A 288358-nucleotide genomic window follows, 5' to 3' on the forward strand; every position below is an offset into this window, starting at 1 on the left:
GAGGCCCTGGGGTCTCCGGCCATGGAAACCAACTGTTGGGTGAGAGCTTTACCGGGGGGGACAGGGAGCAGGAGGATGAGCGCTGGCTGTTTGAATTAGTAAAGGGGTAAAGCGGAATGGATTGGCCAGGCACTGGGATGGGAAGAAGAGGAAAGATTCGGAAGAAGAGGGAAGAGACAGGAACAGAGCAGAGAAACAGGGTGGGGTGTCTCTAACTCTGATGGCTGTGATACCCAGTTGTGAATTTTTAATAGAAGGCTTCCAGTAGCACCAAGTATAGAAAAAAACTTAATGGATTATTATATGTGAAATACCGAATTCAATATTTTTAAAAGCATGTGGTTCTTGGAAATTGTACTTTGCTAGCTCTCAGGCCGTAAGAGCGGATACTCTTGGGCTAACCTGCAGGGAACTTCCTTCCTCCGTTTGTAAAGGAAAGAAGGATGTGAAGATATGTATCTATGCCTTGTGCTTCCCCCACCCCCCACCACACAGGCTTCTTAGTATTGGTGACTTTATCAGCTTTGCTTCAGGCATCATCTCTCTTGTATTCAAGGTTATCAGACAGACATGAACTAGGAAAAAAGAAATCCAGCTTTTGACTCAGACCCTTAAAAGATAAATGATGTAACCCAGAATCCAGCATTACCCTTACACAGATCTTTACAGAAGATCAGCAGTCAAGTACCAGAACTGGAGGTCAGTGTTTCACCTTTGAATCACCAGATTAAAAAAAGGATGTTTCTTTCAGTGAAACCTGCACAACAGCATAATCTTAGAGTTGTGTATTGACAGAGAGCCTTCAAGGCAGCTAAATACACGTTTGTAGCCATGCTTTTAAGTTTTAACTGTTTTTTTTTTTAATGCTGTCACAAATTTTGAACTGTAGGGATAAGGTGACAAGATGCTGCGAAGTGTGAAGTGTGCTTGACAGTTTAATTAAGAAACCAGCTAGCTGGTCTTATATATTTTTTCAGCGTGAAAATGACCCCTTCTACTGCTTCTACGTGTCATTCTTTGCAGGACAGTATCATGAGGCCTTTTAGCTAACTCATGGCAAAGAAATACACATTTGGCATGGCCAAGCTGAATTTTGCACAGGACCCAATCCTGCCTCACCTCAGCTCCCGCAGGGGGAGGAGGGACAGCGTGCAGACAGGTGCCACAGCTGAAAGAGCTGCGGGTCCTGCTGCAGCCTGGCCATGCAGACCTGCACAAATCCCTTCACTCCCCTCTGCTCAAAAAGCCTTCTGTAACGTGGGGACCTGCTACCACAAACCGGTTGCTGTGGGCCTGCTTGATCACGCTGGGAGCTTCGCTCAGCTCCTGCCCTGCTCTCTGGTGTGCTCCGCGTGAGCAACACATGGGGGCTCTGACGCGGAGAGGCTCCGTGCTGCGCACAAACCACACGTTCCCAGTGAAGAGGCCTTGCTTACCCCAGTGTGTAACTCAACTAGCACAGGAACACTCGTGCTGCTTTTTGGCAGACAAGGAGACTCATTGCAAGGCTCCAGTTTAAGAAAGATAAAATTCATCTTAACAAGAAAATATAAAGCGTTGCTCAAATTAATCTCTTCTATCCAAGAACAGCCTCTGCTTACACAGTGAGCGAGCATAAAACTTAAAAGCATCAAATGGCACTTGCATTCTTAAGAAACAATGCCTGCACTGAGTAGAAAACATTTCAGATTCATTATTTGGAAACCATTTGTGTGATTTCTTCTGTTTTTCTTCAAGCGTGATTCTGTTTTTCTTCAGCACTGCTTGCTGCTTGGGGTGTGTGGTTTGACACTCAGCTTGTCAGTTTAGCATTTTCAGATTGTGAGTTTTTTGAAGAGGGCACATCTGTGGTTATAGAAGAAAAACAAGAAGCATCAGATGTTCAGTGTACAAAAAGCAGAGCTTGGGAGGATCTTAGAAATGAATTGTTAGCAGAGATGACATGTATTTGACCCAGAGCTGTTGAGGGCTAATGTCGTATCTGTAAAATCACTGATTTTCCAAGTTTTCAAATGCCCTCTGGAGAAATTATCTTAAAAAGGAAGAAACCGTTTAACTACATTTCTAGTTGTGAAACTTTATAATAAGCCAAGGATCTTAAGCAGCAAAAATATCTACTTTGCTTTTTAATTTTTTTTAATGTAGCAAGAGCCCACCATTCAGAAAAAAAAAATGTATTCAAAAAAGCTTTTAAGTGCAGGGCTTCTCTTAAAAAAATCAGAGATTGTGATTCCTAAGCAAGGTATATAATTACCAAGACAACAGTTTGCTCTCATTTGCATCAATAGGAGCTTTGTCATCAGAGCTTTAAGCAGTAAAACTACTGCCCTTTTGAGAACAGAAAGGACTGTCAGGACTGCAGCGTAATCCCCCGTATTACTCCTTTAGACGACTTGGACACTGCAGCAAGAGCCCAGGAATAGTTAAGCTGGTGGACATTTAACCAGTCTTTGTCCAAGAAGGACTAAAGTCAGACTGCAGAGGGCTACAGGCTTAGGCAGGTTTCTATGTAAAAGTGAACTGGATGTAAAATCAGAGCCAACAGTTTACAACAGTGTCTGCCTTTGTTGAAATGCAGTGATTATTCTAGCTTAACCAAATGCATTGTTATCAAAATACCTTCATATTTACAAACTTAATTTTTAATCTTTCTCTCCCGTACTGATATGAATTCATGCTCACTTTTCTGGCTATGCAGGTAAATACACTGTACCAATACAAATTTGCTTGTGCCATCTCTAGTGAAGTATCTCAAATGAATCGCATGGTCATTCCTGCTTTGACACTGTGTCTTCAATTAGAAACACCCGGGTTCCTTGCACAAGAAGTGCAGGTGTTCTGAAGTCACCTTCTAACACAAAAATTCCTAAGTGATGTTTTAACTTGTCAAATGCCAGAGTAACATACCTATACTTTGAACTACAGCTCGTGTTGCTGAATCAGTACTAGCCACAGATTTGTAGCCATTTATTCTATTTGTTAAATTAACAAATCGAAATGTCTGCAAAAAGCTTTCGCTTGACTGTGGATAGTGCCTGCAATACAGAGATGTTTACGGAAAATCCTGCTCAGTGGCAAATCCTGATTAGGAAACGTTATCGTTTTTTGCATAATAGGTGAGATAGACATGCCTAACATATGGTTGCTATAAAATACCTTAGATGAGTCAGATCTTAGCTGGCAGCTGTAAGCAGGGTTGTTCTGGCTTCTCAGATAATACTCCCGGTTATGATCTTTTTTGTTACTTAACTGCTGTTCTGTTAAATTATATTAACCTGATTTGTAGACACTCCCATTTGAGTAGAACAAAAAGGCAAGATTTATCATGTAAATCCTAATCTAAGTGTGTGCAGCTTATCAAAGCTGTATCCAAAGTACCTCAAACTCTCTGCAGTGATGACTAATTCTAACCAAATTGTAGGACTCTCTGGGAAGCTGCTGCTGTCCCCCTGTGTGTTCAGTTCAGTTACATACCCCATGAAATTTAAGAGACTAAAAGGTGCCAGAAATGGCACTGACTTGATGTGGCTTGCGATGATGCACAATGTATCAGTCAGTAGCCCCGCTGGCTTTGTTCTCTGATCTTTGCATGCAGCTCCTGCAAAAATGTACTAAAGACTTTTGCCTTTAAAGTCTAGGCTACCAAAGCATTCTGGGGACTGACTTTTAAGGGGGGAGTTTTCATAGTGGTGAGACGTGACTGCCTTATGATCACCAACGATCAGCTCTAGCCCGTTCTTGGAGAAGGGACTCATTAGGGAGCTGTTGTCCTGGGGTAACTGCAGGACAGCACAGTAAAACCAACGCACAGCTGGACGTCCGAAGCGTTACAGGGGCCACACTTACTGCATTATTTGGACTGATAAGCCTTCCCACGTCTAGGACTTAAGTCTGCACATTCAACTATGGTGGCAAAGTCAGTGGGAAGATGAACCTAGTTCACAGATCTTGGAGACACTTGTCAGGAAGGTGGTGGCCTTTGTCCCTGGCCTTCCCAGCCCTGCCACTACTGTTAATAGTGATGCTGTACTGAGGAGACTGTTTTACGGAGGATGCCCAAAAGGTATCTCACAATATTGCCTGTTTTCCAGGGCAAGAACTGTTTAAAAAGGCTTATCCTTCTTTCTCATCTTTCTTCTTGCTAATGATTACTCTTTTTGGCTGATCTTGTCTATTTTTTTCAGGACTCCAGGTTGCCTTGATCCTTGCTCTATAGCTGCAAGCAACCAAGGGGAAATAACTAACATTTATCACACATGTCCAGATCAGCCACTGAGGCAACATATGCTTTCACTTGCTTTTTGAAACCAGAGTGCTCAAGCGAGAGCTACTTGAAGACACAGGTTTCCAGCTCTCTCCCCCCACCTCACCAAATCCTGTTTAGCACCACAAATGCCACAGTTCACGTTCTACAGCATCTTTCAGGCAGCCCGTCCCAAAGCACTGTCTGCAGTCTGTGCAGAGAAGTGGCTCTAAGATGAAGCATCACAAAAAGAAAGCTCACAAGAAGAGAAGTCTCAAGCAATATTGCTTTTTGTCTTTGCTAATGGAAGGCACACCCACTTCCTCTGACTCTAATCACAGGACGACTGGCTGTCAGGTGGTAGTGATATGCAGTTGAGAAACAGAGATCTTTCTTTATAGGTGCCTAGCCCTGCCTTGTATACCATCTGCTGCTTATGGAAACTTAAGACTTGCCAAAGAGAGGCTGATTCTGTGCTTTCAATATTTAATGCTCATTGGAAATGATGGTTCAGCATTACCTGCTACCCCAGTGAGATCAAGCTAAACCCCACCCACAGTACTGGGTGCTCGTAAGCAATTGCAGAAATAAACATCAAGTATGGAAAGTTTAGAGGCAAATTGTAGAACTAGAGTGAAACCTTGTGGATGTACTTTCAACACACTGGCATTGTTTTTTTTCTTTTTTTCCTAAAGACTGCCACTCACTTTAATTATTTTAGTTTTAACTCTTGTAGGCTAAGAAAAAATTCTGTGTGAAACAGTAGCTATCAAAATAACTGAATTGGATCAGATTACTAAGAAACTTCCCATTCTGCAGGGAAGGAAGGTCCCCATTCAGTGCCACATTTTATTACTAAATAAATTACTCCAGGGACAGCCGTCCACTATGGTCAAAGTTCTCAGCTGACTTTTCCACTTGCTTTCTGCCACCAGGGAGTAGGAGCAGAGGTGTTAACACCACCCACTTCATGCACTGCTCTAAGGTATAATTTGGAGAACCTAACTTTAAGAGCATCAGTTATCTCTGAAATGAATGGAGACAGGCAGGTACCTATGGTTGGATGCCTAAATTTAGAAGGTGTGAATACTGCTTTCCCTGTCTCTCTTTTTCTTCTCTCTGATGTGTTAGTCTCTTTCTCTCTAGCAGTTAAAGGTCAGCTGAGCCAATGTCCAGCTGAGCTGCTCATCCCTTCTTGCATTTTGTAGAGTCCAGATTCTCTCAAATGAGGGAGAGAAGGGTAGGACATGCAAGTTCAACACAAAGATTCACTGGACCGTTATTTGCCCTCCCACCAACCACAACAGATGCCTCGCTTTTAAACTACTCACTGGGACTGAATACTGAAAATAGTGGTGAATCTTCCCTGCGTTGTGTGGACACAGCCTTTGAGGCCCCAGATGTATCTCATGTACGTACCGTGCTCTTTGTTGCTCCCTGCGTCACTCTTTAAAGCCAGGGTAGATGTAATTTTCCAGTGCTGGGTTTAAGCAGCAGCACAGCTCTGTCAGTTGTGCTGCTCTAGAGGTACTAAGGCACTTCTTTGTTTTGATAGTCTCCAATGAAATAAATCAAGCTCTCCTTTTCTTGTTTCAATGTAGAATTCTGCATTACCATATATAAGCATAACATAATTTGCAAACTTTACAAAGATGCAGGGTACTCTCTTTGAGCACCTGATAATTTACAGGTTACATTACGACTCGCCCGCTTTCCTGAATCATTCTGAATTCCCTTCCTTCCCTCCAAAACCCAAGAAAAATCAGCAAGCTTGGTCAATGCCACAAAGAATCGATCAGCAGCAGTGAAGGGCTCTGTGCTGGGCAGTCCAGTATGACAGAGTGCAGTACTTGCACTGACAGCATTTACAGGACTGTGAACTGAATTTTGGTGTGAAAATAGCCACAAAAGCTTCTCCTCCATCCCCTTTGGCTAGCACAAAGTCTGCTTTGAATAACTTTGAACAATTTGATTTTCTCTCTATATGTGGTTTAATACCAGTCTCTTCCTCAGATGACTTCATTAGATCTACAGAAACCTCAGTTAAGAAATCTGTATCTGCACTATGCAGGTATATGTCACTCATTCCTCCTTTGACGCTGAGAAGCTGCAACAGCATGAGGCAGGCTTTACTTTAAGCTTTAAAGTGTTCTTCTATTATTTACTATAACCATTATATACGTCAGAAAAAAAATCACCATAGAAGTCTGGTTTCCTCCCTGCCTTCCTGCTTTTGAAAGCAACACATCACACCATATTTGCCCTGCCACAGGTCCAGTGCTGGGCAGGCTTGGATGCTTTACATGGTCACAGCAATGGACTTCTTGTGACTTTATGATCCTTATGATCTAAGCAGCTGATGGCTTTACCAAGCTCATGCACCTTTCATAGAGCTGTTCCGAAAGAGAGGCTTATGTCCCATCTACCCTAAGCCCCAGATCCATAATGTCCCTATATGCCTGTAGCTCACAAGTAAGTCACTAAGAGTATCTGAGATAAGGCTCAAACCCACCACTGAACCAAGTGACAACTGTTCTCATCTGTTCAACTAACATAGGAAGGAAAAACGGTGAGCACAGCAGCAAGGCCACAAGGAAACAATCCTCCTGCAAACATCACCAAAATGAGAAGGTGGGAGGGAAAGAGAGCTGAAAAAGAGTAAAGTCTGTTAAAGGACAGATAGTTGTAATAGCAATTAGCTTTAAGCTCATAAATGAAGTCTAGATTTGAATGTTTCTAAGCAGTTAAGCTGTTACAAAACGTGCTCATAAGAAAACTACACAGATGAACTTATTTTTTTGGTGTTTGAGTTATGCTCTTTGTACAACCAGTTAAGGCTGATCGTACAAAAGATCCTTTTGAGATGAGTCTACAGCCTTTCTCCCACTCAAAAGTAAAGGGTGCATGTATACTTTCTGCATTTATTTACATGCGTTTTACTCATGTCTTAGGGAGATTAAATAATTAAAGGTAAGTGAAGAATATCCTTTCAGGGCATTTCCAGCATATTACAGAAGTCTTTCTTCTGGTCTAGTGAAGGTGGTCATGGAAGGCAAAAGGTTATTCTGTTCTCTTTAGGCAAGGAAAAGCACGAGTGTACTTGCTACAAAGCAGCCAAGGAGGAGATGCAAAAATCTTGGAAGCTTCATTTTTTGAGCTTCTAAGGCAGACAGTAAAAGCAGCTGCAGTGAACCCTGATAGAGAAGTCTTGGAGCCTGTGACTTATTCACTCTTGTTACAGGTTCATACGTTTCCTTCACAGTAAGTGCTGAAGACCAAGCCTAAAAATAACTAACAAAAAAAATCACACCACCAAACTGACAGGAAGTGTAAAAACTTTCCAAATGAGAGCCATCGAACCTGCTGAAACAGTCATATTGCTGGTAACGCTTTCTAGGTGTACTCAGTATAGCAGCATTATCATCGGGTAGTTGTAATCTTTATAGAAATATATTTAACTTCCAAAATCAGAAGCAGAGAGAGATAAATTCAAGGCTTAAGTCTTGCTCAGAGTATTGTACCTATTAGTCTTCTCTAAGCTTATCTTTTGGTGAGGTCTTGTCCCTTCTTTGCATATGCATCAAGTAAAAAGTTTTCCATCATGGTACAAAACCCAATGTACCTCCTATCCAGATTACATCATACATTCTTATGAATTTGACATCAGACATGCTCTGATCGCGATGCGTATTTTTTTCCTGTTGCATACTTAGAAAAATGTATAGCTTTAACTTTGCATTAAAGGTCTTCCTCATTCTATATCTTTGCTTTTACAAGTTATACTGCACATAACTTGCCACGACAAGGTAAGGAAAGTCAAGCATCACCTAAATGAACTTCACTGCACAATGAAGCTTCCAGGGAAAAGCTACACGGGCTTCTGTGTGCCAGGGGCAATCAACTTATCTATCTTGATTACCATAAAGGAACTACACAGCAATAAACTAATTAAGTGCAGGGTTCCCTTTGGGTGTCTCCAGAAACAAAACAAAAGAATAAACTCTTGTTTTTCAAATGGAGTTGCTATGTAGCAGTCCTGGTTAAGTCTTGCTTCAGCCTTAACTAGTGCTGGCATTTGCTGCAGACTAAGCACCAGCAGTTACAACTTTCTTTCAAGTCTCTCAAAGGACAGTGTCCTGTGAGATGAGAACTATGCAATAAACCATATTACGGAATAATTAAGAATTACTAGTGGATTAGTTTTAAATTGCATTTTATAATCAGTGGCAGAAGCAAGTCTAAACAGAGTCTAAACAACAGAACTCTTAAATGAAATGACTACGAAAAGACAAAAATTAAGTTTTTAGTTATTAAAATATATTTTAAAGTCCAAATTAGTAACAATTAGAGACTTTAACTTTTACGTAAGTTCGAAGACCATCCCTCTTCTTAGAAACAGCAAGATAAATGGGCTATAGATCTGACATTTTTGTGTGTACTGTTGTCATCATTCTTAGAGTGCTGCTCCATGCATTGGGTCAGCTGGAAAAATGTCAGCAGCAGTGTTCTTCACATGCCAGCAAATTCCTGTAGACAAATCTTGGCTGAAGATTTCCAAAGCAAGAAAAAAAAACCCAAACCAATGCAAATTCATTTCTACTGCTTTTAAATAGGTAGTTTTCAGATGATCCATGTTTTAACTAGTATTCATGCACACCCTGAACAACTGCTGTTATGGTGAGCTTCTCCAGAAGACTTCAACATTCTTATTGATAGGAAGGAACTGAAAAAGCAGAAGTGCAAGAAGTACAATTAACACTAAATTTCATTTTTAATTTAAAAACAAGTCCCAGCAATTGAAGGTGTTTTCTCATTCTCTGTGCCACTATTTCAGATAGTAGGAGATGTTAGGATGATCACCTTATTCTGTGGGGAACAAAGGAGTGAGATCAGTAATGTTAATACACTAATTACTTAATTAAATACTATAATGCTGTTTTCATCAAATCAGTTGAATACAATCAACATAAATAAGGCGTTTGCTTTTAATTTTTTCAGCCTACTCAGAATGCAAACTGTAATCTCAGTATTAGGCAAAAAATACGTGGCTTTTAGTTCAATCTTATATCACTAAGACTGAACATAACTATTTCATTTTAATAATAAAAACCTCCACTGAGACTTATCCATTGTAGCCACATTTTTTTTTAATAAATTGTAGTAAAACTTGAGTAAAAATTCCTCCCAAAAATCACAGTAAACCAACTATATATAAGCCAACTATATATTATCAAAAGATTAAAGTGATAAGTAAGCAGCTGGCGTTTACTGTAAGTGACAAAATGGTGACACTCATTTCCATACCACATCTATTTATTTACTTCAAAATGTACTTTACACATTTTCTCCTCTGGCTGATATGATCTGTAGTTACTGTGCATACTTACAAATTGCTGAAAATCAAACCTGTTGTTTACTGGTTGAGTTTTAAGACATACAAAATAGTTTAAAATTGACTGACCATTCAAGTAAGCTTTCCTTTCTAAATATTCTTGTTAGGCTTTCCAGATCTTCATTTTTGAAATGCAGTTCTTCCAGCAACGTAGTCAGGAACTGTGCGTACACTGGGCTTGTCTGAGTGCTCTTAAAAAGTGAACTTGTTTGTGACAATCTGGCAAAAAAAACGAAAACCAACATATTTGAGATAGAAAAGCAACTTTTCAGCTTTAGATGTAAAAAAGGCAAAGCTTATGAGTTTGAACAACTGTGTTGAAGAAAGGCAGTTTATAACATCGCACTTGATTCGTTACAGTACATAAGATTGTATCGATTATATAAAATATGACCCGTACTGAAATGGGAATTTTTATTCAGATGTAGTGAAACTAAAAAAACAATTGAATTTTTAAAAAATGGGCTAGTAGTTTGTATGCCTCTAATCAGTTGTATATTGATGTTATGTACACAAACAAAATTCAGAACAAAGTGCAAAATGTTATACAATTACACATAAAAAGGAAAGATATCAGTCATTATTTTCTTCTTTACCAAAAAGCTCCTAAACATTGATACTGTAAGTTATATAGGTCTTTGTATGAGTAAAATATAAGACAGCTATAAAAGTCTATCTTAAAGTAACCAAGAAAGATATTTTATTATTAATTGAGCTCCTGGGCAGAAGTTGTACCTAACTGGTAAGTCACACACTGTCAGACTAGATAAAGACATTCAAGAGGGTCACTTACGGATGATTCTCCCCCTGTTCTGTATGCCATAAAACACACAGGACACCAACAGAGCAAACACATTTTGCTTTAAGTCGAGATTTCTCCAAACACATAGAAGCCTCTCATAGAGGCAGCTTGGATTATGATTAATTTTAATTGATGCACACTTCATGAAGTTTAGCTTTAAAATTCAAACAATACTTGGCCTTTCAAAATTTGCTATTTAGCAACAACATTTTGTAGAAAATCTTCTATTTGGGCCTGATTTTCTAAACCAAGTAGATGGAGTTCATCCACTTTCCACCAATTTTAAAAATGACAAAGAATGGAAGCTGAAAGTAGTTGCCAACTAGGAGAACAACGTATTTACATGAGAACAGACAATGGAAATAAATAGGGCATTAGTGCAGATCCCCAAAGAGAATGTTATTTATCATCTGAAATCACTGAAACTGCAAGGCAGACATTACTGTATATTGCCTTTAGTTCCAGAACCAACAAGAACAGCAACAGAAGGCATCATCTTCAAAGGATCCCCAACCACACATGCAGAACGCTGTTGCTAAAGCGCATCCCTCCGTTGGGAAGGAGCCATCGCCATGCAGATCATCTACAGACATCATATCTGGACGGAGGTGAGGTCAGATGTTGAGCTGTTGGTTTTCATTTGTGCTTTCATTTTATCTGAACCTATTTTTATCCTAAAGTCCTTTCTTCTTCTCATAATTCTAATGCAAAATATTGCAAAAGGTAGTAATAGCTGAATCTAATTCCTAAGCACGAATATTTAAAAAAATCTTAAATGAACAAAAGCAAGCATTAAAGCTTATGCTGAACATTAAGTAACTTAACACCAAATGTTACTCACAAGATTTCTTAATGCAAACTCATATCCCAGCAACTGCTACTTCATCTCGAATACTGTATTTAGATCAATAGTGCCCCCGACGGAGTTATTTTAGAATATGTTTGGAAATTATGTACTTTTAATAAGAAACTCATGGCAGTCTGCAGCTTCCTAAAACCTTCACAGCTCAGAGGGCCTTAAGTGAGTAACAACTGAGAGTAACCTCCCTGCAGTCATTGATAGTAAGACCATCTCCACTTGAAGAAGAAAATTCTTTTAAATTAAGCAAAAATAGTGACAGAACACAAAGGATCTAGCAAGACATAGTAAACAGAGTCTCTTAACACAAAAACAAATTTACAAAAAATGTTCATTAATAGACTTTTAATGAGTTAAATTCAATTTCTTTTTGGATTGCATTTCAGTATGTACATTTAGCTAAAGATTTCAACTATCAAACACTGACACTTAGTGAGGACTCCAGGAGATGCTCAAAGTAAGGACATGTGGAAAGAAAGAGATTTATGTACAAACTCTGCTCTATAAGCCCTCCCACAAAAGAGATGTATTCCTAGTTGGATTTGTGATTTTTGGACTGAAGCCACTAAGTTTTGTGATGTACTTCGTGGTAGACAGGCCCATGCTCTTTCTTTCCTGGTGAGAAGTGCAGCGGATACTATTCAAACTGGTACCACAGAACGGCCTCTGCCCGGGGCTGATGGTCTGGAGGTTGATTTTTGCGTTATGATACTCGCTCAGCAGGGGAGCAGAGGATGTGCTGACAGAGGATCAGAGCGACCATTTCAGAGTGTTAGTCTGGAGACAGGGACAGCGGGGAAAGACCTGGAGATGCATTATTACCAGTCTTCAATTTGCCCTTCTCAGCATTAAGTAGGTTGTATATGAAAACAACTGGTGGTGTAAACAGTTGTGACTTCTGAGTGCTGGGGCCAGGCGGCTGTAATGTTGCAAACTGCTCTCTTGGCAATGTTGTGGATTTACATGCGTTTTTAGCTGAATTTTCTTCCTCCTGCCATAAGCTTAAGACGACATTAATAAGGATGTTATTTTTCAAAAAGAGCAGAAAACTTGTGCGGTTTTAAGGAATATTCTAAAACTAAAATCTTTATACCATGAAGCTCACATGCTAAGCAGTCTATTTATATTTATATATATATAAAAAAAATTTTTTTTTTTTTTGGAACTGCAGTCTGTGATATTATATCGTTTCATGAATTACAAACATGTCCTAACTATCAGACCCTGTTTAAGAGGTTCTGTGCAAAGAGTAGCTATTATAGCCCACACTAAGAAAAAGGTATAACTATTGTGAGAGAAACTGCCAGGCACTAAATATCAAAAAACAAAGTTAAAAAATGAAAGGACATCTTAGCTGTGGAACAATCTTTTTTCCTTACCTGAACTTTGTTTAAAAACTGATTAAGCTACTAATTATCTGATCAGCAGGAGACTAAATGAAAAAGTAATTTCAGAGAGGCATGTGTAAGTTTCTAGCAAGTAGTTAAAAATTGTGTCTAGATGGGACAACCAAAGGGGACACCCTTACCTAGACAGGAACCCCTAAAGTTGTTCCAGTGTATGAATGCAATTATTACTTTAATCTCATCAACAGCCCAGGACTCCTTCAGCAGCTATCTACAGTAAATGTCCTACTGCTTGCATTGCAACTAGAAGGGAGAGCACAAAACCTCATCCACAGATTTAAATAAACCTTTGAGCAGATTTATAAAAACTAAGTATCAGTGTGATACTGCGGGTCATTCTCACTAATAGCTCATCTCAGTGTTAAAATCCTCTAGAAATACGCAGAGCTATGTCAAATGAATGAATGAGGACAATCATGCCATTATATTGTGTTCTACTGTGTCAACACACAAGGGCTGTTTTTTGTGTGTTGTTTTTTTTTTTTTTTTTTTAAATACTTCAAATATACCTTCACTACTCTTATTTATGCCATTCTTTTAATACAACAGTTCTATAGAATGCAGTCTTGGCTTCCATTTTAATTACGTTCCTATGACGGAAGTCTCCAACACAACTGATTAAACAAAAGTAATTGTTTTAAGACAAATGACTAGACTGAGTCAATACAACAAGTGTTACAGACCAGCAATAAAACTCATTGAAATAGAAGTGCATTGCAGCCCGTAGACCATCTGCCTGTACATGTAACTGGAGTGCTGCCAGTGTATCAATCACTTAATAACAGCGCGTCAGGATGGGGTGAGCTGAAACACTTGCCGCGTTTATCCACTTCAGGAAGCCCTACTGAAAGGCACTCAGATAATTTGCCAGAATGAGTCAAAGCATCACTGAAATTCTGAATGTTCTTCACAATGTATTTACTGCTTGCTTAATTTGAGGTACAGACAGCGATTTTGCTAGTCAAGTATCTTAAATCACAGCAGGGATTTCCACAGACCTTAACGCATAACGCATCTGTCAGGCAAAAGTTAGTATGGGACAGAAAGCTGATCAGAAGCACAACGTGAGTGTTGTTGTAAGTTAAAGACACAACACCGGGTAGCTTAAAACAATTATAACCTTTGGTATAATTAAGTGGTTACACAATTGTACTGTTTTAACATACACTTAGACATTAGAAAACATTACAGCTTCAACTTACGTAATTTAGCAGTTATGCTCACAGTTTCAGTTAAAAAAACCCCACTTGTTTCTACTAACTTTAGTTTGAGCATGATTTTAAAAGCTCAACATTTAAAAAAAAAAACCAACCTTAAAAGCAAGAGACTGTCTCTAGAGCAAACATTTTCCATTAGAACACATTAATATTTGACAGACAATCTTGAACTGGAGGCATCTAACTTACAAACAAGATGCAGAAGTATTTAAATATATCTCTGCAATTAAGTCTTCTTTTAAATTGAATGATACCAGTGCAAAAAAAAGTAATTATGATCAATGTCATTTGCAACTCTGAAATTAAAGCAACCTCTAATTTGGGGCCCTTTGTTAGTACATCCTATTGGTCAAAGAGGGAAGTCAGTATTCTGGGGCAGTTTTATTCAATCTCCCCAAATTTATTCCTATATTCTATTTTCTTTATGAAAGATAAAACACTCTAAAGGCCACAGTGTTGAATAATAAAAACTGACAGAAATAAACAGGCAATTTTCTTACTGAAGAAAAAAAGCTGCTTCTGGTCTAGTTTAAAATATAGCCTGAAGATCCTATTCTCCTCATAAAGACAAGAATTTTGTAGCTAAAGTGCAACTTATGTTTTATTTATTATTTAACTTCCTTTCATTATTGTGTACTGACTTGTCCACAGAATCCAGCACAGACACTTTAATCCTCTGATGGAAACAGAAACTAAATTATTCATAGTTTAAAATTTTTGTCCACTACATTTAAATCAATGCTACAAACACTGATTCAAAATCAACAACTGGAATTCCAACATAATCCAGGTATATGGCAAAAGTTAAGGTTCATTCAAAAGTTAACTTTGTCAATTGGTTCCACTATATTCATTTTTTTTCTCACGCAGCTTCTACAAGTGCATTCAAGAAAAATGTTCTCTTTGATACATGTTTATGTATATACTTACACTAAATATGCATTTTTCTTCTTTTAAAGTTCACCTTCCACACACACTTTCCATATAGTTGGTGTCCAGATGTAAGTCAACTTCCATTCCCTTTTAATGGGGCCAAAATTTCACTTGTCCTGCTGCTGGATGGCTACAACTACCAGTAAAGGGAAAGCAAACCTACAGTCGCAAGAGTTTGTCTAACCACATGATAAAAGTCCTTGCTAACAACTGAAAAAGACAGTGGAATTGCCTTTTTAGTTCTTCCATTTGTATCCAGACAGACAAGTGGCCGCTCAGCCCACAGCCCGTGGGTCAGGCCCTGGGACGGGCTGTGCAGCAGTTCCCCCGGGCAGATCACTCTCCTTGCCCTGGCTTTGGAGGCCAATCTTGGTCTTTTTTTTAACCCAAGGAACAAACTATTTGCATGAATAGCAGGATATATTGTTTACACCACTTTCTTCCTCTCCCAGGAAAGTTAAGGACCGGTCCATCAGCTGCCAGCTGTTATTTATAACAGCCAGCAGTAAAACTTCAAAGATCCTGCAATGAAAACATTTTGTAATAATGTTGCACTGATACAAGATACAGAAAAGGCAAAAACTCACGTAAATTCAGACTGCTCTCAAAATATTAACTTCTGTAAGATCTATGACCTTTGATTTTTAATGAAGGACAAGTAAAATGCTTCCTTATATATATATATATTAAAAAATCTATTTACATCATTAGGTCAGTAATGAATTTTACAGGGAAAGTAAAAGTCTAATGCAAAGGAACACCCAAAATAAATACATAATGTGTTCAAAGAAACTATGGTGAGACATTTCATCAAATGGTGTAACAATTTAGTATAGCCGCTTAGTGCTATTTGTGTCAGTTCTCTACCTTGTATACTTGAAGACAACATGCCTTAGAACGTGCACTGTATGTACAAATAGCTGAAAAAAAATAAAATGCCTCAAAAATTAGATAAGCATCTGAAACTCTTTAGTTCATGTAACTCATACTATTTTACCACAATACAATTCATTATATTCTGAAATTCTTCTCAGAAAGTAACTAGAAAATGGCATTTCTCACTATTGCCGTATTTCAGTTCCCTGTGAGTGACCAGTAGCACATAAACACGAGAGCGACAATTTCTATTCAGCTGACAGCAAATTTACAAGTCTATTGCTCTGTACAATTATTTTAACCTGTGCAGTGCAAGCATCAACACTGCTGCTTCTCTCACAGCATCACTCCTATAATGGTCCTTCTGATCAAGTTTCCCGACCGTATCTATGTACACTTGAAATAAAGTCAGTTCCCTCAGCAATTGTCCAGGACAGGAACTACACATTTCAGAACATTCGACAGGTGGAAAATGATGTCCCATGCTCTGCAAGCAATTGCTGCTGTTGTGCTGATCCTGTGATACTGAGCAGCTGGCGTCAGGAAGCGCTCGGGGATCCCTGGTTTTAACCCACCCAAGAGGACCAACCTTCTGGAAATACTTGGATGTTACAATGTCAGCCACAAAAGTTCGAGACCTGTGTCTCCTTAAAAGCTATAGTTATAATATAAAATGTTTCTATTTGCCTCCTGTTATAGTGATATATAGTGATATACACTTCTTTATTTTAAAATGACTACCAAGACTGTCATCAACACAAATATCATATAGGTCTAGCAAAACACAACTACTTGGGCAATCATACGCAAAACAGTTTCCAGATTTGATTAGAAAAACCTCTCGCCAGAACCAGCTCAACGAAATCTACGGCTTCTTATGCAGAGCGCTCTTCACACAGTTTAGCTGGATCAGAGACTGTGTTGCACCATTTTGTATTAATAGATATGACTGCAGGGTGATTTTCTTAAAAAGCAAATGGACCATGGTACTCACCTCTGTATTACCACATTCCAAGTTATTACTACATTAGTTCACAGACATGAAGCATCAGAACTTCTGTAATCCTGTGTGCCATTTAAAGCACTTACACTCATACAGGGATTTGTTCCAAAAGGTTTCCATTTAGCTTACTTATCTGCATAAAGCCAACGCAAAAAAAGTTCACAATATGAACCCAGAAGAAATCACTATCAGCTGTTTCTCTCTAACAAATCTAAGTTTCTTAGGTACATATTTCAAGGGCAGGCCTTGTTTAAAGAGCTCCATTTATTTGAAGTCTGTTTCCTGCTAACCAGCTGACAGATCAAAGGTACTTCTCAGTCCTACCATTTGTTCCCATTTTTCCCTCTTTTTCAACTTAGTCAGAATTTCAAATTTAATAAATTTAAAACTTATTTTAAAATTGATCCTTTCATCATTTTCAGTCTTCTATTTTTTCCTTTTTAGGTTCCACGAAGTCTTCCTGTGACACCTCTCAAAAACTGGAATCTATGCCACTGAAATCTTTGGGTTACTCAGGTACATGAAATTAAGCACAGGTCTAAGTCTCTGTAAGATTAAAAAATGCTAAGATGCAGCTTTTGAGAGCCTGAGCCTTTTAAGTACTTTGTAAAACATACACTGTTGTATAAATTATTGTGCGCATACAGTGGGACAATTTAATATCTAAAAGATGCCTTTATATACAAATCTGATACATTTTATGAATTAAACATTTTTTAATATACATAAATTTTGGCAACTGCTGGACTTTTTTTGCTCTCAAATAGTGGTAATCTATTCCTATCAATTCATGATCTCAGTGATATGCAAACAAAGATCAAATAAAATATACAGTCTTACGGTTAAAACAGCTACAATGCAATATACTTAGGTAAATAATTTGTCAATACTTGACTTTATAAAATGTACTCACCTGTACTCAGTTACTATGGAAAGGATGATCATAAAATTGATCACAGTTTAGTTTCACAACTTTCTAACATTGTAACTTGATTATTTGCCTTTCAGTCCAATATACAGATCAAACACCTGGAATAATGCAGCTGAGTAAAGAGACATTGCTAGGAATAGACTCGCTGCCACTGTGTCCAAATTTTTTTTCTTCAGAAATTAAACACAGGGACCTCAGTATTTTTCTACCTGCCTTTCCCAGTTTTGAAAACAAATGCCAGTACAGTTTTGGACCTCTCAAAATGAGATTCCTAAAAATAATCAAAAGTTAGGGATTCTTAAGCACCTTTTCCCAGACACGCCAGCTCACAGTAGGTTTAAAAAAAAACCCCGACATACCCTAACCAAAAAAACCTGAACCATTTTCCTGTTTAATTACTTCCAGTTCTATTACTGACTTGATGATCTCTAGTAAATCACCTTTCTACTCCTAATCTCAATTTTACCATCTCTGCAAAAGAAGAACACTATTGACACTGATTGCTGAAAGTACACTGACAACAGGTACCTAGAAAACCAGCATATCTGATGAGGTTTGAAACATGGAGCAACATGAATCTCAACTATTCTTTATCTCTTTCAAAAACTGAATACTTCATCTCAGAAATACTGAGTTTTATGATGAATGAGTTAGATCTATTCAATGTCTTCTTAAAACGTTCAGATGGATAGAGAGAGAAGGATGGAGAGGGCGGAAGAGAGAGTGAGCCATATATACATTGCCGTGGAACACAGGGTATGAGCATGGTATACAGCAAAATGAAATGAAACATACTGACGTCCCAAGCCTCTAAACAACCAAGCACCTGTACAGTTCTTGCACTGATGCTGGTTTTGCACCAAATAGTATGTAATTACAAATATATATTTTGCAGTTTCTGGACTGAACTCCCATATCCTGGTTAGCTGTGTTTGCTGCCAGCCAATTAAAGCACACTGTTACTTTTGGGAAGTACTGCTATGTACACGACTGTTCTAGTTTCTTTGCATTATACCATGCAAAACCTTATTAATATATAGTTATTTTATGTTTATTTATACAACGTTCTGGTTACCTGATGGTTGCTGCCTTATCCCAAGTATTTATTTTAATTATGCACTTTGTGTCCAAAGAGCCACCTGCACCCTGATGCTATATCCACTAACTTGGATTGTCTGTAAATTCATCATAACCCACTGCCTAGAGATACACTTGATACATCATCTTCTTGTCAGTGACATGTATTTCCTTCCTTCCCTCCCCAGAGAGGCTGTATTTTCTGTTTTCATAAATATGGAAGGAACACATTTCAGAAAATACTGTACATTTTTTGCCTTCACTGTTAACATACCACATCAGGATCAGAACCTAATTGCCAGACAGGGTGAGAGCACTGAGCCTCAAAATGTTTTTATATCTCAAGTAGTAACAAACTAATGACAAGAAGTACAAACTTCCTTTGCACTCTATTCCTACAGCATTAGGAAACGAAAACAAGTCTCCAGTTCGTTGGCACACTGCCGGCTATCAATTATCACAGAAAACAATAATTTGCCTCCTTTCTCAATAAATTAGTTGTAATCTCATCCTCTCCCTTCCAAATTTTTCATGCCTCTGAGCAGTTTATCCCTGAGCACTGTTGAATACTATAAGGATGCCGACATAGTCCAACATAACATTATTGATATGAAATCTAATAAAATGCATGTCACTATTTCTCCCTGACACACATCTTTGACACATGGGCCTTTCAGTATGTGTGTGGACCACTGTTCTGATCCAAGCAAATTATAACTTAGCTCAATTCTTTAACTAATGTTGTTTTCTAAGACATAATTCATTCATAAAGCAAGATTTTTAAGATCTCCATGGTTTTTAATCACTTTCAGGATTCTTCCTCCTTAAAACCCATTATATACTTCATAGCAAAAATATTGTCTGCCATGTCAGGTCTGACACTTTCAACAGCAACGTGACAAAGGACGCCAGAATCTCCAGAATGAAATATTGTCTTTCTAGACAGCCTGTCCTACTGGCTAGCATTATAAGGCTTCACATTCCATTATCTGCATCAAGCACCATACAAAGAGAGGAATGATCAGATTCCCAAAAGATACTGCTCTTGCAGGGATTTCCTACAATCTAAGTTTTTCTGTTGTAGTGGTTCCAGAAGAGTTAAGGAATACAATACTTCTACTTTGGGCACAATTTATTTCAGTGCTAAGGAAGAGCAGGACACATCACTTAGCCTAGTAGAGGGTTCATTATGACTCTCTGCATAGAACCAAACAAATTAACCCAGAACTCATGCTAAAAATTCTGCTGGTACCAAATACCTGGGGATCACATGCTGGGAAGCTGTACTAACCTTTCCAATGATGTGTACCTCTACATTTCTTTTTGTTTCAGAAACAATAAGCCGAATCAACGGTGATTTTGATCTTACGATGAAGCTTCCGGTAAGTCAGAAACACTGCCTATGTGTCATGTCCCCATTAATGTAGGCAGTTCTTTAGAAGGTTTACTAAGATAAAGTTAAAACTCTGAAAATAAAAGATGCAAGTGTGTGTCAAAGTCATGTTTTTCTTTTAACAGTTGGGTAATGTTTCATGATAAAAAATGTTTGCATTGAATGTATTGAGATTAATTATTAATAAGGAAGCAAGTATATTTTCATAGGACTACAGCTTTGGGATTCAGCTGCAAAATTAACAGTTCAGTTTGCTCAGTGGAAGAGGGTAAAATACATTTAGTTTAAAATTAAGTTTGGGGCAGCTGTTAGTGTGGATTACTCACGCCTTACTTGCAGCATTAGTTCAGAACTGCCGTGTAACTGTACAACTGTACAACTTACTCTGTGCTATGGCATGCCTTCCAACAAGCAAAGCTGTAGGCAGCAATAATCGAAGGAGGAAAAACATGACATTACAAGAGAAATTTTCTAAATATATACTTTTCAAGAAACATAAATTTAAAACACTTCTCCCAAATAGGGCTAGGCAATTTTTCCATCTGCTTGATCAGCACATAGTTATGGCACAGAGTTCAACAGGACATGAACTCCACTGACCGAGTTAGCTCCTCGAAGAGTCAACATGATAAAGCGATCTTCCAAAACCTAGCATGCTATCTTTCAGAGGGTTGAAACAGAAGTTGCAACAAAAATCTCTTGTTTAGTCACACAAAAGGCAAAAATGAAGTGGCAGAGGAAAGTACTTTCCCTACCACCATATTCTTAATTCACAACTACATTTGGAATGTAACATACCCAACGATGACTAAAGCAGAAGATCCAAAATTACATTCAACATACAAGTATTTCTAGGCTCTAATAAAAAGATCAGTCAGGAGAACACCACCATGAAGGACAATTTATAACTAGCGATGCACTTTGCACAGCAGCTCTGCACAGTTGGGCATGACTTCAGTCTGAATGCCCACACATACTGCTGCTGGGAACACACAGATTTCTATCTCTCTGAGGGATTTCCAAGACACTTGGCAGAAAGCCACAGCCCTGCTCTTCCCTTGCCCTGGGCAGCAGAACTGGCAGCTGCAGAGCAGAAGGTGCAGAGCAGAGGTGCAGAGCGGACAGGTTCCTGAACCAGCCCCCTAACCCCAGGCACCCGAGGTCCAGCAGACAGCATGTGCTGAGGCTCCGCTCCTGCTGATGAGGTCAAGGACCAGAACTGCAAAGGGGAACTGATTTTCCTGGCCTCACCTCAGAGGGTTTGTGCTGGGCTTGCGTTGAAGTGCACAGCACATCCAGATCTCCCATACAGAAGGTTATCCCTGAGAAATACTAGGATGGAAAAAGACTGCAGCTGCGTGTGCTGCAATCAAATCCAGGGATGCTTTCCTGTGTAGCAGCACTACAGCAACATAACCGGGCTGAAGCTGTTAAGGTTTCCTCTTCTTCTATTTTGTCCCTTATAACTGCTGAAGATATTTAATTAAAGTTGGCACAGATTAATGTCTCAGTTAGCAACACTGCAGATCCCTCAAACTACTCTTCTTTATCTGTTTCCTTAGTAATACTGGAATGTGCTAGGAGGAAGTAGAGTAATACTGATCTCCACAATATGCCAAATAAGCAGATTTGAGTTTGCTTAGAAAGTGCTGATAAGTAAGAACTGTTTAACAGAAAACCTATTTGAGTTCATACTCACCAAATGACAACCAAAAATTATTGAGAGAAAAAGAATATACTTTTAGATTTTTTTAACATGTTAAGACAAACTTGCCTTTTCTCTATTTCACACACTGATCTAACTCTACAGACAGAGACGAAGAGTGAAGGCAAAACTATGACCACACTCAAACACTTTTATAAAAAGAAAGACTTTTTGGATTTTTGGTCCTGCAAACTCTGTTTCAAAATGGAAAATAATTATATTTCTAGCTTAATGATAAATTATTTTTCTCAGCTGAAACCTGGATACAATCTTCTATCATCAAAATTGCTAAATGAAAGATCATCCAGCTGACTTGCATGTGGTTTCTGTAGGAAAGAGTCACTCTGCAACTCTGATTCCTGTCCAATATGCATTTGTACGTTAGATTTGTACATTACAAACATTCAAGCATTTCCAGACAGAACACAGCAGTGGTATCACAAACATCTGAATTCCTTTTAAAATAATTTAGAAGTGTCAGTGTTGAGCAATAGATGTGCTCTCGTGTGCAAAGAAGTAAAAACACATACTTGAACCCAAGATTCTCCAGTTCCTGAACCGTTATCTCCAAGAGAGTAAACCTCTAGAGTACATCTCCACATGACACATTTATCTAAAGTGGCTGCACACATATAATGATGGCTTTTGTTTAGTGATCATGGTCATCTTGAGTTTGTTTAAATACTGCACCGAAAGCTTATAAACTAATCCCAGAACATTTTGAAATGCTTCAAAGCTTTTAGTGGGGGAACCTCTTGCACAGGCTTTGTAGATGAAGCTGACCACAGTTCACTGGAACCAGCCAGCTCAGATAAGTCAGATGAAAGCAGACATTTCCTGAAAATATCTTGAAAGCTTTCCATTAGACTGTGCCAGGGGTATACACTAAAAACAGCAAGTGCCCATGCTTGTATAGCAACCAATCTTCCCACTGCTTTCTCCGTTCTTTCTTATTTGTATCTGTTTATCTGCTTCATTTGATATCTTGCAAAGTTCTTTGGGAGCAAAAGATGCAACTTCCATATTCTAGCTTACAGTGTGTTATAAAGCAGCTGTTACTAGAACAAAAAATTCTGCTCAATGTACCGAACATTGCAACAGGAAGACACAGAAATATACCACGGCCAAAATTGCTACACGTGACAAAACAAACAAACAAACCAACCAAGAAATTTGTTCTACAGAATATTTTAAAGAGTCACCCACTCCATGATAGACATGAATGCAATTATTTGAACATAATTCTCTCGCTGTCAGAGTGTACTCTAAGAAGGTCAATACAGCATTGCTGAATGTGCTGGTCCTAAAGACAGGAGTGCCTCAGGCTAGATTTTCAATAAAGGCTGAGACTGGCGGTTCAGATTTTATACAATAATTTGATTGAATAAATCCAGCTGTTCACTAAGGAACATGAAATGCTCCGCTGTTGTGATCTTGCCACATTTTATACTTTGAGAAAGACAAGTTACACTGTCTAGTTTCTGGCACGTCATTTCACAGCAATGAATAAGAAGCCCAGGTTTCTTTAATAGTCCACAGACTGAAGGGCACGTAAGTACTTTTAATAGCTTCTTGAGGACCAGCACACTATAAAGAGAGCCTAGGTCTAATTTAAGCACCAAAATTAGGTGTTATGACTATCCAACATGCTGTATCCTACGAAGAGTCACTAGGCACTCTCCAACCAAGAGAGGGTAGCATTATCATAACGTAACACAAAGTATTAAGCAGTGATGACGCTTGAATTCAAAACAGCAGTAATGATAATAGTTATTCTGTGCAATACTGTATCACAGAAAGGGTGGGGGCACTCTGACAGCACACTGTGAAATGAAGCACAGGCCGAGTCCCCAGCACAGGCTGGCCATGTACGAGAAGGAAGTGGTGAGCCACAATATCGGTGCACAAAATGGGGTGCAAGCGAAGTCCAACAGTTGCTACTTTAAACAAAACAACCCTGCCTCCCTCCAAACAAAAAATACTTGAGGTCTTAGTAGTTTCTTTTGAGGTATACCCTGAAATCCCACGCTCACTCTGACTTCTGTAGTCTCCATTCTTACACCTCCTGCCCCACAGGGTCCCTGTAATATGGTCTTTCATCCTCCTGGAAAGAGGCAGCATTATCCTCTGCCAGGGTGTTGCTTCTGCTCCTTCAGTGTGAGGGGTGAGATGAGCACGCTGTGCCTGGGAGCACACACTCGGAACGGGTTCTCCTCTTGCAGGGACAGAAGCCAGCAAAGAGCCACTCTGACTCAGGCCCCATACAACTCTGATCTAAATGAAATTACGTGGGATGCAACAAGCGCCGGCTCTCAGTATAGCTAAGGGGAAGCCAGAGAAGACTTTAATAGAGTGTCATTATTTTTACAAGCACTATTAGTAAGAGACGACAGATTCTTTGGTGGACTGCAGGAGGTGAGAAAGAGCCACAAGGTGAGGACCTGTCTGCAATGGGTCACTGAGGTCCTCAGTAGCCTTTCCCTGCATGCTTTGGCTTCCACTAAATATTCAAGTTTCATTAGAATTCCCAAATAATTAAATGTTCTGTTTTAATCTTTGCAGAAATTATGCAACACTCATCATCTTCTTAGAGCAATCTTAACACTCATTCTACCCTATCTACATTCTTCCACATCCCCTCCTAACAGTGAGCCAAGAGAAGTTGAAGACCATGAGCCTGCAAGAACTTTTTAATAAGCTGAAATCAACAGGAGTTTCATTTCCCCAGAATAATATTAAAAATAAAATCTACTCTATTTTAGGTTCAAATACAATTCATTTGTTTCGGGATGGACCCTTAGAAAGCAAAAGTAAAAAAGGACTTGGTTCTCTGCTTCTACTGATTGCTATCAAGACTGCCTGCTGCTTGTATAACATTTTAAAGCAACTGTAAAACAATCATTAGGTATGTAAACATTTCGAGCTCATAATATGTGTAGAGACCAGCGACATTAACTTCTGATCAAAAGAGTCATGACTTCCTTAAATGTACAGAAACTACTTGAAAAATTCATAAGATCTGTTTCACAAATTACCAATTCAACCATAAGAATATATAGTAAAAATGACAAAAGATTTGTTCTTATAGTTGATAAAAAATTTATGCCAAGGCATTCAAGTAAAGTTACTTTCTGTGTTCTGATTTAATGAATCATTTGAGCGGTATCTGGCTGGGTGACACAGATGTAAGGCTCGCTGAAGCCTACTCTAATGCCTGCTGGTACCGTCCTCCTTGGGACAGCAGAGCCAGAACAATGTGTCAGGCTGCAGCAAGATCAAGAAAGAAAGTGCAGTGCCGGGCTGCGCTGAGGTTGGCCCACAACGCTTCTTGACCTGCGAATGTCTGTACAAGCACTTCTCTGTCCTGCAGGCTCCAGTGACCCAGGAAACCCAAAAGCAGCAGCAGCGCGGTAATAAACAGTCTCTGGAATAAGATTTTTGCAATCTTGTAATTCAAGCTGAAAGACGTAAAAGGTTGCTTGATGGTTTAACCCTGCTGAAAGGCAGGGCCTGCCACTGTGTGAAACCACCAGTGATTTCTTAAAAGGTGAACTAATGTTAAATGTTTAATACGAATTTGTGAGAGAACTGTCTGTTTTACACACTGCAAAGTTTGTGTCTTAAACTTCAGAAACGTACATGAATTCGGAAAACAGAAACTGAGGAAGTTACTTGATGCATATGACTACAGCTTTTATAGATCATGCCTCAGCACAGAAGTTTACTGAAAGACACTATAATAAAATCAGGCTTCCTATTAGGAAAACCCTTGGAAAGAATTTAATTCTACAGTAAGCACAACAAAGCTAAGAAGGACTATAGGCACTGTACTAGCATAATCTTAAGCAGTAAATCTAATCCTCATAAAAAAATAAAATACTGGGCCCCAGTATTCCTCTCAGAAATTTGGGAGTTGCTAAAAAAGCTTTCCCCTCTCAAAAAAGTGTGCTAGAATAGTCAAACAAACATATTTAGAAGCACACTGTATCTTTATTGAAATAATTTTGCTTTAATCATGAAAGCGAACTCTTTCAAGAAATTAGAAGTAAAATGAGAAATGAAAAACGTAACAGTTATGCCAAATCCAAGTAATACAATACACATCATTCTGTCTTTCTGTCAGACAGGAGAATGTCTGTCAGCAGCAAATGGAAGAAAGTGAAGTATACTCTTCCTTCAGCCCACCAGCCCTCTTTACAAATGCCTAAAGCTTAACCTTTCTTTTTTTAACATAACATTAAGTTTCTGCACTGTTAACATGTTTTTGCAAGCGGGACAATCCTGTTTTGTCAAAAGAATTTAGTTCATTTGCATGAAAAAATAATTTGCTGATTTGCCAGTTAATCTAAAGAAATCCTTCCCTCCTTTTATCTGAAAATTAAATCTTGCCTTAACTAGCCTATTGGGACAGTTGTGTATGAGAATATTTTACATTAAAGGGTACTTACACAGATAACAAAACGATAGCAATTAGAGTCCATTCAGGCATTTTGTGAATAATATTTCTGTTTGTTAACCTGAAAAATAATTTAAAAATAAAATCAGAACATTTCAAAGTGAAAGTAAACAGCTTTTAACTGAATTTTGATTTAAGTCTACCACTTAGAGACTTAATACACTGAGTTACAATGTAGCAGTTACACCTGCATCGAGCAAATGACCAACTTTCAGGCTTCTCTCTCATCCTGTAACAGAAAAATTGCAGAATTCCCAAAATGTCTCTTTTTTCTATATGAAAGCGGGATGGGGAAGACCGAACAGAAGCTAATCCTCTGAATTAGCTCACAAATAGTCCTGGCTGCAGTGAGGGCTCAGCTCTCGCTCATACCCACCGGGAAACTCTCAGAACTGCACACACATTTCTGAAAAGCTGGGCCTTCCTGCACTTAGTTTCCCCCCGTTGGCTTCAGATCCAGATTTGCTGTAAAAGCTAATGTTGCGGAAACAGACTGGATTTTATAAGACACTGGAGACAATCCTCTGATGATTCCTGTTTTTAAATGGAAACCCAGAATTCTAACTTGCGCAATGAGAAGCACTGCAGGTACAAGAGCAAGAAAATGAGGTGTGAATGAAAAAACACAGGCGAGCTCAACAAAAGTGCTGCTGCATTTTATACCTGCTGACCCACCTGGCTGAATTTTGTAGTAAGACAGATCGGCTTTAAGTCAAATGTTAAGCTGACTTAAAACAATTCACGTGTGAATTGCTATGGCTGAACTTAGGCATGACCCATGCTACACAACGAGAAATTTCATGGAAAAGTCACCGCTAAAAATGAAAATGTGGCTATGTGGGCACCTAAAAGGCAGCAGAATTGATTTTATTCAGGCAGATGGTACCATCCAACAGAAATAATGAGGGGAGAGTGCCTCCCCATATTTGTGTCCTTCTTGCTCTCAGCTTCTCTTCTATGCAGCCTTGTATAAATTGAAATCCAGAATGAAGCTACCCTGTCATTCATACCTGTTTCTACAGGCATTGGTGAGGACGGGAGGTTGCTTACAATGAAATACTTGCCAACAAATTAAAATCCAGGGTTTTCTTCCCCAGATTTTTTTTTTTAAATTTTTAATTTCTTTGGGCAAGTATGTAGCTACCCAAAAAAACTGTTGAAAAGTGGAAAAATAGAAGTATTTGTACTTGCCATTGTCAAAATTAAAATGGTTAACTAATTCCCCCAAATTACATTCAAAATGGTGATAAACAATACAGTTATGAATAAGACATTTTATAGGATCATTTTTCTCCTCAAATCTCCAAGTCTTCCAATAAAAATAAAATTTCGAAGCAATGATTATTCAAATAGTGTCTCAACAGCCTGAGTTTTGTTAAATGATGAAAGGAAAAGCAATGTTTTGTACTACGTGTACAGGAATTGTCACATCAAAATAGAACTAGTAGTTCCATCAAATAAAGATTATTTTTATTATTCAAAGATGCGTGCTTCCCAGTTACTATTTGAGATAGCTAATGGCGTTAGCTGGCAACAAAGCTTGTACCTGGTAAACTGTCACATTTTTCTGGCTATAAAACAAGAGACAAAACAAAGGCTGAACGGCTTGACTCAATACTGATGACAGTGACAAACACTACCAAGAAATGCCTGATGGAATCATCTTGACAAGCAACTCAAATAAAACCTTCCAGTTAATCTGCTGTGCTGAGACACAATGGAAGAGACAGCTCCAGGCCTCCTGGGAAAAGTCTGTCAAATAGAGAAAGCAGCTTTATTTCAATGCTCTACAAGGAGTTATTATTGATTAGAGCACAGGAAGGTGTCACTCTTGTACACAAACTGAGAGATGCAGTTATTTGTGTCAATTAACTCTTATTCAATGTTAGTATTGATTGGCAAGGTCTGAACACTAGTCATTGCCATCAATATGCTCTTTTTGAAGGAGGCAGTGAAAAGACACAGCTAACCAGCAGGATACACAGTATGGATCTGCTGCTGAACCGCTGGCTGTGCCCGGGTGAACAGTCCAGGCAGGCTTCCACAGCGAGTCACCTTTCCACACAACACCTGGCCTAAAGCGCTTGTGCAGCTGAAAAAAACCCCAAGCATTTCAGGCTGATCAGACTAAAGCTAGCAACCTACAGGTGTGAAGCCTTAAATAATAAGGAGCAGTGGAAGGACAATCACTTTCAAAAACAAGCTGTGTGTCAACACCAAGGCCTCTGAAGAGCAAAGCTTTCAGAAACAGTGAAGTGCAAGTCCTCTGGAAAAACGGGTCACTAATTCTTTGTCTTGCCTCTAGCCAAAACTGGTACTTCAGAACAATTCACGAAAGAGAGGTCAGCAGACTTCTGTCATGAATGTATAAGGTGGAAATGTTAAAACTCTACAAAACTTTGTGTACGTGATTTGAGTTTTGCAGTAAATATTTTCCGTTAAAGAGTTTGGCTAAGTTCTCCCTCACCTACCCAAACAGAGAAAACAACATGCAACTTTTCAAAACAGGATGTCTCTACTTTGTTGGCCTCTGTAGGGCAGGATAGGAAAGCCAAGAAGGTTGGATGATCCCAAACAGCTGTGGGGGTTGCTTGGTTGCTGGTTTGTGGGTGGTGTGCTTCACCCCAGCACGAGGCACCGCAGCTGGACTTGACTGCTGCCAGCAGCCAGCAGGACCTGGGCAGCAGTTTTAATGCTCTAGAAAGGAGCTTGGACTGAGCAGATGGGTCCCAGTGGCAGAAGCTGACAGCATAAAGGAGTAAAGAGCAAGATGCATAAAAATTCCATCCCAAATGACCTCTCAATAACTAACTAGTGCCCAGCCTGCAAAGAAAGTGAACTCCAATATGGAACTTGTAGGAATACAGGGGAGTCTAAGATTAAAGCAACCAGTAAATAAAAAAGTAAACCCAAAAATGACAGAAAAAGAGCGTACACACTTGGTTCTACTTATTTTCCTTTAGTTGTCTTCCCATTTAATGAACGTCAGATGCAAATTTTCCTAGCAGAACTCCATTAGCAAATGATGGCCTGATTTGTAAACAGTGCCTGCACATCCCTAAGTCCCTTGTGCAAGAACTTGAAGCGGGACCACAACAAACTTGAAGATATAGGAAAGAAACGTAGCAATGCAGGAGGTCACCAGCCTTTCCTCAGCAGGATTACATTTCTGGGGATTTCTAGGAAACAATTTGATAACAGAAACACTGTCCAATGGGGAATGGCAGATGGACACCTGAATTGTTACGCTAAATAGTTATCCCCTAACAGGCCCCTAGCATCAGGTGTTATGAACAAGATGCAAGAAAAAGTAACTGGTTAATAAAACCCCATCTTTTTAAAGTATATTTTTCTTTGTACCTATTTATAAATTATAGTCTTGAGGGTTATTTCCTTTTCTAGAAGTTTCTTTATCCTTACAATGAGAATATACTTGTCATCTATGAATCTATGAGCTCAATTTTTAACATGTTACTATGAATTTAACTAATAGCTAGTAACAGTGAGTTACTGGTACTAAACGTACATTTGGTGAAAAAATGTTCCTCTGAACAGGTCCATGCTTGCTGTCTTTCAGTTTTACCCAGTATGTCCATATTCTTACACTGGGATAAAAAGAAAAAAACCAGAAGTGTCCCAAATGGAGATTTTCTTTCTCTCTTTCTATTTTTCTCTAATTTACCTTTGTTGCAAAGTGAAGTCATCAGCATCTTTGCAAACGAAGCAGCCTTTTTGTTCACACATGCAGATAACCAGGCGTAGGCATCTGTAACTTCAGTTCAAGAATCTGACCTGTTAGTTTGGCTGTTTGCTTATTCTGTGAGGCAGCAAGGCGACTTCACGGGCTTAGGACATGAAGTTGTGACTTTAGGGGACCTCGGCTATCTGTAATTTTCCCACAACTCGCACTAAGATGAGGGAAGTTTAATTAACCCAGATCAGAACAGGCAAATACTAAAGCATAGATTGTTTTTCTTTAGGTTTCAACTAGACCAATTTAACTATGGAAGAGCTCCTCTATGCCCTGGAAAAGAGTAACATATTTATGTACTGTAGTATAATGTAGTCTGATGACAACCAGCAAAAATGAGCTACTACTGTACTTTAGGCTCTCTTCAAGAGAAACCCATTTACTTGAGAAAAGTCATTAACATTCAGGTATTTTCACATTTCATAGAGAACCTTGTCTATGACAAAGTGTTGCTGATCGACTTGAAACCCCGAACCTAAAGTTCCACTTAACAAGGGTAACAGGTAAAGTCTATTAGTGAGTGTATATGCTAGGTAACATACACTCACAATACATATTTAAAAGCTAAAATATTGTCTTGGAAACGAGATAAGACAAAGCTGTAATAAAAAGCCTTGAACACATCTTTAGGAAACAACTGTATCATACTTATTGACAGAGTCCAATGTCAACAACAAAGCTCCATAAAAGGAATTAAAATACTGGTAACCATAGGACACAGATGAAATTCTATTTTCAATATGAAATATTATACTAAAAAAAACCCAACCACACATTCACTACCATAGTCATTTAGCCTCAATTTATATATAAATAGCTAATTTTCTCTTGATCTTTTAACAAAGTGCCCTTACACACTCTGGAGAGTTATTTGACATCTCAGTTTTCGTAACAAAAGCTTACAGACACTGAGGGACTTTGTTTGGGAAGAGCTCTAACCATTCTAAAATGTCTCTTGAGATCCCTGTAGTGCATTTCCCAGCAGTGGTGATTGACTAAAATGCTGCCCAAAGGAGGCTGAACTGCAAGTGTTCCTTTAAAAACCAATGGAGCTGAAAATCGTTGTTGCTTAGTTCGCCACATGCTCTTTTACCCTTCTTCAGCTAAGCTCTACTACAGCCATGTGTTTTATCTCCTACCCTCTTTGGCAAGTTCTTCAGCCTGAAATATTTCCAGAACAAAAAGCAGGAAAGATCACTAGCATTTGTCAGTGCTCCCTCCATAGTCATTAAGCATTTGAACCACATTAACAATGAGAGTAACATTTAAATAATTTTTATACTCTGCAAACATAACTACCACTTAAAACTTATCCCAGGTCCACCTGACAAAGCATTCAACCTAAGAAAATCAGAGACACCACTCATATTGAGTAAATCTAAACCTCCAAACAGAACTGGAGATACAAACCTATGCTTTTATCTTAACATCCATGAACTAGCTTTTGTGTATCAACAGACCCTTCCATATCAGAAATGCAAGAAGGAGAAAGGGCCCAAAGGTTTTTATTGCTTCCCTATTTACTGTATTTTTGTAGTATTTTACTATTAGTGACAATAAAACTCAATTTATTTTGAGATATATATAGATATATATATATTTATACGGGCACTTACAAATTCTTGTGTAGTGCTCACAGTAGTCTTCAACCATCCCCTGCCCAAAGTGCTGATTTTCTAAGCAATTTATCTGGAACCTTCACAGTAAGAGAGCCCCAAGAACTTCCTACCATTACCTTCAACTTACTTCCTAAAAAAAAAAAAAAAGACTTAAAAACAAACTCACGAGGTGTTATCCGAGGGACACTAAACAGAGCAGGGGAGACTTTTAAAATAAGATAAATTATTGCCGTAAAAGCAAGGTATTGGAATCAAAGTCCAAATTTGGTTCCATTCTCTAAATCAACAGGTGTGTATATACATACATATACATATACATTTTTAGACATCCATTTTGGCTTCAAGGCTCCTTTGCTATAAACCACTTTTAAAACTTCATATTCAGGTCACATTGTCTTTGAATAGCAAAAATGATTTAAAATAGAAGCTCCGCTTTTGAGAACCTCCAGGACTACTTATTAATCAATCACACAAAAGTAGGTAGAAAACATCAAATGTAGGTTTTTCCAGTTCTATCAATCGATAAGCTAAAGTGACTATTAACCATTTAGACTGCAGAGCAACAAAACTGGTTTAAGACACAAAGATCTTATTAAAATAGTAGGTATATACACAGTATATACATGCTGCTCTAATATAACAAAAAACATCTTCCCTGGTTTCAGTGTTGTTAAAATAAAAGGTTAATCACAACTTAAAAGACTGAAATTATAGAATCAAGTTCAAACACTAACAATTCTTTTTAATAAAAGAGATCACACACAGAGTCATCAGAAAGAAAAAGAATATTTTCAATAGCAAGGAATCCTGCATGTAGAGATCTGTGTTTTCGTGGCATCCTTACAAGTGTCTGATAAATTGTAAGTAATCAGGTAGAGCTGGGTTTCTATTCACCAAAGCCAACATTTCACATAATCTAGGTTCAAATTATGAAAGTTGTGTCCCAAAGAAAACCTTAAGATATTCGGGGAAGTCACCATCATTCTGTTTTCCCTCCTTCTTTATCCCAGGGTTTCCAAATACTGTCTTTAGTTGTTCTGACTGAAGCACAAGTTTCATCTGTGGTGATGAAGTGCCCACTAGATCTACTTCCCCTTGAAATCAGGAACAAGACAGGTCAAACTGGACCTTCTTCCTGGCTCTAAGAAGCCAGTGGTAACAATTATTAATCACATTAAAACCATTTAGGCCAGCTGCAGGGAGCCAGAGCAAAAGAAGGCAACAGATCTCAGAAACTCACACTTAATAGGAGGTGACGAGGTAGCAGAACCTTTAAAAGACTCACCATCATCCTCCAGGGACTGCTGGCCTAGTTTTTAAAAATCTACAAATACTCCTGGTGACCCAGCCACTGTCAGGAGCAGGGGAAGGGCTGACTTGTTGTTAGTCCACAGGGAGTGTGGCATTACCTACATGAACACACAGCTAGAAAAGGGCCAATCTGCAACAGGGCCCTCTCTGTGCCCAAATCACGAATCGTTCAACAGCATGTTTAATTAATCAATCAAGAAGAATCTCTAAATAAAGACAAGTACTCACCGGAAAGTTTTGACAAGATTTTTTAGCTCTGTGTAAACATCACCTGGAGTAATCTGAAGAGGGCCCAAAACTGCAGGTAATCTGGAAGGCAAAAGACCCTGGTCAATAAACATTTTCCTCTCCTTCACATTTCTTCTCAAGTAGGACTTCCACCAAAGCTCATGAGAGTTAATAAAAAGAGAAAGAGATTTACTTTTGTGCAGCAGATCAGGCCTGTTTACCAGTAACAGTACGCTTAATGTACAGGACAAATATTTGCATTCCTCCCAATCAATTTCAAGTTTTTCAGTTTAGACTTGAGCACTTGGTACATACAACTATTTAAATATTTCATATTTTATGTCCATCAGAATCTGCTTTTAAACAACTTACAAGAATCTAAGTAGTTTAGATTATCTCCAGATAACTGAAGAAAAGAAAAATGATAAATAAAGTGCTTGCTGTGGAATTTCTTTTTTTGAAGTACATATTCTCATTTTAAGCTCCATATGTTATACCGACATTTAGATCCAAAAACCACAGAAATTTTCATTGCACTGGCACAATTGTGTTGACTTCTGTCAACTACTGAAGAGCAGAATGCTGTCAATTCCAAGCTCCAATGCTTGTAAGCAGGGACAGGTTACTTCCAGAGAACAGCTTAGGAGTGAGATTCTGACATTACCTCAGCAGGCTGTGCAAACTGACATCTGCAACTGTACCACGGATGGCTGTCTCAGACATAAGTAAGTTTTTTAGGGAAATAATGTGTTTAAGTTAAGGCTAAGGCCACCTAGGAAAAGCGAGAATGTCCTTGCACAGTGTTTGTTACTTAACGATGATGAATGAGCACCAACTTCAGCTAGACATTTACCAAAGTTAAGGATACTTACGCTTTTCTCAGTTTTTCAAGGACGATTCTCTTTCTAATCTGCATTTGTGCACTTGAATCGACAAGTGGGAAGGTGAGATCTTCCTGTTGATCATCCTAGATTAGACAAAAAACTTCAACAGCTATAGCCTAGTATTTAAAGTCGATGCATCAAAATAGTCACAGCTTATCACTAAATGTTTTAACATAAGAAAACTCTTATCTCTGAATAGAAAACAAAAACCAACCGGTAATTACATAATGGACAGAAGCTTGCTTAATCTGACCCAACATACAGTGTGCAGCTAATCTGCTTTTCCCCTTCTCTATGCTAGACACTTATCCACTTGGGGAGACAGAAACAAAGAGCTGGTTCCAATTCTCTGAAGGCAGGCTTCGTACAGCCCCCACACTCTTCCTCTGGACACTTACTTTGTCTTTGCTTGGATGTTCCTCTGCTTGTGCATGTGTCACCGTCTCTTCAGCCAAGACGCACTTTCCTTTATAGAACTCTCTTACTCGGAGTTCTAGAAACTCTGTTTCTTCTTTTAACTTTTTGTAGCTAGGCACAGGCTTAACTATTCCACCTGGGCTTGTGAAAGGTAAAGAATAGTTCAAACTGTTTTCAGACTCCCCTGTAGAAACAGTGTTAAGATCATCAGCTGTATCTAAGTCATCCTCATCAAGTTCTTCCTCCTCTTGGTTGGCAGATGATACACGCTCTGATGAACACAAAGACGTATAGTTTGGGCCATAGAGAAATTTTAAAGTTTCCTCAGTTCTCCATTCCACAAGTGTTCGCTTAAGCACTTCTAATAAACTGCCTTTGGAATTAATCGGATCCCTCAGTTCAGGTTTTTTATGCTCTTCAGAGTTAGCTAGTGTTCTTTTAAGATGTTCTGCCCCTCTTTTGCTCACACCTAGAAAAACTATCTGTGAACCACAGGTATTTTCATAGTTTTCTGAAGGACTTGATTTCCCCAGAGTAGTATTTTTTGAAGGCATTGGAGTTATTTTATTACGAACAGAGCAAGCACGCATTTCCTCCTGAGCATCTAATTTACAATTAGATAGTTGTTCAGTGGCTTCTACCACATCTGAGTCTTCAGTTTTAGGGCTGGAATAAATGTTTTGGCCGTGCTTCTTTTTGAGGATGCTGCTTCTGTGCAACTGCTGTGCAAAACTGGCTGAACTTGACTGACTTCCTGGTAGGACGGAAGAAACAAATTCTTGTTCAGTATCACTACTGCTGTCACTGGCTGTGTCATGAGAAACAGTCTCACATGGACTTGAAGATATCCAAGGATTTTCGATGTCAGATGCTTTAATTACTTCGTCACGTAGTTTCACCTCTTCTCCAGACTGTCCACTGTAACAGAAAACACAAGCCATCCATGAAATAAGAAATGGGTGTTAACTGTAATAGCTTTTCATTCTCATATAAGAAAGATAAAGCATTTTCCCTTATACTAGAAGTATACTTTTTTTGCTTTAAGAATCTTCTAAAAGAATTCTTGAATTCCAAGAGTTGTAACGTTCTGCAATCAAGATGACAAGTATAGACACTATGTAGGGAAGTGAGTTCTCAGTTGCTTATGGGCAGTTAGCAAAGAATAGTAGGCAAGATCTTATTGAAAACAACAGAATAATGCCAGACTCAGCATGGTGAATAGTACCATTTTAAAATGAAGGTAGGCATCTTAACATATATAGGAATACAGTACCCTAAAATTAGGAGGACAGCAGAGCTGTTTTTAGCATAGGTAAGTTTGCCACCTAATGGCCATGTGTTGCAAGAGAAAACAAACAAAAAGTCACAATACACAGCAAGGTACAGAATGATGACAGAGTAGCATGATTTTATTTTAGCTGATATAGATGTTTTAGATTAAGTAGAGAAGCTTTCATCACATATAATTGTTACCATTTTCTTTAGAAAGAATAGATGGCATAAAATATGCCAAGTGCAAACAGTATATTTGTTTCAGATTTCAACAGGCTCAATTAAGAGACAGACCAAGAGCAGCTGTACACTAAATCATGCAGATCAAACACGCTGTTTTAGATTCATGAAGGAAAAAACTAAACAAGACAAATAATCCTTTGTGTAGGTTCTAATAAGGCCTTTTCTATAACTCCGGAAATCAAAGATTCCCCTTTAACCTGATATGATGAGTGCATATAACAACAAAAGAATGTTCAGTGTACCTCTGTCCCTCCTTCAGCAGCTCTATGTCTGGTGGTCTGCAAAAAGAAGACACAGAATGACGTTTTTACTGCTAAATCAATGTTCTTGAAATACACATTAATACATAACATGCATAATTGAGGTTGCAAAGGACATCTGAGGGTCTTCTAGTCCCACACCCTCTGTTGAAAGCAGGGTTAGCAAGGGCAGGTTTATACGTACATGTTCACAGAGCGTGACTCATGTGCCTGCAGCATGATGCTGTTACATTGAACAACACTGAACAGGATCAGCAAGTCACACAAATGTGAGTCAGAAAGGACCTCTGGAAGTCTCCAGTCTGACCTTCTGCTTGTAATGCAATTGTCACCACCACTAGATTAGGTCAGCCATGAATTCATGAAGTTTAAATCTTGAAAACCTCCAAAGATGGAGATTTTAAAACATCCTGTTTCGTTCCACCATAACCTTAATGGTTTTTTTTTCCCCAGTGTCCAACCTGAACCATTCATGTGATAACTTGTGGCCATCACAACTTGTTATGTTTTCTGCCATCAACCAAGATTAGTTTGGTTCTGTAATCTTTGTAACTTTTTTCAAGTATTTGTGGACTGCTTTCAGTTCACCCTTTAGTCTACTCTTCAACAAAGTAAACGTGCCAAGATCCTCACACATCCAAAGTTCCTACAGTAAAAACAATCCTGGGCCATTTATAGGAAAATGCTCCAAATTAATGCAAAAAAAAGAATATTCCGGATATCTTCACTTAATTAAAATATTACTTCGTTAAAAATTAGGCTACCAAGTTATACGTCTTTAAGAAAATGGAGTTGAAAGCTTTCCAGAAACTCTAAGAACTGTAACTCAAACTCCGACATGTTTCTTTCCAAAGCTCTACTTGCAGTTAAACTGCTTTAATTCAGTTATGGGGCAGCATCCCAGTGCTGTTCATTTTATCCAACACTAAATGTTGAAATCCTCACCCACTTGTCCTGTGCACAGAAGAAAACCTTTTAAGCATGGACTAAATACAAGCCAATGCACTAACACCTCTCTGACATTTTACAAAAACTACCACAGGTTTAAAAAAGTGAAAGCCGCACCATTCCTACGAATGATTTGAGTTTGGAAACTAACGGTGATTAACACACAATGATTTAAAGTATTAACTCTGTAGAACTCCTCTTCAGAGTTTCAAGTGGAGGTTGTAGTCTTTTCTGTCAAAAGAATTTCAGATATCCTAACGTGTAAACGTGTATCAGTGCGTGCACAGGTATGTGGTTGTGCAAACAGATATACCTAGCCATGAACTTTCTGAGGTTTTGTTTGCTTGTTTTTTGAAAATACCACCTCTCCCCCATCACACGGCATACATAATGAACTACGTCAGGCAGACAAGAACTACACACTTTCCATGTTGAGAATAAAGGGAGATTTTAGAAATACTTAATCTAAAGACAGCAAAACAAGAGCACAAAAATACTGGTAAGCTTACTTTAACAGTTAATTAAGAGACTAGTTTCACTTATTAGAATCCCTCAGATCAGGCTGCTCTAAACCTCTTCTCTCATTGATCAGGCATTTCACAGGACTGATCTGAATGGTGAAACCAAGCTCTCAAAGATCATTTAATCTAGTTTCTTTTGTTGAAAACCAGGAGACTACAAAAAGTAGTCTCTCTTGGAGAACAAAAGCTGAACACATTCAGCTGAACATTCTCGAGGCAAGTATTTATTGTAAAACAGTGACACCCATTGGCTCATGTCATTATTTACAAGCCTGTGTTTCCTAAGCTAGGAACATGGACTGCATCACACTGTTCCAAAATGTGTATTGCAGCAAGAGCAGGAAATGGGCAATCTAGAATTTAGACAGGTTAAAGAACCTCTTCATGTTATAGTCTGCTTTCAGGTACAAGTATTCACAGTCTAACCTTAAGACCAGTGCCAAGTGCTCTGCTAAAATTAGAAAATCTCTTGTAACAGAATAAGATTAATTCATCCTGTACATTATCTGGTTTGTAAAAATCCAATGCTATTAATTACATTTTAAAGTTAGTAGGAGTTGCCTTAGTTTGCCCTCTAAACATGGTCATGTCTGCTGAGTAGTCATGAGTAGTATTGTGATCAATATGGCAACAATACTTTCAAAATAAGCACCATGCTAAGCTAACATGTTAATTTTGCTTCGGCCTAATCATTTTGATGCGCTGTGGCTACTTAATTAGCATTGAATGTATAAGATGATACTTACTTATCATCTTCTCGCATCCACACTGGACTTCTGGAAATTTGAGCTTCAAAATATTTAGATGCTCTATAGCAAAAGTTGCTGCAAAAGCACTGGAAATGAGAAAGCAAGAAAATATGACTAAAGATAATTTAATGCTCCTAAAAAGGTACAAAAGCCATCATTTTTTATGCCTGTAGAACTTAAGTACCAATTCACATTTATTTTTAAGCCCGTGACCAGCTTTTTAATGCATCTAACAAACCGAACCTATCAAATAGGTCTATTCCATTCCCCACAAACCATTTGAAGTTGCTTCTTTTTCCCCACTTTTCTGCTTTTTGCACTTTTATTACACACTGAGAAACAAACCAGCTTTGGATTCTCCATAACAACAATTAAAAAAAAAACCAACAGAAGTGTTCAAAGAGCAAACTCAAACCCAACAAGATGGTCATAAAGACATGCAAAAAAATTCGGGTGTTTAAAAATGAAAAGTCCGGTTGGCAACATAACTTGGATATTTTGCAATACTCAGAACAACACAAAATTTTGCAGTTTCTTTGAAAAATTAACTTGCACATTTGCATCAGGGAACAATGTAAAACATCCCACTTCTTCTCGGAGTCTTGCTTAGTAGCTTGAGAAAGCAACTCCCAGAATGTTGTGTATCCCAGAGTAGTAACCAGAGGAAAGGAATGTATACTAGTGACACTCAAGAAATTTTTTCTGGAACTAGAAACATCCTACAGTTTAGCATCCAAGCATCTGCAGGTGATTGCGTATCTGGTGAGCAGGCAAAGATGACTTTTATTCATGAATATGTTTAAAGAAAGAAACAGACTTTGTGAAGAGATAGATTTTATGTTGAAAAGTCCTCAAAAAAGAACCCTAAAGGTAGTCACACTAAGGAATGCATAAGATGTAATTTGTATTACGCTACTGCAAGCTTCAGTGAATGAAAAGGGTGTGCACTTTGACTCTACTAAAGCTCACTGACTATACTGGAGCAAAACAGAGAACACTTCTTCACAAATGTCTTTTAACGGATCAGCTGTACCATGTTCGAACTGCTGTCCAAGTAAAAATTTCCATGTTACATTCAAATTTAGAAAAGAAAGTAAGTGGGGTTTTGTCCTTCCAAAGAAAGCAGCTAGAAACTGAAATCGACAAAAGACTTCATAACAGTTCATGAAAATTATCTTCCTGAAAACCAAACATCTTGGCTCCGAATCAAGATAATATATGAATATTGTTACAAAATGCATTTCTGAGGTTGAGGCAGTACTAAATACATTTCAGAAATAGCCTTCTTACCGTACCTTTCTTTCGGTGATATCATAAACTCTGTTTGTTTTTGTTGAAATTCTGTACTTCTGTTTTGGCACCTAAAACAACATGTTTTCATCAGCAAGACTGTTACTTCCATCATGACTTTGCAGAAACCTTCATTCTTAATTCACATATTTTAATACGTGTAATATGTTCTGTTTTAACTGAATTGCATACTACAACCACCTTTTCTCTCAATTCTTTTGATATCGTACCTTCTCAGATGTTAAGAATGACAATTTGTCTTTAATCATTTACATCTCGCTATCAGCAGAAGACAACTTCAGATCTACAAGAAAGCCAGCGCTAAACATAAAACAAGGGAGCTACTGCGGTAGAAACTTTACTCATGCGTAAAGTGCCGGGCAGTCACAGACAGGCCTTTCTTCAATCCCTGTCTATTTATGTGCATGGGAGACTGTTCTGTCAGAGACCCACACAACTACCCACACAAACCCAGACAGGAACTTACATAAAATATAACACAGTTTCCAAGTGAATTTCTGTGGGGATATATGAAGTCAAAAACAGTAAAATTTTTTGTACTTGAGTAGATTTTTTTCAGATAATCAGGTGTATCACAACTGGTATTACATCACAGGTTATCTAACTGAACTGAGTTCTGCTCAAGCTCTGACATACCATACTTAAATAGGTGTGACTATGATTTTGACACAGATAACATACATTTTTAGAGCATATGTATATGCTTTCACATATTACTATCCTTGCATTGTCTTATTTTTTCATTTCAATCCTTCTCATAGAGATATGTGGTTGCACTGAAGGAACAAGATTAGCGAGATTCTGCATGCGTAAGGGCAGGCCGTGAAGCCATACCTCATTCATCTTTATTACTGTTAAAACAGATGCTAACTGATTCTGTTGTAAAGTAACGGCTGTCAACTGATCAAATTTTACCTTTTACCTCAGGAGGACTATACTGAAATGGAATGACATGATGCCTGGCCCGTTACTTGACGGTATATTAATCCATGTTTAATATTATAAGCTTAAAATTAAAGAGAAAATGGAAGAGAATAAAAATCACGAAGAGATTCTTGTGATAACTGCATTAATAAAAAGCAACTTACATTTTCCAGTTTATTTTGACATAGAGGATAACCACATAGTTTGATGATAGACCGTTCATCAACTATGTCTTTATAGTGAGACGGAGTAATACATTTTCCCTAAAATGACAAGAAAATAGTTCAACAACAGATACTGGAAAATCCGTCATTTTTTATACTCAAAACATCTCATAAACAAATAAATATATCTAATTTTGTAACAGTTCTTTACAAAGTTTAATAAACAACATTTAGAACCTACACAGTAAAAATGGTAAAAGGGTAAATAGGGAAAGAAGAAAGACACAGGCACTTCTTTCTACATATAGAAAAGCCTAGAGTTTCACCTCTATTTGCACCTATTTTCATAGTTTTCCTCTATTTACATGTTTTGTACACCTATTTACCAGTCTATTTACAACCTTTACAGGAGTAATCATCATACCTTTCTAGCAAAACTGTGCTGCCAGATAAACTGTGGAGCATTATAGAGACTTCGTCTAAATTCACAGATGACGTGATGCAGACCTAATTTTTATACTTCACCTATCAGTCCAGAACCACAGAGGCATAAACAAAGGCTGTGGGAATAGAGTGAAGCCTCTTCTCCTGAGTAGCAAGTGATAGGATGAGAGGAAATGGCCTCAAGTTGCGCCAGGGGAGGTTTAAATTGGATATTAGGAAAAAATTCTCCATGGAAAGGGTTGTAAAGCACTGGAACAGGTTGCCCAGGGAGGTGGTGGAGTCACCATCCCTGGAGGGGTTTAAAAGACCTGTAGATGAGGTTCTCAGAGACACAGTTTAGTGCCAGTATGTTATGTCAAGGATTGGACGCAATGATCTTGAGGGTCACTTCCAACCAAAATGTTTCCATGATTCTATGAAAACTAGGCTATGTTTTCACTGCAGAACCTGTGAAAATAAGGCAATCATCACCAGAGTTGATAAGAGAGAGAATAAACGATTTGTCTACTTTAAACTGCAGCAAATTGTTCCAAGAACTTAAAAAAAAAGTTGAACACTAAGATGTAAAATAGCATAAAAACTTGCAACACCTACAGAATCCAGAAGGAACTCTTCAGTTATGTTCTCTTCCAGGAGCTGTTCAACAATATACAATGCTTTTTTCTCACATTCAATCTTCTTTCTCATAGCAGCCTCCAGAGCTGCTTTCCTGCAACAGAACAGACACTGAATGACACAGAGGGCATATTCCCATAAACAATTCTCCAATCATATCTTGATCTTCTTCCTGAAATACAGTGGCTTACATTTTTCTACATCACACTATGTTGGCCAAACAAAGCAACAAGTAACTGGACCAGCAATTCTGTAATAACCACAAAGGAGTTTCCAACCCTGGTTTACTTTATTTCCACCCCAGTCAGGAAAAGTACTGACACTGCATTGTGATACTTCTACACAAGGTCACCCAATTCTTCTTGCAAGAGAGGGGAACCCAGAACTGGCTGGACAAAGAGCCTGGGACAAACAATTTATGGAGTGTTGCCAGAAGAATCAGAGCCGGATGAGACGTGAAGAGCGAGAAGAAAAATGGTCTGGGACAAGACTGAATGTGAGGATACAAAGTAGCCATTGTCAGCAGATACCCAGAAAGCAACCACCTAGGTGTCTCTGATCTCCATCTGACAGCACTTCCCACGGAGGTTGTCAATGTACAGTCAGTCCGCTGTCTTAACCGACAGAGGCCTACACTATTCACCTGCAAGTTTGGCTCTACTACAGAACCAAACAAATATTCAGGTAATTGTCCATGGCAGAAAGTGGGGGTTTTTTCCTATCAGGTATGGTTTTTAAAGTGAATAAAGAAAAATGGCAGGTATGCCAAGAAATTAAGATGGCAAAAAGTAAGCACTACAGAGTAAGGAAACACAAGGGTGGAGGTTATAGTCATAAACTTCCAGCATATTATACAACACACATATGTGCACGCTGTTAGCAGTTATACAGTGTCACTTCAAACAAGCCTGCATGATGTTGATGCTGGCGATCTCCTGAAGTTAGTCATGGCACTCTAAGAAAGCGAAAAAACATGTGAGGCAGAGAATGCAATTTCAAACTGAGGCAAAACAACATGAATGTCACATATTGTTAGTTAGAAATTATACCTTTGAGCAGCATCTTCATTCTTCAGAGCAGCTGAAGGCTTATTTCCTAGAAATCAAACATACGAATACAGAAATGAGTGCACTTCCTTTTAACAGTGGAAAATATCGGAACCTGAAAAATATTAAAACCTCTAAACTGTGAGCATAATCAAGAGAATTGCTTAGGAACTTGCTTTTTGTGGCTGAGAGCGACTTAGTAAGCTAGTAACCATTCAGCAACTAGTTAGACATGCTTTTTTATAAGTGTGAAGACAGAGAAGCCCAGCTCTCTTCGTACTCGCATTCATGTTTTGCATAGTCAGAAGGCTACAGGAAAAATAATTCTGACAATGGTTTTGTGTCACCCACACCCCCCCTGGCTCCCGACGGGCTGTGCAGCCGCGCTGTGCCCGGCCCCGCTGTGCCCGGCCCCGCTGTGCCCGGCCCCGCTGTGCCCGGCCCCGCCCACCGCCGACGGCGCTCCGGACGCGGCCGGACCGCCGGCCTCGCAGCACCCCCGCGGACTGAGCCAGGGCTCTGCCCGCCCTGATCCGCCCACGCACCCGGAGGGCTGGCGCGGCCGCTCCCTCGGGCCAGGGGCAGCAGGGCGGGCACGGCGGCGGGCTGTGACGCTCGCAACCCCAGGGCGCAGTTTTCCGACCAGCCGGACGATCGCTCCGGCCGCAGCGCGCCTGCCGCTCAGAAGGGCCGGGCTGCCGGGCGGCAGAAGGCAGGGGCGCGGCCTGAGGGGACAGCGGGGCGCTCGGCCCCGCCTCGTTCAGCCGACCGCCGTGGGGCGCTGGCCCCAGCCGCCGCCGCCGCTCGCCGGCCCCAACCACGCAGCCGGGCCGGCCGAGGCCCGCCGAGCTCGCGGCAGCGGCCCCGCACCGCCGCCCGCGGCCGTCCCGCCGCTCCCCCCGCTATAGCGAGTTGGGCGAGTCCGCTGCGCCGGCCGGCGGGCGCAGGGAGAGCTCAAAGCGCGGGGCGGGGGGAGCGGTGCGCGGAGCCTGGAGCCTACCTGCGCGCCGCCGGCTGCGCTTCCCCTGCCCGCCGCCCCGCGGCTTCCCGGCCGCCATCATCGCGGCCGCCCGCTCCCTCCCGCTGACCTCTCACCCGGGAGGCGGAGCCGCGTCGCGGCGTGGCCGGGGCTGGGAGCGGGAGAGGCGGCGGCGCGGTGCTGAGGAGCGGCGGGCGGGGAGGGGGCGGCCGAGCGGGGCCGAGGGGCTGCGGCGCGGGGCTCCAGCGGCGGCCCGCTGAGGTGAGGGGGTGGCCTTGCGGTTTTTTCATGGGGCCGTGTGGTAAAGGCTCGCGTTGGCAGCCCCTGTGTGCCGGCCTGCGGGTTGTGCCCCGCCTGGGGAAGGGGCTGAGGCGTGTGTTTGTTAGCGAGGGGCGAGTTTGATGAGTATTCGTGGCAGAAAGTTTCACGCGATCCTGATACTGCCCTCTCGCCGAAAAGGTTGAATTAGAAACTGGGTTAAGTATTAAGGCCTGAGACTACGAGCTCAGCAGGTAAATCCCTGAAACAGCACGGTGGGTGCTCAGGGCGTGTTTCAAGGCTGTAGGTGTATTGCAAAGTTACTGAGGGCTGAAAGTGCAAGGATGTTAGAGTTCAAATTATATTTGAATTGTTTTGGGGGGGAATTAGTAACATCCAGTAAAATGAAGAGCTCAAATAGTACAAGATGTGGTAACAAAGTACATGAAAGTGACAGGCTAGATCTATTGATAATGGCCGTGACGCAAAAATGTTAAAATAGGCCGTTGAGAATAGAAAATGAATTGGTGATTCTTTGAATAATAACATTCACACACAGATGCCTTTTTTTGGTAAACATCGAGGTAGTGTAGGTATCTAGGTGTTGTGTGGTGCAGCTGAGGACAAACATGAGAGGAAAGACTGAGGACATTACATTGGGACGTCTGTATAAATGTGGAACTTGGGTGTTTCAATAAATAGTTAGTTAGTTATACAGGTGCAGAGGTAATCGACACTCATAGTAATCCTATAACCAGGTTTAGGCACGTGGCATTTCTTAAAGCTTTGGAGATTATGACTGCTGCTATGATAAATCACATGGGATAACCAAGCTTGATGTAGTTGTAATTCATGGTCCTGACTATGTAAAACTGTATGTACTTAACATTCCTCAAATGTTCAACTTAAGTGTTTAGCAAGAAAGTTCTAAAATTATACTATGTAGAGGTAAAAGCCAAACCTAGACAGCAGATATAAATAGATGATGTTGCGTATGTAATCCTGCTTGGGCTGTTGATATAAACTGGTGGTTGGATCAGCCCTGCACATCCCAGGCATCAGGTGAGAGTGTGCCAGTCAGGGCCGAGCAGGAGCTCTTCTGGTGACAATAGTCACAGAAAACGTTGTGTATCGTGGGCACCCGTGCCTGGTACGCGGTGAGCCCAGACTTGCTCACTGGTAGCTGCAGTTTTCAGTGTATGTGCCCAAGTCGTAGCTGAGGCCTCTTGAATTACTAAGATGACCCTGATACTACTTGAAAAATTCCTTCCCTTTACATAGGGTGCAGGTTGTTTCCTGTCTGTAATAGTCTCCTGCAAATATGGGGAGCAGAATAATATAGTGTACGCTTCTTAAAAGTGCATTTTTCCAGCTTTTTTTTTTTTTTAATCACATGGTCTTCATAATATCTGTCTGTTTAGGTTGTTCTTATTCCTCTATTGGCATTTTTTAAATAATGCGATTATTTTTCAGTCTCTGTTTTTACTTCATGTGTTTTAATACCATACTCTTTAATTTATAGTAGTTTTCAGTGCCAGAAGAACAAAGTCAAACTATAATGGCCGTTGATGAACTTCAAGCCATAGTACAAAGATGCGTAAGTAGTTTTCTTTCCATAAAAGTAACAAGTGTGAGCAGTGTGTGTTTCTCTTCATATATTATAATTAAAACCAAAATGACCCCAAAACACAAGACAGTTGTTATCAGAACTCCTCGTTGGGCAGCTAAGTTCAGCCTCCATGTTTCATTGACTTTTCAGCGGTGCTGATTCCAAAATACTTGATCACTTCTGCTTCTTGGGGAGAATGTTCTTGTCCTCAACAGTACCTGTCTGAAGTAACAAAACTCTAGCAGACTGTTGTAGGAAGTACATCTTCGAAACAACATGCTGTAGTCCAAACTGAAAAAGTGCTATTGAATTACTGCTTTGTCTTCTGTAGTTGCTCATGGTAGCTTTTATTAATATATGGAAGATGTTAAATGAGAAAAGATAAGTTACAATGACCCTACATTTAATTTTGAAATGAAAGCTTGGATTTTCTTATTTTTTATTTGCTTTTCTGAAGTATGGAGTTAAACATACATATTTTCTTTCTAGCAAATTCTGGAAGAAGCTGATTTCAAAGGAGAAGATTTTAATTTGTTTCAGGTAGCAGGTCAGAAATGTTTAGAAGATGGGTATGCAGCTCAGTTATTAGAAGTAATTCAAAATGAGAAAAATAAGGTGAGTTTAAGTTTGCACTATATATTAATTTTGCACTAACACACCATTAAATAGATAAAACTGCTTATTAAAAAGAAAAAGCTTCTTTCACTGTAGAGCAAGGCTGTACTTATGAATAGTTAATAAGTTGCTCAGTTTTAACTGCACATTCTTGTGTAACTTCAGGTAGCTCACAGAAACCAAGTCACAATAATCTTAACAAAACCACTAATATCTGGTTTTCAGTGAGTTAAGCAAGGAGAAAAGAGAGTACGAAAGCATAATTAAGAGAAAGTGACAGGATCCCTCTTTTGCAGGACAGGATTTCAGATGGTGTACTGGGTCTGGCTGGCACAGAGTTGATTTTCTTCATGGCAGCCCTTACGGTGCTGCGTTTTAGATTTGTAGTCAAAACAGTGGGTGACAGACCAGTGTTTCAGCTGTTGCTGATCAGTGCTTTTACAGCATCAAGGCCGCCTCTGTTTCTCACTCTGCCCTCTCAGTAAGCAGGGAAGTTGGGAGAGGACGCAGCTGGGACAGCTGACCTGAACTGATGAATGAGACAGTCCATACGATATAACATCACGTCCAGCATAAAAACCCATGGGACAGGGACCCATTCCAAAGGAGCTGTTGCGTGGTGACTGGCTGGGCATTGGTCTGCTGGTGGGAGTTGGTTTGCATCGTTGCCCCCCTCCCCTTTTGTCCTTCACTTATTAATTTGTTCTTATCTCGAACCATGAGTTATTCTCTGGTTTGCTCTTCTGATTCTCTCCCCCATCGACTCGGGGAGCAGAGCGAGCAGCTGGCTGGTGGGTGCTTAGTTGCTGTCTGGGGTCACCCCACCACAGATGGATATAGTAATATTGGCCAAAACCGTAAGAGCCAACTCAGCTGATGCTAGTGTAAGAGATGCTAATGTCTGTAGGCACTTTGGAGAGCTGGGAGAATATACTAAATTGTATACAGATAAATAAGAAGTTCAGGAAGAAAGTGAAGGATGGAATGTTTTGGCAATGTTACATGGAGGTCAGTCTGGTTTGAATTTTGTGAGTTTGGAGTAACAACTGAAGACCTTGATCCCCTCAGGTTAAACATAATCTATCTAAGCATTCTTCCTTTCAGCAAAACTCCTCTACTCAGTCTTGCTTTAACGGTATTGTCATATAAATTCTTAGAAATATATATTGGCATGTTAGAATACATTGAAGAAAAGTATACAAAATATGCAGCTGTGTTTATAGGTATGGAGAGAGAATACAAGGTATGCCACGTACAGAACTTTATCGTAATAGATGTTAAACTTTCAATGATGTTATTATGGTGTTGGTTACAACTGGGGCATTGATCTGTTGTCTTTTTTGGCCTTCATATGTAGAGTTTTCCTGGGTTTAGAAGATGTCCAGTTTTGGTTTATTCTCTGAAAATCTGGTTTTTAGGTTATCATCAAGAATATGGGTTGGAATCTCATCTCTCCTCTTGTTAGATGTATTTTCATGTATAAACAGGAAGATGATAAGCGAGAACACTGCCTGAAGATACTAGATCAGCTGGCACAGGTATGTTTTTGAAATATGTGGTTATAATACAATAATTGTAGGGAAGGGAGAAGTCCTAATTTTTCCCTCTTATTTCCAAAGATAAGAAGGCATGAATACTTCTGGGTTCTTCTGTCCATTTCACATAACTTTTAAACTTGTGGGCCAGTTTCATCTGAAGTAGACACAGGCTTTGTGTTCTCAGAGGTAATTAACCTCTTACAAACCTTGCATAGTTAGTAACTGGGCAAAACAGAGAGAGCGAGCATTACCCAGAAGAAAAAGGCAGCTAGAACTCATCAAGCTTTTGATAGCCAGTTGTCGCGGTCAGAGCAGCCACAGCAATGCTGCTTCTTGTCTACTGCAGATAGAGTATGACAATGAGTGCCTGATGGTTCTGATGTAGTAGTAGGGGAAAAAAGTTTTAATATCTAGAAAACTCGTTCCCTTTCATTCATGTACTTGAAAAACAACTTGCAAATTCTGTAGCTTGGGTTAAATTCACACTGAAGTTTTTCTTTTCTCTCTAATTCTAAGGGTTACTTTGCTAAGGTACTGTGAGGTTTTTACAGACCGTAGAAATAAATTTTTGTGCCATTATTTGTTATATGTTTTCAGCTTATATGAAAGTGTACACATATCTATACAGAAGATGTTAATTGTAGGGAAGTACTTACTGTTTCATATTTGTTTTCTTGAAGATTACCTCGGGTGTTCAGATCTGCTTTCTTGATGTTCAGAAACTTCTGTATTGAAGTTTGCTTATGATGAATTTTTTTTAGCTTATGACCACGGTGACTAAAAAAGTATGCATTGTTCTTCACCTGCAGCTATGCAATCCCAAGGAACTTGTTTTGAGTTTACTTGAACAGATTGAGCAGACCTCTGGAGAGCAAGTGTGCCAAACTGTCATGTTACTGCTTCAGCCTTTGCAGACAGGTAAGCTGCACTTTCTCATGTGATTTCTGAACTAAATTATTTTCTCATGTATTTATCAAATTATTTTAGCCTTTCCTGGAATAGTTTCAGAATGTGGCTGTCCTGACAGGCTTTAGAGTCTATTATATTCTGCAAAATAACGCAAGGTGTAATTTTCATGTGTATATTGGCCTGTTACAAAAACATTTTAGATAGGATTAATAGCATCAGTTGAAAAAGCAATATTCAGCTATTTTTCATCATTTACAAGAATGTGATCCTTTGACGGTCATATTTAGATGTCTAATCCATTCATACTGTTGTTACAGAAATAGAGAATTGCATGGATTTGTGAAATTCTTCATTATTTAAGTTTTAAAACATACAGTTCCATGTTCTCATAGTCTAAACCTTTTATTTCAGATTGAAGCAGGTTGAAATATTTGGTAGGGGGAAGCATTCTTCTGGCTTACATATAAAACTGAAAATGTTGGTTCTGGACACCCACTAAGTAGGTAACAAGTAGTAGTTTCTGTTTTGATATGTGAGAAGAAATCTATTGTCTTGTATCAACTTCAAGTCTGATTGTAGCAGTCTCTGAGGTGTGTTCTTGACTTATGTTGGAATTTAACAAGAGAAGCATTGTGGTAATTAGAAGTGTGTGTTTTTTTTGGATAGCCAATCTGCAGTCAGCCTGCACTGAGCACAATTTAAGTGCAGAGCCGCTTGTGCTGGTTCCTCAGTCTGAGAGCCCCTCTGTTGGTTCTGCCGTGGAGTATAGAACAGTTCTGCCAAGCACAGGAGTCAAGCAGTAAAGCAAGAATAAATCAGTTTTCCAGATCACATAAATGAGTATGATTTCACTTAGACTAGTTCTAGAAAGACAGATTTTTTTCAGTCCTCATAATGGTGCTACAGAGTAAGGAAGAATGCATTGAAATGCATGACTGCTTTAGCATTTGTCATTCTCAAATATATGAGCATCTTAACTACAGCATATTAAACTAGCTGATGATGTTTAGTCTTGCTAGATTTGCTGATGTGATTTCAGGTATCAGTCTCTCTCCTTCCGTGAAACTAAAAGCTTGCTTATACTTAGTAGAATAAAACATAAAGAAAAACTGTAAGTAATAACTTAATTTCTCAAAATGTTCTCTCTCTCTCTCTTTTTTCCTTTCCCCCAGTGCTTTTGAAACTTCAGAACAAGAAGGCCTACTCGGTGGGTTTATCTTTGGCCATGATTATGAACCAGCTTACTCCCTTACCTGTACCTTATACGAAGCAACAAATAGAAGAAGATAAACTTGGTCTCTGTCAATGTTGTAATGCAGTGGTGGACTTTGCTAAACCTTTTGTGAGTGAATTGGTTAAAAACATGGAAAAGTCGTCAGAATACAATGACATGGAGCTGAAAGAAGAGTTACTAAAATTGTGAGCGTTTTATGTTAGCATAATATATTCCTATCATTTAACAAAATGAACAGTAGGCATTTATTACATAGGCAGTAAATAAATAATCTTTTTAGTGTTCTGTAATGCTGCCAACTTATATTAGCTAATGTGGTATTTTGAAAAAGAAAAACCCTAAATATGCTTTACTGATTTATGAAGTGAGAGAAGGGAGGTAACGTTTTTGGTTTTTTTAGTCCAGGGAAATGATAAAGAAATATTAGGCTCTGTGCTGTGAAGCTGTTTTGGTTTTCTGCTTCCCCTTCAAATTTACAACAGTGAGGACAATGATATTCTGGAGCTGAAGTCTAAGAAATGTTTCTACATGAGATTTTTTGTTTTAATTATCCTTGAATATGAGGAATACCAGCAGGTAATACGAGTATAGGCTTTATTTTTGGTCATTGATGACACTATTATAGTCTGTATTTGTGGCCTTGTTGGTGATTCAGTTTCACTCCTTTTTATTTCAGCTGTATGAAAAGCCTGAAATACCCATTATTGACAGCTCAGCTTGAGCAACTTGAAGGCATTGCAGAACATCCCTTTCGGCATTTTGCAGCTAAAATTATAGTAAGTGCAGTCAAAGTTAATAACAGTGTTTTCAGACCCAGTGGTCTTGTTCAAAATTACCTAGAATTTGTTCTAGAGCTTATTTTGCTTCCTTTATTGGTTAGTGGGATGACTTACCAGGCCTTGTAAAATACTGCAGGTAGGTAAAGGTCTAGAACAGTTCCAGGTCCCATCTCTGGAAATTACAAATCTCGCAGACACCGTTTTGCTCCTTATAAACCAGTTTGGACTGCCCTCTTAATCAGCAGCTGCTACTTTGCTATAACTGCTGCTTTTTCTTGGTGATGTATGAGTTTATTAGAATATCTAAAGGATTGTCTTTGCTGCAGTATTATGTCAAGGCAAAATCTACGTTACCTTTAATCGAAGTGTTGCACTGAGAGAAATCTCTAATGTGCCTAGCGCAGTGCCACCTGACTATTAAAGAATATCAGTTGATGCTTGACTGCTATTGATGCTATAGCTGGAAATTCAGTGGGAATGTGTCCGCTCCGTGCTGCCAATGCAATTACTCTGGTTTTGAATGTTTTACATAGCAGCAGTATTTTATTAGAGCAATATTATTGTGGATATAGATAATTTTATTTAAATTTGCAGCAAAACCAAGCCTTATGAGGAAATAGTCAGGTACAGTCCATACAGATGTTGGTAAATGCAATACGTGTACATTTTCAGCCATAGGACTAGGTGCGATTGATGAAGTTACAGCAAGTAGAGCGTCCACATTTTGGATGTGGCAAGGAATATTTCCTCTCTTGCACATATCCAAATGTAGTGGCTTGACCGCAGCTGGTAGCTAAGCCCCAACCCAGTCACTCGCTTGGGACCTTGGAGCAGAATGGGGAAGAGAATCTGAAGGGCAAAAGCAAGAAAAACTCATGGGTTGATAAAGACAATTTTAAAAGTTAAAAAGAATGGCAGTCACTTGCTATGTCCTACTAGCAGGGCAATGCCCAGCCAGTCTCTGAACAACAGTTAATCTGAAAAGTACTGCCTCTCACCCTGCAGTGTGTTGCTGAGTGTGATGTTATGTGGTGTGAAATAACTTTTATCAGTTCGGGTCAGCTGTCCCAGCTGTGTCCCCTTCCTGCTTCTCACCCACCCTCTGGCTGCTCACTGAGGGGCAGAGCAACCAACAAAAGGCCCTGAGGCTAAGTACTGGTCAGCAAGAGCTGAAACATTGGCATGTTATCAACACTGTTTGGCAACAAATGTAAACCACAGCACCATACAGGTTGCCGTGAAGAAAGTCGACTCCATGGCAGCCAGACCAGTACACCAAATTTAAAATATCTGTAAATATCAGTTCTCTCTAATTTTCAAACATGTGGTTATACGATGATTTGTGTAGCGCTGATGAAATGAAGGAGCCCTCCTGAAGCCAGGTGCTGGATTATTTTATAACAGTTTATTCAGAAGCCGGCTGGTAAATCTTAAAATGAAATATAAGGGTAGCAAACATTCCCAGTACTAAGTGGAAGCTTCCATCAGGATGGGCCACTAGTTGGGTGACAGTGGTCAGACAGTAACAACTCATTTGCATCAAGATTGCAGCTAATGTCTTCAACTCTTATAAAACAAGGTGACCTTTTTACATGTATGGGAGAACTGAGCTTTAAATAATTATTAAATGGTTATTAACGTTTACCATTAATGAAAATACAATTCTGGTTCTGATAACTGGCCATTACAATTCTTTTCTGTAAGTTGATTTATTAACTATTGAAACACCTATTTCTCATGTTAATGTCGACTGTATGAAATAATAGAGTTAAGTAAATTTGAGCTTTGGACTTCATTCTACCTTGTTATCCCTGGTTAGAAGAGGAAAATTCACAAGCTGAATACAGAAAGACAGAAGTCAAAGAATGCCTGGAGCTATGTAAGAGGGAGGTGGAAGTTACAGAGAAGGTAAAGTGGGGGTGAAGCTGGTTGAGAGACAGAGGAAATCATCCAGCTGTTGGAGGATGATGGCTGAAGTGCCTGTCAACTATGACCTAGGGAGTTAGAAGAAACATGGCTTTTTGTATGATATAGTGGAGGAATTAGTCCTAGAAGAGCAAAGAGACTGTGTCAGAGTGTCATTTTGGGGAGGAAATGGCACACTAAGACTTGTGTTTCAAAAGGAAGACTTGGAGCCAGCTGGGATGAGGAAAGCACACACAAATACACCGTGTATGTGCAAATGTGCAGAGGAAGTCTGGAAGTTGTTGTGTGATGCAACTCTGTTTCTTCTCCAATTTGTGTTTAAAAATGTAAGCACTTTTGCACACAAAATCCTATATCCAAATGTTAAGATTGTAAAGTGAAGCACACTAAGCAGTTAGCAAAACTTTTGGTTGTTTTTCAACCATAATTAGGTTTTCTATAATGATCACATCCATTTTTTCCCACAGCATGTCTCAGCATAGGATGGAACTGCTGTGTGGATCAGTTGGGGTTGTGCAATGAAACAGAATCTTGTCTCTGAGACCTTTTCTTCATGTATTGCAGGGCTTTTAAGGTGTGCAGTAAAGGAGGCAGGGATTGCCAGAAGATGATCTCATGGTTAAGATAGTTGGAGGGTGCTTTGAAAAACTGGCTTTTTATCCTGCCTCTCCTGTTGGGCATAGTCTGAAACTATGGGTTTTTATGCTAGTTATGAATTACTTTTTCCTCATTTTCTCAAGAAATTCACTTCTGCTGTTTGTGGAGTTGGGTAATGAGAGCTGCAGCTGAGGTCAGTAAAATCATACTTTGACTACATGACATCTTCTGTAATCCTGATTTTCCCAAATGTGAGATACCAGATGTTCAGTTCGGACAACTCCAGAATAGTGAGTTAACCTTGGTCTCACTGTTTCTTCGTAGTATGTACAATAGGAGTTACACAACTGCCTAATCCACAGGAACGGAGGGGTGGGGGTGAGACACCACGCTAGGATTTGTGAAGTACTCAGGTGTCACTGTGCTGTGCATCACTGGAAAGAAAGGCCATACAGGGTGATTCTAACTGTAAAGCAGGGCTTGCCCTTAGCAGATAAACATTGTGTTGCATATTGGTTAGTGAGCAGAAAACAAAATACTGGGTGGTTAGTGATCTGAAAAACACAGGGGTACTGTGGCATAACGTGGTCATGAAGGCATCGTTATTCATAGCTTTGTGGATAAGGGAGCCAAACTAGGGTGACTTTATTTTATCTTTTGCTAACTTCTGAGTGCTCGACTTTGCTATCTTAGTAACATTCCTCTAAGAGTAGTTATTTTTCCTGAAGGGTCTTTTGTGCATGTGTATATATCAGTTACTCTCAAAATATTTATGTTAAGTTACGCATATGCTATGTAAGAGAATTTACTGTAAATACAGTTAAATTTTTGAAACTTAATTGGTGTACAGGTCTTTTAAAGGCAGCTATAGGCAATCTGTCTTTCTTTTTTAGGACGTTTTGTGGGACATAAGAGAATTGATACCACTAGTGTTTCTACGGCGTAAAGACAAAAGTCTCCACTGGGAGAATCAGGAGTTTGCGGAGATGGAGCAGAAGAATTCTGCAGATTCTTTGGCATGTCTGTCATATCTGATATTTGTTCAGCATTTTGGTATTCATTGCTTTCCAATGGTATTTAGGTAAGAATTATTCTTCGGCACTTAGGATAAGTCTGTACTTTTAACATTCTTTCTGAGCAGAAGAAAACTTTTTATTTGTGAATAGTTATGAATGAAAACTGTGTATTTCACTAGTATTTGTTTTATGTCAACCTTTATGCATTTATATTTTATGTATCTTATCTTACATATATAAAGACATACTCCAGTCCTGCAGATTACTCTATTATGGTTTAATTTTAGGTGAGTTGTCCTTTTAAAGAAACAGTTAGGGTTAATCACATGCTGAAAATTAACGTGTATTAATTTTTCAGTTGCGTATTCATAGACAGTTTCCATATAAGAGTTATTAACAGCAATTTGACTTACTATTTTATGTCTATTTAAAAATTACCAATTTTATAAAGATATTTTTATACATTTTTCAAAAAAGACTAATCCTGTCAAAGGTATTAACTATATGCAAATGTATATCGCTTACGCAGTTTAATGTGAGCCTAATCTTTCTCTTGTAGTCCATCATACCTTCTGCAATGCAATATGACGCATATTGGAGTGCTACTGAAAAGGTAGGGGTTATGGTATTTGGAGATCTAGATGTTGGGTGTGATCTTTTATAGTAATTCATAGAATCAAATTTTGAATATACCAGATAAGTTCAGAGGAGGTTTTTAAACCTGGGAGTTAAAATGGTTAGTTCTACAACAAGATGGCTTCTTTTACTAAGAAGCATAAATAGTTGTCTAAAAACATTTATTTATGGTTTTCAGCTTGTATCATCATATAATTTTTAGAAACTTTATTCTGAAAATGCAAAATTGAGGTCTTCTAAACACATGCAGAAAAATTAGAGTGTGTACTTACTTGTATTTCTGTAACAGTTCACTACTAGAGCAGACTATCGTGATAGTATTGATTTGAATGTATTCTGATACTATATGCAATCTGATTAAAGGTCAGACTTTCTAAAGAAAACCAGACTTTTCTATATATTGTGATTATTTCACTTTCCATAAGCAGCAGCATTGACCAAATAGTTCCTAGCACTGGTATAGAGGGGAAGTTTCCCATTATGACTACTTAGCGTTTCCTGGTGAAATTTAAACAAAACTTCTTGGTCTCTTCAGCGTGGGATCTGCTGTATTTTGATTAGGCCTGCAGAACTATGCAAATGGACTAATCTGGGAAAAGTTTCTTTGTTAATCAGTGTCTTGATACCTGTGAGATAGGAGGTGTTGCTTTTGAGCATTTATAAATATTGAGGAAAAAACCTGTCATTTTTGACCCTGAAGAGAGGAGTCTAATTTTCAACTTGTTGTCAGCCAGTTTATTCTGAAAATCGTCTAGAGGCATAAGAAAGATACCGTATTTAGAAAATAGAATGAAAATTGTTGAGGGACAAGTTCTTTTTTATCTCTGTTCTTGTATTTGTTCTGAAATATCAACAGTGTCTTTTAAATTTAATCTTTTAAATTAACAACTTACATTTGATAATGTTTCTTTTTTTTTTCTAGAACAGAAGAATCTATGTTATCTAAAGGACTTGTAAGTTTTCTTTTAATCAAATTTTCAATGCTAGAATGTTTATTTTTTCCAGTTTAAGTAATGGTAAAACTTTAGTGTCCCTTTCTAAGGGACGCTTTTTAGCTTCTAGGAACTTGGGCTATGCGAATGAGTATTGATAGTGAAGAGGGTTTTAGTCAAGAAATGTTAAGCATATAGATTAATGTCTTACATATATGCAACATGTTGGCATTTTTTCTTTTTTCCCCCACCCGCAGGATCTGTTTGAGAGCTGTTTATTGAGAATGGAAGATAATAGCCTTCTCCATCAGTATTTAGAATTCAGAACTTTTATTAATGTACCTCAGGTAATAAGAAGCAATGTAAATGTCTTTAAGGTTTGATTATAAATAATATCTAGCTGTCTTCTAGGTGTTTGAGGAGGACACACTATTGAACTTATATGCTTGTGTCACTAGATTGAAACCCTCAGGATCTTGCTATATGGAATGGGTTGTCTTTTCTACCCACTGCATAACAGCATGTTGTTTCAGTAACGGTTAAAATCTACTTAGTGTATTTACAGGCCCCCAAGGCAGGTGGGCACTGATCTTAGCTGAAAGATGATGCTTGCTCATTTTTGTCTCTTCCTTGCCAATCTGCTGCTTCACTACATTCTTGCTTGCACCCAACAGTATGAGAATAGTAGGTCTTGTGTATCAGTCCTGGGATTTCGACCACTGAAGCTAATGTGAATTTCTGTGAGAGTCTTCTCATAGGCATGGTTTTGTGGGCTGGGGGGGTTTTGGTTTTGGTTGTGTGTCTGTTTTAATGTCTTGAGTAGATTTTAGTTAATGTGATGTAATGTAATAATCTGTATGTGATTAGACATTATGTTTTCTTTGTTCAACTGCAGGATTTGGTGAAAGTTATGACCCTTTGTCCCATAGAGCATCTGGTATGTAATGGGACCTACAGAATCAGTTAAGTGCTGAATTTATTTAATTAGAATTAATCTGGTAACATCTTTTTTTTTTTTCTTTAGAGAAAGAAGAGTTTAAATATTTTGCAGTTGTTCATAGACAAGTTTGACGCAGAGGGAAAATATACATTATTCAGGTATGCATCCAAAGTACTGTAGATTGCACAATATCAGCCTTATTGCAGCTTAATTGCATAGATACAATAATTTCTGACAGAGTCTCTATCTGGTAAGCCACATTAATTTTACAATGTTAATTTTTGGATAAATAATGAATTCCAGTTGCCTCACATAAAATCAGCTGGTTTATGTAAGGTAGTGTTTGAAGGTTACATAGTTGTTTCTGTAGTGAAACTCCCACTTAGACGACATTGTGGTCTTATTTAATCTAACTATATAGGCAGCTTTGAAGAGATAATATCTTTTTGTTTTTGCTTGAAGGTGTTTATTGAAGACAAGCAACCATGCTGGTGTGGAAGGATACATTATCAAAAATATAAAAGATCAGATTCACTTATCGTTAACGGTGAGGCTTTTACCATAAAACCAAGTTGCCATCTCAAAATTCTATCACTATTATGTTGAGAAAATGTGTACATCTTAAGCTTTGAGTGATGCATTTTAAAAATCCACTTCAAAAACAAACGTAAGATTGGGAAATTATATAATTATAAATATTAATTTGACTTTTTTCTGCATAATTATTATTACATTATAATTTTGCAAATGTATTTTTAATTGCACAATCTTACTGTATTTTTCTAAGAAGTTATCACTACCTTTTCTGTGCTTGAAAATACATGCTTCTTTCTTAAAGAGGAACTACTCGATATTTGGTTTTATCCTCACAATTCTTCATTTCTTCAACATAATTCAAATGCTACAGTCCAGACAGAATTAAATTTTTCTTGGTTTTTATTCTGACAGTCAGCATTATATTAAAAGTGCTTCACAAATGTGAAATTCATCAGAAAGGGCTGGGCTAGATCAAAGCCATTTAAATCTCGTATTTTATAATCATTTACACTGGGAAGTTGGAAAAAGTAATTAAAAATAAATGATGATTAACTTTTTTTTTTCTTTTAACTGCTTAAGGCCTTTTCCAAATTAAATTTGATTCTCAAGGATACTGCCTTTTGTCAAATAAGACAATATAGTAAATCTATGCATGTATTATGCTACCATAATTATGTTAGAAAACAGAGAATTACTATTTATTAGATCATAGCCTGTCCTGTATATTGAATCAGCAGGGGTGAAGAGGACAATATGGAAACTGTTCCAAAAGGGGCTTGCACTAAAATGGAATAAGTATATTATGAAGTTTCCTTACTAACAGATTTTTGACTATACAGCTTCAGAGTTCTCTTAATACATTTCTTCCCTGTAGAGTTCCCTGGCTGTCAAAAGACAAATAATTTTAAAATTTCATCATATGAATTTGAATATTCTAGGGTTGTTGCAAAGAATTCTGCTAGAGACATAATGATAGCAATTCCCTATTGCTATCCATTTATTTCATCTTAGTTTTTCAGCCCAGCCCATCTTAATCTTTCCAGGTCCCTCATCTGATCTCATTTAACAGACAGTTTCCCTTCTTCTTGTCTAATCCCAGTTTTCTTTTCAATCCCTTTCTGGCTTGGTCCTGCTTTCCTCTCTTGCCTGGCTTTTGTCCTGTGCGTGACAGTTCTTCCCCTAACCTTCCCATCCTTTACCTGAGATAAGGACTTTGCCAACATGGGATCTTTGCAGCAGCTCTGTGCTCTCGGCTTCCTCGCGCTGACATGAAGGAGCCTTTTGAAGAGGCTGTGAAGCTTGGAGAGAAGTGTGCTTGCTTGTCCTTCGGGAATGATGGATGCACACTCACGTTAGCACCAGTACAGGGAAGCTCAACCATCCTCAGGGGTCTTAGCTGCAAGGCTTTAAAAAACTTCTGCTAAGCGAGAGAAGTGGTTTTTGTGATTTGCCCCTCCTCACTTCATAATTTGTTGTAATCCAGGGGAATTTTTATGAAAATAGCGAGTGGTCTCTCTGTTATGCAGAGGGCATCAGAATAATTATGTTCTGCCACTTCAAAGCCTAGTACTCTCCATCATATGCTCAAATGATTTTCCCTTCTGTCCTATCCCCATCCCTCTTTCCAAATAAAGTAACTCAATGTCCTTCCTCCCTCAAAAAACCATAGAGATGCCGGTGTACTTTACCTGCAAGCATTGCCAGGAGTTGTGGGTTTAGAAATATGCAAAGAAAACTTAAACCACGTGATCATCTTTAAAAAAAATTGTGACACTACTATTATGAAATTAATAGTGTCTCTGGTAAAGATAACTAATTGTTTCTTGCCTCAGTGTGATAAAAGAGTGCCTAGTACAATTTGCTAAGTTTATGTAAACAAATATTAACTATATAGATGGTGGTATGGTTAAGAAGTGGAGAATCTATTGTGGTGAAACTGAAAAGAACAGCTTGGCATGAAGAGACAAAGAAGGGAGGATTATTAAAAGACTAGTTTACATACTTCAATCACATGTAGTAATTAGAAAATACTTCTTCCAGTGTTTGGGGTTTTTTTTGCTTTTCTGTTTTCCCAAAAGTGTTGTTAAATTATTTAAGATATCTTTAAGATTTAAATTTTGCACTCATTTTTTCAGAAGGCATGTGACAACGTTTGGTTTACAGGACATCACCTGATCTCACTTCTAGATTTAGTGCTTATGCTTCCAGAAGGTGCTGAGACAGATCTTCTCCAAAACTCAGATAGGTGAGTTGTAATGACAGTGAGAGGCTTTTCTCCTTTTTTAATTGTTTAAAAAGACTTCAGACTACCTTACTACAATGGGAGCTATGCTGTCATGTATTTAATGAGGTGACAGCATCAACACATTTGAAATTTGTGGATCTAGAAATTGAAATGATCACTTATTTCAACCATCTTTTCAACTAACTCTCTATAGAAGAGTGTCACAATGCTTTTACATTCATTTTAACAATAAGAAAGGAATTCCTCTCCATTCCCTGAGGATATGAGGCCTCAGATGTCAAATTACAGAACTAACTGGTAAAGTATTATTACTTCAGGACTGTATGGTTTGTAGATTTCTGCAGAAGCAATTGGAGGAACAAAAGAAATGTGGTATGTTGTCTTATGTGACACAGGGGAATAAAAATTATCACATAGAATTTCCAGCACACAGCCTTTTTGACGCTGTTTCACAGATTGCTGCTGGGAATCCAGTATCTCATGAGTAGGAATAACAGAGACACCCGAACAGCAAATACTTGCATTAAGGAATATAAAAATAACTGGAAATGTCTCTGAAAATCTCCCATATCAGAAAAGTCTCTTACTACATGATGAGTGAAGGTTGGGCTTGTAAGTCATTAGGCTGATAGTGGACACAGAATTAGTTAAACACCCAGATGTGTGATTTGTAATTGTACTGTTCACCTGGAAAAAACAATAAATAGTTTCTGCTCAAAAGTATGGTAAAAAAAAAAAGGCAAAAAGCATATCTTTAAAAAAGCACTCAAAAGTAAAAATTCAATATAGTAATAAAACTGTCACACTAGTTTCATATCAACTTTGGATCACCAGGGATGCATATTACATGTTCTGTAATAAGGTTCTAGCGTTTCAGAGAACTGTCAGTCACAGCCACCAGCCTTCTCCAACCTGCTGGCACTTTTAATCTTACTTGCAAAGTCTCAACTATGGTAACATGGACATTACAGCACACTGGCGCTCTAGATTAAGCTGTGTTGCTCAACACGAGTGGTTGCATTTTGTACAAATGGATATTTTTAGGATGTCTGGCTAATGGACGATTTAAATTATTATCCCTGTAACATAAATCTATGTTCTGAATAATAGCATGTTTTTAATTTACAGGATTATGGCGTCACTAAATCTACTGAGATACTTAGTCATTAAGGATTGTGAAAGCGATAATCAAGTAAGTACTAATTGATTTGAAAATGACTGGTTAGCTAAGGGCTGAGACGTGGATTCATGGGAACATTGTTATCATTGACTCAAAACCATGGGTTTTTGCATTTTTCGTTGCATTAGTCAGTAATCCCGAAGTGATACTGTAATTAGCTACGTTAGGAGATGTGATGTGTTATTTTATTCTGATGAGATTTGATTGCATTCGCATACTTAACTGTTAATGTAAACTCTGCTGGATGAACTGTGGTCTATGTCCATAATTTTAGAGTACGTTGCCATAAAATAACACCTCTATCAAGTATACCCATGAGAAAAAATATTTGTTACTCTTGCTTATTTACTCAGTGGTATTCTTCAAGCCTCCAAGTCGATTTCTTTATAATAATAATACTTTGCAGTTCACGAGATCTATTTTATTCTTTAGGCAAAATACTTTTGTGCAATATGCTAAAAGTTAATAGTGTGAGGTATCTCAGAAAGGATTTAGTAAACATATTTAAATAGTTGTTAGCTGTGCAAAGGAGTATTCTATATTTACAGCAGCTGTGCAGCTTGATGGGTACATGGTACAAGCTGCTCTAGGTATTAGCATCAAAAAACTATTGTCTGTAAGATCCGTGTGCGGACGTAACAAAAGGAAGGGCCAGACCTATCCAATTTTCTGCTACATTGCTTTACTGGCTACAGCCTAGAATGTTTTATGCACAAAGGTAACTTGCCAGCCTGAACTGCCTTCCACTGAGTTTACCTGTGGTGTTAGCTATAGCTGTACCTCTTTACCTTCATTTCTCTTGTGCGTGCATGATTGAATGTAGATGTTTAGAAATACTCTGCATATTTGAACTTCACAGTATATTTCAAAAATTGAAACTGCCATGGTATGTTTTAGCCATATAACGCTATGCTACCTCAGTTTACAGCAGGATTTTATAGCTTTAGTTGTGATCCCCACCTCTTTCTTCTCTGTGTTGTTCAGCTCCATTCTGGCTGAAGCAATTGGCAACACTTGTTACTGGTAGATCAGTGCAAACTGGATTTGTTATTCAAGTGCCGTATGGCTTTTCAGTGTAGTGTATTATGATGGATCTGCTGGTTTTGTGTACAGCCAGTCCTGTCCATCTGCGACTGATGGAAGTGTGTTCTTGGACACTGAAGGGGAAAGTTGTTTGAATTTCACAACTGGGTCGGTACATGGATTCCATATTCTGGCAGCTGATTCATGAGTGCTCTGACTTGGATTGTGTCGCTACAGCACTGACGAGCCAATAGAATTACTTGCGTTGAGTTTTCCAATTACATCCCACTCCCAAATCACCACTTACTCTAATAGTAAATGTGACTTGTGTTGACTACTCTTTCAAATCATTGTGTTCCACCATTCCTCTAATTTATGCAATTCAGGAACTTTTTATTCTCTATATCATGTAGTGAACAAGTATCACCTGATGTAGTTGAAGATGTCCCTGTTCATTGCAGGGGGGGTGGACTAGAGGATCCCTAAAGGTCCGTGTTGACCCAAACTAGTCTATGACCTCCTTAGTACTAAATGTTTTGATTTTTGCATTAAAATATTTGTTTAAATTAGTGACAATTTAAAGAAAAATTGCTGTTCCGTTTTAAAGTACAGTAAAGCCTTTCCTGACTTGAATAATTCAATAGCATGGTCAGATGCATATTCTAACCAGCAGACAAATATCCTAAGGTGTTTTGTTGTTCTCCCCCAGTTCCTTGACTTCTTTACGATTTGGAGTAACAGATTCCAGCATTATCATTTCCTGTTTTCTAAAATACAGAAAAACTTCTGATCTACTTTTAGAGCACTTTGAGATCTATGAATACAAGTTTTATAACTGCCTAATGATGTTATTAGTCCATAATAACAACAATACAGCTTGCACTGATTACCAAAACCATAATGAAAATGAATAGTAAAAATAGATTTTCAAGTGGTGCATTTCTAATTTCCTATTTAGGTAATTAGTCAGTATTGACAGACTATATCCGTTTCTCAGATTTATGGAGTGATTACTATTTAAGTGCTCATTATGGTCCACTCAGTTTCATGTAAATTCATAGCTTTGCAAGAAAAAAGACTATTCCTCTTTTATTATTATAAAAAATGTATACATGGTAGCACACAATTGCTCTAACAGTGCTCTCTACTACCTGGCATAAAGAATGTCTATACAGTTTGAGGAGAAAATAGCATCATGTATTCTGAAGTTTTCCCTGAAATTTAAGCCCTGCCAGTTCTTGACTTTCTCACTGTCTCCCTTCATATAGTGCAAGTGGGGCAGAAAGAAAATGCTTCCTTTTGTGTCAGTTCAGATGTTATGATTGCTGTGTAACAAGCACTTTTATGAATCAAGTTTAAAAATCAGCATTTTTCTGGAAAGCTATTTCTTCTTTTTTAGACCCATTTTACTGGAAGTAATTACTGGTTTTCTTATTTGACCAATTAACTTTGTGTCACTTAGTATTAAAATTTGGTGAATTTTCCACTGTAATCAATGATACTATTAAACATTGAGAATTCTTATTTTTGTCATCCGTACTCTGCCCTTTGAGGATACTGCCTGAAGAAAGGAGTCAGATAAATGGCTCCTGTATCTAAAGACACAAAGACTGCTTTATATTTGTTTCCTTCTACAGCAGTTTTGTAACTACAAGCTCATAAGGTACCAAGGCCAAGGCAGAGGAGTTTTCCTCTCGTGCTGTATAACCTTTAACAGCCTTGCTTGTGAGCATCTTTTCTTTGTATCTCTTGTTTCCTGAGTGCCATTATTGTAAACTCCTTTCATCCGTGCCATACTGGGGAGAATTTCATGTGTCGCTTCGGCTACTGTGCCTAAGGATGGGGTAGTGGCAGATGCAGTAACATTGCTACAGTGCTTTTTAAACTGAATGCAATACAGACAAGACCCTTATGTATTTGGGGAGCATGACATTTGTCAGAGCTTTGATTTGGCATTGCAATACAGTGTTCGTTCAGGAACAAGAATTAGAGTATTTGTGCCGTTTTGTTGCTGTATTATCTTCGAGGAGTCTACCACTGAGGAAGTGGCTAGTACCCACCCCCCAACATACCAAGATCCTTGCAGCTTTGCTTACAAGAACACACTGAAAATGTGTGTTTCCATTGCTGTAGTTATCAGCCTACATATAAAGTTTGCCCCCCACCTTTTTTTCTGACTGCTTCATCCGCCAATTTTCAACACTGTTGAAAATGTAAGCAAGAGGGAGGGGAGCTTAAATGTATATCGTGTTGCTATTTATGCTTAAATGGATGAATCTAAATTCTTTTTTTCTTCGTCTTCCCAGCACAGAAGTATATGTTATAAAGACTAGTCCAAAAACTCGTGCTTGAAAACTTAGTATTGCAACGCTCCATCAAAAGTAATTTATAACCTTCTCTGTTCTGTTTGAATAGACAGGTGTATGGACCACACTTGCCAAGATTGAGCAAAATTTTTTAAAACCACTGCATGTAGGACTCAATATGTCAAAAGCACACTATGAAGCAGAAATAAAGAACAAGAAAGAAAACAGAAAAGGTTAGGTTTTTTTTCTCTTTTTTTTTCTTGGCTTTGTTCCTATTTAGAAACTTAGGAAATCCTTTGGAAACAAAGAATTGGTGAGTGATGTGTAGATCATGTTTTGTTTAACTGTTTACACTATTCCAGATTTCAAATAATAGTTCAATAGTTGCTCTATTCAATACTAATAATTTTGATATTTGGTCCAAAAAATCTGAACTAATTTCTCATCACATTTGTAAACCTTACGGAAACCTGATAGAAATGTCATATGAAGAGCTTCAGAGTTTGTTCTGTGTTTATACTTCTGAGCATCTAAGTCTCTCTGTGAATATATAGCCCTTAGGTTTCCTAGTAGGTGTGGGGAGGCGAACAGGAGAAGAAATAATTCATGCAGCAAATAGGTGCTCTCTCAAAACCTGAAGGATTACATTCTGGATTTTTTTTTTTTTTTTTCCCCAATCTGACACGCAGACTCAGATTCTGCTGTGGGTTAAGCAGACACATTGCACAGGGCAGAAGAGCTATATCTGCTTTAGGCCATCTCTCTCCTCTCTTCCTTTGGGGTCTCCAGTGTAATCCCAACAGCCCAAGAAACTTCTGCTACCAAAACTGTCAGTATGGCTTTTTGCCCCTAGTCTTACCCTCTTCTGTAGTTGTAAAACTATATGAGGCAGAGAAGGGGAACTTTTCTGAAGGCAGCCTGTGGACATCCTTCTAAAGGGAATTCTTTAAAATGTACCAGGAAGCTTTTTGTTTAAGTCCCTCTTACATTTCTCTAGCCTTTGACAAAACATAATGAGATTTGAGTTCAGGAGAGAACATCTAACTCATAATAGGAAATGGTTTAGCCTTTTTCCCCAGTGTATAATCTTTGTAAGCATTGCAGTGAATTTCAAATACATGGTCTGAATGTAAGAGTTTTACCCCTTAGTTTTCAGACTTGTCCTTGTAGTTTTGCCCGCTGCAAGTAATCTGCCTGAAACAGAGAAGCCTGCAGCCTTTTCTAATAAAGTATGTATTTCATGTCTGGATTCTTTAAGTCAAGCTAAAGAACCTTCTTCTCTCTGTCTGCATGTGAAAATAGTAAAAATGTATCCAAAATGACTAGTTTGTTGGGTTTTTTTTCCTTTTAAGGAGCATTTTAGCTATATAAAATTGGTTTGAGTTGCAGATATTGCCCGTTCAGTAATGTAGTCATGTGTGATACGGAAAGTGTAGACAGAGCATCCAGCTCAAGCCGTCTTCCTCTGAAGGTTCAGCACCTGTCCTGTGTTGGGTCAATCCCTAGGCTTGTCCTGTTTAACAATTACTGCCTAGAAATGCTAAAATATTTAACATTCTTTTAATTCTAAAAGTTATGTGAAACAGCAGCCTGATCTCTAGTTGGTTATTTCCTTCTGCAGAGGCACACAGTTCTAACACAGTTTGTTCTGTAACTGTTGGTGGGGAAAAGATGCCTGCCATGACCACTGAAATGCAGCTTCAGGTGAGTTTCCATTTCCTTCAAGGTTATTCAGAAGTATTGAAATTTTCTTATCAATCGGGAGACAAATGTTCCTGTACAGTGGGTAATAAATTCTGATAAATAACATTAACGTCTTTTGTCATTTCAGGTTTTACACTCGGCTCTCTTCACGTTTGACTTAATAGAAAGCGTTCTAGCTCGAGTAGAAGAACTCATTGAAGTGAAAATAAAAGCTGTAATGGATGAGCATAGTTAGGTCAGCTGAAGTACTTGAATTAACGTACTTCTTAGAAGATAATTTTGACTGTGGTGAAAAGGAGGCCACCAGCCTTTAACGAAAGGCAATTTAGAGTGGGCCCTAGAAGAATTTCAAATGCTGCTCTTCATATGTCTTGTTGCTGTTCTTTTTTATTTTCTTTTGCTATTGTTGTACATGATTCACAGAGATGGCCTATTTACTAAAGTACTCCTCTTCGGAATTCGATGCTTTTTCCTAAGTTTAGAAACTAAAAACAAGCGTTTAGTAGTGTTTCTTTTTTGTTCTGAGGCTGTGGCAAGGAGGTGTGTTGTGCTTTTTCTGCTTTCAAAACTGGTGAAATAATAATTGCTGACTGGTGCTGTGAATTACAAAGATTTTTATAAAATGACTGGAGAACCATGAATTAAAAAGCACTGTTTAAGCACAAGGTATTTTTATTAGCGCTTTTTAATGTTGACAATCAAGCTCCTATATTTACAAACAGGACTGTAAGCTATAGATAGATAATAGTAGAAACACTACAGCAAGTGAAACCGGGTTTAAATAAAAACACATCAACTTTAAGCCAAATAAGATGTTAAAACTTAGCAATACAACAGATAACGTGTTTAGGAAAAACATACTGTATAAGATTTCATACATGCCTGTTTATGCATGGGAAACAGACATTTTGGAATTGTTTTGATCATCCGTATCTTTAATGATAAAGTTTTCCTTAAGTGATATGAAATATTTTGAGAAATGATTATAAACAGATGAGCTTGTAAGTTAAAAATAAGGATGGCTTTTCTATAGTGCAGTTAAACCACTTTATTTCTTAGAATGAACATTTGGCATGATGTACGCTATTTTTCACTGTATAGTTATTTAATATAAATTTTCATTCCAAAAGCATAAGTTGTATATATATCTTTTGAAATGTAACTATTTTTAAGAACATTCTATATTTTGTTTAAAATGTAGCCACTCTATTTATGAATAAAAACCCCAAATACTAAATTAATTACAATGCAACTGGTACTCCTGAAGCATCTTCCAAACTGGACTCTTTTCTATTATTTGGGCTTTTGTCATTGCCATTTTGTAACGAATATCATCTGCTCGTGGCCTGGAAGTTACCTTAGAGGAAAGAAAAATATTATGAGTACCATAGTAACTCTTGGGAAATAGAATACTTAACATGTTATTTTTCAAACAGTACAAATGTAAAATTATTCAGCAGTGAAATGTGAACCATGTTTTCTGAAGTAGATATTCAGGAATGATGTACACAGAGGTGATTTGCTGTATCCCTTTAGGTGCAAGACCAGCATTGCATCTGAGTGTCTGGACAGTATTTCAACAGGAGCTGGGAGTGGCAGCTCAGGCTTAGCTGGATGCTATTGCTCCCTTGGCCACAGCTGTTAACCTGGGGCAAAAAAAAGTTCATTTTTGAGGCCCTATACCAGATAAGAATTCTCTGGTAAAATACGAGCTCATTAAACTGGCTTTGCACTAGATCAGTAAGAAATAATGTAATGGCAACCGATCGATTTGTGGTGTGTAATATCATCAATTCTTATGGGGCTCCCCTGTTGAAATCTGGTGTAAACATTCTGCACAAGTAGAAAAGCAAATTCAAGTTTATAGGATCAGCAGTAATCGTAAAAGCTTTTAGGTTAATGCTGTATTAAGAGACTGGGCCAGACATCCGTAGATTCCATAAAAAGTTTAAATACAATGTTCAACATTGTCATAAGTATTTAATGACTTTTGCCATATAAAAAATGAGATGTAGCTTACTTTTAAAATGATGAACACTCTACATAGGTTAATCCTTATTATTTTGAGGTGCCCACTTCAGGAAAGGATGAAATGTAAGTTCATATTTGATTTCTAACATGTCATTCAACCTGCTCTTTTTATTTTTGTACATGGAATGGTGCCAGTATTGTTATAGTTAGTATCTAAGTTAGAATTTTCATAGAAAAATGTTCTTTAAAGAGGTTCAATAAACAGATTTAATGAATAATGTATTGATTCATATAGGATATGTTGCAGATACACAGATGAATTACACTTACTAAGCTGTAGAAATAATGTACTAGTATTATTATGATTAAGAATCCACAAGTAACTAGAAGTTTCAGATCAGCATTTTTAAGAAGTCGTCATTACATATTTAGATCTCATGCTGGTTCTGCACTAGTAAGATATGCTAACTTAACAGTGGTAAGAGCCCAGTTAGCTCTTAAATATCTAATTTGTCTTCATAGATGCTATTAAGAGCTTTTAAAGTTACCTTTAACAATAGTTTAAAGACTCAGTCCTACCTCAGTGTATTACATCAATTGTGGTCAATATGACCCAGAAAGTTCCATTAAGGAAAAATATCTTACAGTTCTTGGCTCTTCCTGGCTAATATACTTCTGAAGAGCTAATATTTTTAAGTATATGCAACAAGACTTACCTTAGCTATAGTCAACATTAACTTAACAGTTTCAGCGGTATTATGAACTGGTATTATACGTAAGTTACTGCCCAGGAATCTGCACATCAAAATCAATTAAGGTTAAGGTTACTTTTAGAATGCACATTTACTTTGTTATGCCAAAATACTCAAAAAGCATTCCCACAGGATGTAAACAACTTCCTACTGTGCCTTCACCACGAGTACACAGAAGGTCACTTTGACCTTTAAAGACAACGGGAGAGCTCGTGCTGTTTGCAGAACCATCTGTCCCATTTCTGTACCACTTGCTTAGGTAGGATTCGGAAGGGCTCATTTCTTTTTCTAGGGCTCTCTGACAATCAGTCAATCAACACTGCTGAAGTATGTGTGCATTCAGAGAGCTAAACCCTCTTCTGCTGTATTCTTGATGACTGTCCAGTCTCAGTGCCAGTAAAAAAGTGTTTGTTTGGGTTTTTTTATGGCTTTGGAAGAGCACAGGGAAGTATCTAAAACCACTGTGCTAAAAATACTTCAGACTTTAAACTAAATCTTTGTAGTATACTATCTAAATATAGCAATCTGTACATCAGATGTGATTAAGATAATGGGATAATTCTGCTAAGAATTTCATGTAAAGACTTGTTTATTCCAATAATTAAACCTAAAATTCATTCTCTTTCTATAAATAATGTTATTCCTATGCATTCATTCCTGAGCGTGGAATCTGAAGATCTAAAATACTGGCATTGGTTGTCATTCAGTGCAGTTATGCAAGAGAGAGATTAAAGCTTAGGCAAGTGCAGAGCCACTTTCCTTAAGACTTGTATCGTGGTGTAACAATGTCAACAAAGTTAGCATTGCTGCCATTTTTCTGTGTTAGAGCTAAACCATGGTAAGGACTTAACAACCAAGAAGGAGGAATTTTAAATAATCAGAAATTTAATCCAAACAAAGTGCCCAGCTGCTCAATTGTGTACTCCCTGGTGACCTCCCCTCGTGACCACCACCTGTCCTTCCCCTCCATCTGTTGGAGGGCTGGGGCTCATTCACACCAACACCCAGGCTGGTTCCATAGCTGAACTTGGCTGCCCGTTCTTCTAATTAGCACAAAGAGATGTTACAGGCAGTGCCCTTCCCTAGGAGTAGGTACACGGGTCACTGTTGAGTTTGGCTAAAATCTGATGCAGAAACTGTGGTTTGATTTACATTTAGGGATTAGGGAAATGCAATTTTGCGAATACTAACAATGGGCTAAGCAAAGTGTTAATGAAGGAACTGCAACAAAGAAACAACTACATGTATTTAACTCCATCTCTGAAAATCCATTCCTGTCAATAGTTTTGCTTCCAATTACAGCAGGTCTGCATTTAGTTTGTATTTTATTCATTTGATCAATGGGCAGAACACTGGACATTAGAACACAAGGCTGGTCTTTGCTCCAAGGTGTTTAAAAATTAACATACAGATTTACTGAGGATATTAGTGGTATGCTCATTTGAGCTGTGATAATAAAGATTGCTTTTCTCCTCCTTCCGCCGTGATACACACAACCCTACATAAAGTGTTCATGGTGTTGAACAACAATCCTATAATGTTCTTGTTAATAATTAAAAAAACCACCTTCCCAACTGCAACAAAATCATAGATGAGCAGAAACAAACAGTAATACAGGAAGACATAAAAATTTCAGTGGATTGTGTTTATTAACAAATCAAACAGGTGACCTGCAATTCGAGAGAATAGGGCAAAAGTTTTAACCCCACCAATGCAAAAGCTCTGTCAGCAATTCACATACAATAGCAGAACTCCAAGCTGCCAGGTAGTAACAAAGCATATGCATCTAAAATACAGTTGTGCCATCAACAACAATTTGCTATGGCCTGCAATGACAAAACGATTCTTTTTGTTTTAATAAAATTACTGACTTGCCAAATGTAATATTTCAAGACATCACATTTGTTAGTGATCAACACGTGCACAAAGTCTGTTGTACATAACCACAAAGCAGATTGAGAATTAGCATTGCCATCAGCTGAATAACATGTTCTTGCTGAATGGTGGCAGATCTTTTAAGACCTCTTATGAAAATTTATGGAATTTTCACAAATGGGTAATAGATTTCCTACTTTTCATCCCATACACACTGCTGCTCATCAGCATTTGGCAGTGTGCCCAGAATTTAACGAAACTGGTACTAGTTTCAAGGAGGTAAAAATCAAAGACTGCATTAGAATAGTCACTTCTTTGATGTCAAGAGTGCAAAGCAACTGCAGTTAGGACTGCTGTACCTACCAGAAAAGAGTTTTGACTACAAGTATGGAGCACAGTCTGATAGCTTGTCAGCAGGTATGTACTGAAACATGCATGCTTTCAGGCTTCATTAGAAACTACAGATAAAGTTTTAATGCCTAGTTTTGTACTTTTGATGTAAAATAACATTGGTTATTTCAATTGTTCCAGCTCTGTATAATAGGCACTTCTAAGTAAACGGATTTTAAAAGCTGGTAAAGAATCTGTACTTCACCATAAGGCCTTTTCTCATGAAGGAAACTTGCCTGTTCTGTTTTGAAAATGAGCATTAAAAGATGCTGACAGAGCTAAAAAAATGGTCTAATTTTCCATTCAAGAAAAAACTTTAAAAATAATTATATTACATAGCCCTAAAGTGACTGAAAGGGATGTTATTTGCTGTGTTTTAAGGAATGTTCCCTTTCGTTACCTATTATGTCTGATTTATTCATTTGGTATTCTTTTCATTTGCATTAATAAACATAGGCTTTAAATAATTTTCCAGTGCACTAGCAAAATAAAATTAATATTTCTGAAAATAATTCCTAAAATAACATTCCCGAACCTTGGACTGCTACTTCATTTCCTCCTAGCAATAAAAATGTTGGTTTGATGTTGAAATCATACCTTCTCTGAATCCTAAACATGACCTTCCATTCTTCTGGTCCATGCAGAGCAGCTGACAAAACCAAAAAACTGTTCCGATGAATGTTTATGAACTTCTGAATTCTTCTGAAAAACTGTTCTTCACCTGTCTTTAGCAAGTCTTGAGTGTCTGCCAGTATAAATGCAACACCTATTGAAGAAATGGGTATAAACATATATGTCATGGCAGTAACATGATTAAGTTCTTACCACAAACCAGCTAGCACAATTCTTATTCGAACGTTGGTTTAAAAGGCAATGAAACAAAACACGTGAATGAATTTACGCATCTTGACAGTGAAATGCAATCAGGAGCTTTCGCCAGTGATGACTGGTATTTTTAAGATAAAACCACAAATAACTAAGAAGTTGTTTTCAACCATAACATCAAAACCCCAACTGTTCAATGCACTCGAAGTACAGACGCTGAGTGCCTTTGAAAGCACATGCTTCAAACAGCTGCTACAGTGGAATGAATTTAGGGTAGATGCAAAGACTGACTGAAGAGCTCAGCAAGTCCGTTTCTAAATGAGATAAAAAACCACACCTGTAACATCCTAAGTAAGATAAACTGACATGAATAATGAAATTATAACCCGTAAAGTAAGTTATTCTGAAAGGGAAAGTCAGGAAGGCTGAGGTTTAGGAGGCTTAACAAGCGGGGATACAAAAGACTAGGCCAATGTGTGCCTCGTTAATCCTTATAGTTCAGGAAAGCTTCAGCTTAAGATCTCGTCTACCTGTCTAAAGCATCTTCTGCTCTAAAAAGGAAGGACAGATACTTCATGTCTGCAGTTTCAGTGATTTCCTAGTCAAAGCTACTCAAAGAATCCTTTCCTTGACCAACGAATGTTTCATCCTCCAAGTTCTCTGCTCTGTCCTCTGATTTATCTGCAATCACAGCCCAGCTCCTTCCACTACCACACGACATGCCAGCAAGGCAGCTTTTATTCGCTTTAGTGTACCCTACAACAGGGCCTGATCTTGTACCTCATTAGAGCCTATGAATTTAAAAATGTAAACTTCAAAGTACTGTACCAGAAAGAGAAAAAATCACGGATCCGGTTTCCACTGAATCTGAATATCGGACTCGGTGGTGTTGCCTCTGTAGAATTGTAGAAATTTCATGATTCTAAATAAATTTTAAAAGGTTATTTTTAAAATAGGTTTTTAGCCAACAAGTTAGATAGAAATATTCTTAAAGCACTGTATGAACCATTATAGATAGAACTTTAGCCTCATTGTTTAAAAAATATTTTTATTCCACTTGCAATAAAATGCTAATTAAACTTTTAAAGTTAATTAAATTTTGGAATATTTGCACTGGAAGTTATCTAACATTGAAGGACAATTTTGTATGCATACATGCAGTTTGCCACAGGGAACTCTTGCATAATACATAAAGATCAAACATTTTACAGTCTATTTTTGTAAGACGTGCTAAGGAGAAGTGAGGAACATACAGCAGTGTGTTCCTATGACTGGTTAATTAGACTGCGTTATTTTCACAGCTGTCAGCATTTCATTTGGAAGATGGTTCAAAAACCTGTATGGGACATGATTTTCTTTAAAGCTTGTCAACAGAATGCAGTCAACTCTGGAAAACTAGAATGCGGCACTATGCAACCTGATCATCTGCAGAACTGAGTGGTTTATGTTTTCCAGCCTGCAAAAAGCATTTCTGCAGTATGTTCTACAGAAGCTGCTCAAACACACACATTTGAAAGATTAAATCACAGAATCCTTTTTAACTAATAACATGTTCTCTAACCTATCCATTTAAAATGTAGCCAACCTGCCTATGTTGCGCAGTGTCATGATTTAGTGGAATAGTACAAAATAGAGTCAGAATAGCAAGTGAACCCTGAAGGAGACAGTAACCAGAAACGTTACACTTTCAACTGCTCTGGAAAGGGAAGATTTGATGGTAGCTGCTTATGAGGTATAACTACAATTTTGGAGAAACTCTCTGCTTCAAAGCCACTGCTAACAATGAATTGTTTAATACACAACTATAAATAACAGCTATAAAAAAAGGATAGGTGCACAGGGAAAAGAGAAAGCTCATAACCAACACTGAGACAAAGCAATGCCTTTGTAGAAGAAAAGCCATCTCAGATTTGCATTCAGCTGTTTCTGTATCTCTGCTCACTAGGAGCCCTTCCCAACAGCAGCAGTTTTGAGTAGAGCTGGGGCTCTCATTAACAGGAGCCAGTTATGCTGGTACAGCTGAGATCACTGCCCTCTGATACCTCTCACCATACTACAGATTAAATTGCTCTTGAAGTAGTGCCCAAACTGGAACAGTTTACAGGCTGTTGTTCCACAACAAGCAGGCAAATAAGAACAGGCCGTAAACTGTAGCAATCAAGGAATTACTTTAACACCATTCACCCTTCTATACAGCAGAGATGGGGTGATAACCTTGTTATCCAAGCTAGCTAAGCTATCCTGGCCTGTTAATCAAAGCCCCCTTGCCTCTAAATTCTCTCCAGCTGGCACTGAATTGGTCTCAGCTGCAGGAACTAATTACCAGGTCCTTGACATGCCCTGTCACTTGACTGAGGAACACGGTCCAGGCTTCTGATATTAATGATATAAATACATATCAGTATCTGTAAGGCTCACTATTTTAAACTGAACTGCACACTTATTGAGTAATAATCTACCCCAACATTGATACTGTATGGTAGAAAATAAACTGTTTAGGGAGAAGTTCAGAAAATTAAAAACATTTCTGATGGAATTATTCATAGTCCTAACTGAAAGTAGCATCAGCACAGTGCAAAAAAGATGAGTCAGGAGGACAATCCTAAAGCAGCAGAACTCAGAATAGCAGGTGGCAGGAATACTAAATAGGTACAGAAGTAGCTAGGAAAAAAAACACACACACAAAAAGAACCAGTACTGTAACAGAAACGACTTCAAACTAACGTCACAGTTTTATCCTCAAAAAACTATATTAATTGACATTGCATAAACTATTTCCACATCTATTAATAGAATACAGAGAATGCTTCTTTCAGCGTTTCGTAGTGAGTCAGATTCTGCTCTTGACAAGTGGTATTGTACCTGCAGAGCTGTACTGATAATGACTGTTGTTATCCATCTTGACTGTTCCTGCCCACCACTTTCTGTCATTTTTTCGACTGTTTAATGGCTTTGCAGTGAAATCTCAGCTGCCACCTTCTGAAAAGCTTGGAAAAAGAAAGATGACAAATACTACCTGCCAATTTAAAAGGCAAAATGTTTAAGGCACATTAAACCATTAAAGATCGGATTAAAAACAGGCACTATCCAGTTCTCTAAAATGTATACTGGTGCCCACTACCACTGAACTAATTTAAGATGGCAATTAGATACCTAAAGGGTTTTAAACAATCTGCATCTAAGAGGCCTTCCTCTGTAAGGCCTAACAGGGAGGACAGCATAATGAATCAATGACTTCAGAAGAACATTTCTAAAAGCATTTAAACCCGCTAAAGGAACATTTGCTCAGCTTTCAAAGGACACGTTTGTCACGGTGGGCCTTTCACGCTCAGACCCTTTTGGGCAGCCCGCCCTGGGCGTCCTGCCCAGCCTGGCGCGGCCACCGTGCTGCAGGCCTGAGCACCAGCTCCTTCTCATGGCCGTTTGCGTTTCCCTCCTCAGAACACACTCCCGGATCCCCAGCTCGGCAGGGATCTTTCCTCCCACGAGGCTCCCGCGGGGCAGCGAGGAGCTGAGGCGGCGGTGGGCTGGAGGCCGGGCCGGGCCTCGCGTCCCTGCGGCGCCCGTCCCGGGACCCGCGCCTCCTTCCCGCGGCCCTCAGGAGGAACCGCGGCTGCTCCTCAGCGGGGCCGGGTGGCAGCTGAAGCCAGCCTCACCTCACAGGTGTGACGGACCGGGACATAGCACCAACAGCTCCCAATAACTACTTACTGCCGAGAAAGCAGCCCAGGCCTCGGCGGGGAGCGGGGAGGCCGCAGCCGGTTGTGTCTCCTCAGCCCGCTCGGTGCTGCGGAGAGGCCTTGGGAGCGGCCCCTGAGAAACTTCCAGAAACCTGGCGTAGGCCTGAGAGCCTGCGGCCCGACCAGTGTGCGCTCTGTGATGTTTTTATACTGTAGCAAGGACAAGAACGTGGAAGGACACCAGGCGGAACAAGTGGGTGCAATAAACAGTGATGGTAAGAAGTCTGCACAGGAAAAAAAAATCCTGAGGGAGTGTTTTTTAAAGGACAGCTAATTCTGCAGCTGTTTCTGGGGAAGAGTATTCCAAATTATTTTCTATGACATTCTAAATATAGAAGTTAGTACAAAAATGTGAAAGCAAGAAACGGCACCGCTTTCAGTGAAAGAGAAATAGAACGTTGGAGCTGCTTTTCTTTTGTCACAAAAGAGGAAACAGTACTTCTTTTACATAGTAAAGAAGAGCTGGAGTACATTACAAGTACTGAAAAAGCGCACTGATTTCCCAGCTCTGCTCTTCCCCCACTATGTGAATCCGGACTTCTGTCTACCTACTGAAACCAGTATTTTCACTGAAAATCTGAGATTGTAGTAAAAGCTTTTCCTTTTTAAGCTCTTTTTAGAGCATTTTAAAATAGAAGAAAGTGACCTAATGTACATATTAAAAACGATACATTTAAATAGCAAATTGTCTGGCTTGCTTAGAAATAATTAGATGTTTTAGTGACTTAAAGATGACTCTTCTTCTTTTTGTTTCAGACAATCATGAAGTGGATTCACATCTGATTTCCTGCTTCTGTTGGTCAAGTGCACCTGAGTTACAGTTACCCCTCACTGCAAGGGTATGGAAATGTTGTGCTACTTTTAATCGTAAGTCAAATATTTCTAATACTGAATTTTAAAATTTCAGTGGAGTGAAAATGTGGAAGTCAGCGAATTAAAGGAAAATAATGGATGTATGAAGTATCCTGACTCTGGTGTGCTGAAGAGCGGTGACAGGACCAACAAACTGTGAAGCTGTTTCCTGTAACACGGTGGAGCCACATGCTCTGACAGCATACAAAAATCAGGGAGTTAAGAACCTCGGGAATTATTTTAAAATACAATTACAAAATAATAAGGCAGTTTTATGGTGAGGATTGATGATTCCGCTGACATTGCTGATGTTGAATTCATGCACGCTATGAATGAATGTATGTTTTGGTAGAGAAATCCCAGCAGTAAAGACTAGGAACTGCTTGGTGGTAGTGGTTGTGCTTGATTTATAACACCATAGTGTATCTGAATTCATATTTTGGAATATGTCTAACATGCACATGCATTAATTGAATTACAATAATTCAGATGGAGAAAAAATAATAGGAGGGAATAGAATGGAATAAAAAGATGATTCACAATGTAAATATCTTTAACAGGTGAGTTGATTTTTGTTTCCTTCAGTGTAATACTGTTAGGAATGTATGGTACATAAATGAAAGGATAAGTTATTAAAATTTACAGAGAACTTTAGACACTGGATTTAGGCACTTGGGATACCAGCAGATGCCTTTTTCCCCTATGGCCATTTATCGTACATGGAAGTTAAACACCATCCCCCAACTCAAAATACCCACTGGAGAGGCATCAAAGTACAATGATGGATAAGTGCAGGACGATGAGAAAAAACAAAACCTTAACAGAAACTGTTTCCTGTCAATATTTTGACTCTAGTTGTATTTTAACTTGTGTAAATTCTGTGTATCTTAATTTCGGTTGGCAAAAAGTTATACTGGAAACTTAACCAAATATATTTCTGCCTGTCATTAAATTTGACAGTAGTTAACATTTGAAAGAAAAATAAGGCTCTGAGTTAGCAAGTTCTGAGGAGAAAGGCCCCTGCTGGCTCCTGTGTCAGAGCCACCCTGCCCTAACGTCCCTCTGCTCCACGTCTTACGCAGTGGGACATGCTGAGCCCCTGTGCTGGGAACCACACAAGGGACAATTCTGGTACCAGTTTGTTTCGCAGCGCCATTTGAGTCTGAATCTCACTATGTGAACTGGCTTTCTCTTTTTATGAGCCTAATGTGAGAAGACTGATTAAATGGAGTTTGGACTTGAAGAAAATATTTTTTTCTGGATTGTATATTCTTCAAAGGATTCTTCTCCCCATGAGTTTCCCTTCTAAAATGTCACTGTGAGGGATCCTGTGCTACCTGATATTACGAGCTACATTTGTTTTACTGCTTACCGTTACCTCTGCTGTGACAGTTTCTGACATTTTGCTAGTTTTAGCTTTAAACCTCAAAAGCATTCCTTTACCACATACCTACATGGTGCATTTCACATAGAGGTCAAGCTGCAAGAGAGGAAAAAGAACAGGTCTGTGTCTGGCAGCATATGAAATAACTCCTGGGAGCAGAGCAGAGGACCCTATTTAGGCAGGAATAGAAGGATCTTGGGATTAGAATTCTCATATGATGAAGATGATGGCCTAAGCATTTGGATGAATGACTCATTTATGACAAGGCAACATCTTTCATCAAATTATTGTTTCTCTGCTTTCTCCTGGGCCATATCCTGTATGTTCTAAATCAGCACGATTTTTTAATGTTTGTAGGGCACTTGGACAGATCTTCATCTTCCTTCTCTAAAGATTTTTTTATGAGAACTGATCATTCATCTTCATACACGTCACCTGTCTTGTTCTCTGTTGACATGATCGAAGAAAAAGTATTTTTTTCATATTAGAAGAGAAAAGGGAGGAGTGAAGGCCCACTAAACAGAAGAGGAAAGGAACACTTTTTTTCAATGTATAGAGCGCAACTAAAAATAGATGGCAGCAGTCCGCAAGTTCAATGAAGTACAATGACTCGGCACTAAAGTTACACATAGGATTTATTGTTTTCTGTCATACAGAAATCAACTAAAAATCTTCAATATGTAGCATGAGGAAGAAAGCTTGTGGGACTATGCAACCATACAGCGATTCTGGAAACAGAAGACTGTGTTCACAAGGAGTCCTTTGGAAATATGGTTACTTAGGCCCCAGATAATTACCTAGGTTTGAAAAGCAAGCGGGTAGAAAACATGCAAGCATTCAGTTTGAGAGCTTAACACCCCCCTTACCCTCCCAAAGACTAAGTGATCAAAATATTTTATGACCATAAAGCCATGGACTACAGGTAGTGACTTGAACTTTTTTCCAGTGCATCCCATTAGACATACATAGGGTTAATCCTGATGACTAGAACCTCATAATCCAGAAAATAGGGATTGAAGTTTCCTTCTCTACCACAAAGATACAGGAAAACATTTTGTTACAGGTAGGAGATTTGACTTATAGGTGGGTCTCATGGTCATGGACATGAAAATTACCTCATTCTATAAAGGTAACAAAAATTTTTCACACTACCTATGCGGAATCTGTCATGTACGTATGGTTTGTCTTATTTATACTGATCTTAAGCATGCTGATACAATTCTACTGAGGGGCAGGATGCTATGCCACACTCAAAAGAGGGTTATAAAAAAAGGGAAGAACTAAAACGATTTGATTAAACACAGGTGTAAAAAAATGACAAAGTAAGGATTGCATAAATTAGGATGCTGTAGATCTAAGTCATTTGGTGAGATCAGTCTCAAAACTGGCTTATATAGTTAGAAAGTAAGTTACGTGAGCCAACATTTTTTACTCAGATTACCAATCTTTCTGTTCAGACACTTAAAAATATCCTGATTTTTATAAATGTGGATCTGACACCATTCACTAATTTCAGTGGGAGCTGGGAAAACGTCAGTCGCTTTTAGTTGTGTGCATAAATATAAACCCTGATGGACTACCTGAGTAATTGGGGTCAGTCCTCAAATTTGTACGTGAGCATCTGTTCGGCTTAACCAGAATATGCATTCACTCTAACACAATCCGTCATCTTCTGTTAACATAAACTATGTTGACCACCGATGTCCTTTTTAAATATATCTAGTTACTGAGTTATAGTCACCCCTGCCCAAACACTGAGGGTTTAGTTACTGAAGATCTGATCAGTATTCATATTTTACAGTGCAATAGCAACAGATCTTTTGTTGCATGTAATGCAAAAAATGCTATTTCTTAGGACTTTGATTTCCCTAATGGAAGAGTCTTCTGAACTTCAGCAATAAATCAGGAGAGCAGGGAAGCAACTTAATGGAATTCCATGATTAATTATTTCATACTTAAATTGTGTACAGATGGTTCATCAGGATTAGAACCTCATTAAGTTGAGTACCATATAAAAACACAAGTATGCACAGTGCCTGCCCCCAGTGCCAGTTCCATTACCCTTTCTGAAAAGTGAATATTAACCTGAAACCCAGTCCACAAATGTTTAAATGGATTTGCTCCTACGTTTGCAGAACTGTGGCCTAATTGACTATACATTATAGATTGCAAAGCAAAGTATAAAAGGAAGGTCAAATGCAAGAACTAAACAGGTGTGTGTGCATGTACATGCTGTATAGCTTCTTCAGTTATTAGTTACCAAAGATAAAAAGAAAATATCAAAACCAGTATTTTTCCCCACTTGATATCCACTTTTATATATATATCACTTTGTTACAGGTTTAGTTTCCTTAAACACATGTAGTAGCTGTCGATAGAAAGCTTGGTTTTAGATTAGCTAAACAATAGATTTGAGCTGTAATTTTTCCAAAATTGAACACATTTAAAGCTTATTTTTCAAAAATAGCCTATATCTGTGTTCAACAGAGAGAGCTGAAAAACAGTATGGATTTTCTGCCAGAGATGAAAGCTTCTAATTATATTGGATTTCAAATCTAAAAGCCCATTTCCATGGAGTCATCCGTTGTAAAAAAGCTGCTACTTCTCATTCTGTCTTTTGTCCTCAGTTCCTGTGTAGTCCTGGCAAGAATGCCATCTATCAATGTACAAATGTTAAATCACCCCAGTAATGAAATATTAACAGAACGCATACAATTATGACTCCTAAATTGAAGTCTTTCTAGCTGCAATTTGTCACATCTACAATTGTACAATGTTATTAGTTGAGTAAAACTATGAAATAGATATATTGGGAAAAAGAGCGTTTCTAGTACATGCATTTTATATAAGTAAGCCCTGAACCTGCTTCGGCTGAGGTCAACTGGAGTTTTTCCTTTGACATTAGTGGAAGCAAAATAGTGACTTTTAAATGTCCTGGTTCTGAGCAACAGATGAACAACATAATAGCAGTTCTTAATTCCTTCATGCAAAGGATTAGATTTTCTGGAGCAAAGTAGAATGAGCATGCTACTAATTATTTTCCAGATGGCAAGAATATGTATTCTAAGTTTTAAAATAGTCTTCTACAATCTGTATCTAGATCAGGTGCATTAATTGGTTTTTGTACACATTCCCTGAAAGAAACTGAGACAGCCAGTGCTAAGGGAGCACATCCCATGGACACTCTTGTGTGAGAAACATAAGTTTTCTTGCCCACTAGTTTCTCCAAAATAATAATGAAATTTGCAAACTCAGAAATTCAGTACGATTTTGAAATATTTTAAAACCTTAAAAAGTGTGGAATAACATTATTGAACATGTACAGTTCAGCCACATACCATCCAGAACTTCAAATATTGCAAGCAAGCCGTATTTATTGTACTTCGTTACTAATCTTTTCCAGCAATTCCCAAAGTAGTTTTATCATAATGAGAATGTTTTCATCCCAAATAACTATTTCCTGCGAGCACTGTATTCCTGCTTGCTGACTCTATTACCATCGTACATGCTGTGGATCTTGATAAGGCTCTAGCAACCTGGTCTAACTTTGAAGTTACCTATTTGGAGGTCCTTCCAAGCCTGTGTTTTTCTGTAGTTCTATGATTTTTCTGCAATTTTTCTGTAATTCTATGATTCTACAGCAAGTTTTTCCAAGAGAAAAAAGATAAATATATGGAGTGTCCTTTCCACTACCCCTACCACAAACCAGGATGTTTGTCTTTTCTTATGCTCTTACCTGGTCACTTTCTGGTAGCAGCCCAGACTGCCTGCTGATCTCATTTCATCAATACTTAGATCTCCTGATCTTCACTTTAGGTCTCAGTCTCCTAATTTCTTTTGCTATGCTATGTAAATATGGTGTAATCTCATGCCTTTAAAAAGCAACCAAAATATATTCTTAACTGATGTGCTTTTCTAACTGTTGCCCCTCTCTTAATGGGTAAGCTCAGTTTCCTTCCTGCATTTCTCCCATACTCTACCAAGCTGGCATCTGCCTGCCTTTCATTCTGAGGAAGCCAATACCTCATTTTGATCAAAGTCCCTAAGAACATGTTCTTAACCAGCCTCAAAACTACTGCTTTATGCTCATGTGTCTTACAGGCCATCTTCAGCGAAGCCCAACAGCACATTTTTCCTTACATTTTGTAATCCTCATTTGTCTCCTGTCACCATCTTTGTTTATTTCTTTTGCTTCCCTAATTGTGTTTTTGAGCAGATCATTTGGAATGAACCTCCACTTTGCTCGGTTTTCTGTAGGGTTCCAAGGCCTCCATTTCCTTCTCTTTTCCCTTGGCAATGTGATTTATTCCACAAATACTATTTTAGCTAGCATCTATTTGTGAAAAAACTGCAGAGTTGCTTCTCCAGTCTAACAAGACCCATTTTCCAAGCAAAAAAAAGTAATTATGCCTATTGACATCACCTTTTGGAGGTCTGGCCTATTTTAAACTTAATTCATCCATACACGTAACACATCCTTATCTTTCACTTCCATAACGTGTCATTCAAGGTAGGCAAAACCAGGGTCATTATCTTAAACTCTCATTTCCAAGTCCTCTCATCTAAATTTCACTGATATTTCACTAAGTTTCTTGTTACTACCTGTAGGATACAGAAATCTTCATCCATTTACATAATTTCATGTAAGCTGTCAGTATCACCTGTTGACTGCAATGTTGTCTTCTCAGGCTTTGACAAAGCAATTTCACTGCTCTTACTCATTCAAAATACTACTGCAAAGGTAAATTCTTCAACAATATTTTGACTATGCCATCCCTTTATCTAGTTCTCTCACTGACACCCTTTCACTGTTTCATCAGATGTACATACCTTGTCTTTACTTTAGAGGTCATTCAGGACTCTTAATCACTATTCACTTGGAGCCCATGCCACTAGCTTTGATTGTACATGAAGTTTTTGAATAAACCTCTGTCCATTCTCTCGTGTTTTGGAGAAGAGGCCAATACAGTGGCAAAATTCCTGTCAGGAGGCACAAGCAGGACCCCTGAGTGACTGATACTACTGAGCAGATAGACACTTAGACCTGCTTAAAGCTTGACCATCCTCCTAAATGAGGAGGGACTACTAAACAAGGTCAAACAGGAGCAGAGTTTAGATGGCACACAGGGCTGGTCAGGAATATAGATCCTTACAGCTCCCTCATTACAGTCCCATCCTCCGATTTCCCCTTCTCATAACGCATACAGAAGAAAAAAATGACAATATTTCAACTGATGGTGTGCTAAAGCCATGGCTAATGAGCTAGACAAATACTGACACTCTCATTTTACTTTTCCATCCATGTTTTTTTTGTCTTTTGTCTTAACTTGGATTATAACCACTCTGTGGGAAGTCTTTGTTTTTGTTCTGTGTTTGTACAATGTCTAGCCAGTGGGATGCTGGTCTGATTAAGTCTCATGGGCACTCTGGTAACGCCAATTAAAAACAATACCGCTTTCTGTTCCTGCTACTTCTACAGAGACTAGTTGGCTGTGGGAAGCTGAATTCTATGGCTGCATATGTACCAACAGAACAATACACCAAATCCTTATCACTGGTCTACTGCAAAACTATTAAAGGAATTGCAACAACATCACTGGGGACTTGAAGAGAGAAGCCAATTTAATTTTCACACAGCTGGAAAAGTAAATGCAAAGGGAAAATAATTTAAAAAACCCTATACATGACTGTATTTCATATGACAAACATGGAACTTTGCGTGTCAGTTTTCAATGTTACTTTTTCAATTCAGGAAGAAGTTAAAAATACGGGTAAAGGAAAAAATAGACAAAAGGAACCCTTCTTTCACTTTCTTTCACTTTTCCTAATGCTTTGTCTTCCCCTTTCCATCATTTCATTTAATATGTGAATGCCCACTACCAGAATATCATCAGGACTTTAAAGTTCATTAAACTGTATTTTAAACAACTTTTACTTTAGTCTTTTACACACAAATTGAGGAGACACCATTTCTCAGCCTTCTGTAAGAGCTTCTCTAGAGTTTCATCTCTTACTATGGCTAATACTATAGTTCTTTCATTTATCCAAAAGATTATCCACTAGCGATGAACCTTGTAAACCTAAAAGTGAAAAATAGGTTTTCCTGATGATTTGCACTTCTAAAGGTACTTCTCACTCCCTCAATATGAAGATCGAGGTAAATACAGCATATTACATTTAAAATATTTTGAATTATAATGTCTATGCTGCTGGAACAGTAAGGGAAAGATTTTTATTATGAGACTGAACATCTTCCATGAGTTCAGAGTCCTACTTCTTCACGGACATGAAGGAAAGCTTTCCTTTTTTTTTTTCCCTGCCTTGATATTAAAGAATGAGATAAAAGTCTTCATTTATTTTTGGGAAAACAAAACATCACTTTTACTTCTGTATCAAAAGTTCTACAAAGTGGCTTTCTAGATAATAAAGAGTTCTGAGACAAAATAATTTATGTCAAGTCCAAAGATAAGTCATAACTTCTTTAAGTCACATGCTGGGGTGACTTCTTATTTCCACAGAACTGAGAGTTTCTGACTGTGAACAAAACTAAATGAAGTTTCTAAAGAAAATTAAGGTGCACTGTTGGAATTGTGCAAAAGCTTGCAAAATTGATCATGTTGTCAGTAGTTACAGCCAGCTTAAGTTGTGCACTCAAATAGGTGTAATGACAAAAAATGTTAGTAGCCTTTTACTGCCATATGGCACTCACTTCTGAAGGCACTTCTGTTAATGACTACGAGGAGACAGTCTTGTTCCTGTTCAGATTTTAAGCTGTGTGAAAGACAAGCCCTACTCTTTCCGTAATGCAGATATCTTAGATGGCCTGACCTTTGCAGGGAAAGAGCCCTGCATGTTTCAGGAGGAGTTCTGACTTGGTAAGAATTACAAATAATTTCTTGCTCCCTTCCTCCCCTGTCAAATCAGAAAAGACAATAAACAGTCCTATCCACACCCAAATTAATAGCCAAAAGCAGCAGAATGAGCAGTACTGAAAAATAGATCCTATTTCACTCTTGGAAGAATGGTTGACATTTAATCTCAATATAAAGACACACCAGAGGTATTAATGAAGATGCAAGAATCCCATTATCCCCCTCCAAAATGTAACATCTGTGAGAGCAAACAAAACCAAATTCCTGAGGATCTTGCTGTGTTCCAGACAGCGCCAGAGGGGTGCGAGTGGAATGAATTGAAGCCTGAAGATAATTCTCATCAACGTCAGATGTCTGATGTAACACTGACCACAGCTTCAGACTGAGATACACTTTTGGAGATATCAGACATACTGGGTTTTTTAGTACAGGAACAGCATTCTACCAACTCCTCTGAATTCATGCACTATGCCATTAAAAATATTTACTTAAATACGTGCATTTCCCAGAAAGAAACAGTGCTTTTCCTATAGCACAGATCCTCTGAAGTCTTATATTTAAAGGAAAGACAATTTTAAAAATTTATTGGAAACTTCTAAACAAAACAAAAAATACAAAAATCAAATCTGGAAGAAACAAGCTGCTCATGTTAATAAGGCCTAAGGCAGATTCATATTGAAATTTTTTTTTTTAACATATGTTTCTATCATTTAAAGCAGTGTTGGCACACGTCACCTTTCAACACAACCATTCTGAATCTTTATTGTAAAATGAAGTCACCATATAGAGAGAGGGGAAAAAAGGAGTGTAATAGCTCTACTACTTGTGCAGTCATCTTTAAATTCTTGCTCAATGAGAATATTAAATGTCAGAAAGGAAGATAAAAGGGAAGGTGGAAAACAAGATTTTTTTTCCATGTCATCTAATTTTTCTAACAATTCTAGAAAATACATGCTCAAAGTTCATTTTTAGAAAAGACATACATTTAAGTCTTGAAAAATTATTGTACTTGTGATTAAATCTAGATTATAAATTAACATATTTACCTCATTATATCAGAAAGATTGCCTCAGTATCAAGAATTGTGCGTTCTTGACTGATGCAGTATTTCATTATTGTATGGAAACAACTCATCAAAAATAGATTTGAGGGCCGGGTTGGAGTTCAGTTGCAAACAGTTGATCACCTTAATGATGAGTTTCCAGTTCAAGAATTGTCCATTCCCCTTGAGGGGACGAACAGTCTTCAGATGAAAAGCTTGCCACTGTAATGCTTGCTGAAGAATCATCAAGTGGAGACATGAGTTCAGTCCACCTGCTGAATGTGTCAACTTGTGATGTACCCTGAGGATTCGAACCATCTCGTGCCAGAAACAGTGTCTGATTGATAAGACATTGTGCTAAGTTAAGGTCTTCAGGAACAGAGTTTTTGAAACCTATGTTTGAGTCTTGCTCAGATAACAATTGCCTGAGAAGAGTCCAGTCCTGTTCTGCAAACTGCTGATCTTCAAAATCCACATCTAGAACTGCTGTTTCTGAATCCATCCTCTGCTCAATTGCTTCTCCAACATCCATCTCGTATATTGGAGAAAGGGTTTTTGAAGGCCGATGCTCATACATGCAGGTTTGTGCCATTGTGTCATAATCATCTATGTCTCCTGAAATAATTCACAATACTGTACAATGTAAAAATTGCAGATGATCCTCCCCTCAGGGCTGTGTAGAGCAACATTTAACTAATTCAGGAAGGACAATCCAACCAGGTTAAAAAAGGGGGGATGGAGGGTTATACAAAAGTGACAAATTTCGAGTCATTTATTTCCTATATAAAAAACAAAGTATGATTTATAAATTAAGTTAAAGTAGCAATCACCACTGGTAATTAACAATAACCTCCATAATTAAGTTTCTGATACAGAAAATGACAATGTAAATATACACGTAATGCACATGAAATTTCTCATTTACTACACAAATTAAATTTAGACCAGAGGTGCATGGAGGGAATTAATAGAGAATGATTACTGAATGGTGACTTCAGCTATGTCAGCTCAGAAGAGAATTAAAACCAAAATTGTTTATTAACAGGCTTATTTCTACACTGCACATGCAGCTGCAGGCAAGGGCAAGCAAACTTAAAAAAAAAAACCCAAAACAGTACAGCTTTTAATGTCTTCTTGTTCTGTGGTCTGGCTGAACATAGATCATCATCAGCATTTCATTACTCTTGAATATACAATAGTTGTAATCAACACTATTGTATATTTTGGATGGTATAAATAGACTGAATTATTGGTATAAAGAAGACAGAACACAAAACTAGACAAGTTTGCATCTAGCTATGTGAAACAAGTTAGATCTTTTCTGTATATAAGCATTAGTTCTAAGTATAATCTCTCTTTTAGGAAATAAGCTTTTACTGGTAAAATTTAGAATTTTAGACATCTCATAAGCTCTAAATTGGAGTTGAAACCTGCTCCCGCTGATGTATATGGCAAATATTCAGTTATATTCAGTGGGAGAAGGATACAAATTTGTGTATAATATATAAATAGATAAATTACAACAATAATGCATATAGCTGCTCAGGTAAACAGTTCAGTGAGCTTTAGTTAAGGTTATTACTGTAGTTATTGCACATCCCATTCAGACATACTATATGTCGTCAAGCAGACAAAACGAATACTAAGATTTCATCAAAGGCTGATGCTGTCAATGTTAGATTGGATCAAAAATAACTGAAGTACAGACAACTGCATCCAATCTTTCTTTTAGCATTATGTAAAATGTCTTTTCTTGTAGTCAAGTTTCTCATTGAACAGCAGGGTATTGATGGATATTTCAAACAGACAAGCCTTCTCTACCCAAGTGAAATACTTAAAAATATTTAAACTTTGTATAGTTTCAGCCAAAATTACTTCAGTTCAGGATTCAATCCCAGATAAATTGCCAAAGCTTTCCCTGTTAATTTGTTTTGAATGACTGAATGTTTCTATTTCTGTACATTACCTGGAAGTACATCAGTATTAGCGCTTTCAGTAGTTGCTGGTTGACTGTCTCTCACTTGACCTTCCTGAGTCAGGGTCTGATTCTTACTGGCTTCTACAGATTTTGCAGAGCTGCTCTTTTGCACATCAGAATTAGCTTCTCTCTGATGAAGATCCAAATGACATGGTCTTTCTTGAGATCTTGAATCATTGTCTGAGTATTTATTGCACTGGTGGAATTCAGTAGCCACCTCATTCTTCATAGTTACTTTTTGTTTTTCTCCTGGAGACAGACTAGCTGCTGAATGTACTTTCTCTGGGCAGTTTTGTTCAGTCATTGAAGCACCTTGATTCTCCTTCCCTGCGATTTCCGCGCCATGGAGATGTAGGAGAGAACTTTCTTTTTTATCTGATCTATTGTCTCTATCCTTATGCTGTTTGCAATCCAGGAATCCATCTTCAATTTCCAGTGAACATCTTGAATAAAAGGTCTTTCCATGGTGCTCTTGAGAAACACTGTCAAATACTTCTGAAGGAGTAAGAGAATCTATGGAATGCTGACGTGAAGTATGAGTTTCCACTCTATCATCAGATCCCAATTCTTCACATTCATCTACTGAAATTAAAACAGACCGTTTGAAATTTTTAGTTTTGGAAAACTCTTGACTTGCAGTATCATTTTCTGTTGCATCTTCAAAAGCTAAATTATCAATTCCTTGGAACTGTTGAGGAGGAACATTTGATAGAGGAAAGTTTGCTGCAACATTCTCTGCTTCAGATCTGTCATCTTCTGTTTCATCAGCAGAAGACGACACTTGGTCTGCTTCCTGAGTAAACTGTGCGTTACCAAAAGTAGAACTTTTGCTTTCTCTAGCATTGGTCCTTGCCCTTTCTTGATGAGACCAAATTTCAGGTCTTTTTCTTGGTATTTCATCATCACTTGTTGAATTAACACGGAAAAGATCAGAACCCTCTTTTTTCATTTTCACTTCTATTCTTAGGCTGCTGTCATAAATTTTTAATTCCTCAGGTGTACTTGTGTCACTGCTGCTTCTTCCAAGAAAATCATGGCATAACATAGTGCTGCATTTGGAAATCCCCCTTTCATTGGATCCTTCATCATCCTGAGAGCCTCCAGCATCATAATCTTCTGATCTTGGTTTTATATCATCAGATGATGTGGTTGCACTGCCAGTATCTGATTCTGGACTCTCTTTTGGATCTAGTGCACCAGTACTCCAGTGGTCCACAAAGGGAATTTCTGCATTTTCCTGGTTTTCTGGTGTTTCTGTAGGATGTATAGGCTCTGTGTAACTAGGTGAATATTTTTCTGTTATTTGTTCTGTGGAACATTCTGAAACATCATCTAAATCTGCTGTAACTGACTTGTATTCAGTCAGGGCTGATGTATCGCACAGCTCATCAGCTGTAAGAAATCCCTCTGGATGAATCTGAGGAGGTGATGTCTCCTCCTCTTTGTTGGTTATCATTCTGGAAAAGCTTGGTAAAGCATTTTCACCATAGTTAAGACCTGTTTCAGAGTTTATTTTATCACTTTGTTCAGTACAGACTTTTGTTGCTTCTGATTGTTTCACCAGCGCTGTTGAAGCAGAAGCCTTTTGATTGGTTTCCTTGGAAAAGTCTGAGGATCCATCACTGGAAGGCTGTGCATGACAGTGAAATTCAGCTGTATTATCAGCTTTCTCTGAATCTCCAGTCTGTTTAATTCCAGTCTCATCTCCACATGTTTGTCTTGCTTCTGTTTCATTTTGCAGTGAAACATGCAGTTTAGAAGTAGTTTCTTCTGTAATTAGAGGAGAAGATTCAGACTGTATTTTGTATTCCACATTTTCAGAAGGGTCTGATAATTTTTGTTTATTGGGTTGACAGGACACCAACAGTTCATCTTTCCTGCTACTTTCCATCATGGATTTTAAGGACTCACTTTGTTCTGCAGAATGGCATTCATTATTGTCATGAAGCTGACCTGTCATGTTTTTTTCAAGTTTCTGTCCTGAACTTCTATGCTCAGAGGTGTAGACATTCTTCTGGACAACAGGAGATTCACTCCTTGAATGTTTTTGGGCAGAGGACTGAGACTTTAATACAGATTGCCCAGCCGTTTTTGGTTTGGGGTCTTTATTATTCGTAATCTCAGCATGCTTTGATGGAGCCAGAGTTTTAGGTGTTATTTTTGCAGTGGCTTTTGCTACGGGTGTTTGTGACTGCTTAACACTCTTCTTCTTGGCTGAAGGATGTTTTTCTGGGAGTGTTGTCTGAACCAGGGGTTGTAACACATTTTTTTCTTCGTTATGCTTTGGAGACATTCCTGATTTCAGTGAATTTGGTAATTCCCCCTGAGGTCCTAACAAACAGTAAAAAAAAATAAAAAAAAGATTCTATATGCCAGTCAAAGTATATTCACCAAATTTCTGTTAGTGTTTATTTATGTTGAGAAGCAAGTTACTCAACTTTTTGTGTAACTAAGGGATTTAAGGCTTGTTAAAGAATTAAGAATTGAGATCTTAAAGAAATACTAGACAAAAATAACCATCTTGCATTTATGTGCCATGTTTAAAACTGAAGCGCTTTGTACACTATACATAAAGGAACTACTTCAACCTGTAATTGAAGTAGTCATCACTGGAGTAGAAAGCAGCAGCTGTCTGATAGTGCCCAGAAACACTGCACAGCAGCTTAGCAGAGGAAGTGCTGAGTACTGTATTCAATTTGTGTTGTAGAGGAAATGAAAGTAGGCAGAAAATAATTACATTAGGTATAATGTGATTAGAATACCAGAATTAACATCCCTGCTCAGTCGGAAAATTCTGCAAGATCTTTAATGACCACAAATTGACAGGACCCGTGTTTTCTGTATCATAATGCTTTTAAGATACTATAACTTTAATATTCTTTCCTCCCCCAGTAAGTGCCAAGTCCAAATGGGATTTAAAAGAGTTCGATTCTTAACACTTTGTGTCTTTATAAAGCAGAGTTTCCTCTCGGTGGTCTACAATGTCATTTCCCACTCTTGATATAAATAGCTGTTGAAATCAAGTATTTTCTTGTGGGGTAGGTCAGTATCAGTAGTGCTGCCCCTAGCGGGGGTCACCACAGAAGGGAGGCATACGCTAACAGTTCATAAAGAAGTCTGCAGCCCAGTTCTTTGATGCATATTATAAATGCTTGACCTACAGAATTTCTGTTGAGCTCATTCATGGTTCCAAGTGCAGATGTGCACGGGATCTGCAAATAAGAGACTCTGCAAAGAAGATTAAACAAGCAGAAGAAAATACCAATTGGCACTGAAGACCATCTTTTAAATATTTTCAAGTTGATACACATTCATTTGCATTTTACAGTTCAGGGTTGTCACCAAAAGTGAAATATGGAAAATAAACAGGATTGTTCAGAAGATTTTGCCAAATGCTTGTGCTTAAAAAAAAAAAAACAAACAAAAAAACCCAGACGACAAAGCTTTGCATAATAATGGCAGACTGTTTCATTGGTGTATGAGACTTTACCTTGGTTCTTGGGAGAATTGGTAGGTGTGTTTTGAGCCTTTTGCTGTGCTGCAGAATTGCTACTCACATTCCCCTTTTTCTTTAGAACAGCTTGTGCATTTTGTTCAGTAAACCCTTTTCCAGTTGATTTTTTTGTCAGACTGCAAAGAAATGATTATATCCATTATATCCAAGCTTCAGATCTAGCAGTTGAATTATATATTAACAAGCAATATGTGTTTTAATATGCACACATATATAACCATTGGAAATACAACCTAAAAGGTATACTTTTTGAAATTAAAAACTACATGTGTGTATATATATTGTATATATGTGCATATATGTAAGTGAGCCATTTCACAATTTTACAGTGCTTCAGCTGTGTTCCCATCCAGTTTAATCTAAGCTATCCCAGAAACAATAAGTTTACAACACCTTGTGTAGTCATTAACTGTTCCAGTATGCAGAATTCTCAATGACCTATAACAATTTTTGAACGATTAGCATGAAACAATCCAACACAAAAGCCAAACCAATTTTATCTTTACAGCAAAGTTTCCAACAGCTAGCTCAAATTGTTTTGCTAATAACATGCAACAGAGAACCATTCTCAGATTAAAAAGAACATGCTGACTTAACAGTAAAAGTTCACCTGAAACTTTTTTTCACAGACACACACACATATATATGTAAAGCAGCATATCAATTTGCAACATACCTGCTTGTTGTGATACTAGCCTCAAGGTCAGTCTTTTTTTTTTTGTTGGCAATTCCATTTGGTGTCTTTACAGTTGACTTTGTTTTCACTATTGTAAAGTAAATTCCAAGTTAATTATAGGGGGAAATGCATTGCACAGAAGTATTGAAAAAATTCTCATATATGAAGATGAGCTATTGAAAACAGCATAGATGCTAAACTTGTAAAAAACTTTTGCCATCTTATATGGCTATGAATTGATCATAAAATAAAGTCAGTTTACAGAGGAGAAATTTAATATTCTTATCTCAACTTAATATTAATTTACAGGGGAAGAAGGTGACTCTTATCAATCCATACTAGATTTTTTTAAAGCTTCCCAGGCTGGTTTTCAGTGTATGACCAGCCTGGGACAAATGAGAAGGGGACTTTAAAAAAAAATAAACAAAATATTACCGGTCTGTTTTTTCCCTTCCTCTACCAATTTATCCTCTTTATGTTCCTCTGTCTGTTCACTGGCAGTCTGGATATCTGGGCTTGAATTTGCTGACTTGCTGGAAGCTCCTGCCACAGTCACTACGGAGGGAGATTCCTTCTCTGTGGTTTTTTTCAACGGTTTTGTTTTGATCTGCACGCTTGAGGTTACTGTCAGCACTTTAGGTCTGGCACCTGCAGTTTTTCCTTCATGGTTCTTTAGTCCTTTGGCACTTCCTGAATTTTTCTGTCCACTTGCAGATGATGTCTTTTCGGTATCTTGCTTGGTAAGCGTGCTTTCAGCCTTCACGTTTCCATTACTTTCTATTTTTGTCTTTATAACAGCTCTAGCCTTTGGCGAAGCAGCTTTTTCCCCAGGTTTTGAATCCTTAGTAATCTTGGAAACTATTTTTTTGCCGTCTTTTCCCTTCACATCCTCATGCTTTGAAGCCGTATTAACAGTGTTTCTGTTGGTGCTTGATGTATGTCCAGATGCTCCTAATCCATCAGATTTCATTTTATCCTGATTAGTGGCAGAATCTCCCCAGCAGTTTTTCTTGCCGTGTTCTCTCCAGGAAGTATTCCTTGTCCCAACAGATTCAGTAATAGATTTGTTTAGCTGGGGAAGAAAAAAAAAAAAAAAAAAATCAGGGAAAAAAACCCAAACTGGAAGGCAGTTATAACACCAAGTTATCCATAATCTTTCATTTCTGAAACACAGCTACTTTTTAAGTAGTACATGAATCTAAAGCAACAAGATTCAGCATATAAATAATTTTTTTAAAAAAATTTGCTCAGATTGCTGTCTTTCAAAGATGTAAAAGTACCAGAAATAGAGTGCCCAGTAAATCTCATGTGATAGACCACTCTATATAGAGGACATGGAAATATTTAAGTAGAGTTTCATTTTTGCTTTGGATGAATTACTCTGTAAATATTTATGGTTGGACTCCATGAGGGTCTCTTCCAACGAAAATGATTCTATGATTTATTTATATTTATATTTTATTTTTACATTTATTTATTTATATGATTAGTGTCTGCTGAAGTAGGAAAACTTTTTAAAGTTACATGAGAGTATTTTCCAAAGAGGAATAAAGACTATGGATTATTACAAACATAAACCCAAAAACTAATTTATCATACATGTGATATTTTTAACCATGACTAACAGCATATCCACTAGATAAGTGACAATAGTCATTCTCTCTCTTGGGTGAAGATATATACTGAAACATAGAGAATTAAGTGCATGAAATGGAATCTTTGTGATACCATGGTCATTGCAATGTATCCAAGACTGTAAAATAATGCGAAACCTATACCGTTTTTCTACCAAGTAGTGATGTAGATTTGAGTGTGAGTCTCAATGGAACAGTCATTGAGGACACTAAAAAGTAATTTTTCATGGCAGGGAGTGTAACAGGCTCAGTGCTGTAGTGGGTTGTGATAACAGCAGAGATTCATTAGCTCAGTAGCAAACCATTTGCTCTGGGAAACAGATCAGTTTCATTACGTAGCAACAGGGGAATGTGAGATCCTGAACACAAATTCCTGTCTTTTATTTGAGCTTATCTGTTTGAAAGTGTAGCAGACATAGGCAGAGTCCCAAGACATTACTGATTCTACAGAAATAACAGTTCACAAAAAAAATACAGATTTTTCAAAAGCAAGTTCCATTAAATAATATGACAAATTAATATTGAATTTAAAACACATGATGAAAATAGTTTTCTTTGCAAGCTTCTGAGTATTTTTCATGTTTGGATAGAAATGTTTACCTGAGAACTAGTGAATACAGGTTTTTTGCCAAGTCTTCGGTCATCACCCTTGTCAAATGCAGCTGTAAAAGGAACGAGCAGTTTCTTTACTATTTAGCAGGAAAGAAGGGAGACAGAAAACAATGCAGCCTACTCAACTGACATAATCTGAAATCCAAAAGCAGTTCTTTGGGTCCTGTAATTTTTCTGGGAAGGCTAATTTTGGTGAAATGGCAAATGTTAAGTGGAAATACATGGGGTTATGTTCAGAATAAAAAATGTGGTATCTGTAATGAGGTCACATGGCCATAAGCAAATTGTTTAACTCTTCTGTTTCCCCACTTCCACGGTAAGACACATTTTTGTTTATCCAAGCTTAGCTCACTTAAAGGTTTCAGTGCACTGAGACCTTTGAAAGTGTACACAACTTAACAAAAAAGAGAGACCTTCAAATTTAGAGTACTAATGATTTTTAAGTGATATATTGTAATTCATAGAATACTTATTTATATTATTTAAATAAGAGATTAATTACTTTAAAGTAAATTGTATTAGTTTTCAAAAGTGGTAAAGCCAAAACATCTAAATGTACGCAGGAAGATCATAGTGCCTCTTTAAATTGCATGCAGCATAATGTCATGAGAGTTATCCCTGTGATTGTCATGTGGAATTTTCAGGCAGTGAATGCCCTTTTTTTTTTTTTTTCCACTGGTCTACCCTGGGAGGGAAGCATTTTTCAATAAAGCCTTTAAATCAATTACGCTTGTAGAATACAAAAAGGATATTTATAGACACTGTACAGATCCAGAATCAATAAGGTTTCATTTTTGTTTGTGTTAATGTTTCAGCAGAAAAAAGGTTTTGCAAAAAATGCATTAAAAAAATAAGCATTCAGCGCCTCATGTTCTGACATATTATTTATACATACAAAACATGTATCTGTGTATAACACAAAAATTCTGCTGAATTCTTACTGAAGATACTAAAAATAGTTTTTATATAGGTCTGTAAAAAAATCACACAAAAGGTATGCTGAAAATGGCACCGCAAGGATCTAATCCTTTTTCTAGCAATGACTCTGCACATTAATACCTACCAATATATTAAGACAAAATCCATATAAACTTGTGCCTAAGAAGACACAAGACATATTGTGAATGCAAAACCCCACAATATCATCTGTCATCTTTTGGCATTTTTCCTCCTCTATTATAGCCTTCAAATTCTATATAGGTTAAACCTCTAGAAGATAAACCACCACTAGAAATCTTTAAGATGATAGTTGATTCAAGTTATCCTAGACATATTTCATCTGAAGATTAAAATTTGTCTGATTGCTTTACCTGTAATTAAAAACAGATAACTGATGCAAACATTTCAGCCTATCTGCTTATATACACAATATATGCTAGCTCTGAGTTGTAGTTTAATCTGAAAGAAAACAAGTTCTGGCAAGATGGAGTTTGGACGACTAAGGCACACCTCGGTCTTACATATTTTTTTTTATTGAAAGCACTAGTGCAAAGCAGCCTAGACATTATTTACAATAAGGACATGGTCATCCTAAAAATAAAACTCCCCAAAACAAAAAACCCCACCACTCTTGTTTCTAAAGCCAGCTCCTCAGCTTCTAAAAGATTTTATAATCCAGAAAGAAATCACAAACCTGTTTTATACAGTAGCAGTCACAGATTTGACTACATCCCTAAATCATGGTTAAACTGTCACTGCATCTTTCTCTCAGCCTGTAATTGTAGAATAAAATTTTCATGTATCTATAGGTGTAAACCATTTTAATAACTGTCATATCCTAACTAGTCTTTAACAAAAAGGACACCGAAATGTTTATTTCTCCTTTGAATCAAAAGTGATTTGATTTTAGAGAAGCCTTCCACACATTCCTTTCTAACACCGTACTGTCAAAGCTAATATTCAACCAGAACCTGAACTCCATTATCAGCTCCGCACCCTGAGAATACTTGTGTACTTCAAAACAAAGAAACCTTCAGAACAAAAACTCGTTTTTGTTGGAAGTGCTGCCGGTTAAAATTTGGCGAGAACCCTCTGCAGCTCCTTGGGGGCTCTGCAGCACACACACAATATCACCGTACCCATCAACTGGGAAGTCAGCCTGGCTGCATTTACACACAGTGCACGAGATCAGCATTATGCAAGAGGCAGGCAATATTTATGCATTATGTAGGAAATAATAAAGGACAGAAGCTGAACTCATAGAATGGATAATCTGCTTTGTGCAAATTTAATTCATCCACAGTGCTTATCTCCTTAAAAATCAGACAGATAAGGTTTTTAATCCTACTGCAGTATTTTCAGTAATTTAGTGTCGCTGTAAATAAGAACAGAATCAATCTGCATGGTTTTGGTTCTTATTATATACACTCCTAAAACGAAAAGCGGGGGAGTCTTTTCACAGAAAATGACTATCAGATTTCCATGTAGCTAAGCATGCTATCATGCTTCTATCCTAAAATACCACTTTAAAAACCTAAAGCATCACAAAGCTTGCTTTAATTTGTATCTAGCTCCACAATACCACCTACATTTTATCTACTAAACAGATTGCTAAAAAATTCAAATGCCATTTGATGGCAGACATACCTGCTTGTATTTTCTGTTGATGGTCTGGCCTCATCAGCTTCCAGCTTTCTGTGTGACGAACAGCATAAAAAGACTGAACCAGGAAGACCCAGAGCTTATCACGCAGAGCCTGGATCTTGCACGTAAAACCCTGTGTTCAAGTAACAAATCAGCAGCTGGCGAGGGGCGTATTGTCATAGCAACCAGTCATTATTCCTTTCAGAATCTGCTTACTCCCTAAGCTAGATCAATGATGTCATCACTTATATTTTATAATGGCCTGGTAGATGGAGATGCTGCTTTTGAAAGATTATTGCCCCCCACAGTAATTTTTGCAATACTTTAAAACCAAGTCACTCCAAGGCATGCTACAGCACTAGAAAACACCACATTGCTCTTCTTTTCCTTCCTTTTTTTTCTTTTTGAGATGAACCCCATAATAGCTCTTTGCTGTCAGCTGTGTCACAACAAGGTCAAATACTCTAGGGAAAAATAATGTATCTGATTAAATTTTCATTGCTTTTACCAAGAAGATCTACAATAGCACCAGACTGCAGTAATTCATTTTGCATTTATTTTCATTCTTTGCTTATAGCATCATTTTGGATATTAATCAGTATGTCATATTATTTATGACTTATCCCCAGCATTACAGTCAACCACATCTTAAATATCATTATTTAGATTGTGTGAATATACATGGCATATTATACACACGGAGATTGACCCCTCCCCCCAATCCAAAAAACACACACTAGATTTAAGAGGCAGCCCTTGCTTCAGAGGACAGTCTTAAACAAAAGCCAACATAGCTGTGACTTTTACAAAATGGGGAAAAGATACATAGAAAAAGAATAAGCTCTCTTCACCTGTAACTATAAGGTAATGAAATATTTCGATAAGTTTTTTCTCATCCCAAATGTAAAGTGATAGTAAAGAACACCAGCGCAGTGGTGCCCACGAGACTTACATTCTCAGTAACACACAATAATTTTTTATTGCCATAGACAGGGTTTCTCTTTAAAAGAAAAAAAGTGTTAATACCAGTTAACAAATGGCACCATTTTCTGCACTTCCAACAGGACTTTGGATTTCTGCAGATGCGTTTCTGTGTGACCCCAGCCGCAGGACTGAGCCACCCGAGCTCAAACCACCACGTCACCTGATTTGAACCGTTAACACGAAACAAAACCAGAATAGTTTTTCCTGCAAACATTGCACATTGAAAAACCTACCGTCTCCTTCGCATTTGTGGACTCCAACAACGTATCCACAGCTACAAGAAGAAAGCAGCTATTTTCATTATTAATACTTTTTTCAATTGCATTAAAAATTAGTTCTAGAAGGTCAGGTTTGCTGCTCATTGCCTGTGCCTGAGGAAACAACAAGAGACAGCCATTTAAAACAAAAGAGTGTACTTCATATGCAAAAGCATTCCTGAGCAGAGGGGATCTGCTGTCCCGCTGTGCAGGAGCCTTGAGCTGAGCATCTTCCTTTGTGTCCGTCCCACAACCCCACCCCTCTCCAGGCCGCTCGCAAACCATCCTGAGGCCTCTTGCTAACCTAAATTTTAGGAACAAGCACACTGTGATCAATTTACAGCCACATGCAACTCTGAATTCAAAGTGTTTTAACACCTCCCTATTATTTTTTTTAATCCTCAATACATATTAAAATCTTTCATGGGAGAAACAAAACAGCTACAATGACGTGTTCTCACCAGGACCTGCAGCATTACCACATTCTTGCAACTCAACAAATATCAGTAGAAGTTTGAGTATACTGCTAATACTCATAATCATTCTTGTAAGTACATGCTCTTGTTCTAGGGGTGCAAAAGCTTTTTCAAAGCTTACATATATAATAATCTCTTTGCAGCACAGACACTGTCCCACCAAATTCATTGTAACGTTTGCTTGACTGAGGCACATGCCCTGAACACAGTATCAACCCTGCACAAAGGATTAATATGCTTTTAAACAACACTGGAAAAAAAACGCCAGCCTTGCCCTAAACTTAGCACTGCCTATTTTTTTTTTTTAATTTTCCATAGGATTGTACTTTAAAGCAAAAGTTGAAACTATTTGATTATTTAGCAGCCTGAACTATCCAAAGTGTGTTACAATTCGATTTATTTGGAAGCATACAAAAACTCGAGGGCATTTTACCTGCAACAAAACAGAGAAGCCTTCGCTTTGTACTACGTGTAGGAAGTTTGCCACAATAAACGTTACGCATTCTTCTTGTAGCCTCGATGCCAAGGCCACAGCTGCCTCCGTCCATTTCACTTGGGGCAGACTATTGATCAGCCGGTCACTCTCCATCAAAAGGAAAGCAGCATTCTTGTGGTTCTTAAAATAAAAACAGAAATTAGCCTGTTGCCAAGTAATCACTTAAAGAATTGCAGCTCATAAAATACCTTCTGTTTAGTTACTGAACACTTACACAAGGATCCAGTCATGTATTCATTTCCCTTCTTTAAATAAATTTGGATTTTGACAATTCTGAGCGTTATGCCTACCTTTGAAACTGAAGCAGAAATAGAAAAATCTACAGCTTCTGTTTTGCCTGGTAAAGTTAGGCGGTAAAGTTTTCAGTATGTTTTATTGTATTTTTTCAACTGCATGTCATTAAATATTGCAGTCCTGAACAAAATAAGGTGAATGTTGACGGGAGAAACTGAATAGAGAAAAACCTTTTAGGGCATTGAAAGATGTAATAAATTCTTTAATAAAGTCAGTGAGTGAAAATTTTAGGTGAGTGTGGATGGCCTAGAATTTGGGATACATAAACACCCAAGCATTTTCAGAGTTATGAATCCTTTTGATTTATATAAAGGAGGCAGACATCAAATATTTGTCTTCTGAGAGGGAGCTTTCACTGAACTTATAGTCTTTGTTGGCTAATAGTTGTGTTTCTTAGAGAAATGTTATATTTATAGTTACATTTAAAAAAGCAAACATATTTCCCAATATTTATTCCTCTGGTCTGTGCCTTTGCTTCCTTCTTGCATTGCATCAGCATGGTACTCGAAGGCAACTTCTACTGGCTAACACATCACTTTAAAGAACTTGCCATTTATTGTTATCTACATTATAATGCATTTAAAGCTATACTCAGCATCACCTAGCAGGTCACTGATAAATTATACAGTAAGATCAGTAACACTGGAGAAAGCAACAATTCAGATAAATACTTGACACAAACCCCCCTACTACAAATTCAGATTATAATAATGTTTGTCTCATGCAAAGTAGAAAGCAGGGAGGATTTTTTTCATGCATGTTTTGTTAAAACATAAAATCTGGCCAGCCATCGTTCAACTATATTTTTTAATTACTTTACTCATCTGTGGGCAAAACCGGTTTGCTTCTATGCGTATAAGGTAAATTAAGGATTAAGTATATGCTTATGGTTTGCTCTTGCTCCCACTGGACTCAATTACAAGCTTTTTGAATTGTCCAGAATTGAACCCCTGCTCATGAGGCAATAAGCATTTACTTCTATTGGACACTTCCAGTGAAATATAACATACCTTCATTGACTTCTAATAAAATCAGCACTTTAAGAGTGGCTCTGAGTTTTACTTCTTTCGTTATATTTTTTTTCCTAACCATTCTAAAGTGGAGTTCACATTGCTTGTCTAAAAAAACGGTAATTTTATTGCATGTAGTTTAGACATCGGGGATAAGTACCTGAATGGTGTTTTAAACTGCACTCCTATTTTAATGTTTCTCTGTTCATCACTGAGGCTTCTCAGTGATTTTCCGATGAGCAATCTCCTTTTCTTTGCACCTTTTCTTCCTCGGAAAGGCTGCCCCACAGTAACTAGGTTTTACATTTCCAAGATTGTTAAATGAAAGGATCAGTAGAGTCATAGTGTTTAATTGGGTGTAACTGTTAAAAAGTTTTGCAGCGGAGAACTGTAGCAGCAAAGAGGATTATAAAACATACAGTAGCCTGTGCAGAATTGTTAGGCCTTCTTTCTCCCTCAAGCAGCCTTAAGCATTTTTGCAGATGGGGAATTCCCAGTGGAGTTTTTTCACAAAGTTTTGGGACTGGCTGTCTTAGGAGGTCAGAGTTAAATGACCACTCACCAGAACTGTTCTGTGGGCAGAAGAGGCTTATGCTTAATTTTTTAATTTTGCAATTCTAAAAAGTTTCTCAGCTTAAGTCCATAAAATACCAGTGAATCTTGCACAGATCCACCAACACAAATTTTAAGTCAGTAAAATGGGAACGAAAACACGCTTCAGTCCAGACTGCAAAATTTCCTGGAGAAGCTGGGTACAGAGCTGGACCAGTACCAACACCACAGTGCCATGACTGCTCTGCAAATGCTGGTGGCTCAAAGGTCCCTCCTGTATTTCAACACAAACTGCAAGCACAGCACCTTGATTTAATAGGCACAGAGGGGAAGGAGAGCCTGAAGTGGCTCAGGATCACCGTGAAGCTGTCCTGACAATGCTGCACAAGGGTGCCTGGAGAAGAGCCTAGAACTGTGTCTACATACAGGTGCTACACACGTGAGCTACTTTGGAGATGGGTGGCAGCGTAACTGTGAACACCTGTAGATCAGAATGAACTGCTTTATAATCCTGAAAACCTTACTTAAAACATCAAAAACACTTATACATTTTATGACATACAAAGCTATGTATATATTCTAGGAACAACTGAGTATACTGATCTAATATAATGGCACAACACCTAGTATCTTAAGAGCTATAGCTAGTGTCTTTATTCCGTTAGAAATTATACTTTCTGGTAAAAGGACTGTTCATTTTTTTAACTGTGGGTACTCTCAAGCTTCTCTTGGTACAACCACATCGCTCTGAAATCTCTTGTTTTTCAGACTTTTACTGGAAAATGCAGCAGCAGCTGCCGCTCACAGATGACCTGCTGGTCTCAGCGCTTGATGGGTAAGTACTCCAAAGAAGTCCTGAGAAAAAACAGTCCCAAGGAGCCTTCACGGCCCTTTCAGCGAGGGGCAGTTCTTGGCCAGAACCATTTAACAGTACATTTAGGGATATGTTTGGCAGTGTGGGTAGCCATACCCGAGCTATTTAGATTGGATAACAGTAACAGAGACACGGGGACAAGGACTTCAGCACGAGATATATGAGATAGCACATTTGAGCTGTCTGGTGTGTGCTATGTCATTACCTGAGTTAGCTACATTAATGTTACTTGAGCTAGCTAGATTACACTTTGTGTATGCCAATCCACATTACAGTCATATACATATACAGTCATGCTTGGCAGCAGCTGTACAGGTTTATCTTTAGCTCAATTACCTACTCTTATCTCTGTTACAATTCTGTGTACTTATAGGCTAATTACTGGACCAAATTCCTGTTAACAGGTCTGGTTCAAATCAGTTATTTTTAAGTCAGCTCTGAGGGTAGTTCTACACAGAAACAAACCCAGAAAGTATTTAACTTTAAGCAGATCTAAACGGGAACAATGTAAATATGTGCCACAAAAAATAATGCTCGGCTTTGAGGGGACCAATTCAGTACTGTTATCTGAGAAGCAGAAGAGATATATATACTATACTGTTACTTTATGTTAAACGAATGGCTTGTGATCACTGATAGCCAGTGATCACCTGAAGTCTAAAAAAAGTACATTTTTTCCAAATTAGAATATAAGCATAGAGGAAAAGGCCATCTCAAACAAAGAGATGCCACCTAACATAGAAATTGATACAGCAATTTGCTGTTCCTCGCTATCTGAATACACCTGCGCTATGATGTCAAAGCTGTGTTTCATAAACTTTTTTGTATTTTTATGCGGGACTTGGATGCGATTGTCACTAGACTGTGCCATGAAGCATTACGATGACATCTGCACATCAAAATCTGGTTTTAAATCGTTATTTTAATGGGAGCTTTTACATTGTATGAGTGTACTACAGATTTAAAATACTGTATTTATTATGTCTTAATTATATCACACAGCTAAATAAGGAAAAAAATGTATACCACTCCATTTATATGTAAAACACACTATATAGTACTTACCAAAGAGTTAATCAACATAACAAGACAGTTGTTCTGAAGTTCAGCAGGTAAACTGGCAAAGCTTCTCTCTGACAAACATTTTGCAAAATGTTTTACCACCCATCTGTTGAAAAAAGAGCCTTTCTTAGGGAAATGAAAAATATTCTATCTTCACTTTTTAGCATCAGCGATACTTCTGAAGTATTGTGAAGAAAAAAGTGTAAAATATGAACATTTTATATGCCAAAATAAACCAAATCTTGCAAAGTAAAATAATTCCAACAGAAAGCGGGGAAATGAAAAACATAAACCATAATTTATTTTATTTTACTTACTTCATGCAAGCAGCGTATAGGTTTTCCGCTCCCAATGAATGTGCAATAGCCATGCATTCTAGCACAGGTTGCTGTTTTCCAGGAACAGGCTAGAGTTGTTGGCAAATTATCACAATTATTGTAAATTTTGACTTACAGAAACCGCACAGAAGTACCAAATCTTCAGTTCAAACACAAATACTGTTAGCTACCGTGGTATTTAGGTTTGTTCGCCTTTATGCAGAATAGGGAAGTCAACTGCTTCTACACGTCAGTAAAGCAGTATTCAGCCTAGTGAGCCTAATGCATGAAAATGCTTGACTCTGAGTAGTTGTTAGTTTTTAAACTAATTCTAATGAAACAGAAATATTTTCTAAATACATGCCCATGAAATCTGATATGCAAATATATAGTATTTCCATATTCCTGTTATGAACAATTACATATACAAGGGAGTGTATCAAATTATACACCACGTATATATTGCATTGATCATGTCGAATACTGCTTTTCATCAGTTGTGGTTTAAAAGCCTCTGTCAATAGGTGGATGATACCACAGGCTGTATTTCCATCATGAATCCCAGTGAATTTACAAATAAGAATAGGGCCTGTTGACTTAAGCTAACACCTGGAACACACAGTTTTTAAGTATCTCGTCAATATGATGTGTAAGTAAGAGAATGAAAATTCTTCTTAGGCTTTACGGTTCACGAAATAGCATGAGAACTGACATACCTTTTGGAAAAAATTGCAGTAATCTCTTTTCAAAATGTAGATAGCCACTTCTTTCAGCCCATCTAGCCCATACATATCTGCAATGCCCAACATGCGACTAAAGAGAAAGCAGTAGCAACAGGAATCAAAAATCATTTTCATGTATGCATTTTGCTTACAAGACCATTTACATGCTAATTTCACCTTTTTATTCAGTCAGAATTTACTGCAGAAATAGACTGATAACCGAGTGTGAAACTTGCCAAAGAATAATCTTCAAACAGGAACATGGATTGACCTAATAATAATCTCCCAACCACCGGGTCTGTATAAAAGTGACCCTCAGCCACTGGCTGGGAAACTCCCCAGTGTCTCTGTTTTAAGGGTAGCAAGGGAAAACTATATTTGTGCCAGCAGAGTTTTGGCGTTTTGTAGTTTCTTCCCAAGGATTACATAAAATGCTATTGATGACATCGTATCTGAGAATTATCTCTCTTCCAAATACAAAAAGCACAGTGAGCAAACAATTAAGTATTTTACATAATAATACTGGTTTCATTTTCTATATCAATTCATTGCCTAAACATTGACATTGAGGCATATTATAAACAATTCTGTATTTTTATTTTAGGTAAGCTTTGAACACCAATTTCTAACATTAAGAAATTGTGTTTTAATATTTAGTGGCAGAGTTCAATGGCTAATATATAAATGGTTTCAATATTTCACACATTTCAGAACTTACTTCACTAATTCAGGATGACATATAAAACTGTAATTAAAAACTATCCTAGAAGAAAATGCCAACATTGACACTGGTTGCTGTATGTCATCTTATATGGATCTAAGACTAACTACTTAGCCTTTGCATCAACTCAAAAGATTATTTTAAAATGAATTCCAAATATTGATTATATTATCACACATTGTACGTATTATTCTGAAAACTAAAAGGAAGGTACAGACAAATTGGGAATGATTTTGGTGTAAAACAGGCTCCTGTTTTTTATTCTCCTTGTATAATATTCCAAGAGTGTTTGGCCCACCTTTTCCAGTAGCTGCCAGATAAACAGGATTTCTTCAACAGCTTTATTTTAGGAATTTCCTCAAGTACCTTTAGGTGTAATGATCATTATATTTGACATCTTTGTCTTATTTATACTACACAAAGAATTTTCCTTTTGACTTTTAACCGAGAAAATACAGAATGAGCACAAAATACTATTAAAAATAATATAAGTTGACATATACCCAACATCAACTTTGTCCGGAAAGTCCAGAATGCCTCCATATATAAAATGCAAGATGACACTCATTTCTGCATGGTTTATGCTGGAGAAAAAAAAAAAAAAAAAGAAAGAAAAAAATACAAATAAAACCATGTCCAGAATAAAACCCACCACACTTTTTAGCCAAAGGAAGTTGCTCAAAAGGCTGATGCATCACCCAGCTGTTCTGTGAATGGAAAGTAAATGGTCTGATAAAATTAAAGCTATTTTCAAGATCACTGCAATGTGAAAATATCTAAATGGACTCACTGAAACTTTATAATACTCTAAATCTTTGAAATTATAAGAAGTCAAAAGCAGACTAATGCTAGTATCTAGATTACTTACACTGATAATATGCAGAAAGGGTTTTTTTTTTCATCATCTCCGAGCTCTTTACTAGTAATAAGTCAATTATTAAGCAACTATATATTTTAAAATTGTTTTATAATGATTATTTTTAATTCTTGATTTCAGGAATATATTTAAGCTTTTCCCACAAAAAAATACATTTAATAGTTTTACTACAAGGCTAAATAGAAATGCTGCATGTCAAGATATTTAGAAAAAAGTCTTTATGCCTAGATTCATATTAAGAAATAGGGAATTTCTACACAGAGTTGTGTTTGCATCCTTGCATCATCCTAGCACCGTAACAGGGAAAGGCACAGAATATCTTATTTTAAATGGTGGACATAATCTCCCAAACAATGCATCATTTGTACTTTTGTATGTACGTCTTCATTTGCAATCTTCAGAACCCACAAGTGCTGTGTACATTAGTGTAAATTGAATATAGTAATGCAGATTGAGCTAACAACCTTTAAAACATTCGATGTGTTTAAGCAACAGACATTGATGACTAAAAACAAAAGGGGAAAAAAAAGGTTGCAACACACTAAGAAGCAAAATCAAGGCAGTTGTCTCTCTATGTATTAGTACACATGACAGCCATAAAATCAGCAAGAAAGGGTTTCCCCACAGTCTTGACAGCTGTTATCTTAGGCAGAATTTTCATGATTTCAGAATAAGCCATATGTACTTTATTTATAAGTGTTTAAAAAGACAGCATGGAAATCTGCACCAAACAGAAAACTGAACTAGAAAATGTAAAATAAATGGCTATGATTCTTAATAACAAATTATGAGACATTGGCACAAGAATATAAAGATTACATACTTCTCAGGAGAAAGCCTCTACTGAAAAGCAGGGATGAAAATTTCTTAGCAAATTAGAAATATGTTACAGAGAGATAAGTGTAAAAACCAGCGTAACTGTTGACTATCGACCTCTAAAACATACTATGCATAGCAAAAAAGCTGAGGAATCAATTAAAATGCTTTGTTTTATAAGGATGAGGAAGTTATAACCAAATCAACAGATAACCTTCCTGATTTTGCAGCAATATTATTACACTGACAGAAAACTACAATTATGACAATACAAGAAAGTATCACTTGGCCAAGCAATTTTATATTAACACAAAGCAATTCTATTTTACAACACTGTAAGGTACATGGTTCTTTCTGAAGAAAGCTGAGTCAGCCAACATCATGCCTGAACTAAACAAGCTACCATTACAAGTATCAGTATTGGTTTGATTTTAAAGAAAATGTAATATATTTCAATTCATTTTTCTGCTACTGACAAGAACTAACCTGGCAGTGCCCAGTTTATTCTGCAAAGTCTTAATATTCATCCTACACTGACAGCTCCCTTATTTTCATCTCTCACGCAGAAATCCATTGCCAACAAGCACACTAGTCAAAACTGTTTTAGTGTATGATGCTGAAATATCATTATTAAACCCCATTAAAAAATGTAATTCTTTATTTGTCTTTACATTGTAAATATACTGTTATTGTACAAGTAGTATACACTGTTCATTCATAATACTTTCCATGACATGTACAACACGAAGTGAGAGAATTGTAAAATAGACTGTGAATACTAGAACATACTCTACAAAAAAGGATTAGTACTCTCGTGCTGTTGAAAAATAATTCTTCCCTACACCATCTGACAATATTAAATACACTACATGCACTGTTTCATACTGAAGTCAAAACAGTACTCAAGAAATGTATCAGGTTGAAGAAAAGTGTCAAGGCAGATTAATCTTCAGAGCTCTATACACAGCAGAGTTGTTAGATATTTGCAGTGATTTTCAGTTGCCCACCTCTGCTCCCACACGACTTGCAAAGACGACACTTACCCTTGAAGAGTGATGTGCTCTTGGGAGCTTTCAGCCCAACTTCCACTCAGCATAGCAGCAAAGTAACTAGATCTGGCACATAAAATAGCCCTGAGACAGAAAAAGTAAACGTAATTCCGCTAGATACAAATACTTATTGTGAGACTCTCTGATAATATTGACTTAAATCTTTGCCCTTTATGCATTAAGGTGTCATCTGTACACTGCTTGACTTTTTTCCCAGTATGCTTGGAATATCAAAATATGCTAAAGAAAAAAAAAACCAAACCACACGGTATTCTATATTCCTAAGTTAAAGCTTGTTTCTAATATGACTTTGACATTCACACTCTAACTTGAAATTGTCTGGCCACTTACCAGCACATCCTAGAAGTCAAACTTGAGACTAACCTATGCTACACCAATATGAGGTGTGTTTCCAGCATTATTTGAGAAGTGCTATCAATTACTTCTGCTTAGACTTATTACCCTTGCATATTTAAAAGGTGTAACTGGCCATGAGGGAGCTAACTGGATTTACTCCTACTTCCCCCAAAGACAATAAAGAAATCCAGACTAGTCTGTGTAGCTCAGTATCTCCACCAGTATCACTGTCTTCAAAAAAAACCAGATGAGAAAACCTTTACAACAGGATCTTCTTAAAGTGGAAGGGCAAAAAGGAAGAGAAGAAAACTGCTTTATAATTTCAGCCTTCCAGATTTACACTAGTTATAGTGTTGGTCTTTATATATCTTACCTAGGCTACTGCAGCTGTAGATAATATTCTCATACATACAATTTTTTCCTGACACTTACTAAGCATCCTATTATTTATAGAATTACTTTATGTCGTGTATTTCCTGTGGCAGAAACAGCAAAGTGTTATATTAGCCATGAGAATCCTTCCCTTTTTATGTATTTGTTGGCTCTTAAAATGTTTCAGAGCCCTCTCATTTTGTGTAGGAAGAAGTAAGATGAGTGCTATTTATGGTCTCTTTTCTAGTCATTATATATTCTGGAATCTCTCATCTCTCTTTCCTCCTCCTGCTTCAGAAGTCTCAGTACTTTAAATTAGGAGCTTCTTGCACATTCCTCCTGTGATTGATCCAGCAATAATAATAATGAAGCTTTTACAGAATGTTTCACATCTCAGTAAAATATGTCCACATGTAAATGGGTATCGCATCACAACTTTGAGTATGTGAAGTTCTGAATATACACAACATCTTGTTTTTATAAGATACAATAACACAATATCATGGAGGTATGAAATACACTATCTCAAATTTTGTCCTCCTCTCCCAAATAAATTTTAGTAATGAACAGGGCTAGATCAAATGCATGGGCATAGTTGAGGTGGATATTTCAAAGACTCATTTTAAATAAGAGAGCTACTCAGTAAAATATGGACAAGTATGTATTACCTAAATACATATTGATAAAATTTTGACATACAAAAACCATGGAGATACCAAATGAATTGGGAGTAAATTTATCTGTGCTTTCCTACTGTCATGGTTTGTGCCACAAGTTTATTACTGAACAAATTGACTTGCTCCACTCGGAGCTCTGTGAGAATCCAACCGAGCACGAGGCAGATGTAACTTGGTGGCTCCCAGAACGCTGCTGCTCCCACTGGGAAGTCTGGTGCAAGTTCATAGGGCTTCACGAGAAAGTAAGAAATACTGAGATAAGTGGGTGGGAGAGGGTAGGGGCTTAAGCTGTCTCCTATTTGAAAACCCCTTAAAATAAATAAATCATAGTGGTGCTTTCACCACAATTATACCTAAAGTTAGATTTCCCTTATTCACTCCTGCTGTTCGCATGATCCAGTACTAAACCAAGCAAATCCTGTGCCTTTTTCAGAACATCCTTGTTTTCTGTATGATTTACTGCCGTATTTTGTGACGCGGGTTAGACGAGATACATTGCTCCAGGCAGTCAGTGGCCTAAATTAAAGAGGCTCTGCCGATGGAATCTTTTTGTTGAGTTTCTTTTTGCATTAAAGTAATTTTTCTCAAAATTATGAACCTGAGAACATGTCTTCCTATAGTGTAGACCAGAAGAAAAAAACATGCCTAACTATTCTACATTCTGGAAATAATTCTGGTTTATCTCCTATTATTTTAAAAGTATATTCCCCCGCCTCCTCTATGACATATCTTCTGTAAAGATATTTGTAATGCCAGTAATACCCCCTCATACTGGTTTTGTCTTGAGAAAATACTAAAAGCAGTGGAGGTTTTTTTACAATCTCTCTCAGTTATTTATATACTCAAAGGAAACAAAATACAAGCTGTCTAGGTTGCTATCTCATTGCAAACAAATTCTTATCAAAGGTACAAGGAATGGTACTGACGCTTTAATTTGCTTTCTGAAGCTACAGAAGTCCAATAAGCCAAAGTTCTTAAATGATCTTGGACCTTAGATCTAATAAAGGCCGCTGACAATCTTTACATGTACATGACTAAAATAATGACAGTAAAATCATTCTGTATGCACGGATTCTGAAGAGCAGAAAAAAATACATAATTACTACTTCAGAAATTTTCTACCTGTATGGTAATTTTGTTCTGAATAGTTTATTAATAGATTTTTTTTTCCGAGAGCACAGATTATTTTTAAAAAGGTTAGCAAAGAAAACTTACACAGTGTTTATATATGAGTATATACGCTCATTATATGAGTTTACAATGGCAATCTTATAAGTGCTATATAAGCAATTGCTTTCACAATAGTTGTAATTAATAAGATAAATAATTTTCATTAGTATCGAAGTATGGCCACTTCTCACCTAAGACCCAAAACCTGGAACTGTTGACAGCTAGATAACAGCACCAGTAATTACTTACTATAGATATACAGTGCCAGCAGCGTTTTATACTAAAAGGATTTTGATTGAAAAACTTTACAGTAAATACTTATGTACCTGTGAGCTTGAAAATCTTTGCCTTCTATGCAAATATTAATATCTGGATAACAGCGCTTCTTGTAGAGCATCATTAAGTCTTCTCCTAACGCAGATGCAGTTTCTAGTTTGGAATTACCTGCAGATGGGGAAAAATAGCTATTTCCACTTTGTCCAGTGTAGACTAGACTACTGACAGTACATAAACAACTTAAAACATTTGACAAGAATCTGACATAATGAGAATTTTTAATATTGCATATCCAAGCTAGAATTTTCCTTGAGAGGTGTTCCACACCTTGCCTTTTTCTTGTTTTAACTTGAGATACCAGAAAATTGACCAGTGCTTCATATTTGATATCTATAGAAGTGCTATAGTTACTCTTTCTTAAGATCATGTAGCCAGTTCATTTATTCTAGAGATCTGGTACCTCTGCATTAAAGAGAAGCAAACCCTGAAGTTGTTGAGGGTCATGCTGTGCTACAAGCTCCTGCCTGAACGCATCTGCTGCTCGATCCCGTCTTACTGACACAGCTGTGGCAGCCAGCGCCTCTGCTGAGATGCAGTTACACACTTCCTCGTGTTACTAATTTCATTCACAGTTGCAGTAGGGATTCTGAAAGATTCTAAAATCCTCATAAAGTAACAGGGGAACTAGTGTAAGTTGCTAGAAAAGGAATGGAGAGATTCTGCTCCGTTGAAGTCCCATGTGGTGAGGCCTCAAGTTTGCTGTATTACACAGAGAAGATGGGACACGATGCTGGTGAACGTGCCTGACGCCTGGCAAGCCCTGTCAGATATATTATGCTACACATTGGCTGGGAGCTGCTCCTGCCAAACTTCTACAGCAATTCCTTTTTATAGAGTGTGAGAGAATGAGGTATACCATAGCAAAGAATAAGCTGTGTTACAACAACAGCTTTAATCTTTGCCTGCATTTTTACATCTGTATAAGTCTTTGGATAATTATTTAAAAGAAGAAAAAAACCCAACCAAACAAAAATAAGCAAACAGAAGTATAATTGCAAAGCTACCTGCAGTGGCTTTGTTGCTTTCTGCATCCACAACTACTTCTGGAATTTTCTCTTCAATACAAGATGAACAAGCAACTTCTTTCTGTGCAGCTCCACTTGAAGTATTCTGATCGATGGGTGTTCTTTTGCCATCTTCAAGACAATTCACATTTGTTTGAGTGTTCTGAAGAGCAGTGATGTTGTTTTCTTGTATTAATTTGGGTTCCAATACTTTTTTCATCATAGCCAGCTCCTCAGCTTCCTTAAGATTTTTATCAGATGAATATACAAGCCTAGAAGATGATGTTAGGTTTACTACTGTAATTTTTCAGTTGATCAAAACAAAAAAAATGACTTTTTTTTTTTTTGTCTAACAAAGTTAATGACCAGAAAACAAAAGCTGGACTCTACAGTGCTTAGTAACTAAAAAGCCCTTTGTGAAACTGTATCTCTGGAAAACTTATTTCTGCAATGCTTAAAAAAGCATAAACAAGCATTATAAGTACAATGTAATATCAGGTTAAAAAGAACAAAGGTTTCTCTCTCTTACATCGACTATAAACATCTACTGGCAAAAGCAGAAGCAAGCTGTATCAGTAATTACAGATGACTGATTTATTAATCTTAGTATGACCGTGAAAAGGCATTTGATTGTCCTTTAATATCATCAAATTTACAAACCCAAAAATATAAAGACCTTCTCACATCAAGGTTACAAGTACAAAACTGTGAGAATGGCATAGTGATATAAATGTATTAGAGATACAAACTGTAATTTCCAAGGAAGTGTTTGAAAGCATTAAAATTTGCAGTTAAGATTACCCAAGAGCTTTCCCTTTGCCCATACAGTAATTCCAGCTTCCCACTTTCCCATCTGTTTCACCAGCTTATTTTTGGCTCAAGATCTGGAAAGGATCACAAAGCCCAGCCTGTGACTGCAAAGTTCTCATATTTATAGAAAGATACTGCACTCCAGCAACTTAATGGAGCCTTAAAAAGTCAATGTGAATAGATAACATGTTTTATCAGTGGTTTCATACCATATAGATGAAGTTAGCAAAGTTTAACAGAAGAGCTACAGTTACTTCGATTTAGCAGACGTGCTTACAGATCTGCATTGAGTCACTCCATGGCAAAGAGGCTTTATTGTTAATACTGGGACCATAGTAATTGGAGTATGTAATTTGAACGCTGTCTCTCTAAAGGGGCAGAGAAAACATACAAAGAAATCATCTTCCTTCCTAAGTCCTGTATTTAAAGGATTGAGTTAGGCAGAATTTTGGTTTTGGTCTGTGTGATACACATTCTCACCAAGAGAGAATGACAAGAAATGAGGATTTGGGGAATAGGAATTTTAATATTTAATTAGATTTTGAAAGCAAGGGCCAGGAAAATGTGTGACAGGTGTAATAAAATTTCACATTGAAAAAGTAAGATTGGTGGACCCTCTTTATGTGGGTTTTTAAGGTTGTTGTACCTGTATGTGCTTTCAGAACTAACCTGTGAACTTGGCCTGTCTATTGCTTGTCATATTTATAGTACTTTCCAACCCGACGTAACAATAGTATGAGGCAAAGACAAGTAACACTGTGCCATATTACTAAGAACGGGACCAGATGTTGCTTGCTGGAGCAGGGATATTTTGCAATTCTTTAGAAAATTCAAGACCATGACTTCCACACATTTTCCCTGTTCACTATGCTTCTCAATACCCAACTTCTGTGTTTTACAGCTCTACGGCAGTAGGACTGAAGAACAGAAATTCAGAGTAGAAACCAAATTAACCTAGAAATTTCAAAATTCCACAGAAGTATTCTGAAGTTTTGTCTTCAAGTTGTTTCTCCACATTAGATCTTCCAAAAAATGTCACTAGAAGTCACATAGAGAGTGGCACTACTAGACAAAATCCGATCATTCTCACCTTATCTCTGCATCTTCAGCAGATGTAAGCAAATACCACAATTACGGAAGTAAACTGGTAACACATACTGAACGTGAAAAACTGCAGGAAGATCCCTGGAGCAAGGGTTTGTTGACAAAAAATTGCCATTCATAACATTGAGGTTAAATTTGCACTGGAACTTATTCTCCGCTCTCTTGCTGCAGAGCTATTGCATATTCAATGTGTAAAGACAGTACAAGTTGACTTTGAGGGAGAAAGAAAATTAGCGGGAACAGATACACTGCTTTGCTATAAATTCATTATTTTAATATTCTTGCTTATTTTCTGCCAGTAACTAAAAAACCATGTCCATAGGGAATCTCATAAGGTAGGCAATGAGGCGGCAATCTCCTGGGAATCCTCAGGGTATTTTCAGATAATCTACATAAGAAACCTCAGGAATGCAATTCTGTTATCACTAGGGCTTGAGTCAATAAAAATGGCATGCTTACTGCAACCAGGAACTCTGTAAATAAAACAAATGGCATGTTGTTGAACCAGAACTAAGTAACTGGTTTCTAGATATGAACAAGTCATTTTATTTGAAATTAACCTTTTCCTGTAAAAATTCAAGGAGCCTTGGTTATTTCAGTAAATGTTTAAAATCCAGCCACAGTCCTGGATTTATTACTTCCAGAAACACGGCAGAACATCTGCATATTAAAGTCCTGCTTAATACAGACTGTAGCTTTCCTGCTTTGAAAGACTCGTGGAGGCATCCATTATTCTGCTTCACAGGCAGCAAGAATGTTTTTAGCATGTTTTACAAATTTTCCTTTATCTCAGTTAAATACCATTAGATGTTCTTTCCAGGATGGAAGATTCTGCAGCTTTCTAAAACCTGTTCTAGAAAACTTTGCTTGGCAACGCCCTTTATTTTATAGGCTCATTTCTAAAGGCAGAGTGAAGTTTTCTGGGCTGTCTTCTGCAGAGTATCAAATGGCACCTTCCTGCATAAATAAAAGCTAGGGAAATCTTTCATCCACAGCAAAATGCAAAATTCTTTGGGAAGTTGCTCAGCCTTAGAGCTGACTTTAAGGCCCACCTGTTTGTATCCACTGCAGATGTGTGACTCCTTGCAGTCTTGAAAACCATGCAGTCTCATTACAACAATCATGCGATTCTCAGAACAGCCACAAAAGCAATACTGACTAGAATCAGTAAGACATTTTTATGTTCACTAAAAATATAAAAAAACACGATCACAAAAAAATCTTAAGATAATAGGTGGGTCAAAACCAATTTTGAGTTATGATCCGCTTCTTTCATCCTTCGAGTCAAGAGGTATGTTTCCTTACTGCGCGCCGAACCCGCTGTCTGCAAGACTGACAAAATCCCAAACAGAAATGGTCTATGCCACTAGTGACCATGGAGACAACACAAATAAGAAGGGAAGTAAGAAAGGGCAGGTTTTATTTTAAAGACATACCATATTTAAAATAATGAGGAACCCATTTTTGTTATTTCCGAGAACACTAAAAGCCACTAAAATTAACACCATTATCACCAAACTTTCCTGAAGGCTGTTAGGACAGTCTCTCCTATTGTCCCAAAGTAGTTGTTAATCAAATAAATAAAATTTCTCAATGATTTAGGCATCCAGCTTTCAAATGCTCCCTAGTGCTGCTTCCACCTGCTCTGGGTGAAAGTTCTTCACTGAGAGCTTGTCTAGAGGACAGTTACCTGCCATCTTCTTACCAACCTTCCCCTTAAAGTTCTCCATATGTGCACACACACGTCACTGATGTCAGTAGAGGCGTGCTTTTGAGTTTTAGACACTTGCTGTTTAAACAGACAGGATCTTGTACATGGCGTTATGGACATGTCGTGTATATGCCCAGATTTGCAGAGCATTAGTAAAGAGATTACAAAGCAGGCCTGAACGAAAGCCATTAACGCCAGGGAAGATTTTTTTTTTTTCTATCTTGCTGGGGTTTTTTTTATCAACTACCAACACAGACTGATTGTTAATGCTGAAGTCTATCAGAAAATCAGAAACTTCTCCATCATAAATACTATGAATAGCATGAAGCTGTCTGCACAAAAGTCCGACACACAAGGAGAGGGGAAAAAGTCTGCTGTGTGATAGTGCCTCAGTTTAATTGCCCCAAAAAAAAGATGCTATGCTAACTTTAGAGGAGATTGACAAAACAGGATGCTCACTTGGTAGTTAAGGAGATAATACAATTAATGAAAACAGACAAATTATGTTTTTCTTTTATTTACAAGTTGTACAGATGCTGTGGGTTCTTTTCAGTAGGAATGCGTGTGGAAAGGAGATAAGGTTGCCATTGCTCGGCACGTGTCCAAAGCCTGTTTTCATCAGAAGAAACAAGCTATCATGGTGAAGGCTTTCTTCCCCTAACAGGAGATACCATAAAAACTAAGCTACCAGCTTCACGTAGTATCTTACTTATTTCCCTCCCACCTTCCTTGCTTAGCAAAGTCTAATTATTCTCAATGACTAGCTTAGCTCATACTTACAACAGCAGCAAACTAACTTGGTGCTGTGGTAATGAACTCAGACCAGAGAACATGGCTGGATAAACAAAAGCCATTCAGTTAAAACAACTTAGCTATTCAGAGGAGACAATTCCTTAATCCCTTAACCTGGGAAATAAACAGTTTGGTTCACAATAATTTGTTCTCAACTTTCTCAGTTTTCACTGTTCACATAAGCCTTTACAGAACATTTTAACTTCCAGAAGTCAGGATTTATTGTTTCACAAAGTTGAAGACAGTCACAGCAAATTTCACATGTTGCCCATATTTATAGGTTGGGGTTTGTTAATTCAGTTTGTTTTGGGAGGGGCAATTTTTTCATCTGTATTGCTGATTCCCTTATGTCTTAATGCAAGGAATAGTTGCTGAGCCGTTAAATGCACTCGGAAGTGCCACAGAAAGCCCCTTTTTGCAGTTAGATTGGTTTCAAGTTACATGAGGCAGTGAAGATACCCCTTGCATGGTAGGGTACACCACATCAACAGGCAGGAGTGATAAGAGGATAAAAAGGAAGGATCATATCAGAGTAAACTGTATAACCCACAAAATCTCAAGAACATGGGAGCCATGCTATTCTTCTGAAATAGTCTGCAATCATTACCCACTGGAGGGGAATGCAGAAGCCTAGATATTAAGGGTAAGATTGCCGAGGCACAAGCATGAAGGAATTCAGCATACATGAGCAGAAGTCATCTTTGTTTCCTCCAAAATAGCCAGTATCCAGTGGGGACTACGGCAATCTAGCCATCAGTAAAAATAATCTCATGCACAAGTTGTTTAACAAAATGCTTCCCTTTCTCACTACTTTGTAATCCAATGTTACGGAACTGTAACTGGAAATTATATTTAAAGAACAAATATTTGCAAACAAGTTGTGTTTTATTTAGTGCAACTGCTTTATGTAAACCTCACATGCAAAAGAAGGTCAAGCTGAAAATAGAGCTAAGCCATCATCTTCTGTAGTGTCAGTCCGAATTCATGTAATTTTAACAGGTAACCCACCTTCTGTCTTGTGTGTTTTGTTTTGGTTTTTTTTTCCCCCTGCAAACAGTAAAGATTCTGACAGACACGAGCAACAATGAGATTGCAAGAGCTGTGACTAAGTGACAGATGAAACCAGAACAATGCTACAGGGTATCTGTTTTATTAATAGCAGTTGCTACCGCCTAAAATTTATTCTACAAAGGAAAGGTGTGCATATAGTCTACAGGAAGAAGTTACTGTCATCATGCTGTCTAGGAGTTTACCTTCAAGAATGTTTTTGTCTGCTCTTAGGCTAGATGTAGCATCTTTCTGCTTCCTGACGGAGAACTATTCAAACATAACATGGTCGAAGCCTTGGCTGGTCTACTTTCAATCAACTGCTGGTGCTGCAAATTAACCCCCATGGCAGTAAACGTCACAATGACAACTGTATTCCTTTGCATTTGATCCGTATTTATTGGTTTTTAACTGGATCTGACTGTCATTAGGTCTTTCTCTGTCCTTCCTTAAATCAGATCCCTTTAATATAAATATCAGGAGACAATGAGAATATTACCTAGATTTTTATTTCTAAAGCTGTATTTTTCTGACCACAAGGGTAAAAATGAGTTTGCCTCTCAAAAGGCAAGATATTGATGATCTAATGATCTGTTACAGACTGCTGTCCTTCAGGGATGCTACGCTGTTCGCTTCTCACGGCAGACTGCAGAACTCTGCTTGAGCAGGCATATCCTGCCATTGACACACTTGCAGTTGTTGACCCTTTTCTAGTTGTGTTACAAAGAGTGACGGAAGGGTGTCAGAGGGCAAAGTCAATATTACCTTAGCTTCATGGGGGAAAAACATAGGGTTAATGCTGTCTACAATATGGATGCTGCTCTTCCTGGTGACCAGCAGTTTCTTGTTGGTGTCCTCGGACAGTGCAAGTACAGGGAGGGAAACACAGCAGTGCTCAGTCATCTATGTCATGCTGAGGCTATCCAGAAAGATCAGCATGAACTTCACCACGTCCTCCATCCTGTTCAAAAATGCTCAGAATATTGGCAAGAGGAGCTGCACAGCCTTCAGCACACAAGTGACATGTAGCCCATATCTCTCCTGATTAAGAGAGACAGAGGCCCAAAGGAAGTACTGAGTCTCACTGAGATGCATGCCAGATATAGCTTGTGAGAACAACAACAACAAAAAAAAATAATCCCTAAATCCCCAAGGAAAGATCACTTTCACTTGGGAAGCTAAAATAAAAGCTGGACACAAACAGGAAAAGGAATGAGACTTTGTTAGAGCTTTGATGAGCTGTAGAACAGAACAGTATTTATAAGCAGAAAACTTGGAACTTCTGTAGAAGACTACAACTTTATCTCAAGAGCTCAACTGCAGCTACAGGTCTTTGTTACAACTCATCACAATTCATACACTCCAAGAACTAGGAGAGCTTTAGGCAACCTCAAGCTGTAATTTAAGGCATTGGTTTGGATTTGCAAAGATCTAATTCATTTGCATCTTAGCAGTAAGAAATGACCAAGATTCAGTAGCCACTGATATTAACAGAAGTCATCAGTCCAACAATGAAATTAGGCTTTTTTCAACCAAAGCTGCATCCTTTCCTTGGTCCAAAGTAGTTCACTGTGGTCAAACTCCACCGTGTTCTGTGACACACATTTTCACAACATTTGCTAGCTTAGGGGATTCAAGCAGCACTGAAGACTAAGTTAAGAAAAAACAACCTTCTTGCAAAATGCACTTCATGCTTAGCCTAGAATATATGGGGAGGTTCATCTCAAGAATCTAAACTCACACTGAAAAGACAGGAGGTTTACAGTTAGATGAGCTGTTTAGAATTTAAAGGTGGTTTTCAATACCATGCTTTTTGGAGAACATGTAGGAGTCTGGCGATCATTACCTGCCTTCAGCAAACACAGACAAAATTGAAAGCAAGTATCAATGAACTGTAGGCATATTAAGTGCTTATGTAAGGAAATAAAAGAAATTATATAACAGTAGATAAGTAATTATTCCCAATACTTATTTCCTGCGTTTCCTAATTAAATTAATTTGGAATCTTTTAAATTTGTGTTATCATGCTTCTGCATGAAAATCTGCTGTACCACCACTTACGTGAATGTGAAGCAAATTAACAAAATGGAAGTAATAATGGAGTTCAGAAAAATATGAGACAAAACCCATGCTGTTTTGCTTCCTACCACTTGTTTTGCTAATGCTTCTGCCAGACTTTGACAGTAACCCAACAAATGCCAGTTTATCAGCCTGTTCCACAATGATTCTGTCTTTTAGATATTACTCTCAGTTAAAAAGTTCCTTCAAAGTTCCTTCATAGTTATTATAACTTCAGTAACCTGAAGACTTATTTTTTAGCCACTTGCTGCATTATTTACAAATTTAAGGAGAGAATGAGTGAAACCAGGAGGGAGAGGTCAGCCTAGGTTATATTTTAGGCACCAAACTTTAAAACTGCAACACCTTGCCCTTCCTCTTGCCAGCACTCTAAAAAGCTTGCAAGGGCATACATTTCTAGGTACATCCTGAATTCATCTGAAATCCCAGAGTGCCACCACTCTGCTCCTGCACATGCCCCAAAGTGCTGATGGGCTCCAACATCAGCCCTATTTCATAGAAAGCAGGTGGCACCACCACAGCTCCGCTAGAGAAAAGCAAGTGCTGCCCAGTTCTTTGAAAGAAGGATTAGAGGCACTCGGGCAAGGAGGATTGCAAGGTCTGGTGGGGGCACCAGCCAACACCCCTGTTGTACTCACCGAAGGTCTGGAGCAAGATGAGCGAGATGTCAGATACAGGCTAATGGCTGGCAATGGGAAAACACGCCGGCCCTTGCACCATTCCCGGGGAGGAGCCAGCCCCCACGCTGCACCAACAGTGCGGCACCTCGCTCTGGGCCCCTGGTTCCGTGGGAAAGCTGTGCTGTCTTTTGCCTAGCCCGTGGTCTCTAGGACTTCAGTGATGACCACACGGTTTCTAACTTGATTCATCTTTATCTAACTTGATGAAGTCCTCCTAGGTTTCCAAATCTGTAACTTTTTTTTAACATGACACTGGAGTGGACTTACTTTGTTGGTTTTTATCAGGTAATCCTGCTAACAAGGGTATTAGCAAGCACAGACAATTTAAAAGGATACATTTGGGATTTTTGCTGCTTTTTCTCTTGTTCTATTACAAAGCCTTTACATACCATACAAAACCACACTACGGTGGAGAGTATACCCATGTGCTGCTGTCTGCAGAGGGACGGAGGCAGAGGAAAATAAGTTACAGGAGACGCCGCAGGAAGGCTATGAAGATGCTGCTTTGAATAGGAAAGCTTTAAAACAAGTGTTAACACCAGGAAAAACAGAAGAGGAAGGCCACAGGAGGGGCAGCGCTGCACCAGCCCATCAGCCCGAGCCTGCTGCCCCGGCGCCCCCGCCCGCCGCTCACTCACCGCAGGAATCGCCGCAGCTCGGCGGGCCCCACGCCGTCCAGCCGCAGCACCTGCCGGGCCGGCCGCCCCCTGCCCAGCTCGGCGAAGAGCCGCGGCGCCCGCGCCAGCAGCACCGCCCGGTGCGCCCGTAACTCCGCGTCGCCCACACGGATGGTCACGTCGGAGCGCGTCCCCTCCGCCAGCAACCTGCGGGAACGGACCGTTACCGTCGCCTCCCCGCCGGGAGCCGCCCCCCGACCGCCCGGCACCCACCTGCCGAGGTCCTGCCGGAGCTGCTCGGCCAGCGCCTCCTTCAGCCGCTGCCGCTCCACCGCCGCCGGGCCGGGGCCCTTCGGCGCGGCGCCGCGGCGCGCCATGTGCCGCCAGCCAGCAGGGACGCGGGGCGGGGACTGACGGACGGTCCCTTGCCGCCGCCGCCGCCGCGGCGCCCCGCCGTACTCACGAAACAACCGGGGCAGCGCGCGTCGCGGCGAGCGGCGCTTTCCTTCCCGCCACCGGCAGCCCCGTGAGCGCAGCACTGCGCGCACAACGACACACCGGCTCCGCGCCGTGGGCTCCGCGCCGTGGGCTGCGCGCCGGCCCCGCGCCCGCTCGGGGGGCGTGCCCAGCAGTGGCCTCCACCAATGGGGGCCAGCGGCGCTCCTCCTTGCCCCGCCCTTCCCCGCGGGCCCCCCGGCGGGGGTGGGAAGGCCCGGTCCCCTGCGGCAGGGGGCGGTACCGCCCTGCGGGGGGCGGGGCGGGCAGGACGGGCCTTCCGGGCCGGCCCCGCCCAGCGCCGGCTGCCGCCGAGAGGGCGCCCTCTGCCGGTCGCAGGGCGAGCCCCGGCGCCCCCGCCCCGGTGCCGGCCCGTCGGTGCGCGCCGCCCCTTCCGAAAGGGAGAGTTGCGATCGTACGTAATCGGTGCCTGCCGTGCCCGGGACGGCAGCGCCGGCTGTTTTAAAAGCAGAGTCTGGCTGTCGGTTATTGCCCGTCACACTCCTCGCGGAGGACAGGGGCGCCAGGGCCGTGGCGCGCAGCTCTGCGCCGCCGGGCTGGCGGCCGGAAGGCCCCTGCGAGCCGGTGCTCCTCAGGGAAAAACACACTGCCCAGTGCCAGCTTTCTTGACAAGAAACCGAACTGCTGCATAGGTGATAAGTCGCCCTACAACACCCTTTGGGGACAACTTCCAAGTACAAGCAGCCTGTAACCATTCGAGTTGATAAATGCTGACAATTTCCAAGGGGAAATTATCCTTGAAAGCCAGGTACCATATCCACAGATGGAAAGGGTGAGATCAAGACCATTACCACAACACTGAGGGGACTCTCGCTCAGATTTTGTGAAGTGCACGAGAGGAAGCAGATCGCCGCCGCCAGCTCATCCCTGGCTGAGAGCAGCCGCGGCCACTTCACTGCGGGGAGGACCTGCTCGGGAGACCCTGGCTCAAACGAGATGACCCAGGCGGCACAATGGGACTTGCTGGGACTCCTCAGTAACTGTCAGCTGTCGTCTACTTGGTGTGGTCAGTTGTTTCAGGCCCACCTGGCTCCACTGCCTCCCCCGATGGGTCCTGGTCGGTCCTCACCTGTTCCCAGGGCACTGCACTCGCTCTGCGGGCGCAGAGGGAGCCTTTGGAAATCGTGTAGGCAGGTGACTCACCTCTTCTGGGAACTTGCGCTTTTTGTGCTGCTTTTTTCTTTGTAGTTGTCCTACAGTTTTCTTCTCCTCTGCCATCGCATGCAAGTTAATTCTACCCTCTGTTTCCATAATCACTGTGTCTCTTCCTCCTATAAACACAGGAACTTGGCAGCAGTTCTTGGAGACAAGAACAGTAGTTCCTAACATAGGAAGGACAATGCCAACAATGAGGCATTATTTCCAAGAAACTACAACAATCGCAACATGAAGAAGGCTGCACAGTGGACAGACACTTCAGCTACTGAAACTCAGTCCTTAGCTTCAGTAAGAAATCTCCCTGTGGGAAGTCAGAGGGAGTAGTATAAGTTGCATTTTATTAGACAGAGGTGGATTTGATACATGTTACATCTTAATTTTCCATTGTTCTTGTTCAGACATGTTGAGTGTACAGGTTTCCCATTTTTTAGTCAAAAAAGAAAACACGTTGCACGAAGCAGCTGCATTCAACAATACAACAAGATCATTATTCACCTGGAGACTAGAAATGTGCCCAGAAGTTTTTCAGTCATTCAGTATGCTAAAATATAGATAATAAAAAGAGTTAGTTACTGTTTAATGGTAGAATACATTAAAAAAATTCAGGCTAATCTAGAATGAAAACTCAAAGTTCCTTCAGTATGGCACCACTCTATTGTTTCATTATAAATCTGTAAAAGGCACCACACATTAAAACTGTAAAGCAAGGGAGAGAACAAAACCAAGCAACTTTCCATGGTTTTCTTTCTGTACAAATACATATATCTCTTAAGGCATGTGTTTTTATGTGCAAAATACAATTATACAGGTAAAACCAATGTTGGTGTCATATATTCTCATACTCACTTCTTCTAGCAGTAACATTAGTGTCCAAATGTACAGTACATTGAAAACACTTTCCTCTAACAGAGCTCAAAATAGAAGGCAGGCTGGAAATATGGCCCTGATAACAATTTTTAATTCTCAGGAGCTTTCATGTAGACCCCTCAACATACGTACAAACAGTCATTCTCTTTTCCTTGTTGTCTCTTCCTTTAGAAAGGTCCATATCAACTTGTTCACTATGTCAGGTTGATCCTGCTGGAGCCAGTGACTGGCTTCAGACAAGATAGTTAACCTGAAATGATTTTTAACGTAAATCCGTGTAATTTCTGCCATCTCAACTTCCATAAACACATCTCTCTCTCCCCATAGCAGCAGGGTTGGCATGATGACTTCATGGTGCTGCAAAGGTAGGCAGCTTTAAAAATAAAACACACTTAGTTAGGTCTTATTTTAACAAAACATCACCAAGACAGATTTCAGCCAACTTTTGAAATCAACACAGTGGATCTCATTGCAAGCTTTCTAAGTTCCAAGATATCTTCTACAATACCAAGAAAACACTCCTGTGACAAAGTCCTTTAATTGTTTTTAAGGATGGTAAAATTGTTAGAAGATACTTTTACTGTAACATGTCTGTAATCAGCAGTTGATTGCAATAGGTCTTGTTTTTGGAACATGAACGATGCTTCCGCGTGATGCACAGCTCAGGACCCCCATGACCTCTGTAAAACGGAATGTGGCCAGAATTTTGTAGGTCAGGGGCCTTCCCTTGGTTGATGAATGCTATAGTCTGCACCTGTATTATTTACTGCGAGTAGGTTTTAATGAAATACGATGCTTTGAATTACATTTAGACTACAGTGTTCAAGGCATTGAGCCTACCTGAGCTGACAAACTGCCTTCCCAAAAAATGGTTCACCAGGAAATTGCAGGCTGTGATCTTTGGACACTATGGAAGATGCCAGCTAGAGTGTTTCAGACCTACTCAAAGTTAAACATTGTGTAGTATAGCTAAAAATAAAAATATTTGTAGAAAAGATACTCTGTAGGCCATCGATGTCTAAAATGCTGAACTGAATTTAGTTACATTTACTCATCTATGAAATTCATGTTAACATTCAAAGTACATCAGAATTCCATATACAAAGAGCTACAGTAGGTTTTTGAAGGCCTTGGACTTACATACCTAGAACTGTATACAGTGAAAGCAAACTTCCTTAAAAATGTGCCTTTCCTGGGGTCATAATCTCTTTAGAACTGCAACATCACAACCCTGAGCTTTGGCAGTCCGGAAAGCATTTAAAGATAAATACATTATAAGACATCCGAAGAATACTTTAAGAAAAGCCCTTAGAAAGTAAAATGTTAATAAAAATTATACCATCACAATTACTTATTTAAACTTTCCGTAAAAGCTTACTATTTTTCTTAATAGATTACTTTAAATTGACTATTTTATAAATATTTTCTCATATTAAAGGTAGACATTAGGAAAGATACAAGTAGCTAGATATGAAAGACTATTTCAACATAAACCATATTAACCCACCAGAATTTATTCCAGCTCATCTATTCCAGAGATGCTAAAAAATTTACCTAATTTATGCTTGAATTGCTTAATCTTAGCCACACATCATAACAGACTAGCTGTGGCAATTTAAACCAGATTCCATCTGATCAGATACAAATCTTATTATATTAATGCTCAAACATGTTTTGTTTCTGAACAAATTTTTATGCCAAACTTAAGTGCTAGGTTGAAACTTAGGAGTTAGTTAAGACACTATGCTTTGTGAAAAGGGAAAGACAAAGAAGATGGCATGCTTTGGTTTAAAATAAGACAAAGAAAAGAAGACTTCGAAGACATTCTTCCTCTTATACATAACGTCAATAAATATTAAAGGTCACTTTAAATAATAATTTAATTTCATTTTGATTGATGAAGTAGGAAAATTCTTAAAATGGCTTTCGTAGCAGTGGATTTAAAATCTCATTTTTCAAACAACCTGACCTCCCTCACTGAACCATAGCTTATCCGTAGTATCAGTTGTAAAAACTGGTAATCTGATTATCTGATTCAGTGCATTTAGACTAATGGCTTTAGCTTTTAAATCCAGTATCCTGGATCTCTTCACCATTTATATGTCTATTTTTTCACTACTGTAGGGTTTAGTATTTTTCTTTCATGTCTAAGTGCTTTGCAAGATTTGTAGCCTCACTTAGGAAAACTCCACTGGGCTTTTTATGCACACTGCATAGATAAACAACCTGTCATTTTTCATTGCCTATGAGCTGCACTATATTTCTTTTCAGTCTGGAATATGGGACATTATATCATGCCTGAAGTTTCTACAAATCTCCCTTAACAAGGGTTAGCACGTAGATTTCACATTTAGAAAGGGAAGTTCCACTTGTGAAGTTTAAGTCTTCGAAAAACAGACTCAAACCTTCCTACAGCACTATTATTACAGTAAACAAATACCAAAGTGCTTCTTAACTGCTATAAAAGAAGTAATCTCATTTTCTAAAAAATGGCATAGTGGAAGAAATTCAAGCTTCAACTGCTTATCCATCTCTCTTAACCAAGCATGATACAAAAACTTAATGATTTTTATTCCAACATTTTTTGTATCTGAAGTATAGTGAAGGGAACAACTGCTGTGCTATTTATACAAGGATGTGTTGGTGATGGATGAAGTAGGTGATTTCAATCATCTCTTTGGAAATAACTTTCCAGGACAATTAAGCTCTGAAGGCTGAAACTCCAGATGGATGGTAATGAGTTGGAAACCTTTAACACGCAGGTCACCAGTGCCAGCCCACTGGGAGTTACGGTGAATAAAAGTCATTAGCATCTAAGTGCTGTTCAGGAGCTTATATGAGGGGAAGTGAAAATTTCAGTCCAGTTTTAATATTTAATAATTCACATCCCATAACATGTGACCATCAGAACTCGTGGCAAGAACTGAATGAAGACCAATCTTTTCTTTCCAGTCCAAAGCTGGCTGCACTGTGGCTGATATCACCCAAAACAACATTCTCTGAATTCAGTACAGCTATACTTTCATTAGACAAATAAAGCAAACAATGCACAAACATACACAAAGAGCTGTGAAGATAATTTCTGATTAATAACTGATGCTAGGCTTTTTTGAGCCTGAAAAGGCCTGAAACAATAGTTTAAATATACACAACTCTTAGATTAATCTCATCTGAATGCCACAGCAATTCAGCTGTCAGCTGTCACAGATGTTTCACTGTTATTGTCAGAGAAGCGCCTGGTTAACGTGCGCACTCACTGCCACGCGGTGCTGAGACAATGGAAGGAACAAGGCTCAGGCTGCTCAGGGCTCTCCCGCCCTGGCCAGCAGCCCCCAGCTCCCCACTGCCCTTGGACAGCCCTGCTCAGCTCCCCACCACTCTGCATGGCTTTAAATAAGTATATTCTTACCAGCACAGCCATCGCTTTTATTCCCCATTGGTGTCTGTGCTCGGTGTTACCTTACTTAGAAAAGAACATACCATCTCTCTTCTTTCTCATTCCAGTTTTGTCTCTTGGCCTGTACAAGTCAGCACCCACCTCAGATCCCCTTTTCCTCCCAGTATTTCCCTGCCGACTGCTCTCCTGACAGCAACAGCAAGGAAGGCACAGAAAGAGCAGTAAAGGTGGCACTCAGTTTGGACCAGGGAAAATGAAAAGTTAATCCACTTCAATAATTGGCTGTCTGAGTTTAGGGAAGGAAGAGAATTGTAATTTTTAAAGAATATTGGGAATCTGGTCTTGTGTTAGATACGCATGCAAGAGATTTAGCACTGTTGAAGACTGGAGGCAGTAACAGGAAAAAAAAAAAAAGAGTTTAATTCCACTCCTATTGGTTTAGTCCTTCAAGTTAGGGCTACAAATCATAAGTAGAGCATATGCAGAGTTAAAAACCTTCTGACCCTGTTAAGTTTTTGGTAGATAAAAAGGTGGCGTCAGTCTCTAAGGCCAAGCCAACTTCTTTCAGGAAAGTTAAAACCATTAGAAAACTGCTGGAGAAAATAAAATAAATATTAACCTTGTAAAAATATTTCCTACTATGATACTATTTCTCAGTTTTAGTCTATGCATGTGCCCTGATGTGCTTACTGCTACCAGTGGGTTTGATGAGACCAATGCAGGAACAAAAACCCCCAAGTCAGGTCTGGTTTTAGGCTTAGTTACAAAAAACCTAGCCCACCTTTTTATAAAAAACAGCCCAAACACAATAAAATTGAAGTCAGACATGGTTCTTTAAAGTTATAAATAAGGGTAACTTACTTGGATGTGATATTATCTAGTAGTATTATCTAATAATAAGCTCTTAATAGAGCTTATTATTAAATATGAACTGTAATGCAAATAATTGATGTTAATTTCGTAAGTATTATTTAGAGATGGATTTTTGTGATTGCCATGGGTTCTGTGAATGAGAAATACTCTTTGTGTTATTAGATTTTGAAAGAAAGATTTTCCTTCTCTGCGTGCTGGCTGTGTCACTGCTTGTGTGGATATCACAGACTATTCACTTTGCATCACACCGCCTGGCACTGAGCGCCTCTCTTACCTGGTGAGACTTCAGAAACACATCTTGGTTTTTTCCTTCAGCTTTAGCAGCAGAAGGTGCAATAGCATATTTGGCCTCCAGGGGTCTCTAGAATATTTTACCTTGTTTAAACATGTTCCACTCACCTGAAGATATTTCTGTAATGATTAATGGGTCCGGTTAATGCTCCGGGTTGTGAAAAGACATAGAGATAAGCTTCAATATCCTCTGCTGTTAGTCTGCAGCCTTTCCTTCCAATTCCAGTGGCCTGGCTGGTAAATAAACTTTTCAGAACCTACAAAAGGAAGAATAAAAAGCCACCACATAAGATCACTAGAAAATGTGATTTCTCTCCTTCAACAGGACACATTTTTCTAAAATCTACTTATACATTGTTTAGAGTACAATGAATGGTTTAAATGCTTTTTTAGAGAGTTATGTATAAAGCACATGGCAAGCTTATTTCTGATATAACTGACTTCAGAATACTCAAGGACAGGCAAATACCAGAATTAGCATGCGTCTCAGCTTTGCACCCTGACCAGCTGCGGGTGGCAGGCGATGCTCGGCACAGACACGGGCTCTGCTTTGGGCTGGGCTCCTGCCGCGACAGGGCGGGAGGGAGAACGATCCAGGACCTCCCCAGCCTGCTGCCCTGGGCTGTATCCCTGCAGGAGGATGCATGCCTGCACCTAATTTTCCCTTTCATATGCTTGTACTTATTTTTCAAGGCTACACAAGGTGTTGGCCTTGTTGGTTCCTCGGGCAAAATGAATCACCTGGCTTTATCTGATGCCCGAACTCCCGGGCTGCCTGCCATGCGGCGGGCTCTGAGGGACAAGAGGATGTCTCACCACACACAGGAGCTTCAGATGAGCCAGCGAGAGTTCCCCAGGCACCACAGTGTCCCACTGGCATGGGCACAAGTACAACCAGCTGCCTGTCTAGGTGGAGTAATGCACTGTAGTGCTGGAGGTTAAAAGTATGTACCTGAACGCCTCCCAGAAATGCAAAAGCAAGAGTTAATGTCATAGACTCTATGTACTTACAGCCTACTTTATAAAAATATATAAAGCTTAAGCAGAAAAATCAGAAAGCTCCGTATTTTTTCCAGTAATTATAACCACCTCAGAAGGGATCAACATAGGTGGTAATTCTTCCATCACTCACAGTTAAATATATAAACAAGAGCACTCATTTTGCTCACCTTGAAATCATTTACTGTAAACATGAATTCAGGAAACCATGGCATTTGGAAAAAGAAGTAGTAACCAGATTTAATCAATTGTGATGGATGTCGTAGAATGTATTCTGAAACAAAAATGTCCATGAATTAAAAATGAAAACTGATGACTCAAACAAAATTACTGTTAATATTACTGTTTTTTAAACTTAAAGGAATGTTTTAAAAATATTACATTAGAGCATGCTATGTGACAAAGGTGATTATTGTTTCAGGAGTAAGTATATGATAGGGCCATTAAAATGTACTTCTTTTACATGTGTTAACAGAAATAGTCAGCACACCAGAAGCCTGCCAAAGATTAGGTGAGGGCAGTGACATTGGAGAGTTAAATCTCACAATAGGTTTTCACTTAGACATCTATTTATTAGCTAGTCTAAAGCATTTTTTTTTTCAGCTGTGGAATAAGAGACATAAATACAAGTCTTTAAGTCTTTCATCAAAGATGTGTTGCACAGCAGTCTGTAGATGATAATCCACTTACATTCTAAAGACAGCATCAATCCTGTTCACAAAAGCACAGAATTTTTCTAACAGTTATCTTCTTGGCAATTTCAAGAACATTGATCAAGATTACATAGTGTCACTTTTCAATGCCATGGAAGCATATATAAAAAAATAAAATGATATAGCCAAATTTGCATTAATCTTTTTTTTTTTTTTAATTGTAATTTTGTGTCTCCAGTGAGTTGCAAGAGCCAACATTGACATTGAAATATCTAACTTCCTCAAAGCAACCACCATATCTTATACATGCTTAAATTGCATCATCCATTATATTTTTCCTTGGTGGACTATCAACACTCCTCACTTGACTTTTCTGCACAATTTATAAACTGTGTATTTTCATTTAATCCACAGTAGAACACAGTTGATCTAGGGAGACTTTATCAAGCTACAGAACAGATTTTGTACTTGAACAAATAAGCCAGCAGATACTAAGAAATATTATAATAAAATGTATTTGTCTTCTACACAGCCTGGCTCCTGCTCTCAGTGAAAATACTGCAAAAAGCTCCTGCTTGCTCAGGTGATGGTGAACAGACATTTCCTTGGGTAAGTGAGGTTTAACTACCTGGCAAAATGTTCTTTAATATCTTAGAAAGGTGCCCAAGAACACTGTGAGAACTTGTGTGAATGGTTCAGGTTCCATGGTGGTAAAAGGTGAGATTTACATTGAACTGAAATGAAAATTAAAGCTGTACTGAATATTCTTAACTATTTCTGGGGAAATGGGGTGACTTTTTAATGGAAACAGGGTAAGGTCAGCAACTGAAGAAATTAAAATTAGTGAGATACTACTTTCATTTGAATTACTGAATGTTGACCAAATCCCTATGAAATGTTTTGCAAGCTCAAAGCCTGTCACACAACAAATATTGCTCGTGCACCTAAATCCTTGTTTCAGCTCACTACTAGTACATTCCTGAGCCTCTGGTAAGTAGTCTGCAAAGGCTGTCTTGTTCCAATGAATATTGTACAAGATCATGAATTGTCCCTTGTCACCTAAATCAGCACTAAATTCTAATGTCTGATTCGCATTTATATAAAGGCTGGTTTATGCAGATTTAATAATGCAGTGAGGCCTTAACCTAGGCGTAATGCAATAGATACTCCTGTTCAGGGAATTTTATCCTGCCAAAGTGTTATAAAACAGATTAATGTGTATGAAAATCATGTTTGCAGACCTTCAAGGATTAAGAAAAATATCAGTAAGGTTGGTTGCAAGCACTCCCACTTCCTACAATAAATTATTTCCAGAAGCCAAATACTTGATACCTTACTGCTTCATAAAACACAGTCCAGATGGCACTGAGTACTGGCTACCTACTGAATATCTAAAGGGGCAAGTAGTTTATTCTCCTTTAGCAACCTCAAAGCAAACAAAATCTTAATGAACATGCAGACAACTCACCTGTGAACACAGAAGGATGAGGGAAATTAATCACAATCAGCTTAGTCACCATTTCAGGGTAACATATTGCCACTAACCAAGCGATCATTCCTCCCCAGTCATGGCCAATCAACACACACTTGTTGTATCCTACCACATAAACACAGATTTGTGCTTTTATTTCAGTGGAATTTGTACCCATACAAGTTATCACAGACAGTAAAATCATTATTGGGAAAAATAGGCGGTCCAGCACATTTATTAATGTAACTGTTTAATACTGCACTGCTTCCATTACTAATGGCCAGAAAAAATAGTGCACTACTATAGTTAAACAATTAACAAATTATTAAAATTATTTAATTGGACTTCAATTACACTTTAACTGTATTATCTCAATGCCAAACTAAAGTCACTTGGTATTCAAAAGGCCACCCTGTTCACATCTTTGCCAATGTAGGGTTAGATGTACAGTTCAACTTGCAGTCATTATAATTAATGTAGGTACATTCGTCACGTTTAGCGGGTTTGGAGTTTGTAACTGCAGGCAGAAAGACTGAGCAATCTCCTGAGCCCCTCTTAAACAAAACTAACCCTTAAAAATTTTTCTGAATGGGGGAGGTTATCTACGCGCTGAACATCCTCATTATGTAAAAAGTGGGCATTATACTTGATAGCCATCTATGTAGTGTATAAATACACACATTTATATACTTGGTAGGCCTGTAGCTTTTCTCCATATGCTGTTTTGATGGCAATTTTTAAAGTTCTTGGCATTCACATACTTCTTCCGTCAATAAAAATGGTAACTTAACAGCAATAAAAGGGGGGAGAAAAATCATGACTGTGTTTTTGAAAGCCTAACCATTCCTCCTTCAGCCACTGCTGGAATACGTACTATAGTGTTAGATACCATCACACTCCTCTTTGAGGACTGTAATGCTGAGCACATATACTACAAATGAAAGGTATAAAAGCCAAACTGTTTAGAATTCTGACATAAAATTGAACACAGTTGTCAAAGCACCTTGTAACCCCTCTTGAATAGAAATCTTTTGGAGTGCTTTTGATATAATCGAGTTCTCCAAAAGAATTTAACTTGCAGTTAGAACAAACAAAGATAACAAGCCCCAGAAATACTTTTTCAAAAAAATTGTAAATCCTTCTGAAATTGAATTATGATGAGAGCACTTCTCAAGCATAACCATGGCATTACCATGGAGATTAACACAGCCAGCCAAGGTTGGAAAATATAAACACAGTGTGGGGACTGCCCACCTGATCTTTTTGACAATATTCAAACATCACAAGCAAAGCAAGACGTAAATTCAAACCTCAGAACTTGAATCACTGCTTTACTATTTCTTCATGTGAAACACAGTAAGTTGTTTCACTATCCATGGAGTATCCAGGGAACGTAAATGATTCAGTGAATAACAGTGTAATCCCTTGTCTTGCTATTGGTATGGAAGGGAAATACTATTCACTAGGTGTTACAATTTATTGCCAGAACAGCGACACTGCAAACTGAACTGGAGGGGCAAATTTTGCAGGCTCTCTTCAGCTCTAGGCCGCTACACCATGTATTTGCCACAGGAAGCAATGTGTCTCTTGTTCTCCCTTCTGTTCTTCTCACTGTTGTATAAGAGAGAGTGATTCAGCTCTTGAGAACTGACTGCTGTGCGGGAGTAGTATTTTGGGATTTTTTTTTAATATAGCAGATGTACTGTCATCATCTTTATAAAGCCCACGATATTTATTCTGTCTTGTTTGTGCAAGAAAAATATCACCTGATTTAAGTTATTTGGCCTGCAAGTGCTATTGGACTCCAATTCAGAACATTATCCTCTAAGTGCAATGGTTAAGACTCAGCAAAGACCTTATTAGGGAAAAGACCATAGGTTTGTACTGCTGGACTTAACAGCACATAGGGAACATTATTTTTAAACTCATAATGGAAAATCTTTTTTTCCTATTGTTTATACTGACATACACATCATTATTAAAAATCAAACCTTTTTCATTGATAATACTCCATAAAATGTGAATATCCTTAGATTTATATCTATATGTATCTGTAATGTGTATATATTTTTTAAAATGCGGTTTTAAAATAAATTAGTACTACATCTTTATGGGATTTTTCCCAGAAAATCCAGTCATCTATGAGCTGAGTAGTTTGTCTTCTACTAACGCACCTAGAGATTCCAAAATATCCTTTATATCTGTTATCAGGCAATCTAACTTGTAATTTTCTTTGTGAGAAGGAGCATCTGTTTCTCCATAACCTCTCAAATCCAGGGCCACCACTCGATATTCACTTTTAAATTCCCGCAATTGATGGCGCCAAGAATACCTAACAAAGGGGAAAAAAAAGTTGGAGTTATAAGGTCAAGCAGCATGATATCAAAATGCACTCAATGCTTTTGCTCTCAAATAGCTGAGGGTAAATGAGTATGGCTCTGTTTGCAATGAGATTCCTTTTTCTCTCTGTGGTAATGCTGATGGTCCCTTGTGGCTCCAGCAGTTTTGTGCTCCCTTCTTGAATTCCCCAGTAAGGGAGTACAGCTGCCAGACAGAAAGGGGCCATGGCCAGAGCCCGGGTGTTTCAACAGTTCCTGGAGCCCGGCATGTCCCTTTGCTGCAGAGGAAGCAGGCATGAACCCCAGCACACAGAGGACGATTCTGTTTTATCCTCGGAGCCACAGTATCATCATGAAAGTGAGGTCTGAAAAGCTTTCTCTTCTCCCTGGCTTGCTCACACACACATTCTAATGGAGTAGGGAAACATGCCTCAGGCATGTGGTTTTTCTTTTCAGAAAAGGAATGTCAGATGATTCATACACTAAGTAAACCAAATAAAGAAATACAATGAATTAACTTAATGACGTTTATATGATTGATGTTATATACACGTTTATCTGTGTCTCTATTCTACCGGAATTGCTCCAGAACAATCTGTGAATGTGTTGGTACCACACAAAGTATTTCATTGCTTGTGTTTCTACGGAAAAAAATGGTAACATTACACACGTTAAAATACATACAAAATTAAGAAGTCAGGCAAAGGCCTGTGCTATTCCTCATTCTGTGTGTTATGTTAGATGTGTGTTATGAAGCAAAAATAATAAGAAAATGGTGGGTCTCACCCTGTAAGAACTACTTGCCCTTCAACTGTTATTGACACCAAATAAATTTCAGAGTAGCCAGGATGAAGACAGGAATGGCCTTACCTTACACTGTAACGGAAAGAGATACAAAATCTGTGATCCTTCTAGACATCTGCATCCCTCTGTGCTAAGACCTAGCTTTTACTTCTGCTCATTTCAACAATCTCAGCTAAACGATGATTTGGATCATCACCAATCATAGCAGTGATGCACAGAATTCTACCTTAATTCAAACAGTGTCTATATCAGACCATTGACTCTTCCTCTTTAGCTTTGTCTCCAGCCCATTAGAGATTTTGAACATAAGTAATATTACAGTAACGCACATTAATTATAGAAATTTCTATTCATATAAACAGAACAGTCAGAACCTTTTAATTTCAGTGCCATGGAATGCAAATACAAGATTTACCTAAGATCTCCAGGAATGAAATTTTTAAAGGCATTATACAATGACTTGGAAGCTGAATTTGCCATGGTAACTGTTGGAGCTATCCTGTATACTTCAGTAAGAAGAAACAACAAGGCCCATAAATAAATAAATAATCTATTTTTGTTTTCAGAAAACGCCTACTTGCCATCCTCATCTTCTGTTTCACAACAGTCCATCAGTCACGAAATGTCTGACCTACCAAATGGGTAGGTTTTATATTCAAAGAAATCCTTCTACCAGATATGAAATCTAACTATTGGGCAACTGCTTCGCAAGCAGAATTTGGAAATGTTGGTGAATGCTTTCATTTTCATAAGGCTGAAACTGTTTTGTGACTTTCTGATCACATTATTTCTGAAAGGCAGCTTGTACAAGATTTAGCAGCTGACACACACACGTCTTATAGGTACCCAGCACACTGTGCCCAATTTCAAACATTTTATTATTGTCTTTCCACAACACAGGTATTAATTTTCAAGTGCTTATGGCATCTAGAGCTCTTAATGGCTCTGGTGTGTTACATTCTTAAGTGATCTTTCATCTTCAGGCAGTCTCCCTCATTCACTAAGGTCAGTATTGTCTGGTTATAGTTGTCCTATGTATAACCTTGAGACGTTCAAAGGCAGAGGATTTGTGATAATTAAGAACTGTAACTGGATCGTACTCTTTTTTTTTCCAAGCCAAATGATACAAATTTGATATTTTAAAATATCTCTTAAATTGTGATTATTTTATCTTGTGCTCTCAGAACAGTGTCTATTCTTGTATTAAAAAATACCCTTCACTGATTGAATTCACAAACCTACATCAGTATTGGTAGCATGAATATTTTATAGACTATTTGCATGTAGTCTTCTTCTTAAAAACAGTTATATAAACTATGCTACTGGTGGTCCCAATGACCTATATAACAGTTTCTCATTCATTCCTTTTGAATGGTCAGATAATACAATATATTAACTGTAACTTAAAGCATGACTCACCATTCTAAACTGTAAGAATAGCTTTCTGCTTTTGGAAAATGATATACGAGATCTCAGCAGAAGATATACATAAAATGCAAAATTTTTCATTACTATTTGCACTGTAGGGGAAATCAGCTGTAGTCTCAGCTGCCTTATTGTGTCAGAGAATGCATTATGCAAGGTATGCATAATGTTTGCATGGAATATGCAACCCCCCCGTCTGTCTTTTAAATCAAAGTTTACAGTTTTAATCCTTTTAAATAGTAATTATTAGTCCAATCTACTTCTTTAAAAAATTATCTTAAAATAAATATGACTTTCTACCATCATCCTCAAGGCCGTTATTATCTATAGGAAATTGCTAAGGGAAGAGAACTGACCTCTGTTTTATCTGGGTCAATTTATCATGGTATGACCTGAGTCCAGCTTGAAAGATCACAGTTCCAGCAGTGGAGCCTGGCTCCATATCTGAGTTTATAATAGAAAGGAGCTAAATTACTGGCATCACCACTACCACTATTCCCTTATTGTTTTTTCAGTGTAAGGTCTGTAAGTCATGCTTCACTAGATAAACTTGGCAATGACAGCCAGAGCAATTTGGTTAAATCATTAGACACATGACTGCTTTTCATTGTTATAAACAAACATTTAGGATTGGGTTTGATTCATCATTCATCTTATGATGAACTAATAATAGAACCTTTTTCCCTGAATAGCACTCTGAAATTAGGCTGCACAGTAGCCCATAGAACTCATAGTTCTTCTTCCCTTCTCCCAGTTAAAAGTTAACGTATAGTATTTTTAATAAATTCAGCAATCCATATTGCACTTAACATATAATGGCTCCTCATTTTAACACCCTCTGCTATAATTCATAAATTTAGCATATTAGTACAAATGTTATTCAAACAAGAAATACATTAAAATGAGCAGTTCCTCCCCAAAGTTTGAAGAAATTGTACATACTTGGGGAAAAATAGGTTAACAATGCAAAAAAGACGGTTTGTGTTAGCCTGCCATTAGTTAGTACTCATGGACACATAAAATGGATCACACTGGGGATACTTAAGCTGAGACGATCACTCTCAGGTGTCTTAAGCACTCTCTTTTATACAAGAAAAGCATGTAGGGAGTTTTACCAGAATTCTGGGAAGCCATGAAGCAGCAGCATGAGTGGTTTACCCCTTTCTCCAGCAGCCACATAGTGGAATCTTAACCCCGAATCCTGAAACAAGAGAAAAAGTGTATTTTTATTGCTGCATGGAACTGCTATACTAGGATTTGAGAATGAATATGATTTCAGACAATAGTCTAAGAAACTATGTATTGCCCCAGAAAAAAAATTTCCAATTGTCAGGTTTTGAAGCTGAAGTCTTCTGCGATTCTGAGATGAGGATGCGCTACACCTGGCAATGCTGAGAGTATCCTGCCACAGCCGCCACAGCTTCTTCCATCTTTAACACAGGTCAGGCTGTGGTGACTATTGCCAGTTCAGCCATGAGCACGTTCACCTCTGAACGGGCACCGCCTGGCACGGTGACTGGGAAATGCAGATTCTCATCAGAGCTAGCACCTTGCATTCACAGAGACACCTGCCATGCGCTTTATGGAAAGACTTTAAGACACAGTATACTTTAAATGCACTTCCAGTCTTTCAGTTAGATGATACAACTATTTAAAACCATCACATTGCATTTTGGCACAATAAAGAACTGCATGGATTCTTAAGAACCAAAAGCAATCGAAATTAAGTAAATAGAAAGCTAGTGGGTTTTGCTTATTTTTACTGTTCAAAGTTTCAGACTTGCTTCAGAAAAGAAAACCTTAATGTTATAATCTTATATTATGCCATGTCTATAGTCACTATTTCTGATGCCCCTTCTAAGAAAATGGGTCTTATGAGAATTACCAGCAGGCAAGTTACTTATTGTTAGCAGTGCAGAGACTGAACACTGAAATGCCATTGAAAGGAGTAGATATACACAAGCTTACACTAACTCAAGGTCAAATCCAGTAGAATTTAAATAAGCTGAAATTACAACCTAGAGGGTGTACTGATTTCTGGCACAGAAGCGGATACAGAAGTTGGGAAAGAGCTCACAAAATGCAACACACTGTTTAGAAGTCATGTGAAGGAAACTGCAGGAAGAAAGGTTGTACAGCTCCTGGACAGATGTCAGAGCCCGCATTGTCTCTGCTGTTTTAAAGAGGGAAGGAAAACCCTGTGCCTTTGCTGTATGTCAAGAGCTTATATTATGCTAAGGATCACAAATGCATAGAAAAAAGTTTTTCTTGCCAGGGATGCTTCAAATCCTCTGAGCTACCTTGGCATCGCTAAGTCACTAATCAGCTACAAAATCATTAACTTAGGTCTTGATTCTTGAAAGGGCTCTGAAAAGGGAACATCTGGCATTTTTTTTATACTCGCTATGGATATAATAGGGACTTTTTGCTCAGTTCTGCTCAAAATTACACTGATATTTTTCCTCTGCCAATGATGATAAAAGAGAGAAAAGTATCTATGCGTTTCTAAGTACTTAATCATCTCTTCCTAGTAAATCTTATGGCCATTACATCATCTTCACCATTCTCCATATCACTCTGCCTTTGATCCTTCTATACTTAAAGCAGAAGTTTCTCAGTTTCCTTCCACAGTTTCTCTTCTCAATTTAGTGAGCAGTGGGTGAGCCCTCCTCCATCCCACGTCTCTCAGTTAGTGTCCTCTAGGGATTTAGCTTCAATGTTTTATTTTAATCTGTTTATTGCTTCTAAGGACTTCCCCTTCACTCATATTCAATCACCACTTGTACAGCAGCAGTTTAAATGCCACATGCCCCAAACGAAGCCCATCCTCTAGCTTTTCCGTTGTTCCTTTCTGTCCCCTTTTTTCTGCCTCCCAAAACAGAGACAGGATGTTGCCATCTTTTCTGAAACACACTTTTTCGTTTCCTTGAAATTTGCACAGATCTGTAGGATACATGCATTGGGAAAGTAACACATTAGCCTGCTGCTCTCCAACAGCAAGAGGGTTTAATATTTCCTGAAAGGAATCATCCTGTTGTACGACAGCAACTCGATTTTCCCTCAAGTACCCTTTTATTACAGTCACACCCCACACTTCCCCAGCAACCCAGTCATTTACCGCTTTGTGCTGTAGGAAAAATGAGTGTGGCATATGAGTAAAAAAACACGCACATGCCTCCTAATGATAGAAAAAAAAAAACCCAAGCAAGTAATGAGACACTAGGAGGCTTAATAATTCATATTAGTACTGCTTAGCACAAAACCACTTGCACAGATCCCTCAGAACTTTGTGCTTGTATTAAAAATAACACTTGACAAAATTGGCAGTGCGTTCTTTGCTCACCTGTAACTACAAAAGAAACCAAGACAATACAACTTCATTTAAAGCATTAGGTGGAGGAGCAAATCACAGGTAGAGATCTGAGACGCATGTAAAAATTGACTGGTGGCTTTAACTGTACAAACCTTAGAGACAGGACTTCTGTTTCTACTCGTTGTTTTCCCTGCGAGCCTGATGCACGAAAGAGGCTCCCAGGTGCAACTGAGCAAACCGTAAACAACAGGGAGAGCACGGCAGGGGCGGGGAGCGACGGGCACGTACCGCACGCCGGGTGCGGGACACCCAGGGCCGGGGAGCACCTCTCCCGAGCCCCCGGCGGCGGCCCCGCACCCCGGCCCGCCGGGCACCGCTTCCCCCGCAGCAGCCGGGCCGGGCCTGCGGCCCCTCCCGGCGGACCCCAGCGAGCCCGGCCGGGCACGGCTCCGCTTCCCGGGGCTGGCGCAGGCAGGCGCTTGCAGGCACATGTATGCGCGCAGGTGTGCGAGCATGCAAAGGAAGGCACGCACGGGTGGCCGCGCACACGCATGCATAGGAGAGCACGCACGGTGCCCTGCACACGCACCGGACGGATGCACGCAGGGGTGCCGCTCCCGCTGCCCCCGCCCGAGCCCTCACCTTGATCCGGACGTAGCAGTGGGTGCCCAGGGAGGGGTCGTTGAGGCAGGCGGGGGGGTTCTCCCGCACCACCCAGCGGAAGGTCTCGCCCGGCCGGCGGCCGATGCTCCAGAGCAGCCGCAGCCCGGCGATGCAGGCGCACAGCCCACAGTAGCTGTACACCAGCGCCCAGAACAGCAGCGCCCGGGCGGCCACCATCACCCGGCGGGCGGGCGGCGGGCACGCAGCGCCGGGTCTCGCCATCGGGCCCCGCCACCGTTCCCGCTGGCCGGGAGGGGCTCGGAGCGCCGCCACCGCCGCCAGGAGCCGCCCGAGCGGAGGCACCGGGAGCGGCAGCACCGGGAGCGGCGGCGCGCCCGCCCGCCCCGCGGCCCCCCTCGGCCCTCGCCCGGCACGGCGCCGCCCGCCCCGCCCGTCTGCCGCGGCCCCGGCTGCGGTGCGCCCGAGCGGCGACCCGGGCTCGCTAGGCCCCGGGCAGCGCTGGGGGCGGCGGCGCTGCGGCCGGGGGTGCGCCCAGCGGCTCGGCCGCGGAGGGCTCTTCCCCCCTGGTATTTCGTGGTGAGATAAGGAGAAACCGTCCCCAGAGCGAAGGAGCGGGGCTGTCAGCTGTGTGCTCTGACAGAGCTGCCAAATGCCCCAAAACTCACTCGAAATGTCATTGCGAAACGCGCGCCTGGGGTACGCGGGACAGCCTCACCTCTGGTCCCTGCTAGAGGTCCTTGCAGGCACTTGCTTTGACTACACCGGTCATGTACTTGATCGCACCTACCCAACTGACCCGTGAGAGGAGCTTATAGACATGTGGCGGTGCAGTTGCAATTCAGTATTTTCCAAGACTATACATTCTTTCACTGCTGCTTCACTGTTACCCATTTAATATGATTTTTAACATGCATTATGATATTAGTTATTACATGCTATTACTATTAATATTTCTTAAAAAGATACAGATTTTTAAAATTTAACTTATTCTAATAGAGAAATACACTAGAAGACCAAGTTGGATTATTATTACTCTGTTCCAGAGTTATTTAGTACTGAGATCTCAGCCACCCAAGGCTGACATTAGAAGCCGAACACTCTCATGCCTGTCCATCAGTTGTAAATTGCCACATGCAAAAGCCAAGGTGTCACAAGGGCCATAGATGCTGGATAAGAAGAAATGCTTCGGTCAGCAGCTGTCTTGTATTAACCTATTGATATGCAGGGTAAAGGCTAATGTAGAATGGGAATGGTTCATGTAATCCAAAATTGTAAGCAGCAGCATACCTATATTAAGTGATTGATTTTACGTATGATAAAAATGCAAGTGGTGAAAAATTACAGTTTATTAGTTCTGAGGGATAACAAAATGTGAATGGAGTAGTTGCTGACAAGTAGAATTGGGCTTGCATGTCAAATCCTGACAAGTCCTGATCCAACGCACTGCAGAGCCTGCTCACTTTTACTCCTTGATCTAAACCCCTTGCTTCTTATACTGGAGGGTACAGGCAGGTTTGAAACTTGTAGAGGTCACATGAGAGTCACAGCTGATAACACAGGCCTGTGTGCAACTGCCTGCCTTTTTGGGGGGAGGATTTTGCCAAATTTTACTAAATTTGACAAAGACCAAAATTTCTTCTTGGTCCAGGTGAGTTTGGAGGATTAGAACTTGATTTCCAAGAAATTATTTTTGCTCTGTCCGGCAGTGCAAGTAGAAGCTGATACAAAGACACCATGCATCTGTTAATTCTAAGATGTGTAAACTAATGAGCTATTTAAACAAAAACCAAATTGGATAAGCTTGTATTTAGACAGAATATGTATAATTTTTCACTATGCGTAGAACACAGTTTGTCGACTTTTTTTTTTGTAACATACCAAATGCTTTCTCCTACTTGTTCTAAGTCCAGACTTACAAATATAGACACTGATGTTGAATCCTAGTCCTGTTGAAGGCAGTGACAGAATTAATGCTGGTTTCACCATCCCTGCTCATTGTTGCAATGTGAACCCTATAGACTTAAGGCCAGGAGCTTTATCAGGCTACTGGGCTGTTTAAGGCTCATTCCTTCTCTTGGGCAAGAAGAGAAGAAACAACATCAGAAGCTGATGATTCAGTCAAGACACCAATCTCTGCAGACTCCCGTAGGATTATATGAATCATGCCTGCACCAAGCCTGAGCCTTCCGTTCATGCTCAGATTACTCATACCACCAACCCTAGGATTAGCATATAGCTAATTTTTTATGCATCAGACTTTGTAGGGAAGAAACCTTCATGGCTTTGCAATATCAGACTAACTGCAGCAGGATTTTCCCTGAAATGCACCTCAGTAAACCAGTGACCCAGTTTCTAACTTATCTAGTTAGAAAGTTTGGTAGGAGCAAAGCACCTAGCATTGTTTTTTATGTCACAGCAGTCATCAAATTCCTTAATAAACCGATAATTAGAATGAAGTAGTAGAAAACATCCCCCAAGAAAAATTGGAAAGCCAAGGTTGGAAATCCTAGAGCTGACCACGAGCTTCCGCTTACCTCTAAGGAAAGGTTGATAGAAGCCCAGCAACAGATTAGGCACAGAATTCACGAAATGATAGCAGCCATCTAGAATATAAGCAGAATTGAGGATTGATCCATGATGTGCTCTATTACAAGCAGATATTTGGCCAAGCTATGTCATATTTCTTGTACAAACCATAGACCTGTTTTTTTTCACAAGAATAGAACTAAGTCTATTTGTAGTTCATACATTACTACCTACCTAGGTGGCTTTATGTCGAACTTGTAAACGATGCAAATCTTTTGCAATAGCCTATAGAGTTTAGCTATGTCATCGTCTGATATTAGATATGGATCCCATGTCAGAGCTGAGAAGATAGTGCTGGAAACCAAGCAGTTCAGAGTGGCTTTTGCATGGTGAAGTTGCTGCACACCCTGGCTCAGCATTTCTGCACATCCAGCTGCAGTACCTTAGCTGTCCTGTTTGCCATGCAAGCAGTAGAAATCCTCTTTTGAGGAGCGCTTTCTTTGTACTCCAGAACCACACTCTCTACGTATGTGCGGCAAATCTGTTTGTACAAGGCAAATAACTTAATGCACATTTTCCAGCATTTTGCAGAAGAAAGCGTAGAATATTCTATATATCTCATGCCCACTCGTAGCAACTATGAATACGAAAAGTTGAGAACACCAACAATTATTTTTCTGTTGTCCTTATATTTTTATTTTTTCCATCTTCTGCTCTAAATTACTGTTCTAATGGGAGCCAAGCCAAACCATCCCCAGGGCAGATTGTCTTACGTGCTCTGACAGTGTGCTTAGCCCTTCGTGATGTGCCATCTGCCTGCTTGTCTTTTGTCAGTTCAACTAATCCTGTTTCTCTGAGAGACAAAAGAGGACAACTTTGCACATCACTGACTCTGTCTCCAGCCTGACCAACTCATAGTTCATAGTAAAAAAAACCCCAACATATTCCATTTATTAGTAACAGAGGAACTTTGTAAAGGTTTTAGCTATCTTACTGTTCATTCATAAGTAGATACAATCTACTAGTGTAGATGCAAGTACAAAAATGACACTTTAGTGCAACTGTTCACAAACAATCAGGGTAACTTGATGGTGTAACAGAATTTAATACACATTTTAACTGTTAGGTAACTAACCATACTTAGTCTGTTTAAGCAGCTTTTTGTTTGCAGGCTCTATCTGCACAAATGGTATTCCTGCTTGCTTGAGCGTGACGACAGCTTTGGGCAAACACAATCGTTACAGGCTTACTACTCACCTATGGTAGGAGGCCATCTCCCTGTCCTCTGAACCCAGCCTCCTGTCTGGAAGCAGGAGCTGATTATCCTCTTGAGCTGGCTTGTAGGTTGCAAATGAAGGGTTCATCAGATTAGCAGTAACAGTGCTGACATTGTGCCTTTAAGTCATCAAGATAATATAGTCGTGGAAGCTGGAATTCGTTTTTGAAGGGGCAAATGTACCAGTTCATACTGTTAGTGATGCACATATGGTTATATAGAACAGATGAAATTCAGAGAATTAATTATTGCCTTTCCCCTCTGTCACCTCCTGTTTCCAAAACAAAATCCTGAGCTTGCACTAACCCAGTCAGAGAGTATGTCCAGATGATGGCAAGGTGAGGAGTCCTGAATGTGAACTGTAATATTTTATTAAAGGACAAATAGCTATTAATGATGTATAAGCTACAAATGAAGGCAGCCCTAAATTGCTTTGGTGTGAATGTGAAAGACATCCTAACAGCACCACTTTACATTGCTACCTTTCAGCCCAATTTCCCTTTCTAGCCAAGTACTCTGATTTACTCAGATCTCCCAAACAGCATACCCTGGGGCCTGCATCCAGGCAAGGCTCACATATGGGGACTTCCCCAGACATTTAAAGGGGCAATACCCCACTCTGAGCATTTGTAAATATACATTCTGCTAGGGTACCTGCAGAGGTACAAGATACAGAGTGGCATTTTATTGCAGAATAGATATTTTGGAGGTAGCACTAGCCCATGGGCCTGCTACCTGAAAGACCAGGCTACCATTTTTTGGGCACACTTTAGCTGTCATTTATGAATTTAGATGCAGTTTGTTTCCTTTATCTAAAAATTCAGCTACTTGTAGAAAGTCTCATCTACTCTGTCCGCTTAGTTGCCTGGTCAGTGCCAGACCCTCGCCACAGCGCTGGCAGCGTTACCTTCACTTCCAACTTTGATCCAGGAACTCGACAGACCAGAAGTCTCCATAGGGATAGAGAGTTTTGAGGAGGAGGTTCAACTAGATCAGTGGCCTCTGAAGTGGAGTGTGGGAAGAAAATATTTAATATAAATCAATATTTTAAAAATTACAAAACATTTTTTAATTACAAACCAAACATAACTAAGCAAAAATCACAAACACTAAATATTTTTAATTTCTCTTTTTTTATAATGTACCTAATATATTAGTACAGTAGAACATGTGTGTAATTTATAAATTAGTAAGTATTTGTGTCTTGAGGGTACATCCTTATAATTTTTTACAGATAGGGGTGTATAATGAAAAAGGTCTGGAGACCACTGAACTAGATTATCTTGAGGGGGCCCCTTCAACCAAACATATCTGTAATACACATTGTGTGTTGGTATTAATTCTATAAAACAATGTTTTATTAGTCTTGTACTTGAGATAGCTATATGTAATCAACAAGAATGTAGAATTTTTACACTTTAGTTTCTACTTCAGACAAGTATCCCAAATAAAATATTGCATTAATCAGCAAGTCTTTCAAACTGGAGCCAGAAGTAGTATGGTTTAGATAATTTCTTTCTGTGACGAACCAGAACCATCTGGCAAACATGCTTGCACCCTTATCCAAATGTTATGTTAACATAAAATACATTAAACAGAAGATCAACATGTCTGGGCCTTCAGACACACAAGTATACAGGATTTGCTGCTGAAATTACAGAGTTCCAGGAAACTTTTTTTTTTTTAAATTAGGATTATAAATAATATTACACATCCTTTAGAAGTTGTCACTGTAATAGAGATCTTTTGTCACAGCCCACATTCCATGCAAGCATGTCATAATAAAGTGATTGTTTTAATAGTAATCACATAATCTACACCACCTTGGTTTAAAGTAGTTTCTATAGGTGCATGTTGTGTATATTATGACTTAATACAGTCAAACACAAGAATTTGGCTATGCTCAGTATAACAGATTCTCAAGTGTTTCTGAAAAAAATTGATTTTAAAAAAACAAGAAAAGAATCAAGGAGCTGATATTTTATGTTTTGTATATACATGAGAAAACTGTAATCAAAAGAACAACTACTTTCTAGTGTGCAGACTAGATTACACATACTGTAAACAAGAAAAACACCATCTTGTAATGCTTCAAGTGTCAATGAACAAGCTTTTAAAATTAAGCATTTGAGAGGAGCTTGCGTGCTCTTTAAAGTGGTCTTAACATTTAAGCTTGTAACTGGTATATTTTCAAAGTCGTACAGCTTGTAGTAGTATTGAAGTTAAGTTTATATTAACTACAGCTTTGACTCAAGATATTCTTCAAAAGATGCCATAATATCACTCTGCAGGTTCATATCAATTGTACAAGCCATCTGCAAGAAAGCAAATTAATGTGTTTTCAGAGCAGTCAGACATTAATTAATACTATGCAGGTCAAATATTTAATAGAGACGTAAGAAAAAACTAAAAAGCTTCTTCCCCAAAAGCATATGCTTCCTCTGTTATTACAAGTTTGAGTGTGTGTGTTGTTGAAGTCCTCTTTGAAAAGAGCTGAACAGAATGAAAACTTCACTAGACCTTATCTGAAGCTGGCATGATCTCACATGGCAGTTCTTACATCCCATTGTACAAAATTATGAATTAAAAAAAAATCTAAAAAAATAGTAGCAATTAAAAAAAAACATTTGTCACTCACATCAATAAACCCAGTAAGTTAGTTTTAAAAAAGGGTCAGTTTTGATATTTCAGACCAGAACAGAATGACTAGCACTTCTGTTGACATGGAATATGTTAGAGGATATACTGCTTGTAGGACTTAAGGTTTGAAATTATTCAAAGGGCAGGGACTCCCCTTTACAATTTTATTTTTACCATGCAATTATTCTAAGCTCATGGGAGTAATAGGACCAAGCAGATAGTTTTTCATATTCTACCACTTAAAGACGTACTTTGAGTTCCTCATTTCCTTTTCTGGACTAACTTTTCAGGTAGTTCTGTTGTTTTCAATCATTCAGGCCCTTTAGAACAAGGACCTGAGCTAACATTTTTTATTGTCTACTGAAGTTGAAACAAGATCAGCTGGCAAGAGGCAGCTACTTACTGCTTCTCTCCTCCTGCGTTCTTGTTCCATTTTTCTAGCCAAGTTACGGTCTTGAACAAGAGTGTGTTGTTGAGCTTTGGGCAGTTGTTCACTCATTTGCTCTTTCTGGGGTTCACAGTCTGTGGCTGCCGTGGCATCCAATCCTGTGCCTTCATGGCCCCTTAAAAGAAAACAGAAGAGATCAGTATAGGATAAAAGTTGTTTCTTCTTTTTTCTTCATAACAAGCCTTTGAATTTTAGGAGAGTTCTGCAAATAACTTAAATCAGTGCATAGCACTCAAATTGTTGTTCTGTTTCACAGGTTGATTCATAGTTATTTCCCTTTGTAAGAGGTATGTGCATGCAATTGTTGGACTGTAGTAGGTGAAGGTTTCCTGTGTTCCGTTTCCAATCTATGTGCACACAGGATTTATATACATGCTACACAAGGCTTACATGCACTTTCTTTGACAGACATACACACTTAAATTTCTGTTACTTTCTTGGCCCATGATGTTTTGCTTCTACCTTCTTCCTCTTTAAGTAGTTATTCAAGTTAGATTTCACTAACTTCACACAAGCATCTGCAATGTTCTGTTCCATAGAGCTACATGCCCAGTTTCCTCCTTATGGAAGCCTGTAGTAGCTGAAGGTTCCTGGACTGTTCACTGTATGTTCTGAACAAGGAGTGTACTCCTAAGTGGCTCAAAAACTCTGTTTATTAAAATAATACACTCCAAACAAGCAACCTATTTAGGAACTGGCTCAGACTTGTCTTTCACAGGATAAAAAAATAAAAAAAGGAGAGGGGGGAAAAAAGGGGAAAAAACGAAAAAAACCAAAAACCACCAAACCAACATTCCCGAAGGGGTAAATATTACAGAAAACAGAGTTTCAAAAAGGTGGCAAACAGTAACCCAAGATATTAGTGCAATGCAGTAATTAATAGGCAGTCACCCCACTTGGCATAATAATAAACCTCAGACTGGGATATGTGTGGGCACTTGCTAAAACAATAGCTGCAAACAACTAGGGAAGAATGTTGCAAGCAATAGCTTATTGAGTATGTTTCTCTACAGCAATGCAGAGAGTTCTGCTGTCTGAAGTGGTGTGCACTGGAACTGCTTTAGCTCTGTTAATGCCAAGTTCTTGAAGACTAGACCCCAATCAAAAAAAAACCAACCACCAAACCCCAAAACACCAAACCAACCAACACTAGCCCCTCCACCAAACAACGCCCCCCCAAAAAGAAGGAAAAAACCCCCACAAAACAAAAACCCCCAAACAAACAAAAAAAAACCCAAACAACAACACAACCCCGAAAACCTAAACACCACCACCACCGGAAAACCAACACCTGACAAGTTTCTTTGGCTGCTGAAATGATACTGATTTACAAGGGAAAAAGCCAGTTTATGTATGTTGGATGTGCAGTTGTGCTGAGTGTGGTTGAGCTCCCTCCATCTCACACACTGCAGTTACCTCATCTAAACCACTTGTTCCTGAATTAACAAAGGCACCTGGTACTGAACTTCTGGAGGGTAGGCAATGAATGCTGAAGGTCTTTATTAATTCAAAAACTCCTGATTTGCCTCTCTCTTTGGCTAACCAAGTGGTACTCTGACACACAGGAGATTCGACAGAGGTTCTAGCCAATCATTACTGAATTGCAAACCTGCACTGGTAAATTTATTTTCTTATAGGATAGCCTGAGCACAAAGGTGGAGCATCATACCAGAGTTCCAGTACAGTTATCAACACTAACCAGGTATGTTTCTTCAACTATAACAGCACCCATGCCAACCATATTTATTATACAACTTTAAATATCAGTATCATCAGTTTATAAAGCTGACTTTTATTCTTCAGCACTGTTGTATCCTTACCCATGATGAGAGGCACACATCACATCAATTAAGCAGCCTGAGACTGAAATTCTTTTTGTAGAAAACAAAAAGACCACACTATTATTTAACTATCCAGATTGTAGGCCCTGCACATAAACGGAGCATACAAGCAACAAAATAGAATAATATTTAAACAGATGTGGTTACAAACCTCTCTTTTTCTTGAGGAAGGTTTTGCAGTTCACTCTCAGATTGCACCAGCGGCCTTTTTAACTCCTGTGCTTGCCCACTCCTCTTCTTTAGTGCCGCTTTCCTGAAATGCTTGAAGCTCTCTGCAGATGTTTTTATTGGAGCTGGAAGCCTCATCGTTTTACATAAGCTTAGCCAGGAATCTCTGTTCTTAAATCCTGTATCCTGAAATTATCAGAGGAAAAGGAAAACAGAGGCAAAAGTACTCTGCAACTACTAATCATCTATTCTCTACTTAGTTCTTACATTAGCACAATGTTGTTTTGACTGGACCTGTATGGGAATGTCTACAACTAAATATCCTCACTTTGGCAGGATATTAGTGCAAATACAGCAATGTAAGCAGACTTGGATATTTTTCTCTTCAACTTTGAGATTCTTTAGCAATATGCTAAAATTGTTAGCATTTATAGCTATTCTTACCCAATCCTTTACATTCACCTATTTTTTAATTACAGAAAATGTGAATTCACCAGACTGAGCTTATTCAAGGTCTATTGACAATATTTTAATACAGAGAACATTAATCTCATTTCTAAACATAATCCTTATATAACAGTTTTGTTGTTTCGTTCTCCCCACTTCTAGTGGCATATTCTTCACAGCATAAAACAGCATAAATCCAGTATTCTTAAGCAGTACCACTTCTAGGAGAAACTCATGTGTTTATGAAGGAAATACAAACTTTTTGAATTTAATTCGATAAGCTAGTTTTCTGAAACTTAGGTGCCTAAAGAAAATCCTAGGAATATTTTAATTCAACAGACCATGTATTAATACAAACTTTTTAGGTCTAGAGGCTGACATAGTCAATTATTTAGGCTAGTAATTTTGATTTGATGTTTTCAAATAGCTGATTACCACAGAAGAAATTAAACAACGGGTAAGAAAATTCCTCCGTTCCTCCATTTAAGATAACCTATTGTATGCTAGGAAATATCTTGCTTAGCTTAACTTTAATGGAAACCTTCAGATGATTTCCTAGTTGTAATAATATCATAAAAGCATATCATCCTGTTTCAGAACAGGTTTTTTAATAGTACCCAAGGCTATATTCCACACTATTCTTATTTTTGTTATTAGATCAGCAAGGGAAAGCACACTAGTAGCTTGAATATGAGAACTAGATCAAGGAACGCTAATAGTTTAGATATGAGACTAGATAAGAAGCCATATTTTTCATGACAATATAGATGTTATTTTTAACTTAATCTTACATAATTTACCTTCTGAAGTGATCAAAGCCCATAGATTTTTATTTGGTTGGTTTTAGCACTAGAAATCAGATAAATCTGTACAGGTTATAACAATGCCCAAGACCTATCAGACACTAAATATTTGAATCATAAAAAACCCAGATTTTCAGAGAAGATCCCAGGACAGGGAATTATGGGTACTAGTAAGTATTCTCAAGCTCTTCTCCTCAAACAGGACTTAAGCAACACTTACCTTTCTTGGAAAAATTTTGGATTTCGGCTGTAGCCTGTTTTTACCATTAGGTTTATCATTAGGTGTAGAATGACCTGATAGAAGAATAAAAAAAGACTTTTTACTCACATTAATTTTATGGACTGTGTTTCCTCAAATTTAAGAGATAGAAATCCAGTCATTCTAGAAATTGACTTAAGAACATTTGCTGCAGTTTTTTATTGTTATTATTTGGTTCAGAATGACAGAAATGCTCCCTGACATTTCCGAAGCTTAAGTTAAACCAGACCACTTCTTTCTAGTTTGTGGCAGGAAAGGACGGGTTAATTTCAACTACAAATGAGAAATTAACTCCTGGTTAATCCTGAGAAAGGTCCCAGCAGGATGCTCCAAAGGTTGAAAACTCTCAAAACAGCACCCTGCCTGTTGTTCACCTCCTGTCTCCTCCCCACCCAGCCCTCTTCCATTTCAATCCCTACATTAAAAAAAAACCAAACACAAAACCACCACACCAAAAAAACCCACCAAAACCACCAACAACAAGCAAATAGGTCAGCCAGGAAGGGCTATTTCCAGTAGCCTACAGGAGGTATGAATACTTTATGCTCTTACCTCTTTATTGCTTGTGAGGGAAAAAACCCCAACACTTACACAGGCAAAGTGCAAATGCTATTTTAACAATACTAACTTTAGGTTGACAGTTCCAATATGCTGCATGACTGTAGAAGATCCATACTACTTTGTGTGAAAAACACTTTCCCCAAAACTTTTAAAACTTCAAAAACCTTTTAAAATGCAGGAGCAGGTACAATTTCCTAGAGTCATTATGGTAAGTCTGAAAATAAGCTTTTGTAATAGCAGGAACCAGCCAGAATACCACACAGTTAGCAAAAGCCACATATTGCAGGTTTGGGTTTTATTTTTTTAAGTCATTCTCTTTCTAAAGAGCTTCTGGGATGAAAAATCTAGGTGTACTCTGAAAAAGCCACTATTTTAGAACCAGGTATATACAACACAAATATTTTATATCATTCAGCAATGATCCTCTACTGCAGCTTGAGATGTTTTAGTATTTAAGTAAATATTTAATAAGAAATTTAAGGTAACACATTGTGGGTGGTGGGTTTTGTGTGTGTGTGTGTGTGTGTGTGTGTGTTATGCAAAGGGTAAAGTTTTTGGATGTCTGAATCTAGAATGCCAAAGGCAGAGCAAACCCTCAGCCAGTTTGTCATAAAAGCAGTTTTCAGAAAGACCTCTCGGCCTCCAGAAGTCCCATCAAGAAAACTGCCTGACCTCTACCTATGCCCCTACACATCACCTCAGAGATAGTATAATTGCAAGTGAGCAGGAGAGTTTTTACTATACAGTGGAATAAAATCAGATGAAAGAGCTCTGAAGTCTCTCAAGTCCTGTTGAAGAGTTCCAAATCCTGATATCTCCTTTCTCATGGATTCCAGGTCAAGTTAAGCAAGTTCTACCTAGGAAAAAATCTGTTAGAGACTTCTCCTGCAGAGCAGAGCAGCAGTGTATGAAGGTGTCCCCTCTCAATACAATAGGCATCTTTCTTTTATCAATCATTTATCCTCATACTGGCAGCTTGAGTCTTCATATAAGAAACTTGACAGTCTCGAGCACTGAATACTCCAAAATAAAGCTTCACATACCCCAAACCACCTAACCCCATTGTTAAGATCAATTTGATCAACCCGTTGTACGTGCCAAGAAGATCTACCTGAACTAAGCTTAAGATAACTTTAAGTTTATAGTCATGTTTGTCTTAAAGCTCTACATGTAACACAGGAATATGAGGCTGCGTCAAAAGAACTTGCAGCTGTGGGCTTTGAAAAGCGCATTTTAAAGCTACTTACAGCAACATCAGGCTCCACAGAACCCCTCGTGGAGAGACACTGCTTTTTAATCTGAAGGGAAGCTTGCACTCACCAGTTTCATAAATCAAGCTTCTTAACAAGCCACCATCAAATTCAGCAATACATCAAGCCTGACTGATACCAGAGGTGTCACAAACCTAAAAATCAAGAACTCTTGTTTCAGAGATGCAGGTAACCTCACAGGAATGCCCGAGACAGCACGATTCTCTACAAATTCAGCAAGTTGCTTTAGGCATCCACTTCTAAAATGTATTTCCCTGGTTTGCTCTAAATAGACAAATATAGTACTGAGAACTCTCTGCACTTTCTATCAACAGATTATAGGCCCTACAACAGTTCCAGATTAATAAAGTCTTAAAAAAAAAAAGCCAAAAGCCTGTATTTTGCTCGTCCCCTCCCCACTTCCAGTTTTCTATGGGAGTTAATAGCAAAAAGGCCAAGATACCACCAAGCACAGTTGGATTGTGTGTCATCACAGGAACAGCCAAACACCACGGTATCATGGAAGGGGACAGATAACTACAGTCACGTAACAGTGTTAAAAGCTGCGCTACACAACATGATGCTGATGTTCAAGTATACTCAGAGTCTCGTTACTGGGTAGTTCCCATATTCAACACAGGAGCTCCTCTACAACTGTCCACACAACTGTCCCTTGAAAGAGGGGAGAAGATAGAAACAGTACCAATAAAATGAGGATTAGGAATATAAGGAGTTAAGAGGGATAACAACTAAGCAGTAAATAATTAAGCATGGAAGGGAGCAAGCTTTCCCAGTAGTTTTGGCTATCCTTTTTTTACTATGAATATTAGAACAGTGAGCTTGATTTATTCCTGCTTGTTTTCCCAGTCCTTTAACATATGAAGATAACACCAGGATCTTTATAGTTACAGTCATGTAGTATACAGGACAGGAATTCAAGTTTTAGGTGAAGAACATCAGCTGAATCCATGGAACCCAGGTACCTGCTCCAGCTGCTACAAGTCTAAACAAAGGGGGTCAGTATGTGTATGGATCGGCACGTCAAGACCACAAAAACATGGAGTAGAACATTTTGGAGAATTAAATCTCCATTTTTAGAGTTGCTTTAATACAATTCATGTACCTAGAGTTAGTCAGGGAGAAAGCTGAGCTTTTTAATTTCATCAAGTTTTCAGAAGCTTGTTCCCTCCCCTGTTCAAGCCTACACAGGTAGCTTAGAGAGGAAAGAATGAAGGAACAGTCATGTCTGGTAACATGAGGCTCTCAGCATGGATGGTCAGTGTCCAGCTCAGAGTTCTTTAGTTAGAAATATATATGAAGTCTGATGCACCTCTGTACAGAATGCAGCTTTCAGGGAACCTGTGTTCTTGTGATTGCAAGTTTGTTCCATTGTGAAAGCCTGTTTGACAGCACTTTACAGTCAGATCCTTGTCACCAAGAGCCAGAGATAGTAACTCAAAATACACACAAAGTGCCCTGGGAAAAGAGCTTCATGAAGCTTCACCATGAGATGGCTGAAAGGCCGCTGCAGTTGGACAGACTGAAGCACCACTTGTTCTCTTGGACTTCCTGGAAGACCAGGTTACTAATCTCTAGTACTAAATTCAGAAAGCTAAGTTCTTAGATGAAGCAATTTGCCTTATATATTTTTATCACAGAACAAGAACCAAGCATCTATTTAACTTTTTGCTTTTTTTTTTTTTAATGGCAGCAAATCAAAAAGGAAAAGAGCAAGGGAAGACTTCACTCCGTCGGTTTTTCCGCAAACCAATTAATGTGCAAGTGTTCAGCATTTTATTTCTTTAAGCCAGGTTCATATACATTTTTAACTTTGCACCTGATATCAGTTACAGTTTCTATTATGACAATACATACTTTGTTCTTGACTTAAGGGTATTGAATCAGCGGTTCTTTCACTAGCCTTGTTTTGAAGTTTATTTGATTTGTCTAGATGTATTGTTTTCCCAGCTTGTTTACTTGAATCAGCACTGTCAACCTGGGAAGTTGTGTCAGATACCTAGAAGAAAAATTAGACTTCAGAATAGGTTCTGTGGTGCTAAACATGTGGATTCTTACTATAAAGCAGCAGGATTAAAGATTTAGAAGCTTAGAGCAGTAAATTGTTGCAGCTCTAGCTTCTGTGAACACCAGGGAAGAATTACATTTCATTCACATTATGGTAGTCAAAACACTTTGGATTTAGAACACGACCTGCTCAGAGATACCAAGTGACAGAGTGGGTAGAATGAGAGAAACGGATACAAGCTCTTCAACCCTTAACACAGTACAACGTAACAGAAGTTGGTTTTCACTGTTGTAAAGCCAGTTGCTCCATCCTAGCTTAGGGTTCAGGGTGAAAGGCAGCTGTATTGCTCCAGCTCAGGGGTAGCTTTGCTCTGTGTAAGCTTGTGGTAATTCCCTCACACTGAGGAAGGTGTTGTACAGACCCCAGTCTCACAATATATACTGCTTGCTGCCTTTGGAAAGTGGATGCAAGTGGGAAAGAATGAGTCGCTTTTCTTCCTTTCTTGTGGGACACATTCTTATGCTCAGACTCCAGAGGCAGTTTCTATCCATTTAAGAACATAAAAGCTATTAAAACCTAAAGCAGCTATGTTTGAAACCATGTTGAAAGAGATAATTAAACATCTTAAGATGGAAGAGCTCATGCTGCTTCAGTAACATCAATAACTTCCTTCGTAACACAGAGCCCCTTCTAACCAGGATACTCTCCAAGAGCATACTAAGACAGAAATCAGTGACTAAATATTTCACAACCTCATCTATGACCCTGAAGGCCCTGGTTTCCATGGCTTTAGGAGCATGAAGAAAAAGCAACACACTTTTCCAGGGTAGTCTCTAGAGTCTTCAGAGTATTGCTGAGCTTATGAGATTAATATCTCTAGATAAAAGGAACATACAATATAAGCTGTCTCTTATTGAAATTGTAGGTTTACAGGGTGGGCTTATCCTGTGTGCAAGATTTACTTAAGTTTAAGCTATAGAACTAAAAAAGAAATAAAGTAAGCTTTGTAAATACATTATAAACTTGATATATTGATCAGACAAAATCTTTCCTTTTGTGTTGTAGCCAACAGGCCATGAATTAATGCCCTATTAAAGGATAAGAATCACTTTGTTAGTGGGGTTTTTAGATAACTATTTTGTTCTAAACCTTAAGTGGCCTTCATTGCATCAAATTATAAACCTAGAATATTACATATCAGATCTTATTTAAATGAGTAAGAATGTGCTTTAAATAAGTTATTTGAAATGAATGCATTGGAAAGAAGCATGTATTCACCTCTGGAAGAACATGTATGCCCTGGGTGCCAGAAGACTGATTTGTCCTTGGAGTACTCTGAGGAGTTTGCTGGTCTGGAGCATCATGCAGAGCAGATGCAGCTCTGATTATACCTGAGAAAGAAGTAGTGTATGATTTCCCCTAACATGCAAAGTGCAGTCCTACATCTCAAAATTAGGTCACTGTTCATAACCGTGGATTAACTAGATATGAAGATATGTATCCTAGCTGCACAATGAGACAGTTATTTTTAATTAGTTTCTAATTGATTTCTCAGTTAATCAGCTACCAGCTCAATCTCTCTTTACCAAAAAAACTCAGAAGTGTCTGAAGCTATTAGACCTTCTGAAGTGAGGGAGGGAAAAGAATAGCTCCTTGGAACAAGTTTCTAAGCAACTTAATATCCAATGTGTCTAGACAACAGCAGTCAGTTCAGAGCACCTATGGCACCAAGTCTTGAATTCAGCTCATAGGGATTTCAGACATGAACTTGAGTGGTGGTAATGGGTTCAGGCATCTAACTCCTGCCTTAAGGTGTTCAGCACTTCCCATAACCCCAGGTTCTTTAAGGTATCATTTTCCACCTCAGAGGAAGGCACAAAAACATCCCCCTGTTTTAATATTATTCCGCTCCACCACAAGTGCTCCAGTAATCTGAAATCCCAGCCGCTCCTCAGTGCTGCCACACTTTTATTTACATCATGTTCTTTATAATCCATACTGTGTAATAATTTTCTTTACCCACCTGATAACCTCCAAAACCCCAAGATAAGCTTTTTGGGCAATACAAACATTAGTCCTGCCATCCCTTCTTTCCTTAGCAAATACAGTCATGATTCTTGCCATAAAGATGTTACCTGAAGGAGACTGGGCATTTTGTTCTGGTAGTTTATGTGATGTATTCTGTAAAGGCTGAAGCCTCTGCAGGACATTGGGAGGTGGCTGCTGCAGTTCAGATGATCCACAGTTTTGCAAGCTACTAGCAAGAGATGAGGGCTGTGCTTGCAGAACGGCATTGCAGGATGTCCTCTGGAAACAGAGTGGTATTCTCTAGAAAGATTGCAGTAGTTAATCCAGCCAAATCTTAATTTTTATAGCTATTTAATCCCCCCTCCCCACCATTGCCTTGTTTCCACTGTTTATAGGCTTGAGTAGTCCTTGCATTGCAATACTAATCTAGCATTTTCAAAGAGTTTAGATGACAAACTTATGAGGTAAAATGCACTGCCTTGGTCTGACAGATACTGAAAACCCGTGAGAACAAAATGAAATGTGAGGGTTCAAAGTATGATATTTGTTATTACTCAGAGCCAGTTAGGGGCTGTTATAACTGCCCAAGCTGAAGCTTAATTCCAGTATCCTGTTTTCTCAAGTTCATTGCTGTCAGTCTGTCACTGCAAAAGCTGCAGTTTTTAAACAAACAAAAAAAGATGTTGCATAATTCCTCCCCTCAGTCTTTCTTTATGAAGATGCAGAAGACACAGCTGAATAATAAAATTGCAGCCTAGATTCCACGCATCCAACTAAGCACTTTAAGTGAAAGCAAATCTATTGTAAGAAGAAAATAGGCTGTGCCATGATCTTGCTTTGAAATCCAAGGTCTCTGTCTCTGGTAGCTTCAAGAAAAATTGTAAAAGGCAGCTAACTGACAAGAAACAACACCTACTGCATATACAGGAATAGAGCAATTCAATTATAGAGGCATTAAAAATGATTTCTAGATAAACCAGCTATTGCTCATAATAATGCTATAGTAATATAAAGTATCCTGAAAATAACTAGTATGTTGTACAATTTATTTAGAGGTCTATAAATGAGGTTATTTATAGCTAAAGAAAAAATATTTAAGTGGGGTTTACACTGTTTATTATGTCAATTCTATACTTAAGGAAAATTGCTCCAACTTGATTTTTTTTTTAAATTTTTGTGGGATGGGTAGGGTGGAGGGGTGGGGTGTGTGTAGCATTCTCTCCTCTTCCCTCCCCCCCACCTTCTGCTTCACCCAACACTGGTTACCACAATGACTGTAAGATGTAAAAGCCTCAGGAGTTCTCCCAGTACATCGGTTTCTATACAGATGGATAAGCTACTTTTAACAAACAGCAGAACAACAGAAGATTGTACATCTCCATGTAAATCAGTCCTACAGAACAAGGAGAGTTCAAACTGCATTCATTATTTCCTGATAAACTTGTGTCATTTCCAATACCATCATATGAAACAAAACTTTGTCCGGGGCAAAACTGTTACACACATTCCAATCAGTTTACCTTAGGCTTTTGCATAGAAGCTGGACAGTTCTGCCTGGCTCCAGCCTGTTTTGAGCAGGTTTCTGTAATATAAATACAGTGAGGTGAGCAGAAAGAGGGGAACAGAAAAAAAAAAGAATCAGTCATTCACATAAGTTTCCTTATTCATACACACAAAATGCGAGTTGCAGTTCTACTTAGACAGCCAAATCTCACACTGAAAAGAACATTCTTATCTTGAATACTTCGACTTCAGCTTGGTGTGTTTAGAAAACTTCTCCCAGACATATTAAAAAACAAAACATGAAGGTTGATGCAGGATCGAGGTCTTTGCTACCAATGACTTCACTGTGTTTGCTTCCCCATACTGTGAAAGGCTGGGCATTCATCTCTCCTCAGTTACCTCATACAGACATCTACATGGTAACCTCCAGTCTGGCAGATCCATTCTGTCCTAGAAAACTAAGTTCTGTGTACAGACAGAAACATCATTCTGATATCCTGATGCTGCAGCACCGTAATGTCCCTTGAAAAAGCTTGAGATAGCTTAAGCATCAGGGTAGACTTTGGCTCTCCAGTCAATGCTGTTGGCACTTTTGCCCCTCGGTTTAGGGGCTAAGCCTTATCCACAAGATAAGGTATTCTTCATGCTGCGGACCAGAAGATGAAAATAAATCACACTTTCAAAAGGAATCAAAACCATAAGAGTAAGTTATAGTCTAATAGTCATGACTCCAGGTTAGATACACAGACCTCTTTCTAGCCAATTTTGGTCCCAGATAAATTAAACGGATGGGGTTTTTTGTGTGTGGTTCTCCTCCCCTAGCCTCAGTATTAAGACATTCATCGAATAGCACTGGAATTGAGCCTTCAACATGGAGCAAGCCTACAAGGGTAACCAAAATCCTTGGTCAGTATGTGGAACAGTAGAAGCTAACTGAAAAGGCAGATATTTTGCCTACACAAACAAAGGGAAGCTTTCTGACCCGATTCAGAGTCGCTGCTATCCGAGGAGCTGGAACCGCTGCCAGTGCTGCTGCCAGAGTCGGAGGAGCTGCTGCTGTTGCTGCTGTCACTCAGTCTGCTCAGTCCAATACTGGACTCAACATTGTTTTCAACTGAAGGAGGAAAAAAAAAAAGGAATTTATAACAACCTGCAGCGGAACAGTCGTGGTGTACAAGTCTAGGATCAATCTTGTTAGGTCTGTTCTCCTGTATAACAGCTCATCTGCTATTTCCTTTTTCTCCGTCCATTTAGCAGTGGATTTGAGACCTTTACAGAGGAAGGAGATTTACCAGCAGCAAGCTAGCTGAATGAATGAAATAGCCAAGGAGGAGCTGTAATCACACAACTTACAACCCTGAAGTAGGTTAAAACTGTGCTGCCTTAAGACACAATTTCAAGCAATTTTAGCCTGTAAGTTTTCCTGCTGTTCAGTGTTTCTATGCTTGTTGCTGCTGCCAGACTTGCATGCTGAGGTCTTTATCTATAGCCAACTCTCCTCTTTCCCAAGCCATATGTATTCCAGAATTGTCATCTTTTGCCACCTCCCCACCATCTGACTATTTTGCATCTGCAGGGTTGATTTAAATCAGTTTATAGTGATTTTGCAGTCAAAAGGCATTTTCAAAGTGTGTTGCTCTGATAGAAGCTTTGGAAATGAGAAGTTACTTGGATACCTGTTTCCCTGGACACAAGTCTTTAAGTGTCAGCTTAAGCTCTTCCTTGTAAAGAAGCCAGATGCTAGTTGGAAAGATTCCCTGGCCTGCCTCCTCCCTCTCCCCATAACATGTTCTTTGCAATTGATTTCAGCAGCTTCTTTAAGCTTTTATTTCTAGGATGTTGTCAAGTCATTATGTAGTACCATAAGCCCAAGGCGAGACTCGCACGTTAACCTATTTCTATTGCAAATGAATAAAAGAGTCACATTACAGTAGAATTTCTTCTTCGGGTTTAGCTGACCATTGACATCCAGTAGTCTCTTCTCTAGCTCCTGTTTCTTCTCAAAATTACATTGTTCTTTTGACTTGGTTGTTTTTTTAGCTGCATGTGAAACAGAAGTTAACATTACAGCAAAACAGAAAACAAACCTAGATTGGCTTTTTTTTAAAGCATCACTTATATTACATACCCCACTGCTTTCTTTGTTTCTTCCTCAAACAAGTTGCCACATATTTCTCTAGTTCTCTGAGTGTTGAAGCCTTTAAAGTTTCAAAGTCTATTTCTATCTCATCAGGGTTAGAGTTCCTCAGTGAAGGTTCTCTTGACTGTATTATATGGACTACTTTCCCAAGCTTATCTCCAGGGAGTTTATTTATGTCCAAACTCAACTGTCTTTTTTCATCATAATTCATAGGCTTGGCACCATCTTCATCTTCTGACTTAGGTGCCAAGAAGGCTTGCTGCATGGTTTTCTTTGATTGACTGCAAGAAAAAAAAGTGTACTGCAGTAACAGCAGTTTAAAATAATTTTACACCCACACAAGTCCCCCACACTTACATGTTTAAAGATAGCTTTTTCTTGGATTTCTTCTTGTGTTTTAGATTTTTCTTCTTTTGAATCAGGCTTTTTATTTTGGCTTTTTCCTTGTTCTTTCTTTCGTTCCTTTTAGCCTTCCCTTTTTTCTTTTTCAGTCTAGGTGAATATGCTCTGGTCAAAACCTGCAACTGCTGCTGAACAGCTTCAAGCTATCAAAAAAATAATACTGATAATCTTAGGCAATGTAGGATGAACAATAAACTGTCTCTAAATATCACAGGAGATTTGTGGCAGCTGAACAGATATTAACAGGATGTTTGCTTTCTAAGTAAGGTTTACTTTTCTAAGCATCTTACTATATTATATATTAGTCACAATCTTATTTTATGCAGACATTTCTAACAGCATGTCTTCCAGCATCCAGTGAAGAATAAAAAAAGCAGAAGTCACTGTAGGAGTATCCAGCAGCTCCTCTTTAATTTCAAGCATTTGGGAAGGATGTAAGTGCCTCACATTAGGTTAGACCTTTACCATGTTACTGAATTAGACTAGTGGGACTGGGCTTGTGCATCTTCAACCCATAAACCCCAGGTATTTTGCAATATAAAATGGCTAGTTGGGACATTCTAACAGCTTTCTCTGAAGACCCAACACAAGTTTGTTTACACCTCGTAGGTATTTCAAAGAAGACAGGTATACAATGAGAATTAGTATTGAGTTACACTGAAATACTTCACTATTGCAAAGGCTGTCTTTTAGACTTTTGGTTGTCCCCAGGCCTATATTCATAAATTTATGATGTATATGCTACTCTGACAAATACTGAGAACTAAACTGTCCCTCATTTGACTAGCAGAACAAATGCTAATTTTCCCCATGGCTTCTAGATACAGCAGCAACAGGTTAAAGCAAAATTCAAGCAAAAGCAAGACTCATTCCACTCTTCGCCAGTATCGCAAAGCCATGCTTCACATTAGCATGAGATTCCTCCTGTTTTACCTCATGGTGAGATTTCTGACGTAGAATTTAATGACTCACTTTTGTGTGGCTCAAAAGAAACTGAGCAAAAGAACAGAGTTCTTCAATCATATGAAGGAAATGCGATTGTCAGAAGAATGTGCCACTAAGCTACGTGTGGAATATCTGGGTGCTCTCATCATACCACAGCAACAGTTTTGTTTTTTGGAAGTTAGAGTCATCTGAAGAAGTGGAAGGCAAGAGTACTAGGAGCAAAGATTCACTAAAATCAGTTTGTATCCGCCGAGGCACTATTCAGCTAACATTTGGAGGTGCTTCCAAATAAGAATATATTTCTGTATTAAGAAAAACAAATGACTGTAGAACCTTTTAAATACTGATTCTTGCTTCTAAGCCTTAGAATAGACAATTGTGAGTGGCACTGTCAGGAGGAGTATAGTAGTCCTGTGCATTGAATACTAATGCTTACCTGCTCCTGAAGCTTTGCAAGGTGCACTGCTCTCTCCTGGTCAGAGTCTTCAGATGATTTTTCTCCTGAAGAGTCATCATTACTGCTCTCACTGAAATTAGCTTCTGTCATTTCTCTTGTAGGCTGTGGCAGACAAACACTTGCAACAGGTTCATCAGGAATTTTGGCAAAGCGCGTTTCAAAAACATCCTAAAGAGTTAGGTTTGGGAAAAGCAAAGAGGTGAGCATGTTTTTCATATTTCTAAAAGCATTATGAAGTTGTTGCCTGTTTTCTAGAGCTACACAGCAACACAGTAATTGGTAACATTAGTAAATGCAACATCAGAGCACGAGATCACCACAAAGGAATCTTCTAGCCCTGCTATTTTTCAAGTCAGATTTAAGTGATAGCTCACCTGAAGTTTTCTTGCCATAGCAACAGTTTCGTGGTCTGAAGGATTACTTTTGTAGCAGCTCATGAACATTAATCTAACATCTCTAGCAAATTCTTGTATATCTCCATATTCGAAGTTATCCATTTTCTTCTAGAGGAAAATAAAATTAATGCACATTTAGGGCTTAGAAGTAGAAAGCATCACTACGAACTGGCAAAAAGAGAAGATGAAGAATTTTGACATCTAGTGTCAGGTTCAGCTTGTATCAACACAGTAAATATTGTAAGAACCATTACAGAAACACCTGCTTCTCATTTCAGCATTGTCCCTGTAACAAAGTAAGAATTTCCTCTTTTAAACAGATTTGCTAACTGAAAGTGCTGTAAGCACTTTGAAGTATTATACCAGTTTCAGCACTAGGTCAATACAATAGTGTTTGGGTGATTTTATTTAGTCATGTGCTCAGCACTTGTTTTTGATTCTAAGCATGGCATTTTTATAAAGCCTATTCCATAATCGTTTGAGTCAAAGTAATGGGCTAGAAACTGGGAAATAACCTTTATATTGTACAAGTCAGTTTTCAAGATAATTCAATAGACTATTGAAATTCAACCCTCCCCACAAAAGTGGATCTTGGCTAAATACTTCAACCCCAGGTAAACACGCCCAGTGTTCACAAAGCACTGGCCACATATCTCCATCCAGAAGTGTTTCTTTTCACAGAAAATGTGAAATATGACATGTAAATATCCAGTGTTGAGGTTCCAGGGCACCTTAAAGTTCATGAGATTCAAAGAGAAGCGGAAGTTGACATTACAGAATTGCATTTTGTTTTTATAGAGCATTAGCAACAGCATTGTGTATACAGACTGAAAGATATTAACATGCAGCTTGCTCAGAAATACTTCATGGAGATGGTAATTCCCTCACTACTCACATTAGCTTGTTCGACACATGAGTAGATTAGCCACCATGCACATGGTCACACAGACTTTGAAGACTTTCTTCAGCAAGCTGTGGCTGCATTTGAGAGATAAGTGTGTGTGGTTTCTATGCCCATTATTTCTTTCAAAGAAACAGCAGTTTTCATGACATTTTTCAGCTAACACTATTAAAAACCAGTCATTACACAAGATGTTAAAGCAAGCACACAAATAGTCTAATTCCTCCAAAACACTTACTTTAATGGCTCCCAGGTCTGTAGGACATTTGGTGATCCCTTGGTCCTCACTAAGTGAGAAAGATGCAGCAGCTCCAGGTTTTAAGAAAGGCCAGGCATATGCTGCATGTTTCTTTGAAAACATTTCTTTAATTATTTCATTACAATGTTTTAGTTGTTCTGACAACTGAATCTTTTTAAGAATTTCAGGTGACTGTTGAGAATCTAGCAAGTGTCTCTTCAGAAGCTTATTTGGTATCCTACATTCATTTTCACCTCTGCACGCTTTAACAGCTTTTCTTCCATTAAATGTTGCAGAAGATTCACCACTTGCTGTGAATATTGAAATAGTAGGAGTTGTAGTGTCAGCCTTCCTTTTCACACCTTTTTTTGCCTAGAAAAAGAAAATTTTACAGTCTAAAATACAGGTGTCCAGAACAGTGACAGAACAGTTTGCTTTCAGAGTACACAAAAAAGAAGAGAAAATCTGAAAAGTGTTAGAACTTTTAAAGCTATTGAAGTCAGCAGAATGTGGCACTTCTGCAAGTTTAGACTGAAAGTAAGATCAGCATGCCAATGTCAATCTTAAATGTCAAAGACAGACCAGGGTGTACTGCAGGTCAGATTGTGGTCAGTTTTTAGCCATTTGAGAAGACTCCAAGAAGCTGGTAGATTATGAAGTTACGGCAAGGTGATTGCCACAGGAAAGGGAGAAATTACTGCAATTCATTTTAAGCCCAGTTAGGGCTTTGTGTACAAGGTTTATCTCTATTTTTCTTTAACTTGGGTGGTATTTGATTTGGAAGTGATACAATGTGTGCTTTGTCAGTGTTCAGACTCTTCAGTAAAGTGTAAATATACACTGTAGGAGAGCCTGGCACATGTGCCTATTCCTCATTGGAAGAGCAAAACCAAAACTAATACAGGAGTGTTTATCTGATGAAAATGTCAGATGTTCACATACAATTCAGATTGCAGTTAACAAGAATTTGCTTTTGTGAGCTACAAACACCTTCCAGGACAGTTACATAGTTTTTAAGCAAACATGCTATTTTTGGGGAATCAACCATTTGACTTATATTTAAAAACATGAGAAGTTATTAATAGAACTTAGAGCTTTATTTTAATATGAAAACCATAAGCTACATCTCAAGGAAAGAACAGTTTCTACACCAAGGTGAAGCCTGCAGAATTATAGCAGTAAGCTTCAACTGTGGCCATCTTAAAGTTCACCTTATTTCTTTGAGAACATTTTAAAGCCACATTAATAAGAAAAGATTTACCAAGCAGTCATCCCAATTTCTATTTAATGTCTAGAATTAGTACCAGCCTAATTGTTTAGCAGAGACGTAGACAATTTAATAGAGATCTCTTACTATCTTCTATCACAATAGAAGTTTTGAAAAAATATTGCAATAAGCATGGCTCCTATGGCTTTACTGTTAGTGCCTGAAGCAGCAATTTCAAAGCATTTCTTTCTGAAAGTTACTTGAGGAAACTTACTCTTGCGATAGGGACCGCAGGAGGCATTAAAGCAGCCAGCTGGGCTGCAGACAACGGAGCTGGGGTAACCTGACAGAGCTCATGAGTCATCGCTGGAGGCTGCTCACTGCTTGCAGCTTGTTTCTGCATCGTGCTTCGTTCATTTGAAGTCCCAGGATCGGGCTGCTGTGTTTCTGGTTATTTTAAAACAGAAAATTTTAAAGTTAGGTCTTAAATGTTGCAGTTAATTTCTTTCATAGCCAAATTCAAAGGTGGTCAGCAGAACCACCCTTCCAGACCCAAACTATACAAATAAATACAAACAAGAGCATTGTTACATACATACAACATTGTTATCCTCCTCTACTCAGCACCTATACGCTAAGTTCCACATATTTGGGGAAGCTGTGGATTAACCTCAGAGAGAAGGTTGAGACATCACACTGAAACCTGTGCATTGTAAAAACATTCTTGCCAAGAAGAGAATCAAGTTGTTTTCTACGTACAAAGACAAAGCAGCAAAGGGTACATAAAACTGCATCATGAAGCTTCCAGTTTCCTAAGCATAGCTAAGACCTGCATGTACTGCTTAGCAATATTACAGATATCCATCACTGATTTGAGGATGGTTTAGACCAATGTTTTTCTGGATTTGATTTGACTGGTTAGATTACCAATGTCTTTTCCAGCTCTGTAACTCCATTTAGTTCCCATAGATGTTCACACCTATTAGTTTCTATGGCACAACACTAAGTAATGCCATGATGTTCCCTGAAACAGAAGTCAGTTGCCTTTTTTTTTCCTCTTTTTGAAGGGAAATAAGCTGTGTGTAGAGATCTGTCTCTAAATCCAAAGTCTGCAAGAGACAGTACAGAAATTTCCTTGATCATAGCAGTGTGCTCTACTGTCCAATTCAAAAAGAAGTTCTTAGAACATTTAAAAGTTTGTACAAGACACATGTTTGTGTGTGCAAAGGGAAGGAGGGAACTTAAACAGCATTAATTCCAGTAAGATGGTGTTACGAAAGCATCTCAACAAATTGTTGCAATCATTTGAGAACCAAAAGGATAACTCTGCTTCCAACACATTTCTCAACAGAAGTGTTTTCTCAAGTCACTTCTTCCTGTTTGACCAACATATTCTGTCAAGGTAAGGAATTGCCTGAGATTTTGTTCAAATAAGCTACTAAGAGCAGAAAGCCAGATGAGTATCCTTCTCTTCCTCCTAACCCCCTAAAAATTCTTATGAAAGGATCAAGGAATCCACTGCTTTTCTGTATCCATCTACCAGAGCACTAAAAGTGGTATTGCTCCTCAAATACACCTTGAGGAGAAAGCTACAGACATCTATCAAACTAATACTGTTTTGAAGAAATATTTCAGATACTACCAGCAACAAGGACCACTAGACCACAAACAACAGTAAGAGGAAGCAAGTCAAGTCATCAGGAGACCCTGAAGAGCATAGGATGTCAGTGGTAAGTACCAAGTTGCAGCTGGTCACCTGAGCCCTTGCAATCAGGCTTCTCAATGTCACTTCAAGCACTTACTATGTAATTTCCTCATAATTGAGATGTCTTGACTGAATCATCCTTTTTGTGGGCAAGAGCACTGCATTTCACCAGAAGTTTACCTGTGAAGCTATGCTGTTACACCACCGATTCTTACCCCCTTAAATACTCTTTATTGGTAGAAAATAGGAAATTTAGCTAGTACATATTAAAAAGTATTATGGCTGCACTGAACCTGCTAAAGCCTTATAGCAGTGTTGTTACTTGTCTATATGAGAAGGGTTTGAGAACACCCCAACTGCTCCAGGGTTGAGTTATGACAAGCTATGGAGAATTCTCTGTTTCTGGCTTTTGCTTGTTTAATATATTAACAATTCAACACATAATGCAGGCCTTACCTTCTGGCTTCTTCCCTTTTCTCTTTCCTTTGTTGAGAATCACAGGTCTTTCTTCTGGTGGCATTTGGGCTATTTTCTGCATAAACACTTTTTCTAGTTCTTGAGCCATAAACACAATGTCGTCACCTGGCTGCAAAATATAGTCAGTAACATTCAGAATAAAGGAGAGGCTGCAGCAACAGAGGGCTACATTGTAAAATAAACAGTCTACAGAATCCTGCTCCAACAGATTGAAAAAAGCCACCAGTACCAGAGAGGTCTACAAGTCCTTGCCGTCCCTGCCCCCCGCCCTTTAATACGAAAGTTGGTTCACTATTGAAATACCCGTTCTCCCTCTGTCCCATTGCACAGTCCTACTTGCTTTATATCCACATACTTCCCACAGCAAAGGGAAAAGGTGGCAGGTCTGTAACTCATTCATTCCTATGTTCTGAAAAAAGCTGTTGAAAATTAAAAACACTAAGACAGCCAACAAACATCCCATTGCAGGGACATGCTCTCACTTCAAGTTAGGTTAGTTAAACTTGTTGGAGGAGTGCAGCACAGCTTCAGGGTTGCTAGCCTTAAACCTGTATAGCAGTAACACAGTGCTTACTGTTCATCAGCTCTGCAACTAAAACAGATTTTGCAGGCAGAATCCTTGTGCAGAAAGAGCTATGTTCTCAGTTGTTGTAACAGCTGGCTAGACTTTGCCTACATGCCCTCAGTCAATCCCAGTCAAGCCCCCCCCACCTTTCAGAGAAAAGTTTAAAAAAAATCATGAAGATATTGACAGTTTTAGTGCAGGTTTTACAAACAAGTCTGAAACAAGGAAATGGTTATTATTGTTCAGTCAAGTTGGTTACTGGTAAGAGGTTATGCTTTGCATACCTTGTTATATATGTAGCAGTTCAAGAACATAGTTTTAAAGTCCTCAATGCATTCTGCAGCTTTTGTGTAGTAATTGTGTTCCAGACGCTTTTTAATGGTGGTCAAGTCCATAGGTTTCTTTATAATACTGTAATAATCCTGTGGTTTTGAAAGAGTCACACAACAGATATCTTTAATATTAGGACAGGAAGATTCTTACACATTTAGTCAAGAAAGTTAAATTGCAAGAGAGAAGAATTATCCTGGAAGAGATATTCTATTTAAAGGAAAACTTTCCCTTATGGTCACAGGTACCACAGAAATAAGTGTTTGGGAACTCTTCACCTCATATATTCTCCTTGCTCTTCCATACAACATCCACTCTTCAAAGCCCCAAGGAATATTTATGTCAAATAGGATCTAAAGCTATACTGGTAGTAGTACTTATGAAAAGTGTATGTACTTATTTGTTATCTCAGAGCCATTTGCCTGAAGTAGCACTTCAGTTTACAGAACAGGGAGAAACGAAGCAAAAGAGACTTTGACAAAGACTCAGTCACTGACAAAAGGAAGCCGCAAAGTTTTTTCAGTTGCTGGTCAAATACTTCATCCCCTGGGTGATATTGGCTCTCCTCTCAGGGTTAGTCTAGTGAAGATGTGGCAATATGACTGAAAGGCAGCTGGAACGGGACCTATTGTGATTATTTTAGTGGCATGGCTAAAAGCTTGTGATTAAGAGCATGAGGTTAATTCCTTGCTGGTGCATTTAAGAAGTCAGAACAGGAATATCTCCACTAAGTTCCCCTATATATTGCAATTGTGTGAAGTAACTACTACTTCAAGAGTCTTCTAAAGGTTTCTTAACAATCAATTTTAGTGAAATTTTTAAAAAGCTAAATACGCCATACAGCAGACTGTTGAATTTACCAAAACAAAACCAGTAAAACTTTTAAATAATGCAGCTAATACTTAAGGTTTGTCCATTCTGCATCTTCTAACACCTGGAGGAGAGAGGCAAAGGAGGCAAATACCCTCATTGTCCTTGCCACGGAGCCAGAGATTTGCTTGTTCTTGTGCAGCAGTTGAACTAACACATACTTTTAGAAGTCAAGTGGCTGCCTTAGAAATCCAGAGAGGCAGAACTGGCCTGAGGCCAGCTGCAAATGTTGCTACATCTCTGATTAAATGACCCTTAATATTAACCTTAAGTGACAGCTCCTTCCAAGAAGGAAAAAGGGTAAGAAATTACACAGAAAGATAGTCGCTTTGACTGTGCTTTTGGACAAACTGACCAAATGAGTTTGTCACTAGAAACAGCTGCAGGTAAAGGTTTTGCCTGCTCTAAACAAAACCAATGATTTTGTAGAAATAGTCTTGGAAATTTGAGATAACTAAATACAATTACTTACCCTAGGGGAAAAAAAAAAGAAAAAAGAAGGAAATGTACCACAGTTTTATTTAACACCTTTCTACTCATCTACCAAGAGCAGTATCTTCCAGGTCATTTGAAATACTACTGTGTGAATAACCAATGCTTTCATTTGACTGAAAAAGCTGGAGCGATCCAAAACTGGAGCCTAAAGATAACTGAATTAAGACAATTTGTCACACAACACTATCTTCATTCACTTTGCTGCAATTAAATTGTAGCATAAATAAAATCCACAAGGCAATAAATAACAAGAATTTAAGCATCAGATCTATTTCCTAGAAGGATTTCCTGCCACTGTGGTATGATGAGGACACTCTCTCTTTCTTTTTCTTCCCTATTTTCTCAGAGACATTTAATTCCTCTAGAAACTTCGGACCAAGATACCAAAGTTGATTTGAAATTAAGAAGCACTACAAGTTTAATTACTTCTATGCCTCAAACTGGATCCAGATTTGCCTATTTACATTAGAGTCAATGAGATCTTCTTTTCCATCATAAAGTATTTGACATTAAAAGAATCTGTCCACCTCCCATTAAAAGGAAAAAACTCAAAAGCAAAATAAATACATCATGTGCAGTGTTAATAAATATGGCCAAACCAGCAGTGAGGTGGAAAGACGACAGGACAGAGCACCAACATCCAGAAACTCCAAGAAGCCTGTACAGGCATTCTTATTGTCCCTTAGAAGTATTGATTTACTACAGTCTTAGATCAGAAAGCAAATGAAAAAGGGTGCAGCATTTAGTATGGACCAGAGAGAACACACAAGTTTTGTTGCAGACTTGGAATAATGAAAGCAGTTCACATGCAAAAAGTGGTCTCATCTGTTACATCAGAAAGCACTCTTTTACACTAACATTTATTCATAAGTCCTGTAATACTTTACATATTAATACTCCAATTCCAAAACAGTTCTTACAGGAAGATTCAGTGCTGCTGCATCTACAGGCTGATGAAAGGGCCAGGAAAAGTTGTGTCTCCACATGGCTTTCATTACCACCCTCTGCAAGTACTGAAGTTGGTTTGTTTGACAACCACTGTTCTTGTTATTTATATACTCTGGTGGAGGTGGGTTAATAATAACAGAACAGTATTGGCTTGGAACAGACATCTTTAGCAAGTTGGTATAACCACTTGTTGAAAGATCTTCATTATACATATAACCTGGGGGAAGAAGAAAAAAAGTAATATTCAGTGGAGATGTCTGGATTTGATGCTGTTTACATGTTCACTTCTGTTTGTGGAGTGTCACCACTGTAGTCACAGGCATACCTTCATGATTTGACCAAGACACATTGTTCTACAGTGCACAATTGGATGTGCTGGACCACTAGAGATCAGTTCTTTGGTTTATAAAGAGCTTTATTTGTAAAGGCTTAAAGAGGTACATTGAGATCTGCAAGATTTCTCTAGAAATAAGCTTCCTCACCAAGGCTCATCCATCAAAGTCTAGGAATACATCCTCTACCTCCTCCCTCCACTCCCTAGATGGAGCCCAACAGAAGAGGTTTAACCAAGCAGCAGCTTTACAGCACAGCTGCAGGTCTCACTTTGCATGCAGCAGCAGCTCAGTATCACCTTCCTCCTGCATCCCAGCCCAATCACCACACAGAAGCCCTATAACCACCAATAAACCATTTTGTCATAAGTGTATTTTGAAACTGCGCTTTTGAAATTGTGTATATTCACACCAGTATTTTTCTGCCACTGTGCATCAGCTTTGTTGTGTACCAGAGTACTATAAAAGGTTCATTCCCCTTGCCAGGCAGTTTTGGATCATTTAAAGAATATTGCAGGGAGCAACCATGGTAATTTGTCTTCAGGCAACACAGTGTTGCTGTGCTGGAGCAGAACACATGGGCACTTAGGCAAAGCAGAGGCTGTGTTTTGGGATGCATAACACCAGCACTAAGCTAGGCAAGACCTTGCCAACTACAATTACAGAAGTTCCAGTTCTTGGCCACCTTCTTAGATCACCATTGAATTACAAACAGTCAAGAGTCTCACTTTCTTCTCCCCATTAAAACAAGAATGTGCCATATTTTCTCATTCTAACATTAGTTCCTTGGTTTGTCAATGTAATGGTTTCTTTTTGTGCATTCATTTGATCTAGCATTATTTATTCCATTCTCAATTTGTCCTTTCTGCTAAAAAAATAATCCAATAGCCTGCTTTTCACCATGGTATTAAGTATTTCGTGAGTTTCAGAAGAGATTATTATAGGCTGGATAGCTACTGTTATCAGCACACTGCTAGAATAATATTTATGCCCCTCACTTACAATAACTGTAACATTCCAGACATTACAGGCCACACGTCTTGCATTTTCATCTTTGTTCTTCATTTCAGCATTCAAAACATGCTGCTTCTCAAACAGCTCTTGCAGCTAAAGAGCTGTTCTGATTTCTCCCCCATGTGTTCAGTCTAGTCACTTACAGAATGCAGATGTCTTTCAGTGAACAGTACTGCCATCAAGGTAAAACTTTCTTTTTTCTTCAATAAGAAAAACATATCAAATGAGAGTTTTTAATACGAGGAGCAGTTCTGGGCTATGATCCAGCACACCTGCATAGCCACTACATCAGTAATAAATCTAGTACAAGATCAGATTGCTTTGAGGTCCACAATAAAGCAGGTATCAAAACTACTGTGATTTTTCATAATACTTATCTCACCTGAGAGGACAATTTTAACAGTTTAAGCACAAAGTTTTAGTTTCAAGTCATATAAAAACAGGCCGTGTTAATTTTCAATTGGAGAATCATCCTGACACCTGTGTCTTCTGACAAGACCAAACCTAGCACTTACTCTAAAGCAAATTTCAAAAAACCTGAAGGGAACCTAGTCTTCTTGGAATAAGGTAGTCAACTGCCAGGGTAGAGTGTTTGAAAAACAGCCTGCCAAAACCCATGTTTTGTGATATAAAGAGCAAGTTGTTCACTTTGCCCATCTGAAGCACAGAGCCTAGAAATTTAAGACAGGAAGGGAAAGACTCCAGTTTGAACTTAAAAAGAAAACATCATAAAAAGCAGATAAATAACATTTAGTACTGAAATAAGAACATTAAATAGCATGTAATTTCTTGAACATTTTATAAATTAACACAGTAGAGTCTTGAAAGCAGCTCGAACTCAGCATCAAGAATGCCCAAAGAAACCAGGAGATTTTAAGGTTTTTTTACATAACACAGTGTCTTATGCTTAGACACCTAGCTTTAAAAAAATCTTAATTTGTGCTTTGGAAACTAACTTCCATGCCAACAAAAGAGCTAAGACCATGTCTTCTAAAGGACAGAAAAGGGTTTACATTTGAGTCAACCTCTCCTTTACTATCCCCCTGAGCTCTTGAGTCACACAGTACTCTTATCTAGCTTAAAAAAAAAGAGTTTGTATACTGAAGCAAAAGTGTGATCGGATTCCAGCCAGCTAGATTGTTTGATATCTTTCAAACCCTGCCTTCTCAGCCCTGTGCATCCTTGAGCTGCTGAAGCAGGTCCCAAAGGTCAAGCAATCTCAAAAGAGAAACCTTGACTGGTTCCTTAGGGCCCTATTTGAGACTCTTGGCTAACCTGTTAAAAGATATGTTTTTCAGTTTAAGAGTAAAAAGCAAATAACTTACATAAGTTTCATCACTAGATAAATCAAGGCTTTTGGCAAAGTAACACATCTTATGATAATCAAACCATTTTTTTAAATAAAATATTATTTCGTATTATTGATAGCTCTCTAAAAGCAGGCATTAGCCAGCCTACTGAAAAGGTGGCTATTTCCCCTTGTTTTAGCTCAGCATTCTAGCTACTATACCAACCTAGGAACTGTGTATTTCCTCCTACTAGTCAGGAACCGCAGTTCATAGAAATATTAACATACCACATACAGAACAGAAGCATGCAGGCTACTAAACTCTACACACCAAGAACATTTCATTCTTAACAAGTTTAGCTGATAGTCAGTTATCACTCAGAAATTTTATAAACAGTATTGAGATCCACCCCCCCCAGCTGATACATCAAGGCTGCCCAGAACAGAGCACAGCCTTCTTATTCCAAGGAGCACAACCTCTTCTTTCAGAAGGACAACTATCAACTACAGACACCCATAAAACAGCATTTTGTTATTTTTAAGGTCTCTCATGGGTTATATCAAACAAACACTAGTTGTAGAGACAACCCACATAAATATTAGATCCTGAGAAACCACTGACTTACAGCTGCTACCAGTACCAGCCAGCCTCACTAGCCTTGGGCAATTCAAAACCTAACTACCACTCTCAGAGTAGACTGGACTTGTTTTTACCTTTGTTTTAAGAAAATCCACAACTCATTTCTTCCACACTTAAGAAGTAAAGAGCAGAGCTTTAGGAGAACAACAAGGAAGCCTTTATAGTCTGCTTCCTCCCTCATTTTGCTCTCCAGCACACACCTGTAACCCTTACTAAAACCTGCCCTATCAGCCATCTCATTAGAAAGTTATCAGTATAAAATAGGAACAGCTGCTTACTTATACCAGATCTACTCGCCAGTTGGTCAATAAAACAAGGCAGAGGGATACAAAAAGATGAGTGATTATACTTAGATCAATTTTGGTTTCATTTTCTTAGGTTAGCTTTAAAGTCTTAAGCTTAAACATAATGGAAATACTCCTGTTTTATCAATTATCCTGAGTCATGCTATGGTCTGGTATAAGAGGAGTGCATAAATAGTGTATCTAGTTAAGGGTTCTACAGTACTCACACCTTCCTTTGCTGTCAAGTTCCGTGACTTAAGTCAGAAACCAAATGCATTTATCAAATGCTGCTGTGGCATAAATGTAAGGACCAGGTTGTTTTCTAACAAATTCAATTTGTTGTAATTAAAACTACAAAGAACTGGAATTTAGACAGCTTGTTTTGAATTTTGGCTATTGACTAAGCTTTTGTTTCTCTCAGTACACCTACAAATTTCAGCCCTCGCATGCTGTAGTACAAAAATCAGATTTTTATTTAGCTTGTTGTTTCACTCAGGTGCGTGTGTCAACTAGAGACTAAAACCTGTTTGGATTCTTATCATGCAAGTGATTGATCTGCGTGCTTTTCTCTCTCTCTCTTTTATTTCTTCTTCTTTTTTTTTTTTTTTTTTTCTTTCTCTTTCTAGCAAGATGTCCTGGTTGCTAGGCCAACATTACTTAGAATTCTTTGTTTTCCTGGCAAAAGCATGAAGTACTGGTATAGAATCTAAAATATCTAGGTAGAACCAGCATGTATTCTGACATAAGCAGCCCAATCTTTTAGGACCATATGGATGAAGTTGTTGGGGGAAGCAGCAAACAGCTGCTACCTCTGACACCTCTACGGAGCTGACAGTGAGTAATGCAAAGTTTATTCTTTACAGGTGACAGGAAGGGGATATATTTACTGAGATGGAAATGATTCCTGTATTTGAAGCAGAGCAAGTAATAGAAACCTCATTCAGTGAGGTAAAGCAAGGAATGGGAGTGCAATCCTCTTTAGGTAGGTCTCAAGATTTGTTGAATTGAGTGATCTTGCTTGAAGACCATCACTGGGAGTGTGAGGTTTTGCTGCTATTGATGGAGTTGGACAGTGAGGTGAGAAGGGTGCTAGCAAAAGAAAAGAGAAACTGTTGCCCAAAGTGTACATGTTTGCTGTCTTACTCTGCTTTCTGCCTTTAACTTCTGGCTTGTCACTGCTTAATCCTCCTTTGAATTGCTTTTTGCCTTGTAAAAATTTAAGTCAACTGGATTTGTTAGGCTATCCTGTGAGCTGGGAAACACTATGAAAATTATACTGGTTTGGTTTGTAATCACTTAAAAAACTGAGTTTTAAAGAATTCACCAGCTTTCTGTATCTGATGTTAAAATAAGCTAAAAAAGAATGTGTTACAATAATTTTTGTTTAATTTAAATATGGTGTTGAAAAAAAAGCTTGGAAAATACTGTAGTATTCCTTGCTGCCTCTGCAGTCTCAGCGCTTGTTGCAAGTTCTGGTTGTGGCTGGCTGTGACCTGTGGGCAGGGAGCTGTGAACAGGACTTCTGGCAGTTCTCCCAAAGGTAGTAACTGGGCAAAGAGGACAACAAAAAAGTGGGAAGAGGTGGTCACCTTTGGTTTTGTCCTCATCCAGTATCTGTTATTTCCAAAACAGTCCTAGTGCCATCTGCTTATGTGAGATATTAGAATAACATTCCTGTTGTGTTCCAGAAAATGAATTTTTACTAGCCTGACAGGGTGTTTGAGATGGAGTGGTATTTCAGTGGCAGGCTTCTTGACAGTTGTGTTTTCCTGCAGTGGGTTAGACTGCATCTTTCTGAAGATACCTTATTCAGCAAAGCCTTTCAATCGTGCCTGTCTGGACACTGTAAGGCAACATCTGAGGTAGTAGCCCAAGATTCCATGAATGTGGTGAGTATCATAAAAATAGATGATTGAGTCTGGATTGAGTATTATATTTGAAATGATTAACCTATTTAGAATGCTAAAGCAAGTATCACTGATCATTCTTAAATGTTTATAAAGGTAGAAAATATGAGTGGGATCTGACCTACTGAACAAAGACATTTGAAGGTCCTGTGGGCAGAAAATTAATTTTAAAATGCTTACTAAGGAGATGTGAACTAGTGAGCTTTGTATTTCTTGTTGTCTTTAAAGAAAAATAGTATATTGCTACAGGGTGTGTTTTCCAGTTGCTATAGATTGTGTTAGCTGAGATTCACAAGTTTTATATGTTCTGGTGAAAATTTCTCTTGCAGATAGCCATTTATCCCTGAATCGTGAGGAACTCTTCCTGATTATAAACATCCATGTAAAAATTGACTTGTGTAGTGATAAACAACGCCAATTACACACTGGATCATTATGTACTGACAACTGAGGTTCAGAAATCAAAAAATAGTATTATCAAAATGAAATCTGGGCACCCAGTTTGAGCTAGCAAGGGAGGAGATTTGGATTGTTTTATTTTATTTTTTTTAAACTATGATTGGAAGGACTTCGCTAACTTTAATCTCTTCTTGTTACCAGATCACTTATAAATCAGATTCTTGCCAGTTTTCTTTTTTTTTTCTTTTTTTTTTTCTTTTTGATTCCTCCCATCCCGTACTTACATGACTAAACCTACAAGGTGCTAGAAGGTATGGAGAGTACTATCCTAGGTCATGGCACTAGTTTGATGCATATACTAATAATTCACATGGATATATGCTTGCTTTATGTTTTTGGCTGTTGCTCTGAGACTGCTGAATCAGCCTCGTAAAACATGAAATGCAAACAAAATTGAAACCTTGTGAATGAAGACTTTGATTTGTTTTAGTTTATTACAGTTTAATGGTATTTCCTAAAAGTATTCACTTAAGGCGTGTTAATTTTGTTCTCCCAGTGAGCATTTAAAGCACTGCTTCACACTGCACATGTAACTATGCGAGTAACAAAAACTTCAAAAACCATGGGAAACAGAATAATGGGGACCGAAGCTCCCCACAAACAAAATGTGATTACAGAAGTCAGCTCTGCATCAGGGCAAGACATAGAAATTGAAGTTGATTATTACTGCTTTAATTTATAGGCCAAATTTGGCTCTCAGATAATACTGTAAATCTGGAATAACTTTACTAACTTCAACAGAGTTGTCTTGGGTTTCTGTCAGGGTAAGTGATAGCAAAGTGTTATTGCTCCGTGCTATTAATTTAACTCATTGTATCATTTTCCCAGTTATTTATAAAGCTATATTCATCTGAGACTCTGTGGCAGAGTACCCATGAAAGTTGTACAAGCAGGTCTTTGGCATGTACAGGAAACGACAGTGAAAAAGTTCATCCACCCCAGAAAGCAGCCCTGTTCCACTTACTGCTGCCTTTCTCACCCTCACTTGCTAGAGAAATGTCTCAGTCTTCAGCTAGTGTCCAACTAAGGGACTATTGCAGAATAATCCCTGATTGGGGCCATATTATGCCATCAGTTGATGGAGCTGGCAACTACCTGGTTTTTTCCCTGAAAATTAATTTCTAAACTCTTTTGTTACAGCCGAGTCAATTAATTCTGACATTCAGGCAGTGAGATGCTCCTGTGCCCCTGCTGCTGGTCTCCACCAGCTCATGGATGAGCAGTCTCCTCTGCCTTGCTCTCCCTTCTGGCTCTTCATCTTCTCACCCAAACCAAATGCGTCCCTCCAGCTGCTTTGCTCCCACCTGGCCTTATTGTTCACTGGCTCGGTAAGGGACGTCTGCTTAGTCCTTGGACCTTCTAAGTTCTTTCTTTAGCCGTATTCCCTTTACTAATTACCTCCTCAAATTAATTTCTCTCTGGTCAGGTGTTCATTTGTGATGGCCAGCTTGCTTCTGTGCTTCCAGAGACCCACCTGAATGCAGATGTGGGGACTGCTCTGCTTTGAAAGGGAGAGGATCCTGTGAAAGCACCCATTCCTCTGCCCATGAGCATGTAAAGAAGCCCTCTGTTACTGAAAGACTGGTGTGCGGTCTTCTCCATGGAGGACTTTAATGCATTATTCTGAAGAGTTCAAGTACATATCAGTTCTTTGTCCTATCCCATGACCTTTAGGCATACAGAGAGAATGGAAAAAGTTACAAACTCCCCTGACATGGAAAATGGGGCTCTTTTCATGGTGTGTAAAACTGGCAGAACCAAATTCTTGTTATGCTTTTCAGAACCCAAGATTTAAAAAGGTTGCCAAGGGAAAATGACTGGGTTGTTCCATGTATTTTCATACTCCCCAGGATACTGATAGTCTATATCGCCACTAAATTTGTGTAAATTTGTGGTTAGTAGAACCAACTGGGGTGCAAAGAACAGGAGAAACAGTGTATTGAGTCTGAATTTCACCTTATTCTTGTCCTTCATGGGACGCCCCCTTTGAATAAGTCAGAAAGTGACCTGTTCTTTTCTAGGAGGTCCTCTAATGTTCACCTAAAGCAACAGTAAATGATAAAATCCTATGTGTTTAAACAGAAATTAGATCCCTAATTTATGACATGTAAAACATGTTAGATCATGTAAGTTAGAGTAGTTTGGACAGAATCTGTGGCAGTTATTTTCAAGTGCAACTATGGTACAACAGTGCTGCTGTTATATGATTGACTCCAGAGAGCCCGAGTGCAACTTGAATGTGTATTGAAAGGTTTGGATGCTCCCAACACTGCCAATCTCTTCATAATGCCATGTGAAAAACTGAGGATGGAAAAGATGCATCTGCAGCCTTACCTGCAGGCTGAATTGATTTTGTTGAAGCAATGTTCTTACATGAGTCCAAGTCTCTGAGAAAACAATCTTTTTCTGATTTAGTAATGGTTTACTTCAGCATAATTTGAATTTTTAAACCCTCTTCAATGGTGGCTTTGTGCAAGCTGGGTTGACTCTACATTGCAGCTGGCTGGGATGATGTGCATAGTATTAATTACTGTGCCTCAGCTGAGACCTGAGAACTTTGAACCACTCTAACACAGTTGCAAGCTATTGTGTTTTCATACTCTTCATGACCTAAGCTAACCTAAACCAGATCTGGCTAAAATGAATTTCAGCACAATTGTTTGCATTAATAAAGTTTTCTCAAAGTTATGCTTGAAATGCAAAACCTGAGGTGATGATTGAGGAGTTACGCCCCCAGGCTATGTGTCTGATTCCTCTGCAAGAGATTGCTAGCCTCACAGCAGAACAGCATGAAATGTATACTGAATGAACTCTCAAAATGCATACTGAATGAGCTCTCATCCCTTCCAGTCCCAGATCATTCGCTAGGCAGCACTTGGAGATCTTTAACAAAGTATCTTGCTATGGGTTTCATGACCATGTCCGGTTTTCTACACTGTTGCAATCTTTTACCAGTAGATGTCACCTCAGAACTGGTGAAAGTTTATTCTGATTTTTTCAAGGTAATGAAAATCAGCGGTTCTGCCTTGACTTTTGGTATCAGATTGGTTGTTCAGAGTATCAGAAAGCACAATATCACTATTCAGACGTTCAATGTATGACCAGTGTGATGCTTGTAAAGAGAGAATTCAGACTGAATGAATGTGTGATTGAAAAAAAGAAGCCAGTTATTCTGTTGGTAGTTGAACTTTAAGGAAAGATTTTTCAAGACCACGCTCTAGTTCCAAGTTGACATACTTCTAGATTAAGCTAATAGCCAGGGTGTAGGAACCACTGTGGTGCAGAGGGCAGTAGTAATTTGCGGCAGCCTCTCCGCTGCCAGAAACAGAATTACTGGAACATTCAGAGGAGCCTCTGCCCCAGTGTGAGACAATGTGAAGAGAGGATGTGCTTGGTCTGTACTGCTCTGTTGGGATTTTTTTCTTTTTTTCTTTTCTTAGAATTATAGGCCTATTTGTAGCTTGTATGTGTTGCTGGAACCTCATCTGATGTTCCATAGCACTGTCTCTGCTTGTTTTATGGTATGTGCTCTCCAGGAAATTGGAAAGACTTAATACCTTGCCCTTGGGAGATGTTCTTGCTTCAGTGTGTTCCTGTGCGTTGTGAGCTGGCATGGATGGGACAGTCAGAAATTCCTGCTTTGGAGACAGAAGCATGCTATTCCATCGTGCTGTAGCCATTTCTCCTGAGGAGTCCTGGAGGCCTTCCCCAGAGGTGTTAGTGCCCCAGCCATGGAACTGTGCTGAGTTGGTCTGTGCTGCACTGGGAGGGGTTGCTGTGCCCTGTGAGGCAGGGACTTTGGCTCACTGTCACCTCTAACCGAGAATCGCCCTGTTCTATATGTTCCTGAGCCTTGTCTGCTCAAACCTGTGTTTTAGAAGTGGATTCGTTGCTCTTGCTTGCAGGTGAGTTGTTTATGCTGTGGTCTAAAAGTTTGGTGAAATCAATAGCACTCAAACTTTTTTTCACCTTGAAATGCAAAAGGCACAGGGCATCGAGGATGAGGACACAGACTCAACAGGTGTGTGAATGCTGCAGTTACTGCACAGTTCTGTGAGGGGACTGGGGCTTCGGGATGGGCCAAAGCCGCGTTGTTGTACATGTCTGGGAGAACCAACAGTGGGACATCCAGGAACTGGACCATGGGGCTGGACAAGGAGCTTCCTCCCAGCTGTCAGGACTCTGAGAGCACCAAGAGCCTGGGCAGCCCTTTCTCCTCTCCTGACAGGGGGTCTGGCTGCCCACGTTGGAGGCCAGCCCCAACGCGGGGCGTTTGTGTGGCCTTGGAAGAGACTGCTGTGAACAGAACAGCATGAGAAGGGGCTGTGAGGGGCAGCCTCGGCATCTCCCCTTTGAGCTCAGGCCCTTGCCTGAACTGCATGGTACTTGTCCCCATGCCTGGACATGTCCCTGCTAGTCCTCACCCAGGCTAGCTTGGCCTAGGACCTGCCTCGTCACCACAAACTTGTCCAACAATCACTGGACTACCAGCTGACCCTGGTTGCCGTTGTCAGACCTGCTCTGCTCACCTCGCTTGGGGGCTTTGAGATGGGGACCTTGCTGGTACATGTATAAGTTGAAATTAAGCTTGTGTTGGCAGTTCACTTCTCTCTACTAGTACCATGAACTCTGTAAAGTAATGTATGACGTGTCTTCTCAAGATTCATCAAGAAATAATAGATGATTTTTGGAGATTAGGCCTTTTGAACTGATAAGTGTCCTATAGATGGCATTCCTGCTACCATTTGGTCTTCTAGAAAGAGAAAACAGATACATAAGTTCCAAGGGAGCATTATTCCTTATTTTTGCAGACTGCAGCCTAACTCAATGCACAGTTGTGAATGCCAATATATTAAATTCAGGAAAGGCAAATTGCAGAGTTCCAGTGTTTTTAGATTAACTGTCTGCTTAAAAACTCGACTCTAGTGACATTCCTGCTTACCATGTGTCGTCGTCTTTTGGGAGAGGGCTTCCTCGCTATTGCTGTTGCTCAGCAAATGGTAACATCAGAGGGCCAGGAACAGTATAACTGGCTGTAAATGTTTGACAATGGCAAGAAAGTGATTTTATTGAGTGGAGTAAAGGTTGATGTTGGTGACAAAAATCCATTTGGATGCCGATGTGGTCATGGCCATCAATTAGATTGAGCTAACACACCCTGCACTTCTAGACACGAAGGTATTTTCATATGGGGTGTTCCCAGGAGCCTGCTTGTTTACAGAGCTGATACGGGCAGCCAGAGAGATTCCCTTCATTTCTGGGGCTGGATCAAGACAGGTGTGGAATTAAGAGACACACTGCATACCTGCATCGAAGTGATATAGGATGTGCACTTCTGAGGGGGAGTCTAATGGTTTGAACAATTTTAATTAATTTGTCGTTAGATGTTACTATACCATCATCAGTTAATTTATAACACATTTTATGGGATTATAGGTTTAGTGAGATCTTTAAGTGTTAAGTGACCATACGTTTTACAGGCTTAATATGGCTTTAGCTTTTAGGTGATTGTGATATTTTGCAACTTTTTTTAAAGTTTAGTAATCTGTTCCTTGGCTCTCCTGTGTGTCTAGAGCCCATGCAGCAACGTATTTTAAAACTAAACCAAACTATTAGCTATTCAATTAAAGCCAAACCATTTTAAGTCTACTAGCTATTTGTTCATATACAGAGAAAATAACTCGCGTGCAGTGTGAATTGAAATGATCTGCATGTTTTTGTGCTGAAAGCATCTAAAATAGTTATAGTGAAATTATGTGAATCACAAATGAGATTATCGAATGTCAGTGTCATTGGTAATGGCAATCTGAAGAACTCTTCCACTTTTTGGCCATCCCCAGACTTTAGCAGCTGCAGAAACTGCTCAGATGAGGTGGCTTGACGCTGAGCATATGGATGCTGGTGCTTCAGAGCAGTGGTACTCGTATCAAAGCTGGTAGAGAAGCGGCTGTGAAACTGTGTAGGCCAGCTCTTGGCCCCAGACTGGTGAGTGATTTCATGAGCATCAGGTCCTGCTCCTCAACCTCTGTCCTTCTGCAAGGAACCTGCCCTGCCATTTCTGCCAGTGCAGCACTGCTTTCTGCATCTACTTCTGTGGAAAACTCCTCAGAGGCCTGCTTGCCTCTCCTCCATCATTAAACGCTCCTCCCTCTGTGCATGTCAGCAGCAGCTCTTGCTATTAGTGTCTACAGGCACAGTATGTTAATAACAGTTTAATAGTGTTAGAGTTTGGCCTGGGAGAGCCTCTGTTAACCATACTGGCTCTAACTTTGTTTCAGGCCAGAGAAGTCCTGGAGAGTATAACAGTTTCTAAAATACCACAATGGAAAAAAGAACTAATATTTGAGGCCAGTGGGAATATTCTACCTCTCTGTGCCAAGGAGCCTGTGAAGGGAGCAGTGTATCAGCAAATGGAGACGCTTAGTAAGTGACCAGTGCAGTCCTCAGGAGTTTTCCCTGTCCAGAAATCTAATAGACTGTTACTGCCCTTGCTCTAACTCTAATAAATAATGCTGGCCAGCATCGGGGAGGAGAAATGATAATGCAGTGCTGCAGTGGGATGCAGATGCTTGCATCGGAAGAATGGCTTTCTCCCCCTCACCCTCTTACCTCAGCTGTGTTCTGCACATAAATGAGGAAGAGTAAGCAGCATCGCCGTACAGCTCAATACAGCTCTGCTCTTGCAACAGTAACACTCCGCTTGTCGGAAGTGTTTAGCACCAAATTAGAGTGGTGTTATGTGACTTTTGCACAGGGTGAGGTATTGCGTTAACTAAACCTCCAGTCCATAGTGAAGGAATGAAGAACCTTGCATGGGAGAAGACGAGAGGTCCCTGCTGAGCCCCGCTCTTGCAGCTCAGACTGTCCCGACTTCTGCATGTCCTTGGCCGCTGCCCGAAGCTGAGCAGCTGGTACAGGGGCAGCTCTGCAGGTGGCACAGAGAACAGGCTGCTGGGGTTGAGAGTGCACCTGTGCCACCTGTGTGCTGCCGCTTCTGACCCCGCTCAAGGGCTGGAGTGGGCAGGGGGTGTGTGGAGAGGTGCGTGTCTGGGTGAGAGGGCTGTGGCTAAACTCTGGTGCTCGTGCACCAGGAATAATGAGCAGAGAGAAGGGAAGAGGGTTTTGGTACAGCCTTTATTTTAACTGATGCTAAGTCAAATGTTTTTTCAGTAACAAGATATAATAATACTTAAATAAATGTGGAGGACCAGCCTCTCCACAGGGTGTGTGCAGAAACTTCCATATCTAATTCTCTAAATCCTGCACTTGGTCTTCCAGCAAGGAATTGCACTGTGTATATCTGGTTTTCTTCAGGGGAGGGTCAAAATACGTTAAAATAATCTTTTAAAATAAAAAATAAAACGTTGAGGCTTTGTGGGGAAGAAAGAAGCTGAAGGCAAGCTGTAGATAGGAAAACTGTCTGGGTTTGTTTTTTGAGATATATGGGTGGCTGGAGTCTGTGTTTTAGCTTAAACAAGGGTAATACAATTTGTGCAAGACTGTGACAGCAGAGCATATTTATCTAACTTTTGTTTATTATCTAGTTTTCTGAATTTCTAAATCTCTGTTTCAACATATTTAGAATTCCTGTTACATTTTCACAAGACACTACATTTTGTGTTATGCATTTGTCTGTGTTGCACGTGCAAGGGTTACAAAAAAGGCCCTATATGTGCATTACTGCTGTACCTTTATATTTATCTACATGCCAAGATTAATCCAAGATGCGGTAATGTTTTGCCTTGCAGCAATTGTACCAATGAACCTTGACCCTGATCTTAAGAGACTTTCTCTCTGTTCCTGTGACAGTTTGTTTATTCTTCACTTCAGGGCCTCTTTTGAGCTAAAACAGCCATTAAGAGCAAATTGTTCTGGACAGCTTTTCTGCCTCTGAGTAACAAAAACTGTGCAACTTATTTTCATTTCTGCCTATGGATTTCTAGGTGATTCCTGCAAATACAAATCTACTGTACTATCCATCTAGCACTGGAATATTCTAAATGTGGAGAAATGATGTGTGACCTTTCAGCATTTCTAAGAATTGCTGTATGCAGGGGACAAAGCCCACTGTACTTTGTGTACTTACAATCGTGAAGACAATGTATTTTATATCAGTACTGGAGGAAAAAAAATACATCAAGGTACTTTGTATGTTTTCAGTTATTTGTGTAGGTTCTTACGCTGTGTGAGTGGCAGGCAAAATAGTAACTGTATTGTAAAAGAATGTTTTATGTTGAGGGTTTAGTCCTAGGGATAGACTGAAAACCCCCTAATTCTGTGGAAGGTGTAGATGCTCTGTATTTCTTCAAGTATTTGACTAGTCCAATGAATTAACTTTAAAAATATTAAAAATTATTAAAACAAATAAATACTTTTAAAAAGTGAGATTATATCCCTATATTAAGCAGTAAATATTTTTAAATTATTGTAGGAAAAATATATTATCTGTGAAAGGTAAAAGCACAGAAATGGGAAAGAATTGTTTGCCTGTAGTACAGTGGAGATATCAAGGGAAAAATGGAGCCCCCTTCAGCTGTTATTAATAAGAGCTGGATCAAACGTAGGATTTCTTACAGCTCTCATGAGGCACCACAGCTCTTGACTTCACTAATCAAGAATTAAAACTGAATAATTATGAACTATATCTTTCTATTCACTAAAGAAGAAATAACTCCTGGGTAGATTTAACATGGTAAAACTTGCTTTATTAAACCTGTTTTAATTAACCAAATACCTTACATTATTTCAGGTATTGCTATACTGTTTCTTCTTATAGGAGAACTACTGAAACGGAGACAAAGGTCAGTTTAGGAATATAAAACTATGTATTTTAGAAATGTATCTAAAAGCTAAATCAATCAGAGAGGAAGGTATTGATGTTTTTCAAGCTAAAATCTCAGACTTACACTGCAAATAGTTTTATAGTAGAATAATAAATTATTTACTGCCCTTTTGAAAACATTTTGTTGAATTGTAGTTGCAACATAATTCACATATTGCTAGAAAGGAGGCTTTTTTTTTCCCAGAGATTTTTCTCTGTTGCTGCCACATATCAGAGACAGCAGTTATTTGTGTAATCCTAACATAGCTGAGACTAACATATAACTGCATCCTAGCATAACTGAGACTTTGCACTGATTTTTTAAAATGGAAGTATTTGTATTGTTAACTGTAATTGAGGTTTTTATCTTGTCCCCTCTATTTCTATTTATTAGAAATTCTGATCTAGAAAATATGAACAAGTGAAAATCTGATTGTTTCATGTTGTATCTCATTGATTTTAAAGCTGCAAAATTATAAACTCTACAGTAATAATTCTGAATAAATTTATTTAAAACCAGTTGGATAGATTGAGGGCTGAAGTGGGGTCTTACAGGATACTTCAGGTATTCTGTGAACACTTTGTACTGCATGCATTAATGGTAAATTTTGTGAAGCGTTAAGTGTTGATGGATGCGATGAACAGAGTTGGGAATTAGTTTCATTACAGCTGCAGTGGTTTGTAAATATGAGGGTTATGACAGCTTGGAGAAGCCAAACCCAAGGAATTATTGCAGAATGAGCACCTGCTTGTCAGCTATGCTATGAGAAAAATGACACACTAAGAGAAATCTCCCTGTTTTTTCTGTGCAAAATCTGCTTATATTCAGATATTATAGTCCTGTAGTGATGATCTGAGGACTTAGGCAAATTTTACAACATGAAGAAATCTTGTCTTGTCTGTATGATTTTACAGGCGGTTTTACAGATTTTACAGAATATGTAAATTTCACAGGTGGCACACAGTTAGCTGTAGTTTTCAGCAAAATTATGTAGGAACATAAATAATTCTAATATTTAATGAAATATGAATAAAGGTCTATTCAATACTTTTTTTTGAGGCTCATGGGAAACCTAAATCTAATGGTGTTGCTGAAGCTCTTTTGAAGAGATATTCTTTAAAATGTTTAACATGCCACGTACCTTTCCATTAATTTGAAATAGTTTTCAATTCTTTATGTTCTCTTATGATTAAAAATTGTGTCAAATGCCAGTCCTCAGTTGTGCAACATTTTCAGCCAGGACTGTTGGACTTGCCCTAAAAGGATTAACCTCAGTGCTGAAACATTTAGCTCTTCTGCATTGCTGCTTCTTTTTATTACAGAAGGGAACAGTCCTCTGTAATTATTGGGCAAAATGTTTTGCCCCTAAGTAAAATTGTAGAGATATTTTTACTTGTCTGTTTGACATCTGCAAACACAGAAGGCCCAGAGCTGCCACTTGCAAGTGACTTTCTCTGCATCACATTGTGTCCTCTGAAGGTAACAGGAGTGGAGGAACGAGTATGTCACATATGTTGGTAAGGTTCCTGCTGCCACAAAATCTTCCTTGCCCAAAATTACAGCAGGTTACAGCAAGATTAGTTTGGTCAAAAAAAAAAAAAAAGATAAAAACACAGAAAAGCTTTCAAACAGAGAGGTGAAAAACTCCAATTAAGATAATTATATACTTTAGATGAATAAGCTGTGCCATGATGCATCTAGTCTTTTACAAAGCAATAGCTAGAGCAGGAATGGCTATTTGCTTTCTTACAAAACACAGTGAATAAGATATTTCTGAAAATTAAATCCTTCAAAACAGAAAGGAAACTTTTTTCATACAGTGTGTATTTTCCTTGGGGAAATAATGAATTCAGGGCACTGGTTGATATCTAGATTTTAATGGGATCTAGAAAAGGAGTTGGCAATGGAAAAAAAACTCCGGCAAAACCAAACCACAAGCTTACTCAGATTTGACATACTGTTAAGTAAAGAATGGAGCATTTTAGAAAACAGATAAATTCTTATGCTTCTGACTCTGGAAGAATCTTTTGCCTGAGACAGATGTGACCCAACTGCCTCTTGCAAAACTCCTTGAAGTTTTATGAAATAGCTGTGGCCAAGGACAAATCTGCCGCTTTGCTGGTGAGGAGCAGGAGCTTCCATTCTTGCTGCCAGAAGGTCTGTGCCACTCCAGATGGGGCCAGGTACCTCTTGCTGTAAGCTGCTTAGGGCTGGGGAAAGGGAGTATCGGGCCACCTTCTGCCACCCTCCACCACGGGGGTCTGTGGGACTCTGGGGTGCCTTTCTTTCCTACCAGCTCCCCTTTCAGCAAATCTTCATGACAGACACAGTCGATGCTTCCAGGCACACTCTAGTGTCTTTTTGCTGGTAACAATGCTGATTGGAATCCTAATGAAAACGTAATTGATGTAATCAAATTGTTTCTTGTTGATCCTGAAGTACATGTGGTGACAAATCTCCTCTCTGGTGACACACACTGTAAACAATTTATTTTCATGCGTGAAGGAAACATGTCACCTCCAAAGTGCCCTTGCTTTACATCAAAGATACACTGTTAAGAGTTTTATCTGATAATTAAGACCTAGCGTGAAGATCAAATGTTGTATTTAATTTGTACAAATAATTGCTATTAAACAGCTTCTATGAATGAGACTATCTGAAATGGAAGCCTCGAAAGTGCTTTATAGTAAATGAGGCACTCAGCATCTTAGTATGTACTGCTGAAATATGATTAATTATATATTATGCCATTTGCTGTGAAAGCTGGATGCACTTAAATATAAACTCTCCTAGATCTATATAAGCTGCCCAACTTGGATGCCTTTTCATTCTCTTTTTGGCAGTGAATTTCATATACTCTAAGTGAAAACTCCAATCTTTTCTCATTACTGCTGCATGTCTAAATTAAAATCTCTCTTGTAATGTTGGGTGTGGTTTTACTTGCTTTATCATTGACGTTTCCAATAGTTTCGTGGTGGTGATTTGGAACCCAAATAGTAGAGACATCCCATCTCTAAAGCAATGGTAAGATCATAAGAAAAACTGAGTGTTATACTACAAAATTAGGCCCCTTTTACCCCCTTCACCCCTCCCTGCCCCCAGGGCTGAAGTTGGCTGAGCCACAAATAGTTTAGTCGAGGAGGTTGTTTACAGTCTTATGCAAGCGGCTTTTATTCTGCGTATGTTACAAATAATAGCTTTGGACTAATAGGAAGATCCTAGAATGTTACTCTGACATCTGTAAGTCATTATTGGAAGTTACATTCCAGGTCTAAGGATCTCTCTGACACTCCCCTCCTCCCAGATCTCTGCTGGAAAAAAAAAGCCAGCCCCTCTATGTTTGAAAAGACTGGTTCTGCTATCTCTTATAGTAGCTATGCAGATAATCCTTAAGTCGAAGTCCAGTCTCTCTTCTATGTATCAACAATGGCTTAACTACGTGGCAGTTACTGCGATAATAGGAAAAAACCCCTAACTTTTGGGAGAGCAAATTGTCTGGTGAACATATGTCTAAATGCTAAAGTTCACAGGCTCTTTATTCTGAAGTGGCCTGATTCAGCCACTCTTACTTATGTCAAATAATGTGTGAATTTTCCCAATGAGCAGACCTAATGGGACTGGGGCCTCAGCTGAGTAATGCAGGATCCCACCAGGAACAAAATGCAGCATCCTACAAAATAGTATGTACTTTTTTGTTTGCTTATTTTGGCCTGAGTCTCATCTTTCTTCGAGTCTTGGTCTTTGGCTGGTATTTGTTTGCTAGTACCACTAGCAGATCTGAACTCGTGTAAACTGGAACAGTGAGGGGTTGCAACTTGCCGCTCTCCAGGCAGATGACCTCGTTACAGCTTTAGTCAACACAACTTAAACGCTCAAGCAATTTCATTAACTCTGAGGGGAGCAACTTATTAATTTATTTGTAAATGCATCAGTAGCTGGTTGAACTGGGGCTTGATGAAGGTGTGCATTATGGATAAAGCTCCCTAAAAACTTCACTGGCAAAGATGGGTAAGATGATACTCTGAATCAGAGTACCAGAATAATCCAGGCACTGTTCTAGCATGCAGAACAAACATAAGTTAATGCTAAAAGCAGTAAAGTAAAACCACTTTGTAAAAGTTGGGTGGGTTTTTTTACATGTAATATACAGAAAAGGGAGAGAGCAATGTAATTAGATATTGTAATGAAAATGTTTTGTCAAATTTCTCGAATTAGCTAACCATTTCATTTAAGCTCTTTCGTCAGAATCTTAAATCAGATTAAACTGATTTTTGCCAATTTTTTTAAATTGAAAGGAAAAATATTTAAGTTTAATCTGACTAGTTTTGATGTATGCAGAAAACACATATGGTAGATAAGTGTGAAAGACTTGCAGACAATTTGTATGTGCAATTGATTGCTTCTCTTTTCATACATGCTAACATAAAAATCAAAATGCTAGCACATTTCTACATTATATAGTTGGTCAAAATATAATTTAAAACATTACAAATATTTTTGAAAGCTTTCCAAATAATGCTTATTCTTTTAAACATGTCACAAAGGCTGTAAGAAAGCAGAAAAAGGGGCCAGCTAAAAAAAGATTGCTCACATTTACATAGCTTAAATTAACAGTGGGCTTGTATAACGCTTTCCTTTCTAGAGTGTGATAAGCCCCATGTGCAATATCTGTATTTGTTGGCAGATGGAAGATGGGAGCAGAGAGAGGTGTTTCTCATTTTAATGGATCTGCTTGCTTGCTTTTAATAATAACCAAGAAACAAGGTATCCTTTTACTGTGCTTGGCTATATGGACTTCATTGCCTAAAATTGCCCTGAGCATATTAATGGTATAGTACAACATTCAAATAATATCATTTGTGGTGGGTGTGGGAGTCAAGGCCTTGTAGCTGGGCTTGGGAATATCTACCATGGGAAATCTCTTATGAAATAGCTGTTACTTCATGCAGTGTGGTCCATTCCAAACGCTAACCATTTACTCCTCAGATATTTTTCATAAGCCTTGCAGATAAGATATCTCTGTGGGGACTCATTTAGCTGAGTTCAGAAAACTAAGCTCTCACCAGAGATGGGGAAATCACCCCACCTCTCTTTCAGTTTGGTGGTAGAATATTAATGAGAAGAGCAATAGTCTCTGGAGCTTCTCCCCACCCTTTAAGACATCAGATTCATATTAGCAATATTTATTATCTAGAACGGTGACCCAATGTCACCTGGTTTCAATTTTTGCATATAGCACCCTGGAGAAAAATGTATATCTAAGTAACAATTTACATTTTCATTTCTATATTTTATGGCAGCAGAGCTGGTTGCAATACCATAGTAACAGTTGCTTTGCAGATTAACTTTTCACAGCATTTAATTCTTTGCCAGAGTGGAGGTGGTTAAAAGGCTTGTGGTAAGAATGGGTAAACCCACAATTCTGAATAATTAAGTGCTATTGTTTTTTTGAAAGAATTTAAGTAGGAAACATTTGTCTGTCTTTAAAGACAGACAAAATATTTACAAAAATGAGTAAAAAGAAATTTTCAGTGTATTATTTTGCTGCAGGACTTGCTTCATATTTAATGGGTATGCGTATCATATTCAACAGCATGTGCAATGTGTAAAGACAATTTTACAACTTCTACAGCTGTTCACCACATGTGTGGCTGCATAGGGAAAACAAGAATGAGCTACAAATACTCCCCAGCTTATGTGCCTATGAGAGATGTATATGGTTACAGTAAAAAAATACACATATAGGCGTTGTTAATAAAATGCCGATAGTTACCAAGGACTAAGTTTTGAGTAGTACAGCAAACCCGTATTTCAAAAACTACATGGAGAACAAGAAAATTCAACTAAACTGCTGAATATGTTGGTTTGGACCTTTTCTCACCCACGGAAATTCAACAAATACACAAAACCCAACGTGGGCTTTCATTTTACTACTTAGGATAGGAATTACTGTCAACCATTAACTGTATTTCTTGTAATAGAAAAGAGAGGAGCTCAGTCATAGGTTTCGCCTGTCTTTTGCTAACTTGACCTAACAGAAACTAACTTGGCCTTTCTGCTGGATGGATGATTCCATTAGTTGCCATCACACTTGTTTAGAGAAAAGGTAAAAGAAAGTATGTTGCATCACAGAAACCACTCCTGGTTTTGGTTTGAAAAGAAAAAAGTGTTCTCATACCTGTGCTCTAAGTCTGTTTTATCATTAATGTATGTGGGATTTATTTTGCTAACTTTTATATTTCGAACACTGAAACTTTGGACCCAAGTAATTCAGCTGCTGTCTCTTCAGGATCTGAATTCCATCCCATACAATGAAATAAGACTGTGGCTAAATATTTTTTCTTTGAAGAAGTAAAAACATTTAAGAAATAAAGGTAAGCACAAGACAGTATCTCCTCTGGTACATGTGTCTCACACGTAGAGGTATGGATATGTAAGGTTCCAGGTGTAATGGAAGAGTCATGTGTGTTTTGTTTGAGAAGAGAAAGAGGACCAGAGGGAAGGATTCTACAGTCCCTTTGTGGACCGTCCCTTTGTGGACCGTCAGTGAAGCTCTCCCTAGCAGAGGGCCAGCACCATGCCTGGACACCACATGGAGTCAAAATAGGAACAAAGAAGAGCAGAGCAGTACATGAGAGCTGTTTCTCTGCCTTGCCATAGATTTCAACCTGAAAAGCAGAGATCTAAAAATGTTTTGTGGATGTGAATTCACTTTGAGTGTGAACATCTTAGAATAGTACCAGACGCATCTATTTGGCAGGCAGCAAGTGTTAGTGCTGTCAGTGCCCTGCAGTATCTTGTCTGTAAGTTTTTTCTGGCCATTGTGGGTCCCTGCAGAGCAGTTAAACTACACTCGAGTCCTGTGAGGTATTTGGGATGCTTCAGCATTTCAGGTTGGATCAGGAGTGGGCTTTGGAATGAACCTCCTGATCATTCCCACCTATGGGACGTTGGTTTGCAAGAACGTTTGCAGTCTCAGAGTACACAAATATGATTCCTCCTGGGTGAAGTTGAACTGTGACCCAGGTCCTAAAATGCTCCAACAACTAATGGATGTGCAGCCCACACTGGAGTTGATTGGAAATAACTCTCCGTAAACTGTGTATGCTGTCAACATCAGACCCTCAACACATACGGCTTTGTTCTGTGGACCCCTTCCTATCCTACTGCACTAGCTGTCAATGGAGAGATACCCACAGTCTGATCATTAACACATCTTACTCTTTTTAAAAATGACTATGGGAGCCTGTTCTTTTGTCTCCTCTTCCTTCTGGTATTAATTACTGTTCATTAACAAAGTGGTTGGTCTATTTCGTGGAAGAAACAGGATGAGATGGATGGAGGCCAGCCAATGTTCCTTAGCACGAGGCCTTTCTCACCCTTGTAGTGATAGTTTTGTGGCTCACACATTAGGAACAATTTCCAATGTAGTTAACTATTCTGGTTCTGTTGTGTCTTAACGTCAAAATATCTTACTGTCTAAATATCTATATATTTAAGTAATATGAAAAAAAATGTTCTCTTTATCTGTGAGATAACAAATGGATCTCTGGTTTATAGATCTTCCTGTCTATCTGTGTGTACTGAGATGTATGAGTATATTTTCTAGAGTAGGTAAATGTTATCCTTCCATGTTTTAAAAAGAGTATGTTGTGTAGAAATTTTTTGTTGGTGGTAGTTGGTTGGTTTGTTTGTTTGTTTTCCTCTCGAAGAGCAATTGAATTAAACAAATGAAGTGTCAAAAAGAAAATGCAAGCACATCATGTTTCTTTCTTGGTAATTTTGGTCTCTTACACCCTATGCAAGTTTAATTTTTTACGTATATTTTGGCTAGTTCAGAAAAGCATGAAATTTTCCGTATGACATTTGAAAACTCCTGCAGATTTCTATTGCTGTGGCAGACTTCTCTAAATACCTCAGAAAAAAGATCTTGGTGCAGATGAAACTCCCAGTCCTTGAGACAAAATTAATACTTAAGGCAACAGTAAAATTGAAAGACCTGAATAGATTTACTGGACACATAAATTTATGATCTCTGCTAAAAGTATAACTCTCCTTTGATTGTTTCCTTTTGTCCATGGTTTTCAACAGCACCGAGTGTGGAATTTTGTTTATCAGATAAACTTCAGATGGTTCAACAGAGGCACAGCTCACACATGGCGAGTGTAAGCAACCTGTTTTGTACAAAAGGTTCTTGGCCCTGTGATGTAGCAGGGCCTGGACTGTCCCTGCTTTTAAGCAATTTCCACATGATAACATTGAGGGCACTGGCTCTGACGTACTTAGTTTGCTGATGTCCTTCACCTCATTATCACCTTCATCTTCCACATTGCCAGTTATGTGGAACAAATAATTCAGAAATACAAAGAATTCTTGTTAAATTGCGCAAGGCAGGGAATGTTGGTGGGTTATGAGAAGCAGCTGTGAGATTTACCAAGGCTTGTGTTTGAGCCCTTAGTGAGGAATATTAATGAAAACACAGCTAGCTGAATATACTCTAGACCATGTGTGAGCTGGTATTTCACATTTTTTGTCTTTGGATCTGTGCTGTGATTGGTGCTGTTGGTCAGTTTGTTTCAAGATGCTTTTAGCTACTTTCAACTTATCTGCATGGACTTCTATGTTTAAGATTGTCTTCCTCCGCAAGCCCCATTCTCAGTAGGGCAATCGAGGGACCCGATAACTTTTCTCTCGAGGTTTGGTAAAGGAGTAGATAGGAGGTTGGGCTATTTTTCCTTCTCTCTCTTGCTCAAGACTTCTCTTGATCTTTTGTGTATATGCAAAACAAAAAGAAACTTGCGTTTGGCTTTTTTAATGTGTGAATGGCAACAGAGAATGGATTTTGATAGCTATTCACAGACATCTACACTTAATAATTGATACTTTATGAATCAATTTATGACATGAGAGTATTCCAGCAGCAAATTATGTGTCAAATTCAAGTGTAAACCCTTTAAATATTATATGTATGCGCTTGTCTTATATCTCCACTCAGACTCAATGAAGGACAGTGAAGATTAATAGGTCACATTCCCTGGCACATGTGTTATTGTAATTCCAAGGACGATGAACTAACACATGGGAAAAACAAATAAATATCCAACATAAGGCATTAATCGGTAGCAGCCTAAAGCAAAATAAGGAATGTAACATATGCCTCCAAAGTGGTCTGTAATGAGATTGAGATCCAATGCTTGCAAAAAGCCTCTAATTCTTAGATTTATACACAAAGACAAAATAATATGTCCTCTGAAATAGTTATCACTTCACAGTGTATGTGAAGGAAAAACTTTTGTGCTAATTCGTAACTCCAGACAGATCTGAACTGGAACTCATGTAGGAAAGTATAGAATTAAGCAGTTTTACACATTTATTTTGTAGTAGTATTGGTATTAGCCATTGCAAAAGAAAACGGTGAGCTCTCCAGAAGCAGTTCTAAACCTGAGCACGGAGCAGCAGTGCAGAATTCCTTCCTCAGACTTCTGGAGTTCAAACAAGAAATAAATTGGAGCCTGAGGAATACATCACTCAGTGATTCCCAAATCCAGAAACTTTGCCACAGGTTGGTGTTTCAGTTCGTATAGCTATCAGGTCTAAATGAGTGACTTCCTTGGGGGGGAGCAATTCTGGAAACAAACTGTATACTAAAAAGAGACTCATTTTATGGTTTTGCTTTAAAATTGGGCTCCAAAAATATCAAACTGTATCACCTTATAAATGTCTTGTGGCCTCCTCATCCTCAACAGTAGCTTTATTTAGTAAATTAAAGACTTGTGACTTCTGGAGTTTGTGTGTGTGTTGGTTTTTTTTTTTTTTTGTTTTTTTTTTTTTTTTTTTTTTTTAACCCTTCACATGATTTTTTCTAATTTCACTGGGATTTATAGCTAGATTCTGAACATCTAGCCAATATATTTATTTTGGGACAGAAATACAGCTTAAGCAGTCTTATTTCAGGCATTTTTACTGTGCTGGATGAGATTTACTTCATGAAAGATAAGGACTTCATATCTAGATGCTTGACTTTTGACTCTGCTTCATCTGTGAGGCAGACTGTACTTGAATCTCCTTCCATTTCTGTGTCATGACCCAGGGAATTGTGTCTTTGTAATCAAATCAGATTGAGAAGCGAAGAAAAAGGTGGTGGGGGGGGTGAGAACAGAAGATCAAAAGAGCTAAGAGAAAATACCCAAGCCACATAACTGATACAGTGTGTTAAACTTCAATGGTCAATTACTTTGTCTTGCATTCCTTTCTTTCACTTACTTTTGCTAACTCAAGGTGTTACCTCCCTATGCAGCTTTGTCTTGATGTTTTTCAGTAAAAGATTTGGCTGCCTCTGGATATTGTATAAATAAAAAATAATAAAGTAATTAGGCCATTGTATACATAAGAAGATCTTTTTCCTGTGATATTTACATCTTGGCTGCAAAGAATTTCAACCCATAATATGGTCTTGAAACCGCAAGCATGCAGTATAAAGTTCAAAACAGAATACAGCAGTTTGGGACATGATCCTGCAAACTACAAGTGCAATTTTAGGCATATGTATAATTCCTTATTTCAAGTATTAACAAGGGTGAATATAAGTTATTTAATATGTGGGCTTGAGTCTGAAACTGTGTGTATGTTATTAATTGTTTTATATGACTAAGTTCTAGGTGTGTTATGATTAAAGGTAAAGGGAATTATCCAGAACTGAAGAGTTTTAAGTCACCTATTGACTTCTGCCTATTTGATTAGATTTTGGATTGGGCTTTAAACAGAGAGCATGCAACATGAGGAATGGGATCCAGCCAGAAAGAAATGATTGAGCAGGGAAGGTATGCTACTTTCACATTTTTCTTCTTTGATCTTTTGTTGTGTGTGAGTTTTCTGTTTGGTTTTTTTTTTCCCCTTCTCTCGTGCAATCTCTTTCCTCCCTCTTCTGGTCTGTTGTGTTTGCACTTGTTAGGTTGAGGGCCTATAAACATCTTATCAGAAAAATGTTGGAAGGAGGGTAAGGGGCATATCAGAGTCAGTAAAAGGGGAGTGCTGGGTATAGGGGAGCCTGGGAGGCACAAAGTGGATGGCTGGTCACACTGGAGGGGTTTGGGCACCTTTTCTTAATATTTTTTTTTTTTTTTTTTAAACCTGAAATCTTTAAGAATGTGTTATTTGAATTGGATCTGTAGCATCAGTTTTGAGTTCAAAACCCATGGTATCTGCAAGGATTGGGTTGTGTGACTTGTCTGTGTTTGGAATTATTCCAGATTTGCTGCTGCACTTGAAATTCATCCCCTGCCTTAATCCAAAGTAACTTTCAAGTGTAGATAAGCCTAGCAGTTAAACTCTAACATGTACTTACCTTTGGCAAAAGTTCTAGATGTTCAAGGAATGCAGGATCATTCAGTAAGGAATGTAGAATTTTACCTCATTAGTTTGTATTAATGAATTATTTCCTAAGAAGCTTTTAATGGCTTAATTTTATTAACAGAACCTTCATATTAAAGGTTGTGTGGGGAGAGTCGTATAACTGTAACAATGGAGTTACTGCAGCTTAACTAGTCCTTTCCTTTCCCTGCCTCCAGTTGCACAACAAAACACTTCAGCTTAAATCACGAAGTTAATTTTAAATAATGGCATTTTACCTCAGAGAGGGACAGAATGGGTGACCTGGGCAATAACTGCAATGATCTGAACGTACTTCTTGTGCTTGATCTCAATTCCAAACCAGTCTTACGAACAAGATATCCTTACAAGATGCCTATTCATCCATTCCTTTTTCTAAAGTCAGTGAAGTAGGATATTTACTTTTCTGGACTTTCAAAACTGCCAGTGCTGCTTTGGCATTTCAAAAGTAAGGCTGCTGGCCTGTTTTCTGGATCCCGAGTTACAGAACTTGTGTTGACTTAATGTAGAACATGATCTGTAAATTTAAAAGCAGTCAAACTGTTCTTAGAACAGTGTGGTCTTCCCTATGGTTTATGTATATACATACATATATATGTATAATGCTAGAGTGGCTGGGACAATCTTTTTGCTTTGAAAAGGTTCTGGACACTATATGAAGTGAGAGTTTTGTGAGAATTAGCCTTTACTAATGTCTGAGGATAATTTATTTGATCTTAAAATTTTTTATGACAAGAAAACATTTTCATATTAAGTTGCTCATTTGTGGAAGTCTCTGCTTTCAGGATTAGAATCTCCAAGTCAAATTGAGAATAAATATTTTGTAGAGCTATTGCACTCTCCGTTTCTTTTGGTGGGTCAAGTACTTTTAAATAGCGCTCTAAATAGGCATCTGGTGATCATTTGCCTACATCCTGCAGCAACTATTTAAAGTCTACTTCTACTTGCGGCAGTGGATTCATCATAAGAATATGTCCATTAGCAGGAAGTATATTCAATGCTGTACCAACTACCACACATAGTCTCTGGCTCCGTGTTTAGTCCCAAAGCCCCAGTGTAGCATCATTACATAAGGCAGAGAGGATTCTGTGTTTCTTAAAGCTGCAGAAATTACCCAGGCAATAATGGTTTTAGTATGGTAAGGTGTTGAGAAAAAATGAACTCTAATTCTGTGGTCAAACTCCAATGTATGAAAAAAATATTTATGTGAAATTTGATTGCCGTGAAGATCTAAAATAATATAGAAAAGTATCCAAATTAATAAGCCCTGACCTGAGAAGGATTAGTTAGGTCAGGTCAGATTCCATGTTAATGGATTGATACCACTTCTATCTTGGGTGGTGTGAACTCAGCTGACTGTTCAGTGCAGGTTAGAGCTTTATGAGCATAATGTGAAATTAGTAATTGATGCTGGCCCTTTTATGTGAGTAGTAAATGAGTAGTTGTTATCCATGGAAGTATCCCTACTGAATTTCATGGGCCTGTGCAAATAAAACTGTTGACTCAGAATTGATGCCGTTTGGAAAACAAAACAACAAAAACCAAACAACCAAACAAAAAACCTCCCAAACAGCCAAAAAACTAGGGAAGGAAAATTAAGAAATTAAAACTGATGTTAATAGTGGTTTTAACTCTGTAGCACTCTGAAACCTCTAAACCTCTTGCAAAAGTCAACTGTCACTGCATTCATACCTCTTAGTGAGGGTAACACATTACATTGCTGGATTAGGCCAATGCCTGCTAAGTGAAATAATCCTGCCTTGGACAAGAAGTTAATCACTAGATCAGCAAATACTTTAAAAGTATGTAAAAATGTAAATTATATACATAATTGTGTTCCACAGCTGCAAAGATTGAACACTGCAGCTAAGATTGCAGTAATTTTCCTTGATTTTTAATAGGAAATTAGGTGTTTTCTGCTTATTCTGCCATGACATGTAAAAAAAAAAATAAAAATAAAAAAAAATTGCCAAAGCCAACTGTATATCACAATGTTACTGGGTGAGCCAACTTGTGCACCTAATTGTACTTCTGTGTGGCAATTTTTCACATTTTCAGTCTGTGAACTTCATACACATCTGCTCTCATCTGAGTTACATATTATAACTAAAAATTAATTCTGAGTACATCTTGGAAAGTCTTGAACTTTTTCAGACACCAGGGCAAGCATTGTGAAGTCTGAACTATGGTCAAGGCAGCTCAGTACCTGACAGAACTGGCTCCAAGGACAACAATCAGTTCTTAACCAATGTCAGGGAAAATGGTGAAAATATTTTGGCGGAGGTCAGACCTGTGTACAAAGAATTCGGTTTTGCCAAGACTTGTGCTCACATTTGATTTCACACACTTGAACAGCTCTCATGGCTGCTCATTTGAGTGAACCTAATCTGTTTAATTTAATCTTTGTGGGATTGGGACCTAAATGAGTATTTACAACAAAAATAATTGGTTTGCTTAAGTTTCAATACCATTCTTAATCAGCACTCTGGAATTTCAGCTAGCGGAAATGTAGTAGACACACAATATGTATTGAAATACATACACTGCATTTAGTGCTGTAGAATATTAATTTTCTGCTTTGCTGAAGGGACTTCCCCCACCTCCACATCTCTCTTGCGAAGATTTTTGCATCCTAGATATAGACTGAGAGTGATAAGAGAAGTATGTCATGCTCCAACATGCACAACTTTTCAAACACACTATTTCTTATTTATTTTTGGGAAGTGGGCTTCGGCTGCCAACAAGCAGCCTGAACTTGTATTTTTCTTGTTTCTGCAGGGTTTTTTTAAGCCTGTTCACTGAAATATTTAATGTAGACTAGATGCTTATTATAGCAACCTTTGAAATACTTGCTAGAGGTCTCTCATATCAATAATGTAGAAATTTTGAGGTGTAGTCTTTGAGGGTGCTCAGCGCTTCCCAGGACCCAGCCATTTACTGGTGTGTGGTACGTGCAGAGGAACTGCATGAGTAAGAACTGTCCAAACAGGTAGACATCAAAATTAATTATAGGTGGCACTATATTATTCTAGGTTGCAAAGCGGCCTTTCGATAGTGGCTAAACTGTGTCTGAACTCCTCTGGGATAGATGTAGGAACTCAGCATTGGTGATTCCGGGACAAATGGGCCTGACTGTTAATGAAGTTAAACAGCACCATTAAAAAAAAATAAATCTACTTCCCCCCCAGTAAGAAAGCAGATTAAACTAGTAAAATTTTGTCGAAACATTCTGGAGCTCCTCTGCATTTTTCTGCATCTCTGCACGGTCTCCATGCCCATACAGGAATTATTTGGATAATAGGATTAGGGTTTGATTTTGTGATGGGAGCTGCACTGTATTGATGTTTGCAAAGTGCCAGCAGTGCTAAGAATTACTATGACTTCTAGAGGACACCTAGGTGATGAGACAGCAGAGCAGCACAAACCTGTCCTTGGGAGTCTGAAGAGACTGTGTCAGAAACTAATTCTTTGCTCATCCTTGCTGGAGGAGCAGGTTATTGTTGAGCTGGGCTACGGTGCGGGGGAGGAAGGTCCTCACTCATGATGCAGCTCCCTTAATGACAGCCCACCCCAACCTGCCGTTGTTGGAGGTGACGAACTTAGGAGTGTATTCTGAGCAACGTTTCTGTTATATGTTTCTGATAAACCCCGAACGAGCGGGGCTGTCTTGCTCGGTGCGTATGGTGCCGGCTGTGCCAGCGGTGCCGGCTGTGCCAGCTGTGCCAGCGGTGCCGGCTGTGGCGCAGCGCAGCGCCGTGCATGCGGTTACGTGTGTGCCGGGCGGCGCGCTGGGGCGGCCCCGCTCCGCTGCGCCCTGAGCGGCTGCAGGGGACGGGGCTGGGGGCCCGCACCGCCCGGGCAGGGGTTGCACCTCGGCGGGACAGAGGTGCGGGGGTGACGGGTCACACCGCGAGTTGCGTGTAGCGTCCCGTGTTGGAGCCGAGCCCAAGCGACATTAATTGACGCGGTACGACAAGCGCTTAGCGTGATGGTTAACGCAGATAATGTAAAGCCGCTGCTAGCGAAGGCCACGGGGCGGGGGCCGCTGAGCGGGTGCGGGCCGTGTGGCTGCGCTGCCCCGCCCCGCTCGGCTCACAGCTCCGCGGGTTCGAGCCCCCGGTGCGGCCGCTCCGCGCTCAGGTGCAGGCCGGGGCCGCGCGCTGGGCGGGGCCGGGCTGGTGGCCGTCACGCGGCTGGCCCCGCCCCGCGCCCAATGGCGGCGCGGCCCCGCCCGCGCGCGCGCCCCGCCCCGCCGTGTTGCCGCGCGGCCGCGCCGCGGGGCTGCTGGGGGCCGGGCGGCCGCGCGCCCCCGCCCCCGCCCCCTCCCCCGCGCCGCCTCCTCCCGCGCCGCGGGCCGGCAGCAGGGCCGGCGCTGGGCGGCCGCGGCCAGGGCTGCCCTCCCGCACCGCCCCGCAGCGCAGCGCAGCGCACCGTCCCTCCCGGCCGGCGCCGCGCTGCCCATGGCGTAGCCGCGCTGCTGCGCGCCTGCCCCCGCGGGACGCGGCGTGGACAGACCTGCTGCCAGGTACGTGCGGCGGCCGCGACCCCCGCCCCAGCGGCGGGCGGCCCGGGCCGAGGCGAGGGGGCCGGGCGCCCCGCGGGGTTGGGGCGGGCGCGGGGTGCGCGGCCCGGGAACGCGTTCCCCTGCGCGGGGGCAGCGGCGGCGCTGGGCGCGGCGCGAGGGTCCCGGGGCGGCCGCCGCGGAGCTGGCGGGCTCGGCGTGCGGGGCCGGGCCGGGCCGGGCAGCGTCCGCGCCGGGGCGGGTGGGCTGCGCTGGAGGCGGCTCCGCGGGCCGGACCGCGCGAACGTGCGGGCCCCGTGTGAGGGCGGCGAGCCGGGAGGTGGGCTGGCGGCGAGGGGGGCTGCAGGTGTCCCAGCGAAAACCGCGTGTGCCAGCCCGGTCGGGCCGCGCTGGGCGCCTTGCTCGCTGGCACCGAGTGGAGCCCTCCCCGGGCGCTGACACCCCCGGGCGGGCCGCGGGCATCGTACCCTGAACGCGGCCGCTTGGGAGCTTCGCAGGGTGCCAGCAGAGTGGAAACTCAGTGTCTGTGAGAAAACGCAAACGCCAGTATCATGTCACTTCGTTACAATTTCACTGATGGGTTGTCGACCTGTGGGATTTAGCGTTGTGTGTTTTGCAGGGGGTGTGCTGGAGCTGCTCCGCTGCAGCCTTCTGAGTACGTCTCTCTTAGCAATAACAGTAACGTGTCATTAAAGTTAGATGTAAATTAAGTAACTTTTCCAACTTTCCCCACTTTTAGATGCTTTTGTAATTCTAAAGTTATTGTCATTGAAGTCAGACAGTATGTGAGACGAAACTTCTTGTCTTCTGCAAAAGAAAAGACTTCAGGTGTAGCCGCATGTGTAGTTACGCCTCTTCCACTTGCCGTGGATATAACCAGATGTAAATATACTTATCTCAGTTCTGTTAAGCTATAGCTGTTGTAATCTGATTGCCATAATTTATTATTTTCTTCTCAAATGTGCGATCATCAGCACAGTTCAGTTTCAACAGAAACCTCTTGATAGGTTTTGTCACCCATTAGGGAGAGATTTGGGTGAACAGGAGCCATGATTTTGTTTAAAGAAATAAATGCTTCTGCTTGGGACCGTATTTATACCAAACTTAAGTTGTGGGTTGTTTGTGGGTTTTTTTGGATGTTTTGTTTTGGCTTTTTTTTTGGCTGAGGCCAAACAGGCTGATATTAGACCCCCTCTGGGGAGAAAACCCGAAGTGAGAGAGATGCCTGTTTTTTTGACGGCTTGTAGGACCAGCTGGGTTTGGCTCACAGCGACCTGGAGCGCTGTTGCTATTGTGGTCTTACGCGCAGAAGACTTTATATGTGTACATACAACTTCTTCCAAAGACAAAATCTATTTGTTTATCACTTCTTGCCAGGAATACTCTATTCCCCTTACGGTCCCCATTTCTTCCATGAATGCCAGGGAGTTGGTAGCTGGGTTTTCATCAGCACCGCACAGGTGTCCTGTCAAAGTGTTTCTAACAAGGGTGTTAGCAAAACGTTAATGGAGGATGCTTAGTCATTTGGAGAGCTCCACTTTAACCCGTGAAAGGTAAAAGGGCTTGCATTCCAGCTGAGGAGGAGCTGCTCTTATTAGGACGCGGACCTGGGCCGACACCAGCGGCTGCAGCTGGGGCTCGGCGTTCCCGCTGGCTGGGGGAGGAAGGGAGGGACGGGTTTTGGAGGGGGGGCAGGTTCTTGGCTTCCTTCGGTGAAGAGTCCTTTGCTCTGAAGCTTGCTTCCCCCAATTGTTTGCTATAGTCCAACCTTGTTAAGTTTAAAGTGACACTTCAAATTTTCCTGTTCTACCCTGTTTTCTCTCTCTGGGGAGGTCTCGTTCGGTCCTTGATTCTGGTGGGCGTTTTGTGTGCCCAGAGCCCCAGCTAGGCAGAGCATGTAAATGATATCCACCATGGATGTGACTTCTTTTAAAAAGTCAGTTTCAGGTTTTGTTTCTCTGGTGTGCGAAACATCTTTTAATACCCCAGCATCTTGGTGCTGACCTCTAGGAACAGTGTTTTGAAGTTAATTGCTAAACCAGCAGGGGGAACACAGAACTTTCTCTCTATGAAGTCTCCCTTCTGGCCGCAGCTGCAATTTGTTGAAACCTTGGGCCTACACTTTTGATAGTATTTCTTTAGAAGATAAATGTCAATTTACTTGAAAAAACGCCCCACAACCATACATTGGAGTAAACAAACAATTTTTGAATGCTTGTTTATTAGTTTGCTCTAGCAGGCATGTCTCCCACTCTTCTGAATGGAATTTTGGTCATATTAGCCAGAAATGAACTTGAAAAAACATTAGAGGTTAAATGAAATTTCTCTTTGAAGATGTTTGAGATGAATTAATTCAACCCGAGATATTTTGAGTAATTCCATAAAATTTTAGATAATGAGCTAGACAAAATATTTTCACACTAGAACTATTACAGTATCACAAGATTGTATCTAGAAATCTTGAGAGCTAAAGTTGAGTTGTAAAAAAAGTTGTATTTTCACAAGAAACTATTTCTACTATTTAGGGTTTCCATAAGAGAGAATATTTTTAGATCTTCTCTTAGGTTTTAAGAAGTTATTACTAGCTTATTTTTGTAAAGGTCAACTGACACTCCCAGCATGGATCGATAATGATTTTTCTTTTTGATTTGTATTGATGTAACAACTGATTACGTCTTTTGTGCCAGGAATACTGAATGTAAAGGTTGTTGCCAAAGAAGTTTATCTGGATTACTTGCATTGATCCATATTGCTTTCTAGTCTGTGAAGTCTGATGCAGCCAAATGGCAAATACTGAAGGTATGGGTATGCAGATTTCTGAATGCAAAGTGAAGGTGGGAACTTGCAGCATGTCAGCTATTCCCCAGTAAGAGCCAGGGAATGGGCTCTTACCCTGCAGTAAATGTCAGGTATCTGGCTGCGTATACTTTAGGGCGAAGCTGTCTTTCACTGGTGGTGGGGTAAGAGCACGCCTGGGAGCATTTGCCGCGGAGCAGCCAATTTGCTACTTGTGAATGATAACAATTATATATTCTCCTAGCCTTGGGTCTTGGAGCAAGTGGAGGCAAAATACAGTTCAATTGAAATTAACAGTTCCAGGTCAGGTTTAAAGGAAGAGGTGTGTGAACTCCTCTGGTTTTGGAATGGCACGGACTGTATACCGAGGTGTTAGATGAATGTGGATATTCTCCCCATTGTTTCAGTGACCACGTATACACATATTCCAGTGGACACACGTTCTCTGAGAGCATTATCTGATGTTGCCAGATACTGAAGATGCAAAAAGATCCATGTTAAGTTCCATTGATGATCTCTATCTTCTGTCATTTTTGTGGAATTACATAACTTTCTCCTCTGTACAGTTCTCTGAGATGCCGAAGTACGTAGTTGGTGAAGGCAGAGTGAGATTTCTGATTCAATGTTATTTGAAAATAACGCTAAAGCTTTGCCTAACTTGTCTTACAGTTCTTTTGTTTGATATCTCCAGTAACATTCTGTTAATATTTAAGACATGAATTACAAAGTCTTGGGCAATTTATGTAGACCTCAGAAAATAGCCTGTGGGATAGAGATTGCAAATATCTTTGCAATCACATTACTTTTGATCTAGTTCCACAAAATATTTGTGTATTATAAATAGGCATTACTTCTAGAGCAGTAATATTTGTGGTGATTAACAGCGGTTTGCTAGTTTCTAGCCACTTCATGAATAGAAGCACGTTTTGCCATGAAAACATACTAGCAAAGAAGTAGTGCAGTTGGGATTGCTTTATCCATAACTGTGGATTCGCATTTTTATGTGCTGGCAGTCATCCAATAGAGCAGCATTTCTTGTGCTGTTACAGCAACAATTAACTCTATGGTAGCCAAAATGAAACAGATTTACGCATCTCTGGAAATCACTGAAAGACAGACTTTGAAGTTGTTGTTTAGTATATATCCCATGTTTTATATCTCCAGTCTGGCAAAATGGATTTTTTTAAAAGAATATCCTTTATGGCCTTGAGTATCTGAATAGTCAAATTTGTCAAGTTCAGCAGAGAATATTTTATATATTGTATTTTAATTGTTATATTGTTGAATTGTACTGCTTACAAATAGTTATGTCTGGCAAAATATGCTAGTTTATGATGTATTTATAATGAAATAAATTAATTTATTTAGGAAAATGTGAAAATCGTTATTGGATATTCATTCTGTAAAGAGTACTTTAAAATGAGCTATAGTATGTGTTTATTTTTAACAAATATAATTCCATTATATTTAGCATGTCTCTTTAATAGTCTGTCCAATTTCAATAAAATAGTTTGCCAAGTTCAGTTTGTTTGGTTTTTTTTTTCTGTTACAGCATTTTGTGAGATTTTGGAAGTCAGCTGGAATGGGCCCCTCTGTTAAATAAGTTTAGTTGTGACCTTGCAAGAGACCTATTTAGATTGCAGGAGAACAGCTTATCTAGAGGCCATGAGTCTGAAACAGGTTAATTATAGAGCAAGCGTGTATGGCTGGTTTTTCTGCACAGAAGGCAATAGGGCTTTGATATGTAAGGTAACGTTAATGGTTCCGAGGAAGAATGGCGATTCACTTATACTCTGATTTCCTTGGTAAGCATAGGCATTTTCTGTTGGAAATCAGGGTAGGTTCATTCTGAGTCAGGGGCAATAAAAAAATCCCAAAGCATCCAGTGAGCTTACTGTGTAGTACAGACCTGCTGAATACGTATGGTTTTTTGCCAAGAAGCTGGAGGTGGATTGAAGACCGATGGCTCCTCTTTTGCCTTAAATTTATAGGAGTCATTTATTAGACTATAGCTGCATCTGACACTACGTGATTGAGAACTATGGCTGTATTTTATCACCAATGTAATACTTTGTTTGAGTAAAGCAAAATTCTGATTTGATTTACAAAACAGCTATTGCGGTATTTGAAAAGACGGGCCTTTTCTTATATTAAGGCTATTACATTAATGGACCGGGTCACTCCTCCAGTATGTACACCTTGTGTTATATGACGGATTAGTGTTTAAAATGACCAGTGTTTCTGAGTACATGTAGATCCCGTAGTTTGGTTCACTCTGGTCACGAGGTGCGGTGATTTCCTTCTGGCATACGGGGTGCACAAATTATTTATATGAATCTAGGAATTTATGGTGGCCTTCCATCTCCCTAAACTTGTGTTCAAAGCTTTGTGCTGTCTTCATGTATTCATTTAATACAAAATATGATAATGAAAGCCAGGAAATTCTATATGGTAAAAATTATATGGGAACATATCTCCATTCTGAGTAGAACATGCCAGTGATCTGTGTCTTGATTGAAACAAATCCTCGTTGCTGTGTTAATAAATAGTAATTTTTATGGAAAAGTTTTGCCTTGATCTGAATATGTTTCTCCACTCAACAAATTAAATTACTCTGGTTATTTGGCAGACAACTAGGGAGAGGGTAGATTACTCCTACACAAAGGGAAGCTTCTTTTGACTCATTCTTTTGACTGTGGCACTTTCAGATCTTCCCTATTTATGTGGGAGAAGTTTCCTATCTTACAGACGTGCATCTGAAAATTCAGTGGCTAACAGCTAACCTTTGATATGTTGTGTTCTTGTTTAGCAACCTGAAGAAATGTATTAATTACCTGATTTCCAGAGTACATCTTATTCTAGAGAGCAAAATTCAATACACTCTTCCTCCCTGCCCCCAACAGGATTTCAATAATGCACGTGGTTAACTTGAAAGTACATAGTAGTTAATATTTTAAACTGTTAATTTACATCTTGTACTATCTTGTGGCAGTGGGGAGAGCTGATTTGTGTCACTTCGTCCAGTTCCCCTGTAATGGGAAACACTGGTTTTCAGTCCTGTTCAATTTGCTGACCGCGTTTCCCTGCTGCCCCCCCAAGAGGACTGCATCCTTATATAGCAAATTTATACTTAATGCCATAGCCTTGCTCTTCATTACTGCCCCTTGTGGATTTCTCACAATTAACCCAGATAATTTTGGGTATTTGTAGGCCATGGTTTCAAAACCACTTTTTCTAAATGTATAGAGGTCATTTCGAGATTTTAAGTCCAACAGAGATTGATTTAGCTTCCAGCTAGAGTGTCTCTAGATACACTTCTAAGGTTTTGTAGTTTAGTCTTGAAAAAATAACAGCATCAAGCGTTCTTTGGCAGAAGAAGCTGCTGAAATCTGTTACCCTGAGTGGAAGGAGCCTTGCTGAGCTGTCCGTAACTTTGCCTCCTGCTGTGGCTCCTTCGCCACATGGAGATGCCTTCCCTGGGCTTATCTCTGCCTTGATAGGTACATTAGAGCTGTTATCTGTTTAGTTTAGGTGTGCAATTAGAAACTGAGCCAAGTAAAACTTAAGATAAATGAAATTTGTGTGAGGTTGTTGGCTGCTACTGTGTTTGTAAAGAGTAAGATAGTTCAGTGCCAGGAAACCTATTCTGTTTCCAATTAGAAACCATAAAAAATAAAGTAATTAGGCCAACGAAATTTAACTATGAGAAGGAAAGGTTGTAGAGATTTGTTTCATGCAGTTTATGATCATCTTGTCCAGCCTGAAGATTCCTATGCGCTATAAATGTGTTTTGTTTCATGCTAAACTTTCCAGAAGCAGCACGTCCCATTTAAAAACATGAGCCTGGTTCCTGTTAGCTGTGGTGAGGTATACTGGTTGAGTTAATTGGGAACCTGAGTTTTATTTAAATGTAGATTTGAGATTCTTAGATTTCTTGGGCTGCCATGAAAACTTCAACCCAGTCTTTATGTATGTACATTTGTAGAAGTCTCTACTTTTCCCCTCCTCCTGCTACCTGAACATTCATTGTGCCAGTGGTATTCCCTGATAAGAGCAGTGCAAATTTTTCATCCCTCTTCTATCTAGAAGACGGAAGCAGAACTGCCTGAAGTGTTGCCTTGCCAGGTGGGTGTCATGGGGGGGCTGCTGTGGCCATGTCAAGGTCCTGTTGGGACTTTTAGACTTGTGAAAGAATAGACTAACTGTGAGTTGCACAACAAATACGTGGCTGAATCTGGTACTAGATTGCAGATTGGTTGAGCTATTATACTATAAGAACTGTACAGCATCCCAACATTTTCTTTTCTCCACTCCCTTCAGGCATACTCTGATGTAGGATGTCCCCGAGGACTCTACGTTAAAGTAGAATGGTTCTGATTCAGTACTCAAATAATGTATAAGGTGTTGGTCTTGTTAAGCTCTGTCTTCAGTGCCCCGTGCACTCCCTGCTGTAGGGGCTCTGTAACCTCTAGGAATTTGTGCTGTTGATGAAAAGGAATCTGTTTCAGTGTGCTTCTCGTGGAAGAGCCATGTATTCCTTCCACTGAAAGACTCCCAAATGCACTTCCTTCCCTTCCACCTGTTGAAACCTCCCACATCCTGATCCCATACCAGGCTATTCTCTCATTTACGCTTGGTAAGCAAAACCTTGCCCCTCAGCCCGTGCAGCTTCAGCTGCACACACCTCCCTGTGTTTGGGGGAAGGGAAGCCCTGGGAACGTACAGCAGAATGGTTTTTTATCCTGTTTCTGTAAACTATCTCTAACTTTTGTGCTATATTGTGCAATGATTATTCAGCTGAAACTTCCACAGTGTCTGTGTGCCTTGATTTTTCTGTGTCTTGATTTTTCTGATCCACACTCACAGCAATGCAAGTGATGAAAAAAAAGTGTTGGGAAGATGAAGGGAGAGTTGGTTATGAAATGATACTGAGAATAGACACCCCCATCCAAACTGGAGCTTCAAGCCAGCTCAGCTGTGGGCAAAATATGTCCCAGGTAACAAAACCGACCTCAGTAAACAGTTACTAAAAAGGTGGAATGGTTTCACATCTTTTATGGACTCATTTGTGTATATTTTGTGACTTCCTGTAGTTTGGCAGGCTACATTGTAATACATTAATAAGAAAATAAATAAACAAAATGTTAAAACAAAAGTCACATGGAATAGGGGGGCACAATTGCTAAATGGCATGAAACATCTTCCCTTGGCACTTGTCCAGTTCCCATAGCCTTTAACTGTGACTTGTTGAAATGTCCCGTTACAAGCACAGCAGCATGTGAACCACAGGACATCAGAGTTGCTTTATCCCTGGGCTTTTGATATGTCAGGATTTTTAGTTTTATTACTATTCATATATTCCCTGAAAACGAAACCACTTTGTTGTTTCTAAAACAGAATCTGTCCCCTTAATAGTTCATGGATAAGTGACCCGCATACAAATTTTCAATTCCACATTAATATCTGCTAAGCTTATTAGTCAGCTTTCCAACCTGTACATGTGCAAATCACATAGAATTGACAGAGGATAAATGTAATCTAATAAAAAATCTGCTAAAATGCATATTTAGTAGTAGGGTTATAAAAAAACTCTTTCAAAACCTGTTCTATTCCTAAGTTTATAGAACTGCTTGTGTAGTTAACCATTTGTGACTTTTTTTTAATTGAGCTTGGGTATGCTTGATTACAAATGATTGCCTTTTTTACTTAGGCGTGGAATGCTTATATTCATTGCATTTGCACAGGGAACCAACATGGACAAATGGGAGAAAAACTGGTTAAATAAGTTAAGTGGTTGCCATGCATAAAACAAACAAACAAAAAGTGAAAAAGCTTTGGCCGTGAAGGCCTTCTTGGATGGCCCAGAAACTTGGGTTCACGTTGCCATGGCAAAACAACACAGAGGGACAGATCCTGCTGGCTTTGCTCAAGTGTCCCCGTTCACTTCGGTGGGACTTGTGATGAGACTTCGAGGGGGAGGATTTTTGGCTCGCTTTGGTAGAGAAGTGTTTGTTAGAAGAGTTGTGGAGAGCTGTGCAACCTCTGGCACCGTGCGTGGAAAGAGGAGGGAAGTACCAGATAAGGAGGAGAGGAAGTGGAAGTTATTCTTCAGGCAGTAAAGGAAAAGGTTAGACAACGAGGAGGATGGAGTCAGGGCAAGGGAAGAACTTGTATGGGGAAGGTATGTACTGATTAAAGAAACAGATGGTGACTATCGGGGAAAAGGCTTAAGGGAACAGAAATAAAAGCGGAGAATAAAGCAATAAGAAACCAATTCAGCAATAAATGTGACAAATGCCAATGCTATAGAAGCCTTTAATAGGAAACAGAAACATCCCCAAATCTGTGGCTGTGGCCACCTGCAGGCATATATAATATATTGCTAGGGTGGACTGTGTAGAGAAGCTTTGTTTGTAGGCAAAAATAAATTTACCGGGGAAGAAAAGTGGGTAAAAATTAAAGTTAAGGAGACCACTGATCGCAAGGAGGGCAACATGTAATAAGTATTTTGCTGGGAGTACAGAAACAGGCTGAGTGGAAAGGTGCTCAAATGTTCTGAAGACAGAGCTTAATCCTAGGGCTTACACTCGGTCATTTTCGTTAGTAGTTCTTCACTTTAGGGCAGAGTCCTGTCCCCTTTTTGGAGACTGGTAAGCAGGCATGGGGATGGATGGATGGATGGATGGGTGGATACCCTTCTGCTGGTGGCAGAACAGCGCAGAGTGTTTCTTAGTAGCAAGCCATCCATAGACCACAGAGCCTTATGTCCTGGTGGCTTCTGTTGGTGAGGGCTGGGAAATCCTTAGTGGAAAAGTGTTTTTTTAAGAGAAAGCAGCATGCTTCCAACTTCTGAAGTCTTTGGTCATGTTGTAGTATTAAAAGTGACTTTTTGGTTCAAAGGACAGCTTCAAAATTCCACAAAAGACTGGAATTCTCAGAAAGACAAGTAGCAGATTTTTACAAAGAAAAAATATTTCACTTAATGAAAGGCAGAGAGATAACAGTAGCGTACTGAAGTGATTTGTATTTTGTGCTTACTTCTGCTGGCTCTAACAAAAGTCAGATTTTTTTTAAATACCATTGAGCGATTGTTGTCCTCTAGCTCTGAGTAGCAATGAGATCTGTCCTCCTGTGGCTGGCCACACTCACAGGCCGGTCAGCCTGTCCTGGTGTCCTCCAAAAGCATCGTATTTTTACTGGTTTCTGGCTAGGCTTTATGCATTAAATTTCTCACAGACATTAGAGGCTCCTACTGTAAACCAAATGAAAATAAAACCTCGTACTTCCTCCTGTTCTTGCCCTCGCCTACTTCAAAATGTGTTTCCCTCCTTTAAAATGTGTTTGAAAATCTAGTAGTAGTAAGATTCTTCCTGGCGTTCCCAGTAGCACTCATTCCTGATTGCATCTGCAGAACGATATTTCTCAATGAAATAGGTTCTTTTTTGCTTTTCAGGCTCTCGCTTTTGTCGGGACTAGTGGACTTTACAACAGCAGACATCAGCGCGAGCGACCCAGCAGGCTGTGCCTCTCGGTCAGGGGCTGCAGCGGCTCTGGCTGCAGATCTCCTCTTCTCCCGGCCTCTCCTGCAGCTTGTGGTAGTAAAAAGCATTGGCATGAAAACAGCATGTTTAGTAAATCCAAAGCTCTCATGTCATCTTTTCTTCCTCTTCCTTGTTGGGATTTTTCGGTTATACTTTTAATATGCCCTTTCGTGACCTCAGTTACAAAAATAGCTACCCAGATATACCCCAAAGGAAAAGATGATTTTGTCGGAAATTTCTTTTGAATTTCAAATTGACTAGCAGTTGTGCTTACTTCTTGGATAAAGAAAAGAAAGCTGTCCGGAATCTAAACTATTTATTTCAAAGGAAATGTGTCCCCCTATTCTGTGGACTGCCTCAAATTTTCCTAGTTTGCAGGTTTCACGTGTATCTCTAGTGACAGCAGGTTTCACACTAAAGCAAAATCTGGCATGTTCTGCACCACAGATGAATTTTTCTCACGTACTTTCTTATTCATTTCTCTTTGGCACTTAACTGCCAGATGGTCAGATAATAGCAGCTTCGTAGCTGACTTCCGTCATAGATGAGGATGATCACGTTTCCAAAATACTGACAAATTGCCTGCTTAGTAGGTTTATTCTTAAGTGAGTTATTAGTAGCGTTTTCACCTGTGCTTTTTGACTTGAATTGCTGCTGTGTAGCTGGTAATTTGGATGTTCCCCATCCTAAATTGATGACTCTTGCTGTCAGTTGGTCACTTTTTCACATTGTTTTTCAAGGTTTGAAATTTCCCCTCCTTTTTAAGCTTGTGAATGCAAATCTTCAAGCAAGTGAGCCCTCTCTCTAGACAGCTCTTCCTAATTTTAATGCAAGTCTCTATTATTCACCCTTCACGACCTGGCGGAATTGGAGTAGAAGCCTGGGGTTTTTTGATCAGATACTGCCTGCTCCGAGTTATACCTTGTGAATGTTACTGGTTGCAGTAGGAATCAAATCACTGTTTTGGTTTTATGTACAGAAGGAAATGTATATGTATTCTCTCTCCCTTTTAAATAATTTTTTCCCAAATCAAAGTCAAATTGAAACTTGGCCTTTTAACGTACTTTGATGGTCAGCACAGAATGGGATGCTCAGCAGCTCTCAGCAGCATCGCTTTCTCTCCAGTTCTTTCCCTGTGCTCCCTATTTCTGCACAACTGTGTGCCTTAAAAACATGTCACTGACGAATGAGAGATTTGTACTGATGGAAGAATGATCTAGGTAGTGTCTTGTGTTTTTCTGCTGAGTATACTACTGAATGTATGCACTGGAGTTGCTCTTTTTCTGGTTTCTCTTTTGTTCATTGTTGTTGATGAAATGGTTATACGTCAGTAACTCAAGTTCCAGAATGCTCATTTGTTGCCTGTTTGCACATATGACATCTTGTAGGACATTATGATGGTCTTTTATAGCTAACACTGGCTGGAAACCTCCTGATTTGCTGTATTTGATCTTTTTTCTTTATGACAGCATTTAAGATTTGAGTTAGCAATCAAATACTCTCACTGAGTATTAGGTTTCTTTTCATCTAGAGAAAGAGCAACAAATTATTCCAGCTTACACTTGACTTCCCAAATGATGGTCAATATCTGTCATAAATTCCTTATGGCTTGCTGTTTTGGCATTAAACCTGTTTGGTTTGGATTTTCTTCTTCAAAAACTTCTGTGTTAAAGGATTGTCCAACATTCTTGTCAACAATTTATTATTTCTGTTAAATAAAGGTTGGCCTTCATTTACCACGAAGTTCAGTATTCCTCGTGGATTTGATGGTTTAGCTATATACCCTTACGCTCTAGGGGGAGATGACAGATATCTAGGAACTCATTGAATGCTGCCAGTAGGTTCAGGATGAGTAATTTTTACAAGCCATGTGAATTGCCCAAGGAAGCCGTCGTTTTCTGAGGTTTTCCTGTTTTGAGCTGTCTCTAGCATTGATTTTGTGTGTGTGTGTGTGTTCGTCCTCCTCCAGAATTTTTTTTTCTTGAATGTGAACCCATCTTCTATGAAATGTCATGGAAGAAATCTTTAGGTCAATCATGCTTGCTCGGAGTTTTAGGTTGGACTGTTGCTGCTTTATGAGGCTGTGTTGTTTGTCTTGCTATTAATGACAGAAATTCATTGCAGTATCTTGTTGCCTCAGTCGTGTTGAGTGGTAGTGCTGTAGTCTCGCCTAACGTTTCTGCACAGGAGTTTCTGGTGCTTTCTTCGTACCTATTGGCTGGTCTCGGTGCGTGTTTTTCCTTGTGCGGACTTTTGATCGTGCACAGCATGACACACGCTGTGTAGCAGACCCAGCCTTTTGTCTGACTTGGTACTTCATTCCATTTTGATGTCAGCAAGAACCGTTTAAATGGTATTCGTGTTATTGTGGCGTAGACTTTGGTCCTGACTCAACATTTTGCCATCACTTAGCCACGTGATGGTGGTTTGTAGTTGCTCACATTGCTTTGTGGTGGGTGTTCATGGTTGCTGGGGTGCCCTCTGTCATCTGCTGCTCCTGAAGGCCCATAGTGAAGTAAAGGAGATAAGATTTTTAATTTTTTTTTTTTTTTTAATTGAATGATACTAGCATTCTGGTTCCTTACCTGCTTGGTCTGTAATATCTATTCTCAGTCATCTAGATGTCTAGAATGATTGGGGAAAGAAAAAAAGGGGAGTGGGGAGGATGAGGATATTGCACATCTAGTAAGCGTTTCCCCTCGAAAATCTGCAGTGTGCATTCTAGGGTCAGAATTTTCAGTGTTTTTAATGCTAGCAGGCGTCAGCTGTATCGTCATTTATTTGTCTACCACGTTTAAGATGTTTTACTGACCTAGTATAATGCGTCTTGAAATCTCTTAAAATAAAGATTCTGAACAGCTTTATATTTATATTTAGTGTCAAGTGGCCTTGAAAACTTTTCAGCATTTGTGATACTGAGAAATGATGAGTTAAATTTATCATGTTACCCGTAAACCAGCTAAAGCATGTGAAACATTTCTCTGTTGTATAATAAAGGTAGCAGCAGATAAATAAACAAAACAAATGTTTATATGTCCCAGAGAAAGTCTGAATCCTTAAAATAAACATGTCTGAGGCCACGAGTACCATTGGCACGCTTCAGCAGGACTTCAGAATTAGTTGACAAAAAGGACTCTGGGATTTCACTTCAAGTAGATCACAAATTGCACAATATATAATATGAAAGAGCAACAGCTGCAGAGAAGCGCTGAAATACAGGGGGGAAGAGTGCTAAGATATCAGTATGTAGGGCATCTGGCAATATCAAATGCGCTCCTCTAGTAGTCCTTTAGGAAATAATTCTGTTTCTTTTGTTATAGGGGAGATATTTTAAAATATATAGTAACATTTCTGTAAGTTATATTTGTCTTAAAATGTATTTTTTACTTATTTCTGTAGGCAATTAAAAGTCTGGAAGATTTGTTTTTGAAACATACCACAAATTTCAAACGAAGTAAATCTACATGAAGAGCTACAAAGGGAGTTGATTTGAGAAGATACAACGTTTGCAAAAATGTCTTCAAGCTGTGTGACTTCAGTATTTGCTTTGATGATTTTGTGCTTTGCTGCTGCAGGTAGGTGGCATTATGTAAATCATGCATTCGGTGTATCTTATTGTATATATTCAGAATTATTGATCAAAAATACCGTTTCATGCTGGAAGAATGTAGGTCAGCTAAAGCTTATATTTACATCTAAATTTTATATCAAACTATTGTGATCATAACTGGTATATGGCGATAGGAGAAACAATGCTGGTTCTATAAGAGTGTTGTCTTGCACTTATATTCCCTCTTAAAACCATTAAAGAACTGCAGTAGTAACGTAAATTGTTTTTGTAATTTATTTATTTATTGTCAAAAAGGGGAATTGCATGGTGCAAATCCATGATAAGGGGGAAGGTTACTATGGAGGCTCTTGGGAGTGGGAGCAGAGTAGCTCTGCCAGCGCAATGCTGAGGTCGAACTGTCAGCTGTGTCCGGAGCCTGGATTTATTGTCTGGGTGCAGGGTTGTGCTGGGGAGGCCGGGCTGGGGTCTCTCCGCAGAGCTGGGCTGAAGGGCTGTACCAGCTCGGCTCAGTGTTGCCTTCAAGGTCCGTAATCTGGAATTAAGTCCTGATTACTTTAGTTCATAAAAATTAATTTCAGACAAAATCCCAGGAAGGTTTGTAATAGGACACCGAGTCCTTCCAACCTTCCTGCTCTATTGGGATAAACCTCACCTTGGTCATTCCTTGCAGTTGTCTAATCTGTTCTAAAGTTAACTGTCAGTTACGATGGCAAAGACCTTTTAATAACAGTTCTCAGCATTCCTGGAGGTCTCAGAGATTAGGAAGATGCAGTGCCATTTATGGGGATTGTTCCTGTCCCATGTGTTGTCCTAGACAGAGATTTTTGAAACTGTGTTGCGGTATCTTGTGACAGAGAAAGGAAAGAGCTGTAGAGTTCAAGTACCTAGCTTGTATTGTAGTTTCCTCAAGTGCTGAAGTGATTCTTCTCAGTATGTTTGTTTGTCGAAGTTCTTCCTGCGGCTGCAAGGGGGGGAAGCCTCTTCTCATGTGTCCAGCTTGCACACGGTGTGGGTCGTTGGAGAAGAGGCCAAGGGGATATACAGTCAGTGAAAATGAGGTAGTGGGAAAAGTGGACAGTGGACAGATGGCTTGCTTAAATGAGATGTCCTCACTGTGGAAAAGATGAGGGGCTTTGGAAGAGACAGGGCCAAGCAATTAAATGTGTTACAACTTGGCTTCCTTTCATCGTCGGCATGGAAAATTATGTTGTTTCAAGCCCTCAAGCCTTGTGGGACTTTCTCTGGGGTCGACCTCCTGAAGGAGTCCATCCAGCATTAGTAACTTTGATTATTTAATAGTATGTGATGCTAAGATTTTGCAATAGCCTCATCACAGATGAACTTTCAGCAGTACAGGGCGTGTCTGTGTGTGTCTGCAGCTTGAGCTGAGGATATAACGCTGGTCTTGGCTGAGAAGAGCATTTACTTGGAGCAAATCTGAATCGTTATAGATGCATAAAAATCTACTTTAAAAGAAAGTGCCAGTGTAGAAAATACAAACTGTTTTAATTGATCACAACCACAGTTCCATTTTGCTGCAGAGGAAATTGCTTGCCAAAGGAATCAGCTCATCTCTTACTGCCAGCTTTAATTAAAAGCCGCTAATTTAGAAGTGTTATTCAAATGTCGTGCTACTATTAGAAAGTTATTCAGTGTTCAGAAACCTCAGCCCAACCTCCGTTGCAAAGTTTACTGTATTGTTTTTGGTTTTACTCTTCAATTCTGTTTTTTCCTCTGGCAGCTATTCTTGAAACAAACTCTTATAAAGTTCTATGGCCTTGGATTTGACCAGATGCTTATTCGTAAGTAGAGTCACAGAATGGTTTTGGCTGAAAGGGACCTCTGGAAGTCTAGTCCAGCCCCCAGCTCAGAGCAGGCCTAGCTTCAAAGTTATTTCTTTCTTGGAGACTGATTCTTCCCACTATCTGCATGGGAAGAAGATAGCTGAGGGGAGTAGAAAGGGCTGCAGTTTGTTGGGGGAGGTAAGGAAGCACTAATCATTCTTGTTTCTAGCTGTGCCTGCCCTGTGGGGTTTGGGTTTCTTCCTTTTTATTTTTGCAATATATTCTTAATGAGAACAAGTAATTAATGTCCTTTACAGAGTATCACGAGCAATAAAGAACTGATGGACTTTGGAAGGAGGAGAGAGATCTTGGGCAGCTGTAGTTACAACTGAGGAAGGGCAGCTCTCTGAAGGCTCTTTACGTAGAACTTTTGCCACGTTTTTCTGTTAGTAGTCACCAAGGCCTGTTAACCCAAACAATTATGCTTTAAATGCAGGGGGTTTGTGGCTATAGGTGAAATACGGGTGGGAGCAAGCATCTTGTTCCAGTCGTGTGTGGAAAAAGCTGTGGCAGATGCCTATGAGCAGCTGTCAGCATTATGGCCACAGTACTGCAGGCTTGGCTCTTAACTGCACATGTACAGAACCTGCACTACTTCAGGTTTGAACCATTAACATACCAGTACAAATAAAACTCAGAAGTATAAATAAAATCCCTGCGTGCCTGTGGTGAAGCCTGGGGGGAGGCAGGGGGCAGCATGCCACCTCCCTAGGGTGATGCATTTTATATATTGAGCGTTTTTCCAGCTTACTCTTTGTTTCTCAAGTGGGGAGGCTGCTGCAGGGGAGCACACGTTTCTTTTGTTGGCCAATGCTGCACTGACATTGCTAGAATTGGTCTGAGTTTTGTTGCTGACTTTTCAATATCTTCATCATTGTTATCTTTTCAGGTACAGGTGGTCTTCTAGACAGAACCTGCTTTGTTTTTCTTTCCATTCTTGCTTTTTATGGTATTAATGTGTTAAATATATCTCAAAACCCTCTGAGTTAGATGACATACACAGAGATGCATATTCAAACCCCAGCCACATGTTTTTCATGCCAATAGCTTAAAGAATACACTTCACTAACGTTGCATTGAAAATGGTCTGTATAAATGTTCAAAGAATATTTGTCTATTTCTGTACCTCCTCATATTGCCTGGATGTATGTAGCCAAATGCTTATCTGAATCTGATTTAGCTTGTACACAGATTTCTTTTCAGCTCATATTTATACAGCTTCAATTGTACAGAAAAGGACTGCAAAGAAAACCTTGATTACTGTGAGATTTTTCTTCGCCGTGGAAAGTCCAAAGCAGGATGGAGGGAATTGCTGGCAAACTACCTGCTCGTCTGGAGGAATTATGTTTTTGAAATGGGCTTAAACCAAGGTCTGGCAACCTGCAGTAGGAACTCCACACAAACACTTAGAACTGCACACGCTACAGCCTTGGATAACCTCATAAGCAAGTCTGGCTTTGTAGTCTCAGGAGCAAAAATATTCTGTCCTAATGTGGCTTAAATCAAAGGCTGAAACTTATTTATTTTACTTGCTGGCAAATGTGTGCAGTTGGGTGCATGATGTATGTCTTGATAAAATATTTTAGAGGACAGCTAAAACACGTGCCTCAGGGCCAAACCTTCAAGATATGTTCTTCCATGAAGGAATGGGAAAGATTTTTTTAAAAATTAAACTTATTTTTTTTTCCTTTTTCTTTCCTGCTGTACTATTCGGCTGGAAAGAAGATGGAATGGTGATACAGCCTGTGGATCTGCAGGGGCCAAGGCTCTCATTCCAGCCTCCTGGGGTAGATCCTCTGGTGCTGCAGATCATTCCTGCTGCCAACAAAGCACAGCTGTGGCATCCGATACCAACCAGATTTGCCCATGCAGCCATGTCCTCTTGCCCTCAACCCTCCTCACATCTGGTGTTGCCTGTGCTTGCCTTGTAGACACCTCTCTCCTTGTGACAGAGATTCAGGGTTGTGGTCAGGCTGATGGAAGGACTGTAAGAATTGGATATATTGACGAATTTACCCATTTTCTGTAATGCCGAGCGTACTGGTTTGTCTCCTCATATAGAGTCTGTCTCTGTCGTTTTCTTTCAACAGGTCTTTATTCCCGGGTTCTCTGCTGTATTGTTATCCTCGCTCCTCTCCTCGCCCCTTTCTTTCCTCTCCTTCTTATAAGTAATCTTACGTTGTTCATAGCATGTGTACTTCATTTTCAATAAGGCTTGTAAACTATGTGTCTTTTGGATCTGTGCCTCACAGATATGGTGGTGATGGGTGCCATGTTAATAAGCGCAACAACAGGAAAAAACAGGCCTTTTAATGACCTCTTTTTTTTTTTTTTTTTTAAAGAGGAACTTCCCCAAACCTTGAACACTGTGTTTTCAAAAGCAATATAGGATCCTTCAAAGTATAATAGAAAGTCCTTCAACTGGAAGGTGAAGGATGTGATCTGGGGGAAAAAAAAAAAGCAAGCCAGGAGTCACACAAATTTCCTTCCGTTTTAAACAGTGTTTGCTGAGTATTTCCCAGATGTAATTAAGATGTGAGTTTTATTTTTCCTCAAAATATTTGTTGCCAGAGGTGTGGGGGGTTTTGTTTGTTTAAATTGCGGTTAGAGGTTGAGAACCAGGGGACAGACGTTGGCTCTTGAATTATTAGGACTGAAGTAAAGCACAGACTGGTTGCAACTTTTGAATGGACAGAGATTTCACTCTCCACCTCCCTTTTCCTTCAGTTCTTTCTCATAATCAGCCAACTTCTACCTCCCCTGAAAAACCACCCAGCCCTGTCCCTTTATGGTCTGGATAGTCAATCTTTCGGAGGATGAGATTAACGAGTACTCAGCACATTTAAAGACTTGCAGGCTCAGAGAAGAGTGAGATGAGCAGAGGGCAGGTCCGAGTGCCGTGTCCTGCGTGTGCCGTGTCCTGCGTGTGCCGTGTCCTGCGTGTGCCGTGTCCTGCGTGTGCCGTGTCCTGCGTGTGCCGTGTCCTGCGTGTGCCGTGTCCTGCGTGTGCCGTGTCCTGCGTGTGCCGTGTCCTGCGTGTGCCGTGTCCTGCGTGTGCCGTGTCCTGCGTGTGCCGTGTCCTGCGTGTGCCGTGTCCTGCGTGTGCCGTGTCCTGCGTGTGCCGTGTCCTGCGTGTGCCGTGTCCTGCGTGTGCCGTGTCCTGCGTGTGCCGTGTCCTGCGTGTCCGGTGCCTGTGCCGCTGCCGGGCGTGGGGTGGGAACGTTCGGCTGGAGGGGCTGGGAGCCGTGGAATCATAGACTGGCCGGAGTTGGGAGGGACCCACAGGGATCATCGAGTCCAGCTCCTGTCCCTGCACAGGACAACCCCACAGTTCACACCATGTGTCTGAGGACGTTGCCCAGTCTCTTGAGCACTGTCAGGCTTGGGGCTGTGACACCTCCCTGGGGAGCCTGTTCCAGTGTCCACCACCCTCTGGGTGAAGAACTTTTCCTAATGTCCAACCTGAACCTCCCCGGCACATCTTCCTGACATTCCCTCGAGTCGTATCATTGGTCGCCAGAGAGAAGAGGCACTGCGAGGGGACCGCTGTGCTCTTCCCGTGAGAGCCCATCGTGCTCCCCGTTCTGAGAAATACTGATTTGGAGCCCCTGACTAGCTTTTAAAGGATGAAATTGTTCTAATTTTTTTTATCCTTTCAACATCCTGATTGTGATTTGAAGCATCTTAATGTCAGATGTTCATCTGATAGGGAAGCAAATGATGAATTCTGAACTTCATGTCAGTGAGCTTAGTGAGATTACTTTGAGAAGCCAAAATATGCATAAAAAATTATGTTAATCTTAATTTTGCAAAAAAAAAAGTAATACCTTTCAAACAGTAACTGGGAAGGTAGACTAAATCTGTAGGTCCTCTGAATTAATGTTTCTTCAGTGCTGCTGTTCGGTGATCTATTCCTGTGTAAATTAGGTTTTTAGTCTGGTCTTCTGTCTGTCTCTCAACCAGCTCAGCTGAGTTAGATACTGTGCCATTTCTGTGTGGTTTATGCATTAAATAGTATTTTTATCTTCCAAAACCACACAAAAAACCTGAAGAGCTTTGAGTGTCAGGATACAGAGAAAGGTTATGTATTTTAGAAGCGGTAATTCTATTACAGACTTGGAATGGCTTGAACTCAGCAGACCGAATTTTTCCTGTATCAGCAAGGCTCTGAAGCTAAAAACAGTCGAAATTCGGCAGAGTTCTGCACCCACGTGGAGCAGTAGGATGTGGGGTTGTGGGTCCTGATTCAGCAAAACAATGGAGTGTGTATCTAAGTGCTTTGCTGAACCAGAGCTTTTATCAGTAAATGTGAAAGTCTGGTTCTGTGATTAAAACTGACTCTGGACGATGCCAAAGGGATTCTCAGAAATATCAAGCCCATGATGCAGTACTTGAATAGTATAGATGCAGGCAAATGGTAGCATTGCTGAGTGTCTCTGGAGGGAAGTACTCGAGTGATGAAAAGTCATTTTGTGGAAAATTTTATGGCATGGAATGGTGAGTGGCATTAATCCTTGTCTTTCTAAGGAAATTTGTTGAAGCTTTTTTTAAAGAGAACCTTATCTTTAACAAGTCCTAAGCATCACATAATTATTTTATAAATACTGTGCTAAAAATAATTCTTTTGTTTTCTGAAGGGAATTGGGATTTGGGATTTTGCTTGTGGATCTTTTAATATCCTCTCTGTACTGTAGGCCCGTATTAACTCTTTTTTAGCTTCTGTGTTTGTCATCTATCTTAAAAACAACACAAACCCTTGATGTCTCTAATAAAAAAGTGAAAAGGCCTTATTTAGTTAACTAAAGATGGCATTTTTGTCTTGTCTAATGTCAAGGAGAAGTACAGAAGTTTTCAGATCTCAAGGGTCTACAGAGGAAAGTGGTAGGTACTCTGGGACATACCTAAGAAATTGTCTCTTAACTAATACGTATTTACCCTTCAATTTTTTTCTGTTTTAAAATTATTCTCCCATCAAACTGACCTCAGCTGTTGATATGTTGAACCTGCCTACTTTGCCCCTACAGAATAATGACTTTATTTTGTGCTTGCTTGTTTCTTTTGCTGCAAAATAAAATAAATTCTGTCATTTGAACTAAGCAGGGGATGTGCAAGCATCAAACAGCACAGTTTTATCTGTTGCCGCAGGAAGAATTAAGCTCCAAGGGCTGTAGCACTCCAAACCCAGCATTCCCGAATGTCATCCTGGGGTGTCTCAACAAGAAATGGAGCATCTGCTATTACAAAAACAGTTGTTACTTTCATGTGAAAAATGTATTCAGTTTCTGCAAGTCTTTTTCTTTTATAAGCTTTTTCCACTGAAACATATTTGCACGAATCAACACTGTTTTACTACTGGTTATGTTATAGTGTAGAGAGAATATAGAGACCAGATATATTCCTTTTCAAAGAAGAGAAATAATTTCATCCTCTGTAGCTAATGACAGTAAAAAGAACTGACGTCCCTCAGGCTGTAAGTCGTAGGTGAGATTAATTTGGAGTGAAAAAAAATATATTTAGCAGAAAGACTCTGTGCCATGTTTCTTTGGTGTAAACTTGTTTTAAGTCAATGGAATTTTACCAAGGATAAAATTTGACCCCAAGTGACAGAAGCAAAGTTTTTAAATAATTCCATAAAGTGCAGCTGCTTCAAGCACAGTGTGCTTTTCTCCATATTTTTAAGTGTACTTTCGAAAAGATGGAGCTATTGTTCCCTTATTTGGCAGCTGCTACACTGAGAGACTTACTAATAGGCAGTTAATAAAAATGGGATTTTACCTATCAGGAATGTAAAGAGCTAAACTGAAAATGTCATTACTGTCATTATTGGAAGCAGTGCATAGAAGAAATAACAAACAAAGGAATTCAGCGTTGAACAATGGAAACATTTCTAAGATTTGTTGTTCTTTCACCTGTTCAGCAGGTGAAATTTAATTTTAAATTTTTGACAAATTTACTTAAGTGGAGCCAAGAGTGGGTGAAGAATTCTTTTTGTTGTTGTCTTCACCTCTTGTCCTCTTTTCTTTTTCTTCACCTCCTAGATCACCAAATTTGCCTTGTATCTAGAAAGAATGGTTGATACAATTTATTTTGGAATAAATAAAATGTTCTTTTATTAATTTCCATTTAAGTGGAGCAGTTAAACATATGCCCTACTAAAGATTCTCATCAAGATATTTTGATTGAAACTCCTAAGCTGACATTTTTTTCCCTTCACAAGATTGTGCGCCTTTTGTTAATGCGTAAAACTCAGAGTAAATGGCCACTTAGCATCACGGTGTCATGGCGGTTCCTTAGGCCTCAGCAATGGTATGAAAGTGAGTAAAGGCGAAAAGGTAATTTGAAAATGTAGCTATTGCTGAAGTAGCTTAACATAGTTCAGTGTGCACGTTTGGGATTGCTGTAGGAGTTGAGATACTTATACAACGTGCTGTAAATATTGGGGCGTGTGGGTTTAGTCCAAGTGGACGATTCCTGGTTACTCTTGGGAAACGTCTGCTCTGAAGCATAAAACCTGCGCACGGCTCAGGGCACAGCTGGGCAGATGTGCTGCCCGCTCCACCCCGGTGGGGTCTGGTGCCCGCTGACCGACGTGGCCCCATCACGCAGCCAACACGCAGCCGCCCTGCGGGACTCAGCGTGCGTGACACCGTCCTGCGTGGTGACGAGATGTAAATGCCTGACTCTGAAGGACCCTTGGGAGAGGGTGGAGCGAGTTGCAGGCCGTCGGAGTGGTTGTGCTTGGCTGTGGCCTGTCCTCGGCCACGAGCAGGGACTGCTGCAGAAGAGCACAGCGATGGCTGGGCCCCCGGCTGGACCAGTTCTTCTGGGGAGTCCCTGTGGCATGATGGCCATAGGTGTATTAAACGCATAGGGCTCACCCGTGAGCCTCGGCTTTGGACTGGAAGATGAAAGGCTTGTTTCTGGATTAGTGACTTGCCGTGTGATCTTGCCACGAGCTATTTCATCTCTCAGTCTTGGTCCCTTGATATGTAAAACAGATGCGTTCTGCCCCACCATGTTCCACGCAGGCCTGTTTGAAGGGCTCACTTAATAGCTTTAAAATACTTGGATCACATTGGTGTGAACTGCTGTTATCTTGTTAATTCTTGAAAAGCTCCCCCCACCTCCTCTTTATGAAGGTATGAAAACAGCAAAGGTTTATTTAAAGATCTGTCAAACCTTTTGCCTGCCTTGCTTGTGTTTAGACTAATGGCTGCTGAATTGGAGAAGTTCTTTGTGATCTCAGACAAGCAACAAGCTGGTTGAAGTTTTGGCAAGTCATAAATTAGTTATGATGTCCTGAGGAGTGTCTTAGCTGATGGAGCTGCTTCTCTTTTCTCTTTCTTCTCCTGCCATGCGAACCCTTATTAGAAAAAAAAAAAAAAAAAAAATCACTGAGAATCAATCATACTCAAAGCAACAGGGTGGGAAATATGAGACCACTCTTACTTTGCTGTAGGCAAAAGGATTTCCAGGTGAAATGTGACTTTTTTTCTTCCATCATTAGAAGAAAACTTTCATCAGCAAGTAGGACTACATTACATCCCATGTGTGGCTTGAGCAACCTGTTAGAATTTTAATATGTGGCTTTAGTTTCTTGCATTAGGGCAGACTTCATCTTGGGAGATGTATTAAACTGTGTAATTTGCAAAAGTTTTTTGCTTTGAAATGTTACATCAGTCTGGCAAAATTTCCTTTTATAGCACTAATGAATTCAAAGCAGTGATTTTTTTGTTCTATGGGATACTTTTGCCTTCAAGCTGAAAAAGTAATCTGTATTTGAGAAAATTGGCAAGAAAACTGTTCAGACATTACCTTGGATATTACTTGTCTCAATTGCTTTATGGAACTAGGCCAGTAGCCGTTGTTTTTCTTGCTGATATAGTGTTTGTGGCCATGTTGTTTGCTATATTCCCATTCATTCTCTCAGTGCTAATGTTTGATCTCTGTGATGACATGTATCATTGCAGATGGAAGAGAGCTAAAATATGCATCATAGGAAGGATTCTTTCAGGTTTTTTAAAAGATTACAGTTGTCTAAACTGTAACATCTAGGCAAATGCTTCTCCAGTGTCTCTTATTAAAAGGCCAGTTAAATGATTTTAGTAATAGCTTCTATAGCAAGAAAAAAAAGTAACTAAAATGCTCAGAATAAGGAATACTTCATGCCAATAGCAGAAAAATAAAAGCAATCATGAAAAATACCCAGTTCTGTTGCTTATGAATTCTCTTGAAATCTCTAGTCTCTTTTATTTTTTGAAATTAGCAAAGCCAGTTTTTTAAGCAATTTCATGCCCAAAGTAAAAGAGTGTTTAAGACTCCGATGGTTGATTTTTGAATAAAAGGATGTTAAAAACATAAGTTACTTAATTCTAGGTCTCCGGTACGTTTACTGGATCTCAAAAGTACATTTGCAGCAAGAAGCCTGTAAGTCAGCTCTTATGAATACCAGACTGAACTTCAGCTTTATTGATATGATTCAGGAGAAAAGAATTCTAATGAAACAGGTCTGAGTATTGAGCTGCTTAATGGTGTTGTTAAAATCTTCCTGTATGGGGTGAAAGCCGAACCAGCTGATTCTTCTGTTTGTTTCAGCAACACACAAGCAGTACGCTAAAGTATTCAGCAAAAAAATTGTCTGAGACATTTCAAGTAAAGGTTGCTAACAAACAACTCCTTTTTATTTCCTGCCTCGAGAAGTCCTAGAATGTAGCTTCTCTTTTTCTCCAGAGAAATAATAATGCACTTAAGATGGTTTTAGAGGTCAAGCATTCGTGTATCTGTCTATGATTTGACAAGGTTGCTCAAAGAAAAAGTAGGGTGAGATCAGGATTTATTAGGGAGCATTTCTGAGCAATGAATCAATGCCTTTTTGGCCTACTGGACTGAATTAATTTAATTAGAGCAATAAACATTTTTTGTTTTAGTTGGCTAAACTAGTTAATTCAGTTCTGATACCTGTGTTGTCTCCTTGTTCCAGTTGCTTTCACTGAATTTTTGAAAGGAACAAAACTCTGCTGCAGTGGAAGGGACATGATTTTTCTCTCGTGCTCCTCAGTGCCAGGCTGTGTGCTGGTGTCCCAGTGCTCCCGGGAGGGGTCCCTTGCTGGAATTCTTCTCTGGGGATTCAGTTTGCTGCTTCACGGGCTACAAGTTCCTGCAGCTGGAACAGGTTCTTGTTTGGACCACAACTTTCTGCACCAAGTCGTTGCATCTTCTGCCCTTTAGTCCCATTCTAAACCAGTCGGTAGGTGTCTGATCCTGATATGGTTGTATAACATTATGCCTCTATGACAATTTTATGAAAGAAATTTTAGAGCAGTGTAGCACAGCTCCTTCATTAATGGAATTAATCCCAAGGTTTGTGTCTTGAAGTGGTAACAATACAGTGGTCCTGGTCTCAAGTCTTTTGATGTTCCTCCTCCATCTATGATACGTGAGTTTGTTTGCTTTTGCCTCCTATACATTTCTTGTTGGGTCCTCTATGCTATTTTGTTAAAAGGCCGTGACTGGTACAGTTAGAGATTTAATGGGAACGTGCTGTGCAAGGGCTGCAGTGCCAATGAGATGGGGCCCTGCAATGACTGGTGCTCTCTGCTCCCCTGTTTCCTTGGGGTACATTCGTCCTCTTGTGTATTACCTCACTGTAACTGTCTGTATCCAAGATGTGTATTAGTATGTTTTCTTAGGGTGATCTCATCACTAATGAGTATCTGATGCCTTTGTAATGCTCCTAATATACACACAGAGCAGCTGGCACAGACTTTTTAAACAACCATCTCCTGGATAATCTCAAAGAACATTTAAATACAACACTGCAGTTACATTGGAAGTTTTTAATATAAACTTTTTTTTTCTTACAATGGCTTAACAGTGTGTTGTGGGTTATATATGGGGTCTCTCTTTGCATTTATGGTGAATGAAAACTGCAGGTGACTGTCCTAGGTGGTTGACTAAACTGTTAATCATTATTATATTAAGGGATGTTAAAGAATTGGTGAATTGAGAGTATGCGTCCGTGCTTTATTTCTGAATATGTTTAATTTGTCGCTGTAGCCTTGTTACTCAGAGAAAAGGGCGTTTGTGCTCAACAAGAATTTTGTCCTTTTCCAGCCCAGCCCGTGGCCCTGGTGGGAGGACTGCGAGCAGTGGGGCTGCTGGGCTGTGCTGCCACATTTCTCTCTTCCTATGAGTCAGGGCTGTGTTGACCTTCAGGGATGCGTCTGTTGATTCAGTGGTGTGCGTCCCATTAGAAAATGTTGGTACCACTCTTCACTTGATCAGTAGGGGATGGCTTTTTAGAAACAGGGATACAGTCAGGCTTACATGTAACCAAGTAACTTCCCTTGCAGGGTGATGTTAAGACTGCCTCTGCATTCTGCGGCCGGTAAATTATCACAAATCTTATGAGATATCAGTAAAATAGTGGGCCTTAACTTCATTGAAGGGAATGGAAGCTTAACCAGTGATCCGCTGATGGAAGAACCAGTTTCAGCCTGGCTCCTCTGTGCTTACGTGAGAGCTTTTGAAGTCCTAGAAGAGCAGCTGGTTTTCCCTGCACCTTCATGGTTGCTAGAGCAAACACAGGGACCCTTGAAGGTGGGTGGCAGGGTGGTGGAGCCTCCATTTTTGCAGTAGCTCATGTTTGTACTAGATCAAAACTGAATTTCCTCTTACAGGAGTATTGAAGTATCGTTCAAGTACTTTGAGTAACTTGATCTGTGATTCACCGGGCAGCACAGTTGAACATCAACTATCAAGTAAAACGTGTCCCATCAGAACTGGAGAATATGGCAACAAAACGATTTGATTTACTGGCATAGCTACATTTCCTTACCCAAAGTACATGAAAAGCTGAGAGAAACACTTTTTTGTTCATGCAGCTGATGTAACTGTACCCATAAGTAGGGTTTGCCAACTTAGCACCATTGTACAATGCAACGTTGAAACTTGCATGCTTTTCCTGTTAAAATAGTTAAGCAAATGAGAGGCAGCAGTCCTTGTCAGGACTCTGAGCTGGACCCTTCACGCTCTGCGCATTGTGCTACAGTGCTTGCAAGTGAAAGCCTGAAACATCTGAGCTTATTTAAACCCTACCAACCAATATGAAAAAAAGCCAAACCAAAACAAAATCAATTTACAGTGATTTAACCAGGTCCTGTGTTAGGTTCTTTGTCTGCCTGTTTTTTGTTTGTATTAAAATGCCATTTATTTAATATCCGTCTTTAGCCTGGAAAGACAGTCCCTAGCTCTTGTTTTTTTCCCCCAAATCAAAACCTGATGTTACCCCTTAATTATGGATATATAGAAATGCGTCGTTTGAATGTTATTTTCCTCTACAAAAATAATAGTAATAATAATAATTTAAAAAAATAGGCATGTGAGATGCATATCCGTGGCCACCTTCAGATTGTTATAAATTCCAACAAAACAGATTTTACTGTACGAACTGCCACCACCAAGTGCTGACTCGATAGCTTTTACGTGTACCTCTAATGTTTAGCAGGAAGAGATATTACTCATTTTATTTAATGCCCTTTCTGGGGGACTGTTTCAATGCTTGCAAAGCGTGTATGAGGCCCCACAGACTGCTGACTCCACTGCAAAGTTATTTTACATCTAGTAAGTTCCAGGATATTGTGACTGTTTTCTAAATAACGCTATCCCCTTTACTGATTGTACTTGAAAACAAAGTTATGCTGTTCCAAGGGCTGCCAAGTCATTTTGAAAGTCTCGCTGTGAGGTTTGTCTCTGCTCGCTCCATCCGTAGGGCCGGGCCGCTGGTTTATCTTTTTGTTGGACGGCAGGAACCACCCTGTTCCGCAGGGTACCCGCTTCCAGCTAAGTCGTGTGGCAAGAAATCTGCCGTCACCTGACAGCATGAATGTCCTCAGGCTTTTACATGTAGTTAATATTTTTGTTTTTACAGAATCTACCTGCATTTTTTTTTCCAAAGTCTTTTTTGTTTGATTGTTTGAGAAGGAGCACCTAGAGTTTTCGTGTACTGGAAAGGACAATGAATTGTACGCCGTTGCCAGGAGTCGGGTTCCCTGTGCGAGTCCCTGTGTCTGTGGTGTCAAGGGGGCTCTTGCCGTCTTCAGACAAGCCCTTAAACAGGAGTTGAACCCTGGCCATGCAGGGGGATGGATTTCGGCACCTGTGGGGTCTCTGTAAGGGAAGTACTTTAGATGCGCATGTGAGCATTTTATATTTTTGTGAAACCTGAATCGGCTTTGAGGTTCCCTGAGACGTTTTTCCGGTTAGCCGTGATACTAAGGTACATACCTTATAAAGGCTACATTAGCATTGGGCACAAATAACTTATTTCCTGAGTTAAAACTCCTTTCTCCAACTTCCCTTTAAAAAATTAAAAAAAAAAAAGTCAAAAGTCAATAAAACATTATTAGAGCAAAAGAGCCATTGTGATTTCATGTGGAGGCCATCTCAGTTCTCCTTTTATATCTGAATCTCGCCTGGGAGTATACGCTGTACTCATGTCCTGGGCTTGAATTGTTTCCAGCTTATTAATAGTTTTGAAAATGCGTTTAACAGCTCACTGCCAATGTGCATGCTCCTTTTGGTTGCAGCTAACAAGCAGCTGGTCAGTACATTAACAAAATGTGGACTCAGTTAACTCTTGTAGAACCACATGTCTGCATTTCTTCAAATGCCTTTGTCAGAACTCTATGGGGAGAAATGGGTAGGACAGAATAAAGGGCACGTGCCTAATACAGGAGGAAGTGAGCAGGAGGGAGTCAAGGAGGAGAAGATCTTGTATTTTGGAAGGGAAGAAGGAGTGCAATGAGCAGGGCATGAATTGTTTCCTAGATGGAAGATGAATGAGTGGTAGCATGTAGTAAGAAACTCCTTAAACAAAACTTTACCTCAAGGAAAATGAGAAGAAAGACATTAGTAATTCATTTACGAGCTCTGGCTGATATTGCAGATAGAATTTTGAGAGATATTTCTTAAGTCAGCAATTTTACTTATTAGCTGAGAATGATTTTGTTTTGGTGTGAGGTTTGTTTAATTTCTGGTGGAGGGTAGAGAAGAACCTCAAGGGTGCTAGTTAGTAAGTGTTTTATTTTACAATTGAGTTTATATTGTTTTATGGTTACTTTAACAGTTTTGAAAGTCTCATTACTGGACTCATTCTGTCAAAATTTGTAGTTTAGATACTGGAAATCATGCCTGTTCAGTTATGAGCCTTACTCTTTTCAATGAAGAAGAGGCGCAAGTATAGGATATATACGGCCAAATCTTTTTACATGTGGCTGCCATCTGCGTGAGCTAAATTACTCCTTATGAATCAGGCGTACAATATGCATGCTCTCTGTTCTGTATAAAGATCTTCTCCCAAGTTGTTTAGAATCATCCTTTCTCACTCTCCATTTAGTCCTTTCTCTGGCAAATCTCCCATGGACCTCATCTGGATTGTTGCCTGATTAAGGACTAAGAGTTTGACCCTGTGAGATAATAAAAACCCAGCATCCCCACAAGAATTTGCAGCTTTCAATGGGAGTTGAAGGCGGTGTGTGCTGCTAAAGTGTTCAGCATGTATGCTGGGTTTAAGGTAATGATTTCAGGACTTGGCTGTGGTACAGAATACATACTTGCTGGCCCTAACTTGATTAAGCTGCAAGTATATTACCATGATTTGAATCCTCTATGGAAAGGAAAACACATGGACTCTCAGTGGATTTTGTGGCTTATTTAGAATGAATTCTCATTTTCTGAGTGTGTATTTTGAGTTGTTCCTCACCAGAAAATTCCAGTTTATTGGTACTCGTATTCTTTTGGAGCTGTTTTCCTAAAAGCAGAGATCAAAGACAGCAGATTCCTTTGGGAAGTGGAGGCCACGAAACTGTAAGATCTAGGAAGGGTTGTTACTTTGACTCTTATTGCACACAGCCTTCCAAAATGATTCAGAGTTTCCTTAAAAGATTCTGGTATCTCCAAGTTTTTATTTAAAAAAAAAAAAAAAGCAAAGCTAATTATCACATCATGGAAGAAAACACATTACAGAATTAGGCCATATAATGAGATAATCAGCACGGTTGGGTGGTGATCTTCAGCTGTTTGTGCTTTAACAGAGCAGACTACCCAAACCCGTGGCTTCTCATCTGAAAAAGAAAACCAGAACTCCCACAGAATCTCACAGTTTAGAAGAGGGAAGAAGTATTGACATTCTTACACAATCCCCAAATTAGCTTTTAATTAAAAACCAGGTAACTATATAATGCAGTTTAACTTGCCAATAATTTCTGACATAAGAAAAAAAAATTCTTTAATGTTGTAATACTGCTTATAGGTTTCTCTTTGAATGCTACTGTGCCTAGGCATAAGGAGGAACCTGAAACTCAGTTTTAGGTTGAAGGGATAATCCTTAAAAGACAGAAGTTTCTTGAGTTGAAGGCTATAGCACGGCTACAAGATGCTTACCAAGAAAATCACTTTGCATTGAAAAGCAAACCACAAACACAGGTAGTATTTAGTTAAAGCAACATTTGTTGAAAATGTAAAGACCAAAAACCCAAAGAACTAGATAGCTTTTTGGTGGAAAAGCTCTTTCAGTCTTTCAAGACTGGCATTTCTGTTTTTATAAAAATGTTTTTTGGTGCATATAATTGGGGTTTTTTCCCCCTATAATTGGCTTTATACAAGGTTGATGGGGCTGGGTTACACTGTGATTGGACACGTAGTATCTGGTCAAACAAGATAACACTTGTGTGTTTAAAACATGTCATGCCTATTGTCTTCCTGCAACATGGACTTCTGCCGTGATGACCTAGGGACACATAGTGTTTATGCAGATAGAAACAGCCGAGCTTGGATGCTTGGAAGCCAAGCAGGATGGATATCCTTTTGCTGAGGCCCAAATGATGCTGACCTCTAAGAGATTATAATGCAAGAAGGTATGAAACAAAGACTGGCAAAGGCGTTCTTGAAAATGCAGCAGGGTGTACAAGATGAGGATAACGACCAATAAATTTCTGGTCATTTAAGTTTTGTTGTAAAGGCTTAAGGAAGTAAATATGGGGTTTGACTGAGAAGTGAGAAGCTATGAAAAGAAAGAGTGCAAGGCAAAGACTGTGAGGGACAGAATTGGAGGAAATAATGCTTAATTTCTGTTATCAAATCTGTATTGTACAGTTCATGGATATCACTGATACGTGAGAGCAGGAAGGAGGAGGCATAAGGTCTTCTTCCTCACCTGTAAATGCGTTTGGCTGTTGTCAGCCAGGGAAGTCCTCTGTGTCTCCCAGCCTGTTTGGGAAGGAGCTGGTCGGATGCGGTGCCTGGAAGAGAAGGGAGCATGTGCCTTCATGCCCTGCTTCTCCTGGCAACTGATGCAAAATAATCTTCCCACTCACAATTTCCCTTAAATTATCATGGTATCATAGAATAGTTTGGGTTGGAAGGGACCTTCAAAGCTCTTCCAGTCCAACCCCCTGCCATGAGCAGGGACATCCTCACCCAGATCAGGTTGCCCAGAGCCCCGTCCAGCCTGGCCTTGAATGTCTCCAGGGATGGGGCATCCACCAACACTCTGGACAACCTGGGCCAGGGTTTCACCACCCTCATGGTAAAAAATTTCTTCCTCAAATAATTCTGAGACTTTAGTTTCAGTAGAGTTTGTGAATATCTGTCATTTCCCATTTATGGCTGGTATTGTGTTTTGTGGCTGGACTGGTATGTTCAGAGGAGCAGAAGATCAGGCAGGGCATTTGGTGTACACGAGACAGTGCACTCTGACCAGGTGTTGTATGATTACTATTCCCACCGTCATTTTCTCTTCCATTAAGTGTGTTTGACAATATGCCTTTTTTTTTTTTCTATCTCAAAGGAAGATGTAAATAACAGTTAAGTGGTGTTTTTTTGTGTAAAGCGTTCAAAGAGAACCTGCTATGTAAGGTAAATAGGGTTATTTTGAAGTCTCATTGAAAAGCCACCAAGTTATTTGCCGAAGGACAAGCTCACTTTTCAGCTGCTAAATTTCTTTTGCCCTGTAAATTAGTGGTAGTAATGCTAACAGATTATAAAAGGGGAAAATAGGGCCATGGAGTTACATTAGTGAAAACCATTTATCTTATGTGCTAAGCTGCCTTTCAAATGATAGTTATGTATTTAGGAAACCTACATCAGTTTTGCTGAGTCCAAGCATTTCAAAAGTCTCAGATCCTCAACCCTTTGAAAATACTCTGAAAAATATTTGTCTAAGTTTATAAGTGGACCTGGCATTTCTGGTTTAGGTCATCTTGCTTAGAGATAACTTCACTGTGATGATGGCAACACTGAGCTGGGCTGGAATGGCCAGTGGACTAGTGGAGCGTTGATTGGTTGTTTTTTCACACTTCTGTGTTAGCTTACCAGCTGAGTTTAATATGTAATGTCACACTTTAAACAGAGCCTGTTTTCAGAGTGCGGTGTAGGCACCGAGCTCGTTAATGTTCAGGTATTGTTTCTGTTGCTTCTGGTCAGCCCTTTAGTGTGGAGGTTCAAAACAGGGATTTCTTAGGCCGTTTGACCTCTGCACTTGTATTCCACTCATCCTGTTGAGTCAGCTGTGTTAAGAGGACAAAGTTCAATTTCTTCCAGTTTTGGGAGGAAAAAACAAAGAGTTTCTACTTTACATAGCTACAATCCAAAAGCAGTTGGCTTGAAGAGCAGATCTATTTATTTGTCTGAATATTGACAGTTTTATAGATGCAGCAGCAGATGAGAAAAAACATGCACTTGATCTGGACAGAGATTGTGTCCATCAAACCAACCTCTGTATGTTGTTGCTAAGAATATGTTTTTGGTTTTGTTTTTTAAAGCCTTTTTATGGTTACAGACCGTAGATACAGCTGTTTATGATTAGATGGCTTCAGAGGTGCTTTTCCTCCTACAGAAAGCTTTCTCTTCCTTTGAGGCAACAAACTATGTATCAAGTCATCCTGCACAATAAAAATCAATAAATGGAAAGGGATTTGAATTTTGTCATTCAAATTCTATGTTGATGATTCAGACTTTCTGGTTCTATCTCTGTATGTGGTGGGTATGACTGATCATCTCTCTGTGCTGGAAAGACTGGTGGCTTTAGTACAGGTGCCTGGCAGCAGGTGGTCATTTTGGCATGACCCCACCAGCCAGCTGGGCAGAATGGATGCAGAGATTGAAATACGAGCAATTCCCAGAAACAACATATTTTAATACTACTTGGAGCTACCTTTCACCACGTGGGCCTTTATCAGTTTTTAAGATTCAATGTCTGTAACTGGTCTCTTGATTTAGACGTTGCCCAGCTGCAGCAGCCTGCCCAAGACTGTCAGAAGGGAGTCCACTCTGCCCTTTCCCACCATGTTGTCATCTTCTGCCCGGAAGCTTCTGGAGAGAATAACAGGAGTTTGGCTGTTTGTTCAGGACTTTCTGGGATCTAGGAGCTTGGTTAAAGCTGCTGTTACTGGTCTGGAATTGCTTCCAGATGTTTGGAAGTCCTGGACAAATGGCCGCAGCGTGTGGACATGCTGGATGCAGGTGCTACATTACTGTATAGCCACCCAGGGTCTCCCCATGGGAATCCTGAACTGAAATGAAAATCCTTCTGCTTTTGAAGGAAAAGATTGCACATTGCAGATCATAATTTTCAGGTGTGGCATGTGGTGGGTTTGTTTGTTTGTTTGTTTTCCCCTTTTTTTCCCTCATTACTAGCTGACAAATGGTCACTCTTCTTGATGCTAGAAAAAGTTCAGTGAGTGTAGGGCAAGACAGCGTTTCATACTGATCCAAAAAGAGTTTATCCCAAGCTCAGCTACTGCAGGGCATTTAGGTAGAAGCAACCTCTTCTACCATGTCCAGAAGACTTTAACTTTTAATATTGACCCTTCCTATATCCTTGTAAATTTCTGCCTGAACATACTGTGATATTTTAACTGATTAAACTGGGTGATCTGCTATGTGAGTGAAGCTGTGTGTGGTGTGGTAGTTATTTTAGGCCTTCGGATAGTACGGGGATCTTGCAAGGTGAACGTGCAAAGAAACTGCAAAATAAGAGGTGTGCAATATTTTTCAGATCTCTAGCATCTTGCAAACATACATTTTGCATTTTGTCCCATAAAAAGATGCTATAACCGTAACCTGGGATAATTACAAGAATGTACAAGATTTACTTAGGATCTATTTGATTGGAACAGTAAGTAAACTTCCTGATCCTTATTTTCAGCTTTTTTTTTTTTTTTTTTTAAATAACTTTTCCCCCACTTTCCCTCTCCCCTGAAAGCTAGAGGTAGGTCTGACTTGGACTGAGCTGATCGGGTGAAAGCATTTGGCAGCTTCTTCAATCTCCTTGAAAAATGGTTCTGTCTGGATAAAAAAGCATTAGGTTAATTCAACAAAAGTAACTTCATGGTATCTGAAGGACTGTGCCATGGGGTCCCAAATGCGTAAATGAATGGAGACCACAGTGTATCCATTTAATGAATTAATCAAGACATTCAAACTTCTCATCACATCAGTGTAGCTGTAAATGCAGTTTCCAGGAGCTTAACATGCAAAGTGAAGATGAGGAGGAGAGGGGAGTGCTGAAATGTGATTTGGTCACTACTTAAATAGGAGGTAGCCCCAGTCCTGCCTTCCATCTGGGGTATTAATAGTGGCTTACGGGAATGCTGATTAGAGAAGCAATTTTAAGAGACCTTGTGTCATGACTGCAATGTCCTGTCATTGTGAGTGGTGGCTTTAGTAATGCTGAGGAAAGTAAACGAAATCGCTTCAGGAAAAGCTTTTATGTTGAAAACAACAGTCTCCTGCATGCTGTTCAGAAGTGGAACAAATGTGACTTAAGTGTGACTGATTGTTCTCATTTCCACTGAATTTTTTGTCAACATATGGGTGAAATAGCTTTGGAGAATGTGTGTGTATATATATTTACCCATACACATATGTACATGAAACTTAGTGAGGCATTGCACAAAGCCTTTTTGGTAATCAGAGCAGTTGCTAAGCTGTGATTATTATTGCTCTCCACTGTGGAAAGGTTTAGTCAAAGCGAAAATGCATGAGGGGCTTTTGAAAGTGGTAGTTTGTGTCACTGTTGTGCTGATCATAGACTAGAAGGAAAATGCATTTGCACAGTCAGCACATTTTCTAAAATCAGCAGTATCTCTTTCTAGGAAGGTCTTTTTGCATTCAGTCAGTGGTTTCATGAGCACAATGAAGTCTGATGGTTCCCCGCTGCCCACAGTGGGGACAGGTTCCCCCACTGCCCTGCGTGGGAACCAGGCTGATGCTCCTCAGGCCTTCCTCCCTGCCATTCGGCGCACCGAAGACCTGTGGAAACCTGCTTAGTCTCTTTATTGCTGCATTAGTTTCCCGTCATGTTAGTGAGCTGAATCAGTTGCTGGGGAAGGCAGGTTTGATGAGCAACAAAATAGGCATAAGGTAGCTGGGAAGTGTTGGTGCAAAGGAGAAGAGCAGTGGAGGGAATGAGACACCCTGGTTTTGGCTGTGGTGAGATGTTGGATGATTCATCCTATCTCGTAAACCTGCAGTGTGAGGTTTCAGTGGTTGGTTTGGTTTTTTTTTTCCTTCCTCTGCCTGTAGAATTAGCTGTGTATGTATAGGTCTGTCAGACCTGCTGTCCCATGAGGGACTTGTTCATTTGAGTCCACGCCATGGTCTCAAGTACAAATTGAGAGCAAATATAAAGGAGGGAGATTGTAATTTTTTCAGCATGTACAAAAACTGAATTCCCCGATTCACTACTCAAGTTGTGTGAGGGGCCTCTTTTGAGAGGTTTTCTTATATTTGTTTTTGGTGGGTTTTTTTTTCATGGATTTGAATACACCGAGCCAAGTCCCTGCTGGTTGCTGGCTTTAGGAATATTCATGGTTTTGTTGAACTTCATGAGCCATCATGGTTACAGTCAGCCAACGCTGACTGTGCTCAGATTGCCTAAAAATGATGACTATGGGGATTAGCTCAAAATGGTAAACTGCATGGGAAAGGCTTGTTACCATGAAAACTTAAAGACAGTTTGTATCTCTGCTGTAATGATGCTTCTGTCTCAAACAGAAAATGCAGCTGCAAGTTTCGGTAGGTCTTGCTTTTTTATTTTTGCAACTATTTGCCTGTCTTGAGGGTTTAAGTTATTTTGTAGCTGACCTTATCACACAGCATGGAATTGAATATTTGCTAATAAGTATTTTAAGTAATGTTTTGAAGATCCTAGCATATGGACTTTAGAAAACTCTCTTTTGTCGTCTTCTGAAAGATGTCACTTGACACTGTTTATAAAACATAGATGCCTGTGGATCTGTATTAACATATTATATAAGCTTATTATTTGGCTTAAAATAATCAGGTCTCTGTGGGATTTATAGTATAATGTATATCTTTACCAAGGAGACTGAAAGCTAGCATGATAAAGGGTTTTTTTATTCTTTTAAACAAAAACGTCACCATTGGAGAGATTTTTGAGGAATAATTGACAGATGTGGAGGCAGTAAAGATAAATGCTTCTAAAAGTCTACATTAAGTCAGCTTCTCATGTTACTCTAGAATGTATCTGCATGTATTTTCTTTGCTCCCCAAATTTTTCCTGTTTTATTTTATTAATTTATTTTAAAAATTTTTGGTGTACTATAACTTTTAATGAAATCAAGGGGAAAATTTGAGCCAGAATAAAGAGTCACTTTGGGTGATCATCTTGTGTTTAAATAAAAAGCAGGAGGACAGGTACTCAAGTAAAAATTTTTCAAGTTACATTATTGAAAACTTGATGACAGGCGTGATGCGCCGTATTTGGGCTGTCCATGGACTGCTAGACATTGTGCTAATTTCTGTCCCTTTGCTTAACACCGAATGTGCCAAATATTTTGTCTTTGCTTACTTGGTGAAACTTTGTTATTGCTGGTGCTGACTGAAGGCTGTTCTGATTGACTTCTGCTAATAACGGCTCAGAAGTGTGGGGTTTTTTTTCTTCCGCAGCAATATCTATGTGTAGTCAACCCTCAGGATTTTACAAGGACCACCATGCACCTTATCCATCAGATGTTTTCATTGAATTTGGTATAATGAAAATGTGATTCTGCAGACCACTTACAAGCAGCTGGGCCACCAGTGGCCCATGGACCACAGTTGTAGGACCACTGCTGTGTTGTGTTGATTGCCCTCGGTGGGATTCAGCTCTGGCTTGAGCCATCTCTAGCACCAGCCTGGTCCAGCCAACTTGTCTGCGGTACCTTGATGAACCTGGAAAAACCTTTGCCAGCAGTCAGCTTTCTGGCTTTTGAAGAGGGGAGTGTGGGCACAGTTCCCTTGCCGCAGGGGGTGCCGTCCTTGAGTTCAGGGCAGAGCAAGGACTTTTTAAGCATTCCTCAGCACTGGGGCTGGCCTCATGTTTCCTCCTCTCCTTTACGAACAGCACCTTGAACCATTTTGGGCACAGAGTCCTTCCTAGTTAAAAACAAACCAGATAATAAAATTCACCAGTCTGAAAACCTGTAGCAGGCTATATTCCAGAACTGATTTCTTTGTTGATCCTACAACAGAGACTGAGCACAGTTGGTTAACTGAGTGGGGGCTGGAGAAGAGTACAGTAGGTTTTGCCTTTTTTTTTTTTTTTTCTTTACATTTTTCAAGACTGGACTGAAACTTTAAGTGTTTTGAGGAGGGAAGATTTATTTTGCTTAAGCACTTGACAGGGGTCAGTTTTCAAGGTTTGTACAGTGAGATGTTTAGTGATAGTGAACTCATCCTTAAAGGGTCATTTACAGGAATTCAGCCTTCAGCTGAACTTGTAATCTTGTTATTTTTAATTAGGAAAGGGGTGGTACTCTTTCAGCTATGGAGACGTCTTCCCCCCAGCCTGTTTTCTACCTGTTGGCTTTTGCTGCTTCTGAGGTCCACTGCGTTTGATGGGGCTGGGGCGAGCAGATGCCAACTGCCGCAGCTCGAAGCCCGAGTTACAGAGCAACATTTCTTCATTTTAGGAAGGGCCCCATCCACTGATGAGCATTTTCAATCTGTTCACACCTGCGGAGGTGGGAAAGGCAGTCCCAACACATCGCGGTCTGGCTGGGAGCTTGCCAATCATGTGTTTCAAAGCCGCTGCTCTCATTCCAACTCTGCGGCCACTGGCATGTTTATCAGATCTTCCTGACATTCAGCACTGAGCAGATGTTCCCTTTTTTAGTATAAAGTGGTGTTCCTGATGCGCTAGCTGAGATTAGGGAGGGGAAGGCTCATAACATTTCATGCTCGAGTGAAGCACCTATACGGCAGCACAGAAGGGCTGGGGGTGGTGACGAAGTTAAAGCAGAAGATGACACACAAGTTGCCGTTGAGCTGAAAGCTGCTCTGTCTGGTACTCCACATCTCTGTGGCTGTCAAAAAGAAGGTATCTTTGAAAGGAAATCACCTCCTTCTCTCCAGATGTGCATGTATCCATATGCACCAACATCCAGAATTCACTGTTTCCTGTTTGAAGACCAAAGTATGACCTCCCAATAATCCAATTGTAAGATAAAAGGAAGACGCTTTACTGAAAGAAGAGCCCTTTGTATGCAGGTGTAGTGAATGACAAGTGCTGGTGAAGCCGAATGGACTCTGTAGGAACTATTTAATGGAATAATAAAGGTTGGATAGAAAACAAATGACAGGGAAGTTTAGGAGAGTTGTGGAAAGGAATACATAGAGAAGAAAAGGCACAGACAGAGTCCCTGTAAGTTCAGTGTGTCTGTGTATGTGAAGAAAAGGAAGCAAATAAAAGATATGAAATAAAAAGGAAAACTTTGCCTACATATTTACTTTGGAACTTGGATGACCTATCAAAAATGATGCTAATGTTATGAATGAAAGGAAAATCTGTTAGTGCTTTGTATAAGTCTGTAATGCTGTAATAGTTTAGAAGTCTTTGTGGAGTTACAGTTTCAGTAACAGCTACTATAAAATTTTCTAAATTGGAAGAGTAGCTATCAAATTTGTGGTTGGTGTGTACATCTCTCCTGATCTTGAGGTTGCTCTCATAAGCAGTCAGATGAGACTTTGGATATAAACTCTTCTCATTGCCTGGTGGTGCCCCTTGGACAACCAATGTAGCACCTTGGATTGCTGGGCAAAAAATGGCTGCGTGTGTAGCTCCAAATGGAAGTCAGTGGGAATAAGCATGTGACAGCTGCTTCTGTTTCTGAAAAACTGCCATAGGATTTTTTAAAATTTTTAAATCATTCTGAACTAAACTTTAGGAAAGAAAACAAAACAAACAAACAAAACCCAAAAACACAAGACAGACAAAAAAGTGAACAACAACAATGACGAAGTCCGCCTAAACCAAAAATCCTACCCCTGTTCCCAGTGTAGTGAATATGTGCTATAATCTTCCTATTACTGTGTATTTTGGTACCTTTATGTACGTTTATCGGTGCTGCCTGAGGTGGGATACCAACAGTTCCTGCATTGGTTCGAAAACCATTAAAACTTGTAGCAGCCCTTTCAGGAGCACTCATGAGCATACAATGGACTGACGTGCACATTTGCAATTTAAAGAGGTAGCATTTTGCTGAGAGAGGGGCTCGGAAGACTTGTTTTCTTAGATAAGCGTAGACTGCTGAAGTCTGCTCTATGTTTACATGCATGTTTTTCTGCCTGCTTTTTGATGATGCATGAATTCCTGTGCAACTGAGCATGAGAATAAGTATGGCTCTCTCTCTTTGCCTCCTGAAACGGATTTTTATGAAGTCTGGAATTTCCTTCCCTGTCGTCTTTAATTTACTCATACAGTAACAGCAGTACTGTGGGTAGGATGGTTTGTGGAGTTCCAATACTGATTTATTAAAAATACAACGGTTTTGAAACCTGTTTTTGTTATTTTTGCTCTAAGCAGGCATTTAATTTTTATAGGCTTTTTTTTTTTTTTCCTTTTGGCCCCAGTACGGAGCTCTCATGTAAACCAAGCAGAATGCTTCCTGTCGTTGTCTGATAAAAAGTGCACTTCCATTCATTGTTTCCATGCAACTTCCTATCCTTTCTACCGTAAAGAGGGATAAATCTGAGACAATTTATGGACTATCTCTGGGGAAAAGAGACTTTCACAACAAAAAGTTTGAATGTTGTTTGGAATAATGGACAAGGAATGTTAGAAATAGTTTGTGTTTGTTCATTTCTTTGTACATTCATGGTGCTGAAGACAATTTCATCCATTAACATTGATGAAGACTGAATGTTAGATTTAATTCTTCCATTAAGGCTGTTAAGGCATAGAGTTTACTTGCATTTCAGGCACTGCTTGTTATCTGAAATAATTCTGTATCTTTTACAGTCTTGATAAAAATTTGTGATGGAAGTCGGGTATTTCTGAAATACAGCCATGTCTGGAGGAGGAAGCCCTCAATTTGAATAATGTTGGCAACTGTTTAAAAAAGGACAGGTGCTCCATGGGATCTGAGATTTGTGCAAGAGGATCCCCTACATTTGGATTTTAGACCAGTTGCTGGAGACTTGTCTGTTTTCTACTACTTGAGGATAACAATGGGAAAAACTCAGCAACCCTTTCTAAAACATTGGTGGACTCCTTTGTTTTCAGTTCTTTGGCACGGAAAGCAGAAGTTGTGCTTTCTGGCTTTATTTAAATGAAAGTCAACACATTGATGCTGTTCTGTTTATACAGATTAAAAAGATGCTCTTATGTTAGCAGAGTGTTTTCCAAATACTCACTTGAGAGAAGGGATGGGGAGAGAGAGAGAGACAGTATGTATGGATGAGTGTGGGCGTTTAGACAGGGAAAAATACTAGGGAAGAGTTCCTGTGCGCAGTGTTTCGCTGCAAACCTCAAGAGAAGGTCGGGCTCTGGCAGTGCTGGTCAGAAAGAAGTGCAGCAGAGGTTACATAAAATGCGGCTCTGTGGTGCGGTACATCTGCTTTGAAAGACTTCTTTGTTTTCCAGGTACAGATGTTTGTTTTCTGAGATTATGCCTCATGCGTAGCAATGTCTTAAAGTTGTGCTCAGCGGATGTTAAAGCAAGCGGGTTTTTCATTCATTGCCTTTTCTGTTTAATTAGCTTAGTAGGTGTCTAAACAAGACAGCTGGAGCTTCTTTTGTTAAACAAGATACTGACTGATGTTGCTTTTAGGCAGCAGTACATTGCTACAGAAGTTGAGTTTTATTTGATGGTTAACTTTTCCAGTTGAACTTGCATCAATTTCACATCCTGGTAAGGACAAAACATCAGTAGAAGCTTATTTTTAAGAAAGTAGAAGAAAGCATTTCTGTTTTCAAAATATAATTTGAATTTTTTCCCTCATGGAAAAAAACATGAGAGATCTGCACAGGTAACACTTGAGGTTAGATCATCTCTGCTAACCAGATGAAATAAACCTTGTGTTTTTACTAGTAGCCAGGAGCAGTGGGAATGGATATCTTGTGCAACACATCCTCCACAGCAGAATAAAAAAAATCATTTTGCTTGGAAGGAGAGCCAGCATCAGGTATTTGTACCAAACAAAATAGCAACCCAAAAAAGGTATGGGGCATGTCATCTGTGGGTCTGAATGGTTCCTGGTGGGCAGGCAGGAAATGCTAGGCAGACTTTACTGCGCATAACAGAAATGTCTAGAAAGACTGCAGAAAATAGAGGACCAAAATACATTGCAGATTAAGTGTTATCTCCTATATGTTGAAACATCTATGTGGTTTGGCTGATAAGTGAAATAGGTCTGGGCAGAGTTGAGGATGATGATAGGGAACTGGAATTAATTGGGGCTTGATAGCTGGGGATTGAGAGCACATAGAGCAAGGGTCTGACTGCACAGAGCATTAACAGTAGAGAGCAGTGTAAAAGTGACGTATGTGGGTTAATGTGAAGTTCCAGAGGATAGGGCTTTTTCCTTGGAGAAAGGGGGAAGGAGCAGGGATGGTGTCATGAGGTAGAGCTGCTGAAGATTAGTGGGCTTTGAGCACTGGAATGGGGAACCTCTGCTGTGTTTTTGCATAAGCACATTTTTAGTTAGTACAGCTTGTATGTTTTAATTCCTCCTACAAGCTAATCTTGTCATCTATACTGAATATTCCTGGAAGATATATTTTTCTTTTTCTCAGTTTAAGTTTTATAACTCACTCATTAAAAATACATACATGTGGGGTCTGAGATTTTTTTTTTTTTCCCCAAAATAGCCAAAATCAGCCCATGTCCATGAATCTTTTCCCCTGTAATTTTAAACCTCTCCCCCCTCCCTCCTATGGTATTTCACTCAAAAGCAGTTCCACCATGAAAAATACTCTTTTCTTGCTGACAGGAAGCCTCAGCTAGATGTGGCGGTAAAGGAACTCCCTGAAAATTAAGGATATGAAGAGAAAATTACCCAGCCTTGTGTGCAAACAGCTATGCTGTGCTTGTGTTTTCAGTACAATGTTTCTCTTTTTTTGTATGCCCCTCGCTTGATTTTCTGTGCATATCATTTTCCCGTGGCCTTTTTTGCTCCTTCTATCCATTTCTGCTGGAGCCCTAAAATGCATTCGAGGGCTTTCATAAACATTTACTCAATTTCAGTCCTACTTTGGTTGCAGTTCACAAGGGATCTGCTGTTCCTTCTGCTGAAGTACAATCTGCTCTAAATTCATTGATATCGGCCAGTGGTTATGGTGCAGTGGTTGCACAAACTCTCATCAGAGTTATTCAACAAATGTGGAAAATGTGAGCTTTTAAGAACTTATAAAATACTTTTCCTGGGGAATTCCTAGTTTATGTTAAATAACTCTCATTGAAGGGAGATACCTGCTGCATTTCAGCACAGTTCATAGTTGCATGAGGAAAGGCTTGTAAGACCTAATACGTAAAAGCAATAGTAAAATAACTACATATGTAAGTGTTGGGACATACTATAAAAATACCAAATTTTTTTTTCTGGTATTGGGTAAACATGTAAAATGACAAAGAAGTGAGAATATCTAAATTAGAACAAAATTTACTTAGTACTGCAAGCTTATTTCTTTTTCTCTCATTCCCCAGCCCTCTAACATATCAAAGCTTTTATTGCAATATTAAGCATACCCTATTGTAACTGCTAGTTTTTTGAAAATTAAAGTTAAATTATTAGGTGCACAGTGTAAATAAAAACTAACTGGAAAAAAAAAACCAACCTACACTTCAAAATATTCCTTAAATATTAAAGTATCCACGTATTGCCTTTTTTTTTTTTTTGTCAGAACAAATCTGCAATTGTTGTTACTCCCATGCATTTGACTATGTACTAAGGCAGAAAAGTGATATTGAGACACACCAACATTTTGTTTGCTGTTGAATATTTTTTCCTCTTCCTAACCAAAGTCATGGCAGATTAGCAGCAGTTATCTTTCTGCGTTACATCTGCTGTATTTCATCAGAGTTGGAACTGCTGCCATGAGCTGTATAGAACAAGAAAACCATAAAGCTCTCCTCCCCAGCCAAATAGTCTAGAAGACACTAAAATGAACCAGCAGTAGATTTATACCAATATAAAATGCTTTGGACAGTAATCTTCTACTTTCATCTTCCTGTTGGCCAGTGTGAAGGTCCAATGTACAAATCTTCCTTTCAATATCTTGCTTTTCTCCCTGCATCTCTTATGGTGATCACACTTATTCAGAGAGGAAAGTCGTGGAATTCAGGAAGAGTCTTGGACAGTCCAGCTCCTTGTTGATGGTGATCGTGGTGGAAATGCTTCTCCTTTCCATGAGGAGAAACACTGCAGTTTCCTCTGTGCCACTGCCTCTCATCACGGTGCAGCTGTGATATTTCCTACCATCTCTTCTTGTCTTTTCCATCTCTCAGAACTTAAGGCTGCTTGCCAGAGCTGACTGATCCCGAGAGGGATGTCTTACTTAAGTGCTTGCTTAGGAATATGAACCTATTTTTCATGGTCATCTGTAGTAAAAGCTGCTCTTTGTATTGATGGTGGAGGTTGTCCATTATCCACTACGTTGTTTGAATCGGCAGGAATTTGACTTCCCAGGTGCTCTTCTGTGGAGGAGTTTGCAGGAATTAATTTAGTAGTTGTTGTTACAGAGCTACCCATACCAATAAGTAGTCATGACTTATATCTTCTCTTTGACAGGCATCACTTCTCTCTGTAGATTATTTGCCTCGATCCTTGAGTATAATTTTTTGGTATAAATGCTTCCCTCAGTGAGAAAGCCTTTACGAGAAGAAGGTTGTGTAGGTGGTAACAATTACTCCCTGTGGAACAGTGGCCCTTCACCCATGCACTTGTATCTTTAGAAATGAGCGGTGAAGGTTATAGGAAGAAGTTATTACTAAGTCTGCTCAAGTGCTCCACAGTGAATCTTAAACTTTTCAGTTCAAGAGAAAATGGCTTCCCCTCCTCGTGTTTTTACAGAACCATGTTGTCATTCAAAAGTAGGTTTTGAGGATCCTGTCTCTTTTCTTCCTTCTTGTTCCAGTTGTCATTGTCACTAGCTGATGTAAAAAAATGCCCTTAAATTAACCTTTTCCAAAAGAACTTCTGTGAAAGTCTGTCATTTGGGCATACTGAAACCTCTGCTTGGATAGTTAGCCTCCTCTAAGACTTGCTTTTCATCAAATGAAGTGATGAATTCCATCAGGATCTGCACTAATTTATATTACTTTGTACCTGACAGCACAGAGATCCCTGGTGTTCCTCAAGTCTGGATTTTGAATTTTTTGTCTTAGTGTATAATGACTAGATTTGTGTCATTCCCTCACTCAAAAATCAATTAGAATAAATCCGTCCTTCTTCTGAGGAGTGTTATATCCCATTGGTGGAGCTCGTATCCTCTCGCGTGGCGTACAGGAACTGTGCTGGTGTGCTGTGGAGCCCCCAGCACAGATTCATGCAATTTGCAGGAGCTGGTAACACTTTTCAGCTGACAACACTATAGAAATCTCCATGGAAATACAACAGAAAGTATATTAGCCTGTACTATTTGAATAAAGTCCATCACAGTTATGGGCTGGTCTTGGGTTGTTGTATTATCCCCTTTAGTGTCTTACTCCCATTTCTGCTACTTTCTTACAGCAGAACACATGTTACTCATTAGTAGCATGGATGATACGGGAAACAAGAATGTTGAAATTGTGTTGAATATGTTCCAGATGTTAGTATCCAACAAGGTTGGGTGTACATTAAGATTTCCTTTACAATATTCTTATTAATTGGAAGTGGAAAATAATTCAATACTGAATGATTCTCTAGAATTCTAAATTCACTAAACATTTGCCATCGTAAAACACATATGTAATAAGTGGTTCTTATAAAACTGCTTTCCATCTTCAAAAGGCATTAAGCAACTAAAATTTGATTGTGGTAAGAGGCAGGATTTGCTAACAAGGTTAAACGGATACACGGTCTGAAGTTAAACAAAGGCCCAGGGATGGCTGTGCGCGCTCACTCGGCTTCTTGGCAGAGACGGGACTGAAGGCTTGTAGCTGCACTAGGATATATCAACTGGAAAATACTTTTGACTCTTTAAGTGCCAGTCGGATGCGATGAGATGCGAGAGAGTACCTGGATGTGTTTGGAGCTGATGAGGCGGTCTTGATGCGTTAATTGGATGAACTGGCCCTTAAGCAGTGACGACAGCGTGTTTTGGCAGGATGCGGGTGTCGCGATGAGGGCGGCAGGAACGGGGTATGGGGCAGGAGCGGGAAGGCGGCAGAGCCCGATCCTGGCGTGTGCGCGTGGCAGAGCAGCAAAGCCCAGGCAGGATGAGGCTGCCGTCTCATGTTGACTTTCAATTGCAAGTAGGCGGTGTGGAGGTGACAAACAATCTGATGAGTAGTGTCATAGGAAGGTGTGTGTCTGGATGCCATGCAGCTGCACTGGTGTAAGAGCAGGCCTATGCCATAAGCCCTGCTTAAGAAGCCCTGCTTAAGACTGGTACGGGCGCTTGGGCTCGCTGCCAGCAGTGTGGCGGGGTTCGTGCAGGAGACCTGGCCCGTGTCCGGCTGGACGGGCGCGGGCAGAGCGGGCATGCCTCCGTCTGCCCTTCGCCGCGCAGATAAGCTCCGCTGCACAGGGTTATTCAGGATGTGAACTGCTCCCACCAGGAGCGTTTCCGTCTTGCATGTCGAACAGAACAGAAGGCCTTGAAAGAAGGGCTTTCTTCATGTGCACTTGGGGTGCTGGCGAGGGAGGCGGTTACAGACAGCCTGAACGTACCAGCCACCGTCTTCTTCACGTGGACCAGTCCTTGTAGGAAGTGAAGGGAAAAATCCAGATGTCTTCTGTACAATTTGCCAGATTAGAGGAGAACAAAGACCAGGTGAAGGCTGGAGGTGAGGATCTACTGCATGGAATAGGCATTTACAAGGGAATCTGTCCACTGAGAGGAAGGTATTAGCTTTTTCTCCTGAACCCTTGCTGAGGAAAGTACATGTTTTTGTCAGCAACTCTGTTTCTGTCTTGTTCCGAGTCTTGTACCTTGTTATTCATGTGTGTGTTATGATAGAAGCATCTTAACAAATGTCAACTGCGATCTGACCAGCAAGAAACAACTCCATGAACAAGCCTTCCTTGGCTCTGTTTGTTCCCCAGCCCAAAAAATGCTCGTGGAGTTTAGAAATGCTTTTTGTGGAGGTTGTATAACACTGTCTGCTGCAGGACTTACACATCGGTGGCTGGGCTAATTGATTAGTAGATTCTCTGATCTGCACTTGTACATCAGGAAAATTATGCCTCTCTGCTGGTTGTGTTATTGTTACAAATTCTAAATATTTCTTCAACCGTTAAGAAAGGCATCTCTTTCATAGTGACTTTTTTTAAACTGAGTGCCATTGATTGGACTGGTCCGTTTTGTATGTGTATTCTTAAAAAGGAATTTAAAAAACCCAGATAAACCTCAAATCCTCCAAGCTGGTGGTCAGTGCTAATACCAAGCTCCTCATATAGCAGCAGAAAGTTTGTTTATGCTCTGTACCCCAAGCACAGGCATGCATAATTTATGCCTTGAGCGTTGCCTTTAACAAATATCCCCGTTCTGTGGGAGCTGGCAGGACATGCACTACGCACCGGCGGGTTTCTGGAGCCGCCCGTTTGGCAGGACAGGGCACGTGTGGCCTGGGGCGCTGCAGAAATCTCCCTGTGCTCACGGGCTTTGCTTTTCCCAGATCAGGTCTGTTTTGAGATGGACTCTCCTGACTACTAAATGGCCAGCTGCTAATTGTACCTCGAGTGAACTGTCTTTTTAACTAGCAAAGTGTAGGTCAGTGCTGATATAATTAACTATGTGTGTAAACCGAAGTCAAATGATCTCTAGTGCTACAACGGCTGAATGTAGACTTCACAAAACCTGACAGCTCTGCCGTTTAGTCAGCTGAGGATTTTCTTTCAGTTTGAACTTTTTTTGAAAGAAGCATTTTACTTCAATTGCAGATGTACACTATCTGGGAAAAAAAAAAAATCATGCTTCTGTCTTAGATTTCCCTTTTATGCCTTGCAGCCTCTGAACTGACTGGTTATGTGAGTCTAAATCTCATCTGAGTGACTTTGGTGCAAATTAGGGGTTAAGTCAATTGACGTTCTCCTGTGACCTTCTGAATCAAAAACATACTGTATCCGTTACTGTCAGGGGTGGGCTTGAGCCGTTTTGGAAAAGCAGCATTGCTTTTCATAAATATTTGTCTTGCTTTAGTTTCCTGAGATATAGTTTAAATGTAAACTCCACTGTATGCTTCAGCTTTTGCGCTATCTTGCTATGTCACATCACAGTGTCTCACGTACTATATAAGAGTATGGCACTACATCATGCTGTGGTGATTATTTGAAAGGGCGTACACTCTGTTTTGGACTAGATATCTGTTATCAGTGTAGATAATTGCTGTCAGACACAAAATAGACTCAGTAAACAAACATTTCATTTTATCACGTGACAGATCCCTGCTGTTTTGTACAATGTATTTGAACGACGTTCACTATAAATCAGCACTGCTCCAAAAGCAACAAATCCAACTCGCCCAAATCCTTCCTGATGTAATTACTTTATACTAGAGATTAACTTTTTATTGTGATATGTACATGATTGCGTTTTTCAGTGTTTGGACGTAACAATATTTGACATAAACAAATAAGTCACATCTAAGATGAACCAATTCTTCCTACCACTATCGCTGCTTTGTTTGTTCTCCTTTGGGGTCTTTTTTGGCTTTTTTTTCCCGCTTTTATCCTTGGTTTCCTCCCTGGTAAAGACAAGACTACTTTCAATTTTGGAATTCATACTTTCAATTTGGACTTTCAGAGGGAAACGAACAAACGAGTTAGTATATTCAAGAGAACTTAAAAGGGCAACGGAAATAAATGTCTTCATTTTGGGGATGATGAACATGAAGCCTCTGCTTGTGTTACTGTGGGTTTTGTGACCAAAAGGATGATTGTTATTAATATTTGACAGGTATAATCTATGTATTGCGGTTTTCTCCAAATGATGTGCATTATGTGTCTTCCTCTGCAGGTCCTGTGCCCAGGAGTGAATGTGTTTTATCGCCTGTTAACAATTCACATCCCGTCCATGCCTTACTGGAGAGTTTTACAGTGTTATCCGGCTGCGCCAGCCGAGGCACGACCGGCCTGCCGCAGGAGGTGCACGTCCTCAACCTCAGAAACCCCGACGAGGGTCTTGGCAATCATGAAAGAGAGGTAAAGGGGAAATTACTTTTTGTCCAGATCCCTGGCTACAAGTGCGTCTGCAAATGGGAATGTTCTACGTTAATTTGCTGAATAAAGTTGTTTCTGAATTGTGACCAGAATGACTACAAAGAAGCGCGTGCAGTTTGCATGGATACTGTCCACCTATGCTTTGTGTGTCATATGGGTAAACCGCTTCCATACCCAGCCACTCTCTCCATCATCTTTCACAACCACGAAGTACACTTAAAAAGGGTGGTGGGGTGGGCAAAGGAAATAAGAAACAGATTTGGATCTACCAGAGGCCTTACAGAATTGACTGCCTTCAAAAGCAGATCGTTTACCTAAATGTGTTGTAAATTAACGTGAATACCTTTGGATCCCTGCCATGACCGCTATAAACAAATATTTAAGTTCAGATTCTTTTACCTCTGTAATACATCCTTAATGCTTCACTGGGGGGCAGAGGGCCCGGGGAGGAGGCACATGGGACTGCTGTACCGAAAGCGAGTGTTGCTGACTATGGTAGTACTTAAATACAGTTCCAATTACTTATTTATGTACGTTGTACTCGGAGGGACTGGCAAGAACTCTAGCTTCTCTGAAAGCAACAGCGCAAGAAAAAAATTTTTGATGTTAAGTTGTGCAGTACTGTTGTTTACTCTCAAAACACATCAAAACAGAATGCCAAAGTGAAAAGAAAACATTGCATGCCATGACAGCTGAGCTGCTTAGTTCGTGTTCTTACAGTATTACACACACAAATCCTTAGCACCACGTCCTGTGAGAGCAGTGTGCATGTACACAACGAGCAGAATTTGTAATGAAAGAACAAAGATGATGATCTAGCAGGCGGAAGCTGAGAAAAAGAGGGTCTAAATCTGTGCTGAAAGAAATTTTAAGTGGAGTCTTTTATAGTGATTTAAATAAAGGCGGATACTCTTGGCCATAATCAAAGTCTTTCTGCTGACTTCAATAGCAGCCTTGTTGGGTTTGTAGTGTGTTCAGCTCAATGTGTATTGTATGCATCCATGAAACTTCAGCTGTTTTGTTCATTTTCTGTATTTACACTGAAATGTCTAGTGTATGACAAAAAAGTTATTTACTATTTTTTCAGTAGGCATCTTGTTGGCAGCCCTTAATCAAAAATGTCAGGTCTTCTTTAGTTCAATTTTCATGAAATGAATAGCACAATTACACTGTTTGTTTTGTAGGGATGGGAATGAAGAACAGATTTTTATATTTGTTTTGTTGGTGGTGGTGGTGTTTGTTTGTTTTAAAGCCTTTCTTAGTTGGCCAGCCACTAGGTTATCAGCCTGATGAGTGCACTGTGAATGCCTGAAAAAAGTGTAGGTACAATCAGTACTGGGCATGAACACCAAACTGAAGTTGGAATCTCTGTGTTTTTTAAATTATTTAAAAAAATTTTTTTTGTAACATAGTTTTTAATGAAAACTAAACAGCTCTGTGTGGTTGTGTTTGTCAGTGCCTCTCTCATCACCCAGGAACCTTTAAATCCATTGGCAAGCCATAGAAAAATTTGGTATGGGGGAGTAGATCTCACAAGGTAACCACAAATTTTGTTGAAGATGGGCAAAAGAGTGCTGTCGTTGTGGGGACATGGTACAGTGGGAACTTGCAAATTCTTTGTTACTAAAGGGTGCCCAGGGATGGGATGAAGCGGCTACAGCTGGAGCTGGTGCCTCCCAGGGGACCGGCGTGAATGAGCTGCAGAGCGCATGTTTGCATGAACCCCAATTTCCCTCTGGCTCGCTGCTCCCAGCACTGCTGGGGTGACAACGTGAGCTGGAATCACACGTGCACAGGGCTGCAGGCTGCGCCCCTGCTGTCTAATCACCTCAACAGGACGATAGAAGATTTAAATATTTGGCTTTGAATAAAAATAGTTGCCGTCTAGCAGAAAGAGGCTGCTTGTGCCTCATGCAACATGCTTATGATAAGAAAGCAGTTTGCCCCAAGCTGTCTTTGCTGTGTCCTTCTGCGATGTGCCAAAGTGCAGGGCACAGAATGCATTTCACAGTCTGTAGCCCTCAGCTTCCTTCTCCCACCTCCCACCCAGTTTCCAGACACAGCCCTCGGAGATGGCTGCTCAAACTGCACAGGAAGCTGGAGCAAGGCTTGCTGGCGACAGCATCGAGCAAGAGAGTGTAAACAACTTGGAAAGATGGGATTCTACTTACAGGATCAGACTCGGAAAACAAAGCAGAGCAAATGTTATCTTTCCCATTACCGTAAAAACCAACTCCAAGTAGCCTTTTGTCTTAAAAGTAGAATGTACCCATCACCTTAAGTTACATTAGTTTGATTTACCAGCTGAGGTATTTCCTGTTGCCTGCAAATGCTGATAGCAAAGGTAGAGATTTGTTGGTTGTACAGTATTTCCAGTATACTCTGGAATAAAGACGGTAATTTTGTTTGACAGCACGTTAGTTAGATTCAGCAGCATCGAAAGCATATTTAAAATAAATCACACATTGGTTCAGAGGTTGGCTGAAGTTCTGATAATATGGAATGCGAGATCTGAAAATCTTTAAGTGAAGGCTTGCTTTGGGGGAGGAGGTCAAGTTTTGTTTTGTTTTTAACCTGCCCTGTGTTAGATGCTGCTAAATTACACATTCCTTAGTTGCTGGGAGGAGTGTAAACTTCCCCTAGCAAATTCCTTGGAGGGCTCATGCATTAAACATACTTGTGCAGTTATCCTGGTTTTCATAAATATGCAACATAACATGTATGCATTAATTTAACTCCCTTTGACACTTGTGTATAATATACATACAACAAGCGTTTGCAAATTTAAACATAGGAGGGGTGGCTGATGCAGGGGGAGGGCACGGCAGCTGCACGTGTTCCTCCTGTAACACATGCAGGCTTTTCTGTAAAGATTAATAAGGTTCAAGTGCTTTTTCTTCCCTGTAAACTGAAAAAATTAAGTGGACTGGAAGTGTATGGGATTACGTATTCTGAAGAAACTTTGGAAAACTAATTCAGTAGTTTAGCACTTTCATTTTAAGGCTGAAATCTGGTAAATAGAAGGTCACATTGTGAAATGCTGTAATCGTATCTGTGATCTTCAAGGAATTTGTGTGTATTTTACTTTCTTAATCTCTGTTGAGGTGACATCTCACTTGTTGAGACCGTGAAGACACTTTCTTCAAGTAAGAACCCCAAAAGTTCCAATCTTGTTCAAATATTTCTTAGAAATGTCTTTTATCACAATTCATATTGGCCATGCTTTATCATAGGAAATAGAATGCGGGTGCATGTAATAGCCACAAGTGTTTATATTGAACTTGGCATGAAAAATGCAAGCCTTTTTTGTTTGTTTTATTTGATCAAATATTCCTGGGGAAGTGAGTGCATGTGTGCATTTCTGTACTGATCTGGGTCTCAGCTGAAAGCCAGGAACTACTGAACTCTTGCAATGACTTTCTCTTCAGCTTTGGGTATCTTCACTGCTTCAGTTTCCCCATTTTTAGAAAGGAGATAGCTGCTTTCTCATGGAGCTTTGTTCTGTTAGGAGAAATAATTGTTTGTGGAGGCACTTGGAAGCTCTAAAGATTTGCACCAGAAAAATGTGTATAGAAAAACTTAATTTTTTTTTTGAGATGGAAGTCACTCCTTAGGTAGGTATATTCTGAAGTCCTAAATTAAGGGAGGATTCTTTTGTCATACCTGTCAGTTGAATTTCCCTGGGCTGCTCCAGGCACACAGCCACAATTGAAATAGCTAAAGGGGGAGCAGGGGCATATAAAATTAATCTCATGTGGATACTTAGGATTGAATACATATGAATACATGGAATCAGAGTTCCTGGCAATGGATTCACTATTGTTTTCATCAACATCCTCATCCTCAATAGCTTTAAGATGTTATGCCTGATACAGATGTTTAACACGTGTTATGTGAAATGAAGGCAGGAAAATCAAGGACTCATCTTTATTTTTATAATTTCGAGTAACACCACTGAGGCTGTAGTAATTCAACAGACTTTTTCCCCACTGTTTAATCAGTGTTACTTGGCAACAATTTCATAATAAAAAAATTTTCCTTTGAGAGCAAACCTGATATTAAAATGCCTGTTAGTTCTTATGAAGCAGGCTAATTATCACAGACAGCTACTTACTAGTGGTGAGTCTCAGGTTCCTGAGCCGATCCAGTTAAAAGTCATAAAATAATGGCCAAAATTATGTAAGTCCAATATTTAAGTACTTTCTGAAGAGATCCTCTAAGCTGTAAAAATGGGACAGGAAGAGGCTCTGAAACAGTCACCTGATAATTTATTTCTACATCCTGATCTCTGCAGTGCATCCTGAATTCAGGATAATTCTTCTATGTCATGATGTTTTTGTGTTTTAGGACTATGAAGATCTGGTAAATGTGGGTAATGAAAACCTGGATCATTTTGGCTATTTTTCTGTCTATTTACTGTATTCCCAGTGTGTTCATTTAAACTGTTTTCGGAAGTTTAACACCACAACAACCTTCCCCAAGGCTGTGTTACGGGAAGAATGTTTTATTTCATGCTCAGGCATCCAGAGATCTGGGGACAGCCTTGAGATTCAGCCGTGACAAAGGGGCCACTTTCTGAGCGTGATTTAGATGTGCTGACCCGCTGCACCAGAGCCATGGTCAGAGGGTCCTGGAGGCCTCCTGCCCGCAGCAGGCGGGAAGGGAATTCAAGGTTTATTATGTGATGGCTGGAGTTAGTGAGGTTTTTGTTACCTAGCTGTTTGCTTGATTCCATTTTGTTTATTTCTTCCTCTAAAAGTGCGTTTGTTAAAACAAGTTTCCATTTAGTACCAATTAAATGTAGACTTAGGCTGTTTTCTGAGACTTCAGGTAGTAAAAATGTAGTACATGTACTAAAATGTAGTATGTGTAGTACATGTAGTTTTACATGTAGTAAAAATAAGGTCAGTTTCTTTTCCTACTGTGGCTTTTTAGTGCTGAGCTCTTGGTGTCAGCTTGACCAGCTGCTCTAAAACTGACAAGACAGCCTAGTTTGATATGATTTTTTGAAGCACCCTGCAGTTTGGGCTTTATAATCCAAATTAAAATAATTGGATTATTATCCTATGCAGTCCTAAACTCGTACTAAAATAAGAGGCTCGAGAAAAAGAGTTTGTTACTTCTGAGACATTAAACTCTTGAGATGACCACAGACTTTACTAACATTAATAATGGGTCTGTGCACTGCCAGGTCACTTGGCTGTACAAATTTAATGTTTCTGGTGAGCTGACCAGAATATGTGGTGCAGAATTAGGCTGGGAAATAAAGGGCACGTTGCTTGGTTTGCCAGGCTGCATTGCATCTGCCCGCTGTGGTACGGTGGGAAGCCCACACTGCTGCATGTGGGTATGGTCAGTACTTCTGGTAGGCCAAAAGCCTTTGTTTTGGAGAAAAATAGTTGCTGCTTTAGAAGAAGCTTTCAGAGATAAAACAAAGCACCATGCCTGTGCCTCTGCCAAGGTACAGAGCAGATCTGAATGTTGCAAGGGTACTTTACTGTTCCTGCCTCTGCACTTTCTGAGCACCTCTGCTTGGCGGCAGTAATGGATATCTAACTGCAGCAGCAGACTTACAAATGGCAGTGCAAGCACACACAGGAGTTTAGAACCAGGGGTGGCATGAACTACCTATAGTGAGATGGCCTGAGGAGTGGCGCAGGTGGCTGTGTCGCTGCCCAGTCTGTCTGGGGATGAAGGAGAGAAGATTGAAGTAGTGGAGATGCTTAGTCTTTCTGGGGATGGAGAAGTCTGAGGTGAGACTTCAGATGAGAGGACTGGTAACTTGGAGGCAAAGGGTCTTGTTCCACATGGGAGAAGGTAAGCCCTAAAAGGAAGCCTGCGGTGTGGGAGGGGTTTGGTGAAAGTCTGGGCGACGCTTATCCAGCTTCATGAGTCAACCATCAAGAGAGTATCTTTCAGGGAAAGATTGTCACGTGGAGTCTGACACCCTAAGTCATGTAGCCAGCCAGTTCAGTACTGGGAGCTGACAGACTCCAGATTAGAGTTGGAAGCGACTTTTGGCATTTGAGAAGTTCTTACCCTGTGCTGGACCTTATAAAGCCTTAAAGATACTGACAGCATGCTCCACAGAAATTGTAATCATTCATTGTCTTTCTCAGATGACACCACATCTACTGAAAGCTGCAACTCCCATGCAGCTGAAACACTAAAATGACACTGATGTCTTAGTTGCCTTGATTGATGGACGCCGCATTGCCATGTCTTTAAAAAACAAACAAACCAACAGCCACCCCAGCCTCCATTTCTTAAAGAGCTCTCACACACCTCTTCCCCCCCTTCTCTTCCTTAGCACTTTGAACCATCTGCGCTTGCATAAAATCCAGCCTTTTTTAATGTGGCTTTTTCGTCTTGTTTGCTCTGGACTGCAGTCTTGGTGGGTTGTTTTGAGCCAGCTCAGGATTTGCTGGTCATTGGATTTGGCAGTCATTTCAAGTTCTGCCCACCAGAACTGCCAGAGGAAGTCCTGTGTCGGCCAGAAGAGCCTGTTTGTGCAGAGCCTGCTGTCCTGCAGCAGCATGGCTTGGTTTGATGCGTCTACCCTGAAAGAGGCAGCAGTGACTTCTCATGACTTGGGAAGTGCTGTGCAAACCCTCGCTATTTTCTGTTTTTAGAAACGGGACTGTTTGCTGTGCGCAGAAAGCGAGACCTGCTCTCAGTTTCAGAGCGCGGAGTGGGGGGTGTCTGAAGCCGTGCCACGGCCCACCACAGAAGGCTAAAGGGTTCGAAAGGAAACATGTCAGAATGACTTTTCTGATTGCTCACATTTTTCAGTTTTGCTGACTGCTGTTTAAAATGACCTGTTGGAAGCTGAAAATTGGCCTCTTGTTTTCCCCTCCTGCGAGTGCCCTCAGGTGCTGATGTGCAGTTGCAGGACTGTAGAGAGAACGGGGCTGCTGCTGCCACAGGCTTTACTGCATGGACTCCTGTTCCTCCCTCCGTCACTCGCGTGTGTGTGAACACACTGTGCACGTGTGCTCACACGTTCTTCCAGGCAGATGCACGTGGTTTGATTTTGATCATAAACTGTGATTCACATTCTTGGTCTCCAGTTCTCTCCTTAAAGCTTCTGTCTGACATGCCTTGGAATATTTATAAATTACTGTTTGTCTACAGTTACTTTCCCCAAGAAAATATAATTAAGGAAGTGATGACATTTCCAGGAGTCTGTTTATATCACAAACTCGATGGACAGGTTCCAGTCCAGCTTTGGGCTTGTACGTGTGTGTGTGTGAGAGGGAGATACTGGAGCAACACTTGTCATTAGTGGTCATATCTGTGTTGTTCTCTGGAGTGTCTGTTTGAACCAAAAGCTGGAATTAATGAAGTCGTTCTCCTCCAACCTCCCAGCATCGGGGAAAATTTCCAACATAAATTGTGTGGAGCTTGCTGTGCCTGACAGCCACGCTCCTGTATCAGCTGAAAAAGTAAAATCTTGCAGTGGCAAGATACGAGAAGAGGAATAAATGTGTGGTGATTTTTTTGTTGTTGTTGTTGTTATGTAGATCATGCTTTCAATAACACTTAGCATATACTCAAGTTTGTGTTTCTCTAGAAGAGTCTCTTATTTTCCCTATGAAACATAAACAGAGTACTTCTACAGTAGTAAAATTTGTTATTTAAAGGAGAGGATGCGAAAATAGCACCACCATGAGGTACAAACATCTGAAACTTAAATGGCTTGAAAAAGTTTAAAGGAATTGTAGGTAATGTATAGCTGATGATGTCTCTTTAAATTGCTGTGGCAATTGTTATAGTGCAGAAATATTTTTATTATATTTGGAGCTCATGCCTTATGTGATGAACATGAGAGGTAATATTTGGCGATGACCCAAATCTCATCACTGAGGGAAAAGTTTTAAAATCTGTTGCCTTTCTGGCGTTCTCTGAGCCTGAAGACGAGTTGAAGTCTGGATTGCTCTTCTGTCATCACCCAAGGACACAGATTATTCATTTTGTCTGCACAGACGTGATCTGCTAGTGCACGTGGATAACGTGAGCCTTTGAGGCCTGTTGGGAAGTGTGACTCTGTATGACATCAGTTTTTCAGAGAAGCACAGTGGCACTTGCTTTGTAGATATCTTTTCAGAACAGACCATGGGGACATGCCTTCTTTCATCCACTAATTTGGTTTCAAGTGGTACTTGCAGTGAGGTAAATCGGATGCTGAAAATGTACCTGAAGCTACATGGAAAAATATCGCACATAAGGAGCAGCAGTCTGTTCTTACACTGTGAGCTGGAAAACAAGCCAGTATTTTCTTCATAAATCTGTTTTGAAGCAAGGGTCAGCAAGACAGCGTAGATAAGAAGTGCATGGAATGACATAATCATGCAAGAAAATACTTGCATGACAGCCTCAGTAATGTCTTCTGGAGGATTTTGTCAGTTTTCATGGCTTTGATTCTGCAAGTATATACAGATGTGAGTAGTCTTACTTATATGGATAGGCCTCATTAAATACAAAATTTGGTTCCTTAGGGGTTTGGTGGTGGTGTAGTGGTGGTGTTTTTTTCTTTTTTCCATATAGTCAGTATAATAAGTGTATTCTTTGAAATATTCATAAAACACTGCTTTGTTTCTACAGAGAGTAAAAGTTCTGATTATTTTTGAAGTTTGAAAATAGAAAAAAATGGGAGGAATGCAGATCTGCCCCAGGGGAGTAGAGGGACAATGTGTTGGTTACAGTTACTTTTAATCTTCTGAAAGCAGTTTCCTTTGTATTTAATTTCTAATACCATTTTTGAGTGTATGTATTACAGACGCACACTTGCACCAGCTCTTGCTCAGGCTGGTGGGTTACTGACAATAAAGTAAACAAAGTTGTTTCCTAAATCTGTTGCTGCTGCTTAGGTTTTCAGACTTTTATGACTCAGGCACACACACTGTTCTTTACCCTGGCTTGAAAAGCAAGAATTTAGTTTTACATGTCCAATAAAAATGTGAACTCCATATTTTACACTTCCGTATGTGACTGTGCCTCTCTAAAAGGCACCTGTAAAATGTTTCTTTTTTCTAGTCATCTGGATCTATGTGAGGTCTGGCTGCACAACCTTTGAGGAACAATTTTTTTTATATGTGAGGGCTTTCAAATGACATAATGCTTTGTTCTGCAGTCTTTCCATCGTCCGTTTCATGTTTGTTTGTTATCTTTTCTTGCTTTGTAAAGCCTCATTGTCTCAGCCTCTTCCCCTTCCCCATCTGCAACTTTCGAAACAATGGAAAGTAGGGTGCTCATCTGTTCTGGATTTACCTTGAGATTTGGGAGTACTCAGATTCCAGTTTTGCCACGATGCTCTAATGACACTGTGTGCTATGTTACGTCTGTGTGGTGTTTTGCATTTGAGATGAACTGTGAACTTGCTGTGTCTGCCATCGGAGCCTGGTAGAGATGAGACAGTGCTAATGCTGGACTCTGAAGCCATGGTCAGTATCATGCTGAGCTATGACTAATGAGACCCGTTGAGAGGCAAAAAGTATCGATACTATAGTGGTACATGAATGCAGCTATGTAACATCTGGTTGGGTGGCTAGCACCTATCTAACCTGCTGATAATACAGGCAGCGGAAATGTGTGTTTACCTGGAAAAGCCTGTGTAGATTTGCTCAGAATGCCCCAAGTGCATTTAAGGAAAATGGTCCTGGCAGAAGTTTTTTTGTAAGTCTCTTATCTGTCAGTTTAAGAAGCATTTTACTTGTGACAGGAGCTGCTTTTTATTATGTGCTTGTACATCCTCCAACATAGTAGTGACTCCCCCCCTCCTCCAGTGCTTTTTCAGGGCACTGGGCACTCTGTTACACAACTCTCTGATGATAGTTTAGGGATGGGACGAGGGAAGGAGTATAAAATTAAACTTACTTTGTGGCTTGGCTAAATCACCAAAGAAAAACTTACACCTGCAATATATGTACAAGTAAGTGCAGAATAGAATATTGTCTGGCAAAATGTTTTCTTTTCACGTTAGTCTTAGTCTGTGATACCGTTTCGTGAATAGACCGCTTAACAACAGTAGGGGAGATGCTGTACTTGCGGCTCGCAGGAATGGATCCTGTACCCTTAAACAGATCTACAGCCAACAAGAAGTTTTCCCACAAAATGTATAAAAAGAGGACTTTCCCCTTAGGATTCATTATATGGCATGTGAACAGTATTGACATCTACTGATTTATGCAAAGCTGAGCGAAACATCGTGTTTTTAGCTCTCAAGTGCTGGGAAGCCTGACTGCTTTGTGGAAGGGCAGATGGCACAAATGGTTTCACTTAATCCTTGGGAGCCTGAGCGTCTAGTTCGGGTCACGGGAGGAATGGGTGAAGTGATCCCAGCCTTGCACTGGTGGGCACGGGCTTTCCCTTGCACAAACCATGGGGCTGGTCGCTGTGGGCAGCCCTGGCTCTGCAGGTGCCCAGAGCACGGTTAGTGCGTGAAGATGAGATTGGGCTGGCAGAGCCAAGCAGAGATGCTTGTGCGGAGACTGTCCGCTTGCTTTGCTGCAGCCAGAAGTTTTTGAAAAAATCGTATTTTTCACAAGAACTCTGCTTCTCCAAACTGTATAATTCATGAGATAACACTGAAGACATAAAAACATTATTGAAATATACATGCACAGGGAAAGCTGGATCCTGTATTATTCAGCTTAACGAAGCTAAAGTAGGCAGTTTACACATATGTATGATCTCTACATAAAATTTATGAGTAAACTCTTTGGGTTATACTTTTAGATCATTGTCACAGAAGTAGCTCTATCAGTGTAAGTATAACTTATTGTAGTACAATTACTACCCTTTGTGTTCTGAAATAGCCCTCTTTTTATAAAGCCACAAGTTTTCTCACGGTTGTTATTCTTGCACTGTGAAAGTAATACCACTTTCTAGTGCAAATTGGACTTCAATAACGGTCCTACCAGTTTGTCAAGTTATTTGTGTAAAGAATACCTTTGGTCCTAACTTTTTGATTACCTAGGTATTTGCCAAACGATTAGCATCTAACATAACCTGATTGCATTTGGCAGCTTCAGCTTAAAATAACGACTTTGGAACACTAGAAATTAACTGGCTACATTTTTGTCTGAAGATAAATTATGTGACTGAGCTGCGGGCAGAAATGGTCCAACATTTCGTGAAGCTAGGAGCACTGTTTTGTAACATCTCCTTGTGTCAGAACTTTCTGACATTGTGTGAGCGGTGGTACTTTCTGAATGGGCACTTCTGTTTCTGCATTTCCAGTAAAGACTTAGCAGCACGGTTGCCTGCTCTTACATTTCTGAGGAGAAGGTCTCATCGATGCCGTGAAATATCAGTCATGAACCAGATACAAACGACAGTGCTGCCAGGTACTGAGCAATGTTAGAACCATGCAGCGTGCCACTGCATTACACTGTACTCGTCTTACACGTGATTTATATTTGTTAATGTTGTAGTGCTAAATTTTACTTGTATTTTCCTTTTTTTAGTCTGTCTGGAGCAAATGAATTGTGAATCCTTACGAGAAGATCGAAATGTGCTGTAATTACCTCCCGTTACACAGATCTTCAGCTTGGTCATTGAATATTTAGGGCTAGAAGGGTACCAGAACTTGGACTGGAGGGAGAACTACAGATATTTGAATATGCTGCAAGCTCTTAGGCTTTTGTTCTAATGGAGATGACGCTGTTGGATACAGTTACTGTGTCAGTGGCTGGGCAGGTCAGTTCTCAAGCTGGTTCTGAGGGTAAACCTGAGATCTTTGTTGAAGACCGTGTGTCCTGTTGAGTACCTTGCTTTGCTGTGAGTGTAACAGGTGTCAAATGCAGAGGTGCTGCTCCATCCTCACTGAGGGCAAACAGAGCTTTGCTTAGTTCTTCCCTTGAACACACGCATTGGGGCTGCCATTTCTCCCCTGAATCATAAATAATGCATCTTCATGTTTAAGTGGCCTTCTGGGAACATCATGCGTACTTCAAAATACTTTGTTAGTGGATGTTGGCATGCACATGTGGTGTAGGACTTGAATGTCTTGATTTGTAAGCTCTTTGGGGAGGGAACTATCTGTGTCTGGTACAGTGCACCCTGACCTTTAGCCCCTGTTGCAGGACAAATAGGGGAAAAAAAAGAAGAGATTTCAAACACCTTTTGGTCAAAGGTTTCTGACAGTACTTCTTAATGAAGAGCGTGCAATGGGCTGTCGATCATAGCTGGGTAGTCCTTTTAACCTTTCTGTTCTCTGGCCTTTCTGATGAAGCCTAGTTTTCCAATCCGGGTGGTAGATCATAAGGGTCAGCAGATTGTGCAATAGTATTCTTTTTTTATAAGGTAATGTATGAGACCACATCAGCCTCTGCCTTAATTCCAATAGCTTCAGTGGAGTTATGTCAGGGGCGAATCTTTCTCATGATTTTCACAGTTGAGCTATAACTGGTGTTTAATCAGTCTGATTCTGTTGAGTGTGGGTGAGGAGGTCCGGGCAATGCTAATCCATCTGCAGCCATACCTTTAGGGTAAAATAAACTTCAGTCCTCCACACACCTGGTAGATGCTACCACAGCTGCCAGGCACTCAGACGTGTTCCTGGGGGAGTGAGTGAAAGAAAGAAAAGGGCTTTTGCTCCCCACGTGTTCTTCCTGCATCCCTCGCTCAGCAGCATCCCTGGCCAAGAGGAGAAGGCTGGTGCATCTGTCAGAGGCTGTAAGGGTGGCACAGCTTTGAGTTCTGCAGGAGAAGAAGTAACTGTGTGTGGGTATGAGTGGGTATGAGTGCCTGTTTTTAATGGCGTTGCAGTTTTCCTGGAGATGTATATTTATCTGTTGCTGTTCTGAAGATCTTCTGTCTCATTGCTGGGGTGAGTTTTCAAAAAAAAATAGTTGCTTGGCCTGTACGAATAGAAGAGTCTGCACTGGAGTACCTTCCCAGAAGGGAAGCAGCAGGGTCTCACATGCTTATAGGAACTTGCTTATACAATAGTTTGATTTAAGAGTGTAAATATGTAACCCTTTGAGCAAAACTACCTTCAAGAGTTAACACAATGTGAACATATTTTGCTTTTCTTGGAAAAATGAGCAAACTTTCTCTTGGAAACTGTTGGCTCCCAAAAGCTGGACATTGCAATCTACTACAGCTGGCTTGGTATCAAATCTGTAACACAATATTCAAAGAGCATAGCAAAAATACGAAGAAAAAAAAGAGTGTTCAATTCTGAATTCACATTCCCTGCCCAAAGGATATACCTTTTCTTTATTTCCATCTTAAAAAGAAAAAATGTTATCCTGGAGATCCATCCCAAAGCAATTGATAAACACTTTTGAAAAGTGTTGCTGTACTAGATCCTACCACTTGACGTGGTTTCATGGATTAAGCCTTGACTGAATTACTTTATTTTACAGCCAATGTATCAGCATTATATTTTTCAAGTGAATTTCAGTAGAAATTCTAAATCTCTTATATTGGACAATATACACTAATGAACTGTAAATATAAGTTTCTTCATATTTTCTTTGACTGTTGCAATACAACAATAAGGTATGTCATATAAATATATATTACCAAAAAGAGTGAAAACAGAGCAGTGATAGGTATAAATTTTCAAATTTCTATTCTAAATTTTGCCTGCTTTGTGTTAATTAACTTAATCTTTGCAGCTGAGTAATGAGTTAAGATGTCATAAATCCATCTTTAGTGCATTATTTGTAAGTCAGAAAACGTGTTTATATGATCTGAGGGTTGAAATTGTTTTTTTCTCTTCTCTGTTTTAGAGAACAGCTGTGCCAGCCTGGGCAGTGTAACTCAATACAGCACAGCATATTTCGTCCTGGTTTATTAGCACAAATTCGTAATGGCTGTTTTGGAAAATGTGCTATGAATTTATCTTAAGGCCTTCACTCTGGAATAGTTAATTCCACTTTACAGATCCTTGGCACTTGACTTTCATCTTTTTAGAACAAAACACAGAGTCTGCGATTTGATGCCTTGAAGTCAGCAAAACAAACCGGTGCTTTAACAGCAGTGTTTACTTTGATCTGTTTTCAGCATTTGTGCCCTTGCCTTTCACGTAGTACAAATTGCTTTACCAGAGCAGTGGGGCAGGAGCCCGTAGACTGTTTTTGTAGCTGGTTTCTGTGGTGATACTCAGCCTTCCGTGAAACTCAGGTCTCTGGGGACAGAGGAGCCCCTGCAGCCACCGTCACCTGGTTGCTGCTGTGAGAGACCTCAGAGGAACCCTGCAGGCTGTGCCCGCAGTCGTGACCGGCGCGAATACTGCAAATAGAGCTGGCAAAGTCGTGCCAGTGTAAGTTTGGTAGGTGTGCTACCTACGAAATATCTATCTTTTTAAAGTCTGTCTTTTTTTTTTTTTTTTTTCTTACAGTTTTGATAACACACATTGAAAAATGCATTCTAGCAAAAATGACAGAATTTCTCTGTGGTTCATGTTCTAGTTGCAGTTATGTGGCTTTGTTCTTGGTATGCTTTTTAAAAATTAATTTGGAGGTTTTGTTGTGGGGTTTTTTTAGAATAGCTTTAATTTTCATCCATGACCAAGTTGCCTTATTCCTGACAAGATAGTCATGTATTATCTGGAGGAGTGTGTGCCAAAGGAGGCTGCGAAGGGCAGACGTGAGCCTGGAAGAGGAGCTTGCTCTGACAAACAGCTGCTGAAGCTGAGCCTTGCAGAGAGGACCATTGCTGAGACACAGGTCCAGAAGGTCTGGCCAAACTATTGATTGCACTGCCAGCATTTTGCTTGTGCAACAGCTCAGAGGTCAAATGAGCCTTTCACTGGGAGCAAGGGATGTGTTGGACCATGTCGACTTATTTTCCTGTGCTGTTGTTATGCTGCTGTCTGCTTGGTTTTTGTGCTGTCCCTTAATATGTTTTGAAAATAACATGGTCAGAGCAATAGCAGCTGCTTATTGAATGGACTAGGTGAGCTAACAGTGCTTTTAGTCCTTTTAATGATTCTGGTTTAATTTTCTGCTGGTGTTGTTTGACCAAACTGCTCATAGAGCTGTCTGAGATGCAGAAGGCTTTGACTGAGGGAGTATGTTGCTGAGAAGTACAAAATTGTGTGTATTTTATAAGGTTGTTTGAACACTTAAGAATAGATGGATAATATATCTTTTTAGATTCCTAATTTAAAAAAAAAAATCTTATATGGGAGTTTTGGAAAAAGTAATCAATTTTACTACAGGGTTCAATGAGTTCAGAATTTCACATCATGTCTTCATATCTAGCTGTATGGTGCTGAACACATGTAGGACTGGTTTCTGGTGGAGTTTCTGGGCAATGCTTCATGTAAATATTTAATAATATGGATTCTGCCAGGGAGAATACAAAAAGGAGGAGAAAATTTCTAGTTAGCTCCTCTGCTTTTAATTAGAAACATTTTGTTTGGTGGTTTGAAGTGATCCAGTACCTTTCTATTAATTTGTGGAGTGTTTAGAAGGTGCTGTGAACTGTCTAGACATTTGAGAAAGGATGTGCCTTGAAGAGCTCGTGAGCTAAGGCAAGGCAGAATGGTGGCCGGGGAAGGGAAGCACCACCTGGGATTCAGCTAATAAACAGTTTAACTAGAGCCACAGCGGGGACGCTTTGGCAGAAATGACATTTTGGTGAGAGAGCGGAGTTTGCTTGAAAATCTTTCCAAGGACCAGGAAACAGTCTACCATACCACCAGATACCACCACTGTGTATCATCAAGCTCAGACAGTGATGAGGGCAATCATAAATATTAGAGTGGGATGTAGTTACTTTAGAAGGAGTCTGTTAATTTTGTATGACTTCTCAATGGGAATGGTCACATCCAGGCTACTCGGCTGCTCCTCATCAGCGCTAGCTCTGAAGCAAAAGTTAATTATGAAAAATACAATGACCACGATGGCCCTGAGTACTTTCTGAGCAGCTCTGTGGGGTTTTTTTTCATTCTGGAAAACCAAGTTGGTGCTGAGGACTCCTTTATGCCAAGTGTAGTGACAGGGAATATATATGCGAAGGAATATAGTGACAGAGGCTGCTGCAGAAGCATGCTCACATTAGCTGTATTCTTTCTCAAGTTTACGCTAGGAATATGAATTCCACATTATGTGTTTTGCTGTCTTACTCATGAGCAAACTGAGGAATTCAGTAATGCAAAATTACATTTACTCTGAAAATTTTCGCAGGAACACTTAATTTACTTATGAAAAATTAAATGATTTTGTGTTAAAGTTCTGTAGCTTTTCTTAAGGATCAGTCTGCACTTTTCAGGCAGAAATGTAGGAAAATTCCATTATGTGATATAACGTATCCTACAGTTCCAGCCAAAGGCATGGATAGATATATCACCACTTCTGAATAGGGCTCAAACTTTGTTGATTATTTCCATGCATGTATGGAAATAATCATATGTGTATATTATATACATATTTAATCTCCAAAGCCTAAAGGAACAGCAACTATGAAATCTGATCATAGATCCAGTTGCGAAGAGTCTCTGATTTTCTCACTAAGGTAGCGTGATTGCTCTGTGTGCTCTCTCATGTGATCAAACCAAGACGCAAAAATCTTCATGAAGTCTAAAACATCTGTCTTGTTTGATAGATGCTGGCTTTGAATAAACCTGTCTGAGATCAGCTGAAACAGAGATACTTCTCCATTTCCTTATTACCCAAAGGACTTGGCCTAGCTGTTTCTGAGATGAAGTCTTCAGAGTGTGTTATATTTCTTCTATAATTTCTGCTTTTAATAGATACCAGAGGTTTTAAATAGCAAAAGCATTTAAAATTTCTGATAGGCCCTTCTTTGCGTTGACTTGACATTCTAATAAAAATCCAAGCTGAGTGCCCCCATTAGCCAGTGTGAGAGAATTCTTACTGTTTTTCTATTCTTGGTTATTTAAGTACATAAACTTATATTATAGCTCATTACTTCAACATTTACATTAGTGTTTACTTCCTTTACTGTCAGAAGAGACCGATTATCATTCAGTGTGAAAATGTGGCTATGGATGCATGTGATAAGAGTGGATGTGTTTAATATTTGCTCCATTTAATGTAGTAGATTTTCTCTTTGACACTTTGAAGTTCAGAGAGTTTAAAACTGAATGTGCTTTATGCCGTTTGGAGCTGAAAAAAATATCAGAGTAAAATTTGAACTTGTATTTGCCAGATCAGGACTGCAAAAGGTATAACTGTGCTACTTTGGTAAACTTAGATTACAGTGTTTTTATTGCTTTGTAACAAAATATAGCTCCAGAACAAGGTTATTGTATTTAAGAGTTTAAACAGCTTATTACTAATTAGCTGTGATTACAGCTGAAAAACCACAAGAATTAATGAAAGCTTTTTAATAGCCATGAATTTAATAGCGGTTCTAAACACCTTTTTCTTTCCACTTTTGCCCTCTCTATTTCTAGAGACAACAACGAAGTGGGAGCCTCGTAAAACAAATAATTTTATCTTCTTTCTTATTTGCAGCTAACAGAATTATTTTGACTCTGTAGCCTGACACTGTAAAGTAGTTTTTGTAGCTAAGATCATGGCTGTTTGGCTTTTGAAGTCTGTCATCCTGTTAGCATTCAGAGCTCTAACAACCTGCAGTTTCCTAAAATGAGGTATTTTCTTCTTTTGAGGCAGAAATTGGAGAGAAATGGGGTCCCTGGAAGACATGGTAATCTGTAGTAATTTGTTTTATTTTGGAAATGGATAAATACAATGAGGCTTCCTGCCTGGAGGAACCAAGCAGTGGGGAAGGTGGAAGGTGTCGGTGCCCGACCTTCCTCTGGGCAGAGCTGGATCGATCCCTGTTTCACTGCAGCAACTTGAGACATTGATTCAGTGGCCTTGAAGTTTCTTGTACATTCTGCGTTTGAGCATCTGCTTACTGATTGGCATGGTAACACAGCCAGTTGCTTGTTGGCTCTTTCGCAAGTTCTTAAGTAGCAGAAAAAGGTATTTTCTGCTCTCCTCCAGACGCCTGTCAGACCTGAGACCTGGGTTTGACTTGCACTTAGCAGTGACGGTGAGCTTTTTGCTTTGGGGTGGGGGTGGGAGGGGAATAAAGAAAATAAAAAATAATTGAAAAAAGCAAGCTAACTACCTTTTTCTTTTGGAAAGATTTTTAACAGTAATGGGTACCTAATTTCAGTTTGGTCTCTAGCTTTCATCTACTTAGTTTGCCAGATGAATCCGCTGTTTACTTTAATGGTAAGCTAACTGATGCTTAACCACTATGTAAGAATAATGCAATAAACTACACGTAGGGGCTTCCGTGTCTCAGATTTCCTTTCAAAATCTCTAGCAGAAGACAAAATTCATTCTCAGTCACCTGTATGCTCATTTCTGTGTGCCACCACTCAAGTTGGTGGTTGTGTTCATGTTGGCTCCCTCTGTCTCTTTGGTAGAAAGAGCTGTGATTCTGTCAGGGCACCCAACTGCTGCTCACAGTTGCGAGACTTCGGCTTGCCTGCTTAGCCTGTGTGATATATCATCCCTCCATTGCACTCTAAAGCTTTTTTCCCATTAAGCAGTATGAAATATCAAGCCAAATGCTAGCTGCTAAAAAGCTTATTAGATACTGCAAAACCACTGTGATTTCAATTACAAGTTTTGTGCTAAAAACTGACAGGCTGTTCTCTGTCATGCATTTGGTTGGGGTTTTGTCCCACATTGGCCCATTTCTAGAAGGGCAGCACTGGGATAGGAGGAGCTGGGCAGGAGGGGCTTCCAGCAACCACAGACCGGTTGCTTAAAAATCACCTCTAACAGGTTTGCCTCACTTTTGTGATGTTCATGTTCCTGAGATCATTTTCCCACATATGCTTTTAGTTCCTGAAGACAGGCATTTTCTTGCCCTAATGCCTGTTAAAATTTCTGTTGGAATTCCTTCCATAAACTAGTGTTGTGCTTGCTTGTGTTTCTGGATTTGTTCCTCCTGGTTTTTGTTTGCTTAGTTTTACTTGTTTTGCAGGTTAGTTTTATGCCCTAATAGCATCAGCAAATGAGGTTTGTAGTCTTAAGCCAGCTTAGGTTACCCTCTAGAAACCAGAAATCAGTTTGCTTTGCAATTCTCTTTATCTCCTTGTTCTCCAACTCGCAGCTTAGTGGTTTGACCTTTTGCGTAAGCTATTTTTCATCAGCATTTGCCAAGGTTTTCTTAAACACTTTAGCAGTGCTTTGCAAGTGTAGAGCACAAATGTTAACTATTTCATTCTTTATATTATCTGTGCTTTGTTGACTGATTTTTTTTTTTTTTGTAAATAGATTAGTCTATAATCTTGAGTCAAGAGGTCTGAATGCTGAAAGCCATAATGTATATAAAAATGACCTTTGATTCATTGTTCCAAATTCCAATTTGGTTTTGCAACTTATAAGGAAGTGTTCACGTATTTCTCTGTTTCTCCGTAGGTCACGTTACATTTGAATCCAATTTCATCAGTACATATTCACCAGAAGCCTCTGGTGTTCCTTCTCAACTCTCCTTTGCCTCTGGTCTGGAAGCTAAAAACAGAAAGACTGGCACCTGGAATCCGAAGAGTTTTCTTTGTAAGTATACACAGTCCTCTGGTCTGCTCTTTATCATAGCTACCTGTCACACAAGTCATAGAGTTAATAGCATTCGTTTGGAAAGTTTTCAAACATACATTGAAAAAAACCAAGTTAACAGGAGGTCAAGTTTCAGTGTAGGGCTCTGGGGAACAGTTAGGTGGTAGGGCAAAGTAGTTTGGAAAAAGTACCCAATTACTTGTTATGTGAATTCAAGGAAAAGAAAGCAAAACTGCTTTTTCAGAATCTGTATATCATGTAGCTATTAACACTAGCAGTCATTCCAGTTCAAAAAGCTGTGAGGTTATAACAGATTGCCAGTCCTGATTAGAAATTTAATAGTACCGTAGTGCAAAGAGCCTCAAACCAATGGGAAATTATTATGGGTGGACACTAGTTGTGTGGTCTGTGACCAAAACAAAAATCTGTATGTATTAAGCTCAATATGTACAATTACAGTTTATGTCTCTGCTGAAGCTTGGTCTATTGAAATGACCGAGCTAAGCCCAGAATGAAGTCATTTTTATTTCTCAGAAAGACTGGAGCACTGCTTATAATGCAGGATCCAAATATTACCTAGTATTTGTAAATCATGTCCTTACAGTTTGCCAGGACATTGAAGTTTGCTATTTGTAGTGAAACAGACAAGTTGTTTGGATTAAATTTTTAATGCATGACATCATGTCTAATCATGAGTTGTCTTTATTAAAGTTGCAGCTTTTACTATACTCAACTCTAATTGCAGAACTAAACTTGATTATTCTTAGCTATATCCTTATAGGGTTTAATTTTTCTCCTCCAGCATAGCTGACAGTGGTAGGCAAGACTGGTTCTGCAATGCCCGAAAGGAAATTAATGGTGTCCCTGTGCATCAGCGGGAGGGGAGGGTGGACAGTGCTGCAGCATTGGCACACTGGGAAGGGGCATTGCTCTCTCAGTGGTGACACTGTTAAGTGTACCAAGAGATCTGTCACTTGCTGGACACCGAAAGCTTTCTGGGATTGTTTTATTTCTTCTTGTCATCAGGATAAAAGAGTAGGAGTACCCTTGATATTATGAACTTTGAAGGACTCCATCAATCAGCGTGATACTGATTGGCGCAAAGTGCACGGGCTTGTTTGTATTCTAAGGTGTTCACAATCTTAGGTTTTCTCATTACTGTGTTAGAGATGCTTGACCGTTATCTTCCTGTTGACCATTCCTGGTATGTGTCCTTAATGCAACCAGTACAGTTCAGGTCTGCTCAGAAAAAGACTGAGGAACAAGATGACGAACAACAGTACAATAAGAGTCCTCACTCCTCTCCTGGATAAAAGAAACAACACCTTTCATCAGTTAATCAAGTCGTGGACCTACTTTCAGTTTAGTTTTGATCTCCTACAGTTGCTACATCATCACTCCCATTTCATATCAGCTAGCTGGTGGGCAGCTCTCTCTTCCCCTCTCTTCCTCCTCCTCCAGGATTTTCCCTCTCTCCTCATCTTGCCTCTGGGAATGAAGAGGTTTCCTGCTCAGAGCCACCCTTTTCTGCGCTCTGATCGTGCTGGGCTGGCTTGGCTGGGCTCTGCACAGCTTCATTGGGCTGCGTTAAGGCATAGGAACAATAGGAACGTGCCTAAGGCTGCGGCTGCCAAAACTGTACCATTAGCTAAGTGTTTGCCTCAGAAAAATGTTTCAAGCTCTCCTGGTTACAAAAACAGGCTTGAAGATGTGAGCAGCAGCACTCACGATTCGGCTGAACAACTTAAACTGTGGTGAATGGCCATTGCTTTTCCACAGTTCCACTCCGCTCACAAGGACAAATGCATTGTTTTCCCAATAGCTTTCTGAAAAAAGAGCACAGAATCAAACAGCACAGAAAACATGGGAAATGCTGCGGAAGTCCTCGCAGCACCGGTGGGCGAGTGCAATTTGCCAAAAAGAAACGGAGGGGCTCTAGTTCTGCAGCAGAGCTGTTTGCGTTGGGCTGTGCCGGTTTGCAGTCCCTGGCACTGCCTCTGGCCTGGAGGAGCCCGGCCCTCTGCAGAACCAGGGGTTCTTTTTTCAGGCAAACTGTGGGGCAGATGGACACACTGCTCCTGCCCTGGAGCCGAGAGGCTCCTTGCCGCCTGCCAGAGCCCTCTGGTGCTGAGAGCTGAGCCTCGGAGTGTAAATAGCAGCTCCGAGGGCTGCGGCGTGCAGAGCTCGCTTCCTTGGCCCTTGTTTGAAAATACTTGGCTTAGCCGTGTACTTCTGCAGCTCTGTCTTGTTCATTCTTCTCAAATGTATAGCCAAGCCAGAAAATGGAGTATTTTGAATCGTAAGAGATTTCAAATTTAAAAAACCTTTTTGGATGTCCATGAATTCAAAGCTCGAAACAGAAGTCTGTGTCATGCATACCGGAGGAGTGTCATAACTATTGTGTCTGTCTCTATGGAAGCCTTGGGCAGGACAGTCATTGACTTTCCAGCTTCTTTTTCAGACTTTTCATACAATAACGTTCATTCACAATTTTATTTTTATACTGTATGTAAAGTATGAATTGCACTGGTCTATTGATTGATCCCTGGTTAGAAGGGTAGGTATCATAAATGGCAAATTCTGGGACTTGCTGCTGATAAAGACAACACCCCTAGAGGCAGGTCAAAGTTTGTAGCTAACAGATCATGTAACCAATAAGCCCTAGCTTTCTTTTTATTACTAGTTATTATTTTTTCCCTGTAAAGCATCATAATTTCTTAAACTGTTACAGGGATGTGTGTTTTGAATAAATAAATAAAAATTACATATTAATTGTATTAGAAGATCCAAGATCTTCTCCAGGATATGAGCAGGTAATGAGTCAGAGCAACCTGTAAAGTGCTGTTAGTACCATTGTACAGGTGGAGAAATGAAGGTACACTGAGCTTAAGTGATGTTTATATTGGAGCAGAGTGTTAATTTAGGGCTGTGTGTTCTCAGCGTCCTCATTAAGAGCACGGTCTGCTACTGTCACTCAGTGAATTAATTGTTTGAGTTTCCACTAAAGCTAAGACACCGCAGATTGCTTTATTTAAAGGAAAGGATGAAAAGCTTGTGTCTGCATGTATCAAAAAAACCCAGGAAAATACAGTACTGCTGAGCTGGGCTGGAGCTTAACTTATCATGTAGCTCAAGCTTGGATTTTTGCCTTGGGCTTGGTCATCCATTAGGCAGAAGTTAAAATGAATGGGGGAGAAAATCCAGCCTTTGAGTTATAGAGGGAAGCACAAAATACCTTCTTGGTAAACGTTTTTCAGTATAAAAATGTAAATTTGGTATATACTTGTGGGTTTACACTTGTTTTTATCATGTGATACACATCAGTTCCCTTAGCACAGTGACTTGTCATGTGCTTTGTCTTCACGGAGGCAGCTCACAGGTTCATTTTCACAAAGCGTCTGCTGGTGGCTAAACCTCGCAGTGGAATAAATAACAAGCCTCAAGCAAACCAAAGGGTGTGTTCTGGTAGCATCAGGATTTTTTTAATGTCATATTTTGAAGACTTTTTTTTCCAGACTCCTGGCACTGAATGGAAGCACAGTGATGCTGATGGAGCGACAGTACTTTGGAGGAAGGTGTCTGAGACAGGGCATGGGCGCTAAAGGGAGTTTTTCTTTACTAGCCTCTTACCTTATTGTATTGTAATTTTGCTTCTCAGGGCACCTTTCCACATTTATAAACTAGAGGAAACACTAGTGAATAGTTTTTTTTTTTTTTAAAAAAGGTCATCTTGATAAAAGCCTGACATAAATTTCTGTATGTGTTAGAGAAAAGTGAATATATGGTAACTGCATAGTGTGGTGTTAACAATACATTTAGCATAGACAAGGTTATTTTCAGATTCTCTGTACGTTATATATATATATCTTGATGGGTTAAGTAGGTGGTGCTGGGAAAATTATTGTGATTTTAGTCAAGTCTTGAGTTTATTCTCAACATGTTAAAAATAAATATAGCTAAGTATTATGGCATTTCTATCCAAAAATACCTGAAATGGGTTAGTGCATGAACTCTGCCTGACCTAAGTAATTGAAAATCCCGACTTTGATTACTGGCGTATCTAGTTGTATTAGTCTGATTGGATATTTTTACATGTCACAAAAATACAACAGTGTGGGAATGGTCATTTTCTGTTCAGGTGTCCCTGGGCTGGACCATCAGCCCCTCTCATCACTCAGAAGAGCAGTGCGTGGCTGGGAAGCGCTGCTTCGTTCAGCAAGGGGAATACTTAGCATCTGTGCTATTTTTTTTTTCCTCTGGAGGAAATAAATGCCAAAATTATATCGTAAAGAAGGAGTAGGAGAGGAAGGTGAAGGACATTTTCTCTGGTGATTAGGCTGGTTAGATTATGACAGTTTGAAATTTTATGTAAGCTAGGCAACACTTGTAGAAAATGCTTATACCTATGATCTTGTTGCAGGTCAATCTTGCAGAAAAACCTTACCAGACCTCTTCCACCAACTTGCTTTTAAGTTGTCGTATAACGAATAATTTCCTCCCTTTACATTGAGTCATTATTTCTCTCCTTCTCTGAAAGCAGTTTATTGCAAACGTGCCTTGGCAGAAAACCAGTTTTATGAAACTGCCCATAAAGAGGGTTTTATAGGTGCTACTCAGCAAATTATTTTTTCGTTTAGATTTGGTAACTTTCTCAATTGCTTTTATAGCCTAGGAATGCCTTTACTGGGCAAGTGAAAGTAGTGAGAATTAAATCAATGAAAGAAGGGACCCAATCCTTTGTGATTTCCTGGCAGAAATCACTGTTAGAATAGATCCAAAACCCCCTTAAATATCTACATATGAAATTTTATATAATATTTTATTTAAGATGTGATGTTTCAGCTCTTTCTCTGAGTTAATTATTCAGGCATTTGAATGAGTAAGAGTTATGGATGAGAAAGCACTTGTGCGAGCAAATAACCTTACTCACAAGAACCCCTTTAATAGGACTGAATGTGTGTGTTAAGTTGTTAAAATGGAGGAAGCAACAGCAGTAATGATAAATAGAAAACTAGATCACATGCTCTTGGCTTAAGATTTGAAAAGAGAAAAGAAAAGCTTTAATGAAGAATAAGTGATGGAATTACGAGTTTAATTGTTAGTCATTTCTCTATTTCTAAGAAGAAAAAAGCAATGTTCTCATTACTTCAGCCAATAGCTGGTTTATTCCTTTCACTTCATGAAAATATGGTTCACATATTTTGGGTCTCTGCCACCAAACCACAGGCTGTTCTATGGTTTGCACTAGATTTTGGATGACTGACAAAACTCACTGAAAAACAAGTGCTATTTGTTTTCCTGTGCCTAGTATTTAACGGGAAATCAGGAGGCTAAATTTCCAATCATTGGTTAAACAGACCCAGATGTGAACAGAGTGCTCTGCGAGGAGAAGAGTGAGGAAGGATAGGAAATGCATGACTAGTGATAAATTTGGTCTAAATAGTGACCTTTCACTATTCAAAGTAAAAGCAGTAGATTTTCAGTGTTGTGTAACAGTGTGAAGAGGAATTTAAAAGGACGTTTATATTTCCATAGAATCCTGGGTTTGTTTTTTTTTGTAAATCTTCATGGTTGTTCTACTCAGGAGCTGTAAACAACCCTGTAGTTGCCCTTTTCACTTGGCAGAGTTCATATTCCCCCTCCTGCTCCCCACACCATATCCTTGCCTTTTGAAAAATGTGAGAAGTGTCTAATTAAAAGCAGTGTTTAGTAAACAGAAACTCTTATTATGCTTTTCACAATAGTAAATTTGCCTGGAGACTTTGTCTCATGGCCTGACTCAACCCCCTGCAAAATCCTGCTTTTCTAGAGTCTATATAACTGGTTTACTCCCAGAAATATCAGGGAAACCTCAGGCTCCGTATAGTGCTTGTTCTTATGTTCTTGGCAATAGAGTGGAAGGATTTTGTCGGAAGTACAGATGGCAGAAAATGACAGGGTGGTAAATACATGTTTGAAAGTGATGCATTGTCTGCATTCAGTAAAAGGATTTAAAGAGTACAATAACCATAGCAAGGCATCTTTAAATATATAGGTGGTTTTTTGATTCAAAGGTTGCTTCATGAAAGTGTTACAGAAGGGAAGGGATATTTTTGGCTTAGAAAGCAAGATATAGTACATGAAGCAAATATCCAGCATATAGTAAAAAAAAAAAGTCTATATGTGGTAGTGTGATGTCCCAAAATAGGGAAATTTAATGATACATAGGTGTCCTCTGCTTCTACTGTTAGGACTTTTGTTCGAGCAGAAATATTTCCGAAATACCAACCTACCAGCAAGTTTCAGAGGAAGGACAGGAGGTCCCTGTGCCTTAGTGTCTCCTTTCATGGCATGTTCAAGTCTTGTGGTTTTCTGGAGCCTATTTTGCTAAGAGTATCGCATAGGTCATACTAGATATTCTCCTGTCCCAGACGATGTAGGCCATCTTTCAGCTTCAAGAGCGGGCTGTCTTCGTGGGTCACCGCTCCAACCAAAACTTTGTGTTGAAATTGTGGATGGGCCAGGTCTGGGTGCTGCTGCCCAGGCCCGTCACTTTCAGAGCAAAGGAGGCTGATAGTTAGCAAGACTTGGGCTTTAAGTTAAACCAGGCTGCGAGACTAAGGAAAGAAACAACATTCTGGTGTTTGGTGGCTGAGGTATGTTCCCAGTCCCATCTTGCAGGAGGCCGAAGGGCCTGGAACGGGCATCTGTGATGGTCTTTTCCCTTCTGTATGGTCACAGCTCCTTCTCTCTGCTTGCTTCAGTGAACAGGGGGTTTAGCTAGTGGAAGTTTACAGAAACAGGGTTTTGACTTTGGCAGACTATTAGTGTTAGAGATGTGGAGATAACAGATCACAACAGGTTGTGTTACTGAGTCATTTATTCCAGTGGAAACTATGGCTGCAGTTGCATAGATATGGTTTAATCCTCTCCTCTCCCCTCTCCTCTCCTCTCCTCTCCCCTCCCCTCCCCTCTCCCCTCCCACTAAACTGAATCTAACTTGAAACAGAATCCCTGGAAAAGCTTCTGCTACCTTATTTTGTTCAGATCAAACAAGTGTTACGTGGAGTCTATTAACATGTTGTTAGATTAATGTGAGATGTGTGGACAGTTACCAGTGTGCAATTATAAACCTCTGCTGAGTCCTAAACTTTGGGAACAAATTTCCCCTTTACACAGATTTTTTCGTTTCCTTTTTATCAATCTAGTAATTATTCCATAAGGGCTTTGAAAGTTGCACTTGCTTTGGCACAGTTTCAGCTTTGATGGAAAATCCCAGGATCTTCTTTCTAGATACATAAAGACATGCAAGAGTCTGATCCTACGAGGTTCTGCTTTCATCCCAAGAAAGTGTTGAGCAGCCATAATTCCTACCAAGATCTTTGGTTTTTGGCGAACTGAGCATCTCCCAGGAAGTAGAATTAAGGTCTAAAATCTTGTTAAGATAGTGCTGCTTTTTTACCTGTTTGTCTTCAAAAATGTGAGAACTGGCAGTGGAATTTTGTGATGACTGTAAATGGTCTTGAGAACACTAAACAGAAAAAGAAAAATTTTACTACTGCCTGAAAGCATCGCACTTCTGTGGCTGGTAGGGACAAAGCTGATAGATGATTCACAAACGTCGCTCGTCATTTCAGAAGCAGCATGTTACTTAGTCACTTACCAAAGAGAATTGTTCTCTTGGTGCTTACTGTATGTTGTATGGGGATTTACGAACAACAAAGGATATATTTTTGAGTTTCTGAGTACCTGATACTTTTCCATACATGGCTTTACTTTTCCTCTGTAAGGGGCCAAAGCACATCGAAGTACATTGTCAAAAACCACCAGCTGAGTCTGAACCCCATGTAGGCTGCTCTGAAAGCTGGTTCAAATTTTTGAATTTTCTTCTGAGCAGATTTACTCTTCTTCTACACGTTTCCACCACAGGCTGGATACTGTATAGCTCAGATAAAAATATGAAGGATGCTGCTTTTCTGCTAGTATATTTGCCTCAGTCTTGGCTTTACGGGTGGCTTTGTTGGTCACTTGTGCTCAAGGGGCCTTGGTGGGTAGTGGTGTAGCTGTTGCTGGGAGGAGAGGGATCAGTTCATGCTATGGACAATTCACTTGTATTCTGAGTCATCTCCTAAAGGTGCCTACCTCTCTCTCAAGGCTAAATTATGAACTTGCTTCCTACTTGGGAGTTCTGAATTATAACTGTGTTAAATACTTAATGTCATAAAGCCAACGAAGTAAATATACCACTTGGATCAGGTTCAAAGAAAAGGCAATAAACATTTAAAAGGAGAGAAGGAAACAGGTAAAATAAGAAACAGAAGACTGTATTTTGAGTGTGTGCAGTGTTCATGCTCAGCAGTGTGTACATTTGAGGTGACCCAGGGTTGGTTCTGAGACTTGTTCCGTCTGGGGAATAGTAACTCACGCCGTTTGGCACTTCAGGTAGCTGATGTCCTGGACTACCATGGCAGCCTTGAGAGGGCAGTTTTTGTAAGACTGGAAAGTTTTCTTAAGGGACATATAAAGGTGGTTGTCTTCCCCCCGCCACCCCCCAGCATGAGGGGCATATGTTTCCTTGCTTCTGTACAGTGCAAAGAAAATTACACTCCCTATTTTCACCAATGGTCAGCAAGGTAGTAGTGTGTTTAATCAAAATATGTTCCTAAACATGTTTTTTCGATAGAATACTCAGGTTTTGGTAGCAAATTTTTAAAACACTGTACTTGATCTTTGTTTCTTCTGACTGCAGAAGAGCCCTTTGAGCTGCGGTCTTTGCTGTGGTTAGTGGCCATGGCCAGTATCTTTTGGTCTTGCAAACTGATTTTCCACATCAGACTTAGAAGTTTCCTCATTTAGCCTCAGAACTGCGACAGGGCACGTAGGTGAATTCAGCGGCGGAGGATATTTCTGGTGCAGTCACTTTTAATGTCCCCACAACAACAGAAAGAAATAGAGCTGGGGCGCTTTTTCCACTCTGCAACCTCTGAAAGCAACCACTGAAGGAGATGAAGCGAGGAGAGAAAAGTTTACGTGGCAGCAGTTTCTCGATCACCCAGTCGGCTGTGTAATGAGTGCTCAGATAAAAATGGTTGATATATTCCCAAATATTTTAAACATCCTTTGATTTTAATGCCCCAGTTTATCCTAAGTACGTTGGAGAGAGCCGCTCTTGGTTTGTTCTGAAGAGTAAGTAGTTAATGTTCAAGGCAGGTGTTGAAACAGTGATGGTTGCCTTTTATGGAAGAGTCTATTGAATTCTTTCCAGAAAAAATAACGTGCTTGGCTCACTTAACCTTGCCTTAGGTCCATGTAGTAAAAATCCCAACATTGGCACGCGCAGCAGAACCTTGCTCTCCTTTCTAAAACCTGGTGGTGGAACCAGCATTTCAAATAGACTTTACTATGTGATTAAAAAAATAATTTATTATAAGCTTCATGTTTATTTAAAGATGTTTACTGTATGATCATCTAGTGAGGATGCTTTTGCCAGACTTTCTAGTTGCTCTGCTTTCTGTCTGTTGGTTCCTCCCTACCAGGACTCTGTACCTTTGGGGTTCATTGGTAGGATCTGTCTTGCAGGAAGACATTTGTCCTGCTGCAGGATGATGCAGAAGGTTTTCAAGTTTTAATTAGTAAGAAATGGAAACCCAAGTGTATTCTGAGGAAGAAAGCTGTTGTGCCAGCAGACATTTAAATATCTCAAATCTTAAACAAAAAAAACAGTGAAAATGCATTATTGCAAGCTAATACATTTCTTTGGCCAATATTTAGAAGGAATATTTTCTCTCACACTTTCCTCAAGTGTCTTAAAAGGTTGCACTGATACTTCTTACTCTGATACTGACTATAAAAAGTAGCAGAAACATTGTGAAATAGTGTAAATGAAAGACAACTACTGTACTTATTGGATAAACTGTAGTATTTTTGAGGTAGTTAAGCAGGTTTGTTCCTGGGAGTGGAATGTCAGCATCTACTCAATATCCCTGCAAAATAATAACTGGTTAAGTCGTTAAAACCTGCAATTTTTATGCATGGGAGATTTTTCTAATTAGGCTGGAGCTCTGCGAAGATGTCCCAGATGTCTTGGATCTAGAGACATGGTTGCTAAGAGGTGTTCTGAATGCGATCCCTGCGGGGCCAGGCCTGTGCTGTGTCAGTGTCATCCCACCAGCTTGTGTACACTGTAAAATTTAATGTGTTAGGAGCATTGTAGAGATGTCCCATAAAATCAGTCCGTGGTATAGCTGCTTCTGAGTGGTGAAAGTACAAAGTGAATGCTATTTGGTAAATACATTTTAAAGATAACTCTGTTGCTCTCTTTTTGTAGTGTTGTAGGTTTGGGGGCATTTACTCTAATGGCAGAGTTTGCTTTCTTATTCCAGAACTCTGAGAGTATTGAGAGAAAATGGTGTATTCTGTGTTCCACTGAATAAAGACTTCTTCCATTTAAAGGAAGTGTTTTATAGTAGTCATATGAAAAACAACAAATAAGGCAGATCATTGAGAATTGAAACAGATGTTAATTTAAACTTTGAAAACTATTCTGGCAGAAGAACTCCTAAGCTGTTTTTTCTGACAGGTCTGGTCAGATTGAACACGGAATTACATGGGCCTTCTCTTAGAGGAGAGTGTGTGATATGTGTGTAATAAATGCTAATGTAATAGCTGGAAGCACAAGGAAGAACTTTCATGTGCCAAAGGGTGTAATTTATGTGTCTACTTGGACAAATATTCATAGGTGCTAAACAAACTGACATGTAACATCCTGAAATAGTGCTGGGAACTGTAGTTCCAGGGAAGGTGGTTGCTGGTAGCTCATTTCTGTAATTGGAACCTGGTTTCAGATAACCTCTGTTAAATAGTTGCTATTGATTGTGTTGCTTAAAAGGTGGGAGAGATACTTAAAGACCATTATCCCAGTATAATGTGCAATTAATACAATAAAGCATTTCCTCTCTTCCTGGATGTAAAGCAAAAGTAAATACCTTCCCTTTCTCTTAGCCTTTCTCTTTCCTTACTCTGTGTTTCTTTGTTGCCTTTATCTGTCACTGAGCTTTGGACTCATGCTTTTTCCGATTTTGGGGTTACTTCAGTAGTTCCCAGTTTTATTGAGTTTCACATCCTTCTCTGTCTTCAGTTCCTCAGACCATCTTCTTCTTACTCTCTCCTGTTCTCCTAGAGGAACTTGTCTTCAGCTCAGCTCCCAGGCAGCCCTGTTGCACCGCGCCTGCAGCAGCCCCATTTCGGAGCCCTCCCTTAGCTGCCACGGGCTGATGGGTGCTTCATTTTTAAAAATCATCTCTGAAAAAGGACTTACGCAGATGTTAAAAACCGTGAAGTTAAGGCATTGTTGGAAATATGCCATAATCACCTTCAGTGAATGCATTTCGGTGTGACATATTACATTGCTTAAACATGCAGCCTGTCTGTGTGGATAAATGTACCACACTAAAAATATGTTTTTGTTCCCATCAGGTGTCTTTAGGTTCCGTTGTTCAGTTTGAGAAAGGAAATTTCTCCTTGTCAGCAGAAACGGAAGAAAAGGTTTTTCCTGAGAAAAATGAGCACCTGCTACAGTGGGCCCAGAAGGAATATGGAGCAGTAACATCTTTCACTGAACTCAAAATATCAAGAAACATCTATATTAAAGTAGGAGAAGGTAAAACAAAACCAAACCAAAAGAACTGGTAGGCGCTTCTAGATGTTGAGAATAAGTCTTGCCATAGTATTATTTCGTATCTTTTATTTTAGTTTTTAAACATACCTGTCATTTTGCAAGAGATGTGATATGAAAGGGGAAGGCAGACAAATAAGAGCAAGTGTAAAGACCAGACCTCGGAAATAGGCAACTTTTAATGGATTCTGATGCCCTAATTTTATGCTCATTAACGTGGATATAATTGGCCAGAATATTACAGAGTCAAAGCTTCACCTTTTGAAAGGAATAAACGACTAATGGTTATTGTTTGGGTGCCTTCATCTAAAGGACAGAAGTAGAGAACCTGAGGTAGGGGGTAATTTCTAGAAAGACCTGAGTTGCATTTTTTTCAGTATTTGCATGTATAAGGATTCAGTCTACTTTAGGCAAAGAATTATTGCTTTCTTCACCAAGATGAGTTGCCTCAGTCTGATGTCCTTGTGTATTTTCATCCCATGGAGAAATATTTCCTGTCCATGTGAACTGCATGCCAAATCCATCAGGTGGCCCAGGGCAGGTGGGAGAGCACTCCAGCTCTTCTGGGGTTTCACAGGCTCATATTAAGGTGGGGTTTGGGCAGTAGCTCTGTAGCTGAGCGGTGTTGGAACAACTTAATAAGATGAGCCTCTGCAGCTCCTTCTGGCTCATGCTTTCCCTCAGCTGACTGCCGGTCACATAGCATATCTTCTGCAGGGGAATTCCACCTGAGCTGGTCATAACCAAGAGCCACAGCTCTTCTCTTCACTACATTCTTGGAGCAAGGCAGTCAGTTCAGCACGGTTTATGCCCTACTTATCCCTATCAGGTTCATTTTCTGGAAAATATATTGTTATTAAAAGGAACTTTGCAGAGAGAGCGGACTTACCTCTTTTGTGCAGGATGATGATTGGGAGTGAAATTTTCTTTTTCACAGGTATGGAATGTTTTAAGATGTCAGTGTTGTTTACCTAGTGGCCTGCAGTTCACTGTTTTTCTTGTTCCCTGAAGAAGTCATCCAAGTTCAGGCTAAAACAAACATCCAGCTTTAGGCTAAACCAAAAGCAGCAGCAATAAAGGCTGGTAAAAGCGAGCTGGAACTCATTTGCATTGCAGCTAGTGGTCCAGATATTTTGAAACTAATTGTTGTCTCTTGAGAAGTCCAGTGATGAGAAAAGTAGAAATCAATAAAACATTTCATCAGCATCCAATGGGTACTGGTGGGCTGAGCATTTACTAGCCTAATTTAGTAGTACTTCAGCAATATTTCTAGAGAAACTCCTGCATAGCTGAAAAAATCCCAAAAACGTTCTGTGGAGAAAACATTCTTTCCTAACCACCTGTATGTGATCATTTGATTTCCTGAAGCATGAGGCTTGCCCCCCAAAATCAGAACATGCCTGTATTGGTTTTATCCAAATCCTGCCAAATTTGTACAGGATTCCCCTGTGTGATTTTTGTTCTACTTGGCACCAATCTTGGATTTTGATGCCAGAAAATCATTCAGAAATATATTTATTCGCTTATTATAGTGCTCTTGGAACGTATATATGGGAGTAGTGGTCTCTGTGTTGTAGAAATGAACATTTCATTAGATATGTTAAAAAACAGATACAATTTTATTTGTTGATTTGCACATCTCCAGGTGAACTAGGCAGCTAAATAGGAGAGCTTTGAATCATCTTTAGAATGTGTTAAAACATAATTTAATTAGGAGCAAGTACACAAAATGGAACTTGGCAAGCAACCAAAATATATGGTTTCTGAGAAGGCTCCTACAAACTAGCTCAGTTGTAACCATTTTTTATTTAAATTCCTGGCAGAAGAATGAGCATGGCTGTATGTGTGGGAGTAATGCATGTGTTCAGGGCTGGCGAGAGGGTCAGTTCTTGAACTGCAGCTGTCGTGCAAGGAGTTCTGTGGAAACCATGTGGGACGTGGAGCTGGTCTGCTTCTCTGCAGCGTGAATGATGGAATCACTGGATTCCACAAACCACAGCATATGCTAATGGACATTTCAGGGTTTTTCATACAAAACTCACACTCCTCAAGTGCTTTAGACAGGCACCCTGAGCTGCCAGTCTGTGAATCACAGCTAGTGATACTCATTGTCTATAGGTGGTCATATGAAGTAGTTTCTTGCTACGTGACCAATACAGAATTTAACGGCAGTATTCATGTAGTTGTGTACATTGCAGCTTCACTCAAGTTAGAAAAGTTTGAAACTGGAAGATGTAACATTTTAGAAGTGGAGGCTGTAGCTGAATACAGCAAACAGAAACTGCAAGCCAGAGGACAAAAAATCTGAAGAAGGGTGATCTTTCATAGAATAAAACTGCTTCTGATGCAATGGGTCTTTGAAATCACTTCTAAAGCTGCAAATGAAAGGCCACTGAGCAACCCAGCAAACTGGGTCAGGGCCAAGTACATCTGAATCCCGTCAATTTGAAAGAGTGGCCGATCAAATAATGCAGGGATTCTGAGCACAGTGAGAACTTGAAGGGGCCAGAATGAGGGTTTGGAGGAAGGGAGCACAAGAAGTGGCGTTCTTGTTCTTGCTTTGATTTGTGCAATGTAGGAGATGGCAAAGTGATTGCCGTGATAATTGCTATCAGATTCTAGAAAGTGGGACTGCTCATGGTGAAAGTTATGTTAGTATGTGTTTTTCAGCAGAAATCAGTTTAGTTCCTCATGCTTCAATGAGATATGATTGTACAAGTCAGGAAGACTTATCAGTTAGCTAAATGTTACCTAACACATCCAGTACTGCCAGTGTAAATCCAGGGCAGATGCGCTAGCCTGGGGGAAACCTAATTTCAATACATTTCTTAGTTAAATAAGAATAAAAAATAGTCAACCATAACAATAACTAAACTGGAAAATGTACCGCCTGTTTGCAGACAGTAACACTGTGCTCCTGTCCTGGCAGAAAGTGAAGCTTCAGTCCCGACTCTGAATTTTTGCCTATACACACTAGTGATGTATCCTGTACAGCGGACTTGCTTGGTTTAATCCTTGCAGGTGATTGCATTGTGTCAGGCTTTAGCTGTGTGTCCTGCCAAGAGCTGCTCCCCTCCCTGAAGAGACCTCTGCAGCCCCTTCTCTGCTCCCGTTCATACCCTGCCGATAAATGTCAGTCAAGGTTCTGATCTCCGTTGCGCTAAGGGCTAGTAAACTGCAAAATACACCCAAAAAAGCCCCGCCATCAGAGTGGCTGAGGAAAGTCACAAACACTTGGCATATCCTGAGCTCGGCTTTGAAAGGCAAGCTTTGCTTCGGTGGGATTTTCGGTGCTAAACCAAACTGCGTCTGCCCAGGGCATCTGTCTTGAAGAGTGACACCCGATTAAAACAGTGCTCATTTTCACAAAAACCTCATGTTTTTAAGCTAGGATGCTCAACTTTTACCCAATTTAGCCAAGAACCTGCAGATGACACCTAATCTGTGCAGGATAGAGCGGGCCGTGTCTTTCCTCCTCTGTAAAACAGAGGTGCTGCCCGCAGCCACGACAGGTCCCGGTGTGCGATCTGCAGTCCCCGTCCTCGCAGCCCCGCGCGGGCCCAAGCGGGACGCGGCCGCTGAGCACAGCTCCACGTGTGCGGGGGTCACAGGCGAACCTCGTGTCTGGTTCCATACGGGGAGGCTGTGCAGATTAGAGAGGCACGGGGTCCGTAAATTGACTGTTTGCTGGCTGGTGTAGTAAGGTTTTTAATTGATTGCAGAGATCTCCTTTCCAAAGTAAGGAGCCCCGAAACTAAAAAAGTATAATAAGCATAGGAAGATGAAATGGATCCCCTTTTCTGTTCCAGCCCAGGTCTTGGTAACTGGTACAGACGAGAGTAAGCACATTTTGGTGAAGGGGAGAAGTAAATAGCCAATGTGACGGGGTTAAAATTTGCCGCAGAGGGAAGCGTGCTGTGGAGCGGGGGCCCGGGCTGGAGAGCCTGCGCGCTGGTGGCAGCAAGAGCAGCGGCTCTGGGGAGCTGCAGAGGCGTTCAGTGGACGTGCCACGGGCAGGAACCAAGTTCTTTGCAGTGGCAAACGATAGCACGTGTGGTAATTATCCACAAACCACTCAGAGGCTGTTATTTTATGGCTTGAATTGTGTTCTGTGGCAGCTGAGGAGCAAACACCTAGTATCTCTGCGTGTGTATATACAAATTCAAGCTCAGAGCAGACCGTTTGGGATCATTTTCCATTCTGTGCTGTTGTGGGAGGAGCTGGCAAAGCTGCAGCTGCATTCAAGGCTAATCTGGCAGGGCACATACCAGATGTTAGCGGAGCACTTTGCTTGCAGAGTATGAATAGTTATGGCCTCATACCGCTTTCATAGATTCTGTAGGGAAGGCAGCAAGGTTACTATTCAAAGACTACTTTGTGTAAGATCGGGAGAAGAAACTCCCCTAATTGTTTCTGCAGTGGCCGGGGTCACGAGAGTCCCTGCAAAGTTGTGTACCACACAGAAATGCACTTCAGGGGTTACATTTCAGCTCTCATTTCGGGAGCAGATGCGAACAGTGGTCTCAACTCAGCTTTTAAGAGTTTGTCTACAGTTTTGCATGCATAATGCATTATATTTGATTTTTTTTTAAAATTTTTTCTGTCTTGCTACTGACCTTAGTAGGAAAGCCTTCTTTGTAAAGCAAAGGTCAAAGAGCCAACCATTTGGAATTATGTTCTTACAGGACCTGGTGTCTTTAAACAAGATACTTAGTCCTTTTGTGTATTATGACTATTCATATGTAAAGCTGTATCAGAAAGTTTTTCTATTTTTCAACGGAAATACTGCTTCTTGGGGTACAGCACCGTAGGCTGTACATGAGAACTTCGTACCAAGTGACTATTTTTTATGTTTTGCATTGTACACTAGTTAATCCTTGTGATCAGCTAGGCAGTTAAAACCAAAGGAGAAACTGAATATCTGCTGTAGAATTTCTTCATTTCAGTTATGGATATTATGGTCAGACTTCCTTAATATCAACAACTGATTTCATCCTTTTCTTGCTATATTCAATTTTCCATGCACAAGAGAACTGCAGTATTTCTAGGCAACACTTATTCTGACTGCACAATATATAGAAAATGATATTGGGTAAGGAAATGGAAAATGCTTTCTGTGATCTTCTAAATATGTTCAGTTTATAATAACAAGAATAAAACATTTTCTAAAGGGAGCTGGTATAGATCACAAAAGTTTTCTAGGAGTTAATTTCAAAAGAAAGAATTTTTTAAAGGTGCAAGGAACAAACCAGATGTATTTTATTCATTTTGAAAAATGCTCACATATTTAGCTTCAGTATTGTTTTCAGATTTCTCTTTGTAGGGATTTTCTCTTAGTAACTACTTGAATCTGTAAATAGAAGCTGTTCAGTTTAAAAGTATTAATAGGTATTTTACATCAGGGATGTGCTGTGCTGTTGCAACAGTGATCTCCTTTTCAATATTATGTTGATTTGTCGTAAGTGCTTATGACAGATAATAGATACGCCTTTTAGTCTAAAGACCTGTATAGTAAAAGATAGTGCTGCACTGAAGTAGTTGTAGTACATAAATCCATGTAAGCTCTCATCTATGTGAAAAGGTGCATATGCTTTCTTTTTCTTTCTCCCTCCAGATCAAGTTTTTCCTCCTTCATGCAACATAGAAAAGAATTTTCTCTCTTTAAATTACCTTGCGGGATACCTACAACCAAAAACAGCAGAGGGGTGCCTTATGTCTAGCTTAATCCAAGAAAGAGAAGTTCATATCATTGAACTTATCACCCCAAATTCCAATCCATACAGGTAAAGTAATGTCTAAATAGATTAAATCTTTGAAGTCACAGTTAAAGATTTCACTTGTCTGTTGAAAATCACTGGAAGGAGCCTTGAGGAAATCACGGAGATAGAGGTGGGAGGAAGGGTCTTTGCAATAAGGGTAGTTATCTCATTGCAAGATGGTGAACCCCAGAGCCTGAGAATATTCTGGCCTAGCAACGTTGGGAGAGTAAGAAGGTGCTGAGGAGTGTGATGGGAGTGGAGCAGGTGAGCCCAAATGGTCTGCCCCTGTGTGGCACGAGTTTCAGCCTCATCCTGAACAGAGCTGTTCTTTAGCATCAGCATTGTTCTGTGTCCCTTGCAGTGTTATGCAATAACAGCCCTGTTTCCAAGCCCTCTGGGCTTTTGGCTTTGGCTGATAGTACAAGAGGAATTCGTTTTTCAGATGGTAACACTGCAAAATGTTTAAATGTTTTGTTTTTAAAAGTTAAAAAAGTAATAATTTTAATAAGTTAAATTCTTCTTGCTTCGTTCTTAGTTTTATGTATTGTCCACAAAGAAGCACACAGAGCTGGGCCTGTGTAAAACTGCAGGAGGTAAAATGAAGGTCCCAAGATACACCAGGTCTCAGTGCAGAATATTAGTTGACACCTGTTACTTGGGAATGAGCACGTTCTTGTGACATATGGCCCCATGAGATGATCTGGAAGTAAAGATTTTTCTGTCAAATTAGTATTTTGCACGATTAGATGTTATTGATGGGTATAAACCCATTTGTTCTACATATTTTACTGAGGCCTTGAAAACTTGGATAGTGTTCATCTATTTTCCAGCAAGCAGTAGGCTGGACATCTGTTTTCTTTTCTTTTTAAACTAAGTGTATATCCAGAAGTATTGGAAACTGAATACATGGCTTAATTCCTCAACACACGCAAGATCCTAAGCAAAGTAATTTCCACAATTTAACTGCCTAGGCAGACACACTCCCTGATATAGTATTTGTTCCGGGTTTGTGGGGTTTTTTTGGTATTAACCTGCTTAATTTGTCTTTTTGCCTTTTTTTTTAAGGTATTATTTTGAGCTTTAATATAGTTAAAGCCAGAGGAAACTGAAACAGCTATATTTAGGCTCTGTAGTAGTGAAATAAGAAAACAGTATTTACTTTATAAAGCAAACTGCTAGTCATTATAACTAACCTGCTCTAAATAATAGCTGAAATAAGTAGCATACTTCTTGTAAACAAGAGGCAAAAAATATTATTTGTCTTAAAAGTATCTGTTTCTATTGTTATGCAAAATGATTTAAGCGTATGTGGAATAACAATCTGTTTTGCACATGTTGTGTTGCCTGGGATAATCTCCAGCATTTTAATCAGCTGGCCAGACAGTGGAAACATGATGGATTGGAAGAAGGTTGATAGCTGAAAATTTCTGGCATTCTGGTCTGACTTTCTCTCTGTTTTCCACATACAGTGCTTTCCAGGTGGATATAATTGTTGACATTAAACCATCTCAACCAGGCGCCAAACTTGTCAGAGATGTTGTACTTATCCTCAAGTGTAAGAAGTCTGTCAATTGGGTTATCAAGTCGCATGATGTCCAGGGAAAGCTGGAAGTGATTGTAAGTTAAGGCACCTTTATTTTTTGAGAAATATCATACTGCAACAGTATAGAGTCCATTTAAATGTGAAATAGTGCTAGACTATATTGATTTCTGAATCCAACCATACTGATTTCTGAACAATTTTTTTCTCTTAGCTACTTTTAAAATCATTACAGTGTTTCAAGAATTAAATAGAGAAACTATGTATTTTTTTCTCATTAACTTTTCATATGTGGGCTGTTGAACTGACCAGCACATCACAGAAGCCAGGTGGTTAGCGCAAGAATTTAGGGTCTGTGTCTTTTCGATTTCTGTTGAAGTACCCTAAACACAGAGCTGGATGTTCATCTCCCTTTTTGCTGTTACTTTGGTGAGTGGATCTACAGGTTCATCTCAGAAGTTGGAAAGATGCCTGTGAGTGCAGAATGGGTAATCCCAGATACACACCACACACCCACGGCCCTTTAGAAGTGGAAACTTTCTACTCCTTCCACTTGTGTTTGTGGTAGTCTCTAGCCCTCTTCCCTGTCAGTGCTAATTCCCCCAGCATTTGGTCAAATTGACCTCACCTCTCCTCGAACTGCAGATAATAAGTTTAAAAAAAACTAAACCCAGGATCGATAAACTTCTGAAACTACAGGGTGTTTCAAAAAGACAGAACAATTTCAAAGATACAGTGATTTCAAATTGAGCCCATCTTTTTGAAACACCCTGTATACTTACACATAATTGGAGTTTCTGATTCAGGATGATTTTTGTGGCTCAGCACCATTTCTACTAAGAAAATGTGTTTTCCCTTGCTCTGGAATAAATAAATAAATAAAACTGGACTGATCTTGCAGCCTATAAATGTGTGGCCTATTTCTGTCTTAAGTGATCAGTTAGGAGCACATTGTAGATTTGAGATGAATGTTTGCTCAGGACCACCCAGTGGTCTCCTGATTAAAAGTTTTGCAGTAACTCAGATACATTTACAAACTCCAGCTATCTGTATTTATAAGAATTTTACTGTGCTTAGTAGCTTTCTCCTTTTAATGTGTGCCAGGGCAATTCTGACAGAATCCAAAAGCTGCTTGATCTAAATCTTCTAAGAGGATTTGGTAGGCAAGATTTCATGCTAGATATTGAGAATCAAGGAAATAAAAAGAAATAAATTGTGGTGTTGCTCAGAAAATTGAATGGAAAGATAATCTAGGTTGCAGGATGAAATTCCCTTTTGATCCCTGACACATCTTTATCTTACGGACAGGAAAGGATGTTCGGATCATTCTGTAGGTTCTAAATAATCAACCCTTAAAAGAGAAGGGTCAAGGTTAGTTACCCAGGAAGAAGGGCAAAAAACAATGTTTGACTTGAAAGTTTCATTCTGGGTTATTACATAAAATTCACCACTGTATATTTGGGCCTATATGGATCTACTTTCACAGGACAGAGAATTGTGCATTACTTCACTTCATGCTTGGAGATAGCCAAAGTACCATATTTCATATCCATGAAGCTGCCTCTTCATGGATGATGAATTTTCAGGGAGAGAAATTCTAGAGGTTTTAAAAAGGTCTGAAGTGCTGCACTTGAGTACAGAAAAGCAAGGCTGCTATTCTTTTTAAAGTTCTTTATTAATTATTGAAAGTATAAGTAAAAAGTACAAGTGAAAATTCTTTCTGTAACGAGTGGCAAAAGGTAACATTTTATTTAGATTAACAAAAAGAGAAAGTAATACTATATATGGAAATGTCAGTATATAAGAGACTTTGTATATTTATGTTAGGATTTGTGAGTGACTGTTTGCTAAACTGCTTTATTTATATAGATGCTTCATTTTCTGAACGTGTGTTTGCTCCCCTTTATTTAGAGGGGGATGTGGGAGGAAACTACACACCCCCATGTCACTAAAAAGCCTGTACATCCAGCATTTAGGATCTGTTCATATCTCTATTAAGCTGAAGGCCTTTCCAAGCCCAAATTTAGACAATGCATAAAAAACATTACTAAACAATTAGGTAATGTTTCACAATGTTCTTTTATTAGTTGAAGCAGTTCCATGCACTTCAATTTTCCTAACTTCTTGCCCTCAGTACGAATCAGAATTGTCTTGAGGGGATTGGCAAACCGAGAGGGAAAGGTTAGTTCTAAGCTGCCTCAAACCCCAGCCTGGGAGTTATTAAGGTCTAAGTTCATAGGCAAAAACTGAAAAAAAGACTTTTTAGGTCATCTAGCTCATCTCCCAGTTTGCTGTGTTTCTTGAAACTCTGAAAGAGGATGGACACAAAACTAAGTAAAA

General features: G+C 39.5%; 7 protein-coding genes across 12 annotated transcripts in view; 2 read left to right on the forward strand and 5 right to left on the reverse strand.

Annotated features, from left to right (window-relative positions):
• Positions 1-8538: 8538 nt before the first annotated feature.
• RPAP2 (RNA polymerase II associated protein 2) lies at positions 8539-44086 on the reverse strand. Of its 4 annotated transcripts, none has more exons than XM_065656298.1 (13): positions 44001-44086; positions 43004-43049; positions 41934-42048; positions 40896-40994; positions 39792-39857; positions 38494-38582; positions 36261-36296; positions 34485-35421; positions 34075-34169; positions 33203-33283; positions 26286-26354; positions 9705-9854; positions 8539-8966 (listed from the first exon to the last, which is right to left on the reverse strand). In XM_065656298.1, exons 1-13 carry the CDS (start codon positions 44059-44061, stop codon positions 8891-8893), a joined length of 1920 nt encoding a protein of 639 aa, XP_065512370.1. In that variant the 5' UTR covers positions 44062-44086; the 3' UTR covers positions 8539-8890. The 4 variants fall into 4 exon arrangements, with proteins under 4 accessions (XP_065512370.1, XP_065512371.1, XP_065512372.1 ...); XM_065656300.1 differs by having other exon boundaries at positions 8878-9109; XM_065656299.1 differs by lacking the exon at positions 26286-26354.
• On the forward strand, positions 43922-67042 carry GLMN (glomulin, FKBP associated protein). Of its 3 annotated transcripts, none has more exons than XM_065656302.1 (19): positions 43922-44240; positions 45760-45834; positions 46336-46461; positions 47880-47999; positions 48809-48917; positions 50081-50327; positions 50819-50918; positions 54338-54525; positions 55020-55073; positions 56019-56049; positions 56286-56375; positions 56924-56965; positions 57053-57126; positions 57431-57515; positions 59641-59750; positions 60879-60942; positions 64369-64492; positions 65881-65963; positions 66091-67042. In XM_065656302.1, exons 2-19 carry the CDS (start codon positions 45796-45798, stop codon positions 66196-66198), a joined length of 1794 nt encoding a protein of 597 aa, XP_065512374.1. In that variant the 5' UTR covers positions 43922-44240; positions 45760-45795; the 3' UTR covers positions 66199-67042. The 3 variants fall into 3 exon arrangements, with proteins under 3 accessions (XP_065512374.1, XP_065512376.1, XP_065512375.1); XM_065656304.1 differs by having other exon boundaries at positions 59644-59750; XM_065656303.1 differs by lacking the exon at positions 43922-44240 and adding an exon at positions 44285-44491.
• A 127-nt stretch (positions 67043-67169) lies between these two features.
• Positions 67170-74707, reverse strand: CZH1orf146 (chromosome Z C1orf146 homolog). The gene is made up of 5 exons (XM_065657404.1): positions 74639-74707; positions 72605-72698; positions 71549-71717; positions 68651-68729; positions 67170-67320 (listed from the first exon to the last, which is right to left on the reverse strand). Exons 1-5 carry the CDS (start codon positions 74705-74707, stop codon positions 67201-67203), a joined length of 531 nt encoding a protein of 176 aa, XP_065513476.1. The 3' UTR covers positions 67170-67200.
• A 3733-nt stretch (positions 74708-78440) lies between these two features.
• BTBD8 (BTB domain containing 8) lies at positions 78441-120492 on the reverse strand. The gene is given in 19 exon segments (XM_065656169.1): positions 78441-86281; positions 87633-89975; positions 91135-91274; positions 91835-91922; positions 92270-92906; positions 94069-94130; positions 96667-96796; positions 97881-98150; positions 98152-98208; positions 98814-98996; positions 102672-102774; positions 102986-103074; positions 103702-103798; positions 104932-105012; positions 107165-107254; positions 110073-110190; positions 111087-111358; positions 119948-120133; positions 120200-120492. Coding segments are annotated over 19 exon segments (5520 nt in total). The 5' UTR covers positions 120304-120492; the 3' UTR covers positions 78441-85811.
• A 1475-nt stretch (positions 120493-121967) lies between these two features.
• On the reverse strand, positions 121968-138917 carry EPHX4 (epoxide hydrolase 4). The gene is made up of 8 exons (XM_065657236.1): positions 138675-138917; positions 135835-135920; positions 132326-132483; positions 130149-130277; positions 128198-128301; positions 127137-127285; positions 122600-122840; positions 121968-122141 (listed from the first exon to the last, which is right to left on the reverse strand). The coding sequence occupies exons 1-7, from the start codon at positions 138915-138917 to the stop codon at positions 122606-122608; spliced, it is 1104 nt and encodes a 367-aa protein (XP_065513308.1). The 3' UTR covers positions 121968-122141; positions 122600-122605.
• A 5778-nt stretch (positions 138918-144695) lies between these two features.
• Positions 144696-168671, reverse strand: BRDT (bromodomain testis associated). Its single transcript, XM_065656462.1, has 19 exons — positions 168480-168671; positions 166149-166286; positions 165279-165408; positions 163392-163564; positions 161911-162282; positions 160751-160879; positions 160356-160544; positions 158930-159117; positions 158561-158853; positions 158362-158472; positions 157415-157546; positions 156450-156511; positions 155037-155229; positions 154180-154292; positions 152751-152892; positions 149026-149099; positions 147539-147741; positions 145502-145661; positions 144696-144773 (listed from the first exon to the last, which is right to left on the reverse strand). The coding sequence occupies exons 1-19, from the start codon at positions 168669-168671 to the stop codon at positions 144696-144698; spliced, it is 3072 nt and encodes a 1023-aa protein (XP_065512534.1).
• Positions 168672-199045: 30374 nt separating this feature from the next.
• Positions 199046-288358, forward strand: part of TGFBR3 (transforming growth factor beta receptor 3) — a 119276-nt gene continuing 29963 nt past the window's right edge. Inside the window, exons 1-7 of the mRNA XM_065656064.1 lie at positions 199046-199166; positions 212900-213075; positions 247359-247543; positions 266929-267066; positions 278521-278704; positions 284334-284502; positions 285948-286095. Coding sequence (XP_065512136.1) covers positions 213015-213075; positions 247359-247543; positions 266929-267066; positions 278521-278704; positions 284334-284502; positions 285948-286095 — 885 coding nt within the window. The 5' untranslated portion in view covers positions 199046-199166; positions 212900-213014. The remainder of the gene's footprint in view (positions 199167-212899; positions 213076-247358; positions 247544-266928; positions 267067-278520; positions 278705-284333; positions 284503-285947; positions 286096-288358) is intronic.

The sequence above is a fragment of the Caloenas nicobarica genome, chromosome Z (genome assembly GCF_036013445.1).
Source record: "Caloenas nicobarica isolate bCalNic1 chromosome Z, bCalNic1.hap1, whole genome shotgun sequence".
Taxonomy (NCBI): Eukaryota; Metazoa; Chordata; class Aves; order Columbiformes; family Columbidae; genus Caloenas; species Caloenas nicobarica.

Bases quoted from the DNA above. Each gene is read 5' to 3' on its own strand.
- RPAP2 (XM_065656298.1), bottom strand. From the start codon at position 44,061: ATGATGGCGGCCGGGAAGCCGCGGGGCGGCGGGCAGGGGAAGCGCAGC. The intron at 43,050-44,000 runs GTAGGCTCCAGG...TTTGATTTCTAG, and splicing joins GCGCAGCCGGCGGCGCGCAG to GAAATAAGCCTTCAGCTGCT. The intron at 8,967-9,704 runs GTCAGTCAATTT...CTGCTTTTTCAG, and splicing joins AAGGAAAGCTTACTTGAATG to TTCCTTCCTATCAATAAGAA.
- GLMN (XM_065656302.1), top strand. From the start codon at position 45,796: ATGGCCGTTGATGAACTTCAAGCCATAGTACAAAGATGC. The intron at 55,074-56,018 runs GTAGGGGTTATG...TTTTTTTTCTAG, and splicing joins ATTGGAGTGCTACTGAAAAG to AACAGAAGAATCTATGTTAT. The intron at 65,964-66,090 runs GTGAGTTTCCAT...TTGTCATTTCAG, and splicing joins CCACTGAAATGCAGCTTCAG to GTTTTACACTCGGCTCTCTT.
- CZH1orf146 (XM_065657404.1), bottom strand. From the start codon at position 74,707: ATGACAGAAAGTGGTGGGCAGGAACAGTCAAGATGGATAACAACAGTC. The intron at 68,730-71,548 runs GTATGATTTCAA...TTTGATGTGCAG, and splicing joins ATGTTTAGGATTCAGAGAAG to ATTCCTGGGCAGTAACTTAC. The intron at 67,321-68,650 runs GTAAGTCTTGTT...CTTTCCTCTAAG, and splicing joins TAATGTTGACTATAGCTAAG to GTAACTTCCAGGCCACGAGC.
- EPHX4 (XM_065657236.1), bottom strand. From the start codon at position 138,917: ATGGCGAGACCCGGCGCTGCGTGCCCGCCGCCCGCCCGCCGGGTGATG. The intron at 130,278-132,325 runs GTGCGTTAGTAG...TTTATGTGGTAG, and splicing joins GGATATTTTGGAATCTCTAG to GATACAACAAGTGTGTGTTG. The intron at 122,841-127,136 runs GTGAGTGGAACA...TTATTTTTAAAG, and splicing joins CATTACAGAAATATCTTCAG to CTGCCTACCTTTGCAGCACC.
- BRDT (XM_065656462.1), bottom strand. From the start codon at position 168,671: ATGTCTGTTCCAAGCCAATACTGTTCTGTTATTATTAACCCACCTCCA. The intron at 159,118-160,355 runs GTAAGCATTAGT...TTTTTTTGATAG, and splicing joins TTGCAAAGCTTCAGGAGCAG to CTTGAAGCTGTTCAGCAGCA. The intron at 154,293-155,036 runs GTAACATCTTTA...CTTCTTTCTCAG, and splicing joins AAATGCCCAGTCTCCTTCAG to GTATAATCAGAGCTGCATCT.